The 288,358-nt window shown below is 40.3% G+C and overlaps 2 protein-coding genes across 9 annotated transcripts; one reads left to right on the top strand and one right to left on the bottom strand.

Moving 5' to 3' along the window:
• The first annotated feature begins 65,472 nt into the window (after positions 1-65,472).
• Positions 65,473-281,212, top strand: htr4 (5-hydroxytryptamine receptor 4). 3 transcript variants are annotated; one of them, XM_039813874.1, is made up of 8 exons: positions 65,473-65,967; positions 130,864-130,942; positions 172,529-172,642; positions 188,777-188,977; positions 210,622-210,775; positions 215,605-216,170; positions 246,171-246,268; positions 277,173-277,280. In XM_039813874.1, the coding sequence occupies exons 2-7, from the start codon at positions 130,887-130,889 to the stop codon at positions 246,232-246,234; spliced, it is 1,155 nt and encodes a 384-aa protein (XP_039669808.1). In that variant the 5' UTR covers positions 65,473-65,967; positions 130,864-130,886; the 3' UTR covers positions 246,235-246,268; positions 277,173-277,280. The 3 variants fall into 3 exon arrangements, with proteins under 3 accessions (XP_039669808.1, XP_039669805.1, XP_039669807.1); XM_039813871.1 differs by lacking the exon at positions 246,171-246,268 and having other exon boundaries at positions 277,173-281,212; XM_039813873.1 differs by lacking the exons at positions 65,473-65,967; positions 246,171-246,268 and adding an exon at positions 122,354-122,366 and having other exon boundaries at positions 277,173-281,212.
• On the bottom strand, positions 180,716-183,663 carry LOC120567077. 6 transcript variants are annotated; one of them, XM_039813875.1, is made up of 6 exons: positions 183,517-183,663; positions 182,512-182,597; positions 182,095-182,232; positions 181,768-181,935; positions 181,443-181,538; positions 180,716-181,121 (listed from the first exon to the last, which is right to left on the bottom strand). In XM_039813875.1, exons 3-6 carry the CDS (start codon positions 182,197-182,199, stop codon positions 180,876-180,878), a joined length of 615 nt encoding a protein of 204 aa, XP_039669809.1. In that variant the 5' UTR covers positions 182,200-182,232; positions 182,512-182,597; positions 183,517-183,663; the 3' UTR covers positions 180,716-180,875. The 6 variants fall into 6 exon arrangements, with proteins under 6 accessions (XP_039669809.1, XP_039669810.1, XP_039669813.1 ...); XM_039813876.1 differs by having other exon boundaries at positions 182,095-182,229; XM_039813879.1 differs by having other exon boundaries at positions 182,512-182,558.
• Positions 281,213-288,358: the final 7,146 nt, after the last annotated feature.

Below are 288,358 nucleotides of genomic sequence, written 5' to 3'. Positions count from 1 at the left end.
TTTAAATTACATTCATTAAAAATGTTCTCTATTTCTCTCTGTCAGTGTATAATTTGCTGTAAATAGATAAGCAAAACCCATTGAGAAAAGCAAAAGAGTGTAATTTGTCTGGTGAGCTAATGTTCAGTAAAGAATAAACTTTGGGTCTCTGTTCCCCCTCTGCTTTCAGAATACAAGACAACCACAACTGAGTGACTCCCAGAAATGAATGAAACCTTAATCCTATTCAAGCCCTTTGAATACTAAACACCCTATTAATTATGCAGAAAAAAAAAAACATCCATTGCTGCAAAGAAAGTCTATGAGATTTGGAAATATCTGCGGCGTAGTCTGATTGGAAAGTAAAATGCTGAATCAGAAGGCAATGGCTGTTAAATTAGGCTGATGGTCTAATTTCACCCATGGCGAGCCCGTTGGGGATGTACAGCCTCCGGAGTCTGAGCTGGGGAAAGATATTAAAGTCAGATTTAATTAAAGAACACAACTTGGGTGGAAAGCGTCCGTACTGAGCGGTCATTTCAGGCAACAAGATGATTGATTATCTGTAAATCAAAGCTTGAGGAAAGTTGGGTAACTTTTTGTGCATATGAATAAAAAAAGTACTGAATGGGTGTGTGTAAATTAGTCACTCACAATGTTACTCTATTACAAATCCCTGCAAATTTTGGGAAGCTCATATTTCCAATAAAAATTAACTTAAAGGTCCCATGGCATGAAAATGTCCCTTTCTGAGGTTTTTTAACATTAATATGAGTTCCCCCAGCCTGCCTATGGTCCCCCAGTGGCTAGAAATGGTGATAGGTGTAAACTGAGCCCTGGGTCTCCTGCTCTGCCTTTGAGAAAATGAAAGCTCAGCTGGGCCGATCTGGAATCTTCTCCTTATGAGGTCATAAGGAGCAAGGTTACCTCCCCTTTCTCTGCTTTGCCCGCCCAGAGAATTTGGCCCACCCTCCTTAATAGCTACAGACACAGAAATGGCACATCCTAAGGAAAGCTGATTGCGGGACTGGCTCTAGTGGCTGTAATTCTGCACCAAGGCTGAATTTCAGGAAAGAGACTTCAGATACAGTATTAGGGGACCACTAAGGTCTATATAAAAGAGACTTCAGATACAGTATTAGGGGACCACTAAGGCCTATATAAAAGAGACTTCAGATACAGTATTAGGGGACCACTAAGGCCAATATAAAAGAGACTTCAGATACAGTATTAGGGGTCCACTAACGTCTATATAAAAGAGACGTCAGATACAGTATTAGGGGACCACTAAGGCCTATATAAAAGCATCCAAAGAGCACCATGTCATGGGACCTTTAAGCCTGTTAAAAGTAAAAGTATTCGTTGAGAGGAATCTCTAAAACGTGTGTGTTAATCCTGCAAGAAATTGATTCTGATTCTGTTTTTACTATTCACTGAAAACTTTACGTATCCCCTTCCGCTATCTCTGCTATCTATTTGGCAACGGCACCATTGCTGCATCCGGGGCTTAGCGCCGCCCAGGACAATTGTGATTGGTTTAAAGAAAAACAAACAAGTCGTAGTTTTTTTCCCTAGCACAGAATAGATAAGGAGTGTAGCAGGGCATTCAGAAAAAAAGCAGGTGGATTCATAATAATGCTTATACTGGGCGGGATTTCTTGTGTTTTTGAGCCGACAGAGCATGCTCAGTAGATTCCCACTCTGTCCGATCTGAATGCAAACATGTGTGTCGCACATTTTCTCTGGCTGAGATGGCTGACTTTCTGTTGGCTCCCTGCACACATGAATGGGATGAAATAAATGGATTATATGCTCGTCTAGACTCTCCTTACGTTCATGGACCTTACAGATCAAATTATGATAATAAAAACGTACTTACTTTGGGGTGTTTGGGATGCGCTGCATCTTTTCTAAAGATTGTGCACGGGAAAAATGCTTTTTGTGCGCTTCACGAAAATCACTTCGGAGCACTGTTCCTGTGGGCTTGGCATGGACACACCGTTGGAGGTAAATTTGGCAGATTTTTATTCTGTCCTCATGTTGTGTCTTTACGTTCTCCAGTTAGTTGGCAGCATTTTATGATAACGTTGATGGAATTTCATGTGATAAAAACAATTTGGCGTTCAATACATAATGTACAAACCCTGACATTTTTTTTATTATTCCTTTCAGATCCCATTTCTTTTTCCTCTCCTCTCTTTCTCTTACTCCTCTTACCTCCTTGCAGTGGTGTAGTCTATGTGATACGCAGGTATATGCAGTATACCCACTAAGAAAGCGCAGGATTTCCATATACCCACTTAAAAATGCCCAATGACTTGTAATGAATGAATTGTAATCTGTGTTTTTGTATCTTTGCATAGGCAAAATAAAGGTATTTCCACACTAAATTGGTTCATAAAAGTGTGTCAGAATGCAGTAAATGAAGTCTTTGAAGCTCAAAATTTCCCTGGTGGAGGGCATCCAAACCCCCCCAATATGAAATGCCCCACACACACACACACACACACACACACACACCTGCACACGCACAGGCGCACAGGCACACAAACGCACACACACACAGAACCCAAAGCCAGTAGTGTCCTGTGATGCCAGGCCTCTGCTGCGGTGAGATAGTGCTCAGTGTGAGATGGATGACAGCACACACTGAATTAGAACGTTACACCAGAAAAGGTCAAATGCCAAGGTGTCATTGTAAACAATGGTTAAATAAAGCGTATTGTCAATTATTCCACACGGAATTGCTACTGTGACAAAGCTTTTGTGAGTGTGGTCTTATCTTCTTATTGATAGGCTTTATTTTATCCTGAGTTCAAACAGGGTGTGAGGAGTGGGGTTATACTGCTGCTTAACAAAAGATAGTTTACAGCGACAAAGAATAAATTATTCAATATTTATGTTTTTAGTACACCATTACCCATAAACCCTTAAGCAATAGTTCAGATCTTTTGAAGTGTGGTTGTAGGAGCTACTTTTCCACAGTCAGTGTAATAGTAGTCTCGCGTTGCCAGACCTTCCTTCACAGCACTGCTGAGGAGGGTCTGGCTAGTCCACACAGCATTCCCGCATGGGAGAAAAACGTTACTTTGGTTTATTGGCATTTTTTTAAACCAATTACAATCATCTTGGGCGGCGCTAAGCACCGCATGGAGCCACGGTGCCTCTGCAAAATAGCCTCTGGAAGGAACTTGTTTTGGTGGAACATGTATGTTTAAAAGTTGTTTTAGTCGTGCAACAGAAAACTCAGAATATTTTCACCGCTTTCCAGCAGGGAACTGAAGCTGCTGGTCTACCGCTGCCTCGATCGGTTAGTTAGTATGTGATATTGTGTGATTTTACTTATCTCTTGCCCGTGCAAAAGCATATTTTACAAAATGACAAAATATTCCTTTTAAGTAAAGGTTTTGTTCAGGTAGTCTTGACCTTTTGAAAAGAAAGACCCTTCTTAACGGCCAGCTGGCTTGTGTGTGCTCAGTGCAGCTCTGTGTATTCTCCTATATCTCGTCAGTAAACACAAGTTGCTTTCTCAATTGACAAAGTGGATGATGGCAAGTTGGTATGCTCAGACTGCTTTTTCTTTACCACCAAGCAATACCTTTCCGTAAATAACTAAGATGACTAAGAACACGGGCGGTAAAAACATCTAACAAAAGTATACAATGCTTTAAAAAGCAGATCACAGGTTGCTTCTAAGTGTTTAAACCTTAAATGTTGGACTGATTAAGTTGCAGCCTCTGACGCAACAGGAAGAGTGCGGCTTTTCTTCTGCGTGATATCTGCCTCCTGCGTCTCGCCCTTTCCCTTATTAACCTGCAGCTTTTTTTGCCTTCTCAATAAAGAATGACTCATCTAGACTCCCAGAAGACATGACAAAGCCTCTCATCTTCCAGCTTCCTCTCTACTTCTCTCTGTCTCTATCTATAAAGGTTAATGCTATTTAAACCCCCAATGCAGATCCAATTTAAAGTCCAGTGTCTGTAGTCAGAGTGCAGCTATAGTACGCACCGTATTGGTCGATTATGCAAGCAGCTCAAAATGACTAAAAAATTCCTGTTAGGGGACAACCTCTCGTGGCTGTTTATCATTAAGACCAAACGAGGAAGTGAGGTGACAAAGTATAAGAGCGCCAAATTCCACATTAGGAGGCAGCTGGGGTAATGGATGGCTCAAACAGACACGGGACTTTCACTCAGAAGACTGGGGTTTACGGGCGTCCGGATAGCTCAGTTGGTAGAGCGGGCCCCCACGTGTAGAGGTTTACTCCAGGTTACCAGGTTTGACTCCGCCCTGCGGCCCTTTGCTGCATGTCATTGCCCCTCTCTCTCCCTTTCAAAAAAGACCCATGTGAAAACAAAAGTAAACTGTCATTTTAAAAAATAACCAAGTTTTAAGGACCGTTGTCTTAGTTTTAGACCTTAGATGTTTTACTAACCCTTACTAAGTATTTTGTTGCCTAAACTTTACTAGTTCCGTATCACAACATTGAATATGTGTTTAAAACGGCGACTTTAACGTTAACTAGGTCACATGATTAAACTTCAGGGTTGCTATATACCAGGGCCACGTTCAGCCCCGACGAGACGTAGCAGCACGTTTAAAAAAAAAAACGAAGCAGGGTTGCGTTGAACACGTTTTGCGCAAGTGCTCTGCCTTTTTGTTACCATGGGTTTACAGACACGTCTCTGCTGATTGGGTATCACCTGTGACACAGCCAATAAACGAGAGACACACCCACCAAACGAGAGAAAACATAGGCTACCTCAAAGCCTGTTGCACACCGTTTCACATCGTTAAGCCCGGAAACCGTAGCAAAACGATGCACACTGTTTTAAGATTGAACATGCTCCTGGTTGCTGGTATTTTATTGTGCCACCTTTCAGTGAAATGTTCAGAGCAAGTCACAGAGGGTATCTGCCTTAAGCTTTTATTGTGAAGGGTAAAGCGGAAGTGGTGAATTCTGACGTGTTGCCATTGACAGTTCCATAATAAAGAGAAGATGTGCAGTGCCATCTCGGTTCAGAAGATGAAACCTGGGTTTTTATTTTTACAAAACCCTCAGCTACACTACCAAAGATTGGAGACAACCTGCCGAAAAAATATGTTGCTTTATAGTTTTATTTTGTAAAGGCAAAACATTGTTTAAGCAGAATATCAGGGACATTTACATTCTGCTAATAAACCTGTTTGTCTCCCCACCTGCCCTCCACCTAAGTGTAAAGTATGCACAGTGTTGAGGATGTTCTAGCATCCCCTGATGTCATGGAATTACGTCAACAATCGCCTTGACATTTCCAGAAATATTACCTGGACTGGGGCAGGTCAGTGTCATGTGTGGCCAGCAGTAAAAATAGCCTAACTTCGTCATTTACAATCCCACACTGACTTGTTTGGGGCTCGAAACAGGTTAGGACTTGTTCTTGACATGGGACATGAGATGTGATAAATAAAATAAAATGATAAATACCCACACTCTTCCAATCTCTAGCAAGGCTATGGGGAAGGGATAGATAAGAAAGTGAAGGGAGCACAAATGAAGAAGAGGAGAACAATAGAGAAGGAGGAGATAAAATGGAGAGCAATAGAGAAGAAAGGAGGATGGATGGTGTTAGGAGATAAGACGAGTGAAAAGAACAAAAGAGAGGTTGATAGTCTTGTTCACTTTCATTTATGTATGGTGTTATTTCCAGTGTGTTGAAGAGTAGATGTCGGCTATTCGTTCCTGTTATCGTCAGTCTCATTTAGCTGTCAAAGTCGGTGAAGAACAGCCTGTCTCACTTTATTTCTGTCTCTGCCTCTTCTAAAAGACATCGAGTTCTGCCAGCTGAACTGTGGGGATAAGAGGTGCCGACGATACAGACAGGTTGGTTAAATGCATTTGTATGCGTACTCAACAACCTTTTCGCCCTAAAATGTAAGCTTATTTACCAGTAATTTGGAACAGGAAACACATTGATAGGAACTATTTTGCCCATATTAAATTTTTTAATTGATAAGGAACATTTTTTAATCCTTATCTGGAAAGAATTAAAATATTGTTATGTTCCAAGTCATTAGGGCATGAATACCCAATTTTGTGATTCCATTTTACAAAATTCCTCTTATTTTTCATTTTACAATTTGTATTTCTATATTTAAAAAGCAAAAAAAAAGTGAAATGAAGTATTTGCAAGTTTTGAGCATTTAAAAAATACTTTTCAAACATAGAACCAGTCTCAAACCTTCATTTAACACCTACAAAACTTAAAAACCATTAAAAAATGAGAGTTTGTGTACCCACAAATAATGTTTATAATAAAAGAAAAACACTAACACTAAAACATTATAATAAAAGAACGTTGTAAAAAGTGACAAAAATGTCGGAAAAAGTTTCAAAAACGTGGGAGGGAAAAACTTTTCGGAAAAAATGACAAGAAAAACTTGGATAAAAGCGTCAAAAAGTGTCAAAAAAGACGAAAATGTAATCAAAAAATTTGACCCAGAAAAAGACAAAGTTACATGTTCGACAGGAAGACAACACAAGGGTTAAGACTTTAGACTTGTGAAAAACAATAACTTGGTCCCACCACTACGATTCAGTAGACCTATAGACTAACTATTCCACCACAAACAATCTGTCTCATCAAAGAAAAGGAGATGGAGAGAGTTTACCGGTTCATCCTCCTCTTCCTCTTATATAATAACCTTTGCCTGTCAAAACATTAACCTGATATGAGACCCCGACTATGTGACTAAGTCTTCTATTTTTATTCAGTCAGACAACATGTTTCCAGATAGGTGTGTCTATCACATATTTAAATTTCAAATCACTCCGCAGGCCCTCCACCCCTCTCCTAATCTTTTTGAAGTAGGACAAACATCAGCAGGAGGAGGGAGAGGTAATGAGGTGCAACAGGGTTCCTTTTGTAAAGCAAAGCAGCATGAAACTGCATGTCTTCATGATGTTTTCAGATGACAAGTGGAAACATAAGTGGCGGGCAAAGTGAGACAAAGTGAGACTGCTGAAGAAGATTGGCATGGCATGCTATTATCGTTTGTCTGCTTCTGCAGCACTTCGCCGTAACATTGCCACGATGCTTGAAAAGGTTTTTAATATAGCAGTTGTTTCAGTCTAAACTTTCAGGAAATTATAATAAAAGAGGGACCCCTCCTCATGAGGAGTTTGTTAAAACCTTTGATGTATCCACCAAGAAGAAATCCGGAAGCAACAAAGACGAAATGTCAGACCACCATACAATTTGAGTTTGGGTAGTCTCACTTTGTCAGACCTTCCTCCACAGTGCTGTGAAGGAGGGTCTGGCTAGTCCACACAGCATTCCGGAATGGGAGAAAAATGCTCTGGTTTATTGGCATTTCTTTAAACCAATCATAATCGTCTCGGGCGTCACTAACCACCAGACAGAGCCCCGGTGCCGCTGTAAAATAGCCTCGGGAAGGAACTTGTTTTGGTGGAACGTGTACGTTCAAAAGTTGTTTTAGTCGTGCAACAGAAAACTCAGATTGGACAGATAGTCTAGCTAGCTGTCTGGATTTACCCTGCAGAGATCTGAGGAGCAGTTAACCATAGTCCTCATTTACATTTCAACACAACGAAAGCGGAAAGAGCCAAAAAGAGTGACATCCGACGAAATTTCCTGCGGCACCGGAGCAATCCCGGAAGTGGAACGTCGTGGATATAGACTAGAGTTTGGTTAACAATTTTTCCACTCAGCTTTGTTTTTTTGTTTAGTTTTTTTCTCTTCCAAATACATTTGATTGACCTGGGGGATTTGTTTACAGCCTGTCACAGGGTACACTGCAAACATGAACTGCATGAATAGTTCCTAAATAGGCCTATATGTTGGTGTTTCCATTTATCAGACTGGCATTTTCACACGAAAGTCAAATTTTGACACGGAGCTGCATAAAAAAAACTGAAAATAGGAGAAGGAAGCAAGTTCTACTTTAAAATAACAAGGTTGTCACTCTGAACGGGATTTAAATGACAAAAGGACTTGCCAGAAAAACAGTAGGTAATTGCGGCTGTAATTATTTCTGAGAAGGTGAAAAAAATCACCCACTTACGCTCTCCAGACGGTATTTAAATCACTGACCAACTCATATTTAAATCACCTCCTCTGGAGTCTGAATGGAAATTCAGTCCGGATGGGGTTTTAGTTTGTCATTGAAGGACTGCAGCTCGAAGGGTGGAAGTTAGTGTGTGTATTTTACATTAGTGTATAGTTACAATAGAAATACTGGATGCCTATCATACTGATAAAAGATATTGTCTCACAGCAGGTTGTGATTATGCTGTAACAGATGTGATCGGTGTCCACGGGTCGTAAGCCAAGCTAACAGGGTTTAATTAGTCGGATAATGAAGAAATGAACACGGCTGCCAGCGGTCAGAATCGATCAGTATTATGGAAAATCTAAAATATCATGTCTGTTGAACCCAATTATCCTTTAATCACAGGGGATAATGCATCCTGAGGGAATATTGCGTCAAGCAGCACAAGTGGTTTGCACCTTTGACCTGTCAGAGTTCTTTTTTGATTGGAAATAGACTCAGCGTCAGTGCCACAGTCTTCTACAAGCGCTGTACGTCATTCATCTGCAGTTAGTCAGCAGATCTTGTCTGACAGTGTCAATTGTAGCTCTCATTGAATCTCAGTGTTTCAGTTATCCACAGTCTAATTTGTCCTTTACTTTATTATTGGCTCGCTACTGAATGGTAAGGGCAAAAACCGAAAAAAAAGAGCAATATGAAATCTGCTAACATGAACACAATGTCAGGCTGAATGAATGAGGCAACACAATGGTAATTCAGTCAGATTCTCAGACTTAAATTTGGTGAAATTTGAAAGCTGAAGTTGAATTTGGGTCATGACGTTAACGTGATTCATATTTAACAAATTATTTTGCGATCCACAGAGCTAGTCCCCTGAACTCCAGCAGATATAGAAGCCATATGAGCTGCAGTGGAGGGATAGTATAACACAAAGAGGGAATTTTGTGTCGAAGAAGACTGTAACTTTGAAAGATATCCACTTGATTTGTCTAATATACATGGCTTCATACTGCTGAAGCCTCATTTTAGCTTCAGATGAACTTTTGAAGAAAGTTTTGCACAGAACGAGGGCTTCGTGGATTTCCTCCCCCTTAACATTAAAAGCGCGTTAGTAAGTGATTTTTTAATGGTCCGTATGAACAGGCGGGAGCAAGCAAAACCTCCTTCAATGTTCATATGGGAACTTATGACTATTAATTTTAGACAGACTTGTAAAAATGTGCTCTAATCCATTAATGTTTGCACCAGAGTGCTAAGACTGAAGATAACCAGTTGTCAATCTAAGTCTCAATCAAGTTGTCTTTACAACTTTCACCCAGTAAAAGTTATGACACTGAAGTAAAAGAAATATTCCTACATTTTCCAATCACAATATTTGAGGCTGTTTGGAGGTGGGTCACAGAACAGGAGGAGATTAATGGTTAGAAGCCCCATTCCAACTCCATCACTGCTTTCAATAAACCAAAACTCTGACCATCATTCCTCCAGCTTCCTTTGCACTTTTTTTTCCTCCATAAGAATTCGATCATGTCATGATTTTTTAGGCATAAAAAGATTGTAGTAGTTTAGGAAAGAAAACAAATGACATTACACTCTAGCAGAGTTGTATTTGATAACTATATACTATATAAATGTATTAACATTGGTTAAAGCAGCGCCTGAAATGAGCTGGTACTCACCAGTACTGAGTACCGGCACTTCTGATTTTTGTCCACGAGTACCCTTACTTCTACTTGTTATAAACAGTATTATTAATAGGCTGATATGTTTTACTAACATAGGCTACCATCTTAGAAATAAATCTGTGAAACAACAGCAGAAGTTCCAGCAGCTCATGGACTTCCGTCCCGTAATTAAAAAATAAAATTAGGGATGTAACTACAGTTATAATACTTATTTAATTATTTAAAACACTCTCAGACAAAGCTGCTCACTTAGTAAACTTCTGAAATTAAATTTGTTCTTTAATTAATTTAATGTACTGTATATATCGTGATTTATGAGATTGGCAGTCAAATCAGTCTCCTTAGCTCGAATCGTCAAATCGTCCAGCTGTTCACGGTCACCTATACAAGATATAGCCATGAATATAAATATATTCAAGACACATGTGATGATTATGTCATGGAGCTGCGGACTTAGGGTACTGGCACCTTTTTTTGTTCCAATTCAGGCACTGGGTTAAAGTGAACAAGATATAATTTAGATAAACACTTTGTATGAAGGTGAACTGTTCCTTTAAAGTAGGGATGTCTCAGATTCTAGTAAGAATATGAATCTGATGCTGCTCCATTGGGCTGTGATTATGGGGCGTGTTTCAACCGAACCAGGAAAGAAAATGTCTCTGCACTCAATTGGATAGACCTACAACCAATCAGAGCAACGGAGACAGACGTCACAGAAGCTGCGAGTCAAAGGCAGGCTTCGACAGAGCAAAGGCAGAGGCGGCAGTTTCCCGCGTTGTACGGACAGGTGTGGCAATGTGTATACATACGTGATCGCGGTTCTCTGTTCCTCTTTTAAAATGAATGCGCTGTCGATATCTTCTAGAACAGACACGATGGCGGAATCTACACATCTCAATTCTCCAGCGGCAGCCATCTTTGTTTTAAACAAATTCAACCCAAGCGCTCTTTGGTGACGTGGTTGATTACGTTACTGTTGATAATCTGTCCATCATCGTATAAAGCCCGCCCTGACAATTTGATTGGTCCGAACAGCTCTAGTTCGAGCATAGTTGCTCCACAATGGATCAAGTCCAGACCAAACTTCCCGACTTCAAATGTTGTGGGCGGGGCTAAGTTCGGCTGGCATCCAGGCTAGATGTCTCGCGGACTACATGTTTTATTTTTTTATTTAGACCTTTATCGAGACAGCTTGATTACACTTTCTTAAGGTCTTTTCCGTAAGGTAATTTTACTATTACTATAGCATTTAAAATAATGCTTTTGGGTTTTTAAATAATTTTTAATGAAAAAAAATAAATGAGTTTAGGAGGGTAAACAACAGTAAAAGAAAGGGATTTTCTATCACCGACAGTGGAGCAAAACTATTCTGACAACTAACACCTTGACATGAGATCTTACTGACGTTCCGTACATGTTTAATAGGTGCTTACATTCACTGCAAGGGCATCATAGACCTTATAATAACAGACAGTATAACATAATATACAGTGGCAGACTGTGTACATAGAGATGAAGCGGAGCACATTCACATGCTGTCACAGTGTGCCTTCAGGCAGCTTGGCTCGTCTCCTTATAGCTGCGTCATCACAGCGTGTGTCATTTCTGAGCTGCAGCTTTTGGAGGTGACTTGGTGTAAGTGAAAGCACCGTTCATATGAAATAATCATCCGTCAGAGTTGATACTATGGCCTGTCTGTTATTTCCGGCTGTGTGAATACGGACTGACAGGTAATGCTGCGTTAAGCATTTGTGCAGACCTGTGAGCTAATATGAAAAGGTAATTGCCACTTCAGTGTCATGAAGATTAAGAAAAAAATTCTTGATGTCGTTCAATTATTGTTTCCCACATCAATTCTCTCTCACTTTGTCTGTGACTTTATAAACCACACATTTTTCTCTTTAACTGTTTTAAACAATATTAATGACTTTTATTTGTTTTGTATTTTTTTTTTTTGAAGGTTGCAAGGACACTTTATTTTGACAGGTTTTTCTAGCCACTTCTAAGCAGGGCTGTAGTACTTGAGTCTCGAGTCTCGAGACTCAAGATGCTTTTCTGTCTTGGACTCGTTGGTATTTGGACTCGGACTACTCGCCAAATATTCTAGTTGGTCTCGACCGAGTCCAGCACTGTATGCTTTTGTTCTAAAGTAACGTCCTCCTTCAAAACAAAACCATTGATGAAGCGTGCTCGTTCGGAAAACAGGTATTAGTTTAATCCAAAATCCATCTAGTGCTACGTTTACACGTGGCACGTAAACACAAGGCGCAAGTGTTATCATCAGTGAAAGGATGGAGGTAAACCCTATTCTACGTTTCCTGCTAATAACTCTTCTTGTATCTTCCAGTGAGTCAGAAGACAGCAAAATCTGATTTTGGCGGGCAGCTCCTCATGAGGTTGGAGCCAAAGTTTAGTTGCAGAGGCATGCAGTAAAAAGTGCCAGATCTAGAATGAGGTTAATTTAGGTGGGATTGCCAATTGCTATTGGTTAATTAACTGTAACCGCTTTGCATCTGTCTTCCTCCATCTTCTAGTATCTGTGCGCTAAACATCGACCCTGCATAATTATGTCCTGATTAAACCATACATCTTGCTGCAGAGTACAAACCCCTGAATACACCATACCAGAGTCAAGCATGAATAACTACACTTAAGCGTTGACAGTAGTTCAGGGAGACAACAGTTGGCCTCAGTCGGCCCATGATTTTACTTACCATTAGCTCATTAGAGTGTGTCTAGACACTTGACTGTTGAAGCCAACCGGGTATACCGACCTCATTTGCGCAACAATGATTTTTTCTTCCAGTTATGTTCAGTTGTCAAACACCTCCACAAGCCTACAAATACAAAATGCGTCTCTCAAGGCACAGGGGCTCCAGTCCTCCAAAAGTTATTTCATTGTATGTGCTGCTGTGGCTACAGTATATTACCTAAAACCTTGCATTCTAGGTGCTTGGCAGTAAAATGTATACATTGTCTTTCACAACCAGTGGCCAGTGACCTTGGCAACATTAGTTTTTTTTTTTTTTATCAGAATACAGCATACAAAAAAATCTGCTGGAAATATTGGATAGGATAGAACAACACAATGTAATTCTGATAAATAAAACATCACATTCATTATTAGTTTCACCTGTTTTCATTTCACACAAATTGTATATGCGAATACAATACACACTTTTTTACCTAGTCTCAGTCTGCCACTTTTTTAAATAACAATTCCAGAGCTGGTTCCATGGTATCAGAAATTTGGATAGTCATCATGGAAACATTAATTGGTCATGTGACGAGGGCTGTGAAGATTGGCAGAACAGGCAGCCAAATAACAGTACTCTGATTCAATGGAAATCACAATTTTCAGATTGACAGCCCTCTAGCCCAATTGCTTGGGGGGGACAATCATATTTCAGGGGGGGGCGAGTGCCACCCCTACCCCCTTCTAGCCCCGCTCCTGTTACCTTTCTGTCAAACAGCCCTTTACTTACAACGGTAAACTTAAGCTGTTATTAACATCTATGCTTTCTTCCTATCCACCGGACTCCTTTGACAAAAACAGTAATTTTACCTTGCAGAACAAGGGAGTTACTGGTCTACCGCTGCCTTTATCAGTTAGTTTGTGTTATTGTGTGACTTTGTTGTTTTCGGATTCATCAAAGTCACAAAAGTAACTTATATTGATTAGTTTTTAGGATAGGCCATTTATTTAGGTGATTAAAACATGTTTTATTGCTGCCCCCTTAATACACTGACTATGAATAAGAACCTAACACAATCCCAGTTCAAAAAATCTGAACTGTTTAACAAACCCCTTCCCTGTAACTCTGGTAAAGTTCGTAAATGTAGCACTTCAGTCACTTTAAGAAACTGTAACTCAGAATTCAGGCAGCGGAAATTATTGTCTCCACGATGTAAAAATAATTTTAGTACAATATATTGTAATTGAATTTCTAGGAGACAGGGTGGACCACCATGACACTTACACAGATACAGAACAGAAAACAGAGTAACAAGAATAATGCAAAAATGAAAGGGATGAATAAAACAAGTGATGAGTTGTTGCACTTTGTAGGAAAAAGTGAAAGATTTCCTATAAGAATCTCTGCAGGGAAGACGTATAAAGTACACACAAATAAATACTAATACATATACACACATTGGATATTTCGGGATGTACTGATTTATGAATGTGTTGCATGGGACTCTCTGCCTTTACTTACTAACTACCGGTAGAACAAGTGGTCTCACGTCCACTTACCGTTTACTCTACACACTTGTTCACAACAGCATAGGAACACACTGAAGCTCCAGCCCCTCTTCATCTGTATTTCACTCTTTATTCATTGTAAAGCACTTTGTCGAAAGTGCTATATTTTGCCTCGTACTTGATTCGTCTGTTTCTTCAGCTTTGTCTCTGCCAGGACTATTAAGTATAAAATTACCAAAAGAAAGCCTCTCCGCTCATTCTGCTGAAAAGAAACACCACCTGCCCACCAAACCACAGTACCTCACCGACTGTCCTGGCCCAAACCTCCCTGTGCAGGTGAAATCTGATCTGTGCTTAAAATCAATCTTCACTGGTATTTCTCTCCCACTTGTTTTTGGCTGAGCAGTGCCCTATGGGTAGAGGAAATGTGTGCGTATAATGAGAGAAATGGAGCAATTGAATAAAATAGTGTGGCCGGAGGAGGAATGTCTGTCTTTAAGTAGTTCTACTGCCACTTTCATGAATTATTGTTATTATATATAACACAATAAGGATTTATTATACAATTAAACCACTGAAAAATAAGAATAGGTGATTAATAGAGCTCAAGTCAAAGTTCAAACGTTGGAAAACCAGTGCCGCCGGAAAATTCCGCTGGATGTCCTTTTTTTCGTCCAGATGTCCGTGTCCTTCTGCTTTCTTTGTGTTGGCATTCTAAACTCCGGTGGATTTGTGAGGACTGTGGTTAACTGCTCCTCAGATCTCTGCAGGGTAAATCCAGACAGCTAGCTAGACAGAAATGTATTTTCAATTGCTCTGTATTTCTGGCACATATTGCAGAAATTGACAAGTCTATCTGTCCAATCAGAGTTTTCTGTTGCACGACTAAAACAACTTTTGAACGTACACATGTTCCACCAAAACAAGTTCCTTCCCGAGGCTATTTTGCAGCGGCACCGTGGCTCTGCCCGGTGCTTAGTGCCGCCCAAGACAATTGTGATTGGTTTAAAGAAATGCCAATAGACCAAGAGCACGTTTTTCTCCCATCCCGGAATGCTGTGTGGACTAGCCAGACCCTCCTCTGCAGCACTATAGAGGAAGGTCTGGCAATGCGAGACTATGTCGGGATGGATCTCTGTTACATGTCTGCATGTCATAGGAGCAGACATTACTGAGCCAGGGGAGATCATGTTAATTGATTTTGAAGAAATCATTACTCGCTCCCAGACTACTGTGTTCGTTGTTAGCGGCGGTGTCATCCCTATGTTCCCAGAGTCCCCTTTGTAAGACCTCCTGCTGTCTGCCGTGGATGGGCTTCATTCCATTTCAGATTGCTGCCGACTGCCGGCCGGCCAAGCAAACACTCCATAATACAAATACATGAAACAGTATTTTATTATTAAACTCTAAGAAATATCTGTGGTTGTATGACTGTATATTTTAACAGAAATTGTCCATAGAAGGTGATCCACAGTTGTTTTTCTGTTAATTTCCATTTTAAATTGCATTATGGGACATTTATCTGTGCTCCGAAAACTAATGTAGTTCTTAACGTATGGCTAGTTAACGTAGCTATTCACAACACCGACTTGGATTAGCTAGAGTCAAAAGTGTAAAAAAAGCTTTAAATTAGGCTAATTAAAGAACAGATTTCTTTTTCAGAAGTCTACTAAGTGAGAAGCTTTGTCTGAGACAATTTTAAATAATACATGTCTGTATTTTTACTGTAGGTCCACACAACATTTCAGTTTTTAATTACGAGATATAATGAGCTTCCAGAACTATTTCTTGTTGTTTCACAGATGTTATCTTTTTTGTATACATCCTCACATATGTGTTATACATAATATACATCAATAATACGTATATTATGTAGTTTTTTCTTTTGGACTTGCTGTGCTGTGTTATTACAACGTCACTTCCTGAGAATCCCGGAGGGTTGGACACTTTTTCCATGGTGCATAACTTACTGGAAAAAACTGATTACTGTTGATAATATCCCTCGTTAAATATTTACTGTACATGTACTGTACGTTGAAGTGATATTGGCATTACAGAGCTGCCTGGTTGCTGTCCATTTGTCTGATATGAATGACCGCAATGCATTATGGGATGTTAATCCCCTCGTAGTTTTTTGTCTTCCCGCGTACCATGATATTTACCGGTAATAAGACCGAGATAATAACAGTAAAATAAAGCAACAAAAACCGTGATAACATCTCGTAAATAAAATGCTGATTAATGTTGCGGTTACGGTTTTAAAAATATCAACATAAGTGATCCAAGGAAACATACATTGAACATTTGACCAAGGGAAAAATCCTTTGCTAAGAACGTAAAACCCTTTATTAAGTTCTCCTTAATGGGTCATATTAAGAGGATATTGAGCTACACTCTAGGAAATAAATCCGTAAAATAACGTAATTATCCGGACTTTGACCCGTAATTTAAAAAACAGAAATTATGTGTATGCCTACAGTATATCAAATTCTTTCACACAAAGCTGCTAACTTAGTAATGATCCGAAAACGTTGAAAGAAACTTCAAAAAAGTGACAAACGTCGAAAAAAGTAACAATGTGGACATCTATAATCTCCCAAACCCTCTGTGGCCGACAAAGGCTCTCGGAGCACAAATTATGCAATTCGAAATGTAAAAATAAAACAGAAATACAACCTTGAATCACGGTCTATGGCCAATTTCTGTTATGATCAACAGTCATATATATGTTAATACACAAATATTTCTTGAGTGTAGAGAACATAGGACCCTGGGAACAGAGATGTGCGCCCGTAACAGTTTGTCCAATCCAGGAAGTGTGACGTTCTTACACTGAACCGAGCGGAGACGTTTCTGTGGATGTTTCTGCTTTCATTACAATGTGTCACAATTGGAGTCCATTGTGACTGCTAGATTCTTTTAGCCAATTACAGTCTTCCTAGTCTCGCTTTGCCAAGCCTTCCTCCACAGCGCTGCAGAATAGGGTCTGGCTGTTCCACACAGCAGTCCAGGATGGGAGAAAAACGCGCTCTGGTTTATTGGAATTTCTTTAAACCAATCACAATCATCATGGGCGGTGCTAAGCTCTGCAAGGAGGCGCCGCAAAATAGCCTCGGGAAGGAACTTGTTTTGGTGGAACGTGTGTAGGTTCAAAAGTTGTTTTAGCCGTGCGAGAGTAAACTCAGATTGGACAGATAGTCTAGCTAGCTGATTTACCCTGCAGAGATCTGAGGAGCAGTTAACCAGATTCCTCGTGAATCCACCAGAGTTTAAAATTACAACACAAAGAAAGCGGAAAGAAACGGACATTGGAGAAAAGACATGCATCCAGCGGAATTTCCTGCAGCACCGGATCAATCCCGGAAATGGAACGTTGTGGATATAGACTACATTCTTCCTGGCATTATGAAGCACACTACAAACTTTTAACGACCACTTTTCAAGCCCACAGCAGGTGAGAGTTTCACAATCAAAAGAGATGTTGTGGTGAATTGTGTTTTAATGGAACTTGGGGAACAACAAAAAAACACCCAGGGTAAAAATGTTGCTACAGTTTCCTGAAATAATCGTACCTTGTCCTAGCTGGACCTGGATTCACTGTGTCACACGAAAACAGCAGCTGCACACACACTTCATGTATTTCTGCTTCCTTTTGTTGAGGTATTTTTAAGGTGAGACTTGTTTGCGCCTCATCCTTTTGTCATCCAGCTCCTTCCTGCTACGTGCCGTGAGATCAGACCGGATGATTTCTTCTCCTGGAGGGCAACGGCGCTTACGAGAGGCATTTCAGCCCAGAGGGGAGGTGACATCGTCCGGGAACAAAAGGAAGCGTTGTCGTCAGGTCAGCGTGTCTGCCTTTCCCCCGAGAAAACAGCTGTCAGTTCATGTATTAGTGACGTGGAAGACGGGCTGGTGGGTAACATAGAACATAACAAATAACATTCTGAAGCCACTAATGTGCTTCTCCAAATATTGTAGATTATGCCAAGTAAGATACAAAAATACTTAAAATAAGCAGGACAACAGATTGCATGAGAACTTCATCTCAATGCAGATTTTAAAAAGATTCTTCATTTTTTGAAGAAACAACTCGCACATCCAAAAAGTCTGCTGTGCAGGTGCTTTGGAAGATAACATCAACTTGGAAACAAAGGAACAAATCCCGCACTCCTGCTCTTGCTATAGCAACACCTTATAGATTGTTTTTTTTCCCAAAAATTAATTTTTGGAAATAAACAACGCATCAGGATATTGTATGAAAAGCTATGCTAAAACGTATGATAAAGGAAAACTAGGAGACCGCCGGCTGGTCGCGTGACATCGGCTACAGAGTTTGCGTGCTACAGAGTGGCAGTTGCTAGCTGTTTAAGCCGCTACAGAGCTATGTGACGCAGGCTACAGACCTCCGTCACAGTTAGTCAGCGGCAGTTAGTAGACGGCTGGCTACGGTGCTCCGCATGGTGCTCCGCATGGTGCTCCGCATGGTGCTCCGTCAGGTCAGCGGTAGTTGGTGGTTCAGTTACCCGAGAATAGGTTACTGTGAGCTGGGTACACAGCACCACGAGCTTTCAGGCAATGAAACGACTAGTTAAGTTTAGGAAAAAGATCGTGGTTCGTATTAAAACAAGCATTTCCTGGGCGAAAGTCATGTGTTTTCCCAGGGAAGCGAACGCCGCTCTCTGCCTTGAAAGTCCTGTATGTTAACGCCCACCCATTACCCTGACCACCTCCATCTGTGGCCAGCCGCAGCAGCAGTCGATGCGGTGCGCACAGCAAAAAATAAAACGTGGAAGTCATACAAATTAGTGCTTATCTTTTCGTAGCTTTTCGAACATATGGTTCATGAGAACAGGCTGAAATAAAAGGCAATGCTACCGCAAGAGCAGAGAGCGGGATTTGTCCCTTTGTTTCCAAAAAGATTCTTCATAAAATTGCAAAAACACAACATACTAAATCAAAGCTGTGTTCGAAACTGTTCCATGGACTATATAGTGTGTTTGCCATTTTATAGTGGTGTTCGAATTCTCAACGGTTAATTTCATTCACTATAATATACCCACAATGTACAGCTTATTTGAGTGTACATAGTACGATGTACCCTGCATTTTACTCCCGTATACCACAATAGAAGAAGAAGCAGAACAACCTGCAAAAACTGTTAAGTAAAAAATGGATCAGGCTTTCATTTATGAACATGAAATGTAACATGCATATATACAACATTTTACCCTCCTCCTGAGTGCTCAGTTTGTTCCACGGACATATGTAACGGAGTAGAATATACTTGGTTTAATTATGGCAAAAGCGGGGCAACAGTGCCACCTATTGGCACGGTGGTGGTTATAACATTGTGGGTTGGTGTTTACGGAACTACACAGTGATGCGGGAAGCGCAGTGGTAGGTCACGTTCTCCCGCATGGTCCGGGATAATTAATAATTTTGTGAGATTTCAAATGTTCATACTTTGTATTTTACCATGTAATGTACATATATTGACGTTAGCTAACTGTCTTGAGCCCAGACTATAAGCTATCTAGTCTTTTAAAATGATATTTTAGAGACTTACTGAAACGTACATTGTCAGTGTTAGCCTAGCATAATTATTTGCATCTGTTCCATGTTTTGTTCAGACTGTTATCCTGAGACCAATGCTGACTGACATACCACTGCTGTACTGTGTTACAGGTAATATTCTACGCATTTCTGTGTTAGTTTTCATGATGTTTCATTGCAAATTATTGTTTGTCTGCGTGAGCAGCTCTTTTTAACTGTTAAGTAGCTTGCGCTAGTTTGGCTAGCTCATAGTTAGTGAAGCAGCCTGTTGATTAGGTGTGTATGATGTATACCTGTGCTGTGTTTATGCTCACCTCATGCTAAATGGTTAATGAGGTTTTTCTGCCCTTTCCTGTATTATAAAATGGATTACTGGGTGGTGTTTTCACACAATATAATGTCAGTACATATGGAGGTATATTTGATTGTGCAAATGTGAATACATTGTAGCCTAAGCATTGTAATGTATTATAATAAATTAGGTAATATCCACTATACGATCACATCCAGTTATGATAATTTATTTTGTTATTATTATTATTTTTGTTATGAAATCATACACAGTGATGCGGGAAGCGCAGTGACTGTTATCCTGAGACCAATGCTGATTGACATACCACTGCTGTACTGTGTTACAGAGCGATAAGGAAAATATGGAGCAATAAAGACCCCCTGTAATCCACCTGGCCGCCTGTGATGTGTAGAAGCGACAGTAGTATGGAGCTGCATTTCATCACACACAGTTGTGACCCGTCACACATATTAGTATTTTTTATTTCGGTTTGTTATAAATCATGCTGGGCGCGCTCACTACGTCACACAAATTACCGGCGTCTACTGACGCAACCATGTTTGGAAAATGTCAGTGCAGTGTCCGAAATCTCGTTTGGTCCTTCCCTATATAGTTCACTATTTAATAAACACTACATAGGGAATAGTGAGTGAGTGAATGAGGGATGTTGAGTTTTGAACACAGCTAAAGAAAAAATGATAGAAAAGAAATAAGGGAATTTACAACTGGAGAAAGACAGAAAAATAAAGAGAACCAGAGCTAGACAGAGGACTCCAGACTTTGTGTTGACACTAAATCAGTCCGAGTGTCGATGATGAAAAAGAAGAAGTTCACAGACAGGACCGACACACAAACTTCCATGAACATGACATATATAGAAACATCAATATTCATACAGTATATCCATACATATGCATGCAACATATCCATGGTTATGTGCAACCAACAAAAACAAGTTAAATGACAAGACAAATGTGTGTTATGTTATGAAAACTGCAAAGTATTTTGTCTGCCAAACTTTGTCATGTTTACAGCTGAGAGGCATCTAAGTGGTGGCATCTTTGTTGGCACTTAATGTAATGGAACCAGTGGAACTTTTGGATGCATTACCGTCCTCAACTTTATGCTAAGTGTGACCATGAATCTTTGTGCCCTGAGATTGAATCCCTCCTTCCTCCTGTTTATCAGCATCTCTGTATTCCTCTCATCTCTCCTCCTGCCTCAATCAGAAAAAAAAAAATTGCTGCATTGGCATCCTCATTTCCTTCTTCACTTCCCCCTTGGGAGCACAGAACAGATTGTGTTGGGGGTAAATGCAACATGGAATGAGTCTCATTCATTTTCTATAAATGCTGTGATAAAACTTATCCGATGTCGCAGGAACAGATAAAGCTATTGGAGAAGTTTCTCTCTCTCTTTTTTTTTCAATCACATTCTGGCTGCGGTACTGCTCTGCCGAGGCTTATTCCCAAGACAAATGTGGAAAAAGTCAAGTTAAGGTCCGTTTAGCCACAGGGAAATACAAAGAAAGGTTTGTTAAATGGAGAATTTCCTGCTAATTTAGTTCTATTGTATGATTAAGAAGAATATATGGATATGGGTAAACCACAATCATTGTTTGTGTGTGTGTGTGTGTGTGTGTGTGTGTGTGTGTGTGTGTGTGTGTTTGTGTGTAATTCAATGTAATGGCAAACATTAAATAACAATTGTCTGGTCCATTAGGAATGTTATAAAGACTGAGATTCAACAACAATAGCGGTCACTATGGGTAATGTATGACATCAATTCAAGTGGGGGAAGTCATAATATATACAAGCTTTTGGGGACATGGCGTTAATACGAAACTCAGTGACTGATATTAATGCTGTATTTATACACAAATACGCTTATGAATGCTTGCACATATTTCCTACTTTTACTTTAACTGCAACACAGTAAAGCAGAAAGGGATCAGGAGAGTGAGAAAGAACAGGGGCCCATTTCAGTTGAGTCCAACCCTGAACTCTTAAGTTGATTTACCCTGAGATGGGAAACTGAGTTTTTGGTTCCAGAGCAGCTGATTTGAGTTTGTGCAATCAACTCGGAGTAGGTTCGTCGGTACGTGAATCTTGATCGCTTTAAATATAGGAGTACTGTCGATATCGTTATAGCCTAACACAGTTAATAAACCAACCCTGTTTTTTTTTTATTCAGGCAGATAACAAACTGTGCTAAAATGAAGGGGGTAAGCTTCGCTTCAGAACTCGAACCTCCTATGGCACCATTTTGATGCTACAAAACGATCACCTCCCGTTAGCATTCCACTGACTAGCATTCATTTTGACGTCACTTTAACAGCGAATAACTTTACATCTGAAGCGTTTAAAGACTCCATTTGTCCATTGTTTATTTCTAAAGAAACGTGACAATGTATAAAAGGCTCCGTTACCTTGTACCTCACATTATGGCTCCGTTAGCAGACGCTTTTGTAAAAATAAGCTAGCGATTGTGTCATAACCACACGACTTACTGTCGCATAGTAGAAGAATTACCGTATAGTACAGGAGAAGCTCAGGCAGTTTCGACTTACATGAGCTGTTTAGGTTTAATTACTGATGTTAACTAGCATTTTAGTTAGCAATAATTAGCCTGTGCCCATGTTATCTCCTTACATATACCTACGCTCTCCATCTCTGTAAGATTGGGAATGATTGAGATTTCTCTTGGCACAGCTACCAGAAGACTTCCAACTTTCAGACAGGTTGCTCACGTCACATTTACGTTGTCTCTCTCAGTTGGAGGCTGCGTAGTAACGCTCAGTGCTCACTGGAAAAAAATGCTTTTAATATCCTTCACTGGTCTCCGTCCAGAGCAACGGGATCTGTTGGTCCATTCTTATATACCGTCCATGGCTAAAATGCGCCTGATACCGACTGAATGAATGAATGAGGAAATGGAAGAGCGCTGCGTCAGAGGGAGGAGACTGAGAGAAGAAAACCTGCTCCCTGACTCTGAGGTTAAGTTACCTCTCTTTTCCTCCTCATCTCAGGGTTAACAAACTCAGAGTTTTCACTAAACCTGCTTTCTGAAATGGACCCCAGATGGTTCTGTGTACAGCAGTTCCAGTCAGGGATGAAAAGAGCAGGCCTCCGTGAAGAATAACAGCTCTTGTAATGTCCATGGTTCAGAGGACGAAGTTGGACAAACGAAACAAACAAACAGTCCGAGGTTCAGTGTGTCTTAAAGCCCTGATCCTCAATCCACACTGCAACAAAGGGCCTGTGAACTTTATCTTCCCAATGTATTTGTTAGACCAAGTCAATTGTCAACCACTCTTTGTCATTTCCAATAACTGAAAAGAGACGTGGTTTTCCCCCCTTCCGGACACTGAAGGATGAAGCCAGAGTGCGGCAGTAATTCAGAAAACACACAATCAAAGGTTGGACTTTTAAAACAGCTGCATCTGCACAAACTCTGCCCTTTTACAAATGTCTTCGTACACAGCAGTGCCTGCCTCCACACTGTCACAGTGGCGGATATCCTTCAAATAGATCAAATGGGGAGCCAGACTTTAACTGCAGCAGAGGTTTACGTTATGGAGTGATAGCACTTACTGGAATACGCAATGCGATGTGTGGCCATTTGTGTCACTGGACTGCACCGGACTCGGTTCATTAGCGGCGAAAGATGTAATGAACCGGTAGCAGCAGATCTGACCTGGCTCTGACTCAGAGCTGACAGAGACTTGAATACGTCCATGCTGATGTGACAATACAAAAGTTCCAAACCATAAAGACTTAATAGGAAGCTCCTCTGCTTCAAAAGAAGAAAACACAGCAGTATAAAAGAGATATACAGTATATGTATAGATCTCTGCAGAAAGAGGGTGGTGCTATTTTACTTTAAGTGAAAAAAAAAAAAAAAACACTAACAGATGTAGTGGAAGAGTATGAACTTTATTCAACCTACTGTCAGTTGAAAAATATCGCCTGCAGAGCAGCATTTCTGGACCTGGCAAGGATTCAGTTTTGCTTAACAACACGGGAGTATAACAGATGTTTGCTGTCAGGATAACCTAAATCTGATCTCTCCGATTTTTCCGGTCACTACACATCATTGCTGCCTCTTTAGCTCAAATAGAAAAGATGTGCCTTTTTTCTTGTGTGAAAGATGTTTCTTTAATTGAATGATGCTGTCACACTCCTCCCCAAACAATAGAACAATAATTTAAACAAGAGCTCAGAGCTTTACGTGAGCTTATTGCCCTCTCAGAGTACTTTTCAAATATATATTTTAAGAATGGGCTCCTGGGGCCTGTGCCCGGCAGTCCTGTTCAGTAATCCATGCATGGTAAACATATGTAACATGATGTAACACGATCTTGGAATTGCGTGGCCAATTTGTCCCTTCAGACCTATTAAAGAGTCTTCCAAATGAATGTAACTGAAATGGGCATAATGATAAAAGCTTTTGCTGAAGCGCAAATGTAAATTACACAAACTGATTCAACGAGTTGGGGTGTACAGGATGTCGGTGAACACCTTCAAGGCTTGGAGCTCTGACTTTTGAGCGATGGGGTTTGATTTCGGATCCTGAATGGAAAACCCCCACTTGTCTCTCCAACTACTGTTCTCAGCCTAATTGCTTCCGCCACAAGGTCCAACATGTCAGTGTTTTTTGAGCTGGTGTCTATCCCATGATTAATGAGAGCTGCTTATAACTGTAACGGAAAATGTGCAATCACTACAACACAACCATCAACACGTTTGCAAGCAGCTGAAATGTTCTCTTTCCATGCCGACGTGGAGAGGGAGAAGGAGAGCAGAGAAAGTAGAGAACTAGAGGCAAAAACAAGGACAAGGAGGAAGAAGGTTTGGTAAATTACAGGTCTCTCATTAAGTGTCTCACTCCCGAGTCTAAAAAACCTATTCTAATAATGAACACCTTCAATACACAGGCTATCATTTCCAATAATTTAGATTTTCAATGGGTATAGACCATTTTGGTGTTTGTATGCAATGATGTGACAAGTGATGTTTTTGTGTGCGGGGCTGAACTGGTGGCAGAAAAGCGACAGTTGTGGTGGGATCTATCGATTTCCCAACCCACTTTAGATGAAAACAAGGCCACTTAAGCCTTGACAGCTAGCTACATTTGTTCAAAGAATTGACAGTGTATCAGACTAAAAATTAGACTGAAGTAGTAGAGCTAATTTAATGGTCTGCTTCGGAAGAACGATCCTCTCGGCGGGCAGCGAGACTGACTCACAGCGGGGAAACAGCTGTGGAGCCCGGCGCATTTTTACTCTGTGAATTAAAGACCAAACCACAGTTGGTGATTGCTGGGACCGTGGAAAAACTAAGTTTTGGTGAGTTTAATTTAAGGTTGAATGAAGCGTGATTTGGAGGAGTTAAGGTCAATCTAATGTTAGTCTTCGTTAGGTGAAGGAGTGAAACTGAAATTCAGAAGTTTCCTTTCTTGAAAGTGTGTGAGTTTATTTAGTTTTTTTATTAGTCTAAAAAAGCTAAGAGGACATTTGAACACATCTCCCAGCCGATGGAGAAGAACAGGGGAGGGGGTAACGTTAAAGATCACAGCCGCCGCCGGTTGCTGGGCTGATTGTGGCCGGTTGAAAAAATTTAAACATAACACCCAACCCGGTCCCTACCTAGATAACCCTGCTGTCTCCTCACCGCTGGCAGGCTACTTTGCTGGTAGGAGAGCGGAGGTAGCTACTCCAGAGACGGATAAGCTAACATTAGGGCTGGCTAGTTAGCTAGTTAGCTTATCCGTCTCTGGAGCCAGCACTGCTGCTGTTCACCAGTCGGGCTAGTGATGGGACAACCGACTCTTTTACGTGAGTCGGTTCAACCGGACGGTCGTTGGTTGGCCTACCGAGTTAATAGATTCGGTCACCGGTTTGTGTGCCCTAAGCGGGGGCGGGGGGGTGATCGCGTTCCCCTGCCAGGAACCAAGACACCGCGGAAGACTCGAGCGGTTGCGGTTACATTCGGTCTCAACATATTATTTACACACTCATACTGACCGACACTAGACTCACGCACTGGCCACGGTTACATTCGGTACCCTGGTGGGTGGTCTCCTCATGACAGTCTAACTACAATGTAGCAACATTCACTTCTAACATTTAACTTACATAACTACCAAGATAACATTACGTATATTTGTATGTTATATAATACTTTCCCCTTGGTAATGTAGCCTATGAATTTCCATGAACACAATTCTAAAATGCACAAGACATAAAGGCTTCTGCTATCGGTAACTCAAACTTGCCGAGAACCTAGACACCCGTGATTACATAGAATCATGCATTAGGCACGGTTATGGTCTCTTTCAGTAGCCTGGTGCACGGTCTCCTGGTGACAGCCTACCTATCACGTAACAAACATTTAACTTAACATAACTACTAAGATAACATGACGTGCATTTGTGATATCCATCGATAATGTAGTCTATGAATTTGTATGTACACAATCATCTAAGATGCACTAGAAATAAAGGCTTCTGGGATCGGTTGATAACTCAACCTTGCCGAGAACCTAGACACCCGTTCATGAAGCGACTCATGAAGTACCCTCGGTTACGGTCTTTAAGGTCTCGTTCAGTAGCCTGGTGCGCGGTCTCCTCGTGACAGCCTACCTACCATGTAGCAACATTCACTTCTCTAACATTTAACTTAACATAACTGGCAAAATAACATGACGTGTATTTGTATGTGATGTACTGTACTTCCCCATCGATAATGTGTGAATTGCCATGAACACAATCCTCTAAGATGCACCAGAAACAAGGCTTGGTTAATAACTCAAACTTGCCGAGAACCAAGACACCGCTTGATTACATTAGACTGGAGCGGGCCGGCCGGTTGCACGGTTACATTCGGTCTCGTTCAGTAGCCTGGTGCGCGGTCTAGGTAGCTCATTTCCTGATTGATTCTACCACCAGCACTCCAGTGGAGGCGCTAATGAGCTAGATTACTACACACACAGTAGCAGAAGAATACCAGCTACACACAAAGGCACGAATGAAGTAAAAGAAAAAAAACAAGAGTGAGTCGGTTCATTGACGTATGGCACTCGAGTCTCCCGGTTCAGTGACACGAGTCGGGTTAATTAACCGGCTCTTCGGTCAGTTCATCAACACTACAGTCAGCTGTTTGGCTGATTTTCTGCAACCAATGTAGCATTAAAACATGGTGGAATAATCAAGCTAGCTAAGAAACTAGCCAGCTATCCCCATGGATGTATTATAAGAAAGTAGTCCATGAAAAACCATGGATGTATTGTGATAAACAGTATATTCACCATTGTTTTGGCTGTTTTTCTGCCACCACAATGCATGCGCAATTGCAGTGACGTAACTGTGACATCCACTCCAAATCGGTCTATTGGACCGAAATTATATATATCACCAGTGCAAATGCACTAAACTGCACAATCATGCTGAAGCTTTAATCCAAAGCTCTGTTATTATTCAGGGGAGATGCACTCAGCTTACTTGAGCTTTGCCTGGTGGGGGAATTGAGGTTGACAGCATTATTAATGAATGCTGAAGAGTGCTAAAGAGTCTGACAGAGGTTGGGGATAATGGATAGCAGAGGGAGAAAGTGATGAGACTCGTTTTATAGGAGCCTGCAGGAATATTAAGAACTTTGGTGGATGGTTTAAACCAAAGAACCTCGCAGTAACTTTGACACGTACATTTTGTGGTATGGAGTATCACGGGTCCAATATAAATCACTTGTCAATCAAAACACTTAAGTACTATAAACAAGTTTAACATTTGATTTCCTTATGGTCAAATTTGTTTACTGTGTGACAATTTTTGTTCATCCCAACTGTCCAACTCATCTACTGGTGTTACTGTGTTTTGAGACTTCTCCCTGGCTCACAGCAGTATATTCAGCAGGCCATCCTCTTGTCAATAACCAATGTTTAAACCCTAAAAGGGTACTCCAGCAATGTTTTACTGCACGTCCAACAGTCGAAGGACTAACGAGATACAAATAATAAAAAAATAAGTTTATCCGACATGCCCTGACTTTTACTCCTCTCGGGCTTAGTCAAGCTAAAATAAATCGTACTTTGTCGTAGCTGTCCATTGTAGCCGGTGTCACGTGACTAGGGGTGGGAAAAAAATAAAAAATTAATACAGCATAGTTTCGCGATAGTTTCTGTGGAAATTTTATTATATATATATATATATATATATATATATATATATATATATATATATATATATATATATATATATATATATATATATATATATATATATATGTTGGTCAGTTTGTCTGCTTGACAATGCCATTTTGCAGCAATAAAAGTGAAGTGAAATGAACAAACAGAAATATATATATATATATATATATATATATAAATAAGTTGGAAAAAAGTAATAAATTGCAATAGATCGCAGAATATTGCAATACGTTTAAAATAAAATAATATTGTAACATAAGTATCGTGATGATATCAAATTGTTAAGCCTCTGGTGATTCTCACCACTACACGTGACCAGGCAGCGGTCGCCAGGTTTCGTAGGGTATCATACGTATTGTTGTGCATACATTTTCATACTATATCATACCGATATAGCACGAAATTAAATTTTATGCAATCAAAATCTTCACACTTTGCTGCAATGATGTACGCTTGGACTCCAGTGTGTCACTACACCGTGACATCACCGATGGGTGTGGTGACAGGTGCAACAGAGCAGAGGCCTCTCCCTTTGTTTCTCACTGCCGTGTGTCTTTCCTTCTCATTTACCTATTCAATGTATACAGCATCTCTCACTCTGTCTGTCCCCTCTCTCCTCCCTTTCTTTTCACAACTCCAGTCTCCTTTTCGTTCTTTCTTTCCACACCTCTTCCACTTCTTAATTTTTGCAGCTCTGGGTTGAATCCATCAACCTTTTAGGCTCATCAAACGTCATTAATCCTTTGGAGATAATGTCAGAAATTTCCGAACAGCCAGCTAAAACATGGCTGGGTTTTTTTCTCCCTGTGAAAGGCTGACATTTAGGATGCAAGGTTTTTACCTGACAGATTTAATGTACTCTGTGTTGTGCGTGCGTGTGTGCGTGCAAGTCCTAGTGTGAGCAGGTTCATCAGTCAACATTAATTTAAAGGACAGGAATCAAACCGACATTTAACAGATCACAGCAGAGTGATTGATGCCTGACCCCTGATCTCGCTCACTGAGACATTTGGACCCCTCAAACTTCCTCTGTCCTCTGAAAGAAAGTACTGCGGGGGTGTGTGTGTCTGTGTGTGTGTGCATGTATATTGTGTGTGTGTGTGTGTGTGTGTGTGTAATGTAGTCAGCCCTGTGAGTTGGTAAATATCATAGCTAAGCTTTGTGGTCTGTCGGTCTAGTTCTCTTATGGTCTCTTTGCCCAGCATAAGCTTATCAGATCGATATATAGATCAGTAGCCATTTCATAAACAGGTTCAACACAAAGATTAACTATTGGATGCATTGCCATGAGTTCCCAGAGGAGGAATCCTACTGACTACAAATAAGCCTGCCTTGCCTATCATGCTTCCTTTAGAATACTTTTACATTTTCAGAGATGCTTTAGATCCAGACCATTCATACAGATATCATACGTTGTTATTATGTGTTATAATGAGAAGCCTAATGTCTGTGTGAAAGTGGTCAGAATAATGTTATACAAAATGCAAGAAAAAACACATGGATATACTTTTGTATGGCATTACAGACAAGGATAATATATATATATATATTTAAATAATTCATGTTTGAGGTTTTTTGACCAGAAGGTACTTTTTTTTTTTTTTTTTACACATTCAATGTGTTTCTTTATTTTCATGACTATTTACATTATAGATTATCACTGAAGGCATCAAAACTATGAATGAACACATATGGAATTATGTACTTAACAAAAAAGTGTGAAATAACTGAAAACATGTCTTATATTTTAGATTCTTCAAAGTAGCCACCCTTTGCTTTTTTTGATAACTCTGCAAACCCTTGGTGTTCTCTCAATGAGCTCCATGAGGTAGTCACCTGAAATGGTTTTACCTTCACAGGTGTGCTTTGTCAGGGTTAATTAGTGGAATTTTTTCCCTTATTAATAAAAAAGCAATATATATATACACACACACACACACACACACACACACATATATATAACTATGGGTTGAAACTATGGGTAGCTTGTGTGTGGTTGATCTAAAGTAATGTTTCAATGGTATTGCACCATAAATATGTTTTTTGAACCAATGATTGTGCAAATGGAATATTTCTTTAAAGATATGAATCCACAATGCAATGTTTTGAACATTGGACAGTCTGTGTTACAAGTGATGACTGTTTTGAGTTTTGTGTCTAGAGTTTTGAAAAATGACATCAGGGTTCTGAAATTAGTAGCAAAGTAATTGTAAAAAACTAAGTATAACTGAATTAAAGTTGAAGTCTTTAATTTATAGTTATGTCATTTTTAAGATGAGCTCCATGCTTCTTTATAAAGAGATTTATAGAGACTATAAAAGACTTTTCAAACATTTTTTTTGTTTCTCTTTTTTTTTTTATAAATTCAGAAATGTCATTGGATTATCCTCAAAATGCATCGTCCATAAACTCAAAAGGAGGCTTTTCAGTTCTCATAAGTTCACTTTTTTTTTTTTTTTTACAAGTCAGTGATGATTTCCAGTTATATGGTGTGTGTGTGTGTGTGTGTGTGTGTGTGTGTGTGTGTGTGTGTGTGTGTGTGTGTGTGTGTGTGTGTGTGTGTGTGTGTGTGTGTGGTGAAACACCAATATCCCATTACCTGCTGCAGAACACAGCAACATGGAGAATCAACATCCGTAACCAACTGGATTACACAAAGTTCGATGGGTTGGGAAACTTCTCGGCTTATGTAATGCCTTTCAAATCCTACTGGATGAACTGAAAATACATGATACAATCTCCATCACACATTCCTCTTCACAGAAGTAGAGTAAATATTTTCCTTTTGGGGGGGAATGAAAGTTATTCCCTGGGAGTCAGGAGATACCTGCCTCCAGCAACTTATCTTTCCCCATACTGACTGCTGGAGAAAATGAAGAAATAACAAAAAAAATAAATGAATGGTAAGTCAGTTTCTGTTATTTTCTGTCTATGTGAATGTGTTAGATACACTGAATCAGAGAGAATTATGCAAGGACGTATGCAAAAGAAAAAAATAATTATAGGGTATAAGAAAAACAGAAAGAGAGTAAAATGGGGGCACAGAAAAACGAGGCCCTGGGCTGCTATTTACCCAGACACTGGAGTTATGAGAAGACGTCTTTGACTTTAGGAGCAGCCAATAAGTCCTGTTCCAGCGGGCCGCTGGGGAGAACATTTTTCAACCTTGACATTCAGCTGTATTAGCACATCATATTAAACCCCCATTCACACCCTGCTCTTTTCACATCAGCTCAGCACCAATGTGAAAAGACAGGAGAGACGGCTGACGGACTGCTCGGGTTCCCCTTTAAATGCCATTAGCAGGATATAAGAATCATACATACATACGCAGTCAGCAAAACATCATAAGTGCACAGAGAGGAATCCAACTTATTAAGAGATAAGAGAGACTTCGCTGTCATCCATGTACATACAGTGCTGTAGGCAAGGGCAAACAAGAAGATACAACAAAACTGGTACAGAACAAGACGCAAGACAAGACACAAACAAACAAACAAACAAACAGTATAGTAAGTAACGGAAATATTAGTCTCACATTGCCAGACATATCTCCACAGCGGTGTATCAGTGCTGAAGTATGGTCTGGCTACAACGGTTATCTATTCTGGGATAGTTTCTGGATTGTTTGTATCTCTTTAAATTCATCCCAACCGTCCAGGGCGGCGCTAACGCTCATATGCAGCAACGGTGCCCTCGCACACTAGATAGCAGAGATAGTGGGAGGGGCCTGACATGTCAGGCTTTATCCTAGCACTGTACATCTGGTAAGCCAGCTCCTTTAAGGAGATAGTCTTTGCATCACATCACATTTAGGCTACATCTACGTTTTGAGACAAAAACAATGAGATTGTTCACCTGTTCACATACACTGGGCATGTGCGTGCCAATGTAAACAGGAAGCAGATTGTCTGACGTTACTCTGCGGTTGAAAATCATGGATGCATAAGTTCAAAATACAGAAAATACTTTTGAAGTAAAAAAAAAAAAAAACAATGGCAAAAAGTTAAGTTAAAAGACTACAGATTGATTTGCTTGGACCGACGACAAAGGTGGGCCTGTTCCTGAAAGGTATGCGTACCTGATCAGACTGACTGACGCGCATCGTCATTTCCAAAGGTCTCCGTTTGTTTCCATTTGGACTATAAAGCAACCATGGCGTTTTCAAACCAAAACAGGGGCAACACTGTTTCCAAATGTCTGTGTCTAGGAGGGGTCAGGAAACGGCGGAGTATGTGTCGATGGAAGGCTGTACAGTTTATCAAATATTTTCTTTTAGGGTAGGAAAATAAAAGGAAAGCAATAGCTTCACAAGCATGCAGTGATATGTGTGGCTTCTACATGTAGACAGGAAATGCAGAACATTTAGACTTTTTCCTGGCATAGGACCAGCAGGGGTTAAATCATTACTAAACCTACGTGGTTTCATTAATCCAGTCCGTCAGTACCTTTCATCTTTTCATAAGCACATAATACAAGCATGTGGAGGCTAGCATATAGGAACACTTAACAGGACTGCCTCAGGGATAAAATAAAGAGCAACATAGGGCCGGGTCACGGATCATGCTTACATGCCCTGAAGCAGCGGTTGATTCATGGCTTTTGTTGTCGCTACACACCACATACATTAAATGTAGATATTTGTGTGTCAGAATAAAAAAAACAACACTAATGCATTATGGGTCCTCCAGGCGGTGGCTATTCATAGTGCCTTCTGCCAAATGCCACTCATGCAAGGTTATTGACATTACCATATCAGAGAGTCATGCAACCATTAAAACAACCAGGCAGTCCAACATCTAGTCCAGCAGTCAGCCAACCAGTCAGCAAAACAGTTTCCTGGCCTCTACAGCGGATCAGTTTGCCAATCACCTGAGCAGAAAGCTTGTCAGTTCTTCTCCCAGACTTCTGCCAGACCTTCCTCCACAGCGCTGTGGAGGAGGGTCTGGCTAGTCCACACAGCATTCCGGGATGGGAGAAAAACGTGCCCTGTATTATTGGGTGAGATACTTATTTTCATACAATCAAGTATCAAAAACTGAGGACATGCTTTTGGATGCTGTCCTCTCCTACGCTTTCTTCACTGCCTAACAAATCTAACTCTTTCTCTCCCTGACCCTGTCTTTATGATTGCGCAGCACTGGTTGAAGCCTGAAAATATTGTAAACAAATGAATAACATAACTAATTACACTGGTCAGACTGTTCAGTTTCAAACACTGAGTCAATCACAAGAAGGTCTATAACATGCCAACGAAAAAAAATTATCGTCATTGAGAATTTGGTAGTACATTTAAATACTGAATATCCATGCTTTTGAGTTTATTCTACTCTAAAAGCACTGACTGTGTAAATTGATTACATTTGAAGCAGCAGTAACTGTCAAAAAACACACACAAAACAGCAGCAGAGCTCCATCACACGACACATTTCTAAGAACAAATAAAGTATGATTTACACTATTGGCACCATTGGCTTTCCTGCGCATCTAAGGTGGGAACCAGATGCTGACACTGATGCCACATCTCCTTATCTTCGTTATAGTTTGAATGAGCTCTAAGAAACATCTGTCAGAGCAGGTTTGTGCATGAATCTGTGCTATTATCTGTGAGCGCACATGTGACACATTGACCATTTGGGGTGAGTTGTAACAGGTTGCTGTTGCTGCTAACGTGAGGTATAAACTATGGAAGAAAGACACATTTTATGTTGTCATTATGCAGCAGAGCGGCTCACTGACCGAGGCAGAGATTTGTCATTTTGCTAAAAAACAGGAAAAGAATTCATGCTGCTGCTGACGGCGTGTCAGAGCTAAATTTATTCCTTCAGATACTACGCATGAACATAAATACAATTTTTCATATTCAGCATGAGATACTGGCATGGGGTACTTTCCATAAAATCATCTCTCAATGCAAATCAAACCAGCTATTAGGCTAACTGACATAAAACCATGCCAATCTCACACCCTGGTGAAGGGTATTTGATGATGTGGGGGGGCTATTTTAATTCCAAAGGCCAAGGGAACTTTATCAGGATGCATAGTATCCTGGATCCATGAAATAACTGGCCTTTCAAAATAAACATCTGCCTGACTCTATGGGAATTTAACATAGGGGTGGACTCACTTTTGTTGCCAGCGGTTTAGACATTAATGGCTGTGTGTTGAGTTATTTTGAAGGGACAGTACATTTACATTGTTATACAAGCTGTACACTTAATACTTTACATTGTAGCAAAGTGTAATGTCTTCAGTGTTGTCCCATTAAAGATATAATGAAATATTTCCTAAACTGTGAGGGGTGTACTCACTTTTGTAAGATACTGTACTTCCCAGGGGTAACTGAAGACTTGGTGACAATGTGTGTTCCTTGGGAGTGTTCTAATCCAAACCACTTTTTTTTTTCTAATCTTAACTAGTAGTTTTGGTGCCTAATCTTAATTTTCGTTGCGGCAAAATGCTTATAACGCTCTGTAGCAGCCTAAACAAGTAGCAACCGCTGCTCGGCATCATGGAGCTCGTAGCCAGCCGGCGTCACGTGACCAGCCGGCGGTCTCCTAATTTCGTAGGATATCATGCGTTTTGGTGTACATACATTTTGTGATGACATTTTGGTATACATACTACGATATCGTACTGACCCGTTCATGAGAATGCGTTGAATGTTTTATGTAAAGCACTTTGAATTTCCTCGTTGTTGAAATATGCTTTAAAATGAAGCTGCCCTGCCTTACTTTTCATCCCTGCTGACACATGGACGTCAACAACAGACATGGACTCTGTAGTCACATTTATGTCCCCGAGCATTATCCTTTAAGACTTAACTGCAAATAGTTGCTCAGCAATTTTTTACAAGTGCATTACTTTGAACCTTTTTTACAGCTTAATGAAGAGACCGTCACAGTCCCTGGTTCCTCTGAACCGCAGCACTCTGGATCGGCTCTCTACAGTCAGGACCATGCTTTGTAGCCAGAAAGTCCAGGTACATCAGATCCAGATGTGGAGTTTTTCTTGGTGAGCAGTGGTGGAAGAAGTATTCAGAATCTTTACTTAGGTAAAAGTACTAATACCACACTGTAAAGTAAAAGTCCTGCATTGAAAATGTTACTTATGCATAAGTATGTAAGTATTAAAAGTACTCAATGCAGAAAAATCCTCACATTTTACAAACTGGAAACATTCCAAACAGTTCTGTGTTTAATGGTCTAATTATTTAATCTGTACTTGTAGCCCATTATGTTGTTGGGTAGTTTAATTTATAATAAAACATCATATTTTATAAACTACTACTATTTTTAATTGACGTGCACCTCTCAAAAAATGTAACTACACATCGCAGCGACACACGTCGGGGCTTCATTTCCTGGTTCTCCTTCTCCATGAACAAGATTAAATCAAGGAGAGGGTTAACTTTTCCTGCTACAGATTTCCCACAGTGATCTTAATTAGCTTTGTAGCAACTCATTTTGGCAACTGCTTGAATGTAACGGACGTTCATTAATCTCAAAAGATTATGCACCAACGCTTTAAGACTAAAATGGCACTTTGAGAAGTTTGATAAATACGGGCCCAGGAGCAGGTCAGTTAACAGCACACTAGTTTAAAATTTTTAATTAAGACCTGGTGGACAACATGTTCAACTTTCATTTCCAATGTGTATATATCATAATGTATTCTCCTGAAAATACTTTATTATCAAATGTGGCTTGACTGTAAACTCCTCTTATGAATTTCACCATTCAATGTGAATTTATCTGAGAATATTCTTAAATAAGGAAATCTATTCAGTGATCGGTCCATGTCTATGTGGTCATCCAAAATCCCCTTTTTGGCACAGCAAAGTGTCGTGAATCATCTCTAAGACTTAGAGACATAGACACTTAAGATATAGTTCTCCTCTTCACTTAAATTGCGACTGAGGTGCTTGATAACTAACTTTTTAGCGCAGCTTTGAGCCAAGAATCTTTTTACTCTTAAGTCAATTCTTAGCAGTGTTCTTGTGAGTAATTCTCAGAGGCTTGATACATACGGGCCCAGATGTATATAAACAAAAATGCTCTTTTCACAGAGAAAAAAGGATTAAGCTGTCAGAAAATGTTTATCTCCATGCCTGAATTACACCACACAGACACAGACTGACATTATGAATGAGTGTGACTAGGCCTGTCGCGATAGTCAATAAATCGAGTTATCGCACGATAAAAAAAAATTAGCTCGATAATTTTTCCGGCCGCGATAATTTCCATTTGCATGCTTGTTTGTTTTCCTCGTCTCTCTCTACCAAAGAGACTGGAGGACCACTCTCGGTTCCTTAGCGTAACGAGGAGTCAACCCTCTTGTCAGTCGCATGGTCTTTGTGGGGGCGGGACTGCGGACAGAGAGACAGAGACAGACAAACGCTAGTTGAGAGTTGGAGCAGGGTTTCCCGCAGCACTTTGCAGTTAAGGCGCCGTCAAAAAGAAAGTAGGCCTATATGAGCGATATCCACCGTGTTATTTGGCGTCTCGTTTCTCCCTTTCAATCCAAACCACACAGCTGACAACCTGCAGGTGGAGACTGGTCGAGACGGCCCGACATACACGCCGCTGGTCAGTCTCGCAAGCGGTTTCAGGAAAGTGGCTGCATGTTTCCGACAATGCACAGAACATTAACGGTACAAGCCTACAGCTGTCCGCGGACACGGAGTGTGGAAAGTATGTCAGAGTTTGAACTGTGTGTGTGTGTGTGTGTGTGTGTGTGTGTGTGTGTGTGTGTGTGTGTGTGTGTGTGTGTCGCCCGCCCCCCACGAAGCTCCGACCTGAAGAGGAGGGCAGAAGCCGCACCTTTGCCAAAATGAAGACTGAAAAACAGAACTATTTTGGTACATTTACTCGCCATGTGGCAGATAGCCATACAGATAGATTTAATTTATTAATTATATATTATTTAAATTTAATATTTAGAGTTAAATAATTGTAAAATGTAGTACAGAGTCTGTAGTCTGAGAACTTAGGTGTCACAAACGGCAATTCCACAACTGTACATCAGCGTGAAAGACGACATACTAAAGGAGATCAAAGACATGTTCTGGATATTTAAAATGTCTTCCAGTTCCAGTGTTAAATATTATTTAGAAATAAAAGTGTATTGATCTTTGAAAAGGTGTACCTGTATTATTATGCCATTATCATTATATTAGATGCAAATGGTCTCTCGATGACAATATTATCGTTTATCGCAATAATTTCTGGGACAATTTATCGTCCAGCAAAATTTGTTATCGTGACAGGCCTAAGTGTGACACAGAAACCTGGTTGAGAGAAGGTCAAAAGAGGAAACGATGATGACAGTTTATTGGGAGCTCAACAGGCTCAAAAGGTTTCTTTCCCCAAGCATAATTGTATTAGTGTTGGTAGACAACATTTATGCATCATTCAGTCAATAGGTTACCACAGCTACTGACTATGTAATGACACACAATCTGCTTTGGCACTGTTCCAGCACATCCCCAGCAGTCTGATTTATGTTTGATTACAGTCAGGAATGGGTTAACAGCCATCTGTGGGTAATTGTAGGAGAGGACATCATGTGAGCACAATTTCACGGAGATTGAGATGTGTAGCACACACTTAAAATTGGATACGAAGGTACTAAAGTTTCCGAAAAGCTGCTAAGTCTGTGAAAATATGGGCATTATTATGGAAAATATGTTCAAAGAACAAACTGCAGTGACTTGTGGTGTATAAATGAAAAATAAGCCGTTTGAAGAAACGCAAAAAAAATATTCTGGAGTGATTGGACTTTACAAAAAGCATACAAGTCATTGCATTCTTATGGTACATGTCCATATACGCGTTGTTTTCATGGATGGGATTGCCCCGCTTCCCAGCATTGCACGCTAGTGGGCTCGCCCCCAGTTTCTCTTCAATGACCACTGACAAGCAAAGAAAACCGGCTAGGCCCTCCTACAACCGCAATGGCTGCACCTGATTGGACAAACGCGTCACGTGGGTAAGTCTGATCCGGTCTGATTTCTGATTGGCGGCTCTTTTGGAATGTGATCTCTTATTTTACAAAAATAGTTCACCGCAATGTGCAGCAACGGCCATGCAGTTGCTGAATCTGTCTTTATTTAAGATCGACAAAGTTCAGTTTAAAAGATTTTCATCAGCTTTTAAAGAGCAGAGACGGCCGCTCTTCTGGATTAAATTTTATCCAGATGAGGAGGCGGCGACTCGACGCCCCGCTTCTTCGATGTCCCTGCGACGGTACCACAATGCATTGCACGGCTGCTCCCATAGAAATGAATGAGAAGCGTGGAAATGACGCTGACAATGGACACATACCATTATTCTACAAGAAGTCTCATAAAGTAAACTCCTTGATGAGTTCCTGTTCAGATGTCTGTAAACGTTGACTATACTGTAATCCACAATCAAAAACTGGGATTAGTCGCCGAGACGGAGATGCACTCCTGTTTGATCAAAAATCTGAGGTCCAACTGGAATATCAGATGAACAAATGTCCTCTCAGTCTGTCCAATTCTGTTTTTAGCTTCTGTATCATTTTAAAAGGATAATTCTGGTTTATTTTATTTATTTTTATAAACATATTTCCCATAAATGTAGCTATTGTTGCTCTATGGGCCTGCCCCAATACACAATCAATGAAAAACTAAAACAAGAAAGCTCTGCTCAGCAAATTCGACATGCAGCTAGCAGACCACTGCACACAAATGAGGTGGGACATTTATTTTCTCTAAACTCTAATGCGCTCATTCAATGTCATTCAATAAATGATGCTCCCGTTGTTCACAGCAACTTTAAAGTTACCTGCTTTTTAGTCATTTATGTGATAATTTATGGTTTTACACAGCGCCGGCCCGAGCCTTTTGGGGCCCCCCTCCCACCACGCAGTCACCTGTGCTTGACAATTATTGACACAAATGTCATGCTATAATGTTACATTATAAATTAATACAGTGAGGTTATGTATTAATACAGTGATGGATTATGAACTATCCTCCCCCCCCCCCCTACTCTATTTGTGCAAAAGTGGGTGCAAATGGCGAGGCGGGATCTGGGGGTGCTCCCCTAGAAAATTTTGAATTTGGTAGATGTGATTACCTGTATTCTGGTGCATTTTGGGGATGGTCAGCTGGAGAAGGGCAATACCTAAATTTGTTCAGATTCATAGCGTTTTGCTTTTTGATTTATTAAGGTAGTGACTTCACGCAACTACTTGGTCAAACGACACGTTCAATCCCACAGGACTTTATGTTCTCTATTTATAGTAATAGGGATGCATATTTAGATGTTTTTTCCTGACCAATAGCCCGCCCGTAGTAACCATTAACAATCAGCCGACTAACCAAGTCCACCCGTCTGGGAGAGTTGAAAGCCACAATGTTGCGTACATTGTTGTTGACACATGCAGCAACTTTCCCAGTCCCCAAGTCTCCACCACATCAATTAGTTTAGCTGCATGATTGTCAGCTGTGGGTCTGCCTGACATACTCTGGGTTAGTAGGAAGTAGGGCTGGGCGATATGGCCTCAAACAAATCCCTGATTTTTTTCACAAAAAATCTGATTCATGAATCGATTTACCCCCCCTACTTAAAATCAATCTGTAGATGACAAATAAATGACAAGATCTCACACACACACACACACACACACACACACACACACACACACACACACACACACACACACACACACACACACGATTATTCATGCCAATTTTATGTAAATATATATTGGTTTGAGTGTTTTCCCTACCATTGTATTGGGGGTGGGGGGTTGCCCTCCGTGAAAGAATGACAAAATTATATTATGCTATATATTCAACAAATTATATAATTATGCTATATATTCAACAACAACTAAACGGATGCGTGAGATAAAGCTGTTTTCACACATACAGGTAATTCACTTCTCGTTCCTCAGTAAAAGTTCAATTCATTTTGACTTAAGTCGCGCAACCTTGCCCCTATTTTCACCTGTTGCTGAGTAACGTACATTAACATCCCATGGTCTCTTGAATGTAGCATACCTGTAGCAAGCTCCTTCGTAGTAACTAGCGGTAAAAAAAAACATTGAAGAGGAGCTCCATGCTACAGAGCGGCGATTGCTAGTTGTTTAAGCCGCTACAGACCTCCGTCACAGTTCGGTCGTATCAGTGGCATTTAGTAGATGTGTTGAGCCGCATATTAGCCGCTGTCGCTGCCATGTTGTTTGTGTATCTCCATGGCAAACGCGCGGCTGGAGGGCTGGGCCCATTCCGAACTACGGGAGCTGATGGGACCGTCGGCGAATGTTAAGAGGAAAAAACAACACTCGATTGGGGGCCCCCTGGTGGCCAGGGGGCCCCAAGCAGCCACTTAGTTTGCTTATGCCTCGGGCCGGCTTTGGTTTTATACACTTAGCCGCTTTTCCCTTTAAGGAAAATTGGATTGCTTCCATTGTTTTTTTAAATGACATTTCATGTTCCAGCTAGATTTTTAATGTTTTCAATTAAAAGTTATAAACTTTACTCTAGGATTTAAAGAATGAAATACAGAAATCCAAAAAGGACAAGATCAAAACATGTTTTTGTAGGGTTTTTATAACTGACGTTAAATACTTTGAAGCGATTACAGTAAGTGAAGGTGGAAGATATCTAGAGGGAGGCTAAAACATTGTGAAATAAAGAAGACAGAGGAGCCGACTGTGTGAAAAGGTGCAGTGAATAAAGCCAGGAGTCTGCGAGAGGCGTCACGCTGCGGCTTTCTAGAGTATGTAAATTTGAGTCATCAGACGTCCCAATCAGCTTCTCTCCGAGTGGGAAAATGGCAGAATTATAAATGTAACAATGTATTCTCCTGCCTCCTGCCACCTACACGGCACAGATGGTGTTTTTGAAGGAATTTAGCCACAAAAATACTTCTGCAGCAATCAGATCCTTCTGAAAAATCTGAAATTTGGAAGAAGTCAAACCAAGTTCAGCTGCTGCAGCGGAGACGGGAAAGGCCTCTGAGTGGAAGTCTCTTCTTACCGACACTCAATCAAATGTGAAACTCTGGCCTTTGTCAAACTGTGATACCTTCCCCCTGCTCTTTAGAGAAAATGATTGCTCCTAAGAATGAAAATATTTGTGTAACTGGGAAAAGCGAAGAAGATGAAATGGTTGGGGTGGTGTGATGGGCCAAACAGCAGATGCTTTGAAACGCTGTGGTCAGGGATGGGTGAAATTAAACAGAGGGAAAAAAAAGGTAAAGAAATATGTTGGTGAGGAAAATTAAAAGTAGTAACAACAGTCTGTACCAGTGCGGTAAATGAAGACGGCAGTTGTCCTTTTGGTAAACTTTGATGCCGACCCATTAAATGCAATGGTCAGAGGAGTCTGTGGGCCTGACTACCTTTTGTATTGCAGGCCCTTTTTCTAATCTTAACTACTCATCACGCGATTCCAGGATCTTTCAAGTTGGGTGGGTGGCCTGGGAGATAGGGGTGTGTGTGTGTGTGTGTGTGTGTGTGTGTGTGTGTGTGTGTGTGTGTGTGTGTGTGTGTGTGTGTGTGTGTGTGTGTGTGTGTGTGTGCGCTCCCTGTTCAGATACACCAATCAGGGCCAAAGGGGGTGTCTAACTGCGTGTCAATCACTGCTCATGCACACGCATTCATTCTCCCTTGTAGGGGGAGGGGCTCAGGAGACCGTTTTTGGCATTTAGCGGAAAGGGGGGAGGGACTGAGAAGTTGTCGATGTTCAAATTGTTTTGCTAAGTCCTGGATCTTCACCATCCTACCTACAGCACCTTTAACTAGTCGTGTTGCTTAAACTATCATCACCACAGGACAGTCACCTTTGGATGGCAAAACTATCTGCAACCGCCGCTGACAACAACCGTAAACTCGCAGTGCTCTGTACCTGGTTCACATCCACCTTTTTCTTGGCTAAATTTAACAGGAAAGACAGCTGGGCTGGATAGACAGAGCACTAGGATTTCATAAATGAACTATGATCAGGATGCACATGTCGTTATTGTTTTGAGGAACAAAGGCATTAAAACGTGAGCCTAACAGGTAAAACGTGTAAATTGTTATAGGAGTTTAGTGCAAGTGAGCCGAGGCCATGAAGAATATATCTTTCATAAAGTATATTGAAGAAAAAACACCAGTAATAATGTTGAGTTATTATGACAATATCCAGAAATATAATATATAATACAAAGCAGCAACTTTCCTTTTCCTTGGTCCAGACCAAATGAAGAAAGCTACAGGTGTTAAAGTGACAAAAGACATCTTGTCATCAAACAGCTGCATGTACCTCACACCTTTAAATCAAGATTTTCAAACTTGTCCCCAAAGGAGAACACAACACAATACAACGTCACGCCCCAGTATGTGGGATAGGTGGAATTCCATCACATAGATCTGCCTCCGCTGAAGATAAGTTGAGAAAGAAAACGAAACAAGAAGTCCTGTGTGATTAGTTATGTTGGTAATCCGGGAACTCTACTCATCGACTTTCTCTGCATGGAACATTTCTCTCATTAGGATCTAAATGTTGATGCAGAATAAATTCAAATGATGAATGTAGTATTGGTACAACAATAGACAATGCATCATCCTTCATCATGAAGACCTGGTTTTGGTGTAGCATACATTTTGCATTAGGCTAAAAAGGAGCCCAAAAACCTTAAAATTTAAAAAAAAAAAAAAAAAAAAGGTATTAGGTGGAGCACAAACACATCTAATGCTGAGCATTTGTCCAAGCTCAAGACTTTGAGTTTGTGTATAATTTGCCCCTGAGTGGACATATAAATTTTACTAACACTTGGGACAACAACTGGCTTTCTACTTAAAATGACGGAAATCACAGATTTCACCATGAAATCTGATCTCTGAGCCAATAGTTGAGGTGTCCATCAAGTTTCAGAAAAATCTGTTTGGCTCATTTTGAGATTTTCTGTAAACAAACAGGGTGAAAAGGTTAATCTCCTTCAGTACTTGTGAGCAGAGGTAATTATGTGTAAAACTGGTTTAGAAATGATGCAGCTCCAACTCCGCAGTCCTCTCTTCAACTCAAGATGTTTTCTGCAGGGCACTTGAGCTGCACACAGTGTAATTAAGGGTTTGTTCCCAGGGACACGGTGTAATGATTTTATTTTGTTTTGGCGGAGCCGTCTGTGCAATAAAGGTGCTCAAGGACACTTTGGCGAGTATCGACACGGTCTTGACTGTAGCCCTTGTTCGAAACCATTCCCTCATTCATTCACTAAATTTTCCCTAGTGTTTGTTACATAGTGAATATATAGGGAACGACCAAACGAGATTTCGGAAACTCACTGAAAGGATTGTTGCGCCATTGGCATCATGTAAACAAACTGAACAGAAATACTTGTTCCGTTGCCTCCGAAAATTCTGCCAGATCACGCTCTTTTCACCCAGAGGTTTCCTTCCGCTTTCTTTGTGTTGGAATTTTAAACTCCGGTGGATTCATGAGGACTCTGGTTAACTGCTATTCAGATCTCTGCAGGGTAAATCCAGACAGCTATCTAGAATATCTGTCCAAACTGAGTTTTCTGTTGCACGACTAAAACAACTTTTGAACGTACACATGTTCCACCAAAACAAGTTCCTTCCCGAGGCTAGTTTGCCATTTTTGATGCTCCGTCCAGCACGTAGCGCCGCCCAATACAATTGTGATTGGTTCACAGAAATGCCAATAAACCAGAGCACGTTTTTTTTTCCCATCCCGGAATGCTGTGTGGACTAGCCAGACCCTCCTCCGGAGCGCTGTGGAGGAGGGTCTGGCAAAGCGATACTACATTTCCACTGTTTAAAAATGAAAGGCTGCTCCACTTTTCCTTTATGTTTTCGCGGGTGCATTCTTCTTCTCCTATGGGAAAACACAACCGCGTTGCATTGTGGTATACGGGAGTAAAATGTAGGGTACATCATATGTACACTCAAATTAGCTGTGCATTGTGGATATTTTACAGGGGACTACAGAGTGAATGAAATTAACCGCGGAGAATTCAAACACCACTACAAAATGGCAACCACATATAGTATATAGTGCACTATTTCCGCGATAGTGAACGGTTTTGATCACAGCTTGTGTTTATGAACCCGAGTTTGGCTGAGTGATCTAGATATTGTTCATCACAGTCAGAGTAAACTGCCCAGTACAACTGCAGCCGCTGTCCCACTGCAGATGAGCATTTATTGGTTTGGTGTCTTGCTTAAGGGCATGTGGGGTAAATTAAGTTTCTCATTTACTTTCTAGACACCAGGTTTTCCAAACCAATGCATATTTCAAATTGCAACATTTTAGCCAAAAGCACCAAATATTAATTTAGCAAATACTCTGGCCAGTTGCTGGTTGTGAATTCAAACTTCTTCTAAAAAGAACTTTTGATATAAAGCTACTAATGTTGCTTTCAAGTGGGGTCAGAATAATCTGAATCAAGACAGAACGACAACTCAAATTCTGCGAAAACTTTGGTACACAACTTGTCGAGTTGACGCCATATTACTGTTGAGGATTAGGAAGGTACACATTCAATTATGAGCAATTTATAAAAGATGTTTTATAAATAAAGTTATGAATATGTGCATAATAACGATAGTAAGAAACTTTTCATGATTCACCTACTGCATATACTGTAATTTTTTTGCTCGTGAATCGTAATGTGGTATTAGGTTGCAACCATTAGTTGATGTCCATGTAGAGTGACCTAGATTAGTTTGAAAATGTATTTAGGTTTTAGCATTCACCTGATAACAAGTCAGGTAAAGCAATTCGAGGATTCTTTAAGTAGGGTGGCAAAGAGAGGGAGGGGGGGGCAAAATATATAAACAAAAAATTGTGCAAAATATTTCAGACCGTCCTGCCAACCTGTGTACATTCTAACATCAATGTACGCTGTAATGTTTTTTTTTCCCACTCTAAAGTTGCTATAAGCGGCGGCTGTTTCAATCCCATCGGCTCTCTGCAGGGGGCGGGGCTGCTGCTCAGCACACACACACACACACACACACACACACACACACACACACACACACACACACACACACACACACACACACACACACACACACACACACACACACACACACACACACACACACACACACACACACACACACACACACACACACACACACACACACACACACACACACACACACACACACACACACACACACACACACACACACACACACACACACACACACACACACACACACACACACACACACACACACACACACACACACACACACACACACACGTCCTGTAAGGATTATTTATGGTATGCACCCAGTGGAGTAGCGCTCCTAATTTCGCTGTATTGTAAAGTACAATCACAATAAAGGCTTTCAATTCAATTAAATTTCAATCAACTCAAACACACACAGTGGATGCAGGAAAAACCGGAGCCTAATTGAGGACAGCTACACTCGTTATTGTAAGTGCAATGATAAGTTTATCAAACCGTATGAATGTGTCCCAGGCCAGGATAGGATAGGAAATTAACTAACAATGTAAAGATCAACAAGCCACTAACACACGTTCAAATTTGATTCATACAATAATTAGTTTTTTTTTCTTAAATCCACCAGCCTTTTTCATATTATACCATAGACTGTATATTATACCAACATTTGCAGCATCCTGAGCCTTTTTGGTAAGGTTACTAGGAAAACTCAGCCCAGAGTAGTTTTATTCGGCCCGAAGTTTCCTTTTATTTTTGTTAAAAGATTATACCACAAAATGTTTAAAAAATAAATAAAATCAACACTTATTTTTTGCAATTTTCACTGTCTCTCACAACTTCATTGCAACCGCAACAAACTGCAACAATCTAAAAAAATAGGCCACAAAATCCTGAAGAGACTGGAAATTTTATCAGAATACATCAAATCTTCTTAGAAATATAGGATCTAATGGATAGACTAGAACACCACAATGTATTTCTGCTCAATAAAACATTACATAAAATATCAAATTTTTTATAACTTTCACTTGTTTTCATTTTAAACAAATTGTATATCAGAATACAATACACATTTTCTATAGGCTCAGTCTGCCACAAATAAAAAATAAATTACAGTGCTAGTTCCATGGTATCAGAATTTTGGATAGTCATCATGTAAACATGAATTAGTCCTGTGACAAGGGCTGGGGAAATTGGTTGAACAAGCAGCTAAGTGACAGTACTCTGATCCAATGGAAATCACAATTATCAGATTGACAGCACTATAGCCCAATCATATTTCAGGGAGGTCTGGTGCCACCCTTCTAGCCCTACACTGAACGTAATGTTACTGGTGTAGCAACAAGTCTGGGACAAAATCACTAATATTAAGCTGGAAATAAATACTGGAAACCACTATGATTGGGTGTTTAAACGCTTTGAGCAATGAAACATCGGTGTAGCGTCCATGTTGTTTCCTCATAACGATTTAAAGCTCATGAACACAACAAAGTCAGAAGAATGACTTCCCAACTCGGGAAATGGGACCATCCGAAGACCTGGATGTGAATGCACCATAACTTTAAGACCGTTTTAATTCCATACAGTTACTTCCCGGTTCCATATAGCAAAAATAAATATAAAACTGTATTGTGGAAAGAAAGAACACAGCTCAGTGTATACAATGGTGACGCACAAGTATGCACAACCTAGAATACGAATACAAAAGAAAACACCAAAGTGTTAACCTTTAGAGCAGCAGCCCTTTGTAATCACATCAGGAAAGTTTTGATTGGAGACCGAATACAAAAACCACAAAGAGCAGACGAATAGCGAGTAGTGAGCAGAACAGCAAAATGATAAAAGCAAGAAGTCCATTTCTTGTAGATTAAAGTGATGGTTCGGAGTAATTCACCCTAGGGTCCTTTGCACCGTGACCTCGAGCCAAACACCCCCCCAGAAGCTTTTTTCACCTGGGTCTAACACTGGGCGAGTTAGCGTAGAGTAGCGTTAGCCGCTGAGTAGCTTAGCGCGGGGCTAATGGACCCACGTTTGTATCTCTTAAATGACCCCACTAATAATGCCCGAAATGATACCAAAGGTCTACACTAGTATATATAGGTTATGCTCTCATAAAACGATGGATTGGAAAGTTTGTAAGTACACCAGAAGTTTATGAACACTTGCCTGCTCTCTTCTGCTCTCTGCTGCTGCTGCTGCTACCTGCAGTTAGACGAGTGCTTAGGGCCGTCTATAAATTACTACACCGAAAAGAGATACAACAAAAATATGTATTAATTTAATGATTAAATAAGGTAATGTCTCCAAACTTACCTCAATTATTACTTGTCTCCTGCTAGTTATATTACAGCACTTACTTTAAAAAATAAGTTTAATTAAAAAATATTTTTGTTGCATCTCTTTTCGGTGTTGTAATTTGTAGATGTCCCTAAGCACTCGTCTCACAGCAGCAACAGCAGAGAGCAGAAGCCAGCAGGCAAGTGTTATTTACATAAACTTCTGGTGTACTTACAAACTTTCCAATCCATCGTTTTATGAGAGCATAACCTATATATACTAGTGTAGACCTTTGGTATCATTTCGGGCATTATTAGTGGTGTCATTTAAGAGATAACAAACGATGAGTCCAGGCCAGCCGCTAAGCTATTCAGCGCCTACGCTACTATCTATACGCCAAATGTTAGACCCAGGTGAAAAAAGCTTCTGGGGGGGTGTTTGGCTCGAGGTCATGGTGCAAAGGACCCTAGGGTGAATTACTCCGAACCATCACTTTAAAGGGATTCTATTGCAGCTCTGCACGCTGTCAGTTATTCTTACGTGTGTTAATTGATCTCAGTTTAATATAATTCTGATCTGCATAGTCCTTACCTTAATTTATCAAAGCATTACATTTTCATTTATTTGGTCCTTTGCACTTCCATTAAAAAAATACACCCAATATAAATAAAAGTCAGTGCAAGAAGAGGTTGGAAGCAGAATGTCAAAGACTAAAGTTATTTCAAACCTACGGCAAATTAAGATACCTGTACCTAAAAATTAATACTATTAATTTTCCATGCCGACACTTTTAGGATTTTTTTTCCATTTGAGCTTGTTTTAAATGTTTATTTCAGTATATTTCATGTTTCCTGATTAGCTGGTGACATAAAACACAGATTCATCCATTTAAATTTTGCATGCCAGCCATTCATATTTTCATAGCAAGAAGCTCAAATGAAATAAAAAAAAATACAAAAAAATTACTCTGGCGCAAAAACAAACAGCTTTCCTAGCAGTTAGATACGTTCCCTCGCTTCGTACTTTTAGAACTAAACATCCAATAGCTAGTGAATCGAATAATGGGAAACATGAGTCTTTCGTTTCTCCCAGTAGCAGCAGGGAACCACTGAGCTCTTTCGCATCTCTCTCATTTCTGTGACTGATTAAAAGGCTGATTATGTTTGTGAGCAGCGTCCAGGCACTTAATACACCCACATACACAGAGGTATGTGCACAAACTGAATTTATAATCACACATTACAGATGCACAGATACACAAATAGACCCATAGATGACCAGGATTTAAAAGCACGCCGACTTATTGTGAATTTAGCTTATTCACCGTAACCCCCAGAGTTAGACAAGTCGATACATACCCTTCTCATCTCCGTGCGTGCTGTAAGGCTGTCTGACGTCTCCAGCAGCATCAGCCCATCACAGAACAGGCAGGTAACTGGTTCCAGTAATCCTACTGCTCCAAATAAGTGACAAAATAACGCCAACATGTTCCTATTTACATGTTGTGATTTGTAGAGTCACAGCGTGTACAAAAAACAACGTAACATGAGACACAGCCATTTTCTAACCGTAAACAAACCGGGAACTATATTCTCAGGCGGAAGAATATAATACTTGGGCGGAGTGATATGCTCGCAGCAAGCCTGTCTGAGAATATAGTTCCCGGTTTGTTTACCGATTAAGCATTAACTTTGTCTCATTGTCTAATCCTGACTAATAAAATAAATAAAGAATATTTTTTTGTCACTTTTGTAAATTTGGAGACGTAGGCAGTTGGAACCAGTTACCTGCAGGATCGTGTGCGGGCTAAGCTAATGCTTCGGAGCCGTCAGACAACTATAATCTTGACGAAATCTGATACAATAATCGGCATTTCATTCAACTTCAATATTTAACTTTTACAGTCACATAAATACTGCACAAGATACTCTTCAAATGAACAATAAACGTGAAATTAATATTTACTACCAGTCAAAAGTTTTAGAACACCCCAATTTTTTCAGGTTTTCATTGAAATTCATGCAGTTAAATGTCTTATTGTACTCTCAAATGAAAGAATAGAACAAATGAACAATTTAAGTTAAAAAAGAAATCATGGAATCAATTTATAAACCAAAATGTATTCTAAATTTTTGACTCATCAAAGTAGCTCCCTTTGGCAGATATAACAGCTGAACACACTCGTGGCATTCTTTCTACAATGGAAATCAAATATTCTTCAGAAAGTTCTTCTCAACTCTGTTACAGAAGTTCCCATAAATGTGCGGCACTTGTAGGTTGCTTTGCTTTCACTTTTCTGTCCAGTTCATCCCAAACCAGCTCAATGGGGTTTAAGTCTGGTGACTGTGCTGGCCACTTTTTTAAGCTTACCATCTTGTTCTTTTTTGCTAGTTCTGGTATAGTTTGGACTTATGTTTTGGGTCATTATCTTGCTGTAGGATGAACCCCTGACCAACTAGGCGCATACCAGAGGGTACTGCATGGCACTGCAAAATGCTGTGGTAGCCGTTTTGGTTCAGGGTGCCTTTCCCTCTGTACAAATCACCGACCCTGGATCTAGCAAAACAGCCCCAGACCATCACGCTTCCTCCTCCATGTTTGACAGTTGATGTCACACACTGAGGAGCCATCCTTTCGACTACTTGACGGCGTACAAAAATCCTGCGTGATGAACCGAAGATTTCCCAGGCAAGCCTCTTTTTCTTATTCTGACGTCTTAGTAATGGCTTTCTTGCTGCAACTCAACCTATCAAACCTGCAGCTCGAAGTCTTCTCTTGACAGTTGAAACTGAGACTTGCTTATTACGACCACTATTAAGCTGTGCTTGAAGCAGTTGCCCTGTGAGCCGCCTATCATCTGATTCTGTTGTGGCTTTGGGTCTGCCAGACCTCTTCCTGTCAGTTTCCCCCAGTTTCTAAGTGCCTTTTGATGGTGAAGAATACTGTACTCACTGACACCTTGACTTTCTTCCCAATTTCTCTGTAGGAAAGACCAACATTCTTAAGTGTTATGATGGTCTGTCTCTCTTCCATTGTTAATTGCCTTTTTCCCGCCATTTTTATAGCAACACACTACTTTCTGCAGTACAATACTGTTCAAATAATGCTCACGAGGGTATGGTACCACAGTGTGTTCCAACAATACTTTTATACAAGCAGAGGGGGTTGTAAGTAATCCAGACAAGGTGGAACACCTGTGGGAATTGGTAGCACCAACTTTCAAAGCTTGATCAACCTCCATTGCTGCAGAACAGCTTTACGTTGTTAACCCATTCCTTGTTTCCTGAAAAAGGCTTTTTTGTAAAATACTGAAATGTACATTATTTTTCAGTTTTGGGTAACCTAGACTTTTTTTTAACATCAGGCAGCTCACCGCTTACCTTTTGTACCATTTCAAGCTATTCATTGGACTTGAACTGCCAAAATTGCAATAAAAAAACAAAAAAATGGGGTGTTCTAAAACTTTTGACCAGTAGTGTATGTATGTATGTATATATATATATAAATTATTATATTTTTGAGCGCCTACATAGTCAGTTCTTTAATCAGAGTCTCTGAGCAGAAACAAGAGGGATTTTAAAGAGCTCAGCGGTTCCCTGCTGCTACTGGGAGAAACGGTCTCATGTTTCCCATTAGTTGATTCACTAGCTATGGATGTTTAGAGGTTATAAAAAAGTATGAAGCGAGGGAATATATGTCTCAGCTGCGTAATGATTAAAAAGAGGAAAGCTGTTTGTTTTTGCGCCAGAGTCTGTGTTTTTATTTGATTTTATGTGAGCTATATATATATATATATATATATATATATATATATATATATATATATATATATATATATATATATATATATATATATATATATATATATATATATATATATAAAATATGCACATGTGGATGTACAAAGGGATGTTTTGAGTGAGTGCATGCAACAATGCTAATGTTTGAATAACTGTGTGTAAGTATGGGGGCAGATGTGTATGTTTTGAAAAAGTATGTATGTGTGTGTGTATCCATTCAAATTACCTTGGCTTTGCCCGCAACGCTGCTTTCAGTTTGCTCAAGCGGAACAAGGGCAAACTCAACAACCCCTCAGATATTAATTGGGAAACAAGTGAGTAAGACTATCAGCTGCAAAACTTCAACACAACTCTTTCACAGAGATAGAGAGATTTAAAAGTGACAAAGTATAGAGGAACAATTGTCCAGCTTGTATTATTATACCTTCACAAAAGTGCTTGTTTTGCCACTGATAGGCTCAGATTATTATTCTAAGTGTCTGACAACATTATGGAAAGGATCCCTACAGAGATAGACCTTTAAAACCTCTTTGACACCTTTCTGTTTAACCAGAAACAGCTCTGAGGTCGCTAGCGCTAAACCCACCAGACTCCATGCTAAAAGCCATACTTTTAGCGTGTATAGAGCAAACATATTTTCACATGTAAATCGGTAAATTATGTTTTATTTCAACCAAAACTAGAGTTGTGATGGTTGGAAAAGGAGAAAGACAACCCAAAACGGCTTTTCGTATTCTTATTTTGTTTCGTTCAACTTTGAATGAAGTGTATTTTACGATGCTAAAATGTCTCTTTATTTACATGGAGGCTGGTGGGTTTAGCGAATGCAATTTTGCGAATGTTCTTAGGTTTAAAAAAAGAATCTTACTAATTAACAGAAAGGTCGACATCCTTAGAAATCCTTTCCATAAAGCTGACACTTAGAATATTAATCTGAGCCTGTCAGCGGCAAAACAAGCACCTTTGTGAAGGTATACACAAGCTGGACAATTGCCCCATTAACTGACATTGTAGCTTGTTTCGCTGCTGCAGTGATCTCACTTAAAACTGGTCCAATGTCAATGATTGTTGTTCCCATCAGTCTTAGACACACAAAAAAGGAAAATAGGGTCCAGGTTGAAAAAAAAAAAAAACGGTAGTTTCCCTCTTTAATCATTTTATCGTGTATTGAGTTAATAGAAAGGGCTTTCTTGTTGCAGAATTGATATAAGATGGAGAAGGTAAGAGAGACAGAGAAAAGAAGACAGAAAACATAAGAGTGAAAAACATTTACATCTAACAAGGGGAACACAGCCAGGGCTTAACCAAAATACCAAAATTAAAAGAATATTTGGCCTCGAAAGGAGATTATTAACTGGCCGAGCTTGGGTCTCTGATTAATCAGATTCTGAGCAAAAATCCACCAGGTTCAGTGCCCACAGTTCTGCCTCTGACACCGAAAACCATGGTAACCATAAGTTAAAGCATTAATAGCTGCTCACCATGTAGCAGACAACGGTGAAAAACAAGTGACACATCTGTTCGTTATACACACCAGTGTATTATTGTCATGTAATTTATAATGTTATGACAGGGTAGATACCTTTGAGTGTAAGGGGAGGGACTTTGCACATATTTTTTTTTTTTTTATGTATAAAAATATACTGAACCAAAAACACATTCCAGCTGCCTTGGTCGTGTAGCTAAATGTTTTAATGCGGTATCATTTACATAAATCAATGTCAACAAATGAAGAAAACTATATGCACTTGTCAAGGTGTCTTAGGTGGCTTCTCTCTGCATGGTTTTGATATGGCAGGAACATAGAGTATGTATTGTAAAAGCTTTCGGGGGCAATAAGGCCAATGAAACACTCAGAAAATGTGCCAAAATAGAAAATAAAGGGAATAATAAAGAGGAATAATTACAAATAAGCAAAGAATAAGAAGAAAAAGAAGAAAAAAGGAGAATGAGCAGCAGAGAAGTTAAGGAGGATGAAGAGAGGCAGGGGGTTGGACCGAAGACTGAAAGAGAAAGCGATATGAGCCTCTGCTGTGGCAATCAAAGCTGGCTGGTCCTGTCTGACGGTTGTCATCTCTGCCAGCACCGCCTCCACAAAAACTTCCGCTGGCCACAATCAGATTCCCATACAAATTACTACAAATGTTTTTTTTTTGTTTAGAAAAACACAGGCCGATCGATGCGCAGTGATTTCAGTGGAAAGACCCACATGCACATCTTAGTCAGGGTCACCGGGTTTACAGCAAAGTTGTGAAAAAAACCTGTGCATGAAATGACATGAACATATTGGGTTTCTGTGGTTGCTTAGGATCTCTGCCAAAACTGTGACTGTGTCTTATTTCTGTTTTAAATGTAACAAAAACAGCCTGTCGTGTCTACCATCAGTGCACTACGATGGTCCTGTACAACTGCAATGAATGGCAGAGAGGCATGTTTTAACCATGAAAAGTTATGTTTAAAGCAGCTTTCAAATACATTGCAACATTGAGTAAAAATTGACAGTTAAAACGGTAGGTTAATGTAAAAAGCAAACAAAACATAATAACAATAAAAACTACAAATTAAAAAGGCAAACAGAGGTTAAACACTCAAAACCATCCAGGAGGCACAGCACACATTACAGGACAAAGTGCATACGAAACTAATTTTAACAGGTTCTCAAAACCATCGACTGACTCTGCATTTTGTAACAACTCAGGGAAGTGTCTTCTGTCTGTTTGCCAGTTGCCGGTCGGTGGGTCCACCACTTCAGTCTAGGCTGAAGTCACTCAACGTCTAGTGCTTGGATTGACATGATGACATGAAATTCTCTGCAAACATTCATGGTGTCCAGAGGATGAATGATATGTTTCCCTAGCACAGGGGTTTTCAAAGGCTGACACTAGCTATGTTTCCATCCACTTTTCAATCGAATTATCTGAAGTTCGGTAAAAAAACTAATGCGAATAAAGCCGGTGAAAGTGTGTTTCCATCCAACGGCTTTAAAGCGAATAAAAACCTGTGCACATGCTGTTTTGCGATTAAATTGGTATATCGAATTGATTTGAGACATTTTAAGGCGTTTCCATTCATTTTCGCACTGAATCGCACAACATTCAATCAAACATTTCCGAACAAAGTTTTGCTAGACAAAAGTAGTTGTTAATATTAGAAGCCGAGGAAGCTCCGATGGGCCTTTGGCCGAGGATCTGATCCAGCTCATCAAAAAGGTGGAACTTACCTTTTATTTCCCCTCCGGGACAACTCTCTTTTTTTGAGACATGTATCGATCTTTGAGCGCCTTCCATTTACTCTGGAGGACGTCACACAGCTTGTCGTAACCTTTGTTGGTCATTTCCTTCCTTGATAAATTATGGCATTTCTTAGATTTTTGCTATCTAAAATAGCAGTTATATTTTGCTCGTAAATTAAATTCAAAAAGTCTCTTGTCTCCTCGTTTGTCGACTTACATCTGTCTTTGTTGACACCTGTCATGTGTGCAAACAGAGCAGAAATACTGGGCGGAAATGAAAAAACGTCTTCGTTTTGTGACGGGGTTGCAACCATAAAATGACCTAAAACTTAATCGCAATTCATCAATTTATTCGGCAAATATAGTTTCCATCAGCGTTCATTGCATAAGCCGTATCGATCAAGAGAAAATCCGATGAGACCGAACGTATTTCCTTTGAGTCAATATTCATGAAATTGTATCGAATTTTACTGTTTCCATAAGGCAATTTTCATTCAGTATCACTTAATTTGGAAAAAAACGTGTGGATGGAAACATAGCTAGTGTGAGCTGTCTCAAGCAACATTGCAAAACTGTAACCCGCTACTACCCCTAGCCCCATTTTGGCAAATTGGCACCATTATAGGTGCAGTAGGTAATACTTATAAACTAACTTTCTGTCATATTTGCTGAAACTGATCCTATGTTCCAGTAGAACTACATGAAGCAGGTAATTAAAAAATAATCTGGCTCCTCTGGAACCACCTACAGCCTGTAGTGCAATTTGCAAAAATCTACCGCTCCCTGTTCAGATGCACCAATCAGGGCCAGGGGTGTTTATAACTGCGTGTCAATCACTGCTCATGCACACTCATTCTCCCTTGTGGGGCGGGGGGGGGCTTAGGAGACTGTTTTGGGCTTTAGTGGAAAGGAGGGAGGGACTGAGAAGTTGTCAATGTTAAAAACATTCCTGGATCTTCGCAATCCTACCTACAGCACCTTTAATTAGCAATTCATGTTTGCAACGTACAGACAAGTTTTACTGTATTACCTTGATACTGAAAACGGCATTATTCTCAATTGAGGAGCGTCTTTCTTGTATGATTTCTGTAATGGACTTCAGGACAATGATTTCCTTAATATCAACATGTTATTTTAATTGTGAGCATGGCAGAAGGCTCTTAGGCTTGTTTGATGTATAAATTACCCATTGTTAGAAAATGTTGGAGGTTGGTAAAGTGATTTAATGGAATTCATTTGGCAGATTTTTCCTATTCTCCAACCTAAACCACATCTTAATAAAATGAATCAACCTAAAAGGAAAATACGGATTTTGTTGAAATATTCACTCTCCATTAAGCCCATCTGTGATCAGAGGTTGTGAGTAGGCATTCACTTATTTTAAGGGATCACCAGCCTACATCAAAAAGGCTTTAGAACCACTGGTTTGAAATGATGCACAAGTCTGACTCAACTGGTGGGAATTAGATGTGACCCAGTTTGAAAGATTCAGGGTTTTAAGTCATTTCACTGATATGAACCACGGAGAGCCGGAGGTTCACTCATGGTCTGCATCAGCTGGAAGTCTATTTGAGAGGAAGTCACAGCCAGGTCACAAATACGAATTTCATTTTTTCACAGGCGCATAATGATAAAGTGTCTCTGACGGATGGAAAAGGGGTAGCAGAAAGTCAAAATATAGGTAAATGTGTTAGTGAAATACAGTTTTTATGCAAATAATTTAAAGATGCCCTGCCATACAAAACAGTTTTTACTTATGTGTTCCATATGTGTTTGTGTTATGTTGTGAATGTGAAAATGAACTGCTACCTCCTTTGTCAGCTCTAGTACGGTGGCCGACAGGGATGCATAGTAAAAAGAGAACTCCCGTCTCATGCCCTCCTGTCCATAGACTGTATATTAAATTCATATTATTAATAACATAATATTAGTAATATACAGTCTATACTCCCCAGTCTCATGCTCTCCGGCATGCCATTGCTGTTACTATGGTGCCCTCGGAGTTCAAATCATTCTAAGCTGCCAAAAGAAACTATTTGAAATGAGACTGGGCCCCAAAGTAACAATAGCTTCAAACAACTTTGTTCCTTCCATTGATAAAGATGAACTGTAGTTCCTCCTGATAGCAGCACAGTGGTTCAGAGACAGTCGCTACAGACGTTGCACTGTCAAAACACAATTTAAGTATTCAGCCTCCTCTCCTCAGACTGGTTCAAAGTTATAAAAGCCAACCTCCTGCTATCTCACTGTACTGCCTTCTCCAAATATACAGTAGGCTATAGTTTATTTCACCCCTGTATTTTATAGAAAAGAGGATAGACTGTGCCAAGTGACACAAAAAGTGTACCATACCTAATTGTTTTCTTTCATGGCATTGGCAGGTTTGTTCCCCTGAAAAGTACAAATTCACAGAAAGAAGTTACTTTGCCCCATTGTTTGTGCTCCTTATGTCATTGTTTGGCTTTTATGAAGAATATGTATTCAAAGAAGAGTTAGAAAAGAGGTTACATTAAGGGAGGTTATGTATGCTTAAGCATTTGCTTTTACTTACAGCCTTAAAATCAATTCAGGAGGTAAACATGAACACTGAACAAACCAAGCCTAAATGTAATGAAAGCAGTGTCTGCTGTCCTTTCACAATGACTATGTTGTCTCTCTTTATTGAATGTACCTGTACTTTTCTAGCTGCATTAGATGCTCCTCCATTAACCTCATATATTCCTGTACCATAATTGCACTTGGTGAATAAAAGGAATCCAATTTGTCCTTGGGGCTGCAGCTGAGTGTTTGGTAAACACTCCTTTTTGTTAATGCTAACATATTAGTTATTTCCAGACTCATTTGTCAACATAATGTTAATCAATAACATAATATTGCACTAGAAATATGCATGTTAAAAACCTCATTACTGCCCATCCATGGGCTGCTAAAGGTTTGTACAGTATGCAACCTGGTGCACCTGCTAAGCCGAAATAATTCAAGGAGGCAGAGCTGGAAGGTCAGCAGGCACACAGGTTGGAGTTCAAATTATTTCGGGACAAACCAGTTGTCCTTAGGTCCCACAAATATAAGACAAACAGGTTATTTCATAATTTTGTGTTATTTGCCTGTAGAAACTACTCAAAAATTGCAAATTGTCCTCTGAAAAATGAGACTGATCCACATTACAAGTGGACGATGACAGCTTATAACTGGTACATGATGCCAGTGAACTAAAGTAAAATTTTGTTACAAAAAATCCCCCCAAAAAAACATATAATTTTTGTGAAATGGAGGACAGAAGGAAAATGGTGAAAGCTCACCAAGCGAAGCCATTACACCAGACCACAGAGATCCAGCGAGCCCAGAGCAATTTGGGGATATTGGGAAAGATGAAAGTCTGGTCGCGCTCTCTCTGAATCTCTATTCCAACTTCTAATGCACCTCGTATGTTGGTAGTTAGGATATAACCTGATGCTATTTATCCTCAGAGAGTTTAGTTTACGGGCCTGTGACGCCAGCACAAACCCAACATCCCAAAATGTTAGGAGGAAGCATCTGCATTCACAGCAGTCCACACATACCTACTGCTCAAAACAACATTTATTTAAATTAATACAAATGCCAACCCAAGCAAGCGTCACTGATAGATTGTTAGCCTTTCCATACTAGCGTGGGCCTAATAAGGAAAATTTGACCACGCTAACACTTCAGCATGTCAACACTTTAGCAGTTCAAGCTTGCATTTAAGCATAGTTAGCAGTTCCAGGCTAACCTTTTGGCATCACAAGCTCAAAACATTAGCCGCTAATCTTCCATGCAAACACTTTAGCATAACTAGCTAACCATTTAGCATAACTAGCTTTAGTTGTTAAATGGTTCATACTAACTGTACTTGGGAGTTTTCTGTGAATAGAAGCTCAAACAAGAGAGTGTCTTAAGTTGTAATGTCACACTTGCAAGCGGGAAACAGCCAACCTTTGATTAAAAGGTCCCATGACATGGTGCTCTTTGGATGCTTTTTATGGGCCTTAGTGGTCCCCTAATACTGTATCTGAAGTCTCTTTTATATAGACCCTAGTGGTCCCCTAATACTGTATCTGAAGTCTTATATAGGATTTAGTGGTCCCCTAATACTGTATCTGAAGTCTCTTTTATATAGACCTTAGTGGTCCCCTAATACTGTACCTGAAGTCTCTTTTATATAGACCTTAGTGGTCCCCTAATACTGTATCTGAAGTCTCTTTTATATAGACCTTAGTGGTCCCCTAATACTGTACCTGAAGTCTCTTTTATATAGACCTTAGTGGTCCCCTAATACTGTACCTGAAGTCTCTTTTATATAGACCTTAGTGGTCCCCTAATACTGTATCTGAAGTCTCTTTTATATAGACCTTAGTGGTCCCCTAATACTGTACCTGAAGTCTCTTTTATATAGACCTTAGTGGTCCCCTAATACTGTATCTGAAGTCTTTTTCCCGAAATTCAGCCTTGGTGCAGAATTACAGCCACTAGAGCCAGTCCCACAATTAGCTTTCCTTAGTCTGTGCCATTTCTGTGTCCGTAGCTATTGAGGAGGAGAGAGGGGGGGCAAGGTGGAGGGTGGGGGTGTGGCCTTGACCAACTGCAACTTAGCTCGTTTGAAAGCCATGATGTGTCTCTCTCTTTCTCATGGGTGGGCTAAATTCTCTGGGCGGGCAAAGCAGAGAAAGGGGTGGTACCTTGCTCCTTATGACCTCATAAGGAGAAGATTCCAGATCGGCCCATCTGAGCTTTCATTTTCTCAAAGGCAGAGCAGGATACCCAGGGCTCGGTTTACACCTATCGCCATTTCTAGCCACTGGGGGACCATAGGCAGGCTGAGGGAACTGATATTAATGTTAAAAAACCTCATAAAGTGAAATTTTCATGCCATGGGACCTTTAAGTCTCAGGCGGAGTGCATAAAGAACTTTTTCATACAGGTAGTTTATATTCAGTGCATCAAAAAGCCTCCCTGGAGACTGTAAGTCATTGTTAATCAGACAACCTGCAGCTGCTATCTTTGCTATGATAAGCACAGACACAAGCTCCGTCCTTGGAGTCAATGGTCTGTGCTTGCCAACAATAACACATGAATAATTAGTTCAGAGAAGGATAGTAATATATTCCAATAGTGCTTTTTCATTACAGAGAGTAAACATGTAAACATCACTACATTAACACTTTAGCATAACTGGTTAGGCTACCAGTTTATGCTAATAAAGTTTGTCAGTGGATAAGTGCCAGGCAAACGGGGATAAGACCTAAATGCAGACGATGCAGACAGAATGATACCGTTAAATAATATATGAAATTTATGAAAAATGAAGGTGAAGACTTACTGGCAAGTTAAGGTAAACAGGCAGGTTCAGGGTTGGAGTCAGGGTAAGGTTCAAGTTCTGTTGGTTTGAAAGCAAAGGTACAAAGGACAGGGCAACACTGATGATCTGTTAAGGAGTGAGTGGAAAAGGGGCTGGTTAAATATCTGCAGGGCTGATGAGGAAAGTGGGAACAGGTGAGCAATGGGTGGAGAAGGTCAGGTGACTGGGACTGGAGGGGAAGCGATATTACAAATCCCACTATGGCCACGCCAAGACCCGCCCTTCAATAGCATTTATTGGCCAGGTGTCCATGAGAATGCAAGGTAATGAAACCTCATTTGTACAGGTCCTATCCCCAGACCAATCGGCTATCCTAACCTTAACTATTCGAGGTGAAATGCCTAACCCCAACCAATCGAGCTGCTTTGTAGGGCGGGTCTTGGCGTGGCCATAGTGGGATTCGTAATTTTGTGGAGGGGAAGTGGTTATTGCAGGGCACGAGGGAGGGGCTGGATGTAGGAGTGAGATGCCTAGGACAGGAGAAAAAGTCAGAGGACATCTGGTGGAAAGGAAGAGAATGGCAGTGGATGGGGAAAGTGGGAATGTGGCTGGAAGGGGGGTCAGAGAGACAGAATGTGATACAGTTAATAATGTATGCAAACACTTTAGTTTATTTAAGGATCCCCATTAGGAGCCCACATGTGTCTCTCCTGGGGACCTGAACATAGCGATTTAATACAGACATACAATAAAAGTACAGACAACCTATACGTATAAGCCGGGCTTTAAATTGACACCCGCCAGCCAAATGCTGGTAGCTGGTAACATTGTAAAGTTACTAGCCAATTTGGCTGGCAATGAATGAAGCGAATAACTCTGCTTCTGTTTTAATTGGCAGGCTGTAGAAACGATGCAACAAATCAGTGTTGGCAGAAATTTTTGCGCTTTTGTGTGTTTGGCTGGGAAACGTAATTTGTATCTGGCAAAACTGCTCGTAGTACTAATACTTGTTTATGTTGCAAGAGTGTTTGCAGCATTTAGAGAACCATAAAACAAAATAGAAAGTGTTACACGCGTGTGTAACTATCCTTTTGTTTTATGCTTTGCTTTGGACTGACCGTTATGGCGTCCAAAAACTGTACACCTTTAAGCACAAACTTTAATGCACAAACACCATGACGTACTATAGGCCTACAATGAGAAGAAAGTGAGTCTTACAATCTTACAAAATGGTTAAAACTAATGATTGTGTGTTTTAAACAGCAATAGACCTTCCTGATGAGTCTGACTTTTTTAATCCTGACCCATTCCCTGAATGATTTGAACATTCTACTGGCATCAGTCATCAGCTCTGAAGGTTGTACATCTGTTATGAAATTGTTTTTATTGAAACATTCATAATAGGTAACAGATACGTAATCTTACGTTAAGTGGTTCGTTCGTCAGCAGTCTAATACTTTTATTAAAGATCAAGTCTCCTCTTATCCTCCACATATGACTGAAACTAATTTGTGCTTTTATTCACAAATTAATTGGAGATTTGGAAAATACTATGAAAGTTTTTAACAAAAGCAGAGACTCTGTAGCTCACACACAACTCTCCTAAAAAGCACAGTTGGCACCATCGCCGAGGTCTAAAGCTTAGGACATACGGTGGTTGGCTAGCAAAGAAATTGACATTATCTGAGCATTAGATCAAATTTAAAAGAGGTTTAATGAGAAGATGACGTTCAAAAACAGCACAGTAATACCGGTAAACTAAGTCTATAAAGCTATTTTTAGAAACACAACCAGTAAAAGTAATTCTCCTTACCGCAGTTCAAATTCACTTATGTAGGAGTCGGACTGCTTTCATGAAGTCTCCTCTTGACTGAATTATCAAATTAACTCAGTCAAAAAGAATCATGGATTGGTTTTCTAAGCTTTTTGAGAAGGTCATTAATGGCTGATTAGGAGGATTACCATGAGTCATGAAGAAATGATCTGCAGAAGAGGGAGACAGACGCAGATGCAGAGACTGTCTGTAAACGCTGCTTTAACGTCATCTGTAGGATTACAGGTAAACTCTTTCTCTTTATACCTATACAGTGCATATTTATTTTAATCACCTTGCGCATGTGTTAGATCAGGGATCTTCAACAGGGGGTCCGATACCCCTAGGGTTCCTTACAGTCAATGCCGGGGGGCCTCTAAATTATTGTTAATTTTTTGAAAGTTTATTTCAAAACTGAAAAAAAGTCTTAACATGAATCCAACATATTATTAGCAAATATAAAATCCCCACTGCTTACTGGCCTATAGGTAAGGTAGTCACTAAGGCCATACACAGATCCAGTTCACCCTAAGGATTCACTGTGCCACATGTATGTTTAACATTAAAACGTGATTTATAAAATCATGCCAACAATTATTGTTCTAATAGCTTAGCATTCCTTGCAAAAAAGGTGTGTATAAAGGCTTTAGGCCACCCTACATGTTATTGTAGGCCCTGTTTATTATGCAACTTAATTTGATACAATATATGTAGTCTCTCTTTCAGTTAAGAGGTCCTTGGCTTAAAAAACGTTGAAGACCCCCTGTGTTAGAGCAAATGCCCACTTAACTCTTGTGTTGTCCTCTCGGCTAAATAAATGTGGACACTTTTTGCAAAAAGTTTTCCCCCTAGGCTTCTGGCACTTTTTGCAAGTTTTTTTCCGTTATTGTCGCATTTATTTTTTATTTTTTAAGTTGTTGTTTTTTTCAATGTTTTTGGTGCTTTTTGACATTGAGTTGCTTTTTTCAACGAGTTTTTGACCCTTTTTTGACATTTTAGTCACTTTTCCGTTTGACGCTTTTTCCCCACTACTCATACAACGAGTTTTACACTTATTCTTTGAATTCATGGACACTAAACCTAATTTTTGAGTTTAAAAAGCAGAAAAATGCTATAAAATTGAATAAAACTCAATGAAAGTAGTGTACTGATCCTTCATTTTACTTGAGAAGAGCGTAAAATGGAACCATCCATGTAAATTTTTGGCAATTTGTTTGAAAGAATGTGGACATTAATATTTGTCAGATAGACCAGACCAGACTGTGACTCGGAGTGAGAGGAGGTTTGTAGCGTCTTCACTGTTCTCCTCAGTGGTGGCCGTCTCTGATGAATACATCATGGGTGGGACAATAGATCGGCCTTGGGCCATCCGTCCAGTCGTCATGCATCCGACACCATTGAATGAATTTTGACAAAACTCTAAGGGAACTTTAATGTGCCATTGGTTTGTTTTTGTCACTCTTAAAATTACAGTATGGCCTTAAGGTGGAAAAATAATTTGTGACACACAATTTCTGTGAAATTTGTACTTGGTGTTTCACAAAAAAAAATAAAAATGAAAGAATGATGTGTGCTTGTGGCCTCAAGATCACATTTTCAACACTGATTTGCATTAGTCTCAGACGCCACAGACTAAACCTGAAGAACTCAGGGAAATGATGCATGTTACTGTTGCATTCAAGCATTCAAAATGGCACTGCATGGCCCAGGGCAGAATTATAGTTACTGCTCAAACTAAGACGACATATTCCTTACCAACTGGCCCGGATAAAGTATGCCTAGAAGGGAAGACAGTAATGGAATGAAGAGAAAGACAGAAACTCAAATGCAAGGAGGGAGAGAAACAAATAGAGATCAGATCATGTCAGGAAAAGAGAACACATGACTCGGAGATGAAAGAGGGAGAGACACCAGACACCAGAGCTGTTTCTAATGACGAGGAGGGTGTAAACATCCCACATTTATCTACTCATGGATTTACATAAAATGGAATTGGTGGAGGCGTTAGCATCATTATAGTTGCTCAGAAATCGTCTTTACTGATCTCTGTTTTTCCACGTTTCTTTCTGCTCCACGCTCATTGTAGGAGTTTAAGTATGATGAGGCCATAGCTAGTCTTGCTATAAAATAACTGAATATTAGCAGCATGTGACTTGATCATTTTTAACAGTGGGGGACAGACCTGGTTCGCTTCATACACCCACGACTGGCAAACTGCCTCATAAAAGACTCTTTTGGTTCTGTTTTTAAAATGTTAGATTTTTTGATTTACTGTAACGTGTCACATTGCACTAAGGTGCAACACTACATCACAGCTGGGTGTGGTCAGAAGTAAAACACAATCAGCATATAGAGGGAAGTGCAGCAATGCTTTTTATCCACACAAGTTCCTGTGTTTCTCTTCGAGATTATAGGCGTATGTGGATAGAAACCATCTGCTTTAAAACCGTGTAAACGCTCCTCAGAACGTTTAACCCTTGGGTTGTCTTCCCCGTTGATCATGCAACTTGTTGTACTCCCAGGTAAAAAATGAAAATGAACCCTTTTTTTTATGTTTCAGGCGCTTTTTTTTCAAGATTCCCTTTTTTTGCGCTTTTTTTCACTACCACCGGATTCACCACTAACATCAACTTATTACCGCTAGTTTTACACTTTTTTTGTAATTCATAATCAATAAAACCTCATTTATATGAAATTATACCTCATTTTTGACTTAAATAAATCTGAAATTATGAACTATTTCGACAAATAGTTACGGTTTAGTGGATAATCACAGCCTGTCACAGTTTATTCAGGCTACTGTTTAGAAAGCAAGAGATTTCATAGATTTTTCAAATGCCATAAAAATTGAATAAAACACCCAAAATTCAATTAAAAAGTAGTGAACTGATCCTAAATTTCACCTGCGATGAGAGCTGTATGTAACCATCTGTGTTGTTTTTGGGGCAATTTGGTTGAAAGAGACCCAAATTTCTGATACGGAAACTTTTTTTAAATTTTTTAAATTTTCTTATTTTTAAAGATTATTTTAGGCCTTTATTTATAGGACAGCTGAAGACATGAAAAGGGAGAGAGACAAGGGGGAATGACATGCAGCAAAGGGCTGCAGGTCAGAGTCGAACCCTCGGCCGCTGCGTCAAGGAGTAAACCCCTGCATATGGGCACACGCTCTACCAGGTGAGCTACCCAGGCGCTCCTGATGCAGAAACTTTTAAAACGGGTCAAATTTGACCAAAAGACAACAGGAGGGTTAAAAGAAGAGGGGAATCTGATCTGCCTAGCTACTTCCTGAGATGTGCTAGATGTTGATAATGTATTTTCCTCTCCAAACCGAAAATGATAACTAAGGATCTTCACACAGTAGAGACATTATCTGAGATGGGACACACCCTTCATCTTTTAATTATGTGTTGATCCTAAAGGCCTTTTATAATGTCTGTCTGCAATCAATCTCAGAATTTTCAAAATAAAATAAAGAAATGTGTGACAAATTGAATGAATGGGTAATGTTTCTTTGCACACAATATCATCTATTACCAGAAATATAGTTGAAAATATCAGTTCTGGCTTTGGTGACCCTTGAGCACATGCTGCAAGTCTCTCATACCCTTATTTATTGTCACTCTATTCCCTTATAACTCAGCTAAATGAATAAATGGTCAAATGAAAAATGGACGGTATAGCTATAAATCAACAAGCCACAAAGATCGCCTTTGACCTTAAGGTGAAATGTATAGGTTTTTTTCATCCTAGGAGAAAAAAAAAATAGGTCTTGTCTTTTCTTCTCTTTTTTTAATGCACGACCGAAAAGAACATCACAGCAACGCCTGACCGATGACCTACAGAATAACAGTACTTTCACTCCAGGGCGCACATATGCAGCTGTATGCAGCGAGGTGTAGCGACAAGTGTAGAGTGACAATGACAGAACACACACACAGAGAGAGAGAGAGAGAGAGAGAGAGAGAGAGAGAGAGAGAGAGAGAGAGAGAGAGAGACAGAGAGAGAGAGAGAGAGAGAGAGAGAGAGAGACAGAGAGAGAGAGACAGATGGACGTATGCTTCCCTCACTTCAGGGCTGAAGAGGAGGGACTAGACCAGAGCGGGTTAATGTCCGCTCTGAGTTCAGGCAGAGCGCAACATCTCCGCTGCTGACTCCACTCAGTCTGCTCACACTCCAAATATCTCCGGGGTCTCCTCACCTCTACACCAACTCTCTTCGGGCTCTTCCTCTGCACTTTCCCCGTCTCTCTCTCTCTCTCTCTCTCTCTCTCTCTCTCTCTCTCTCTCTCTCTCTCCCTCCATGGACTCTCCGCGGTGTCTCTAGGCGCGCGCCACCAGTCGCCCCTCGCTGCTCTTTGCGCACGGACACTTCTCCACCTTCCCACTTGTATCCGCTGCGCTCTGCGTATCATTCCACCCCCAGAAGACTCCAGAGCGCCAGCCACCACCTCGGTCTGCTGCTACTTTCTCTTTTAAGGTTGAGTTATTAGTTTGGACGCTGAGCTCGGACCGAAGAACTATGTGATTGTGGCTCGTGGGGATTTAGTGTCGTGACATGCTTCCAAGACCCGGCGTCTCCACAAGGAAATGGTGAGTTAAAAATCCTCTCTATTCTCGCAATAATCAGACTATATGGCGCGCGCGCGCGTGCGCTTCCAGCTCGTGTGTGTCCAGTGTGAGCGGCTGACCTCTGTGGATGAGGTGACGCTGACAAGCCCGAGGAAGAGCGACCTTCCTCAAAACTTAAAATCAATCTTAATTTGTTTTATATTCCTGCTGTCATTTAAAGTTTGTGATACTCACGTGTGAGTTTAAAGTCACCTGGGAGGTATTTGGAATCCCCAAATAGGTAACAATGAAATTCCATTCATAATTTGCTCTAAGTAAGCAAGTTTATTCTAAAATGGAAATTATGATATTGTTTTCGGAACGTATGGTGGTAATGTCAGGGCAGGCTACTTGTGATGGTATTTGGATATCTTCAATTGCATCCCATAACGTTAAATAGCAGATTCTAATTACCAAAGCGTGCTTTTATTGTCAGATTAAAATATATAAAAGGAATATTGTAGCCTATTTTTTTAAATGGGGTTGGTCTTTTGACCTCCACTGGTAGGCTATAAACTCCCATTTCCTCGCTTCATATCGATCTGTTTAAGTGTGAATTCTAGTTTTCCACACATGAGATTTCGGGGGATGTGAGGCTGCAAGCCGGCCGATTTTGTTCCGATCAGTAATGTATCGATAAGGTGGCCTATAGATCCATATCGACTGTCAGCTGTCACATGTTGTTCGCGCGAAGCAGGAGTCTTGAAGCGATCCTTTAATGACCAGTCACTGATGGTAAATCAGTCATATTGCTGTATTGTTGGGAGTTATGCTAATTCTGTGGTTTTAATTTGAGAGTAACAGCAATTAACTGCGCCTGGTTCTTGACTTTTTAATTGTTGTTTTTTTAACTCATTTCTGCTCCTTTAAATGGATATGTGTGTTCAAAACACATCTCTTCACACTGGCATTTCTCACCTGATAGTTAGTGGTTTTACTGTTTTTAATTGCTTCTAATATGCTTGTTTTATGTGTTGATTTTATTGCTTATATATTGCTTTAGTGTCTTTGAGTACCATGAAAAGCGCTATATAAATAAAATGTATTATCTCTACTATGCTGTTGTGAGGGAGGTCCCTAGTTGTTTTGTAACAGAGTTTAAATTAAATAATACGTTTCTATCCTAATCTGACATTACCACTGCTGGGAATCAAAAGAGACTGACAACATCTACTTTTACAAAATCACTTATGTCATGCAGATGAAACATAGTGCGGATTGTTTTTGAAAAGCTGCAAGGATTTTAAGACTTTTGCACGTTTATGTTTTTGAGGAAGGAATATGTAGAATTCTCAATGGGTTTCTGGCTGCTACATTCTAGATTCGATAGGCCAACTCTATTGAATACACTCTATTGTCAGATTCCTTCTTTCATCTCTTTCAGCTGTAAAACATTTAAATGCTGTACAGTATCACAAACGGACAGCTGCAGTTTATTCCATGGCATTGCTTGATATTCAATGTTTGACAAATTGCCAGTCGCAAACACTGTTCTAAAATGTATTCATGTGGTAACTAATACACTTCACTTGTACTCGACTCATTTTTACTATGCAGTTTCTTAACGGCTTTGCTTATTACGGTTATGTAATATTTATGATACAGATATGGAAGGAATCAATGTGCCTGGATCAAAGGTGCAGGTACAATGTGTCATCCCAGTGGTGTAGTCTACGTGATACGCAGGGATACGCAGTATACCCACTAAGAAAGCTCCAGGATTTCCATATACCCACTTAAAAATGCCCAATGACACGCAACAACATACTTTCTATTATATTTTTGATACATTTTGAATTGTCATCTGTGTTTTTCTTCTTCGCATAGGCTAAATAAAGGTATTTCCACCGTAAATTGGTTCATAAAAGTGTGTCAGAATGCAGCAAATGAAGTCTTTGATGCTCAAAATAACCCTGGGGGAGACCCCCCACTATGATATGATTTGAAATAAGCCTTTAAGGATTATTCTTTTAGTTTTTGGAGCCATAGAGTCCAGTCCACTTTGTTGCCTTGAGACCAGGTGGGCTCAAGCCCACAGTTCATTTTCTTCAGCCTAAATTATACTCTTATGAAAAGTTAACAGACTGATTAGCTGATTTGCAGAACAATTATTATAACTGAGATAACCGATTTCAAGTAAAATGCCAAACATTTGATTGTTAAAGCCTCAAAAATGTCCTCGCTTTTCTTTTTTAATGTTAGTATTCATTTTTTTTACTTGGCAGCCGATTAGAGAGAAATCTCGAGATGAAAATTTTGTGTTCTGGCAACTCTTAGAGAGAATTTATCATTGCTTCTGACATTTTATGAAGTATGTTGAACTGGGAGGAGACCCTGGGGAAGACCCAGAACCAAAAGGATTGATTATATTTCTCGTCAGGACTGGGAATGCCGCGGGATCTTTCAGGAAGTGCTGGGGAGGACAAGCTACCTTGCTTAACTGTGTGACCCAGATGACCAGATGGGAAAAATTGGACAGATTACTTGATTTTCAAATAAAACTTTACAGATGTATCAATAGGAATAAAAATCATGCTGGCCTTATGACGGTTTTCATATTGAGCTGGAGTTGGCCCACAGCCAGAACCAGAGCTTTTAAACAACGGTCAGATGGATTCATGGATGGACCATTGGTTGGACGGTATCAGACTTTTATTTTCAGCCAATTAACAGCCCAGATTGATTGTTTTTTTCCTCACATAAAAGCTGCGTTATGTGATTTTTGTCCACTAGAGGGCTGAATGCAGACTTTATCAAATATGGATGTAGTCTCTGTGACGTCACCCATAGGTTTCTGATGAGCCAAAATTAAGCTCAAAGTGGGCGGCTCGGTCTGATAACTCCCAGCTAATCCTAAAATGGGCCAAGAGGTAGAGTGTGGATGGAGCTGAGCTTTGTGCTCGCTTACTGAGACCGCAGCCACCTGTCACTCAAAGTGGAATGCTCTGCTAATTATGCAGAACTTTAAGCATGAATATAATTTAAACGGGTAATTTGTATAAAGACATATTCACATACAATTTCCTCAAGGGGTAAATTAATAATTGGGGCCCCAACCGGTTTTTGGTACCATGCTGTAAAGATGTTAATTTCTGCTGTTAAGTTGGGCATTTTTACACGTGGGTCTATTGGGATTGACTCGCCTTTGGAGACAGCCTCAAGTGGCCATTTGAGGAACTGCAGTTTTTGGTTCCTCTTTTTCAGCACCAGAGGTTGCCGCTTGGGCATAATGTAGACCAGGGGTCTTCAATGTTTTTTAGGCCAAGGACCCCTTCTGAAAAAAAGACTGAGCAGGGACCCCCTTCTACAGATACTGTTTAAAATGTGGCCTACAATAACGTGTAGGGCGGCCTAAAACCTTTACACATACCTTTTTATGGTGCATACAATACTAAGCTTTTAAAATATTTTTTTGGCATATTCATAAATGTATACATCATGTTTTAATGTTAAACTGTGGCACAGTAAATCCTTAAGCTTGGCTACCTTATGGCTACCTCAGCTGTACGCCAGTAAGCCTATCATCAATGTTGTGTACATTAAAAAAAGAATTATCATTCATGTTAATGTATATTTTCAGACATATTTAAATAAAAAAAGTAAACCATCAAACAATAATTTGGCGGCCCCCCTGCAGTACCGCTGACCCCCCCCTCCCCTGAAGGAGCTCTCTGATGTAGATCTTAAAACATACTTGCAGCAACAAAGTTTAGATTATTTATGAGTAATGTATGTATCTTGAGAGCTTAGGCCTGAGCTGACTCACAGTTTTTTTTTGGGGGGGGGGATAATTCATGCTTATCTCAACACTGAATTGCAGACAGTGATGAACAGTTTGCCTGTCCATTTAAACACCCTGCTATTCCTGTGAGGTGTGCAAGTATAAGCTATATTTAGAGTCAGTTCATGTGTTAGTGCTGTATAGAACAGTCAACTCACACGTCAAAGAAAATTGTTCTAGTATTGATTATTTTAGAGTGGTGCACTTGGTACAAAATAGTAGCACCACATGCAAACTCAGAGTGAGTGACGTGCCTGTCCCGTTGATGTCATTTTCAGTCAACATGGAAGCTGTGGTAAGACTTTGTAGTTACAGTTAATGGTGTAAGAAATACAGCTGTGTCTTATCCAGGCTTATTGCCATTTTTGTTGCAATTTGCAATGGTCTTTTTTTAACACTGGAAACATTGGAGATGTAGGCAGGAATTGTAGAGGTTGAGAACCAGGCTAGTTTTGCATGGCTAGAGATCCCAAAAATATTTGCCAATGTGAGAAAAAGAAGCAGTTAAAAAGTGCAATGGATGTTGGGTCAGAAACAGCCTCATGCCTCTTTATGATGATCTATTTCAGACTTTATCCTCAAGTGTTGTAAGAGAAGTTCATACATAGGGCATTAAAGGGAGGAATGAACATGTGTTCAGTCAGCTGATATCATGAAGACAACCAGTGGAGTTGCAAGGTTTTCACATGACAATGCCTTACACATATTCAACAAAGTGGTTTGGTATTTGGCTGCATAATTAATTGCATTAAAATCACAAATTTGATCAATTACAGCATTCACATATACACAACCTGTACTAACAAAACTGGCAAAATCACCTATGCTGTAACCAGTGACCAGTGTTCTTTGTAAATGTGAGCATGCTACATGTAGACAACAATAAGACCAGGTATTATTCAAGACCTGAACACTACTTGAACACCAGCTTTTATTTGAGGATTCCAGGTTATTTCAACTCCATTCCACATTAGTTAGCTGCTTGAAATATTGGTCTTAATCAGTCTTTGCCTGGGTTACGCCTCTGTGATGCAGTGATCTTTCCTCACTGAGAACTTAAGTGTAATGAGAAAAATACCGCAATTTCCCCAGCCTAGTAGCAGGCAAAAGACAAAATCAATCGATATCAGACTAATAGATTAAGACCACCTTGTAGATCATAGATTAATACTTTAGCCTTAAATTAGACAATAAAGGATAAAGTAAACAAGATAACTTAGAATGTTAACCCTTTTTAACTGTTAAACACAATTATATGATTTTAATCAGCCCCTATGAACTAGTACTCCTGAATGTATGATCTTTTGAACCTCATTACAGATTGTAAGATTCTCACAGTCCATGAAATTACTAAGACTTTTTTTTAAACATATAACAGGCTATGAGTGTATTTTTTTTAACTTTAACCCATCACCCTGCACATGAAGTAGTGTGCTTCATAGAAAAAAACAATACACATACAGAGGCACACACAGAAGTGATTTGCATGTTGTTCAGCAGTGTCAGAATGAGCCCTAAATCTCCCCGAGTCAGTTCATGTAAGCTGCTAAATCGAGGTAATTACCTCTAGTCTTTGACGCGCTCCGCTGTCAGATCGGCTTCTGAAGGCAGCTTCAGCTAAATACACCGAGGCTCTGATATCACATCGTCCTGCACAGGATTCAGGGTGGTGAAGGCTGACAGTGTGGGAGGATGATGATGATTTATTTCATTTTAAAAAAGAGAATTCAGGAGAGAAACTTTTTTTTTTTTGGAAGTGAGAAGGAGCGTTGTCTGTGAAGAAGTCAGTTTGATTTCATTATCAGCCTCAGCATATGATACGATACGATACGATACGATGCAATACGATACAATACAATACGATACAATATGATATGATACGATACAACTTTATTGTCAGCCAGGGCTGAAATTCTTTTAAATCCCTGGGCAGCTCGTATAAAAAAAGAGGACACAGACATACAGACATACACAAAATGAACAACACCAAAAGACATACACGAAACATTACCACAAATGACATAAACACCTGAGTAAGGAAACAAAGCATACATGTATAACAACAGAAAATGACATGAACATACACACAGACAAGGTCTTGGAGACTTGTAACCCTGAATAAATATTGCACTGGATTTAATGTAGCTGGTTTAACGATAGGATAGAGTGATGTATGAAAGAGTTTTTGAGTCTGTTGCGATTCAAAGAACGAACTTTAACTGGCAATTTCCACTGGATGCGGAACGTCTGCGGAACGTCTCTGAGTCATTAGGTTTCCATTAAAGTCAGTGTGTGTATTTCCACAGACTGCGGAACGTCTGCGTCCCTATTCCGTCCCAGTTCCGTCAGTCCGCAGCCCTCCGCAGCAGATATGCAGAGCTTCTATTTAACGGACGACGGAGAGCTCCGCAGCAATTCAACACACGGCAGATATTGTGGGACAGGAAGTCGAGCACAGATACAAAATAAATATCTGGTTAATTTTCAAAATAAAATACACCGTGCTCACGGCGGATCATATTTCCCTGCACTACCCCTTGAAAACACAGCACAGAGTCGTTTCCCCTCTAGTCCTCTGAATGGAAACAAACTATTGTTTGTTTTGTGGTTCTATTCTACCTGAATTCGCGAGAACTTGTGGGTCCTCGTGACTACAGCTGTCAGTCACGGCCGCAGCCGTTCCGCAACAAATCCGGACCCGGTGGTTATTGACGGACGGTGGAGCACGCAGCAGACACGCAGCGGAGCCGGTCCGCAGCTGTTACGCATCCAGTGGAAATCCCCGGTAAAGCGTCTGTTTGAAGGCAGAAGCTGATATTCTCTGTGCAAAACGTGAGGAGTCCTTTGAAATGTTCCTGGCCAGTCTGAGAATACTATTATTGTGAGCTTCCTGAAAGGAGTGTGCTACAGGTAGTCCTATAATCTTTGAACAAATTTGAATTTGATCAAATAGCTTTGTTTTATTTTTAACTGATAGGTTATCAGCCAAGCGTCACTGTGTGTACTCATTTTGTGAGTGGCTGTGTGTATGTGTGTGTTTGTGTGCGTACGTGCGTGCGTGTGTTTGCAGTAGTGCAACGTTGCAACGCAGTCTACTCTCATGTCTAACCTTTAGCTTCACACAATGAAGACAGAAGAGACAGAGAGCGTGGGAAGAAAGTACTTCAAGATTATAGAGATTCATTGTCTAAGACTTCAATTCAATCAGGTCCCGAGTCTGCTAAAGATAAGCAGGGCTGCAGGTATTGTCTCTTTCAACTTAATCTTTTAATTTATTTTTCAAACACATGGGTAAGTGTTTAGTCCAAACAAATCAGAAAATAATAAATAATAGATAGATAGATAGATAGATAGATAGATAGATAGATAGATAGACAGAGATAAATAATTTACTTTTCAAACACATGGGTAAGTGTTTAGTCCAAACAAATCAGAAAATAAATAGATGGATTGAGATAGATAGATAGATAGATAGATAGATAGATAGATAGATAGATAGATAATCTACCACCACAGCACTGAGACGGCTCTTGTTAAAGTTTTTAATGACATCCGTCTTAGTATTACTTGATCTCAGTGCTGCATTTGATACGGTCGACCATGAGACCACATATTACGAGACCGATTGGAAAACTGGGTTGGCCTTACTGGCTCAGTACTAAAGTGGTTTGAATCCTATTTAAAGAATAGGGACTACTTTGTGTCTATAGGTAATTATACATCTGAGCATAAAAAATATGACGTGCGGAGTTCCCCAAGGCTCCGTTCTGGGGCCTCTTCTATTTAACATCTACATGCTTCCACTGGCTCAGATTATGGAAAACAACAAAATAAATTACCATAGTTATGCAGATGACACACAAATTTACATAACCTTATCGCCAGGGGATTATAGTCCAATACAACAACTGAGTATGTGCATTGAACAAATTAACGACTGGATGTGCGGAAACTTTCTTAAATTAAATTAAGAAAAAACTGAGGTGGTTGTTTTTGGAGCAAAAGAGGAACGATTAAAAGTCAGCACTTAGCTTCAACGACAATGTCAAAAACAATAGACAATGCCAGAAATCTTGGTGTAGTCATGGACTCAGACCTGAATTTTAACAGCCACATTAAGACAATTACAAAGTCAGCCTATTACCAACTTAAAAATACATCAAGGGTTAAACGACTTATGTCTCAGCGGGATTTGGAAAAACTTGCTTTTATCTTCATTAGACTTGACTACAGTAACGGTGTTTTTACAGGTCTTTCTAAAAAATCAATCAGACAGCTGCAGCTAATTCAGAACGCTGCTGCTCGAGTTCTCACTAAGACCAAGAAAGTGGATCACATCACTCAAGTACTGAAGTCTTTACACTCGCTTCCTGTGCCTCAAAGAATTGATTTTAAAATACTTTTGCTGGTTTATAAATCACCAAACGGTTTAGGGCCAAAATACATTTCTGATCTGCTACTACACTATGAACCACCCAGATCTCTCAGGTCATCTGGGACAGGTCTGCTTGTTGTCCCCAGAGTCAGAACTAAACAGGGTGAAGCAGTGTTAGTTTTTATGCTCCATATATCTGGAACAAACTGCAGGTCCGCCGCAACTCTCAGTTCTTTTAAATCAAGGCTGAAGACCTATCTTTTTGATATTGCCTTTCTTTAAATAACTGTTTATTTCTTACACTGAAGTTGCACTGTTGAAACTGTATGACAATCTATATAAGCATATAAAGAGAAATTAAAAAGTAAGACCGGTGGGACCGGCCCGTTCTGGGAACGGAAAGGATTGCAGGTGGAGTACGTGTATAGCTCAACGGCTTATACATTCTCCCATACTAGCAGCCTAAAATCTCCTATTTTATCTGCTTTTATATTTTTAACTGTTTTAACTGCTCTTTAATGTTTAATTTCTTATACTGCACTGTAACTTTTATCCTCGTATTTTATCTGTTTTTAAGTTTTTTATCTGTTTTTATGTAAAGCACTTTGAATTGCCCTGTTGCTGAAATGTGCTATACAAATAAAGCTGCCTTGCCTTGCCTTGCCTAAAGATAAGAACATGAACTGTAAAAAGAAGCTCTAAAGAAATGAAGATACACTTTAAGTCAGTTGTTTCAATTATATATGAAAGAAACATTTTTCTTAAAAATACAGATAGCAGTAAATTATAAAAGTAGACATGAATTGTTGTTAAGTTGGTGCTTGCTGCACATAGACTCCATTAAGAAGTTTTGCAGCCGAGTGCATTTGTTCGAATGCTTTTTCTCAGACAGTCACCTCTTGTGATTGGTTGAATTATGGCGGTCTGTCAGAAGCAAAGGGGAAGGTAGTGAGATGTTCTGATTTCTGATTCTGATTCTGATGTTGACGTATCGCCACAAATCCTCTTTGGGGGGGGGGAGGAGGTGAGAGTGACTGTGACACAGGAGACCCACGTTTATTTTCTGTTTCAATGTTGGTTAGTTTTGACCGTAATCTTTCCTCACAGAGATATTCAACAGGGGTTCCGGGACCCCTAGGGCGTCCCCAGATTTACTGCAGTGGGGCCACCAAATTATTAATTATTTATAAGTTTTTTTCTAAATTGAAAATGTCTTAACATGAATCCAACATATTACTAGCAAATATAAATCAGCCTATGCATGAAAAACACAGTGATGATGGCTTACTATACTAGAAGGTAGTCACTAAGGTAGCCATCCACAGATCCAGTATATCCTAAGGATTCACTGTGCCACTTGTATGGTTAACATTAAAACATGATTTATAAAATCATGCCAACAATTATTATTTTATTAGCTTAGTATTGTATGCACTAAAAAGGTATATATACAGGCTTTAGGCCGCCCTACATGTTATTGTAGGCCAAGTTTAATATGCAACTCAATTGTATACAATATATGAAGTAGGGGGTCCCAGCTTTGTCTCTCTTTCATTTCAGGGATCCTTGGCTTAAAAATTGTTGAAGACCTGCAGTAGATACAAAATACAGTATTGTGCCATACATAACCACGTCATTTTAGTTGCCTAAAGGCCAGGGTATTTGGGGTATAAAGAACTAACCCGTAGGACGTGTTGTCTGACCGTGTCGGGAGGCAAAAGTGTGCATGTAGCTATATCAAACAGCCCCACTCAAACACTCGGTGAAAAGCCTGCCTCCACAGAGAGTCTGGAAGGCATACATAGTGTTGCACTTTATTGTTCACATCAACATCAATCAATTCACATTGAATTATATAGCGCTTTACAGCAACCAGCAGGTATCCAAAGTGCTTAACATGAAGTAACAACAGTAAATCATATACATACAGTAAAATCAGAAAGGAATACAACATACAGTAACATCAGAAAGGAATAAAACATACAGTAAAATCAGAAAGGAATAAAACATACAGTAACATCAGAAAGGAATAAAACATACAGTAAAATCAGAAAGGAATAAAACATACAGTAACATCAGAAAGGAATGAAACATACAGTAAAATCATAAAGGAATAAAACATACTGTAAAATCAGAAAAATAATACATAAAAGCAGGAAGAACAGAAATTGTCACAACGCTGCTTAAAAGCCATTCTAAATAAATAGATTTTGAGGTTATATTGATCTGTCATAGTGCGAATGTCAGGAGGTGGCGCAACTGCAAATGGCGTGATCTGTCACGTGTGACAGAAAGATATGTTTAGAATGACAAAAGAGACATCCTCACTTTCTCACCTCCACACCTGCCTGTACGTGAAATGAGAGAGGGAATGTTGGCTTATCTGTTTTCAGAAAGTTACAGAAATTGTCGACCGCAAACATTTCCGACATTGTGTTGTTTGAGAAGGCAATGGCAAAACACCTATTCTGTCATTAAGTTTCAAAGGGTTGTTGACTGCGCAGTTAAAGAATATTATTGCACATGCTTTGTAAAGTCTTTTATTGCACTTTGGCCCCAGTGTGCAGGCAGGGAACTATAGACCTTTTTTCATGGCAGACATGTTGACATGTAATAGTAGGAAAAGCACAGGTGTATTCAAAACCATTAATGATGGCTGCATTCTACTTAGGAGAGGTCCTGGTATTGTGCATGCTGACTCACTGAAATATCTCACTGGGACACTTGATGGAATTAAGCCATCGTTAAGGTTATCAATTTCAGCTGTGCTTTTCCTACTATGACAAGTCCAAATGTCTGCTGTGAAAAAGGTCCATTGTCAGGACTTGTTAAATAGATTTCACTTAAGAGATGACCAAAGAACACGAGAAAGAAAGAAAAGAGAGGTGGATGATAAACTAGCATTATGGAGTAGCTGGGGTGCACGCACACACACACACACACACACACACACACACACACACACACACATACACATATGTATATATATATATATACAGTATATATATATATATATATATATATATATATATATATATATATACATAAACAAATAGAGAGACTGGAGGTTAAGAGATGAGCAAAGGGCACTGAGAGTTCATAAACAAGAGAAAAAGGATGTGAGAGAGGGGAGGGCCGAAAAGGGAAAACCGAGAGTGAGAGACAGTGGTTCAGTGTTGAAGAGAGAAATTCTGCATTTATTTTTGGTGTATCACCTCAGGCAGTGAGTCTGAGAACAGAGACAGATTCTGTTTGAGCAGTGTCGACTTCATTCAGCCAAAAAAATGCAACAGAAGTTTCACGACAGCGTGTTAGAAAAGGTTCAAACTCTCCTTCTCCTTCTCCAATAGAGTTCTGCTGCGGTGTGTGTGTCGAAATATATTTGTCTTTGTTTGTGTGTGCTCTTGTACTTCTATCTGGACCAATTTCAGTTTGACACCTTGTAACATCAGCAGCAGGCCAGTGTCTACACTGAATGCGTTCAGCCAAGCTACTGCTGTGCAGTAGAAGCATTTTGACAGCAGTCAGAGCCAAATATAAAATGCTGTCAAGTTGGAGAACTTGAACTTGATGCATAAACATACACTTTGAATCTCAGTTTGACATGTAAAGTGTTCGTGTAGTGTGAGCTGTTACAAGGCTGGCGCAGGCAGCTGTATTGATAACATTTTTTATCAATACAATAAATCAAAGGTTTGTCTGCACTGTCAGACAACACAGAAGGTGTCAGATGTCTGTTAGACTATTTCTAATGAATAATGTGAATAATAAGGTTGTATGTATCACAGGCTCCTGAGTGTGTGTATGCACAGTGTGTGTGTGTGTGTGTGTGTGTGTGTGTGTGTGTGTGTGTGTGTGTGTGTGTGTGTGTGTGTGTGTGTGTGTGTGTTTGTGTCTCTTAGCAGGCTGCGATAGTGAATCCAGCGGAGCTTGGCTTCTAAAATGACTTTCGGATGCAGATTAATTGGATCTTGACGCCTAAATGTTTTCATGCTCTCCTCTGGCAGTAAATTAGCCTGTGATAATGTTCTCATTTAAAGCCTTTTACATCAAAGTCTACACACAGATTTGATTTAGTAATACAGATATTTCTCAGAGGCAGAGCTGCTCTGGAGGCAGAGAAAATCTCACTCGTTCTGGTAATCTTTAGATTAGACTGGTAAGTTTTAGACAAAGTGTAAGCGTATAGCGCGTATAGCTGCTAAGCGCAGCTATTTTCATTTTGGCGTTATCCAATCTGTCTTGCCACACCAGGCGCAGAGCATCAACGAAGAACACAGTGCATCCGGATATTTTACAAAAATAAAACATTTAAAAACCAAAAAGAAACACATATATACCGTAGGTTCATGGTGATTTTGGCTGTCTTGACTTCTCACAGCGAGACACACAATCAGGCACACGCACGGAGAGAGACCGACGGATGGACAGAGAGAGTGACACGCACGCACGCACGCACGCACGCACGCACGCACATATAGGGCCCTATCTTGCACTCAGCGCAATTGCCTTTGTACACCAACGCATGTATCATTCCTATTTTGCACCCGACGCACAGCGGACTTTTCCCTCCACAGACGCACGTCGGTAAATTAGGGAATGTATTTGCGCTCCTGGGGGCGGTTCAGCGAAAAGAGGAGGCGTGTTCCGGCGCAAACGTTACTTTGTGCTATTCTGCAGTTTCAGAAAACAATTCCGCCACTGACCAGGAAAAACCTGGTCTAAAGTCAGTGGCGCTAGTCTAAAGTCAGTAGCGCGTTATTCAGATGCTATTTTAGGGGCGCATGCTTGGCCATAATGTAGCGTGTGCACAACGCGCATACACTTCTTTCATCTACAGCAGTTCCCATTTTTGAAAACCATACATAATTACAAAGGAAAATATTACTGAAAATGCGCTTCAGGTGTTTGGATAGATCAGGAGGCACTTACAGTCCTCAACAAGTCGCAGCATTCTTTGTGGCTTGTCGTGTTTTACACATTTCCATGAATCATGGATGTGTTGATGACATAAATGAGGAAATATTAGAGGACTTAAGGAGACGTGATGTTGAACTACGGTGGGATTGGACACTCCGGCGGAATCTGGTCCGGGAGTAATGCGCGATGCGCTCCTGATGGAGCGGGTGGATGGAGATGGAGTGGGGGAAGAGGAAGGGGCACAACAGGTGCAGGTGGTGTGTTTGGAGGCCCACGCTCCATTGCTGCAGCAATCCTCTCCAGACTTGAGGAGATGCGCCCGAGTGGCCGCAGCAACATCGCCACCCAGCCAAGACGGGCATTTATTACTTTGCCGCATCTCGCATCGGCAGCTCCCGCTGGCGTGCGCCAGGCAAATCCGCCGTCATAATAGCAATCCGCCATGGAACAAGCGCCCTGCTCTTAAAGGGAATGTGAGATGACGCTCTGATTGGTTTATTGCACGTTACGCCCAAACCAAACCTAGCTACTTCAGACCAACCCATTTTAGATTTGCGTCGGGCGCAAGAGTCATTTATCCCGCCGGTAAAATAGCAACAGCAGCCGAGATCCGCCCACAAAGCTACTTGCGTTTTGCGTTTCATACTTGCGTTTCAGATCGTTAAAATAGGGCCCATAGACTACAATTAACAATTAGTTTTCCACACTCAACCTGTCTCTTTCTATCAGAGAGAGAGAGAGAGAGAGACGAGAGGAGAAGGATCACTTTGTGACCATCGCGGAGAAATACGACGCACCAACATCACTTACTGGCATCAGAAGTTAACATCTATACTTTGATAAGGAAAGCATATTGTAGGAAAGAATGGGTTCAAATGAATTGCAACAATCAGACTCAGGTTCAGACCAAAACAATTAAAAATCCAGTGTGAAAATAGTCTAATACTATCAGTATATAATATTGTTGTGCTGTTTCTGTTTCACTGATAAGCCCAACTTATTTTTTACAATAACGTAACTATCGGTCTATTTCGTATAGGCTTCGCCCTCTAAGCCACGCTATGGGTTAGGGCGAAGCTGATGTAGTCAATGCTTCACCTGCGACCAGAGCCCACAAGTGGAACATAGACTAAACTTTTTTTCCCTTCACTGTCTCTCTCTCTCTCATACGCTGCCATGGTAATGATTTGGCTTAGCTGGCTGTAAAGCCCAAGCCGAGAGTGCAGGCATGCATGATTGGTGAGGGTAATACATGATTGATAATTATGGGATGCCCGAGTTCCTCCCAGCCTCCCAGATTAGGGGGGGGGGGGTGGGGGACCCTAGGCAGTACACATGCAGCAGCACATATCATGATTGTAGGCGTGCATGGTAGTGAGAGAGGAAGTGTGATAGTGACAAAAATATATACATATGTACATAATATATATATATATATATATATATATATATATATATATATATATATATATATATATACACGATGGGGCATCATTCGTCGTTGAGTGAGGATTGGACCGAGTGAGTCAGAGAGGGCTCGGACATATGCCGTAAATAGAAACGGATGAAAGGGCATGGTGATGCTCAAGAGGCCGCTGCACAGATGTCGGCAACTCTCATGCCTCTGAACAGAGTTGTTGATGCCGATAGTGCCCTTGTAGAATGTGCCCAGATGCCCTGGGGGGCTCCGCCCCCTCCGTGTTATAGGCCTGGGTGATAGCCTCCTTGGGAGTGTTCCCTATAGTGAACAAACAGCTGCTGTGTCCGCCGTGCGTAAAACATACTGTGATAACGCACGCACCGGGCACAATCGGTGGGAAACCTCCTCCTCCGCGTCATTGTTATGAGGCGGCGGGAAAAAACCCTGGAGGGAAAAAACCCTCGACCGAAAGGAATTTGTTAGAATTTTTCGGTGTGAAAGAAGGGTTAGGCTGTAGGGTGGCTGCGCTCCCGTCCCCTCTAATGGAGAGACAGGATGGCGAAACTGACAGCGCACATAAGTCGCTCACTCGCTTGGCTGACGTCAGGGCAAGGAGAAGCGCCATTTTTAGAGACAGCAACCTGAGAGGGGCTTGTGCCAAGGGCTCGAAAGGAGGCTTCCTCAGAGCTCGAAGCACTAGGGGCAGATCCCATTTGGGTGTGAGAGAGCGCACGGCGGGTTTCTGTCGTCTGACCCCTTTCAAAAAACGCTTTACTAGGGGATGCGCAAAAGCCGTTTTCTCTCCATAGCCTTCATGGCAGGATGAAATGGCCGCTGCGTAGGCTTTGGCTGTGAACGGATCCAAGTCGTTATCTACCAATGTTTGGAGATAAGTCAACACGAGAGGCAGGGGACACGATATAGGGTCTGTTTCCCTCTCCATGCACCAGCGCTGGAAAGCGGACCAACGCGCCGCGTAACACGCTGTTGTAGAGGGGGCTCTCGTGCTCCGAATAGTGCGCACCACGGCAGGGATGGTGGGAGAAAGCGTCCACGCCAAGGGCTGGATTGTCCCGTGTGCTCAAGGAAAACCACAGAGCGCACTGTGTGTTTTCTCGTGAGGCGAACAGATCCACCTCCGCTTCGCCGAACCTGCTCCACAGCTTCTGAACGATAGTGTGATTCAATTTCCACTTGTTGTGAGAGGGCCCTCCCCTCGACATTAGGTCTGCCGTCCGATTTAGTATCCCGGGGATGTAAACAGCCTTGAGGGACAGCAGATGACTGTGTGACCACAGCAGAAGGCTCCTGGCTATTTCCAATAGCCGGGCCGAACGTACGCCGCCCTGGCGATTTATGAACGCTGCTGCTGTAACATTGTCTGTCTATACGACAACATGCCTCCCCGCTACCACTGGGGCGAAGTGCTTACGACCTTCAGCACCGTGGACAGCTCCAGGCAGTTTATGTGTGGGAGGGGGGGAGGTGGCCATTCCCCTCCCACCACCTGTGATTCGCACATTCCTCCCCAGCCAGTGAGGGACACATCCGTGTACAATGTCACGTATGACGTCACCTTGCCCAGGGGAACCCCAGCTGACAAGGTCCTGGGGTTCCCCTAATATGACAGGTCTGACTGCAGAGAAGGAGGGATGGTCAGCATTCACCACTTGTAGCGTATGGGGTCGACGCGCTGACGAAGGAACCACCTCTGGATTTTTCTCATGTGGAGAAGCCCCAAGGGTACTACCATGTAGCCTGCGGACATCATGCCCAGAAGGCGCATGACGGACAGTGCTGACACCTTTGCGCGTGGCGCGTGCGCGACAGGAGAGAAATCAGCGCGTCTTGCCTTGGCGTTGACAGCCTGGCCCTCATAACAATCGAGTTTAGCACTACGCCCAGATAAACTATCGATTGTGTGGGAACCAATGAGCTTTTCTGCAAGTTTATGGCGAAACCCAGTCTCTGTAGGTGCTGCAGGACTGCCACAGTGTGCAGCGCCGCCATTTCCCGAGAGGGAGCCAGGATGAGCAAATCATCCAGATAAAACAGGACTCTGATGCCTTTTTCCTGCAATGGCTGAAGTGCCGTCTCCATGCACTAGGAAAAAGTGCGGGGGGGCCAGTGAGTAACCGAACGGTAGTCGGTTGTACTGGAAATGAGCCCCTTGGAAAAAGAAGCGCAGGAATTTCCTGTGCCTGGGAATGATTTGGATGTGAAAGTATGCGTCTTTCAGATCCACAGATGTAAACCATTCTTGGTGGCGCACGCATTCCAACACGTCTGATAGTCAGCATGTGGAATGGACGCTCCATGACGCACCGGTTGAACTGGGACAGGTCGAGGATGGGACATAACCCGCCTGACTTTTTTGGAGTGAGAAAGTAGCGGGAGTAAAATCCCTCATTCTCCTCCCCGGAGGAACGCGGGAAATTGCTCCTTTTGACAGCAGTTCCCGTACTTCTGACGTCATGGCATCTGATTCTGCCTGAGATGACATAGTTGTCTCCAACACGCCCGCAAAGCGAGGCATGGGGGGAGGCGAACTGGAGTGTGTAGCCCCGCGATATCAGTTTTGACCTCCATGAGTCCATGTCTGTCAGCCTGATCCATGCCGCGCTGGGCGAGACATGAGTAGATCGTGTCGCCCAACCCATGGTAGGGCCCTGTCGAAAGGGTGGCGGGTCATCGTCATCCTCATCCCGCTGGCATAGCCGGGGGGAGGAGGATAACTGAGCAGCGCTAATTGTAGCGGGTGGGCATTTGCTCCCGCTGTCTGCATAGTGAAAGAGCGGTGGAGCTCTGCGAGCAGCGGTGACCTGGTGTGTGCTTGTGTGGGGAACATCTGTCATGTTATCAGCGTAATGTTCAGTGGGAACAAGGACTGCTCGGTTGAAGGGAAACTGCTCTTTAGAAAGACTGGAGTGGCCCTTAAAAGGACCGTTGTGTTTCCAGTTTTCAACCATGGAGGGACAGACGTTCCCCACGCCCCGTCATTGCCACCGTCGCCGCTGCTTGGTGGGTGGCTCCGGGGGTGGGTTTGACCAGGTGGGAGCCGCCTTCATGGTCCTTCGGCCCCGTGAAACCTGCCGGTTGGGGGCTGGCTACTGCTTAGGGGGCAGGCGGAGGAGCGGAGGTCGAAGCCTGGGAGGATGTAGCCGCAGCAGAGGCTGTGGGGCGTTTCCTCTTATGGCGGTTGGTGGAGCGGTGGCGTTGCTGTTGGGTGGCGCTTTCCAGGAGCCAAGCCACCGTAGCCGCTCCGCTTCCTCGGTTGCCTGGTGAAGGTGGGACGTGGCCATCTGTAAGCGAGGTCCAAATAGTCCATCGGGAGCTATGGGGCCGTACAGAAGCTCACGTCTGACCTCCGTGGGTAGCTGTGACATGTGGAGCCAGATATTTCGCTGGGCCACAGTCTGCCACGCCTGGATCCTCGACAACGCCACCGTGGTCGCCGTGGTGAAAAGATGTAGCCAGCCTCGCAGGAGGGGCAGAGGGGTCTTAATCAAAACAGACAAATAAAACAGATCTAAAACACAAAGGAAAACAGGGACTAGATTCCCTGACAGACATACAGCCACATAAACAGACAATACAGTACAAACAACAGTACAATATTCCTAGTACTTCAAGGATCTTTTGAGTTTGTTTATGGGCTTGATAACCATTTTTTTATTGAAGATTTAAAATGAAAGTAGGAGGAGCTCAGCAATTTAAGGTTGGAAGGTAAGCCATTCCACAAGACAGCTGCCGAGTATAGGAAAGAGTACTTTCCCATACAGCTCTTAAAACAGCAGGGCCTGTAATCTGTGGAACTCAACCCTGGTGGAATAGCTATGCATATCACTAATTTTTGAAAAGTAATTACATAAATACTTGGGTGCCAGGTTATTTCTTATCTTATAAACTAAACACAGTTTAAGTTGGGAAACTCTCTCCTCCACTCTGAGCCACCTAAGACTGGAGAAATGGTCAGGGAGAAGATGAGTTCTAGGATGGAGTTTAAGAACCACTCTGGTCAGTTTATTTTGACAGATCTGTAGCTTGTCTTTGAGGCTTTTAGTAATGCCTGTATACCAAGATGTACAGGCATAGTCAAGATGGCATTGAACAAGAGCATCTGCCAGGATTTTCAAGGTGTTACTATCTAAGAGGCTGGATATTCTTGCCAGGAACTTAGTCCTTTGGCTTACCTTTGAGATAATTTTTCGGGCCATAAACTCCCCTGATAGTTTGTTGTCCAGTATACAGCCTAAGTAAGTGACCGCTTCCTTGGCCGTAATTTCAACATCATCTACGACTACCCTAAACCCCATAGACTTTTTCAGTTTAACTCTGGACCCAAAAAGAATTGACTCTGTTTTGCCCAGGTGGAGAGATAGCTTGTTGTCTGTTAACCAAACACTGAGGTTAAGGAGCTCTAAACTAACGTTTCCACCTCTGATTTCTCTTTATGAGAGACTAAAATAGCTGAATCATCTGCAAATAAAAATAAATTACAAGTTATGGCAGACGGCATATCATTAACATATAACAAAAAAAAGAGAGGACCCAAAATGCTCCCCTGGGGAACACCACACGTTAATTTAAGTGGTGAGGACAAGGTCCCTTCCACATCTTCCACCTGTTCTCTGCCAACCAGGTATGACCTCACCCACTGCAGAGATGTACGAGAAAATCCCAGAGCTTTGAGTTTGTTTAAAAGGATATCATACCAATCATACATCAACCGTATTAAAGGCCTTTTGAAGGTCTATTAACACCATGCCACAAAAGTTCCCCTTATCTACCTCTTTCCTAATAAAATCTGAAAGGTAAAGCAGACAGGTATCAGTGGAATGGGCTTTTCTAAAGCCTGACTGAAAGTCAAATAAAAAGTTCTGCTCTGCTAAATAACTGTCTATTTTCTCATAAATGATCCTTTCAACAATTTTTGATATTGAACACAGGATAGATACAGGGCGGAAATTTCCAGGATCAGATTTGGGCCCCTTTTTATATAAAGGCATCACTCTTGCCACCTTAAATTTATTTGTAAAATGGTTATTTTCAATGGATAAATTAATAAGACAGGTTATGACAGGAGTGATTATTTCAGCAGCATCTCTTAGAAATCTGGGAGCAGAGTTGTCAAGACCGGTAGCCTTAGAAGGATTCAGGCCAGCTCCTCTGTTACTTGTTTGAAAAAAAAAAAGTGTTTGGCTGGACTCCCTTTTCTTCATAAAACGTATGTACCCTCTGTGGATCACTAAAACCAACAGAAGTAGATGGAAGCTTCTGCACCAGATTTTTTGCAATTGTTGTGAAGAAATTATTAAAAGTATCTGCGACCAATTTTTTATCATACAATATGGACCCATTAATATCTAGGCCTATTTTACCTTGTTTTTGCTTAGGGTTCTCTTTCGTTCCCAAAGGCCTAAGAGTTGCCCACAATTTCTTGGGATCCTTTTTATGCTCCTCAATTTTAGACATAAAAAAGTCCTCTTTCGCCTTATCCACCATTCGCTGTACCTTATTTCTAAGTATTTTATATTCATTAAAAAGAGCAGGCAGTTTGGTTTTTTTAAACTCACTTAGAATTGTATTCCTCAAGTAAATAGTGTCCATGATATCATTGTTTATCCAAGGTTGAGATCTCTGTTTAATCCTGGTCTCTTTTAATGGGGCTATCTTGTCAAGTACTTCCAAGAAAATAGATTGAAAGCGATCCCATGCTATATCAACGTCACATATGTTGGTAATTTCCAAACAGTTAATATTCGTTAGTATGTCCTGAAAGTTGTTAACATCGTACCCTTTTAAACTTCTACTCTTCACAGATTTATGACATTTAATCTGAACCCTCTTAACTTTCCTGGTACAGTAAGTTAAAAAATGGTACCACTTCATAGGATTTTACATGTGCCAGATACCATGATATGGTCAATAGCGGTTTGGCTATGTTCCGTTATTCTGGTTGGAACATTAATTAATTGGATTAGACCATACATTTTCAGGAAATCACAAAAGCCATTGTACATTGGCCCTTCTGTATTAAAAACATCAATATTATTATCTGCCATTAAGATGACTTCCCGGTTTAAAAAATCATGGCAACCTGCAAATACGCATTCCAAGGATTGGATGAAGTCATTCTGATTTGGAGGCCTATAAACAACACCAAACAATATTGGTTTGCTTTTTGGAAGTAAAATATCAATCCATACAGCTTCAAGGTTGACATTGGCCAAATCCTGTCTTAATTTAAAATCAATATCGGACCTCACAAATATGCATGTCCCTCCCCCTTGTCTATTCCGGTCTTTGCGAACGATAACAAAGTTTACAATTTCAACTTTGGAGTCAGTGATATGAGAATCTAACCATGTCTCTGAGAAACATAGTATGCTTGCCTTGATTTTCCAGGCCAGCTCACGTACCTCCGTGATCTTTGGCAGTAAGCTGCGAATGTTTAAATGAAAACAGTGCAAACCCTTCGACGCAAAAACGGATATCTGCTCCTCAGTGAAGTCCAACGTGTTACTTCTCACTGAAGTGGCCTTGGGCAACGCTTTAGTAACCGACACTACTGGTGTCTCCAGCAACACACAGTGCCTGTCAGCCTCCTCGACTCCCCAGGGTAGCAGCCCCGTCAATGACTCCACCGGTGATCTCTGCGGCCCCGTCCTCGTCCCCTCCGGCACCTGGTGTCCGCTGGCGTTGGATATTGCAGCCTCAGCAGCACACTGCGGCCTCCTTCTCGACCGCCATGGCACCCGGCATCCGCTGGCTCTTGAGTTTACGACCACCTTCGTACCAAGCAGCTCCCGCTGCGTCTGCCGCAGCTGCCAGTGTCCGCTAGCCTCATCGCAGACAACGCTGGACGGTCCAGCAACATCCAGCAGACCCATAGACAGCCTGCTCTCCAGGCTCACGCCCGCGACCGCAGCAATCAAAGGCTTAGAGGGCAAAGCCTATACGAAATAGAACTTCCAAACCTCATGAATATCATTCCATTCATATTTGTATTGTCATTCCCAAACTTAACCCAATGAACCAGATTAATTTTACCTCCATAACAGCTCTGGAATTAAATACTACTTTTATAAGTCAAATGATGCAGTTTAATCTTTGTCCTAACAGTGAGAGTATTGGTAAAAAAGTAGAAAATTAATTTAAGTGCATACATATTTTTGTTCAGATAAAATATGATTAGTCGGAAAACAAAGTTTGGGCTTGTTTTCTCTTTGTGTAAAGTAACATTGTGCAGGCCCACTTCTCTGATCTAATGCGGCATCTGACTCTAAATAACCAACAGGGCAGTTGTGCTTTTATCCTCCATGAAAACTCTCGCAAACCTGTTAGGTTTTAGGTTAGGTTGCTGTTATTGATGCCCATTCTCAGCTTTTACAGGGATATTTTTATATAGATCTTTAACTCTCACATGTGCACTTTTTTGTCCCAAGTTGGTGTTAATGGAGTTGAATTGATTGTGCTCACACACTCTCTCCAAGTCCCTCCTGATAAGAGCGTCAGCTAAATTCCCAAAATGTGAGAAAGCAAATGTATTCTGTCATTATTTATGCATGCAGGCTGCAGTTTGGTAGAGTCGGCCTTCATCTCCAATAAGACTCAGTCGCTTTCTTCAAGCTGAAAAAAAAAGGGAACAATACCTCTCAGGTCTTTGTGTCCGCTCTTCCCTAACTAGTTCTTTTGTCATAAGGCTACATATTTTATGTCTACATAATTATTTGGTGACCTTGTATCTGCAGGATCTTTTTTGCTTTTTTGATAATAGTTTAAGTTGTTGTCTTTTCTTTATAGCTGCAACTAACAGTTATTTTAATAGTCGATTATTCTGTGTATTATTTTTTCGATTAATTCATCAGTGGTTTGGTCTATTAAAGCTTTAAAGCGTAACTTTTTTATAATCAGGGACCGTTCTGTATTTATGGAATGGACCACCGGAGGAAAATGGGGGAGGGTCATGTCTTTTTATTCTTTGATGAGGGGAGGGTCACCCAACATTTTTTAGTCTGGGGGTGTAGCATGTAGCTCTTTGTCTCGGCCCTCTTTCGCCACCAGATGGGTCTGACCCATGAGTTGGTTGGGGGGCACTGCCCCCCCTGGTAGCTGAAACGGGAAATTGCATTGTTTAAAAAATGAGTGGAATAATTACTTCTGGCATGACCAGATATTTTATAAATATCTTAAATAACAAAAAAAAACTAAATGGTGGTAGGTAATACATCTGATTTCATATACTGCTTTAGTAAAAAAAATATTTCCTGGCTGACGATGGGAGCAGCAGGACGCAAAAAATCAAAAATTACTGTTGCACTGTGTCTGGACATCTTAGTGTGCCAACGTTGCAATAAAGCTTTCCTAAATGTCACATTTGATGCGGGTTTTGTGTAGATTTGGACTTTTATACGTTTATTCCACTTTGTTTAAACGGCGAAGTGGAGGAAGCCTAGTGACGACTCCATAGCAACCAGTTTGTGTGTTGAATTTGTTACCCAGAGTGCTTTGCTTAATGGTCTCAATGTTTTATTGTTTTATTTAATGTGAATACTAGTTTACTAGAGGAAGTAGAGTAACTTAGTATTTGAAGTAATGCAGTAATGCAGGAAGTGTGCATTTAGTTTCCATGCTTATTGTGTTTCCACAACATGTTAGTGAGTAAATCTACTGAAATGGCCACCACACCATAACAGAGGAGTGGGATGCGTCAGATGAGAATGCAGAGGTTTAGTCACGTATGTTATGGCTGTGAAAAAACAATGGGAATCTGTATATCTTTGCCAAGCGCAAATCAGTACAGAAGACATCAATAAATTGTTGGGGAGGGTCATGCCTTTTTTCCAAATTGTTTTGGAGGGTTATAGAAAAATCATTACTAGCGAGAGGAGGGTCAGTTCGATTTTGACTAAAGATCCCATAACTCCTCTGGTGGCCCCTTAAATAAATAACGCACAGTCCCTAATGACCATCTGTTACATTCAAGCCATTGCCAAATGAGTTGCTACAAAGCTAATTAAAGTGATGGTTCAGAGTAATTTCACCATAGGGTCCTTTGCACCATGACCTCGAGCCAAACACCCCCCCAGAAGCTTTTTTCACCTGGTTCGAACATTGGGAGAGTTAGCGTTATCAGCTGAATAGCTTAGCGCAGGGGCTAATGGATCCAGGCTTGTATCTCGTAAATGACCCCACTAATAATGCCCGAAATGATACCAAACTTCTACACTACTACAAATAGGTTATGCACTCATAAAACGATGGATTAGAAAGTTTGTAAGTACACCAGAAGTATATGTAAATAACACTTGCCTGTTGGCTTCTCATCTCTGCTGCTGCTGCTGCTAGAGTGCTTAGGGCTGTCTACAAATTATAACACCGAAAAGAGATCCAACAAAAATATTTATTAATTTAATGATTAAATAAGGTAATGTCTCCAAACTTACCTCAATTATAACTTGTCTCCTGGTAGCTATACTACAGCACTTACTTTAAAAAAAAGTTAAATTAATGAATATTGTTGTTGTATCTCTTTTCGGTGTTGTAATTTGTAGACGGCCCTAAGCACTCGTCTTACAGCAGCAACAACAACAGCAGAGAGCAGAAGCCAGCAGGCAAGTGTTTGGTATCATTTCGGGCAATATTAGTGGGGTCATTTACGAGATACAAACCTGGATCCATTAGCCCCTGCGCTAAGCTATTCAGCTGATAACGCTAACTCGACCAATATTCAACCGAGGTGAAAAAAGCTTCTGGGGGGGTGTTTGGCTCAAGGTCATGGTGCAAAGGACCCTAGGGTGAATTACTCTGAACCATCACTTTAAGACTATCAGCTCCACACAACTCTCTCTGTGTTTCTCAGTATGACTATGTTCAGAAGATTGTTTTGTCCGGCGACTTTTGTGCGTAGAAACTCAAGTGAAGATAATGACCTCTTCTGAAGAGTACATGTTTTTTAATCCTCCGTGTCCTCCTTTGCTACTAGCAACTGCGTGGACCATCACAGAAGGCTTGTATCATGTGGACGCGCCGACAGTTTTGTTGTCATTACTTAGAATTCCTCATGGGGGAGACAGGAACTATGCACTATGGCTTTAAATGTCAGAAAATGGTTAAAAATGTTGCTAAGTATTTCTAAAGCCCAAGATGGAGTCCTCAAATGTCTTGATTTGGCCCCGTTCAAAGATATTCAATTTACTGTCACAGAGAAGTAAATAAACTAGAAAAACATTCACAGCTGGAAACAGATAATTTTTCATTTTTACATAAAAAAATGACCGATGATTTAAAATAGTAAGCAATTAATTTAATAGTTGACATCTGACCGATTTATCGATTAATCTTTGCAGCTCTACTTTTGCAGAAGGAGTGCAATGATTGTGATTTCTGACCTTGTTTCTGGTTCAAACACAGATTTGAAACAGACAGCTGTGTCTGACCTCTCTTTCTCATTTAGAAAAAGATGTAGGCACGCACACATTTCCATTTTGATGCACTCTGCCTGCTCACTTACGCATTTAGCATTTGTTGTTATCCTCAATTTACATTTAGATTCTGTAATGTGTTCAGCCTATTATGTTAATTTATCTACAAAGGCTGCAATTCGAAAATCAATATGCTCAGAAAAAGGTTAAGTGTCCTTCTTTTGGGTGTGTAAACGCAAACGTTGAAGACCTGAGACTCTCGCATAATGTCGTAAAGTCAGTTCTGAGAGCAGCTTGCTTCAGTCACATAGCAGATGTAACACTGTGATGTGACTTGAGCAACGATCCCTGATCCCCAATCTATTTCTGAGGGGATGCTCACCCAAGGGAAGGTCACTTTGATTTTAACAAGCTTCTAACATCAAACCCAAAAGACATTTAGGACAGAATGGAGCCACAGAGAGAAGAAACAAAATGTCAGCAAGAAAAGCACAAACTGCTACTTAAGGGTTTTTGGAGGGAAGATCTCAAGCAGGTACAAAACAATTTAGAAGCTGCAAATATGTTCTATTACACCTAAATCTAAGAAATCTTCACACACACAGGAATTCAGAACCTGGTGCAGAGATGTTTTCTTACAATTTTGATTAAAAGTCTACATTTTGGTATTGAAAGTAACTTACCAGAATGGGAATTATCAATATCTTCGATAATGCTTCATTTTGGCTCACTGTCTGTTGGTCCACCACTTTAGTCTAGACTGAAATATCTCAACAACTACAGGATGGATTGTGATGACTAAAACACTCCCAAGGTTAATTATTTGGAGAAAAAAAATTAATGGAAGTGTACAAACTGAACAGTGTCTCTTTTTCACATAATATGTATCAAATTATGTAATTATTTCCGGGGGAACTAAGATCAGAGACCCCGTAAAATAAAGCATTACCATACCGTCCTATTAAAGCACAATTATTATTATTATTATTATTATTATTATTATTATTATTATTATTATTATTATTATTATTATTTTAATTTTATAGAATTAAATAGCTCTAACTGTGCCAATCCCTTCTTTTGGTGCTTAATGTAAGATTTGGAATATAAGTCTTGGAACAATATGTTGAAATATTTAAAGAAAAAATGTTTGCCCTGTTTTATATATAAATAAACTATTCAAATGTGTAATCATCATTTGGTTTGGTTGTGTATGTTTTAATAATGAGTCCAATAGAAAAGACGGATATAGAAATGGAATCCGATCTGATAAAATTGTGTCAAAGCTGCTACATGCACCTGTCACTAAATATCAGTAAGCATCTCTGATGTTGGTAACATCTGTAGTTGACTGAAGTATGTGTGTGTGTGTGTGTGTGTGTGTGTGTGTGGGTGTGTATGTGTGTGTGTGTGTGTGTGTGTTGAGAAACGAGAACCCTCTGGCCAAATGTAATCCTAAAGTGTGTTTCTCAGCTGCTCTACATCAAAGCTCACTTCAAAGAAACTGAAGAGTGTGTGAATATTGTTATGAAGGCTGTCCACCTGCAGTCAACACACAGAAGAAAGACACACACACACACACACACACACACACACACACACACACACACACAGACTTTTGGAAATGTTTGATTGGTTGCTACAATCAATAAGCCAATTAACTTGTGTTGAGTAGGTGGTTTGTCTGTGTGTAAGAGAGAATGTGTGTATGTGTGTATGTGTGTGTGTGTGTGTGTTTTGTGTGTGGGCTGGATTTCAGAATGTTTTTGTTTTTTTTAAGACTTTTCTTTAGAGATATCCTGGATTTATTCTTCAGACCCGATAAGTCCTGACACAACCCATCTGCACTCACACAAACAATACAAAGTAAAAGACAGTGGGAGCATCTTTATGGTGACCACACTAAACCACTACAGTTACACTAGTGGCTTCGTCAGCCTGTAATGTTCATCACCCACCAGGTAAGCAAACTGTTGGATGGATGAAAAAAAAGAAAATGTCAGCATGGTAGCTTTAGTCTGCAGTTTAGTCATTCGCTTAAGCGGTGTCCTGTCACCCCTTTGAACAAGCGAACATGTTCACGTGTAGTTGGTGCTACATTAAAACGGTAACAACAAAGCCGTTGAGAGATTCATCCTCTTGAATCAATGTGCGGACTGACACTGTCAATAGACCCATTCTACGAGTGTTACCTAAAAAACGAACTTGAACGAAGCATTACCAATCATCTGTTTATACATCTTTTGAAGTTTTTTCATTTGGGTTTTCTACTATATTGTCATTGCTGGATCCAGAAAATCCTAATATGTTTCCATGTTACTTTTGCAGGAAAGATGAAGGTTAAAAAAGAAAGAAAATCCTGTTGTCTCGGCATCATCAATCGCTCAGAAACGCGCGTAAGTGCAGCACTCTCTACAGCGCTGTTATATACATATTTGGTCTATACTGGTCCAACTGTTTACCCAGATGCTTTAAAGAGGCCGGGAGTCAAGCGCTGAGCTGTTGATTTTTCATAATCGTCTGACCGGTGCAGATGGATGGATGGGAACATGTGGAAGGAACAGGATGGTTCATTTTGTGTGTGAGTATTTTCATCCAGATAAGATGAAGTGATCTTGAGAGGGTGTGTGAGTTATGAGATACAGTTGTACGTTTTTAAAGTGTGAGCATCGCAGACAGGAATTTTAGTGTGAAACTCAAGCCAGTGTTAAAAACGCTTCCCTGATAGCTGTTTATACCAGACTGATTTAGCCGGCACAGATTGGGGCTGGTGGAGACAGACACTTTAAAACCCTATTTTTTTCCCCAGCATCTTTAACCTACAGTAAATGTTGCACATCTCTTTTCCGTTTGACAAACTGTCTTGGGATGTGGTGGAGAGTTCTGGGGATAGTAATTTGGAAGCAATGTCTATGCTTTCCCTCAGGAGACACAATTATGTTTTTATACATGAATTACGATACCCCTGAAGACATTAAACTCCAATTGTGATGTATTTGTCTGTGAATCATCAGGATGACATTTGTGGGAAAGGCTATTGGTCAAGAAACAAGCCTTTTTTAGTTCATACCCAGATACATAGAAGATAAAGCAGTTTTTATAACATTAGCTATGTTTCCATCCACTTGTCAATCGAATTATCTGAAGTTTGGTAAAAAAACTTATGCAAATAAAGCTGGTGAAAGTGTGTTTCCATCCAACAGCTTTAAAGCCAATAAAAACCTGTGCGTAATGACGTCACATGCTGTTTTGCGATTAAATTGGTATATATCGAATTGATTTGAGACATTTTAAGGTGTTTCCATTCATTTTCGCAACATTTGCGAACAAAGTTTTGCCAGACAAAAGTAGTTGTTGTTAATATTTGAAGCCGAGGAAGCTACGATGGGCCTTTGGCCGAGGATCTGATCCATCTCATCAAAACGGTTGAACTTGCCTTTTATTTTCCCTCCAGCACCACTGCGAGACAACTCTCTATTTTGAGACATGTATTGCTGTTTGAGCGCCTTCCATTTACTCCGGAGGACGTCCCACGGCTTGTCGTAACCTTTGTTGGTCATTTCCTTTGTGAGTTCCTGATAAATGATGACATTTCTTAGATTTTTGCTATCTAAAATAGCCGTTATATTTTGCTCGTAAATTAAATTCAAAAAGTATCTCATCTCCTCGTTCGTCGATTTACATCTGTCTTTGTTGACACCTGTCATGTGTGCAAACAGAGCGGAAATACTGGGCGGAAATTAACTAGAACTTATTCTTCTTCGTTTTGTGGCTGGTTGCAACCATAAAATGACCTAAAACTTAATCGCAATTCATTAATTTATTCGGCAAATAACATTTCCATCAGCGTTTATCGCATAAGCCGTATATCGATCAAGATAAAATCCATTGAGACCGACGTATTTCCTTTGAGTCGATATTCATGAAATTCAAGGCATTCAGGCATTTTTCATTCGATATCACTTAATTCGGATAAAAACGTGTGGATTGAAACATAGCTAGTGTCACACTTTTCTCATTACCTCCTGAACTAAAACATCTGCCACATGGATCCTATGTTTCTCTTTCACAATGTGCATTTTGTCACAGACCCAGAGGCAGAGCAAAAAAAAGGAGAATGATAGAAAGAAATGTGGGAAAAAATGTAAAATCTATCCAGGTAAAGAGATACACAATCTGTGTATGGCAGTGTGTATGAACAGTGTTTACATCTAACCGGAGCGACGTTGGGGGCTTAAAACACCATTGAGCGTCTTGAACACACACAAGATCATCGAGGATTATAATCAAACCACACAAACGAGTTGTATAAAAGTGATCGAGGACTCAATTGATCTTGTTTACATGGAGTACATTTACATGCACACCAAATCACACCAATATTCCACTGTTATTCCGAATATGACAATATTCCGAATTTGATACAGGTCACGATACAGGTTGTATACTCCGAATAAGGCCTTTTTTCCGAATATAGCATTTTCCGATTAAGACATGTGGGATATTCCAGTATTATTCGGGTTTTAGAGGCATTGTTTGGACATACATAGTATATGCGTATACAGCGCATTCGGAATATGCGTCTCAATCAGGGTTTTCACTCCCAGTTTATGGCCTGCTGCCTGTTTACAGCTTATGGTCAGCTCTGTGCGTTGCTATGGTTGCTGTAAATAAACCAACTGGCCAATAGTTTGCAGACTGCTACGCCAAGCTTTTCAAGAAGCTGGTTGAAGGAATGAAAGATGGACGCTGTGTTCCCACGGTCCAACAAGTCCACCACTGCTGGTAAACTTTGAAGAAATATAGTAAACGGGAATATTAGTTTAATATTCACTTTCATTAGCCATATAAACAGCTTAGTCGGAATAAGGGCAAAGACCGGAATATTATGTGCATGTAAACATAGTCAGTGAAATGTAAATGCAAAATGTCTCCAGGGCATAAGCTATATATACGAGCGACGTTATTGTAAATAAACATTAAGCCATGTGCATGCTGTATCCATCCAGCAGGAAGCACAGACAGTATTGAAACACCAAAAACAGACGATCCGGATATAGAGATGTGAGTCAAGCGAGAGGTGTTTACTGCATAAATAAATTGTGTGCTTGTATGATTAAAGGTCCTATGACATGCTGCTTTTTGGATGCTTTTATATAGGCCTTAGTGGTCCCCTAATACTGTATCTGAAGTCTCTTTCCCGAAATTCAGCCTTGGTGCAGAATTACAGCCGCTAGAGCCAGTACCACAACGAGCTTTCCTTAGGATGTGCCATTTCTGTGTCTGTAGCTATTGAGGAGGAGAGAGGGGGGGGCAAGGTGGAGGATGAGAGAAGTGGCCTTGACCAACTGCCACTTTGCTCGTTTGAAAGCCATGATGTCTCTCTCTCTCTCTCTCATGGGCGGGCCAAATTCTCTGGGCGGGCAAAGCAGAGAAAGGGGAGGTAACCTTGCTCCTTATGACCTCATAAGGAGAAGATTCCAGATCGGCCCATCTGAGCTTTCATTTTCTCAAAGGCAGAGCAGGATACCCAGGGCTCTCGGTTTTGATTTATTACATAATGCATAAGTAAAGTTAAAATGTACCCAATTAAAATGTACCCTAACATAAAATAAAATCTATTTCATCGATTGATATGATTCCTGGTAACTGAGTTCTACTGCAAAACTATTTCTTTTGACTAAACAATCTCATCGAAATGTCCACGGCTGTTCTGGATCTTTCAGTTGTATCTTGCAAAGATTAGCAGGGAGTTTATTAACTGGTCTTTTGTCAAAGCCGCGGTTGGTCGGCTGGTGATAAGCAGCTCTAAGAAAACACTGATCAGCTGATCTCAGATATGTTTCTCTAAACAAAAACTCTCCTCACAGATTCTGAACTCTGCTGTACGATCATTCATCATCATTCATCATTCATATTCTCCTTTCAGCCTGCCTATAACAATCTCTCTCCAGTGATTCATTGTTTTACACATTATTAGTTTATTGTACAGTAACAGTTTGCCATCTCTCAGCTAGTTCCCACACTTTTTAAAATAATTTTCTACTGGCTTTTATATCCTTATTTTTTGGTTCAAGCCTCTTTTAAAGGTGCCCTGCCACACATATTTCATTACTTTGTGGTAATGTCTGAAGTTCTACCATGGACTCTGTAACATTTTTTTGTGGAAAAAATGCCTTGGTTACCTTGTTTCAAGCTATTCTAGCGTGGTATAGAAAGCCTGCAGGAAGACTCAGCTCGATTTCTGCCAGATCACATTAATATTCAACAAGCTAAGCTGTTTGAATCTGATTGGCTAACAGCTAGCCAATGAGAGCCTGGCTGTCAGAATCCTTTACCCAGCCCAACTGGGCGAGCTAATGAATAGTAATGAGCTCAGGCAGTATGATGTCAGACTAACCAGCTTTTGTAACTGGCCTGATTTCTCTGCTTATTTCTTTTCAGTGGCTAGAACTGACAAATGAGGTGGCAGTTCATTTTTACATTCACAACATAACACATATGGACCTAACATATTTCAAAAAATGCAAGTAAAAACGGTTTTGTATGGCAGGGCACATTTAAGACTAGGGAAACTGTCTTGTTTTGTGCAAATCATATCTGCATTCATAACAGTTTCAGACGATTTGACTTTGGAAGGTTTTGCTGACTTCCATGCAGAGAATATCACGAAACTCCAACTCCAAAATCCATATTCATCCTGCAATAAAACTACAGGGACTCTTAAATATTTAGCATTTTCAAATTAGTATATTTTAATGTCGAAAGTCTCTCCATTAAACATTTTATAACCAACAGAGTAAAATATACCCTTGGCTTTAGCAACCAGCTCCTCAGCAGGTAGAGAAGCATCTGCATTTCTCTTGCTGCTTGTATTTCAGCTGTGATGTTTGATGGGAGATGGTACTACAATTGATCATGCAATTTATCATTCATGATAGCCACGTTGTAATTTAATATCTGTAACTTCATTTAATGAACGCTTAATTAGGGACTAATAGCCGTCCGTGACTAGATAACACTACCTTGCAGACATTCTTCGCTGCCTGGGGAAAGTAAGCAGAGATTTACTGGAGTCTTAATTTGCTGCTGGTGTTTGTGATACAATAAAAGCCATCTCTATGGATGACTTTGATTATTTCCATCCCTGCAAGGCGGCAGACACTGACAAGTTTTGAATAATCAGCTCCCCAGATGAGCATGAAGAATGAAGTGTAGTAAAATCAATTTTTAATTAGGATGTGTACAATTCAACTGAAGCAATATCAGCTTTCTGGCCAGGGGGGGAGAGATACAGTTGGACAAAGAATCCCACCGCAGCATTTTCCTCCCCAGAAAACACAGCTACATGCACATATTGGAACCTCAGATCTGCTCCCGATGTGCAGCTCAGCGCTTTGAATTACATTATTTATACATAAATGTGTGTGTGTGTGTGTGTGTGTGTGTGTGTGTGTGTGTGTTATTAGGCGATTGCGAGGCTTCGTAAACCACTTTGTTTTCAGGATAAAAGTGCTGTATAAATCTGCCATCTGTGAAACTACCACTTACCACACGAGAAATAGTAAAAAGTTGAGTATCCAATATTTCTCTTTCCTGGCGCTAATGTGACTCAGCAGTGCAGCAAGCATGCAGCGCAATACAGTCTAAGACCCCTGAGGCTGTATTTTGAAGTCCAGTTATTGTCCTTAAAATGGTTTTTGGCAGTGCTGAAACAGTGCTGAAACAATTATTAGTTCATTAATCAATGTCAATAGACGTAAACAATGTATCGTGATGTTTAATTTGGAGGACTTTGCATTTGCCCTTATTTATTTTGACATGTTATAGACTAAACAAAAATACATTAATTCATTAAAAATAAATAGTTGAAGTTCTAAATGCAACACAATTACAAAGACATTTTTATTTAAAATATGAGCTTCCACTAAATGTGCTTAAATGAAAAGACGGGTTAAAATAAATGTAATATTAATATATATTTATATACGCTTATATTGTATAATACCATTTTAAAAATGTAAAATTATATTTAAAATGTCAAAGCATCAAAATATACTTAAAGTTAAACAGTTGAATATTAGCAGCTACAAATGAAGGCAAGAAATAAACAATTTGGCTTTTTACATTTTGATTTATTAACTCTGTGGACAACCGGCAAAGTTACCTGATAAAAGTCAACAGGGAGACGTGAAATTGCTCCCCTGTGTTAATGTTTAAGACAAACCTGTGTCAGGCGGATCAGGATCTGTGCAGAATGTACAGTATGTAGAGGGGGGGAACTCCTACAGCAGCTGCAACTGCAGGGACTTTCAGATACGAACTTGTCCAGCTGTGCACATAAAGCATAATAGCCAAACTCCTGGTTTGGAGATGCTTGCAGGCAGACTGGCGCGGTGTGCAGAAGCTCAGCCCTCTGCCACCTGGCTTCATTATTCATCAATCCCTCCCAACTGTACTGGCCCTGCTGAACAGAAACCCTTTCCAAGCGTTTGCTTTTCTGGGTCTGTGTGAAGGAGGCTGGAGGCGAGGGAAGTGGTTTCAAACAGAGCACGCAAAGAGGGACTGCTATTCTATCACAGACATGTTAGTCTGATTTGGCTTGTTTGCTTTTATGTGTTTTTTTTAGCTTCTTCTCTGCAAAGTTGCCCCATAAATATGAATATGAAACTGTCTGACATAAGCTTTAAACCAGGGGGCAGCGAATGATTACTGAATTATGTGTTAAAATTAATTAATTAATTAAAAATTATTATTTTTACAGGCTGTTCTCATGAACCTACATATAGCTATGAAAAGTAATGCAGTGTAATTCATATGTATTCCACGTAGGGTTGGGTACCATTCACATTTTTACCGGTTCCGGTAACCAACAGTACCTTTTTTCAATACTTTGCCTCTGTAATAACAAAAAATGTTAACCTATTTATCCTATTTATTCTGAACATTTTGATATTCATTTAGAACAGTTTACACTCCACACAAAATAAAACCCCTCCCTCTCTCCTCCCAAACCCTTCCCTACAAACTATTAAATCAAATAATTCAAGTTGTATTCTTGTATTTGTATCTTATTATTTTTTAGACTGTTTTTATTTTCTATTTCTTTCAACCGCTCTTTAATGTTTCATGTAAAGCACTTTGAATTTCCTTGTTGCTGAAATGTGCTATAGAAATAAGGTTACATTGCCTTACAACCTGAGCCTGTCAGTCAGTCACCAGGTGTGCCTGTCACAGGAAGTGTAACTATACCGCGACCGCTTTCGGCTCGTCATTAATATTATATTGCAGTGAACACTGTCTGCGTTGAGTTTTGAAAAATGTAACGGCACTTGTAACCGCTTAACTGGCATTGCGGTGACTCACTGTGACTGCAGAGTCAACATAGTTTCGCTCCGTCTGCACCGCAGCTCTGTGTGTGTGTGTGTGTGTGTGTGTGTGTGTGTGTGTGTGTGTGTGTGTGTGTGTGTGTGTGTGTGTGTGCGGAGCTGAGCCCCGCTGTCTGTCAACATATAGGAAGGACTGATAAGCTTGCCTTTACGCACTCTCAGGTACAAAAATTTGGCACCGTTTGATTTAACGTGACTCGGTCTTCGATAGTACAAATTTGATCGGTACCCAAAAAAAGTACAGATTTCGGTACCCAACCCTAGTGACCAGCCGGCAGTCGCCTAATTTTGTAGGATATAATACAAATTGGTATGCATACGTTTTCGTACAATATCATACAAACCCGTTTGGAGGCGAGAGTTAGCCAGAGGAGAGCTTGTCTCTCAGCTCTGCAGGAAACTGGAAAGGAGGAATACAGAGAGAGAGAGAGAGAGAGAGAGAGAGAGAGAGAGAGAGAGAGAGAGCACAACATGGATCTGACACTTGAACATCAGTCCATGGACGCCTGTCTGCAAACTGCCCGAGTATTTACCTTTGGTCTTGAGGTTGGTGAGAACTCATCAGTTTATCCTGGCAGGGCTGTCTGGGTAGTCAATAATGGCAGGCTGAGATGGCACCACTTGGACCTCAGGACCTGACTCTCTGAAAAACACACACACTGCCTGAAATCACAGGATGTCTTTAGTTTTATTTACTTAGCTTGAACTCTCATTCAGCTAGACTTACATTTCAATATCTTCAGCATTAAAAAGGCCCCAACAGTGCAACGTCTGAGATCACAGCACACTGACGGATCCACATAAATATTCAAGTGACCATTGAATGATCACACTATGAAACACAATTTTTTCAATATTTTGTTCCCATACATCTAAAATGTTGACTCCATTTACACCCGATATTAACAATCTGTATCCGCAAATGACATCCAATCAAAGTAAGCAATGCTGCCTTGTGATTCTTCTAGCTATGATAGCAGCATGACTTTAGGCATGGGAATGTCGGTTGGTTGTTTGTTCTACCTCTTTGTCCAGACCGAAATATATCTTGATAAGTAGCCTATTTGATGGATTACCATGAAATTTGGTGCACACATTAGTGTTCCTCACAGGATGAACTGGAATAACTTTGGTGATCCTTCAACCTTTCCTCTAGCACCAACATCAGGTAAAAGAAAAAGTATTTTTCCAATATTTCGGTTTATGACCAAACACCTGTGAAACTAACGGTAAAATATAGTTTTTTTTTTGCAATTTTTGAAGTATTTGAAACAGTTTGAAATTAATTTGAGTATCCCTACTTTCGACACAATTGATAGTCTCTCCTCTCCGACAGCGAGTTGACACACAAAACGCTGCAGTGCCCACATACTGTAGCCCCGCCTCATCTCTAGGGCTGCAACTAATGATTATTTTGGTAGTCGACTAATATGTTGATTCTTTTTCCGATTAGTCGTTTAGTCAACGTTTATTTTTGTCATGCCCTCGATCTCTGCTTCCATTGGGCGGGCGGGGCTCCTGTACCGGGCTCCAGTGCATGTTTTACCTCACCTCCTTAAGTATGTACACCTGTGTCTGTACACCTGTGTCTGCGCCCTTTTCAAAAAATGTTGATGTGTGCGAAAAGCTCTTCAACACCCTTGCAGACAGAGTTTGTCGTTTTGATGACACTTGTCGCCTGGACTATGAATTGCAAAAAAAAATACAGCAGGAGTGCTGTTTGGAAAGGTTTGCACTGAGTGAGAGCATAACCCCAACCAGCCACATAATTATCCACTTAAAATTACGTTGATACTTTGCACTTTGTTATTGCTCGAAAGTTGAACAGAACCAAGTATAATTCTGAACTGATGCTCCGATTCTCCGCCATCATGTAATTATCTAGATTAATGTACCATTCATTTTCCTGTAAGAGGTTGTAGTTTCATCCATAGAAAATACAGCATGGTCTACATGGAGTATTTCAGCAAGCCAATCGGCAGACCTTCTTTCCCCACAGTGTCCTGTCTGCGTTCTGCTGTACATGAACCGGACTGAGGCGCTCCTCTGGAGGGCTTATTTTTAGCAGAGCTCCACTAGGAAATGATTTAAGGGGACATGGTTCCCATCACACACTATTCCCTGGGAGAGCTTACTGTCATCTGCTAAAATATTAAGAACTGTCTGGTCATTTGTCTTCTAAATTTAATAGTGGGATATCTGTTTGGTTATAATAAATAGTGATCCATTTAGTTTGAAATTAAAATCATGACTGGTGAGAAACTGAAAGGAGATAACTTCCTTTCTTATTTTCATCCTGTGAAGCTATTTTCTTTCTAAAATTAGACTTTATTATCCCCCCAGTGAGGAACCCTATGAAGTAGCACATTGATTTATTACTGTTTAGTTATGGATTTGTTATATAGCACTTCTTGTTCTCAAAGCAGCAGTAAAACATTTTGTCTGAAAAAAACACTGTGCCAGACAAACAAGACAGAGAGCTGCCTTAACTGAGACTACGTTTCATGAGTAGGCTAGAAAGTTTATATAGAAACTGTAGGAAAACAAAAATACAGTATGTTTTATGTTTTTCTGTTACACCTTATATAAACAGCATAAATAATAAACCATTACTCTGCATTCACTTCATTTGAATAAGAAGCTGACAAATAAAATAAAAAAAACATACGTCAGTCGTGTATCCCTACCCTCTAATACGACCCACATAAATTACATGACCTTATGACCCATATCTAGAGACTAGGCATAACTAGAGAATGTAACAGTCGCGGTTTTAAACATGTCGTTAATGTTGTAAGAATGGTCGTGGTTTGGTTATGTTTAGGCACAAAATCTACTTGGTTATGTTAAGGCACCAACGCTTCTTAGTTAAGTTTAAAAAAAGTCATGGGTTGGGTTCAAATCAGTCAACAATCAGTCGTCTTCATTTCCGGTTTCGCATGTGACACAGAACGTTAAAAGAAAACTCACTGTTTACATTTATTTTCAAATGGGACTCAATCCTCGGTGTCCTGTGTTAAAGTCCTGTGTTTGTTTGACCCATCCACCAACCCAACCTGCCTCCTCATATGGAAATTTTGTGCTCTTATACTATACCATGTCAGTTTACTTCCTGCTTTGCTCCTGTAAGAACTACTACGGCCACTAGCGGCCGCCGTCACTATAAACGTAAACAGGGCTTTAAATTAACTTTTTTGATCACGTTTTTTATTTTTTTTAACTATCTTTACGTCTTCATTTTGGCTCCTCTGGTTTGTTTGGCTCCATTCAGTTCGCCTTCTCCCTTTCAGCGTAGTTCATAATTGATGCCATGCACGCTGGGCACGCCAACGGTTGTCTGACGCGTCACGACTAAGTGTTCATGGGAAATGTAGGATTAGTGCTACAAGCAGTGTTGTCGGATAAGGAATACATTTCCAAGCCAAGTGTACAACACTGTAGGTCCCACAAAAGACAATCAATTATAATAAACTGAAATTTATATAATTTGGTAAAACATATCAGTATGTTTCAGGAAAGGACATTTTGGAAGACACAATGAAGACATAAATGGTCTCAGCCTCTCAGCTTTCCTTTTTCAGTCTAGCAAGCTGTAGCTGAAGAGACGTTCATCTGACAAGCTTATGTCGCTGTTCAAGTGTCTTGCAGAGTAAATCAAGTGCTCCTTGAGTGCCTCTGTTGTCTAAAACCATTTTATATTAAATGTAGAAAGAGAAATAGTCATTTTATTATAGTTATAGTTATGTTATTCTGAACATTATATTTTTCTGTCAATAAAGATTATGTGATAATAAGTTGAACAGCTTTGGTTCAGGTCGATTCTTGGTTATGGCTAGAAAAGTAGTCTATATCCACGTTGTTCAACCAGCGCTGTAGAAGTTGAAGGTCTGTCTAATGTTAAAATTAATGTTATGCATAACAAAAGATACAGATACCACACCTTGAACACTAAACAGGATGTTTCATTAATTTGGACCATGACCTGCAGGCAGATTTAGCTTGAACATCTTGTAAGATATCAATAAGTCCTTCAAAATATCCCTCCCCATTTTGCTACATCGAGACTATTAGTTTGACATGCTGGTGGTGCATTTGTATCCCATTAGCATTAGGTTGTACAAGGATGCTTTCAAGGTTTCACCCTCCAACCCCTCCCGGAAAAGACAAGCAGAGCGCAGACAGATACTGCTCTCAGTGTGAGTGACACTAACAACATCTGCCAGCTGTCATCATGCATGGTTCCAAGCACATAAAAGTCAAGTAAGTGATGGGACATTAGTCTGAAAATAACAGGACTGCCATGTTTTGTTTTGTAGCAACCAGTAAGTCCCTCTGCATGGTTCTCTTCTGACATGGTTTCCAGTTGAGAGTGCAAAAATTAAACATATTAAATGTAGTTGTAAAATCTATCCATTATTTTGTCGATTAATTGATTAGTTGTTTGATAAAATGTCAAACAATTTTGAAAAATTTCGATCTGAGTTTCCCAAAGCCCAAGATGACGTCCTCAAATGTCTTTTTTTGTCCACAACTCAGAAAGATATTCAGTTTACTGTCACACAGGAGTGAAGAAACAAGAAAATATTCACATTTCACACAGAATGCCAGACCCTCCTCCATAGCGCTGTGGAGATAGGTTTGGCAATGCAAGACTAAAGTTTACCAGGCATTATTACATCCACCATGTTGGGGGTGTCATATTTTAAAATCCCGGTGTTGTTTAGGTGATTATTTATTTTACTTGATCTTTAGTTTCATTTTAGTGGGCCATGGTTAGAGGTGTAAATGCAGCATTATCCCAGTCTCAAGTTTTTATAAATGAAAGTAAATATAAGTTTCAGGTTATGTGCATTAATAATATAGGCTAATGCCATTTTAACCATATTACAAATTATTTCATAAGACTTTTGGAAGGCATAAAGACCACTTCATTATAATGTGGCATTTGCTAGATGTATGAAAAGCTTTTGATGATGCAAAAGGTTTCCTGAACCAGGACCTACATGGCCTGAAAGGGTCAGCTAATATAACATTTTCTCGCTTGCTTCTAGTGTTATTGAGCCAAGCAAATTGTTTGGGGTTTTAGTTTAGTTTTTTAAATGTTTTCTCAAAAAAAAATATTTGCATGGCCTTATTTATTATGTTTTAGTTGAGCTGTCCTTATATATATCCACAATGTGATGCAGCTAGTGCGTTTCGAATAGGAGTCCAAACTCCCCCCACCCCTCCCCCCATTTGCTAACACTCCTCCTCATTTGGTCAATATTGTACTTGATCTTTCCACATCCTCGTAAAACAGAAAGCTTGATGCAACAAACTGACGCACGTCCTCAGGGTATTGCTGTAATTCTTGAAAAAGTAGGTAATTGATAAATGGAGTTTAAACAGACAAAAGCAGGTTCAGGGTGTCTGTAACGATGAGATGAATTACAACATTTAATCACAGCAAAAGTCCTGGAATGTGTTGAACATAACAGTGTAAGAGCATTTGAGGGAGATATTTACTTTAAGGGGAGCAGGATGGAGTTTTAGTTATGCAAACTTTCTTCCGAGTCAGAGCTGCTCTGGAGGCATAAATAATCCCGTGGAGCCAGAGAATCAACCTTTCTTGTTCAGAAAACGTCAAAATGAAGACCAATAAAGGAGGTAGATTGTAGATTGTAGGTAGAGTTCCTTCTGTCTAAGCTTAGCTTTGCTAAGTGTGTGTTTGATTCAAGGCCCAGTGAGTGGTGTCTCATTACTGACCCGCCGGAGTGAGTGAGCCTGTCAGCCCAGCCAGCACTTGTTATGAGCTAATGTAATGGATCCTATTTTTAGCTGAGTCCGCATTGTGTTGACTGGTCTACTTTGAAGACTGTTCCTTTCTACAAATATCTGAGCTGGTTCAGTTTATGGCAAAAAGTCCCTCATACTGTTTGACCAGGGGGCACAACTAAATATGCGGATATTTATTCTCCTACACAATGCTTTAAAATATGGAAATGAATGGCGGCAGTACCCAGAGGTCCGCGCTTATCCGCCGTTAAAAGCCAGTGACGTGCTTCAGAAGGGTTGAAAATCGCCCGACTCTAGCAAGGCTCTCATGATTTCATTTCGATATTGGAAATTTCTCTGTGACAGTGGAATCGCTAAAAAAGTTGTTTGGTAAGGTCGGCATAAGGAGCTATTGACAGGCGGGGCTTAGGTGTTACTATAGACAGTTAAATAAATCCCAACAGATCCCGTATCTCTGGACGGAGACCAGTGAAGGATATTAGAAACAGTTTTTCGGTGATGGCTGAGCGTTACTGCGCAGCCTCCAACTGAGCTTGGAGACGTAGATGTGACGTGAGCAGTCTGAAAGTTGGAAGTCTTCTGGTAGCTGTGCCAAGAGAAATCTTAATCATTCCCAATCTTGCCGAGACGGGAGTGTATATGTAAGGAGATAACATAGGCACAGGCTAATTATTGCTAAGTAAAATGCTAGTTAACATTTGTAATTAAACTTAAACAGCTAATGTAAGTCGAAACTGCCTGCGAGTAATTCCTCTACTTTGCGACAGTAAATCGCTTGGTATGACACAATTGTTATCCTATTTTTACACAAACGTCCGCTACGGAGCCATAACGTGAGCTACAAGGTAATGGAAACGTCCTCTTTTGCCCAGACATGTCCACTTTTTAACCTACTGTCCGGGGCGTCCGGGGGGTTTTATAAATTCATGAAAATGTCTGGTTTTTACTGTTTTTCATGGGACCATTAAGCGTGTACTTAAATTGCGCTTTGCACACAATACTACGGTACTTTGTTGTGTGACGTAATTCCCGAGAGGCTGCTTTGTGGGCGGCTCTGCAACGCGCACATACACAGGGACCAGAGCAGACAGCGGAGCAGCATTGCACACAAAATGCCGAAGCGTTTCCTGCTAAAGATTTCCCACCGTGGTCAGAAAACAGAGGAGACACTTTGTTTCTCTCACTGTGACTCTGGAGTCGTACTCGCTCGCCGTCACTACTCACTCTGAAGATAATCACCGTCATTCTCTCACTTCTCCCTCGCTCTATTATATCACCCACTCCCCACACACACACACACATGCCGGCTCGACGCACACACCACGTGGAGCCTCCGCAGAACCATAAAACAAGACTAGTGCAGCTAATGCAGCTTCACAGTTGAACTGCAAAAAAAATGTCCCACGTACTGTCCCGGTCGGGACCGGACAAGTGGGAGGCGGAGTGCATGGTGTGCAAAGCTGGCACATAGGTTTCAGTGTCTTTATTATTTATCTTATTACATTGAAAAGGTATCAAGAGATATTTTGTTGAAGCTGGATTTTCTAACACAGAAGAGGTCATATTTAGAACATTATTTCAAATTATTTATTTATTTTAAAAGAGAGCTATTATTGTAAGTTGTTACAGATTCTATTTTATTTTATTACAGAAGTTATTTTTGCACAATTGAGGCATAATAAAGCATGTTCATTAACCTCTGAGAAGCCTGTCGGAATTTGTGTCTCGAGGCCGGGCCGAGTGTCTTATGTTTTGGAAATCAATATATGGTCACCCTACATACTGTCAATTTGTGCTGCATGTAAAGTCAAGTCCTGCAAAGCCTTTCATGGGAAATTACACTCGCTATATTTTCCACACAAATGTAACCAAGAAAAATTCCTGGATCTGTTGTACTTGGCAGGTGAACAACTTCTGCATAAGACAACAATAGTAAATACCTGCAGTAAATATGTAGAAAACTAAGCCCTGATTTATTGTTAAGCACCAAACATCAGCTACTTGTGTGTTTTTATAGTGCAGGGTTATCAATGAATGGTTGTATTGAAGCTCCATTTCTCAAATTTCTAATTTTCTCAATTTGTGTTTTAAATTAACAGTAAATCAGATTATGTGTAAAGTAAAAGGGTTTACTTACTGTACAGTTATGAACCAACAAAGAATTATCAGCCAGCTTTGGAGCTGTAGCTATTCCGGCCCTTTTAGCTCGTACTGTAGTTTTGTATACCCTAACCCTTTACTGTGTGGTTAAGTCTCCGCAATCTCATCAACCGTGTTTCCAGCAACAGCAGCTGTTTTTAACAAACAAGCTCTGATAAACGCACTGTACACTACCAACCCAGCACCAAACAGCAGACAGGCACAGTAAGCGAAAGGTGAAGAAAGTCAAACATCTAATGGCTGAATAAACATATTACAGTTAATTGTCTTTGTTGGTTGTGTTTAAAGGTGCAATATGTAAAATAACTCACTGTTGTCGGCTACGGCCACTGAACAGGCTACACAATGTAAACAGCTGTGGCCTGCTTGCCTGGTCCTCCGGTAACGTTAGCAGGGTTAGCATGGCGGCGTTAGCCAGGACCAGTCGGGATCACATTACTAGCTGTGTCTCAATTTGTTTTTACGAGTAACCAACTTGGGTACTCTAGTTATAGAATTCAACGTGAGTACACAAATGTTGAAATGAAATGCCCGTCCCTTGTAGCCGTGATAAATTAGCCTGAAGCTAATGCTTACCTGTTCAGTAGGAAAGTAGCCAACTCGGCATCCTTTTGGGCTCTAAGCTGTCTCCATCTTTCAAATACATCTCCAATATTTACCCAGGGTTTTTTAACGTTTCTGGTCACGCAACTGTTAGAAACATGCCGTTTTTTTTTTTAGGTTGGTAGAATTTAGAATTTATCTCCGTTGATCCCGTTCGTTTGTTTGCTGCTTTCATGGCTGTACTAACGTTACAGCTGTAGCGCGCTGGGTTTACGTTTTTAGAGGTATATCTGGCAACCCGGCCTGGCTGTCAAACTGGGCAGTTGATAACAACACACAGGCCAAAACATAAACATAAATTCCGTCACGGAACGGAAATTTCAAAAGGAGAAAATACTGGCATTAGCATTGTTGTGAGCAAAGATAGTTATTTCAACTGTTTCCTTAATATCTGATGACACATGGGGGTCATTCTGGGATTTATTACAGTAAATATATTACATATTGGACCTTTAATTATCAGGGCTGCTGTAAAGTCAAGGTTTGTCCTCAGTGGATGATCAACTAATCACATAAAAACTATTTAACTATTATAACTTTCCAACTTGGTTCTTTCTAATTATAACATTTTTTTAATCTTTTTATTGTTCTAAGTTTCCAGCTCTCAGCAGAATAAAGAATCTAATCTAGGAGATAGCAGACAGTTGCTTTGTAGATAGATGGTTTATAGTACCATGTCTTCATGGCTGTGGACTCTGAGGTTGAGTCAGTTTATCAACCCTGCACTGCCACTGTGCCAGGAAGTGCTTGCCTAAGACTACAGGGATTATGGCACTGCAATAAAAAGACACACACACACACACACACACACACACACACACACACACACACGCACACACACACACACACACACACACAACATGCAAATAAATCACAAAGAAAAACAACCAAACATTATCTAAATGCATATATGCAGACATACACACTCAGAAATCCACACACACACACACACACACACACACACACACACACACACACACAAACACACACACACATACACACTACATGGCTAATTTATGTACCTTATTTATTCATGATAGGCCATTGCACCACATGTTGATAAAACAGGGCATTTGTCATGCATGGGAATGTCTGGACCCACACACTCACGCACGTACACATGCACACACACACACACACACACACACAGTGATCCCGGTGTGTGTGGAATGTGGATGGATAATGTGACCAACTATTGTTTTTGCAAAAAATGTCCAGCAGGAAGTTCCACTGCTGTGTTTGCTCTCAGCTCCTTATCTCTGTCTGTTTAACCAGAGAACAGGTCGTAGTTTCCAGTGCCATCACTGAGCTGCTACTGTGATGTACAGGCGTGTGTGTGAGCTACATGCTCCTTGCTCCTATTAATGCTGCTTACTGTAACAGAAACAACCATCAAGGTTAATGGGACTGGGAACCCATGCTGGCTCTTCTGGACTCCTCCCCACTGTTTCTTCTGTGATTCCCCATTGTGTTTATAGGCCTGAATGTCACTTTAATAACCACCTTTAATAAAGTATTTATTGGATTTTTAGTTTACAGACAAATCCTCCAAGGCACAGCTGCTCTACAGGCAGAATTTATCTGGGTTTGACCTCAGAGGCTGGAGCTGAACAAGCAGCTTGATTCCAGTTGAGTGTGTGAATTATTTGATCAACAAAAAAATTAATCACAACTACTTTGATCAATTAATGGTTCATCAAGCAAAAACGCCAGCTTTTTAAATGTGTGGATTTGCTGTTGTTCCTGGTAATATTTAAATGCTAACACTTTGGATGGTGGACATTCGGATCAGACCAAATGGTGAATTTATTAATATAACTAAATAATGAAAAAATCATGAGTTGACAAGAGGAGCTAGTTATTTAGGATACATTTGCAATGTAAATCAAAATGTACCAATTGACTCTCAGTTCTCGCAAGGCAAGGTCAAAGCAGCTTTATTTGTATAGCACATTTCAGGAACAAGGCAATTCAAAGTGATATACAGAAATAAAACAGAAAGTGAGGGACAATATAAATACAGCTAAAATAGTGTCCATTGTCAGGTATTAATGGACGAATGTCTCGAAGGGCATTAACCCGCTTATACCATGGTCACTTGCCAAATAACATATTTTTAAAACATTAGTTTAATCGAAATATAAAGTTTGTTCAAACAATAACTCTGTTTCCCTGGTTAAGCCTGACGGTTTGACTAAGACCTGGAACAATCATTCCCATCCTATAAGGTTCTTATGCAATGCAAATGTTGTTCACTCTTCCAGGGAATAGGAAGGACCTTAGATACGACCTTACCAACGGGAGATATTTATAGTCCGCTCAGCTACGAGCCAGAAAGCTAACGCTACGCTAGCAAGATTCAAAGTCAATAACATTGTGTACAGTTGGGAATCAGTAAAAATAACCTGACAGTACACTGAACAACAAGACAAGCTAGCTATCCAGCCATGTCATTATCCTCAAAACAATACAATGACTTTTACGAACAATTTGGTCCGCGATGTGTAACGTCACTGTCGGCCGCAGCCTAAAGTGGCGACCTGAACAGCGAACGGGATGTGAGATAACGTTATTCACTGTGAAACAAAGTCAGTTAAGAGGGGCAGTATAACTTACTTTTTGCGTGTGTGTTAGCGCCATCCTGTGGTTTTCTGGGGACGAGGCACTGAAGTAGCACACAGTGTTAAAAATCACATTCACATTTCCTTTTTGTTTTAATGTAGTTCATTCATTTAGAACAGTAAACATTCAGTTTCACCGGAACTCCTTTAGTAGGTGTCCTACCCATTGACATATATATAATGGACCAATAGACCCCGTTGCTCTGGACGGAGACCAGTGAAGGCTATTAGAAGCACTTTTCCGGTGATCTCTTGCTTTACTGCGCAGCCTCCAACTGAGAGAGACGACGTAAATGTGACATGAGCAACGTGTCTGAAAGTTGTAAGTCTTCTGGTAGCTGTGCCAAGAGAAATCTCAATCATTCCCAATCTTACAGAGACAGGCCGGGCGTAGGTATATGTAAGGAGATAACATAAGCACAGGCTAATTATTGCTAACTAACATGCTAGTTAACATTAGTAATTAAACCTAAAAAGCTAAGTAAGTTAGAAACTTTCTGAGCGTCTCCTGTACTATACGGTAATTCCTCTACTGTGCGACAGTAAGTCGCTTGGTTATGACACAATCGTTAGCCTATTTTTACAAAAGCGTCTGCTACGGAGCCATAACGTGAGATACAAGGTAATGGAGCCTTTTATACATTGTCGTGTTTCTTTAGAACTAAACAATGGACAAATAGAGTCTTTAAACGCTTCAGACGTAAAGTTATTCGCAGTCAAGTGACGTAAAAAAAAATGGCGGTCAGTGGAATGCTAACAGGAGGTGATACCTTTGTAGCAACAAAATGGCGCCATCGGAGGTTCGAGTTCTGAAGCGAAGCTTACCCCCTTGGTCCTACCTCACTGTTTTATGGACACCCTGCAGCCAATCAGAATCGAGTATTCACACAGACCATGGTATAATACAAGTTACTGTACAGTGCAGTGTAAGAAATGTAATTTGGCCCTAAAACATTCAGTGCTTTATAAACCAACAGTTTTTTAAAATCAATTATTTGAGAGACAGGTAAAGACGGTAGCACTCGAGTGATGTCATTCACTTCTTGGTCTTAATGAGGACTCGAGCAGCAGAGTCTGAGTCAGCTGACACGTCTTCACGAATTAGCGAGTGTTGGTGTCCCCATTTACCTTTGCAATGAATTTAATGTAATTGTGCTGCCTCTTAAAGTCACCTTAAGTAGGTTGATTAAATAACTTACCTCATCCTTCAATATCACATATTTGCGATTCACAATTTTGTTCTATATTTTTGCCTATTAATATTTTATCCATTTGAATTTCGGCTAATTTGTACATGCTTGCTTTCCTCACCATAGGAATGACATCATTATTCAAACACTTAAAATGTGTTCTGTGTTTGCATTTTCCTGACATTTGACCTCTTGTGTACATGTGAATGATGACTATCCACTTCAAGAAGAAAAGGCAGATCTCCAACCGACAATTTGGTATGGTTTCTTTAAAAAATGCCAGCCTAACCCTATTCTATATCCACGACTTTCCACTTCTTTGTGTTGGAATTTTAAACTCCGGTGGATTTCTGAGGACTATGGTTAACTGCTCCTCAGATCTCTGCAGGGTAAATCCAGACAGCTAGCTAGATTATCTGTCCAATCTGAGTTTTCTGTTGCACGACTAAAACAACTTTTGAACATACACATGTTCCACCAAAACAAGTTCCTTCCAGAGGCTATTTTGCAGCCGCATTGTTGTGTTTCTCGGTCCGGCGCTTGGTGCTGCCCAAGACGATTGTGATTGGTTTAAAGAAATGCCAATAAACCAGAGCACGTTTTTCTGGACTAGCCAGACCCTCCTCCACAGCCCTGTGGAGGAAGGTCTGGCAATGCGAGCCTAACCCTATCAGTTGCCTAAACTTAACCAGACTTTACCAATAGACTGGCAGATTCGAAATGCTCATCCAGTATGAGTTGTTTTGGATGACAAACAACATATTGGGTGTTTAAGTGTTAGACTAATTAGATTATCAAAGCATAGACGGAACCACTGAAGTTGTATCAAAGTTAATTTTTACTTGTGAACACAAGGCAGCTGTTACAGTACTCGCAGCATGAGTACAGAAGTGACCTAACGAAAAGCTCTCTACAGCCGCTTTTTATAATACTAAGTGAAATGTAATACAATCCTGATACAGAGTTTGATGTCGTCAGTTGTTATCTTGTGAACGCTGTTTCCTTAATATTTGTAACACACCCACACCCAACGCAGCGGTAAAGTCTACAGGAGATTTAGTGGCAGATTTTGCAAGTTTACGGCCATCAAACTGAAGGCTTAAAGCCTGTTTATTTCTTCCGCACCGGAAGCAAACTCTGCCGATAAACACACATGAGGAGTAAAATGATCATCTACAGTGGCTGTTTATTGTTTCTTCACACACCTTGAAGTATTAGTCAATACAGCCGGCCTGTGACCTCCAGTATTATAAAGGGAATTGTTTGGGAGAGCAGCCCGGCCTTGGACTTTGCCACAGGTGACATAAATGAAAGGAAGCAGGACTGTCAGTTGACTCGTTAACTGACTAAGTTGTTGGGGGTGTTAGGTTGTAAAAGCATGGCATGTGTTAAACAATGTACGACAAAAGAGGCTGCATTGGGATGAGAGAAATAAAGTGTCTGTGTTAGAAGGTGGTGGCCTGACTGGGAGTCATTGCTCTGGTAATAAACTGTTACGGAGTCTGCTTTGAAATATTGAACGCGTTCATTTGGTATTGTCTTCTCTGTCTGTTTTTTGCACTTTATTTTATTTTAAAATAAAATAAGATTTATTGGAAACATAAGCCACATGTCTTCTAAGTCATATTTGCAAGGGACTGATGTTGCATTGACTTTCTGGTTAGATAAAGGTTAAAATTGATGCTTTCTGTGACTTAAAAAAAAAAAATCTTAATCTTGTGTGAATCAATCTTTTGATAATCCCAGTCCTTCATGCATACCCGTCTTCTTTCATGTAGGCCTACATGATTTCCATGTTCCTCCTATCATTAGAAATGTGGGAGTAGAGGACATTAAAGACGATTACTTTAACCCTCCCATTTTCCCGTAAATGTTTTCTGTTCCCCATTAAACTTTGTACCAACTATGCTTTTAAGTCGTGTCCTCTCCTGACATTTATATCTTTGGCCTGATGTTTTAAAGGTGCTGTATTTTTGCAATCTGTGTGTGTGTGTGTGTGTGTGTGTGTGTGTGTGTGAGTGTGTTATAGAGTTATGAGTCACTCTCTCTCCATATGCTCTTTGGACAGTCCAGCAGGTTTTTATGGCTTTTGCTATCAAAACTCCAGTCATTTTGAAAGTTCCTGTGGACATACACAGTCAGACAGACAGACAGACAGACAGACAGACAGACAGACAGACAGACAGACAGACAGACAGTCATCTGAAAGGTCAGTTTTTGATGACTACTCAGCACACAGGGACCACTCCTGATCGCTTGTGTGTTATTGACTGTTCTGACATTCAGTTCAAGCCAATATCTGAACAAAATAGCAGCTGAAGTTTATTAACTCTCCTCAGACATTTCTTTCAGCCCAGAGTGTGTATTGACATTGTCAAGTGTGTATGTGTTTATTTCCTCAAGAGTAACATCTCTCTGTCTTGGGGCTGCACCTAATGATTATTTTCGTAATCAATTAGTCTGACTCACAGGATGTAGACTGTGCGTATAAGTCTGAAAAGAAAGAAAGAAACTCACACTTCTGTTTGGATTATTTTGGGAAGTTTTATTTTTTTCAGATTCATGCAAGTTTAATTTACTGGAAGAGCTTTTGTCTTCCCAAACAGAATGCAACCTTTTCTAATAGATCTAAACTTTAGAGCTGTCAAATGATTAAAACATTTAATCGCGATTAATCACATTAATGTCATAGTTAAATCGCAATTAATTGCACATTTTTATCTATTCTAAATGTCCCTTGATTTCTTTTTGTCCCATTATTTTTTATTTTTTATTTTTTTTAATGCTCTTATCAACATGGAAAAGTGGATCGGATGTTTTTTTTACTTGGACCCATTTAGCTATGGCTGCAGTAAGTTTGTTCTTAGTTTTGGTATCCATGTGCTTCTGTCTGAAGTCATCCATTGTCGCCTGGCTTTGACGAGGGGGCGGAGAATTTGCAAAACTGTGTGCTTGGCCATCAAGTGGTATTTCAGACTGGACGTGCTGCGATGATAGCTCAGTTCACAATGACAAAACACACAGATGACTTTGGTCTTGTCAATGGAACCATTTGGCAACTTTTTAAAAGTAAACTTTCCATTCAGAATCTAATTGGCATCCATTTCGGCGTCTCATGCTCGCCATCCTTACTTAAACGGCATCCGCCTAAACTTACTTTTCTAATAGATCTAAACTTTGAAACATCAATGCACACATTCCATGCTTATTTATTCGATTTCAATGCAGGAATTGTAGCTCAGACATCAGATTCCACAGAGCCTATATCTGCTTTAATTTAGAATAAACTGATCAAACTCAATTCCCTGCAGAAAATAGGATGTTAAGTTAGGGACATAACTTTGGGGGGATCATTCAAAAGTTAAAGAACTTATGAAATTAATTATGAGGAAGTGAAAATGAAGCACTGTTCTTAACATCCATTTGACCCTGCAGAGCTACTTCCTTGTTTATGTTTGCCCGACTGTATTAACTGTGTGTGCACATGCAGTTTTACAGTGCAAAGGACACTCAAAGAGACAGGGTCAGTTATTTGGATTATACTTGCGTTTCTTGACTTGTTGGACTGTTACAAAGCTGTCTGCAGATCTCTCACAATGGAACTGGTGAGTAAAATGTTACGCTACAAGAAATCAATATCAAAGGTATAACAAGCAAAACAGAACAGAATGAGATCATACTCCTTTAAGTAGATGGCCCTTATGATTCCTACCTCTCTTCTTTACAAGGTACTTAATTGCGTTTCTTTTCCGTTAGAGGCCTTATGAACTGAGTCCGTACTGACATTTAGTTATGAAATACCATCCAGCGTCATATGATGTTAGGAATCAATAACACAATGAGACCCAGGCTCAAATAACCCCTCGGCAAGGTCCCAAAGCTTCTTTCTTTCTTTGATATTCTTTATCATCTGAGTTTCTTTTTCCACCTATTATTCTGCCCTTACTTCTTCTCTTTTTTCCACCTTATCTTCCTTACTTTCTAGCTCCCTCTGTCCCTTCTTTTTTCTGCCCCTCTCCCTCTACCAATAATACCACACATGATTCAAGACATCATCCCAAGCCTTGGATCGATACCTTAATAAGCCTAGAACAGTTTGGATGGAGTTTGCATTTGGGAATTGTCAAAAAGCCTTGTTGGATTTCATCTGTTGAGAGTAAATACACTATTTTAGCTATACAGTGTACCCAGGTACCCCGGAATGTTCCTTATTAGCAAATTTGGAGTAGCTCTCTGGCTGCAGGTTGGTGTAGCTCTCTGTGTTTAGAAGCCTTACTGAAACAGTCGTGAGAATGAAAAGGAGCTTACTGAGCCCTAATACAATACAGGAACTAAAGGAGATGCATCCATCTTGCCATTGAGAGTGAAGAGCCCCAAGACTGCCATCAAACTCAAATTAGCATTTAAATTAAATTGGAAAATTAATCAAGAGGTACAGAAGTGTGTGTCCTCGTCTCGTGGGGGCAGGAGAACGCCGTGCTCCCTGCCAGAATGACGTTAGTTTTCCCTCTCCCACCTGGATTAACGGGTCTCCACCCGGTCACAGTGATGTATTACCCCGCCTGGAGATCCACACCGTTGGCAGCTGGATTGCCCCTCACCGACAGGCAGGCAAATTTGATTACCGCTGTCAAATAAAACCAAACAGAGCGGTCTGTGTGCCTGCACTTGGAAGAAAAAGTCAAGAGCAAGTCTGACCAGATGTCTAAAGGGTAATTTCTGTTCCTCCTTAAAACACAGTGAAGAGGAACGTTTTGAGTAATGAGGGTTTGGTTGGAGGGGTTCTGAGAACACAAGAGCCGGCATATAATTGGACTGAATTAAAACAGAAGGGAGGAATTCAAGGTAGGAAGGCAGCTGGTGTGAGGATATAATGCTGGCAAGTACAAACTGTAACCCCTCTTCAAGTTTACAGAGTGCAGTGCAAATTTTAAATCATAAACTAGGAACATGCATTCACCCCCTAACTAGTTATTAGCAAAGTTAAACTTGAAAAATGCGCCCTTCAGCGTGTTTGTATAACATACCGGGGAGAGCAGCAGCTACAGGGGGTTTAGCGAGTAGTATGTAAGGCCGAAATTCCGTGTAGGGAGGTTGGTCGGGGTGGTGGCTGGGTCAAACACAGGACTTTCACCCAGGAGACCGGGGTTCGTGTCCCGTGTGTGACGTTTCCTAATGTCATTTTTTTCTTTTCCTAAACCCAACAGCCCGTTCCCGAGTGTCAGGGAGACGTAAGCCCTCCCACGATCTTTCCTTAAAATAATTGGGTCAAAAGGGACACCAAGTCCCGACCAAGTGCGTTTAGATAAAGCGCATTATATGACGCTAAAGGAGACTTTTAGCGTCAATAACAACGACAAAGGCACCTGACCAAGCGTCCGTATTTTACGAGATGGGGGTGAGAATGTGTTGTAATTTGACAATAATCTTAAATCATGGTCCACTGACTGGTCTTTCCACTAAATCCCACACTAACTGAGTGTGAGCAACTCCATCCTCTTATAAAGACGGTGAGATGAGAATATGAGTGCAAAATTGAGGGGCGTGATTTTGCTCAAACTGCATCCATGAGATGCAAAGATGGTGTGATGCCATTGAAAGCTTTGGAAAATGATTGCAAGCGGACCTTGATTTGAGATGTCAGTATATATTTTCCAAGGAACTTTTATGTTTTTATTCTTTACACCTAGCTTAAAGAAATCTTGGATTTCTGTACTTTTAATGCTAATATTAAGCCTGTTCTTGTTTTAATAGAATAACAGTCAGATAGTGTCTTGTAGTGACCTTTTTTAATGATAGTTTCCTCCGAATTAAACATCATTGACACAAATTGTTTTGGTGCCACAGCAGATTTCTCTAGATTATGCTGTATTTTACAATCTGTTTACCCAACAAACTAGATTTTGTCAAAATAAAGCAAAATGTCAAATAAAAAAAACTAAAAAAACATAACAATTGCATGGATCAGATATTATCTTATTCCACTTCAAACTCCAACAACCATTAATGAAAGGCTTCTCAAGTGACTTGATCCTGCTGTAGCTCTTAAAGGAAAGTATAAACTAGTTATTAAACAATTTCAACATGTTATTTACCCTATTAAGAACTTTTAGTAAGTTTAAATGTTACATTTTGTAACATTAGCAAATACTTTGCTTTGTGGAATTCCACCCCTAACTCTGGCAGTGTTTAGAGTATAGCCTGCTCCACCTGCTAAGCTTTATTGACTATAATAAATCATCGGTAATGTGATACAGTACATTTGGTCAGTTGCTTTGCACAGAATGGGGGCGAAAGTATCAAGGGACAGATCAGCATGTTTTTAATCTGCTTGCACAGGATTTGGGTCCTTTGGCATCCTTATCGCATAATGCAGCAAACTTCAAAACACCTTTAGTGATCATGTAAATGATTGCAGCTGTAATAAGGACGTGACTTGTGTCTAAATGGAGTATGCAATCGGGTCATGGTCAAGAAATAAATCATAGATGAAATCTTCAAACTGCATTCTGTTTAGTTGTCTTAACTTACAGAATACAGTGGAAGGTAAACCCACCAACACTCACAACCATTGTTGATCTCCCTTGCCATGAATTAATGAAATACCAAGTATTAGGATTTAAAGCAGTTATTTTCCTGTACACCCAAATAATGCAATCTGTATAAAAAACTAACAAACAAAATACAGTAATTATAGTAATTCTACAAACAGAAAACCAAATGTAATGTAAATGTCCCCTAATCTAATGTACTTTATATAGACAATATACCCTAGGGTTAGGGTTAGCCTACATAACCCTAAAGCACTTGGAGCTCCATTGCATGTTTGAAAGGTTCTATACAAACAATTATTATTATTTTAATTATTATTATAATTATTATTATTATTATTATGATTTTAAATCCCCACAATACATTTACATTTGAACCTCTATTCCAATTTTGTAGTGTAAATGTTTTATGTTTTATGGCTTCAAATTCGTATAGTTTTTTTTTTATTATTTATTTAGGCCTAATTAATAATTTAAGCAGTGTTATATTTATAAATACATTATATTTAGGCAGCTAAAACATCTGAACCAAATGTTTTAGCTGTATAAATATACCAGTAAATACCTTAGCAATGCTTTTGTTGCCAAAGGCAGATATTGGAGAGAAAGCCAAAGAAATATATAGTTTTTTTTCTTAGTTTAAAAAGATCTTGACAACATTATGTTTCCTCCCAAAACATATTCAGTTGTATTTTTGCTTAATTATATTTGTAGAAACAATTGGCAGACAAGCTCAGGTGTGTTCTTCCTTCTGCTGCATCCCTGCTCCATGTCCGGAGAAGTCTCTCCCAGTGGGGCCTCCTTAAGACAGGTTCAGTTTTCTCACTGTCAGAGGTCTTGGTTTAGCCCAGACCAGGCCAGGCTCATGTTGCCTCCCTCAACAGTGTGTTCTCCACTGAGGCTTAATGTGCCTCTTAGTGAGGAGACAGACAACAGACGGTGTGGGGGACGAAACCACACAGCTGGATTATTAGAAACACAGTAAATCTGGCTAATATTGGTGACTTTAAATCTTAGAACTATGTTTCTGTGTGTGTGTGTGTGTGTGTGTGTGTGTGTGTGCATCCTTCAGTATTTGCAGAATCCAGCTTTTCGTTTTCTCCTTTTGTCTAATTATCCGTTTGACTGGTATGAACAGCTTTAATGGGGTTCATTTCCTGTCAACACATAAAGTGAACGCCATAAAGTGTGATGGCTACTCTTTTTCATTCATGCTGTTTTGTTTGCCGTAAAAACATGAATCCTGAAATTTCATTTAGTGCCAAAATTCCCTGATTTCATTTTACTGTAATCAGAATAAATGCCCTTTCACACAAAGTCTGACATTTCAAACATAATGTACACCTGTGATGAATGTTCACCTTATTAGCATGCTGTTAAATGTAGCCTATCCTGAAAGAAGTGTGATAAATTGCTATAAAAAGTTAAATGTAACTTTTTCTGCTAACAAAACTTTTAAATCTCCATTAAGCCAAACTCCTTTAAAACAAACATCTTCATATGCCATCAAGGTTGCACATTTCCACATCCAGCAGACACAGAGCAACATTATCATCCCGTTCAATCATGTTTGTGTGCCTATGATACGTGCTTATTTTGTAGCTCCGGTTGGGTCTCTACCAACTCTTAAGAAAAATATCTTTCTCTTTAGCTGATAGATGCTAAATTTTTTTCATGTAAAATGTGAATATTTCAATGGATATTCCAAATATATTATATTAGCCTGTAATGAACTATGTATGGAGTTATTCTCTGTTTTGGTAGGACAGGCCACATAGATAATAGAAAACTGATTTTAATTTTTGTGCTCATGCCGTCCCCCATGTGTCATGAAAAAATGCTGCCCCGGGCGGCTGCCCGCTTCGCCCATGCCAAAAACTGCTACTGACTGCATTTCTCACGGCTGTGATGCTATCGTGGTGACAAAATCTGGACGCAGACATGTAAACACTTAGCAAAGTAGGCCTACTCAAAACCGTCTCTGTGCTCAACTCAAGGAGGCTGCTGTGCTGACGGCAAACAGGAGCTTAGTTTTGCAGATTAGCCCCATCTTTACTGGAAGCCTTTGGCTAAACCAAAGAGCTCCACCACACAGTCTAACAAACACAGACGAGCCCTCCACCCCCACGATGCTCCAGCCAGTCAGTCTGGAGTTGTCTGCTGGTCTTGATGTGTCTGTGTCTCCCATAATGTTGCTTGTTTTCTCACTTTTAACTTTTGTACTTATTTTATTTTATTTTTTACTTTTTCCAGTTGTTCCGTAAAAGCGTTAAACAAAACCTCGCCATTTACTTTTATTTTCAAATGGGACACAAACCCCAGTCTCCTGTGTGAAAATCCAGTGTTTGTTTGACCCATCCACCTGCCATGCTAGCTTCTTTAAAGCTACATTGTGTAAGAATTTCTTCCATCTAGCGGTGAAATTGTATATGACAACCAACTGAATATTACTTTCTAGCCCCTCCCATTCCGAGCGCGTTTTAACTCCTACGGTGGCCGGAACCCGAAATTAGCTCTTAGTATCTCCATCGTTTACACGCAGCTGTCACGGTGCCACTGAGTGTAAGAGGGCAAAAGGCGGAGGTATGTCCCTCTTTGGCTGATGTATTTTAAAGATGGAGGCTCAACATAGCGGCCGTCATTCGAGCGACTCGCTCGTATGTATTCTGAATGATTCTGAATGGCACATTCTGCGCTTATGTGGATACTTTGATTAGTTGGTGGAAGTAATTACACATGAATGAGCACATATTTGTGAAAGAACAAAGTTTTTTTTTGATAAGAATCAACAAAAAAACTGACACAATGTATGTTTAAGGAAAGCAAGAATCGAACATTAATGTGCACTTAGATTCCCTTCTCCAGAGCCCTGCACTTAGTTTGTATAAGTCTTGACAAGTCTTATTAAAAAGCCAGACAGTCAACGGGTAGAGCTAACTGGGTTAGGGGGAGGATTTTGCATCGACACAGGAACAGCCCGCTCTGACTCCATTCAGACTTCTCTCCGTAACTGTGGGGCAGCTGGTGGCTGAACATTGAATATTTTATGAGATTCATTCTGCTGGCAGAGGAATGTTCTGTCAGCGGCTTAATGACTACAGGGAGACACAGACACAGAGTAAACAGACCTAAGCTCCATCAGGACGAATAGTCGCTTTACTTCATACAAGTAAGCATAACCATTGACACCTTCTCATATTATCAGCAGCTGTGTTTACATATATGTACGTTAACTGGGCGATTGTCTGTACTCTGGTTCAGCAATGTAACGTAAAACTGTTATTATGCACTTTTGATTCCATGCAGCCGAGTCTCCCATTCGTTGCCACGAATAAACCTCTTAACAGAATATTTCTGTCCACTTGTGATGTCCCGCCCACTGCTTGAACAGCCTGGCAGCTATAAACCGATGTGAATTTTCTGGCGCCTCTGCATTTGCTTGTTGCCATGGCTTCTGTTGATATCATGACGTACCCATAATGCTGTGCAAAACCAAACTTTAAGAGATTTCCATGTTGACAGACAGACAGAGTGTCTCATTACCGGCGTATGAGCTTACCTGGGCTTTTTCAATTCCACTGTTATGTTTTCATGCATCGACCCAAAACCAGTTTGCCTGAGCCACCAGATTGTCAGTGCATAAAAATGCAGCAATCATGTCTGTCTCCACCCACTCAGTATTTCTTCCTTGTTTTCCTTTTCTGGGATCACCTTTCTCTTTCTTTCACTTTGCTCCATCAGTTTCTCACACTGTCATCATTTTCCTTGTATTTCTCCTTCCCTCCTCTCTGTGTGACTGGATGAGAGCTGACAGTCAGACCCTCTCAGCGGCCTCGCCCATTAGCTCTGTCATGCGTTCAACCCGCCTCAGCTCCCTGACTGTGTCTATTATAGAACAGAGTCAGCAGGCTCGCCGCGACCTTAAGACAGTGCCAAGGAGATTTCAGACTGGTGGCAAATCAGTCTTATGATGATATAATAATCTGTTCTGGACCAATGAATGCTTGGTTACACTGGTGCCATGATACATGTGTAGGATAAAGAAGGTGGGAAAATCTGCATCAGTATGTACTTGTGACGCCGTGTGAGCTAATGTTTTACCCCACACATTACTTTCTTGGTGATTGCATTATTTTTCCTTATTTGAAGGAGGCAAAGTGCTCCAATGTAGTTCAAAGTTAGGAGAACAGCAGCATGAAAAATCATGTATTGGAATGTGTGAGGCAAAAGGACAATTTACATGATGACATAAGTACAAACAGTACTGGTGCTATTTTACCACCAGTGAAACACAGAGGTGTCAAGTAACGAAGTACAAATTCTTCGTTACCTTACTTAAGTAGAAATTTTGGGTATCTATACTTTACTGGAGTAATTATTTTACAGCATACTTTTTACTTCTACTCCTTACATTTTCACGCAATTATCTGTACTTTCTACTCCTTACATTTTAAAAATAGCCTCGTTACTCACATTTCAGTTCGGCTTGTTTTCATTCCGGCTTGTCATCGTTCAAAAACAAAAAAAACTATCCAGATCGCTCCATCCGGACAGAGTGAATGTGATTGTGGTTGTGGTTGGATGAGAAGTATAAACATATACCATTCCGACACCCTATTGGTTTGTACGCGATCAATCGCACCTGCACAGACCCGGTGCTAATACAGCACCGGTGCCTTAACGACCGTTATCTACCGGACCGAATAGCAACGCGGATTCCGGTGCCTTATTTAGGTTCCACTTAAATGACTGCGCTTCTCTCTGATGCTCCGAAAACGGACGTTAGAGGGAACTGAAACATCGCCGCACGGGACGCTAGTTAACACTACAGTTGGCAGCAGCTAACATTAGCCTAGCGTTAGCTAGCAGCTGGAGTGAACACGGTTAAAATGCTGACAGCTAAACGGTGTAAAGGTGTGTCTGTATTTTACTGGAGAGGATTCTAACACCAGACTGTAGCTGCCCTTGTCTGAAAAACACAGAAGAGAAGTGTCACCTTTTTCAGCCCTTCTGAGTTTGCAGGTATGATTTTAATATAACCTTAGCTATTATAGTCATTATGGCCTTTAGAAAAATGTTTTTTGTGGAAGTGGGGTTTTGTCCCCACGTTTTGCGGTTAAGCTTTTGTCCTTAATGGCATTACATCAGGGGTCTTCAATGTTTTTTAAGCCAAGGACCCCTTTACTTAAAGTTAGAAGTAGCAGGGCCCCACTACACATTGTATGAAATTAAGTTGCATATTAAACTGGGCCTACAATAACTGTTAGGGCAACCTGAAGCCTTCTTACATACCCTTTTTTCATAAGCTATTAAAATATTAATTGTTGGCATGATTTTATAAATCATATTTGAATGTTACATATGTGGCACAGTAAATCTAGGATTAACTGTATCTGTGGGCTGATATCTTAGTGACTACCTAACCTATAGGCCAGTAAGCCTATCATCAGTGGGAATTTATATTTGCTAATAATATATTGGAATTATGTTAAGGCATTTTCATTTTCTTTTTCTTTTTAAAGACTCAAAAATGTACAATAATTTGGAGGCCCCCTGCAATGACTCTGAGGACCTCCTGTTGAAGATCTCTGCCTTACATTACTTTTACTTTTATACTTTAAGTAGTTTTGAAACCAGTACTTTTACACTTTTACTTAAGTAAAAAGCTTGAGTTGATACTTCAACTTCTACAAAAGTATTTTCAAACCCTAGTATCTGTACTTCTACTTGAGTAATGAATGTGAATACTTTTGACACCACTGGTGAAACAGAGCCCCTTTCTCAATTGACAAGTCCATCCAATTATCGGTGATGATATTAAACGTAATTATGGTTACACAATGCAACTCTGATGCTATTCTGTAATTTGAGCCATTTCTTGCTGTCAGACAGCTGGAATTATGCAACATTTATATTTTTTAGAAAAAACAATTATCTGGCACCAAGGTCTGACCAGAACATGCATGGGTATGAGTGTTCATCCTTTCGGCCTCTTGCCATTAAACCTAGATATAGCCACAATTAATTTATACCATTTATTTAAAAAAAATAACTGCTGAAACGCCACATAACGATACCATTATTTTAAGAACATACCCTTAGATAATGGAAGCTCCCAGCAACCATTAAAAATGGTCCATGGAAGCTTTCAATCTGAAATCTCTTATACTGCTACAGTGTTGGCACGGACATTACTGTGCAATTTTATGACTTTACAGTATTACTTGACATGAAATAATATCAATATGGTAGACTGTGTTAGACAAGTAAATACTTACTTCTGCGAATGAGTAATTAGAAAAGTATTGTCGTTATTTGGTGAAGAGTTAACTACATTTTTCAAGTAATTTGCCTAAAACGTATGCCAACATTTACAGTTTGTACAACCTGCCTAAAATGAATAAATGAGTGCCATTAAAACATGGAATGTGAAAACTTTGGCACTTGCCAAATTATTCAGAGGACATAGAGAGAGAGTGAAACACAATAATTGATTTATCGTTTATTTTCCATTCCCATTAGTGGGGTACTCGGTGGGGCCCAACAGATGTGTGAGGGAGAACTTCCCAGTTTATGTATTGATGGTATACTTTGGTATGGGTTGCATACTTCAGGTACTTAAACAGTTTCCCCTTTGGCATGCACTCATTCAAAATACTGTACATCAGTGGCTTCTTAAGGTCACATGTCATTCTAAAGACGGTGTGTATTTATAAGTGTATTTCTGTAGCACATTTCATACACACTGTAGACATTTTGACATCTGGAAGCACAAATGACAGAAGATTGTAGGGTTTTAATGCATTTTGTAGAGTCAATAAATAATCATTTATATTTAGTGCATTCGATTTCTATTCTTAATCTCAAACTATATTATTAAACACAATAATTTAACATTATAATATACGATGCCATGAATTCAATATGCTTTAAGGCTTTTAAAGCCAGTGTCCATCTTATCCAAAATATTTAGATATTAAAGTTCTCATATTATGCTCATTTTCAGGTTCATTATTGTATTTAGAGGTTATATTAGAATAGGTTTACATGGTTTAATTTTCAAAAAAAACACCTTATTTTTGTTGTACTGCACATTGCTGCAGCTCCTCTTTTCACCCTGTGTGTTGAGCTCTCGGTTTAAGCTACAGAGTGAGGCGTCTCACTTCTGTTCCATCTTTGTTGGGAGTCGCACATGCTCACTAGCTAGGTAAGGACTACTAGCCAGTCAGAAGCAGAGTATGAGGGAGTGCCATGCTAGCAGCTAGGCGAGCATTAGAACGTGTGTTTGTCTCTGAAGTAAAGGCTGGACTACAATAGAGCTGTTTGGAGCAGTTTGTGAACAGTGTTTTCTGTTGGAGATGGTAAGTCCCATTGGGATGGAATTTGGGCTTTTTCACTTTCTAAACCTATAACATGCACAAAAAAGATATATAACACAATAAAGGAAAGGGAAAAAGCCCAAAAGCATAATGAGCACTTTAAAGCTTTACCCTCTATGATTAAATAAAGTAGGCAAGCTTAAAGTGTGTATGTGTTTTATTTCCCTCTCCTCTCCCATTGTCATGCTGTATCTGTTGCGAGAGTTAGGAGAGAGTTGAGATGGCGCCGCATATGGCGACTCGGTGTGTTTGTGCATGTTGCTTTAATGTTTTAATGTGATTTGCACTTACGATACCAAGACACATCCCTCGTGTGTGTAAACATACTTGGCAATAAAGCTTTTCTGATTCTGATTCTGATTCTGATGTGTGTGTGTGCATGTTTTTTCTTTGCATGCAAATGGAATATGTGCCATTTGGAGGACGATTCTGTACAAAGCACCTCACAATATTTTCTGAATCCATATCTGTAAGTACATACAAACCTACATTGATGTTGTGTTGGTACATTGGATGGATTAGCATGTGCTTGTGTGACATGACATCTACTATCACAGTACTGCACACTGCAGTATGCAAGTGAAACACGATGACGGCTGTCTTCTTCATTCTAAGTGTACTTTATGTGTTTGAAGATATCTCTTCCTGACAGACACATACATGGACACAGGACCCTTTCACAAGTCATTGTGCTCAATTGGTCGATACAGATGACCTTTAACCTCTTATCTCCAGCAACCTCTGGATGTCTCTTCACATTAGCAAGTTGAACCATGGGAACATGGTGTTGTGGTAATAACGTTCAGTCAAAATCCAAAAGCTTCTCGTATGTATTATATACTTGTATCAAGAGATAATCTTGATAAAGATAATTTATTATCTGATTATACTGTAGATAACAAAGATAACAAATGGAGGCCTTAATAGTAAAGTGTTTATGAAGGTCAGATTCTTTAATCCTAAATCCTTAATCCCGTTAAGTCGTTTTCTAGAAACGTGTCTTTTTCAAAGGTTAAAAGGAAGGACTCCACGATGTACGGATATACAACGATAATGAAACCCTGAAGTTGTGAGCATGAATTATGATATCTTCTGGTAAAAGTCTTTTTCAAGGACAAGACATTTACACATTCACAAGTTCTCTTTGAACAGACAAGAGTGTGGATTTTATGCTTCAGTGTGAGTCATAGACAGTTAAAGAAATGGACCAACAGATCCCGTGTCTCTGGACGGAGACCAGTGAAGGATATCAGAAGTCTCTTTCCCGGTGCTGGCTGAGCGTTACTGAGCAGCCTCCAACTGAGCTTGAAGACGTAGATGTGACGTGAGCAACCTGTCTGAAAGTCTTCTGGTAGCTGTGCCAAGAGAAATCTCAATCATTCCCAATCTTGCAGATACGGCGAGCGTAGGTACAGTATATGTAAGGAGATAACATAGGCCAGCCCGGTCTCATGGCAGTTCGTGATATGGTCACGTTTTTAAATGTATTGATTCGTGTGGTGATTACGAATTTTAAAGCAATGTATTTCAATGGGAAGCATATTTCGTGATAGTAGTATTGATAAGGCGAATGTCCGCGCAGTTGGTCGAGGTGGTGGATGGGTCAAACAACACAGGACTTTCACCCCGGAGACCGGGGCTCAGGTCCCGCGTGTTGCAGTTCCTTTCCGCGTTATTATCTTCCTAACCACAACGGTCCCGCTGTTGTCGGCGTGTCCTGCGTGTGGCGGTTCCTTTCCCCGTTATTCTTTTCCTAACCACAACCATCCCGTTGTTGTGGCGTATTATTGTTGTTGTTGTTGTTGTTGTTGTTGTTGTTGTTGTTGTTGTTGTGTGCCCCTGCGCCTGGGGATGCGCCTGGGGATCGCCTCCCACATGTGGCGGTCCGTCCTGTTGTTGTGGCCGGCGTGTGGCGCCTCATTTCCCCCGTTGTTGTGTCCCCCAGAGCAGGTTCGAAAATCGTGACCTGTACACGTTCAATAAATCAAAATCACGTGACTAACAGCATTGTCTTCAGGGTCAAAACAAGCTAAATATGAGCAATTATTGACATATCACGTTAATAGGAAGATAACACGCCTGGAAATACTGTATAACTATAACCACTATACCACTATAACTATAACTGTGCTCAGTTTCTGTATGGAGATTATAACTTTCCAGGAATGCTAGCCGTCTGTCTTCATTGCTGTAAAAGCTCCAGAATAAATAATCCATGCAACAGTTAACTAGTAGAGTATGCAGTTCAGCGTGTGTGTGTGTGTGTGTGTGTGTGTGTGTGTGTGTGTGTGTGTGTGTGTGCGCGTGTGTGTGCGTTAAGCATTTTGAACATGATGTTATATAGATCAACGTTTACATGATTGCATGTTTAGCTTCTGCATCTGTGTGTGTGAGAGAGTTAGAATGAACATTGTGTAAGAGGATTATGCACACCAGCATTATTTTGGATGTCACAAAACTGGGCTTCCTTTATATTACTGCCAAGACTAGAAGGAAATAATGAAAGAACAAACATATTTATGTATGTGTGACATTTTTAGCGAGGGTGAATTTGTTCCCCCTTCATTTCACAACAGAAAGTTTATGTATTTATGCTGCATAGCACAACATGTTCTATCTATTGTCTGAGGCTATGAGCCCTTCCCTTTGTGTTATTATTTATAGTGGAGATAATGTAATGACTTTGTTCATTTTTTGTTGGATTTGTATGCGTGATGAACTGGTTCTGACAGCTACCCATATGGCTGAAGCTTAACAGGTTGTGTTATACAGGGGGTAAATCTGCAGGCCGTGATCCTCCTGATCTCTCTGTCGGGCTGACCTTTACTGTGCATCCCGACTGCACGCCCGTGGAAATTTACATTTACCTAACAATAAAGCTTTTCTCTAACACTGTTTTGGTTGAAGGAAAATTCAGCATAAATAATAAAAAAATAAAATTAAAAATTAAAAAATAAACGGTTTTGTTAGCAGTCACATCGTCCCATTATACATTATTTCCTCTTACTGGCTTCCCAGGCTGACCCATGATTATCTCCATTTTAAGAATGTATTTTGTTGTTTTACTTAACAAAATGAAAACGATTAATTTATTCAACAACCCAAGTTGTAATCTTTTTTTACTTGAAAAGCAAAAGCTCAAAAAATTGCACCTTAGGTATCTTCCAAAACTCTGGTGCTTCTCCCAAATGGTTCCAAGCGTCAAATCCAGATTCCTTTCATGAAAAATTTATAATGAAAACTATTGGAATTACAAGCGTTTCCCCTCTGAGCCTTGCTTTTATTTACACTTTACCTGGTAGAAACATTACCTCACCTTTATATCTTAAAGTGCTCATATTATGCTTTTTGGCTTTTCCCCTTTGCTTTATTGTGTTATATAACTTTTTTGTGCACATTATAGCTTTACAAAGTGAAAAAGCCCAAAGTCCACCCCAAAGCGACTTACCATCTCCAACAGAAAACACTGTTCACCAACTGCTCCAAACAGCTCTATTGTAGTCCAGCCTTTACTTCAGAGACAAACATGGTCACTTTGTAACACACGTTATAATGCTCGCCTAGCTGCTAGCATGGCACGCCCTCATACTCTGCTTCTGACTGGCTAGCAGTACTTACTGCGCATGTGCGACTCCCAACAAAGATGGAACAGAAGTGAGATGCCTCACTCTGTAGCTAAAACAGAGAGCTCAACACACAGGGTGAAAAGAGGAGCTGCAGCAAAGTGCAGTACAACAAAACTATAGTGTTTTTTGAAAATTAAACCATGTAAACCTATTCTGATATAATCTCAAATACAATTATGAACCTGAAAATGAACATAATATGAGCACTTTAAAGCATTAACAACTGTGTGGTTATCACAGTGAGGTATACCAGCAAATAAATTGAAGGATAAGTTGAACTCCAAATGCTAAATAAATTTGAACATGTTTTTTTATTTATTGATTTACTTACCTCTACTTAACCAGGGGGTCTCTTGGGAAATATTCCACCTTTTACAGGAAAGACATGGCCATAAATACTTATTCTAAGTCTATCCTTTGCTTAATCCAAGAGTATTGCCCCCAATGTCTGATGCAGCACACACAGTGCCGGCCAATTGGCAGTAGACTTTAAATGTCAAAGGAAATTGTTGCATTTGCATAATTCTGTTTTGAGTTAATGATAATGTAATCTACTGAGTCTGCAAACTGCATGAATTGTTTCATAGTTGTGATTAAAAGTTCAGCCTATAATGAAATATGTGATTATGTCAATTTGTTAATTGTGATCTTCTGTCTGCAGGGACTCTCTGCATTTATGGTTACATGAATGTCAGCGCTGCAGGCCAGATGCCGGTGATGGAGGAGCTTGTCAGTGAGAGGTGAGTACTAATCAGCTTTTATGTCAAATAATCACCGTCTTTGTGATTGAACACTTCCTGACAATGGTTACACAACATATCAAAACACGTGGAAACCCAAAGAAACGTCTGCAGACCGGCTCCGCTGCGTGTCTGCTGCGTGCTCCGCCGTCCGTCAATACCCACCAGGTCCGGATTTGTTGCGGCACGGCTGCGGCCATGACTGACAGCTGTAGTCACCAGGACCCACGAGATCTCGCGAATTCACGTAGAATAGAACCACAAAACCAACAACAATTTGTTTCCATCCAGAGGAGTAGAGGGGTAACAGCTCTGTGCTGTGTTTTCAAGGTGTAGTGCAGGGAAATATGATCCGCCGTGAGCACGGCATATTTCATTTTGAAAATTAACCGGATGTTTATTTTGTTTCTGTGGTCGACTTCCTGTCCCGCACTATCTGCTGTGTGCTGAATTGCTGCGGAGCTCTCCAGCGTCCGGCAAAAACAGAAGCTCTGCGTATCTGCTCCGGAGGGCTGCAGATCACCGGAGCTGGGACGCAGTTGGAACGCAGCCGTTCTGCAGTCAGTGGAAATACACACGCTGACTTTAGTGGAAATCGAATGACTCCGCCGCTGTTCCGGAGCGGATCTGCAGCCGTTGCGCAGCCGGTGGAAATTGGGGGTCATTCAAATGCAAAATTATAACATTTAGCCCTTGTGTTGTCTGCCATTCCACCATGCGTCGTCCTACCGGCTCAAAACTGAAAACCTTTCTCTAGGTCTCTTTTTCAACACTTTGGGTACTTTTGTCAATATTCTTGCCGCTTTTTTGCGTTTAATGTTTCTTTTCACTAGCATGTATAAACACCACCAACACCAACTTATTACCATTACTATTACAATTAGTTTTTGAATTCATGGTCAATAATAATCCTCACTTATAGGAAATCATGTCTAATACTAAAGTTAAAAAAACACAAATTATGAATTATTTAGACTATTATTAAAGGAAGGATAATGACAGCAGCATATATGTCAACAATCAGTGAGGATACTGTTTCGAAACATTTCAAAAACAAATTCAAATGCAAAAAATTTTTATAAAACACCCAAAATGTAATGAAAGTAGAGTTCAGATCTTTTGTTGTACTTGCGAAGCGCTTTGTATGGAATCATCAGTGTTATTTTTGGGCAATCAAAATTAGGTAGTTAAAAAGAAACCCATATCTCTGATATAGACATTTAGAAAATGGGTCAAATTTGACCCGAAGACAACACAAGGGTTAGTATTTCTGTTTTAAAAAAGTGGATGTTTGCATGTGGCCTTCCATGGCATCTTTAGATGCTTGCAGTCCAATGCATAAATTGTAGTAAGTGGTTCAGATTTCCACTGTGGACACTTACTACACTAACTAACCACTCACCTAAAGTTTGGCATCTCTGGATGTCACCTTTCTTTCTCATTACTCAACATGCCGTTTTTATGGAAATTTGAATGCTTAGTCTAATGAGAACTCTTTTTTTATTATGTTATTATTTTTGTCAATGAAGGCTGATTAGCAAGCTTATAGCAACAAAATAATGTACACTTGAATTCTGTTGTATTCCTTAATTTGTGAATGTCAGCATTATTAGCATTTTTAGAATGGGATTCAATTCAAATCAATTTTATTTATAGTGTCAAATAAAGTAAGCTCAGGACACTTACAGATAGAGTAGGTCTAGACCACACTATAATTTCCAGAGACCCAACAATTCACCCCCAAGAGCAAGCTAAATAGCACAGTGACCTCAATTTGTACGGATGCTGTGAGGTATTTCTTTTCTCATAAATGTGGACCCCCAGACTTGTCAAGTCAATTTCAGTTATATAATTGAATATCACAAATTTGCCTCAAGGGGCTTTACAATCTGTACAGCATACAAGACTCTACATTATTAGTCCTTTCACTTCTGGAGTGATTTTACTTACAGATGAGTGACAAACAAAATAAAATAAAGCAACGTACTTGAGTGTCTTCATAAAGTGTTGGTGCCCCACAAGCAACCAGTGCGGCTTCAAAGCTCCTCAAAAAAAAGTCTTCAGGTCTCTGAGCTCTACTGGAGGGATTAACACTTTTCTTCCAAAAGGATCTTTTCTCATTTGGTGCTTTTATGATGATGTTGCCCCAAAATTTCTCATTGGTGTTGACCGTAAGGCCATGGCATATTATTCAAAATTTTCATATTCATCAAACCACTCAGTGAATCCTTATGACCCTTACTGTATGGACGCATGTGCATTTATTCTCTTTAATGTATTAACGTTCCTTTAACTTCCATCTGTTTATACTCTGTATGGTGCCAGAGCAGTTCGACATATGAGGCTACATTTACATTGCTACGTTTTGGTTTTTAAGCAGAATTTTGAGCCGAAAGTGATGTCCGTGCACACAAGTGGTTTTAGCTGCAGTAGAAGAACTAATCTCTGTTTAAACTAACACGGCCAAACCCCATATCTCATCAACATTCTGGTATACCGGGCATGCGTATTCCGGGGTAAACAGGAGGCAGCATATATAGTTGCAACGTTAGTAGCTTAGTCTCAGAGACCGAGATGTCATGACCCAATAAGGCGGCGAAACATTGGCGTCAGTGTCGGTGCTGCTAAAGGTCTCTGCATGAGGCCGATGAGACTGCAACACAACCCCGAAGATTGTTTTCAAATTTCTCCGGTTTAGAGGCTCTGAAACACCAGAGCAGTGTGAATGTGAGGTGTAAACCATAGGGTGTAAATGTAGCAAAAGATATTCGTTTTTAAACCAGAACGTAAATGTAACCTCAGTCTCACCTAATGAAGTTGCACTGACTGAAACAGTGTGTGTGCATCTGAATTGTTCATATATTCATCTACACAAACTGTTTATCTGAAAAAATAGCAGAGATGGCTGCTGCATTGTGTAATAAACCAGTCTCTGAGGTCTCCAGATCAAAAATAAATTGACTGCCCTGATTCCTTCTTTAAGGGCATTCTCATCTTCAGATGTTTGACTCAGCTGAGGAAACAATAGACAGTGTGGGATTTCTAATGCACCGCTCACTGCCTCTCTAGTTAGCTTGCCCTCAGGCTTGTTGGTTTGATTGAAACAGGGATCTTGAAACTGTTGGGTGGTCTTTTTGCGATGCTTTGGAATGTGCCAGCGTCCTCCGCCTGGCTAACATCTTTTTAGTCCTGAGGGTGAGAGAGAGATTTGAATTTTTCTTTCATTATCACTGTGAAGGCACAGTGGGACCATTTTTATTCTGACTGCTTGCTTTGACTCACAGAGAAAAGAGAAAAGAAACTGATGCATAGAGGGAAAGACACCAAAAAATAGCAGACGTACAGTACTTCAAGAAAACAAAGATAGGAGAATAGAAAAGACAACAACAGACAAAAGGAAGACAAGTTGTACTGCAAGTCTCTGTTGGTGTATTTCGACACTAATTATCTTCACAATGATACCAACACTTCTCCCTGTGCTTTCTCTCTCTTTCTGTCAGAGGTACAGTTGGGCGATATGGAAAAAATACAGTATCATGATATTGTTGACCAAATACCTCAATATCGATATTGCAGCGATATTGTAGGGTTCACAATTGGTGCTTACAAAAAAATATTTACACAATGAGATTTTTGATAAATAATCATCATTAATGTGTATATAATAACTAAGTGGGTAAAGACAAATAATAGAAAAGCTAGAACTTTACAGTGAAATTTACATCACTTTACTGTAATCCAGCCATGAAAACCAGGGACAGATAACACTTGTGTCATATCACGATATTACGATATCCAAAATCTAAGACGATATCCAGTCTCATATCACGATATCGATATAATATTGATATATTTCCCAGCCCTAGTCAGAGGCTAAGTTAAGTCCAAACTTGTTTGTCTGTTTATTTGGATCTCTACATGTTGTCACCTTTTACCGCTTTCTAAAGTAGCTCCGGTATGAACGAGATAAGAGCCCAGCAGGAGAGCACAAAAATCCCTCGACAATTAAACATCCATCACCATCACATTTAGTCTCAACAATTTCTTGTCTCTGCAAAGATCTTGTTAGATTTTGGAACTGTTTATCTAGGAAATGTGAATATTATCTATCAGTCAGGCAGTTTGCTTGTTCTTGTGGGAAATTTTCACTAGTTTGTAGCCTACATAATTAAATGTCTGTTATTCTTAGAGGAACCAAAACTGATGACACTGATCACACTTCAATGCACTTCTCTTTAATGCAAGATTAACATAATTAGCATACTTCTTAATCTTACCCACTATTTCTTAATTAGTGGAAACACTATCTGCTGTTGCTGCTACAGTAACTTACCAGGAGGCACAAACATATATTAGTCACATCACACATGTTTTTTTGAATCTTGAATCTTGCACTACATGTGCAGGCAGTATGGCATCACATTACCGTCTTATCTCTCAGTTACCACTCTGGCGTTTAGGTCCTCTGGCATGGTTCCCCCCGTTAACACCTTGTGACATCTGTTCCTGGTTTTTTAAAAGATTTAAATAAGCTTGAGTTTTGTTTGCAGGCAGCATTAGATTATAGCACTATAACTATTTTTTTCTTTCAAAGTCATATATTAACTTCATACGCACATTCTTGCATGATAGCAAACAAATGAACAATTAAATGCCAACACTTAGTTATTAAGATCCAATACAAATCTATTGTACATCGATTATCTTTATTATTATTGTAAAAGTTTTAGTATCAGCCTACATAAATAACAACATTACATGTGATTGATTCACTTTTATACATTTATAGTTTCCATAAGAATGCTAATTTTGTTAAACATGCAAATCTTTCATATATGCATGTTAAGCTACAGAAGTATTCTGTGTTTGTGTAGTGCATTACTGATTATTTGCAGAGTGAAATGCCTCAGAGCAAGGAATCTTAATTAGCCAATATGGCTCCTAATGCACAACCCAGTTCTTTTGCAGCCTTTGAAATGTTATGATTGGTGGAGACTCTTTAGCAACGCTTCCTGTTAGCTTGTCAAGGGGGGCGAGATGATTTGTCACACATTTACATTTTTATGTAGTGGGTGTGAAGATGGTTTTGAATCATTTCTCGTTATGATCTTATTTGTCACATCCATTTAATAGACACCTTTGATTTCCATCACTACATCATGCGTACACCAGAATAAGGAACATGGAACCCAATTTTAATAAATACCAGTAATCAATGCATTCAGGTATGTGCACATTAGCAGTATTGTTGAGCTTCCATATACACAGTGTGTGATGCAAAATGAATATGAAATGAAAAGCCATTTTAGTACATCACAGTTACAGCATGTCCTTTTGTGTATGCTGTGTTCTAGCTTTATACTTAACATTTTAAATGCATCCATTTTAGTAGCTACATATTTACAGTAATGTTAGTGTGGCATAATGCAGATTTAGCAGAAACCGTCTTTTATCTTGGCACACTGTTAAATTGAAACAAAAGTTATGTCTGCTGAACATGCTCTATCTAAAATTGATCTTTCTTGGGTGTGGCCATATTTTGTGTTGTGTTTAGTTTATGTCTGAGTTTATGAGCAGGTTTGAGTTATAGAAAGAGGAGTTTGGAGGTAAACATTTAGAAGATGCTTATATTCCACCAAAGATGCAGTTTCTCAGTGCCCATTTTGCATCTTGTATTTAAATCTAAATGTAGGACGTGCACATTCAGTAGTTGTATCTTAAGTTAATTGTGTGGTAAATGGTTCCTCTGCTTGCTTAAATGGCGGGACCAGTAGCAATAGCCAATAATAAAACCAATAATGAAACCCTTTGTTTGACACAAGCCCAACATTTTTTTTTTTTTATAAAAAATGGCAAGAACATTATCAGGGCTTTCACTCACTGGTTGGATGGCTAAAGACACTGCACAAGTTTCAACAGTAAATCTTATTATGGCATCATAATAAAGCATCAATTGCCCTTGAAGAAGACCCTGAAACAGCTGACACTGCATGCACGAAGAATGTCCCCACTTATATCCAATGGACTGTAAAACTATAGCTATCTTCAACCAATACTTATATTTCACATGTCAGACACATCCGGCAATGTAATAGATCATGTCAAGGACTTTCATGCAACCATCAAGCGTGATAATCCCGGAAAAGGCCTGCGTGTTTGAGGCATAAGTCAATACGATACAGTCAGTCTGACTCAGAGCGGTCAGATAGCAGCGAGCTTCTCTTTTACCCTCCTCAAATCCGCTTTCCCTCTCGCGCTGCTATTTACCACTCCTCACCACCTCAGGTGTCCTATGACACATCCTGTTTTCCAGATGATTGCTTTCAACAGGGAAGTTTGGCCTCAGACAGCATGAAACTAAACAGAAAGATGGAGAGAGCAGGTCGCCTCTGCCTGCTTGTGTTGTTACAGTACATTTGACGATGTTTGCTCACTCAGGGCCAGATGTACTAACGCTTTTGCGCCCACTTCAGGTGTATTTTTTCCCAATGTGCACGTAAAAGCATGGCCAGGTATGTACAAACAGGCCGCACTGAGGTAAAAGCGCAGACTCTTTTCCATGTCATGCATATGCATTCATGGGAGGGTGAAGGGGAAAGTGGGAGTTTCCCAGAAAGAAATGGGAGGAGAAGCGTAAAGTGCGCCTAATTCCACAGTATGTACAAAAACCGCCCGTGAAAGCGGGCCTCTATTTTGCGGTGAACATTCTCCGCCTCTTAAAAGCAGGTGTAAACCAGCCGCAAATGGGTTTCCCCGCACATGCCTCCTGGTGAAATGGCAGAAGTAATCCGAGCAAGACGAAGATAGGCCAAGGAGACGAGCTGAAAAGATTTTTGCCACAAGTATCACACTTTTTCAGTTGAGTGAACACAAAATCATTAAGCATTACAGATTAAGCAGCCATGCAATAGTACAGTTACTGGAAGAAATCAAAGATGACATTGAATCTCCGACTCAGTGTTCACATTCCATTCCAGCAATTGTTAAACTCCTCGCTACATTACAAATATTAATATTAATATAACACGCATCAAGCTGTTACCTCATGAACAAGCAGATCAACCTCGTTATCGCTAAATCTTTGTTTTCCACTGACTTGGTGGCTGATCCATGACAGAAAGATGCGCGCAGTTCACGGTATAGTAGGCGGAGAAAGGCGCTGATTACCCGATGAACTGCAGGTTTGGTAAATACTAAGTGAGCTGTAGTATGACAGCATGCGCTTTCTGCGGGTTGGCCATGGCGCTGATAACGCTACATTCGCAAATGTAAGTACATATTGCCCTAATTCTTTTGTTTGCTCTTCATGCAGTTCATTCCATGTAATCCATTTGTGGACATACCATGAGATGGATAAATGGTGTACACAATGCCCTACAGTTTTCTATCATCATGATAGTGATGCAAACAATTACTAGTGAACATTTTTTTATATATTTTGTAAGAAAGTTTGTCTGTTTTGCAGCAATATCTGACATTCTCAATCGGTTCTCCCTCTTAACTTGTCAAATACGGCAGCTTGGTCAGTGGCCCTCGGTCTGATACCAAGGCAGCCTTGAAAAAAGCGTACGAGACACACTGGGCTCACAAAGTCGACCACGTTGCTGGAAGATAACGTAGAATGCCGGTAGGAAGTAGTATTAAAGGCTGAAGCTCTGCATCAGGACACAGGTTCGGGTGGTGGATGGGTTAAACAACTCAGGACTTTAACCCAGGAGACGTGGTTCGAGTCCCATGTGTCACCTTTGTTACTTTACAAACTTTCTTTTATCCAGGAAGTGTGACGGACTTTGAAGCAAATTGAACATAGTGTCCAAACAAGGAAATTCCAACTCCTGGGAACATCAAGTGATTCACTCTGACCCCCCCAAAAAAACTTTTCCCCATAGCTTAACATGGCTAAAGCGATTTCTGCAACAACAAAAGATTTGAGCGGTCACTATCAGAATTTGATTTGTTCGGTCCGATTACATTTGGAAAGTCTAGAAGAGATGCAAGATTAAATCATTTAATCCCGATTTAAATTAACAAAGCACAAAATTGGAAGTAGACTGCTCGGCCAGGGAAAATCTCTAGTGCGCCTGCTCTGTGTGCCCCACCCGGGATCCTTCCTAACCCTAAGTGGTTTTACGTAGTTTTATTTGAATTCGCAACGTGAGCCACGTTGATGTTCCCCGTGTTTAAAGTTATTGTCATCAAGATTTTCATCTTGTTAATTGTCTAGAACGTACCTATCTATCAAAAAGTGAGTTAAAACAACGAGAGCATATGACCCACTGATGAAAGCTCTTGAATTTGCTGCTTTGTCAAGTAATACAGTCTGACTGTCTGTGGCGCACAGTTAGTGGCGCTTTTTACGTGAGTCAGCAGCGGTTGGTCTCTCCCCGTCTGCCCAGGTGGAGCTTGGCAGCGCCGGTTATGCTGCGTTCCATTGTACTCGGAAATTGGAAACTTCCAACGAGGAAAGATGCATTATTAAAAGGTACATTAATTGGCCTGGCACTACCTTTTACTACCGCTGACTCACAATGGCGGACCAACAGACAAAAGAGAGAAAGAAGACCGTTCAACTTTGAGACCAAACTAAGAAAAAAAAAAAAACACTACCACAAGAGGGCCGAGCTGATGCTGGCTGAGATGATCTCTTCCATCAACTGCAGCCAGTCTGTGTGCAGCTCAGGTGGGACAGAGACACCTGACAACAACTTTAAAACAGAAACCGTAGTGGAGGGTCACAGTTTAATGCGCCGGCCTGGGGCACCCATTGCATTGACAAGTGACACCAATGACAAAGCATCAGTATGTGACAAGTTAGGATGAGAATGTAATGTTAGAATTCACAATGGGACTACTCTGGACATTGAAAAATGTTGAGCGTTACAAAGTGACGCCAAGGTGTCCTGACCAAACTGCCTTTTTTGACAAGTTGGGAGTGAGACATTCTACATTTGTGATTTATCCAGCACCAGTGACGGACTGACCATCTGGAATTTGTATCAGAAGGGCAGCACCCCTATGGACCCCTATAGACCACTACTGATAATATGTCTTTGGTTCATTTTGATAAGTTATTTTATGCATGCAGCCACAGATATTCAAGATTGTACTGCGGCGAGGTGTGTGGAAAGATTCACTCGGAAAGCAGAGTTACTAATTTCCAAGTTAGGTTATTGACGAAAAAAAACAGGGCCGATGTGTTGCAAATGCCAGGGCCGTTTTAATCCCAGTTCGTCACTTTCCAGCACTTGGAACCAGCTCCTTCGGTTGTGCAAGAGTAAATAAGCTCTTTGACCTAAAGTCTATTTTTTACAGAGTTTGCATGCAGGTTGTATCAGGGATCAGCCTCATTTATCATCTGTCACGTTAAGCCACCTATACACAATGTTGACACACTGATTCTTAACTGCAGCAGTGGCAGCACATTCTATCCTTCCATTCAAGCCCTACTTACGGCGTTCGGCTGTGTTGCAGAATGAAGAGACTTGGCAGCCAACGCAGTAAACCGTATTTTTTGAACACAGACTGAATAATTCATTCAGCAACTGCTGACGTAATCTCAATAAGACATTCTCCATTCATACAAAAAAAGCATTTACTGATGAATGAGGCTGAGATCATCAAAAACGAATGCCGAGGCTCCCATTCAACTTAGCAAGGATCATATCTGAATCGAAGCACACAAATGATGCCATCAAAATCTCCGGCAATGAAACCGACGTGATTTAGGCCTCTGAATTGTTTTCCTCCCAGATAGACACAAAATAGTTTGGGACAAAATGTTGCTAAAGCTACACAATAACACAATACAATACACAATATTTGTATATTACTGTATATATACATATATAATATTTGTCTGCAATAGGTGGAAATTACAAATTGAATCGAGTCGAGGCGAGTAGAGTGGAGGCAAGTTGAGCAGGTACCATGTAATGGAAAAACACCATTTGAGTAAGAAGGAGCTTTACCGTCTCCAGGCTGTTCAGAACTCTGCCGCAAGGCTTTTACCTCACATTAACGAAAGAGCACACATCACACCTGTCTTAGCAGCACTCCACTGGTTACCAGTCCAGAATAGAATTCAATTTAAAATCTTGGTCCTTACTTTTAGAGCCCTGCACGGTCTATTTCCTCCCTACATCTCTGACTTGATACAGCTTCATACTCCCACCTGTAGTCTGAGGTCATTAGGTCAGAGGCTATTAGTGGTCCCCCGCACTCAATGTAAAACTAGAGGGGGTCAATCATTCCAAGCAGTGGCTCCTAGGCTGTGGAATGTCTTCCTTTTCCATGTTGTGTGAATTCTGTCAAGTCTTTTCAAAAGCAGACTCTGCTATTCAAGCAGGCTTTTAGTTAGTCGAGGGTTTATTATATGGTTATGTTTTCTATTTGTATTTAAATGGTCTTGTATTTTAATTTGTTGTATTGTATTACATTTTGTTGTGAAGCACTTTGTGATTTTTTTATCTGTGAAAGGTGCTATACAAATAAACTTTACTCACTTACTAACACTGTGTTTTGCACAGGTAAGCATTTCACACTGACTCTGAATAAAGTGTGAGGGGTGGTGCATACTATTTTAATCTTCATTTCTCATGCTTTCGTCCCTTGCCGAGCAAAAGACTCTCGGGCCATTAGTCACTTGGGAAAGCCGAATGGTCATTTTGCATCACTAATACAGTTCAAAAGCAGGATAAATGAGGAGGTGGAACTTCTTCAGTAGCTACTTTCCAAACATGTCACTCAAGATTTGAACTTGATTCATGCTGTTTTTAACACGCAGACAAGGAAAAATAAAACAAAATTTAAAAGAGGGGTTGGAAGGATATGTTTTTGCCAGCTTCTCCACTGAAACAAATATGTCATATTTCATGCTGAAGTGCAGATCAATTAGCTAATTTTTGCTGACAAGTGGCTCTGAGTTAAAGTCTGCCCAGTGTTTTCACACAGAGTTGTTCCCTTTGATACTTGCTGCTGCAGACAGTGTTTCTGATCTTACTGACAGACACACACAGACTTCCACTGTGATTATATCTTTATTATGCCTCTGCGCCGGCGATAGCTGTGGCATGAGGCATTATGTTTTCGATTGTCCGTCCGTCCCTCCCTCCTTCTGTTCCATTCTTGTGAATGCGATATCTCAGGACCTCTCGGAGGTAATTTCTTCAAATTAGGCACAAATGTCTAGATTGGCTGCTTTTCAAGGTTCTTATTTGATAGGTCCCCGTTGCTCCTTGCTTGAACCGGAAGTTGTCCTGCCCTACACATTTCCTCGTGTCCTCTCTCCTTGCATGATTTCCTCGCGTACCTCCCATGCTTCCTTGGTGGGACAGACTAAGACGCAAGAAGGGGGACTCATTGGATAACCTGATTTGATGCTGTACATTTGTATGAACGTGACTATTCTCTTTGTCAGTTGTTTCTGGTGTGAGGGGAATACAATTAGCTGTTTGCAGGTAACCGTGTGTGTGTGTGTGTGTGTGTGTGTGTGTGTGTGTGTGTGTGTGTGTGTGTGTGTGTGTGTGTGTGTGTGTGTGTGTGTGTTTTAGTGGAAGCAAGACTCGTAATTTTTTTTAAACTTTTGATCCTCCAAGGAGATAAGAAAATGATGATGAAGATTATCAGGTAGATATGACAGATATGTTTATTCTGTCCCACATGCTGCAGTGTCTACATGTATCTACATGAGACCAGAAAGACATTAAAATATTTGGGGTAAAGACGTGCAGATTGTCGGGGTAAAACTAAGAATGTGGCATATCCTGATACCTGTAAGCTGTCACAACAACATGAGCATGAGTTAGCTGAAATTAGGTTCACTTGTCAGTTCGTATTACTGTTACCTCTTAACACTTAGCTGCAGCAGTGTCAGATTAAATCCCTCTACATTCACCGTAAAAAAAGTGATTCTGATACTGTATACAAGCCTGTGCAGCGAAGAGAAAGAGCTGTGGAAGTAGGTGTACTGTTTCCTACTGACATCCCATTCAGAAAAAGGACACCTGCTCTTATATTACAGGAAGTGTGAGGAAACTGTAGCCGGGCGCCACCGTTTATTTAAAATCAGGCCCTCTCTGATCACTGCTGACTGTATCATTTGTTCAACCACTTGACTGCTTATGGCCCCTCTTGGCTCGAGATGTTTTAACACTTACTGCGTAGTAAAAACATAATTCGTAGCTCTCAGTTTATTCTTAACTTACACTCTTTCATACTTTCTCTCTTTTCATACGGTCTCTTTGAGGTATTGTAGGACCACCCTGACTTTCTCTTCCGTTTTGGTGATTGAAGAACTGCAGCCTGTTCAGCTTGTGGCGATTCCTTCACAAAGTGTAGTGATTGAGTTAAGCTACCATTTATTGTACAATAAATGAAGCTTTACTAAACTGACGCTATCCCCCAGAGACATGTAGTAAATCAAGTGCATTCCAAGTCAATGATGTCTATTATACATTATATAGCCTACTGTCGTTATTGTTCTCCAGTCTCACTATTTTGAGTTAGTCTATTTAGTTATTGTAATTTGGCCTTTAATTAGGCCTACATTTGTTTATGTTACAATGTAGCTCATTTCAAAGGTTAAGCTATGTAACCATGTTCCTACGGTGGCAATTTTACATACATTATAGCCAAATTCTATTAGAAAAGAAAAAAAACTAGTTATCTTTACTAGTTAATATAGACTGAGAAAAATATGAATTCACTGTGCTGCTCAAAGGCTACCACTGTCAGCTATACTGCAACATTTAAGGCTGTTGTATGCTTCTGCGTCAACTCCACGCCGTAGCTACGCTGTCGCTCCTACAGTGTCGTGACCATTTCGAAGTTCTGCGTCGGGGTTGCTTTGCATCGCGGTGCATTTCACCGCCATAACGCTACGGGGGTGAGAAGTCTGAGGTTATTTGCGAGGTGTCTGCCAGCCAGTTTATGTGATGTTAGCACGCAAACTTTAGCACAACTGCCCACAAAGTACTGCTTGCTTGCGAAGTGCTAATTTCAAAACGTTACTGACATATAGACACTTTACAAACGGATAACCCCGTCATTGTAACCAAAATATGTCTGAGTTTATTTGCAAAGCTTATGTCAGTGAACTAGCATGTTGCTATTCTCCACAGTAGGCTGCTTGAAACGCCGACTAGCAACACACAGGACCGGTTGACCAATCACAATCCCTGCGGTCTGCGCTTCCTCGACACAAAGTTACACATTTTTGGAGGTGCACGTCGAGCTACGGCAGAGGGCTCGGAGGGGGGTTCGCGGCGACGCAGAGGAGTCTGCGTGGGTACGCCGTCGATTCGACGCAGAAGCATAAATCAGCCTTTAGGGTGAAATGTTTTCTTGCATGATACTCAATAAGAGTGCGTGTATCCTTTTGTTTTGCTGATGGGCCATTAACACTTCACCCTCTGTTCTAGCAGCAAGAACACACAATCCCCACCATACACTGCCAGATAGTGTATCAAACAGCTTAAACTCACACTAAACTGCTGTACTCTTAGCAGTGTAAATGTATGCTCAAATTTTTTTTAAGTTGATGTAATGCAAATACCCTGTGTGTATGTGTTTTTGATAAGCAGTTAAATTAAAGCCGCTGCTTAAACATCACTATTAGTGTGCCGAGTTATAGATGGCCTCCGGCTTTTGAATTAATCTGGAGATGTAAAAAGCTTCAGACTGAGTATCACTAGTCTGTGTCTTTAGTCCAGAGTTAATTGCACAGGAATAAACTGTTATGAGCCCAGTTGACATCTTTATACACTCATATAATGATTTTTACTTGAAAAGGATCTAGGGCTGGGTGTTGTTTGAAAAATGACGATACCAGTACCAATACCAGCACCAATTTGGTACTTTATTTGAAACGTCTCTTTTCTAAAACGCCTGCGATGATTAGCTCCGAGCAAAAACCATCCAAATAGTCATTTTTTTTTAAATAGATCATATCAATTCAATTCAATTCAATTTTATTTATAGTATCAAATCATAACAAGAGTTATCTCGAGACACTTTACAGATAGAGTAAGTCTAGACCACACTCTATAATTTCCAAAGCCCCAACAATTCCAGTAATTCCCTCAAGAGCAAGCATTAGCGGTGGCTATTGCGACAGTGGCGAGGAAAAACTCCCTTTAAGGAAGAAACCTTGGACAGACCCATGCCTCTGCAGATGTGTGCAGGTATCGTTTCACTGGAGATGTTTCGGTAATCGGCGCTGGATTATATCCGTCGATATTTTAAAGGTTATTGGAACCTCATCTTTTTTTATCCCAGCATAGAAAAACAAGTTTACATAGCCCACCAAAAAACAGATGTTCATCATGATAGATTAATCTGTGTCATCATTCTAGTCATTCTCTAATGACTGACAATACACTGTGCACTGGTGTGTGATGGATGTTATCCTCACAAGGTTAAACAAGATGTGGAAGTTGGAAATTTAGCTATAACTGAACTGAACAATCTTGACTTTTGTTCATTGACAGATGTTTTATCCTGAATTCACGCAGCGTCTTTGACCTCAGTGTGAGCAAGCTGTTGTGTAGTCAAACTTGTGTGATGAGAAAAGCAAACTTTCTGATTTGGTGGATTTCCAAAACCCTGCATTAAACTCCATGTTTATAGCAAAGGTCTCAACAGGTCGATAGTAATTTGTCATAGAGTTGTATTTTTATGTCCTTCGCCTGAAAGCACTTTGTAGCAGTATGTGTCACATCTTTTATGTTGTCTCTTATGTTGTGCTAAGAGCAGCATGGGTATTGACCCCGAAATTAAGACTCATTTTCCCAATCTATTCAACTTTGGCTGCGGGGCGGCATAGTATAGGCATAGTAAGCTGGCTGACCTTCAACTGGAGGACCATCTTATATGAATCTGCTGCAGTGCCCTTGAGCAAGATGCTAACATCCTACAGTCCCATGGTGTGCTCTGATCAGTCATCTTACAAAAGCACAAATGTAAGCTTGTAAAGAGCAGACATTAGTTTGCAAGACAAGTCCTTAAAATGATTAATGGCTTTGTTTGTCTGAACATGGAGCAGATGGTGGTTACGTTTACTGCATCAGAACACTTCCAGTAGCATCACATGAGTTTTCAGTCATTCAGCTTTTTTATTGGAAACAAACAGAAAGCAAATGTAAAATGTACAGCCAGGACAGCTAAAGCTTCTCACTGCATAGCCTCGGTATTTCTAGGGATGACATACATTTTGGGCAATATTTTAGCATACAATTAGTCAGTACAGCCCTGCTCTTGTTGTGTATTTAGCGAGATGAAAGTAAGTGGGTAAAGCACCCAACTTTCATGCTGAATTTTCCATATCAAACCTCCTATTTTCTTATGTATTCTTCATGTATTATGTATTGATTTTATAATTATTGTTTGTACACATGATGTATTTGTTTTATTTGGTTTTTAAACAGTGTCACAAACCATCGCTAATCTTAATTTTTTAATTAAAAATTGAAAAAAGTCTTGGAATCCAACGTTTTACAAAATTGACACTAAATGGTATAAAATGGGGTGAAGTATCGCAGTGTAAAATGGTCGCAGTTTTTTATATAAAACATCTCACACATTAGGTTTGTGTCACTGTGGCTCTTTTATACACAGATGAAAACGGCGTCGCTCTTGATCTTGGCTCATTATTAACCAAACTGAACGATGACGGCTGTGTCTGCCTTAATCTTGCCAGTTTAACAGGGCTGAGTGGGCTTTGTTTTCCTCACTATGAGACTTTGAGCCATCAAAGTGGCATTTTCGTCTGATGTACATCTGATACTCCAGGTTGGTTTCTCGCCTGTTTGTGTTTGGTATTTTTGTGACTCTCTGTCAGCTCGACTGTGGCTGAGTGGGAAGGGGAGCTGCAGTGGGGGTTGTCGGGAGGGATCAGGCTGCACAGAGCAGCTCTGCTGTCACGTTGGTCCCGCTCAGCCGAGGTCAAGATACACGGTGCAAAGTCCTTCTGGATTATTGTCACGCGTCTACCAAGTGATGCACATGTAAGCAGATCCAATTCTGAACCTGCTCTGAAGCTTACTGGCCCTTTTTGGGTGTTAGTAGAATTAGAACTGTCCATTTCCAACTTGATGGAGAAGGAAAGAAAAAGGAAAAGCAGCATGAAAAGACGTTGGTTCTTTATATTACATTTCGCTGGCTCAATTTACTGTGTTTGCAGTTTTTGTTCTGTTGATAACTGGCCAGATGTTGGCTTTGTGATATCATGTCCAGACATTTTTAGCACCTCTGATAAGATTTTAAAAGCAGAAAATTATTTAGCGATCTCAAACATCTGTTTAATTTAATATTAGCAAAGAAACAGCACACACTGTCACCAGAGGATGTCTCCTGTTGGTGTGTAAACTTAAACCCCTTTGACTTACATGAGATCAGCTACATAGATTTATTTTGTCAGCACATTGCAGCTTCTTCAAAGACAAAAAGTAACCAGGCAACAGAGACGACTGTGCTCTAGTCACCTGCAGAGCGAGAAACAAAGTGCTATATTTATGTGAAGCAAATGTCATTGTAAAAAAAAAAGAAAATTAACAAAAAAACATGAAACTTCTGGGGCGACCTCTAGCTCACCCAGTAAGAGCGTACGCCCCATGTTGGCTGAGTCCTGCAGCGTTCAAATCCTACCTGCTGCCCTTTGCTGCGTGTCATCCCCCATCTCTCGCCCCCTTTCATGTCTATCCCCTTTCAAAATAAAGGGAAAAGCCCCAAAAAACAATCTTAAAAAAAATGAAACTTCTACATTTAAACAATTCTTTTTTTTTTTGACTTTTTGAGAAACTGTGGGAGACCTTATGATAAAACAAACACCAACCAAAAGTGGTTTGATTACCAGAGTACAGCCTGCACGTCTGCAGGACTGGCAAAAAACTGTGCAAAGATAAGAAGTCTATCGCAGCTCAGACATGAATGAAGATCCTCACAAAAAAAGGACTCAACATGTCGAGAACAAACTGCTGAAACACTTTAACAATGAGAAACATAAAAATGATTAAAAGCAATTATTCTGCTAAATTTGCAGAAATGGAAGCAAAATAAGGTGTCAGGATCTCCAAGCCCATACTGCCGGATTTTGACAAGGCACTCCTAACAACTAGTCAGCAAGACAGAAGACGATTACATAATAATTATCAGCTCCCCTACACCCAACATCTCAGACGTGAATGATGGAGCCATTACACGCCTTGCCCTCGCCATTGTCAATGACACTAATCACCCTCTATATCCACACTTTACACTGCTGCCATCTGGCCGCAGATACAGGACTCGAGGTGTAGAAGGACTGGCTTTGGCACAAGATTTGTCGCTTCTGCCATAGCACCGCTGAACAAACTATCCCACTAACTTTGTATAGATCTGGTGTCGCTGTTATGTGTAAATATACCTGTCTTAAAGTGCCCATATTATGAAAAAAATCACTTTTTCTGGGATTTGGGGTGTTCTTTTGTGTCTCTGGTGCTTCCACACACATACAAACTTTGAAAAAAATCCATCCATGCTGTTCTGAGTGAGATACAGTTTCTGAATGTGTCCTGCCTTCAGTCTCCTAGTGAGCTGTTCAAAATCGGCCTCGGACTGTGACGTCACAGTCCGAAATGAGCTGGCTAACCACAACCGTTAGCTCGTTAGCATGCTAACCGTTAGCATTAGCATGCTAACGCTAATGCTAACGCTAGCATGCTACGTCGTTCTCAATAGCAAAGCACTGCTACAACACACACAAGTTCACCATAATCTACAAAAGAACTACTTCCATGTGCGCCCTCATTTAGAAGTCTCCCAGCTAATCCTGCCTTGTAACTGACCAAAGTTGGAGAAACAGGCTCTCTTTTACTGTCTCTAGAGTTAGCTAGCTGACATGATCTGTCAGCATGTAACTACTGAGCATGTGCGAGTGCAATCAAAGATAGTACAGAAGAATAAGATGAAAAGAGGTCTCACTCTGTAGCTAAAACAGAGACCAGGTGAAAAGAGGATCTACAGCAGTGAGAGAGAGCTGTGCAGTACAACAACAATATGGTGTTTTTTGAAAATTAAACCATGTAAACCTATTCTGGTACAACCTTAAAATACAGTTATGAACCTGAAAATGAGCATAATATGGGCGCTTTAATGTTATCTGTTGATGTATTTGTCCGTGTATATTGCCATGTGCATGAAACAGACTGTGAAAACAAATCTCCCTCATGGGACAATACCTACCTACCTACTTAACTAACTAACTAACTAACTAACTAACTAACTAACTAACTAACTAACTAACACAGCGTTTCTCCAGCTGCAAACTAACAGCAGCCCCAGCCCAACAGACTGCTGGGAGTTGATATACAGCTCCACTGACGATCAAATGAAGTTCAGCTGTTTGATTCAGGCACAAGAAAACCACACACTATAGACCTTAAAACCTGACTGACACAGATCCAGCAAAGTTGAAAGCTGAGCAAAAGGTTGATTTGCTGCATTACTTAGCATAGATTTGTCTTTCATTGACTCCACCCCCTGCAGTTCCTCGATCAGCGGATTAAAAAGGTTCGCACTTTGGCTGCGTGGCTCAGCAGCAGGGATGTGTGGTCTCTGTAGGTGGGGGGGCAGCACACATTGATGACTCTGGCAAAGCTCAGCTGCTGCATGCTGCGAGTACACGTCACGTCTCTGAAGCGCCCTGCATGCTCCCCCAAAATTCTGCTACTCCTCCAGGTCTGTAAAACCTTACAAGCACTGTGTGTGGTAGCGACATCAAACATCATTGCATCTTTTTTTTTTCTTTTTCTTTTTACATAAAACAATATTTTATTATTGTTATCTTTATTGTATAAATCCTCACATACAACGTGTGACAAATACATTTTTATTTAGAATACAATTTACAAACAGTCAGTCATCTCAGTTCTTAAACATACATTGTACATATACAAATACATATCACATAATATATAAGTAAAGTAAATAGGAAAATAATTTGAACAAAAAATAAATAAATGAAAAGGTGACACTAAAAGTGGATCATTGCTTCTCATGTACCGTCATTTAGTTTTCGTATGACATAATCATTTTGGGAAAATAAAGGGATATAATCAGTCAATGTTTCGTGACACAAATATTTGAAAGGAATAGTTAAATATTTTGGGATATGAGCTTATTCACTTTCACGATAGTTAAAGCTTTAGTGCGTGTTTTTTATATTAATGAACGTCCGTTACTTTCAAGCCGTTGCCAAATGAGTTGCTGCAAAGCTAATTAAAGACTATCAGCTCCACACAACTCTCTCTGGATTTCTCACTATGACTATGTTCAGAAGATTGTGTCCAACGGCGACTTTCGCGCACAGAAACTCGAGTGAAGATAATGACCTCTTCTGAAGAGTCCATCATGTTTTTTTTAATCCTCCATGTCCTCCTTGGCTAAAAGCAACTGCGTGGAGGAGGGGGGTGCGCGATCACCCAAGGCTTGTATCATGTAGATGCGCATACAGTTCTTAGAATTCCTCATGGGGGCGACAGAGACTACGCATTATAGCTTTAAGTAAGGGGCTTGATACACTCTCACCTGGAGCCAGGAGGCGATTAGCTCAGCTTAGTATACAGACTGGAATCAGGGGGACACAGCTAGCCTGGTTTTGTACCTGCCATGGCCAACCCCTTCTTTTGAATTATTGATTAAAATGATAAACACACATCATGTCCTTAGAATATAACTACATTCAGAGTTTCCTTGAGAAAGGCACCACATCTTACCTTACTGCAATGGCTCAATAACCAATAGCAGAAGACTGGGCGAATGTGTGGGTGGGAATAAATGTGAAACAGAGAAAGTGCTGAAAAACAGACACATTCTTACAGTCCACTGGAAAAATACAATCGATAATCAAGTTATCGTAGAAGGTCCAAAGGACATTGATAAACACTTTGGGCTGAAGGCCTTAGCAGTATAGGCAAAGGAGCATTTTATCATTAGTTTGACCCTGGTTTTTCTTGCCCAAAGTGAAGTTTGAGGGTTGACTGTCTGAGCTCAGCAAATGTCATGACACAGAATGATGGATTACCATGGGTCAGTCATACCAAGGTGAGATTTGGACACAGTCTACTCTGCAGACGCCGTTCCACCTCCTCTTCTCTCCATCATCACTTCTTATGTGCCTTTTATGTCTGCTTGACTTTCCATTTCTGTCTCTCCTGCCATTTGCAACTTTGTCAGTGACTCTTTGATGTATACTCACTTACTTTTCTGGGCTCATTGAATCCATTATGGGAATCCTTTTAGCCATATGCACACACTATATTGCACTCATCCCAAATCTTAAGAGCTTTAGCAGACATCCATCCCCAGGCAGGAGACCTCCCAAAGTCCCAGAATTTACTCATTTCCAACATGGGAGAGATCAACATAAACTACACTAGCTTCAGTCGCTGCTGAGTATTTAATTTCATATTATTGGATGTGGCTCCATTATAGTGCTCCAATACTCTGTCTGAAAATGTAAAAAAGTTCAAAAGGATTAACAGAAAACAACTTTTTGAAGTTAACCCTCTAATTCATTCTTCTCTGAATACAATCTTTTTTTATTTCAGGTTTATTTAACAGGGACTATGCACACTATTAATACATAAATAAATGTAAAATGTGCCAGAATTAGCCTGGAGGCTATATTACATCTGCTGTCCCTGCACTGGTGGTAAAAGGTCACCCTAAAATGAAATAAAAGGATTAAGCTATAAATAATACAAAAAGATTTGGCCCTATACTATACAAGTTGATTATAGTAATGCTAAAAAAAACAACATAAAAACAAGAACAGTTGGTAAAGATCAACACACACACACACACACACACACACACACACACACTCTTAGCTGAACTGTCAGACCATATAACAAACATGAGACAACAGCGCAGACATCCATTTTTGGTAGACATGCACAAAATCAACATTGCTGGGACAGTAACAAGCAACAGAAGATTAGCCTAGCTGTACAATGATGAAACACACAATCTCACAGTCAGCGCACAAGAAGCCCACACAGGCAGAGCAGAAGGGACGAGATGGCAGCAAGATTTAGTGTCTAAATTAGTGTTGACAGTGCTGACTACTTGTTAGCCACTTCTTTAAGTTATGTTTAAAAGAAGAATAAGTAAAAAAAAAATTGAATGTGAATTATAAATATTTCATGCAATGCTTTTTATTATTATTATTATTTAGCTTTTATTGTACTAAGCAGTGGTGAGCAGTGAGGAAAAAAAGGGTAGAGGGTGGAATCAATTCATTGTGCGGCTTCAAATCCAACATTTTGCATATTAATTACACAGTTTCAGCTCAATCTCCGCCTACCATACAATTAAAGACATGTTTTTAAGTTGGGTGGCAGAAGAAGTGGCAGAGATATTGTCTCGCCATCATACAATTTGTATTGATTTGATGCTAGATGTCCTAAATTGAGTGGTTTTGATGTAAAGTTTTGACAGCATGTCGGTGTAAAGGATCTGTGAATGCCTTATGCTAACAAGATAATTATGATGTCTTTGTTAAAATGACAAGACACTCAGATTTTACAAACAAGTGTAGTCATAAATAACTACTCATAATATGTTTGTGAAAGAAAAATATTGTGTCACACACTTTCCTTTGCTCTCCCTGTGTCCCCCAGTTGCATACTAACCATAGTAACACCATATGTTACTGTATACACTAATTACTATTGTATTATTTTAATTAGTATTATCTAATTAAATGAACTTTACTTTTTTATACCAACAGAAAATATGCAATATATGACATCAAACATCAAACTTGACTTTGAATGCCAAATAAACTTAAATAAGAGAAAGTAAACTGTTTTTAGTTGTTTTTTGTGCTAAACTGCTGCTGCAATTGAACTCTTTCCCCAGAGAAATCAGGTAAAAAGAAAAATTACATTTGCGGTATTTTCATTCATCAGAAGTTGTAAATAACAGATGAGAGGTTGTAGCACGTTCCATTTACCTCGGAAGTCTGAACTGGGAATGACATCACACCAGTTGATCGCGTTCCAGTACGAGTCGGAATGTTTGCGCTAGCCAGGTTAGCCGTTGATAGCAGTACCAGTTGATAACAACGCAGTAAGCTGTATTTTGTGCATACAAATAGCGTAGCAACATGTCGACAGATAGAAGTTGGACAGTACTGTGTGTACGACTGATTTAATGAGACACAGATAAGACAGGAGTGCTAATAAACTGTATGTTACTACATCTTTCACTACTGTTGATGCACGGAGCAGCCATGTTGGATTTCGAGGTAGGCTTTGCTCAGGGTACTGTGAGACTACATCTCATGGCCCTTATTTGATAGCTCCCCGACTCCTCGGTCCTCAGCTGAACTGGAAGTTGTTCCTCCCCGGTGAAGGCTGGCTCAAACCTCTTATTTCTGCCCCGAGGAGCGAACATCGAGGAGGGATCATCGAGGAGCTATAGGCGAGGATACACGATAGCAGCCTTCCTGGAAGCCGTTCAGCTGAAGGAGTTGCTAACTCCGCCCAAACAGCTGACAAATTCATGTGACGCTTCAGAGGAAAAAACGTCTCATCCCTCTAAAAACGCAATTCCTCGTTGCCTCTTTCCTCCGATGATTACCTCGTGTCTCTCCCGTGCCTCCTCGGCGGGAGGGACTAAGATGCGAGGAAGGGATGCAAGTGGAGGAGTCAAGGAGGCAATTTTTGCGACATGAGGAGCAGCTCAAGTTGCTCCATTTTATGAGTCGGAAATCCGACCTTAAGCGGCGTTCCACTTGAAATTTCTGACTTGGAACTCAGAAATTCCGACTTCCGAATACAAATGGAACCCACCATTAGTTGAGAGCCACTGAAAACACGAGAGGTTCAGAGTTGAGTTGTGTTTATGTTCTACTGTCCATTTGTAGCACCAGTACAGGACAGACAAGGATAAATGCCAACTGTAATTATTTTCAGCAAATCATGCTTTCATGAACTCCTTTTGATAATTATCTGGAGCACTAATACAGGACAGACAAGGATAAATACCACTTTCACAATCCACTGTGATTATCTTCAGCAATCATACAGTAAAAAAAATGGCTTCACATTTAACATAGAGTAAGATTTGTTCAATGCTTTCAGGCGACAAAAAAATCTTTTTACTGTGGTGTTTACTGTGTGACTCTAATCACCAGGCTGTTGTGAGCAATTCTCTTTTGCTGGTGTGATGGGGAACCAAACAAAAGCAGAGTCACACTTGACACCGAGTCAAAACATGTTGCCAGGCAACCCAAACTGGTGTTTGACTGCTGCCGTCACCAGCTTGAATTTCCCCAGGAGCCTTCCGAAGATGAATGTGATGCTTTAATGAAGGCGAAACATTTCCAGTTAGTCTGTCCGTATGTAAATAACGCTGTGTTTCTTTGGATCGTGTTCTCTTACTCTTGTTTGAAGGTTTTATACTTAAAAACTCTGATTTATTTACATTTTCTCACTCGCCGTGGGTTAGAGCTTAATGTCAGAAATGGAAAATTTAACTTACGTTATTCACAAAAAGAAAAGGTGACTCAATTGTGTTTGACTGTGCGTTTTAAGTAGTGATAATTTTACAGCTGACTAATATGGCACTTACAAACATGCACACACAAATACGTTTGACCCACAGTTTGTGGACACCCAATTATTAGCAGGCTGACTTTTAGCAAGCAAACTGAGCCATTATCACGTATGAACTCTGGACGATGTCAGCGAAGCAGGTGCGGACATTGTCCAAAGTTTCCCTTTCACGCAAAAGGAGATTGTGCGTGACAGACGCATTCTCATTTAACAGAAATACTCTGTTTGGTTTAGGCGAGGGTGGCACTGGGCAGAGCGCACAGGAGGCAGGACATGATATCGCATATACATATTACACCGCAGTTACGGAGCTGGTTTGTAATTTGGTCATGAAAAACCAAGTCTCTTGCCACTCCTTGAATCTATCGGCTGATTTTGACGTAGACCCTTACAGAGAGAAGTTAGAATCTCATTGTCTTTCCTGTTAGATATTTCTGTTGGCATCTATGTGACCCTACTTCCTTACCCTCTGATGTTTTATTTCTCCCAGTTTTGCGAGACACATAATAGAAACATCATCAACACACCCAATCGCTCGCCGTGAGTGCTCCGCACAATGAGCAGCTCTCACACGTTGAGCGGCGATTACACAGTCTTTGTAAACAGGGTGAACTCCGTTTGATGTCCGGTCCAACTGATTTGGACATTTGTGTTTTCACATACAGCTCCTCTGGGCAATGGCTAGATCATTTTAAGTTTTCGGCACATGGTTGAAAAGCGCTTTGGTGTTTCTTTGATGTAACTTGTATGGATTCTTTCAGTCGGAGCATTTCTTCTGCTTTCAATTTTGCAAAGCTTCAACGGTGAGCACACATTGAAAGCTGACAGCTCTGATTCATAACGTGCTGCCAATTGGTTCGAGATGGAGCAGCATGGTAATGTGCTCCCTACTCAACTTCATGGAAAAGAAAAAACACATTACTTTAGACTTTGTAATGACAGGATAATTTCTATTTAAAGAGATGTCAATCATGTCTTTTGGAGTCGGCAATCATTTAGTAATTTAGCCTCACCTCTGAAGCACGTCTTTGTCTAATGTGGCTGGGGGGTGGAGGTGTGAGCTCAGTCAGACCGGTCCCAGGTGCAGCCCATTTCCAGATTTCCCCTGTTGCATTAAGGGCAAAGCAGGATGAGGCCAATAAATTATTGATAATTGGAGAGGAAATGGATTTACTACCTCAGAAATTGGATGAAGCTGAACTCCTATTGAGTGGCCAGTCGCGTGTTGTTTCTACTTCAGGATATGTGTAGGAAGCTGCCAGAATCACGCCTCGTGCCTCCAGGGAAATTGTTATGAAGACAGTTAGCATCATATGGTCGCAGCGCCTCTTTGTTCCACACTAACACTGACGGACGTCTGATGCTTCGCGCTGCTGTGTCACTCATTTGAGTTTGAGTATCACAGGAAATTAGTCAATGATGACTTAGCAAATGTGTTGCCTGTTTCTTTGAGATCTGACTAAATTCAGAACTGTGACTCGGCGAGATGGAGGGATGGACGCGAGTTGAAGAGAAGAGAGCCCAAGCCTAATTATTTCTTATGTATTTAAGGGGGCATTCAGTGGTCTGTGGACTTTACTGACCTCTTTGAGCATCCAGTATTTATAGCACCCACAGCATGTCTTCCTCCACAAGTTTGTGCTACAGCCAACAGTGTGTCAATTAGAGGTAATTCTAGCAAACAGTTACAAGTTCACAAGTTCACAGTTGAGCGGAGTACCCAGGGTAATTAGAGATCAATTAATAAGAGACTGTTAGACCTCACTGGAGCACATGATAAGAATTTAATACATCACCATGTTAGATGTTGAAACGCTGCCTTGTCATTGGCTTTTTCTGCTTCAAAACAACACTTTTTAAGCTGAAATCTGTTCATACATTGGCCTTGAGTTGAGCAATTGTGTGATAGTTGCTGTGTTGGTATTTACTCTTAATTTGTCCTTATCTGTATTTAGTGTTTAGAGGACACTAAAGTCCTGCTGGTCTTGGTAATGTTTTCCTGTTTATCTTCGGGATCGTAAAGAAGGTCTCCAGCCCACCTCTTTCCAAGTGAGCAATAAAACCATGCAGAGTAGGCCTAAACCACATACACGGGCTGTTTTCGGCGACCGACAGTTGCTGCCTCCCTCGGCCTCTCTCTGGCTGAATACGATTGAATATCTGAGTCAGCCAAAACACTGTAAAATGTACACTGTAAAAACTACTCGTCCATAACATCCTCTCACTGATGGAAATGTTGCTGGTTTGCAATACAAGAGAACAGGAAAGAATGGCATTTTGTCCCAGCTACCAAAGCTGAAGTATCACTCTGTAGTTCTTTTGTACATCAGTGACATCACTGGCGTACAGCAGTATGGCAGATTTCGCAGCTGCAGCTGAGCCCCAGAGACACAGAGCACATTGGAATGAACTGTAGGCCACCAGAGATATTGTTGAAATTCGCTGAACATTGCCTTTACCTTTGCCAAATTCAAAAAATGCAGCAAAGTTAACGTGAAGGAAAATGTTTAACGCGCTTTAACCAAGAGCAATCTTGTTTCGGTAAAAACTTCAGAGATTTGGTCCATACATGCACTTGCCTCAAATCCGTGTGCTCCAGCATACTTTGGATCAAATGAAGTATTTCCAGATGCAGCGATGTTTATGTTCATAATGTATTTCAGTGAAAAGTAAACAGTACATGGGAGTTCATCCTTATTCTTCCAACTGGCCTTTAGTGACGTTCATCACAAGGCAGAGTACACACACACACGTGACTCTTGAGGTCGTTTTCTATTCTAAACCATCTCTGGTGTATTTAGTGTTAGGAAGGTTAGTGAACATGTATTGCCCTTCCCTGCCTACATCATTGGTCACACATCATTAACCGTCCCATTCAGGAAGACAGGGTCGTCGCATTACGTTCAGGCAGCCATCTCGGGAGTGCAGGTGAGTTTCACGGGGGCCTGAAATGGGCTCAGCTATTCCTGGTCCGTCAGTACATTACACTGTCAGGGCAGGAAGTCCTCATTTTGGTAAGCCTTTTGTAAGAATCACATTTGTCAGTTGCTTTTACTTGTTTCATCGGACAATGTGAAGCTTTTGCAGCCCAAAATGGCAGTGAAGCTGCCTCCAAAAAGCAGGCTTGTATCAGTTTTAACCTGATCTTTTACAATAAATAATAAAGGAGTCATCCTTTTGGTAATAATACTGAATTGCCATTTTTTGGGCATTCAGATTGTGTTCATTCATGATTGTTTCACCAACCTGCTAAAATTGGTAACTGTAAACAGGCAAACAGCTTTGGATTTACAAGAAAGATTGAACTGACTGGATCTTTGTTAAAAGTTTAGTTACAGTATGTCAGTTAAACAGACACCTAATGTACCAGCCAACTGAAGAAATGTTATTGAAGGATAACCCCTTGAGATGAACCATCTCGTTTTCAAGGGGGTCCAACATAAAACGAACAATACAACAGACAAAATCACATACAACTTACATACGTACATACATACATACATACATGCATAAAGGCTCTCAATTACAGACCCACAAACACTTCCTTACCCCTAACCCACAACTGTTGAACAAAGAAAAAAGTGAGTAACTATAAATAGATGAATAAACTCAAACAAAAGTTTCATAGCAGTTCGGAAAACATTGACGAAGCAGCTAAGCCTGAGCAATCTGTGTCATTTTGAAAAATTGTGTTGTCTTAAATCTAAAGTTCATGAACATTTACTAAAGTTTTTAAACCAGCTTTAATTTAATGAGAAACAGATTTCAGTCTTTCCAAACAGCTTTTTATCCCTGTCCAGTTTCAAAACTTCAAAAACATGGGCAGCTTACCAAATAGCACATTTATATGAGATACAGGGAAGAGTGGATGTTGATGTTTCTGCAAAGGAAAGCTCTTGTCAGTCATCTGTCAGTTGGTTAAAAGTTAAATCTGACAGCGCCCTGACCCAGGGAATTATTCATGCGTATCCCCAGAACAAAAAAAGCGTGAAATTTGTATTGCCGGGGATGAATAGCAGCTGACTGACATTTTTTAAAAGTTTGATACCTAAACAACCTGAAAATGACATTAGTAAACGGCACATGTTCGTGGCTACTCTGGATCAATGTCATGGAAACACAATACAAGTCTAACATTTTCTTTTGTCGTTGCTGTTTATAAAAAAAAGTTTGTATATTTTCTGTGAAAGGAAAAGTTGCTTTACGTGACTTCAGAATTTAAATTCATGAACAGGATGAATCTTCTGCATCTCACTCGGATGGTTTTCTCTGTTACAGCACTAGGTTGGGATTTAGACTGAAAAGACATAAAAATGCAGTCTGGCTTTAACAAAATGTCTGGAAAATGAGGTGTTATCATATGCTGATGGTCACATCAGTGTGCATGTATGAGGTAGAAAAGCAAAGAGGCTATGGTTTTGTGTGTGTGTGTGTGTGTGTGTGTGTGTGTGTTTGAGAGAGAGTGAGAGAGAGAGAGAGAGCGAGAGAGGGAGAGAGAGAGTCATTAAGGAAGGTGTAATGCTACATCGTCAAGAGAAAAAGCCAAAATAGAGGGAGTGAATGGGTTTTGATGATATAAAAATAAATGTGTGTATGCTTGTGGGAGTTTGAGCAGTTGAACAGATTATGTGAAACTGTGTGTGTGTGTGTGTGTGTGTGTGTGTGTGTGTGTGTGTGTGTGTGTGTGTGTGTGTGTGTGTGTGTGTGTAAGTGACGGAAAGGTTGCAATTTTCCGCTGTTGATTATGCTGATTGCTTCTCTTGTGTATTCTGCACTTCTGGTGCAGGTGCCGTTTTCCTCTTTTTTTGTCTTTGCGAGCATCGTTCCTTTAACTGCAGCATTTGGGCCAATTGCAGCATTGCACCTTCATAAACAGCCTCAACTCTGTTTGGGGGGTGGAAATGATGCACGGGTGTCTTTTGAAGTTGTCAAAGTTTGATGGTTGGAGCTGAACAGAGGAACCTGAAGCCATGCTGGGTTTCATTCAATTTGTTTTAATCACTGCTGAAGGTTAAAAGCTCTGAGATAACCGTGGGGAGGGGGGGTTAAGACAGCAAGCTTAGTAAAGTTATGAGCAACATGGTAGTTGAGGGAGTTACACAAGCTTGACATTTACAATCCTAATGAAGGGTGCACAGAGTAAGCTTTAATATGCTCTAATTTGCCGTGTAAAGAATTGGATGAACTCTTCGCTTGTACAAACCGTCATCACAACCGAAATATCCTGTTAACGTATGCTGGTAAATGTCTGGTCAAATCAGATCGTCACCTTTGCTTGACTTCCTTGTGTTTTGATTTTGTTGCATCGTTTTTGCTTTGTAACGGATTATTGATGAGTTAGATCTGTAGAAGTCGAGGCCTTTTGACATGTTTGATGGAAGGCAGTACTAAACTTGACGAACATACTGTCAGTACTCTAGCGGCGATGTGGGAACATGGACATCCTAAGGGGTAGGAAATACAAGCAGTAAAAAAAAAATCTAACTGGTTGTAAACAAGCAAACAACTTACCACAGTTATCTAAACCTCTTTATTTGGAAGTAAAACAGAAAGTGAGTCTTAAAGACGTTTTTGTCGCTTTTCTTTTTGAAACTTTTTTCCACTACCACCAGTACTGTATTCGGAATTCATGGTCAGTAAACCTCTTTGGATTTTTAAATTATTCCTAATTTTTTAGTGAAAAAAGCAGAAATTATGACTTATTTTGACTAATATTAGAGGAATGCATGTTGATGGATATCAAAGACTCGTGTATGTCAAAGTTGAGTCAGAATACTGTTTAGAAACCGTTTCATCTTTTTTTTTCAAGTGCTATAAAATTGAATAAAACAACTCAAAATTCAATGAAAGTAGTCATCATTAACTGTACTTGTGAACCTGGAACCATCCATGTTATTTGCTCTGTAATTTGGTTGGAAAAGAAACCCAGATTTTTTTTAAATATAGACATTTTGATAACGGGTCCAATTTAACCCCCGAGGACAACAGGAGGGTTAATTTAAAATGCTCCTGCAGGTCTTTGACAATACAGGTCTCCTAAGTGAAAGACTTTCTGGACCGTATCTGGACATAAATTGTGCCTAGTGGAATTGTAATAATTATATACTGGGCTGTCACACAAACAAACTATGCATAGATAACTACGGCAAGTACAGGAGGTTAAAGTTGAAGGGTAAGCCGGTCTTTAATCTGTGAATAATGTTTACCGTGGAGAGTTTCAGACATATTTTTTCGTCTTTCGTCTTTGTTTTTTTTCTTCCAATTAAATGTATCTAACTTGTGGTTGTTTTTTTACAACATGTCTGACTGTTTATGTTTCTTGACCTCGTTTTCCCCGATCTCACAATCGTACCCGATGAGTACAGTGTTCTTTTACAAATAATGATGGCCACAACAATGGAAACAAGACTCAGGCCGGTAACACACTGGCTGCGTGGCGTGAGCGTGGCGTTTCTGTTGCGTGTCAGCTGCGTGGATGTTTTTGGTCTTTACACACCAGAAACGTGTCTGACGTAGGCTGACGTGTCTAGCCTTATCTGGACACATGTATGTTTCCCATTGATAAAATTAAATACCATGTTAAACATAAATATATACTGATTTGATTACAGCAAAGACAACGTCGGCAAAATAGGCTACAGAATATTTTGCTCTGTATTGACAGGTGCAATATTAGAAAATCAATATTTCTTTTTTAATTGCATTTATATCAAAACCTAGAGACTTTCAAACATCAACATGTCCTTTATTAATATGTATTCCTGTCTAAATGACATTTAAACATCTTTTCCTATTCTATTTTGCCTGGAAACGCTTCCAACACGCATGCGTGTCGCGTGAAAAATAGGCGTCGGTTCTATTTCTGGCAGGCACGCATTTTCGGCGCGGCTCGAGCTGCGTCACGCAGGCAGTGTGTAAGCTCTAACCTGTTAACATGGGAGCCGAAATATAAACGGACACGCCACGCAGCTGACACGCTCACGCGACGTAGCCAGTGCGTAACCGGCCTCACGCTGCGGATCCACTTTTGCGACACGACTGAAGCGTGGTGTCGCGATGCCTCCCCTCGTTCAGGCGGTTGTGGGCGTTTCATTTCAAATGTCAGTTTGCAGCTCACAGTCAGTTCGTTTTAACTTGTGTTAAGTGTTTCTCACAAATGTACAACCATTTTAGGAATGCATTTAACAGTATAAGAAAATATGAATAGCCTATACAAACAATGCAAATAAATCTTGTTTTATTTAAATTACTCAATGCAATCTCAAATCCTCACCAGAAACACCAACAGTCAATGATCTTTCTCCAAATCCTAGTTTCGTTTGTTTTATGGACTACTAGGTGGTCGTGGAAGAGATTGTTAAAAAAATGAATTGTCTTGTAGGCGGAACCAAAGTTTCACAGGCACCGTTGTGGTACAACAAAGGACCTGCAACCTTGGATAGTCACGTCGCCTTCAACGGATTCATTTGCACAAAGATGGGCATCGGCCAGCTTTTTCACGCGCAGCATTCAAATGCAGCGCCGCCTTCCCGGAATGCTTTGCAGGCGCGTTACAGTCGCTAGACGTAACCCATAGGAATAGAGTGGAGTGCGGCGTTGACAGAAGCATCACACGGTCAGGTGGATCTGGACTGTCAGGCTGTACGAAACCAGAATTGTTCTTCTTCTGTAGCCACTCACCCTCAGGGCAAATAAAAAGTCATGAAGCCAGTTCTATACTTTTACACCAGACCAACTGTCGCTCACAATGTTAATCACGCTACGAGCTCTGAAAGCAGCGACCAGGTTTGAATTGCACTCGTTGGAACTGTCACAAACACTTAAATGCTCTTTGGAGCTCTTTGACTGCCAACACTTTTATACCAGATTGTGTTTCATACCTTGTCGCTGCTTCTCTCTTGCGTTTTATCCTGTAAAACCTGACGGGAGGTAAAGATAGCAGAGCCTAATTGGAACCAAACTCCAGTTTGACCCTTCAGCTCATTGCAGAAACAGAAACCTGTCTATCAAAGGTAAACCTCAGCCGCAGCAGCAGCTGCAGTCATTAGTTTAAAGAGCCCCCGTCACAGGAAAGAAAATAATCTTCTGGGACTGGAAAAACATAACTTGCAAAGAGCAAATCACAGACCAACTGTTTAGAGGTGGGCACCTTCACTGTGACTAAAACACCACGTCAAAACTAGATTGACAATTTTATACATCTACAAAGGTGGGTAATTCAAGATTTGAAACAAAAATGCTATAAATGATGTTTCATTTATTGATCCTGGAGCTCGTCGGAATTTTGAGTTTAAAGTCAAAGATTAAATACAGGTGTTAAGTTGAATAGTTTCCATGCTGCAAAATGAGCAGATTTCCAAAAATTAGAAGGTTTAGATGGATACGGATGTAATAAAACTGAGGACTAAATTACTGCGCCGTCAATTCAAAAAGAAGTAGAAAGAAAAAGAAATATTAGTTATTCTCTTCAGCATATGCAAGTGTGAGAATGCTCATTTCATCTCATTCCCACAAGGGCGTTTTGATATATTTTTTTTTGTCAAAAATTTCAAGCTGAGAGAACTACTTGCTATCACAATTCTGTTTTTCTCCAGAGCTTTCAACCTGAATTATACTCTCTTTTCAGACATCCACTTTCGCTCTCTTGTTGTTCCAGCCAGCAGGAGAATGTGTCATGACCCAGCCATTTGTTTCGACACATTTCCTCCTGTTTATTACGCCGAGAAGTAGCGTTTGATACCAGTTTGGTATGGCCTCTGGTGCCCGTCTGCATAATAGCAGGCTTGTCTTTGCCTGCTGAGAGGGAACGCCAGTGTCCAGACATCTATTGTTTGCAATTAGGGATTCCCACTGAGGCCTTCAGCTATCTTGAAAATTATTATTTTTTGGCTTGGATAAGAACGGACAAGATAGGATGGGGGTGAGATCTGGTCAATCGCGTTCGGCAATTGTACTTACTCCATTACAGAAATGTCGTATAGTAAGCTATAGTAAGCTGGTAACCAGTTATTTAATAACCATTCTTGCTTTGCCAGACCATCCACACGCTGCAGAGCGGGGGAGGGTCTGGCTAGTCCACACAGCATTTCGGGATGGGAGAAAAACGTGTTCTGGTTTATTGGCATTTTTTTAAACCAATCACAATCGGCATGGGAACTTGTTTTGGTTGTACTTTCAAAAGTAGTTTTAGTCGTGCAACAGAAAACTCAGATTGGACAGATAGTCTAGCTAGCTGTCTGGATTTACCCTGCAAAGATCTGAGGAGCAGTTAACCATAGTCCTCAGAAATCAACCGGAGTTTAAAACACCAACACAAAGAAAGAGGAAGGTGATGGACATCGGCAAAAAGTTCATGCATCCGGCGGAATTTCCTGCGACACCGGAGCAATCCCAGAAGTCGAACATCAAGGATATAGACCATTTAATATGTCAAAGAACCCATGATAAAATGTGAAGAGGGCTGCGTAGCTGGGCCCACCCAATTAAAATGCTTCTTGCTGCTTGTTTATCACAAGATGATGATGGTAGGTCAGATGTTTTGAGTGGCAGCGCATTTACCAAATGCCAAATTGCGAGCAGCCCCTCCTCTTTCACTCTATGTACAGCGCACGCATTGCAGAGAGGACAGAGGAACCTGATTCTTTCCGCTCATGCTGACACAAAGCAGTTTACGTTTGGGAGTCACTGTGAGGAGAAGGAGGAGTGGAATTCAGCATAAGTCCAGCCATCATTTTCAACTCAGACTCAAAGGATACTCCTGTGCCAATCTTCTCCACACGTGCCTAGTGTTAAATGGGCAGTAGGTAAGACTTATAAAATTAACTTTCTGTCATATTTAATGAAACTGACCCTATGTTCCAGTAGAACTACATGAAGCAGGTAATAAAAAAAAAATCTGGCTCCTCTGGCACCACCTACAGCCTGTAGTGTGATTTGCAAAACTCCACAGCTCCCTGTTCAGATGCACCAATCAGGGCCGGGGGGGATGTCTAATTGCGTGTCAACAGAGGTGTATAGTCCAGGTGCCAGAAAGTAGAAATCCTGTCCAGCAGCTGTCCCAACCATCACTAAACCAGCTCCTCTCCCAGGTAGATGAGCTCGTTAGTGAAAACACCTGTTCTAGATGTAGAGGCAGATCCAAAAACATGGCAGGATTTTATACACCTCTGCGTGTCAATCACTGCTCATACACATGCATTAATTCGGAGACCGTTTTGGGCTTTAGCAGAAAAGGGGGAGGGACTGAGAAGTTGTCAATGTTCAAATTTTTCAGTCCTGGATCTTCGCAATCCTACCTACAGCACCTTTAACGACTATAGACTGTATATAAAGACAAAGACTTTAAAAGAAAATATAACGTTAAGTGGCTGTTTCTTCAGCCGTTTCCCTATATCAGGCTAAACAACGACCATGCTTATTTAAAAAAAAAGCATATCAGAGCTTGATATTCCTGTTGAAATGGATCAGTGTGGATAAAGAAGCAATGATTTTACATTTACGCAGCTTCTCTGCAAAGTGTTGTCACCTTCTCAGTCATCATCTTTCTGATTCCTTTACTAACAATGCTCAAAGAATTATAGCCTTCCAATCCCTTCCTGTTGGCTGTCTTGTCCCCTCGTATAGGACTGCTGTTTATTGGACCTTGCACCCAGACATAGTAAGTTTCATGATGCTGTTGTGTCTTTAGATGTACAAGAGCTTTCTAGGACTGTCAGAGAATTCAGAAGAGAGAAGAACTTAAATCATACATGAGCACTGGATGTAGCACAGCAGAGTCATCTGTGCACTCCACTATGCATGATTTAGCTTTAGCCCTTTCTGAATTGATACTTTATTTTCAATTTTATCTGATGGTAAAAGTGCTTGATGTGAACTATATGTTTGTTCTTACATCTTATTTTGGCTGCTTAAATGGAGCGCCACCACAGCAATTTCCTATAACCAACATTTAATAGGAAACCATGAAGTAAATTAGTAATGTGCCGCATACAGAACGAGCTATAATATAAAATTGGTTAAAAAATAACAAATACGATTCAAACTAAAGATTAAAAAATAAACATTATTAATTTTTTTATACTACAGACTAGCTGCTTTCACTGAAGCCTGTGTTGTTTTTGGAGATTACAGCAGCTACAGTCGAGTGTGAGGTTGAACCTAATTGGGCAAGGTGGAACAAGTAAATTTTTTTTTTTTTTAACAGCTTTAAATTTTTATGCAATAGCAGATGCTTTCACCATATTCACTTTAAGTTTTGGGAGGCCGAAAATGATAACTTGTGTACAATCAGCTCACCTGGTATCAATGTCAACAGCATTCGACCATGAATGTGCATGTAACAGACGTTACTGCAGTGTTTATATTTTACATAAACTGCTACATGTAGCTACATGCTACAATGTCAGTGAAAGCTGTAATCTTGGTTGCTGTTGTTATTTATTTTTCCCTAATTTCAGATCACATTCCTGTTGGATAGATAGAAGCCTTTATTGGTGATTTTGCTGCTATACTCTTAACGTTCCCGTGCTACATGTAGCTACATGTTAAGGCCAGAGAAACATTGGTTGCCAGTGTTGTTAATTCCTTCCCAATTTTGTATCACATTCCTTCTGGAACATGTGAAGTTGTGTATTGTTTGGGTTAGAATCCTTTATTGGGGATTTTTTACAGTAGAAAGTGCCGCTTTACTCCAGGGTCATTTGTCATTTATTTGACAGGGACAGTGCTCATTAGTCAACAACAAAGTAACAGTTACTGTCAATGAGCCAGAGTTAGATCAGCAGGCTAATGAATGGCTAAATGGCAACCTAAAAAAAATTTTGTGCATCAGCTGCGTGCCGTTTTCTATGTCTTTGCGCACCAGAAACGTGTCTGACGCGGCGGCGCTGCTGCTGCTGCTGTGGTTGGATCACCCTTGTTCAACATATGGGGAGAGAGTTGTGGACATTTACTGCACTCAAGCAGTAGTATACTTCATATTAAACATAAATATATACTGGTTTGATTACAGCAAAGACAACTTCGGCAGTATTAACGGCAAAATAGGCTACAGAATATTTCGTTCTGTGTTGACAGGTGCAATATAACTATTTACAATAATTTTTTTAAATTACATTTATATCTGCATTTGTCAAAACCTAGAGACTTTAAACATCAAAATGTCATTTATTAAATGTATTCGTGTCAAAATGACATATAAACATCTTTTTGTATTCTATTTTCCCTGCAAACGCTCCCAACACACTTGCGTGTCGCTTGAAAAATAGGCGTTGGTTCTAGTTCTAGCATGCACGCATTTTCGGCGCGAGCCACACCTGAGACGTGCGTGTCACGCAGGCAGTGTGCAAGCTCTAGCCTGTTAACATGGGAGGCAAAATAAAAATGGACACGCCACGCAGCTGACACGCTCATGCCACGCAGGCAGTGTGCAGGAGCTCTAATCGTTGACGCCTGGAAAAGTGTGCCCGTGTTGACGTCGACATGTGTATCGGGTGCGATCTAACATCTACCAGCTCACATCATTAGCCACAATGCTTCATGCAGAATCACTCTAGTGCAGTCAGATGGGACTTCTCATGCTGCCTGACACAATGACCTCTCTTCCTGCAGCATCAACTATTCCAGGCCGTCTGTGTGGACCACCGAGGTTTCTGCCTGCCTGTCATCAGGGCTAAAGGAGAAAAAAAAAGCCTGCTCTTTAGATCCAATCAGCAGCACTTCAGCAGCTTGTTGAGCATATAAAGCCACGCTCCAGAATAGCTGTGATACAGAGGATATTCTGAGGCAGTGTAGGCAATGCTTTTTCACTTCCTCACAAAGTTGAGGAGATAACTTTTAAAACATTTTGCGCAATTATTTAGAAAAGAATTTGCCTCATGTTTAGCACATGCATCAAAATCACTCAGACCCTCAAAACCGTGAAGAAATAAAGTCAATGTTTTCGTCATGGGGCAGCTATCCAGTGGCGGATTGGAGCTTTAAAGCTTCTTGTCTGGGGGAGGTATTTCCTCAGTCACCCCTCATCTGTCCCCAATTGAAGCCGCTACTTGCTGATTGCCCACCAGAAGTTCAGCTTAGCTACGGGTCAAAGTTCATGTGTATCGGATGTCAACAAAGTTACAAGCTTTCTGTCTTTTACTTGTACCTCTGGCTCTGCATTGCTGCAATCTCTCTCTATTTGTCTTGCACAGTCTCACTAAATTAGGATTTAGGAGCAAATGACACAATGCATAAAGAGTTCTTCAAACATCTGGAAAAGCAATTTAGAACACAGACTTTTGCAGTGCAAAAAGAAGGCAATAAAAAAGAGAAGATTGAAAGCACAAAAATGCCTCCAACATCTCACCTGTCAACGTATTTTGCCACAGTCAGAACACACCACTGTCCGTTCCGATCCAAGCACATATTAAATACACAGGAGCCTGCACTGTATAATGTAATGCATTATTTGCATAAATAAAAATAACTTTTAACTCTTTTTAGGATGCTGAATAAAAATGCTGAATTACTGAGCTTGATAAAGACTTTCACGCTTGTTTTTTCTTTCTCTAAGGTCTTTTTGTGACATTTATTCATGGCGTTTCTAGAAAGTTTGGGCTGGTATGATTACTGAAAGGCCCTTCGAGAGTCTTAATGTGATACTGAGCTGTCAAGTCAATAAACTTGACTTAACAGCTCACCTTTTAAGATTCATGTCATCATGGAATCCCAGTGATGTGATGTTTGCTCATCAAAACATGTCCAGCACTCATCCCAGTCAAGGCTCTTCTGCTCTGGCCCCACAGTGGTGGAATAAAGTCAGGACAGCAGGTTCACGCGCTGGAATCACGATCACGTCTTTCCTATGGGATTTGGGTGGGATCCATCTAAGATTTTTGTAACTTTCCTGAATGGACAATATCATGCCCACTGCATGCAGGAACAACCTGTTGTTCAGGGTTTCCACTTCTCTCTGTCAAGCTCTCTTTGTCATTCTTTAGGCCACTTTTGTGTGAACAACTGGGTGCAACACCATGAATGGAGGAGAGACTGCCTGAAAGTGTGCGCTGTTTTCCCCAATTGCAAGCAATGTTGCTCCTTTCTTTGTCAGCAGCCCCAACCTTTCAAAACAGCTATGAACACTTTACCTTTAAATGTGGTTGGATGGAACTCTGTATGGCAGAGAAATTATGGTGGGTAGGGTGATAGAAAAACTCTTTGTTCTCCTTCTCCAGTGTCTCAACGTGCAACTGGGCATCAACGCTAAATAGAGGACTGTGGTTGTGCTTTAGCTCCCAGGTTACAATCTTGTTTCTAAGTAAGAGCTTGGAGTGTAATAAATCTTAAAAAAAAAAAAAAAAAAGATTTCACACCGGACAGCTGGGTGCTGAGTTTAATTGTTCCCCGAGAATTAGAAAGCAGATGCCAGCAGATTTAGAATGTGAAGATGACAGGCAACTAATGATCAGTAAGAGTGTGTTGTAAAAGCTTAGCGTAGTAAAGTGCTGCTTTTGCATTGTCATATCCAAATTAACGTGAGGCTCTTACTTAAATTAGGAAATCTGTATGCTGCCTGTCATAACCGCAGATGTGTTAAAAGGATCATTTCTTCAAGCGCAAATTACGACTCATATTCACGTTCTTAGTGGCGGCGCCCTCTAGTGGCCATAGTAATTTAGACGGGAGCAAACAAGACTAAACGTTCTAAACGTTTCCAAGACTGAAGAGATGGTGTTTGACCCTCGGGGAGCCGGTGACCACAGGCCTGTGGTCATCCACAACCAAACCATCACTCAGGCCCACTCATCCAAATATCTTGGTGTTTATATTGACGAGTCACTAACCTGGAGCACACATGTCGACAGTCTCTGCTGCAGATTGCAGCAGCGGTTGCATTTCTTTCGTCGTTTGCGAATTCATGGCGTAGATACAAAAATTATGTTGATATTTTATCAAGCAGTCCTGGAGAGCCTGGTTAGATACGGTATTACAGCTTGGTTTGGCAACCTCCCTGTGCAGTTGAAAACTAAACTGTTTCGATTGATTCATACTGCATGGAAGATCATTGGTGTTAAAAAGCACTTATCCATGCAGAGTATTTATGAACAGGCTTCTTTGCAACAAGCAAATCGAATTGTTAGCGACACGTCTCACGTTCTGCATGCAGAATATGAGCTGCTGCCCTCCGGTAGGAGGTTTAGAGTTCCTCGCTGTAGACTTAACCGTTTCAAAAACTAATTTATCCCAGTGTCTATTAAGCTTCTAAATAGCTGCAAGTAAAAGGTAGAACAGGCCTGAATGATGATGAAGATATGTAATTGTTGTATTTGTGACCTCTTTTATCTTTTTCTAATTTAATTTAATATTTTTTTTGGAGTAATGTTTAACCAGTGTATTGCATGACACCGTGTTGGGTAATAAAGTTAATCTTGATCTTGATCTTGAAGACAATGGCAAGTTTTTTCACAACTTTACGGAACAAACTAAACTATGTCAAGTTCTGCGTCAGGTGCATAACCGTAAGTGAAGTAACGTAACAGATGCGCTGATTTTTAACCAAAAACATCATCTTTTTTTAGACTTTAAGTTTTTTTTTTGACATGTTTAAAACCGCGACCATTACGTTCTCCCTCTATGTTCTGTGGTTTAGATATGAGGACGTAAAACGCTTCTGTGGGTCGTATTTCCTGCCACCGTTAGGGGAGCTAGTTTATGAAACGCTCCTGTGGGTCGTATTAGAGGGTTGGAATAAATGACCTATGTCGTCAAATGGTGTCGCTGACTTTTTTTGGTCAAAAGGCGGTTGCTACTACAATAACAAGCATATCAATGTCTTATTTAGGGGAAGGGTCAGACTTTGTAGCCGACAAATTCAAGATGAAAGAAGATTAGTTTGGTGTTGGAGGCTGATAATGATGCTTCTGTTGAGAAGCTGTCAGCGTTCCCATTTGATCTGATTAGTGTGTTGGCACCACCGATCAAAGAACAAGCCTCATTTGCACACTATCACTTTGCCTTTGAACCTCAGATGGAGAGTAAAATAATTTGGCAGCTAGGGACGGCGTACAGTTCCTGACTCCAGCAGTGAATCATAGAGGAGAGTATTAGCATATTACACATAATGTGGACAGAACATAAAACCCACAAATAAGTCGCCCTCAAACTTGTGATTTTCTGTAGACTTGCAGGACAAAGAGATGGGGAAAGAAAATTGAAATCATACTTGTGTAATGGAGTTGTTCTCACTCCTGTGTAAAGTCAGTGGTGATGGTGTTACTGTGCGCTAACCTCCTCTCCTCCCCCCCGTCAAGCCTTCAATGTACGAGAGACCACAAACCTCAGGAGGATGACTGTAATGCATTACCAATGTCAAACAAGTCTGAGATTAAACAAGTCATTTTCAGAGAGCCCTTAAACCACACAACTCACTCTGAGGGCTTTAATTCATAACTCATGCCGGCTACTTTGCGAGACGTTTTGTTGAAGCCATGCCAAGGAGTGAAAATGCAACGTCTGTAGTTTTCTGCCATAAAATATATCATAGTTCCCAGTGTTGCATAATTAATCAGCACCCTACATCTGGCCTTCTGAACCTTTTCCGCCTGAATCTGGGGAAAAAATATACCTTTATTTTTTATTTTATTTGCATTTTTCTTCACACTGTGAAGAGCTGTCAACGAGTCCTTGAAAAATGACCCGCTCATTGTAAATGAATGAATGAAATGAAATACCAAAGTTATAGCCTATTGATTGTTCAGTGTCAAAGATGTTGAATTTTATGCCATTAAGCACTCGCAGCAGTCACAAAATGACTCAGTTTGAGGACCTTGCAATTTAGAAGATAGATTGCACTGTAAATGGATGTTATAATGTTATAGTTAACTGAACCTTATCTTCAGAGTGAAACAAAGCTAATAAAAAATAAACAGAAGCATCCTATTTTCATGGCTGGAGTTATGCCAAAAAGAACCAAACAAAAATACAGTTACTAAGCCTAACTTCCTAAACTAAAGACAAAACATGGGCAAACAGATATGGCAATTCACCCCTACTGCTTCGTGCTAGAATAAAGTTATATATACACAGACTACGCGGAGGTACTTAACATTTAATTCAACAGAAGCTAGGTTAACAGGCTAAAAGAAATCACGCTGAGTGTTCTTACCACAGCTGTCCACAGACTAACAATCAAAGTTACCGCAGCACTTCAATTATCGCAGTAATCACAAAACTAACACCGTTATTAGTATTAGTTTAGAGAATAGTATACTGTTAGATCCCAGACAAAACTGACAGAAGGGCAGGACTCAGGACAGAAGTCACAATTAAAAAGCTGTCTGCTACTTCAGCACCACGGACAGCGCCATGGATTTATCCTCCGACACTTCAGAGCCATGGTCGGCGCCGTTGATTCTAAGTAAAGGATCAATAAGTCAGGCAGACTAAACAAAGATATTCAACTAAACAACCCGTCTGTCCATACACTCTTTCTGCTACTAGGGAATGGACAGGGGGGTGGCAGGTTAACAAGGGACATGCATTTTGGTCATTTTGCTAACAAGGGGGATGGCAAATCATCTACTGTATGTCACATATAGTAGATTCATCATTGTAGGTTAACAGTGTAGCGTTACATCAGCTTTCCAACTTGAGACAAATTGATCAGCAGCAGGAACTTTACTACATGTACTATAAATCCTGCTTTCCCTGGAGGGAGCCCTCATTAAAAGTTTATGTACCGATACCTAAACTTAATAAAGAAAAGTTCAAGTCAAGGGACTGGATAACTTTCCGCTGATGCAGCTCCACTTCATGATATAGATATATATATATATATATATATATATATATATATACATACATACATACATAGGCTGATAAAAGAAAGATTGATATTTACATAAAAAGTCACTGCAGCTAAATTAACTTTTCTTCTCTTCATCAGATATACAGACTGTAGTTTCACTCTTGACGATTTTAACTGATGTGTTGTTATTTGGTGTCTCCATAGCGACAGCATGCCAAAGCGGATAGCTCTGATCTGCTTCCTGTCTCTGGTCATGCTGATGAGCATCCTGGGAAACCTGCTGGTCATGGTGGCCGTCTGCAAGGACAGACAACTCAGGTGGGACAAAGCATTTTTTTATTTTTCCTTTTCCCTAAATATATTCATTTATCTTCCACATTACATACACACACTTCAAATTAACAAAAACTACCAATAACCAAATCTTTATATTTAAAATAATATTACCTTAAAGGTCCCATGGCATGAACATTTTAACATTGATGTGAGTTCCGCCAGCCTGCCTATGGTCCCCCAGTGGCTAGAAATGGCGATAGGTGTAAACCGAGTCCTGGGTATCCTGCTCTGCCTTTGAGAAAATGAAAGCTCAGATGGGCCGATCTGGAATCTTCTCCTTATGAGGTCATAAGGAGCAAGGTTACCTCCTCTTTCTCTGCTTTGCCCGCCCAGAGAATTTGGCCCACTCGAGAGAGAGAGACATCATGGCTTTCAAATGAGCAAAGTGGCAGTTGGGCAAGGCCACACCCCCACCCTCCACCTTGCCCCCCTCTCCTTCTCAATAGCATTTAAAGCTACAGACACAGAAAGCTCATTGTGGGACTGGCTCTAGTGGTTGTAATTCTGCACAAATGCTGAATTTCGGGAAGAGACTTCAGATACAGTATTAGGGGACCACTAAGGTCTATATAAAAGAGACTTCAGATACAGTATTAGGGGACCACTAAGGTCTATATAAAAGAGACTTCAGATACAGTTATTAGAAGGACCACTAAGGTCTATATAAAAGAGACTTCAGATACAGTAATAGGGGACCACTAAGGCCTATATAAAAGAGACTTCAGATACAGTAATAGAGGGACCACTAAGGCCTATATAAAAGAGACTTCAGATACAGTATTAGGGGACCGCTAAGGTCTATATATAAAAGAGACTTCAGATACAGTAATAGGGGACCACTAAGGCCTATATAAAAGAGACTTCAGATACAGTATTAGGGGACCGCTAAGGTCTATATATAAAAGAGACTTCAGATACAGTATTAGGGGACCGCTAAGGCCTATATAAAAGAGACTTCAGATACAGTATTAGGGGACCGCTAAGGTCTATATAAAAGAGACTTCAGATACAGTATTAGAGGACCACTAAGGTCTATATAAAAGAGACTTCAGATACAGTATTAGGGGACCACTAAGGCCTATATAAAAGAGACTTCAGATACAGTATTAGGGGACCACTAAGGCCTATATAAAAGAGACTTCAGATACAGTATTAGGGGACCACTAAGGTCTATATAAAAGAGACTTCAGATACAGTATTAGGGGACCACTAAGGTCTATATAAAAGCATCCAAAGAGCACCATGTCATGGGACCTTCAATTACAGTTTATTTTGATTGCTTAGCATCAGGCCATGCTGAAGCCACTTTTTCAAAACTCTTCATACAGTCTGCATTACCAAAATGCATCTTGCAAACTGTAGTACGTCTGTATTTTGAGAACGAGTGTGTGTGTGTGTGTGTGTGTGTGTGTGTGTGTGTGTGTGTGTGTGTCTCTTTCTCCTCGTCTGTATAAGTGAGACAAAGATAGAAAGAATGTAAGAGAAGTAGAGCGAGAGAGAAACTTTTAAATAATACATTAACTGCTTCTGAGACAGGATTTTAGAAGGTGTTTCTGGACACAGAACTACAGCAGAAAATACTGCAACAATGAAATGAAAGAATATACATGTCACATAATACCTGAATATAATGCACAGACAAGGGGGTGACTTCTCTGCACGTTGAAGCTAGATGAGAATCTGCAGCAATGCCAGGCTGCAACACAGGGAGAGCTCGCAGGTCATCCTGAGGACGACTGGTCAACTGGGAGCCGCTGTCACCGCAATGATTCATTTATCTTCTTTTCCTCCTTTCCAGCTTTTCTTTTTCTTTCCTCCTCTATTGCTTACCTGTCTCTCTGATAGTCGGACTCACCCTCTCTCCCTTTGTCTCCTTCTATCTTGTGGCACCTGAGAGCCCAGGGTGATCTTTGTTCCCAGGATGTTGACATGACTTGCGGGTCATTTCTGTGTGTACGTAGGAATGAAAGTAATTAAGAGAGGTTTTATTTCTGTGTACACATACATGCGTACAGGCAGTGTATGTGTGTGTGTGTGTGTGTGTGTGTTTACGAACACTGATGAGTGACAAAGACACCACTGTGATGTCTCACCTCCCTGAGGAGAGAACGATGACACTCCATCTTCATTTCTCCCTGCCTCATTTTCTTTCTGTCCACAGGGAAATAAACACACACACACACACACACACTCTACTACTACTACACATTCATTCACATGCAAATATAAAGAACATACATAGTACATGGACACACAAAGAGACATACAGACATTAACCTGCTCAATGGAAGTGTCCCATGGGTAACAGTATTTGTGACAAAAAATAAAGCGTAACTCTAAACACATCATTAAAAACCAACAAAACTGTTCAGTGTTGGCAAAACAGCCAGCAGAGAGTCAGCCTGTTGGACAGTTTTTAGGTTAGTCAATCATTAAAGAAAAAAGTTAGTTAGTACTTTAGATTTTTCCTTATTACCTCTGCCAAGGAAGATAGGTTTTAGTGTGTTTGTCTGTCAGTAGGATTACGGAACAACTACTGGCCTGATTTTAATGAAACTTGTAGAAGGTTGTAGCGTTGGACAAGGAAGAACCAATTATATTTTCAAGTGGATCTGAATAACGGTGCAGATACACACATTAGTTTTCACTTTTGTTAAGTTAGATATAGAGATAGGGCACGGCCTTGGCGGAGGTCTGCGCTCTGAGTGTTTTCTAGTTCATCTTATTAGTCCTTACTTAAACAGGAACACATTAGTGTTTATCAGTGTTTCAGGCTGAGCCTTCTCCTCTTTTTAAAGAGTACTCCACCGATTCAGCATTAGCTCTGTTACATTGTCGGACTCACGATGGACAGGTTATCAACATCGATGCAGCAGAATCAGAGAAAAGAAAATGAAAAGAGAGCAGAGGAAAACTGTTGTGAAATCAGGGACTGAGCTGCCACTCAAACATATGCACAGTCTGACAGCTAACATCTGTAGCCGACACATTGGCTAGGAGAACAAACAGTCAAATTCATGCAAATGTGAGGCAATATTCACTCCACATTCACTGTGGACACACAGAGCCAAACAGACAGCCATCTAATTACTGAAAAGTTTGTGATTAAGCAAACATGCTACATGTTAGAATGTCACACTTAGGAGCCAGGGAAAGTATTACAATATATATTATTACATAGCAAGTAGTGTAATGAACAGGTGGAAACACTGGACAGCAAGTTCTTGCAGCCCACAGGAGAGGATAGCTCGCAGACAAATTCCGAGGTATTTCAAAGACACACACACACACACACACACACACACACACACACACACACACACACACACACAGAGTCTTCCACAGGGAGTTAACACCAGCTGAGGGTGATTCAGAGCGTGCTAAACCACTCATCAATGACAACCACACAAACGACCACTCTTACCAACCACCTCTTGTTTCTCTCAATGTACCATGTCAAGTGTACACACACACACACACACACACACACACACACACACACACACACACACACACAGCCTGTATGTTGCTGGACATTGGGCAATTACAGTGATAAATCTTCCTTCATGTGAGATTCTTTGGTCCTTTGTTATAACCAGGATCCTAGTTAGGGCTCTCCTTATTTTGTCATGTTGTATCTAACATACGTTATTAGCATTTAAACTGCTAAAAGCTGGAAGATATTTTTCTTTGGATTATGGGGAAACAGTTTTGGGATAGTCTGATTACTTTTTTATTCTGAGAAGTAACAATACATTTGAACTCATGATACTTCATTTTTAATTTTTTCTTCTCATATTTCCATTGTGTAACCTTTGGTTTCCTTTTGATTGGTGCCTTTTTGTAAAAAAAACTTAAATTCAACCAGTAATAACAATAATAAAAAACAAAGCACCGTCGTAGACAATGCAGGATTTGACCATTTTATTGACATGTTTTTAGCCTTGACATTTCTCCAGCTGGAGAAGACAGCCATGAACAGTCTTAGACTGTGTTAGCTATAATCACAGTAGTTATCTTCATAAAGAAAGAACAGGGTGCTTTTCCATGCTACTACTTCTTCTTATCTTTGCTGTATTTTTTTGTTAAATGCCATCATATCTAATTCCTCTACTTTCCTTGTTGTCCAGTTCACACCATGTGCGTCTGTAAATTACACCAACTTCCCAGTAACACAATCTCTTTTAATAAAGTTTATTTATTCTCTGCACTTTAAGCTAAACACGATATGTCATCCTAACTAAACATGACGCCTCCCGCTCTGGGCATGATAATATGTTTCTAAACTGTTCTGAATTACAGCCAACACTGCAGTGTGTGTGTGTGTGTGTGTGTGTGTGCATACATTATTTAAGTGTCTGCATGCTTTCAGACATCTATTCATAGGTGCGTGTGTGTTTCCCATGCGTGCATGCGAACACAAGTGTGTGCATGTCCAACATGATTTACGTTTGGGCCCCACATGCAGCGGTCCGAGCAGACAGCTGGTTGGTTCCAGCACTGACAGTCTGTTTGAAGGCTGTTTGGGTTAGTGACAGGCAGATGGAAAACCCTCACAGCCAGCCGCTCTTACTGAAGCTATTTATAGACCGCAGACCATCCACGCTGCAGAGAGCGTGGACAACAGGCCAGCTGACTCTTTCACCGGTTAACTGGTTGGCTGGTGTTGTTTGTCTCTGATTGCAAAGCTTTTCCAACCAGATTAAGGACGAGGAGAAATTAAAGACCTACCAGATTACTGGTCACAGGTAAATAGGGTTGAGAATAGTGATTATATCAATTCATCTGACAGAAATTCATGATTCTGATCAATTCATCAGGAAGGTTACAAATACAGCCCCCTTTCAAAGTCACTGACGTTACAACTGGCTGACGAAGTGTTTTACTGTCACTTAGTGTCCACAGTTCTGGTCTTTGTCAAAGCACAAAGCTGCACAGGAGAAATGTGTGTGTGTGTGTGTGTGTGTGTGTGTGTGTGTGTGTGTGTGTGTGTGTGTGTGTGTGTGTGTGTGTGTGTGTGTGTGTGTGTGTGAGAGAGAAAAAAAAAAAAAAAAAAAAAAGAGAGATGCAAAGACAGTGAGAGTAAAAGAGTATTTATGCATGTGTGTGGGTGACAATCTGTGTGTCCCAGCTGCATAATGCACATGTATCAGAACCGTGTTCTGAGTTGTTAGTAACCTCATACTGGGTAAAGCAACGGCTTGACATGTCAGCCTGCATAGTAAAATTGCTAGATTTTTTTTAAAGGTGGTATTGATATGTATACTATTGTTCCACAATGCAATTCACAACCGAAAATACTGTATAGGAGCAACCAGCAGCTGAATAAACATGACAAATTGTGTGTTGGTACAGAGATACCAAACCAAAACAATAAGTAATAAATAATTGGAAAATCATTTTGATGTTGATTGAAAGTGTTCAAATTTAAAGTGAAAGGTTTTTCAAAGTTAACCTGATAACTATCCTAATTATTGTTTTTTTGTTCAAAACGTTTGATGATGTTGTGTGCGTATTTAAAAAAAAAATAGAATGTCAGCTTTCTATCACGTCTCAAATATTAATATTGGGCAGCCGGGTTGGATCAGTGGGTAGAGCAGGCGCACATATACTGAGAGGTTTATGCCTCGATGCAGAGGTCCAGGGTTGGAATTTGACCTGTGACAATTTCCTGCACGTCTTCCCCCTCTCTCTCCCCTTTCTCACCTAACTGTCCTGTCAATATTAAAGGCAGAAAAGCCCCAAAAATTATCTTAAAAAAATAAATATTGATATTGGTATCGGCCTCTAAAATCCAAGTTTAGGTCAGGAAAAGTATACTTATGTTGTGTGTGTGGGTTAGGGTTACACTGTAAACCCGAATAAGTTACCAGAACTCAAAAAAAGTGAGGCAATCAGTTGCCTCACTTTTTTTAAGTTGATTAACTTAAAAGTCAAAATTTTCCGAACTTAAAAGGTTGGTTGAATTGCTACTTGTACCTTTTGATAACAGTTAAATTAAAAGTGCTCATTTAGCTCAACTCAAATATTTGCAGTTAATATGACTTAGTTTTCTGTTAAGGGAACTCAATTATTTTCAGTTATTATGACTTACAGTTTTGAGTTTTCAAACCACAGGAATAAGTTCACAGAACTTAAAAAAATAAGTACACAACCACACAATTTTTATGTTAATAAAACTCAATGTTTATTAGTTTGTTTTGTCATTGTTTTAAGTACACATTAGTCAAATATGTTGAGTTTGTTTACTCAAAACATGTGATTCAAAACTTAAAAATTTTTAGGCAACCGATTGCCTCACTTACATTAAGTTTAACTAACTTAATATATCTTAAAGTTCGTGAACGTCTGCTTTTGAACAGTTACATGTTAAAATGAAATAGAAAAACATTTATAAATTAAAATAAAAAATAATTTTAAAATATACTTATATACTTTAATTGTATATTAAATAAATAAATAAATTTGAGAGATTTTTAAGAAGAAAAACTCAAAATTCTCTGATCCTATCCTTCCAAATGTGTTCCTGGTCACTTAGCAGAACACGCGAACTTAATGGGACTTTGTCTTATTCACCGTATCCTCCAGAGTTAGAGAAGTCCATAAATACCCTTCTCATCTCAGTGTGTGTTGTAACTCTGTCTGGCACCCACTGCTAGCCTAGCTTAGCACATGTTGTACAAATCACAACATGTAAATAGGAAAATGTTGGCGTTATTTTGTCACTTATTAGGAGCATAGATGGAGCCAGATACCTCCAGGATCTGTGCTAAGCTAGGCATGGGTGCGTCAGACAGAGATACGACACGCACAGAGATGAGAAGCGTATGTATGGACTTATCTAACTCTGGGGATACTGTGAATAAATCCCAATAAGTACCGTATTTTCTCGGACTATAAGTCGCACTTTTTTTTCCTACTTTGGCTGGTCCTGTGACTTGTGCGACTTGTATATCAAAATATATATAATTTAACATGTTTTTAAATGTTAATTCATACTGAACACATTACCATCTACAGCCGCAAGAGGGCGCTCTATGCTTGTGACAACTAGAATGCTGCTCCTAAAGACAACTGAGAAAGAGAAAAGAGATAAACTGCAGGTAGTAAAATATGCAGCCGAAAACGGTAATCGAGCAGCAGAAAGAAAGTTTGAAACAAGGGAGAAACTTGCGAGGGACTGGCGAAAAGGTGACTCTTATGCAATGAAGAAAACAAAGAAAGCTAATCGGCTAATCGCGGGCTGAAAGCAAGATGGCCAGAGCTGGAGGAACGAGTCACACATGGGTGCTTGAACAACGTGCTGCTGGGAGAGGCTTGTCAACGGTGCAGTTAGCTCGCTACGTCGCCGACGCCCTGGTAGTTGTTCTGTGTGCTATTGTATAGTTTAATAACTGTTAATGTGTTACGTTAACATACCGGACACCTAACGTATTCAGCCTGTTGTTCTGGGTGCTATTGTGTAGTTTTGGATTTTGTGAAATACATTTCTAAATAAATGCGACTTATAGTCCGGTACGATTTATATATGTTTTTTCTCTTCATGACGCATTTTTGACTGATGCGACTTATATCTCAGACGAGCTTATAGTCCGGAAAATACAGTAGGCATGTTTCTTTAAGGGCCCTAGGAAATAAATATTTATCACACATTTCTGATATTGACCAGACAACTAATCAGATAGTCAGGAAAATAATCGGAGTAACCAAAACAATAATACCAAAATGAAATTATCGTTCGTTACAGCTATAAAAGAAAAACACTGCTTTTGGCTTCCTTGCTAATTCCTGAGTAAGGCGACAGGGCAGCAATTTGGATGAAATTTCAAATATTCTATAGAGTTTAAGAACATTTTCACTTAAAACTCTAAAATGTAAATGTTTTACAAACCATATCAAATGCACAGTGAAATGTGAGTCATCTTGCGCAGCCCACAATGGTTAAGAAAAACATTAAAACATACAAAACATTAGCGTTACTTTTGCATTATATTAATAAGAACAAAGGCATATTGAGTAGTTTGGGCCTATTGGCTGAACACCTGCAGTAGTGCAGTAACTTTTTGAGGCATTATTTAGACAAAAGGAGATAACTTTGAACTAGCCTTTTATAATGCTTTACCCTGCAGCCTTTTTTTCAGATGAGTTTCTACATCATTAATTCATTCTTGAGGGTCTGCAACCTCGGGGATAGTTTACCACTTTCTAGACCAAGTTAAATCTTTAGAGTGAATTCAAAAGTGTTGGTCAGTGCTTTGGGATAGCTGAGGTGTAGTGCATAGATCACTCCACAGATTACCAGGAAGGCATCGCCAAGTCTGGGAAGGCTGACCACGGCATCACTTTCAATGACGACAGTGATTCTCACAGGGTGGTAGTGAACTGGACTTGCGTCATGGTCACCGATGAAAGTAATGAGGCCCACTGCAACACCATCAAGCTCTGGCTCATCAGACTCATCCTGAATGAATGAAAAAAGAGATACTAATCACAAACTAACACATGGAACAGAACAGATGACATAATTTGTCTTTCCTTAACCAAGTCCCATTGAAATCCAATACCACTTTTACAAAAGAGACCTGGGTCTCATTGTAAGAGTTGAAAAACATAAGATCCATGTTCTGCACACATGAATCAGCCAAAATACCAGAGAATCTAAGTGCTGACTGAAACCAAGGACATTTACAAGAAAATGTTTTACTGAACATTGAATAAAATGTTAGTATTTACGGGTTAGATAATACACAGCAGAATCTGTTAGTGACTTAAGGAGACTCACTGTGCAGGTTCTTAAACATCCAGAGACGTCCTCACGCAGATACACAGGAAGGACGTGGAGAACAGTAGTGCGCTTGGTGTGTATGTCATGGATTTCCTATTCAGATAAAAACAGAATTGCATATACTGAAGAGTTTACATAAAGCTGATTTTAAACAGTCCAAACAGAACATATGTCCACAAATAACCTGTTAACATCTTTAATGCAATCAGACAAATGGCAAACAAAGTGGACTAATTGCGAAAGTCAAAAAGCTCATTTCAATCATTGAACCTGTTCAATGTTCTACTGGTTCAACCTATGAAATGTGTAAAAATCTATTTACCTGTTCATCATGGATTTTTAAAATTTCAGCCAGAGCATCTGCTGTCTTCCCAGTTTTTGATGCCTTCCGTCTGAATAAGGTCATCAGTCGAGGAAGATAGCGGTCAAGCTCAGCATAGCACGTGTTGGGCAGGTTCTGATTTGTAATCCGCTGGAACTCTGCATACAACTACATAGAAATAACAGCCAGAGGAGAATACAGCAACAACACTTATTAAAAAAACAGTTCAATTTGAAGAATCTTGCACACATTCATAAAGCAAAAATATCAGCCAAATGAGTAAGAATCACAATTTTCACTTTAAAAGAGAGAGCTGATCCATATTACCTCAGACTCTATTTTAAGAGCAGGCCAGAGGTCCATGAGGTCGTTCACTGGTGGGCAGGACATCACTATGGTCTGTCGGCGTAGGGGAAATGTGGTCTCCATCATCTTTCTAATGAGGGTCAGTTTCTTCTCAGTCTTCTTCAACAATTTTTGCAAGCAAATACAAAGTTAAGTAAAATATGATTAGTAGTATTCGTGAACAGAACACATTCATTATTTGTTGACTTAAATACAGCAAAACACTTTATTTTGATCAAACAGGCAAGTAGAAAAAACAATGATGTGTGTATGTGGGAGTGCGTATGATTTGGGGTTACCACACTAAAACCTTGTCTGAGAAAAAAACAACAATTCAAGTTATTGGTATTTAGAGGGCGGGGGAGGGGGTGATAGAAGAATTCACATTCATTGGATTACCTGGTATCGTTATCACATCTCCAGTTATCTTCCTTAACTTCTTGAAACTGGAACAGCAAGATGCAAAGGCATAAACTGATCTGAAACTGAACAATTAAAAGATTCAAAGAGTGTCAAATTATAAATACTTCCATTTATAAATGTTCCCTGTTAATGATCTTTTCATTTAATCCCCATAAGTGTCAAGTTACTAAAGCCATCAAGCAAAATTAACATTACTGTAAAGAAAAGCAGCCACACTTGAACCTTAGTGCATGGTTAATCAACAATAATACCATTTCTACAAACCAAAGCTTTACTGTTAAGGGTTTTTACTTTATTCATCTTTGTCATGAAAAGCAGCTTGCCTCCAGCAGGGTCGTTTGTTTTAAAACCGAGGCAACAGTAGGCAGGCACGGGCAGTTGACTCGTTCTGTTAACAGCAATCTCCGTGTCTCAGACAGTCTGCTCACACAGAATTTAAAACTAGCGTCCCTAGAAGCTACACAGAGAGCGCGGACTTGCAGTGTAGGAACTCAGTTTGAGGAGTTTATGCTCTTTTGTGCACTATTGAAAGTTTCCAGCAACAAAAAACTAACTATCGCATACGAGGTGTCTGTTAGTGCTTCTACTAACATACCAGGTGTCTGTTAGTGCTTCTACTAACAACTAATTTTCTAACACCACCTTTAAGCGGGGAATGAGCGTGTGATTACTAGATTCATCCGTCGTCAAATTCTTCAGGGAGTCGGTTAGTGGTAGCTAGGTCGCTAGTTGTGCTGCTGGAGTGCGTAACGTCAAAGTCCTTCTAAATAGTCTCTGGTAACGTTATTGGTCGCGCGCTAAGTGGCTAGCTAGCTCTTTAGCAGCTAACCTATATCTGACAAGTTGCCAATCCCTACAAGACTCCCGTGATAAGCCAGTGAAGGGCGGGGGCTTGGAGAAGGTCTACGCTCTCTGAGACAAACACACACAAAAATGTATAAAAGAAGTAAAAGCGAATGAATATTAACATTCAAAACTTACAGTAAGTCCAGTGAGCCTGATTGCTGCTGCGTAGGTAGTTTCTGCAACCCTACTGTCTGCTGCTTCCCGCCTTGCTGCGTTGTTCAAACTTTTCTTCTTCTGTGTTTTTCCAAAGAGCGGTAAGGAATCAGTGTAGTGTGCAAATTAGCGCCACCTTCTGCTTCGCAGGTTGAATCAGAGATTAACTCTCCATACAAAATTATCCCTGCAGCTGCTTAAATAAAAATAAAAAGAATATATAGGCTACATTAAACTGATGAAGCAAAAAATAAATCAAATAAAAACATTTTGTCCTCCACTAATGTCTAATGCATTTCAGACCATTTGCTATTGCAATTTATTTATTATGATCGATTTTACTTATTTGGTAAAGCACTTTGAGATTTTATTGTATTTTAACATGTGCTATATAAATTCAGTTTATTTTTAAATCATCCCTATTTTAAACAATAGAAATAACAGGACTTTATCATTCTTAGTATGTTATTACTCAATTCTATTACATTGTACTTAAGTTATGTTTTTAAGTTATGCTTACTTATACACAAAATAGTTCCATTTAATCAAAAAATATTAGTTAACAATACTCAAAAAGGAAGAACATGTTACACCAACTTGACAAAATTAAGTTAGTAGAACTTGTTCTAAAACTTTGAGTATACACTACTTAATCTATTTAATTACTTTGAACGTTCGGGTTTACAGTGTAGGGTTAGGGTTGGGTTAGGGTTAGGGTTGCCCAAATTTACTGTGGAAGTTAACACAGTGAGGGTCCACACCTTCCTGGGAACCATGATCTCTGCCGACCGCTCCTGGACGGCAAACATCACGGCTGTCATCAAGAAGGCACAGCAGCGCCTGCGCTTCCTGAGTGTAATCAGGAAGAACAGCGTCGGCAAGGAACTGCTAGTGACCTTCTACCGCTCCACCGTCGAGAGCATCCCGAGGGACTGCATCACGGTGTGGTTCTCCTGCTGCACTGGGGCACAACGGAAGAAGCTCCAGAGAGTTGTCAACACCGCACAGAGGATCATCGGCTGCCCCCTGCCCTCCCTGAAGGACATCCATTCATCTGAGCTAAGGCAATCATCAAAGACTGCTACCATCCTGCCTACCCCCCCACACACACACATACACACACACACGTACACACATATTCACACTTCACATTCGGACCATGTGCAATAACTCTAGTACTCTTAGTGTGTATATTCAATTGTTTTACTATTTCTTGCATTTTTTGATTTTCGTTCATTTTTGTGCAATGACAATAAATCTTCTGATTCTGATTCTGAGCATAGAGAAATGATTGTTGTCTATATTGCTGTCCGTGCGTTGTTCTTCTGATTTAGAGTCCACGCTCCAGTTTGATAGACAGTAAAAGAAAGCATAGCTGTGGGAACGAGTGAATGCAGACTAGGTACTGCGGATGAAAATTAGCCTGCATGGCTGAATCTGGCACATTTACATGTTGGACCCTGTGCTCTTGCTGATTAATGTGTGTTGTTCCTTTTGAATAAAGAAATCTAAATTGCATATAATTTTTAACAGCCCTTATTTGGGTCGTGGTTACTCACTGCCTTCATTGTTTTGTCTCATTGTCACCGGTAATACATAATACTCATTCACACTGCAGCTGCGACTTTGTTTCTCCGTTCACTCTCTCCCACACGGAGTACAAAAGATGTACTTCACCTGGTTGAAAAAGAAAAAGGAGCGGCTCATTCACATACAGAGCTCATGTGGACATCCAGTGGCTCCCCTATAACAAAGGGATATAGCATATGCACAATATTACATATTTTCCAAATGTGATGAATTAGCATATGAAAAATACAAAAAATATATATATAAAAAGGACACAAATGATCAATTAAGTGTTACATGATAAAAATCTGTGATTTCATAGTTCCAGGGACCATCGCTAATTACCGTCCAACCCATAGTTAGCAATTAAGCAGCACCTTGTCCCACAGAACAATGTATTCGATGAGAGTAAAATACGTCTTGGGGTCCATTTTATTGTAATGTTTGTCTTTTCTATCTCAGCAATACTTTTTAGTAAGAGCCCAGCGCCTGCCTGTGACAGCCGTATTGCTTAGATAAAGAAAACCACCTTTTATCACACAGAAAGGGATCAAGACTGGGCAGGCTGTTAGTTATAGCAATCAAGGTGGACTCAGTGCTCAAGGCTCTTTTATGATCCTAATGTTCAACCTACTTGCAGAATAAATCTACCCTAATCTCTCTCTGTCTCTGTGGTTTCACCTCATTTCAAGTTTGGGTGTGTTTGAGAAGAATTGGGCGTTTGATGCCTTTTCTCAACTTTCTCACTTCCACAACTCCGCATCACTCCTCTTTCTGCTCCCAGTCCATTAGAATGGGAAGATGGATGTTTTCTTTTCCCCATCTATGTTGTTGTTGTTGTTGTCCTGTTCTCCTGGAATCTATTCTTTTGTGTGTAATGGAACCAATATTTGATTTTCCTTTTTTCTCTTGGTATTGAAAGACAAACCTACAACCTGAACGTTTCCCTTTCTTTTATGCCTCTTTTAGCCTTTGATTGCTAATATTGTAAAGTTCGCTTTTCAAATACACTGCTTTAAATGAGATTTTCCAACATGACTGCAGATATCTGCTCCCATTCAAACACAGCATTAGTGAGGTCCAACATTGACGTTGGGTGATGAGGTCTGGCTCACAATCGGCGTCTCAGTGCATTAGGAGTTGGATGGGGTTGAGTTCAGGGATCTCTGCAGGCAAGTCAGGTTCCATTTCTTCATGGTGCTGTCTTTGTGCATGAGGCATTATCATGTTGAAACAGGAAAGGGCTAAACAAAAAACTTTTGCCACAAAGGTGGAAGAACATTATTGTCTTCAGGGGAATTAATTCCGTGCACAAAAGTGACAAAGAAAGTGGTGCGTGTTGCCTTCTAGTCATCGAGAACACCATTGTCTAAAATGGCAGTGTATGCTGCAGCATTAAGGTTTCCCATTATTGGAACTAAGGGACAAAGCCCAGACCATGAAAAACAGCTTCAAGGTACAAATAATATAGCATATGAAAACACTCACTTAGCCTGGCATCGAGACAAATTCCCAAATGTGTCTAAGTCTGGAACCTCTCAGTTAATTTTCGATTTCCAAGTGGCACAGACCAAAATGCCTCTGGACACAATGGAAAAGACCTTGAATAGAATCAGAGCAATGACATAACGTAGCTCTGAGTGACACATGCATGTTGGGGAGGTGCTTGGTCCGTTTTCAAGCAGGAAAAATATTTTCTCAAATTACGGCTAAACAGTACACTGTAATGTGTTTCTTAAAACATTTGAGGCTAGAAATAGGCAACACAGTAACAGAATTGTGATTCATATTTGATCAGCACCACCTATTTTATCAGTTTGATCTGAGTTTCCCCAGCCTGGTGGGTTGCACTAGACACAGTATGCCAGTTATGTTCGCTAACTACAGGCATTGTATTAAACCCATATCAGATAAACGGTTGTGATTGGTCCGGTCATGGCCTGGTTGTCTGGAAATCTGTCTGAACGATAGGGGGGCCAGACGTATCTGCCAGAGCAAATTAAACATGACCTCGGTAGATTTGTCTGGTTCCTAGGCTACCAACCATTAGCTTTTTGGAGCCTTCAACCACATTTCACTGTCTTCTTTAGTCAATGGAGCTGACTCAGGTGTCATCATGCGACCCGAGGGTGGAACTTTGGTCACGAATAAACAAATCTGTAATTAACTAGGAATTACTTTTTTTGTAATACAATGGTGATCCCTATCGGCTGTATATTCTACTACAATTGTTCTCAAACTCAAACACAATCTCCTTCTAGTGGAACGCAGATGGAATCACTGGTATATTTAAAAAAAAAATGAATAAAGTTAATTTAAAAACATAATACTTTAGAAATACAACATTCCCAATAATAATAATTAAACTATGATCAATTAAAAGTAATTTTAAAAAAGTGTTTGTTTAAGGGTAATGTTTTTTTTGTTTAGATATCAGCTACATAGTTATGTTCATGAACGGAGAGCGCATACATTTTTAATAAGTTACGAGCTGTGATGGCAAGATAGTAAGCAGAGGTCAAATGAATGGTTCAAAAACACTGCAATTGTGGCTCCAAAGAGGAACTATTAGGAAGAGAAGTGTAGATGGGGAGGAGTATATTTCGAGCAGCCCTGTTGCTAGTCGCTTCTTAAGCTGTCTCCAAAGCACCTGCTAGCATCAAAGATGCAGAACAGTAAGGAGATATGACCCGAGTTACCTCAAACCCTGGATTCAGTGGTAGCGTGACGGAGGAAGTACAGCGTGGCTGTGGCTCTCGAAAATAAATGTTGTTTTCAGGAATAAACCTGCCTCTTGCGTGAATGGTCCGTAGCTAAATAGGGTAGGCCTATGATACGCTATTTTAACATGGGCCATAATGGTGGTTGGAGAGCCTAATATTTGTAATATTTCTTAAGTGGTACATGGTGTAAAAAGTTTGAGAACCACTGTTCTGAGTTTACAAAGTTGCTTATTAGTGAGTAAGTTGTTACTGACTTTAGCTACGAAATGTTGTCTGTATTAATCATGAAATGCACACTTGGCAAAATGCAAATTGCATGTGAAAAACTGTAATCCAATCCTTGCCCATTATTTATTTAACAAATGGGAATCAATTAATATTTATTTCTGGATTTCCTAAATGACAAAAACGCACCAATATAAACCAACCATGTGTTTGTTTTTATGTTTTAATTGAAACATGTCCATTTGGCTTTCGTTAACATTACTTCAAGGTTCATCTAAAATCAATTGCTGCTTGTTGTGTTTTGTTTCCGTGATTAGGAGGACCTCTCGGGAGCTCTTATGTTGTTTTTCTATAATTGCTTGTCACGGAGCTCTCTATCATCAGGCCACCCAAAAAATAAACACTTTTGTTGCTGCTCAACAATATAATTGTGTTTTTTCAAACAACTGCCAATCCCTCTCCATTTCAGTTACATGTGTGACTCAACAGCAACAGCAATGCCAATTCAAAATTGAAATTTAGAACCTTTTGTGTATTCAAATCACAAATCTTGTTTCCAATTAATCTGTCAAAAAAAAGCCACGAGACATGTTTCATCTACTCCACTCGCCTTCCATTTAATGATCTTAAAATGCATTTTAAATAATCATCATTTGTTATTGACTTGTTGGTCACAAGAAGGTATATTGATCTAAACACTCCTCTCATTCTTTCCCCTCCATCAGGAAAATTAAGACCAACTACTTCATCGTGTCTCTGGCGTTTGCCGACCTGCTGGTGTCGGTGCTGGTAATGCCGTTTGGGGCCATCGAACTGGTGCACCAGCACTGGATCTACGGCGAGACCTTCTGCCTGGTCCGGACGTCGCTGGATGTCCTGCTGACCACCGCGTCCATCCTGCACCTGTGCTGCATCGCCCTGGACAGGTGAGTCTTTCTGGTCTGGTTTGCATCGTTTGTGGGTTTGGGTTTAATTTGGCATGAAATAACACTAAACCTGCACAGATCTATTCCACATTATTAATAGGTAAAATACAAACAACAGACAGCATATTCCCCCTCCAAGACGGAGCTTTTCCAAGCTGGCCTGTGGAGTGTGTAGATCTTAAAATGTTGGCTTGGTGTTTCAGACACAGAGAAGAAGACAATGTGTAGAGTAAAAGTTCCAGGAAATTAGACAGTTGTGAGGCCTAGACATATACAAACTCTTGTTATGGGTATGGGAGGTGATCTACAGTAGTGACTGAATCAAATATATTGTTTATTTGTATAGATGAGTTATTCCAGATCAGAATCTAAAGTTCAATTCACAAAAAAATATAGATTTTCTTACTTTCCCCTGGCCTTGTCTTGTAAATAATGTAGTTTTGGTTTTACTTGGAGAGGATTTCAGAAGGTAGACATAGAAACTTAACAAAACCTATCAAAAGTAAAAGAAATGTCCTTAACTGAGCAAGCAAACTCCTAAAAAAAGATTTATTAGTAGAAAACTTACTGTACAAAGTAGCACCCTCATCTTTCTCACCACCACATAAAGTTGATCCAGGGCTGAAACATTAAATCAGTGAATCTCTTGCCTCTTACATTGATGGCTTTGATACTAACTCGAGGGAGAAGCCTTCCAGACTGATAGCACGGACTGTGTGGGATAAATTCTTTCAATTGCCTCTCAGCCAGAATGATGGAACTCATTTCAACACAGAGGGAAAAAAACAACAAAAAACACAAGCATTTACAGCACCTGACAAATTTCAGCACAGCAGCGGACATAAAGTTAACAGACGATTCAAACTGCAAGAGAGCACTATAAAAGTTTAGTCAGCCTTCCCTGCTGTTTGGGTATCAGTGTAAATCATGCCTATTGATTGCTTCACTTTTGGTACCTTAGGAAGTGAACCAATCAACCAGCTGGCAAAAGGGTGCGTGCAGCAGTCAGGCTTACTGGCCAGCAAGCTAGAGAGCTGTTTTCAGACACTCGCACTTTTTAGCAAGTATGTTTGGTTTGAAAAGTCTGTAGCCATCTGGCAGGCTACGCTACAACTTTGTCACTAGAAAGCAGGTGACCTTCACAGTAGTCTATATCCTTGACGTTCCACTTCTGGGATTGCTCCGGTGCCGCAGGAAATTCCGCCGGAGGCATGTATTTTCGCCGATGTCCATTTCCTTCCGCTTTCTTTGTGTTGGTTGACTTATGAGGACTATGGTTAACTGCTCCTCAGATCTCTGCAGGGTAAATCCAGACAGCTAGCTAGACTGTCAACGTTTTCTCTCGCACAACTATTTTACAGCGGCTCTGTGAGGAGTTTAGTCAGAGCCGGATTAACCATTAGGGCAACTGGTCACTTGCCCAGGGACACAGGACATCTAAGGGGCCCTGGGCTCTGTCAAATATTATTTTAGATCACATTATAACCACAGTCCTCAAAGTGTCTGTAGCTTCCTGCATAGCGAGCGAGAAGAGAACGAGCTGTCACAACGGTTGTAAAGTTAGTTTTATATTGGAAGGTCAAGCTAAATAATAGATTTTTCGAATGTGTCGAATATCCAACGTCCAATATAAAACCAACTTTACCACGGTCTGTCACAGCGAGTCTGCTGCGGTGTGGTGGCTCTGCATCCCGGCAAAGACTGGAGCGATTGAGCTGCACCCCGAGCCTATGAAAGTGAGGTCAGTTTCCCCAGGGGAAGTTTAAACACACATTTAATTTAAAATGTAATTTGTAATGAATGTAACATATGGTAAAGGCGAATCAGCATCAACAACACCGCGTCTATTACGTTAGCCAAAAGTCAAATCGCTCCCTCGCTGATTTGTTGAGCTCTCAGCCCTTTGATTAGTTTTGATATTAGTAAAAACAAGAACAGCATAATACAAAATATTACAAACTGGCATGTTTGAATTCATAACGTTTACAGAGGGTCGCCGTTTCGGTGGCGTTACGTTACAACACAGTACACAGTGCTTGCTGAGACCGATCATTTGTATTCAAATTCTGAGTAGTGCACAGTAGGAAGAGAAGTGAAGAAGGAGAAGGCAGTAAACTGGAGAGAGTCAGAGGTCAGAGCAGGAGAAGGCCACAGAAGGAGATGCAGAAATAAGTGAAGGAGAAGAGGGAAAGGAAGAATTGACTGTGAGGGATGAAGAGGAGGATGCAGATTCAGAGAGAGGTACAGAGGCAGAGAGTGATCAGGAGGATGAAGATGACAGGGAGAGGCCAGTTGTACGGCCCATTTGTTTAAATAAATTAATAAGAATATATAGTAGTGCATCAACATAAAATGTTGATATAGTTGATTGTGAAAGAATAAACCTGATCCTGACTTTGAACTACATGCAACAGTGTAGCCAATGGTTGACTTTTACTCCATACACACTAACTGCCTGCTTGTGGTGATAATTTCACATTTTGCGTTTTAGAAATAACCTCTGGTTTTAAGTTAAAGCTTCCCTAGCTGTCTGCTTTATGTCACTGTTACAGTCAAAAGATAATTGATTGGCTACATATTGAAACATAGAATAATTACTCTGTGGCCACCAAGTTATGTGATAGATTCATTGTATAAAGTTAGGTTAAACATTTGTGCATCTGTTTTTTTATTGTACATACATCTCCACTGAGCTGTGCAGAAGCCTGATTTGTTAGTATAGAAGTATGGGCTATATGCTCTTGATGATAGCGACTTTGCGATTGTTGCTTTGGGGCGGGGGGGGGGGCCTTGAGGCACATGGAATTGTTAATCCGGCCCTGAGTTGACGATTGCGATTGGTTAAATGAAAGGCCAATGAACCAGAGCCTTATTATGCAGGCAGCTGGATTAAACTGTGTCAGCCCTATGTTCCCACAGCCCAATGGTCCCACACAGCCATATGTTCACACATTTCTAAGAAGTTTTTTTTCACTGAAAATTAGGCCCTATGTTAGGGTTAGGGTTAGGGTTGTGGGAACTGTGGGGACATGGGGCCTAATTTAAAAAAAAATAATCTTAGAAATGTGAGAACATAGGGCTGTGGGAACATAGGCACGCTCCCGATTAAACCACCTCAACCAGACAATGCTCAAAGTGAAACAGGTGTGAGGAAAAGTAACAGTCTTATCATATTTCTCAAGCTGATTTGTGTTCAGTGACTTTTCAAACATGCTGCCATAGTGTAAGCCCTAAAAAACGTGAGTGAGTGATGCTGAAACTTTTTGAAGTTTCTGAAAGTCAGAGTTAATAAAATCCAGTACCACTTACACGTTTGGACACACTTTATCATTCAAGTGAATGGGAAAGTGTGTCCAAACCTTTGACTGGTACTGTATGGCCATTGGGGATTTCTACACTCAATAAAATCTTTGGATCGTTTAAGGTAAAACAAATGATGGGTAACATTGGGGGATACTGTCACAGCAAGAGAATTTTCCAAATTACACAAGCCAAAGATGCAAAGCTCAGCAACAGTACATGAGGAAATGGTTTCTTTATTCAATTATCTGGCTTGAGGATCTTTGTACTCTATACATCCAGCTGCCTCCGCATCCTGGAACAGCACAACTTCCGTTATGAATTCAATGAGAGGCAATCCCCCTTCATTACCCCCCAAGTTCCCCTTGTCCCCTGATGAATCATATTACATCCACCGTAGACTGTTCTTTCGTAGATCTTCCTCCTCCATTAACTATTATTGATATTAATTATTAATTGCCTGACTCTTTTGCTGATTTTGAGGTTTCTCTCAAGGACAATATTGCCGATGCCAATAACTCTCCCCTCTTCCCCTGCTTGCTGGGTGTAAGAAAATTAAGAACATGTGTGTGCTTTGACAACTTATTTTGAAATAAAAAGGTTCCTGCTATGATATCCAACATGTCTTTGTCATCGATCCAGTCTTATTTGTTCAGTTTTAGCACACTTTAACTCTGTACTTTGCCAACTGTAGCTGTTGTGCCTTGTTGTGTTTCATTTTAGTCATTTGCTGTCTCATTATCGTAGCATATTATTTTTGTTGGTTTTTAGCAATTATAAACGTCTCAATGTTGTTTAAAAGGCCTTTTTCACATTCAACATTTGGTTTTCTAACAATTAAAATGAAATAGACAAATGTGCACACAATTGACACATCTACAAAATACATAATTAAGCTTAACAGTGCTTCTGTCCTCATGAATAATTATTTGCTTTAATAAAAGAGATTCAATTAAAATAACAATGATAGCTTCACAGTTATACTAAGCTTTTCGTAGATGTGAGATAATATGTGCTAAGTTCTCATTGAAATGGTGGTCTGGTAATGTGATAATGAATGAAACAGTGCTCTTAAGCTATAACAAAATTGGCATGAATGTAAGAACAGGTGGAGCTAAGTAGACCAGTAGCTTGTAAGCCGTTATAAAGCTGTAGGTGCTCAGACCATTTGAGAATCTCATGTCTGTGGTTGTATTAAAAGCGACAGACAGACAGAAAGCATGAAATCTGTCCTCATGTAGAACTGTAGCATGAGACCAAGAATTAATGAAACTGTCATTCAGTGAGATGCAGCAAGATGCAACAGAGAGTCTGGAGTCCCATATGAAAGAAAAGCCCAGATTAACAGTTTCTTGTTTCTCTCAGTGTGTGTGTGTGTGTGTGTTTTATGTACTTTATTTTAAATACCCAACAGACACATACAAACATCAGCATTCTGCAGAACAACAGAAACATTAGCACTACAGATTAAAACAAGGCGTGGCAGATTTAACACTGTATCAGAATCAGAAAGGGCTTTATTGCCAAGTACGTTTTTTACACGTACAAGGAATTTGTCTTGGTGTTGTTGGTTCATGTCACACATTCTCTAAATATAAGATAAGAAGGATAAGAAGAATATAAACAATATAAGTATAAATTTGTTGGTAATCCTTTTTTCAATACCATAACTTGGAACCATAACTTCTTTTGTTTAGGATTTCATCTGCCAGGGTGAGATAAATGCTATCAAAGTGACACACAAACGAGAGAATAATGGATACAGAGTAAAGAGAAAGATAGAACTTGTTTTTGTGCTCAACCTTATTTAACCAGGGAGCATTTGCTGAACTCTGTCCAGTCCAACAAGTCCTCCGAACCAATGCGATGAATTAGGTCCTTTATTTCCTACCCTCTAATATAACCCACAGGAGTGTTTCATAAATTAGCACCCCTAGCGGTGGCAGTAAATACAACCTTATATCTTAACCAAAGAATGCAACGGTCACGGTTTTAAACTTGTTGTTAACCATGTGAAAAGGTTGCAGTTTGGTTGGTTTTAGGCATAGAAGCTACTTTGTTAAGTTTAGAAAAAGATTGGGGTTTGGGTTAAAATCAGACGTTACTTCACGTACATTGTGCACGTGACGTGTAAGAGACGTAGCTCCATCTGTTCCGTTTATTTCGTTAATGTTAAAATAAAACTCGCCGTTTACTTTTATTTTCAAACAGGACACAAACTCCAGTTTCCTGGGTGGAAAGTCCTGTGTTTATTTGACCCATCCACCAACCACATCCTGTCTCCTTGCGTGGAAATTTGGCGCTCTTATCCTTCATCACCTTACTTCCTGCTTTGCTCATCATAACTAACACAGCCACTAGAGGGCGCCGCAATTATAAATGTAAGAATAAGTTGTAATTGCTGTTTCAAAAATCGACCGCCGTTAGCCTACAGTAGCAGTTAAAGGTGGCCGTGATGAGCATATTATCACTTCTGTCAACTCAAAGCGTCTCTTATCTGGAATTCGGCAGCAGGACACGAGAACACAGTTAGAAGGGACAGGGGACGTGTCCAACCCGGTCCACGATGGGGAATTTTGCCCTTGCATGATTTCAACTCTGCAACTCTAGTGAAATCCAAGAGACTTCTAATTGACTTTCATACCGCACTGAAAGTAATGGAATGGAAATGAAGCAAATGGTGCGTGTAGGAACGAATACATACAAACATCTAGAACTGTGCTGCATGCATTTGAAATAGCCAGCAAAAAGTATCCATTAAAGTATCCATTATTTGTCGGGAAAGGAGCTAAAACCTGAGCCTGTTAAAGTGATGGTTCGGAGTAATTTACCCTAGGGTCCTTTGCACCATGACCTCAAGCCAAACACCCCCCCAGAAGCTTTTTTCACCTGGGTCTAACATTGGGCGAGTTAGCGTAGAGTAGCGTTAGCCGCTGAATAGCTTAGCGCGGGGCTAATGGACCCACGTTTGTATCTCTTAAATGACTAATAATGCCCGAAATGATACCAAAGGTCTACACTAGTATATATAGGTTATGTACTCATAAAACGATGGATTGGAAAGTTTGTAAGTACACCAGAAGTTTATGTAAATAACACTTGCCTGCTGGCTTCTGCTCTCTGCTGATGTTGTTGCTGCTGTGAGTCTAACTGCAGGTAGCAGCAGCAGCAGCAACAGAGAGAAGAAGAGCAGGCAAGTGTTCATAAACTTCTGGTGTACTTACAAACTTTCCAATCCATCGTTTTATGATGTGCATAGCATATAACCTATTTTAAAAAAAATATATAAATAATAAAAAACTATAAGCGTGGTCCATAGCCGCCGTAAGCTGTCAGCGACTAAACTCTCTCGCCAACTTCATTGAAAGTGTTGGCTTCTGCGGTGTTGCAGAACAAAGAACCCTAGGTGAACTATATCTAACGCTCTGAACAACAGGCTGACAGTAGCTGAGTCCATAGGGACTTGGCTAGGGTTATTATTATTATAATTATTAATATCATCATTATTATTAGTGAAAGAGGCCTGAGATGCAGTTCTGCCCCAGAGGCCCAAGTCTGGGCAAAACATACTTAGAGCCACTGAGTTGCTCCTTAGGAACAACAGGGGTTAAATGCCTTGGGAGAGAGCACCTCGACCATTCAGGGAGGGAAACAGGCCTTACTTTTGGAGCACGTGACAAACATCTAAAAGGTGAAAACCATTTTGTGTCAGAAGCTGTCTTTTACCTCTTTAAAGAAAATCCATAAACGAGTACAAGTTGTTGCAATAGTACTTGGCAGTATACTTTATTTTAATCAAGACAGATTCTTTATTTACTGGCAGTGCATGCAATAAACACGGCAGAGTTAGACTCCCATTCCAAAAAAAAATAAAAAAAGTCTCAAGCGGGAACATTACAACAGTAGCTGCAGAGGGCAGCAGAAGCAGGCGACTCAGAGTTACACTGCAACAGCCCTCTGCTGTGAGCTCTTTGAGCAGCTTTACTGTACCAAATTATTAACAACTGTCTTGATCATGGGCAACATAAGCAGCTGATGTACAGAAGGGTGAAGAGGAGAAAATAATCGTATATTGGCTGCTGGAAATTGAATTGCATCCTGAGAAAGATTGAAAAGTTCAACGCAAGAGAGAAAAGGAATAGAGAAAGTGACAGACATTTCCTTTCCACAAAAAGAAGTGTATGTTTGAACCTGCTCAAGTGTGTAGCCTTCCCTCAGTACTCATGAAACCTTTATGAAGGTGTTCCTCAAGGATCCTTCCAGGGCTCTACTAATGTAGGCATTTCCCTGGAACCACCAACATGAAAAGATTCTTTGAGGAACTTTCTTTTGGGCTTCATATGGTTCCTCAAAGTGTTATAAATTCCAGTGTCTGCTGTTACTGACTCTGAGGTTCAAGAAGCTTAATGGACAACAAATAGTTTGGCAGGAAGTGCAAAATAAACTTTCTCTTCCCTCAACCTTAGAGATGCCTTCAACGCTTGATCTAATGGGAAAGGCAGGGCAGAGCTATTGAACAAAGACTCCTCTCCCTGCTTTAATTACTACCCTCAAGATACCTTTGAGCATGGCAACGAATCCTTGCATACATCTTCAACGTCCGACTGATCAGCTGCCTGTGCGGATGTCTGAAAAAGTTTTAATCTAAGCAGGATGTAGCTGTAAAACAGTCCAGTCAGCCATTCTTAGCCAAAGTAATAGCTGAGATGGAAGCTGAATAGGACATTTAAGAGTCATGCCCAGCTTTAAATTGTCAGGCACCTATTGTCTTATGTTCTGCAGTCTCTGTTGATGCTTTTAAAAAGCAGCTGAAGACGCACTTCTTTAAATTTGCTTTTGACTCATGTTAGGAACTTTGGGTTTTAGGTTTTAATCTTTTAAATGATTTTCATTGGTCTTTCAATTGATTTTTCCTTGCTTATTTTCTGTTGGATCATACTGTATTTTTTTTTTTACAAATGCTTATCATGTGAAGTACTTTGTGACTTTGTCTGTAAAAGGTGCGATATCAAATAAACTTATTATATACATATATGGTGCAGGTAGAACTTTCAAAGTAGAATTTAAAGCCTCGGCTTCCATCATTTCTGGCATTGTATGTTTTACGCTCTGAAGAGAAACTATAACACGCATGAACACAAACAGAAAGCAGCATATGCAGAAGGACATAACATGCATTCAAATATTTGCAAGAACTGGATCTGAACAAAGCTCTGTTTTTCTTTATATCAGACTTCTGTGTCTCTGACTGGGTGGCTTTTGAAGATATGTATGTTATTTAAGTCGTTGAAGCATGAAGCAGGAAGCTGCACTCTTTCTGACATTATGAATCGAGCAAAAGATTATGATCTGCCCCTCTGGGGGATGTGGTTGTGATGGAAAACCTCCTCGGGAAAAAACGGAGATCCAGGGACGGGTTAAGAGCTTGTGCGTTTGTTGAACAACATCTGAAATCTCCCTTCCCTCTGACATTGGAATTGGGGGTGCTGACTACCGACTATTTTTGTAACTTTACCAAACAGATGAGTTTAAGGAAGGGATTGGGCGGATGCGCAGAGGTGGGAAAGCAGGCAACCTTCTCTCTCAAGCTCTCTTTTTCGTTCTTCACTCCACCACCATCAGTTTTCTCATAGACAATCGAGTGGAACACCATGAATGACTTTTCGTAGAGACCGTTACACGGTGTGCACCGTTATATCCAGGGTGCAATTTGCCAGGGGGGATGCATGGGATTTCCCCCTTTCTGGTACGTAAACAGTCTACAGTGCCATAGAGTACAGTACAATAATGCTAATTGTATTTAGCCGCTACAGAGCTCCGGGACGCCGGCTACCAGCGGCAGTTGTTTAACCCCCAATAGGTGACTGTGAGCCGGGTACAGGCACCGCCAGATGACGGTCCTTTCATGGGCCATTGTAGCGGAGTTTAGCCAGAAAAAGTGAGTGTCATTTGGCACTGACAGTTAAGTTTAGGCACCAACACGACTAGTTAAGTTAAGGAAAAAGATTGTGGTTTGGATTAAAACATTCCCGAGGAACGACCAAACGTTTCCTGGGTGAAAGTATTTTTCTTTTCGCCGCAAAGTGAACTCCGCTATTCCCACAAACAATCAATACCACCACTAACAGGATAAATCGGATTTGGTGGGGATTGTGCTGGACTGATTTATGGTACAACATACTGCTCCTACAACACAGACCCAAAGTTTTCAGAGCATCTGGTGACAACTGAGTGAAAGGCTGATGAAAAAAATCACTTCCAACATGTTTATGCTTTTGAGAGGAGAAAGAGAAGGCTGCTGATTGTAGCTTCCAGCATCCTAAATCAAACTGATTGTATAAGAAAAGAGCAAAACAAGACAATAACAGACTAGGAAAGTTTTCTGGTGGTATTATTATTATTATTACTATTATTATGAGGAATTTCTAAAAGGAAGCATCTGTTGTCTGCATCACTGGAAGAGAAAGAGCATAAACAAAGAAGGGAACAATGAGAAATATTTGAATATATAATATAGAAGAATTTAGAGGGGAAAAATGACAAACATTTTAAGCACATTTCCATTTTATTTATGTTCTTACCGCTGTCAAATACTGTCACTGCATTCAAAAGCATTCAATATATTTCTTGACCCAAAAATGAATGCTCTGTCGAGCTGTTGACAGAGCGTTACAGAAAAACAAAATGGCGTAAACACAGATGGAAAAAAAAAGTCTGCCTGCTGGTATTGGGACACGTGGTGTGCCGAGCTTGTGATGGTGGCACCGTCTTTTCCCTTCAGAGAAGCAAAATGAGGATTTTTAATGTTTTGACTTCGTCAGTTCAAATTCAGCCACATGTCTTGTAATGTGACTGCCAAAAAAACATGTTCCATTTATTAGTTGTTCACTTAAACAGTATTCAGCCATCATTCATTCATTTCCACCTGTGCTTTTCCTACTGTGACATGTCAAAATGTCTGCTCTGCGAACGCCCTATTACCTTTTCCTCATCTGAGTTTGTCTTCTACGCAACAGACCTTGAAGCAAGTCAGAGGTCACTGTGGTTGCTAAAACTCAAAATAAAAAACACAAAAACACTAAATTGTAACAAAACAACAAGCTGTAAACAGAAGAAAAGAGTCCGCTTGAAATATCACTTGATGTTCTTGGTGTGCAGTGAGCAGAAAATAAACTGTTGCCTCCGGTGTTTTTCGACTTTAAGAGTTTGGCTGACAGACGACAACACACAAGCTTGTGTATGCGACAGAGAACGAGAAAGAAAAGAGAGGGCTACCAAGAGAAAAGAAGGGGAAATGGAGAATAAAACAGAAAAGACGGAGAATAATCAAGTGAAAGAACATAGAAAATAAGTGAACAGCTGCAGGAAAAAGCTTCTCATTCACCCACTGTCAGCTGTAGATGCTGAAAAGGGCTGAATGGAAATTAATTAAGACTAATAATACCAGAACCGCCACAAGTAGGATGTTCCAACAAAAAGGCAGTCAGTGAAGAGGCTAAAATACACAGAGACATTTAGATTGAGAAAACAACACGGGGAAACTGAGAGCTCTTAGTCTACAGCATATCGACTTTTCATTTACAGGATAGCTCCTGTGCCCCCGCCGGATGTCCCTCACCTTCCACTTTCTTTGTGTTGGCATTCTAAACTCCCGTTGATACCAGAAACATTCTCCCAGCTAGAACCGACAATTAAATTATTTACGTGCACATTCTACCAAAACAAGTACCTTCCCGAGGCTATTTCGCAAAGGCACCATACCTGTGTCCGGCGCACTATTGTGATTGGTTTAAAGAAATGCCAATAAACCATAGCACGTTTTTCTCCCATCCGGGAATGCTGTGTGGACTCGCCGGACCCTCCTCCGCAGCGCTGTGGGGATTGGTCTGGCAATGCGAGAGCTAGACAAAGTGACTTTAAGAGAGAGGAAAATAGGAAGATAGAGAAATAAAGAGACAGTTCTAGAAAGAGTTTAAAGATCCTGTATTTTAAAAAGTTAGATTTCCATGTCTTTATCATTATATAGCAGGTCGAGATGCTATATAAATACTGTGAAAGTATCAAAACGCTCGATACGAGAAATGCACACAGTCCATTTTCAGAAACTGTGTCAGGACTTCTGTACAGTTGTGATGGCACATCTAAACTATATAGAGGTAGAAAGTGCTGCTACAACGCCGTTATAGTCATTCCCCAGCTGCAATGATGGTGCAGAGACTCAGAGTGCAAATGCGGAAGACCCGGAACGGCTGACCAATCAGAGCACACTGGGCTTTTTTCCGTAGGCACTCTTAAAGACACAGGTATATTCAGTAAGAGAAGGATAGTGCGCTTTTTAAACAAATGTTTTTTAAGCATGTAAACATGTTCTAGTAGAAACCCAAAATATGAATATACATATACATACATATGAAAATGTGCATAATATGGGACCTCTAAATATAGTTTTTCTATAGTTTTTATTTTTTTTAAACAAATGGCATCCAAAGATCTGACTTTAAGATTGTCACGATTTCAGCAGGTGGACCCAAATGCAAGACTCTTCAAAGGTAGAAGTGCAGAAAAACACACTTTATTTTGACTGAAGAACTACAAATGAACAGGACTCTCACAGGACAAACAGATAGAGAGACAAACCGACAAGAGACAAAGGCACACAGTGGTGTAGAAATACTCAGACCAATAAACAGAAAGACAGGGGATTGGACAAGACAGTAACGAGCAACAGATGAGAGCAGAAACGGAGGGAAACTAACGAGACAATAGGGAACAGGTGAGAACAGAACTGGAGGGAAACTAACAAGAGAGGAAGTGCAGACCATATAAGGTGATGGGCAGAGACAAAGACAGATGACAGACGGGTAACCACAGAACACATGGAACAAGCACAAATAACAAAATATATTCACCGTGTTTCTAAATTCATGGCTTGATTGCCACACGTCAGTTGGTTTTGACAATTTGATTGCCGTTACAAAGTTTGAAACATTGCACACGTGCTAATGCAGCCAGGGCAAAATTGCATGGTTGAAATCACCTCACATTAAAATAGATGTACAGTAGCAGTAGATATCGATAATCATATGGTGCATTCATTTTTGGAATGCAGGATGAATACTGCTCTGACATTACTGATCGACATGTTTTAATAAAGTTAGAGACGAGTGCTGCAAAGAGGACAAAGAAAGGATAGAGAAAGAGGAGATAAGCGTCAACAGCGAATAAAATTACATTATTATAACACAGCGGTTATGTGAAGGACTTAATGATGCGGTCATAAGCTCAAGGCGGAAAATGCATCGCAGAAAGCTGCCGTATAGGGCCAGAAAGAGAAATGGAGCGTGGGTGGGCTGGGTGACTGTAAAGACAACAGGATGAAGACAGTGAAGCAGTCATTCAATATGGCTTCTTGCTTTAATACGGTGCCTGCATTCATTCTCTCATATCATTTGTCACCAAAAATGTCCAAACATGCCAACATTGATTACATTTTTCGAAAAGAAAGGGAGCAGATGCTGATGACTGACAGGATGGGGCTTACTGTTTAGACAGTGTTAGAACGTGTTTCCCCCAGTTTCCTGAAAAAAAAAAAGTAAAGCTGTAGTTGTTAATTCTTAACACTGAGAGCCAGAGTGATGCTTGTCTTCTGTCCTAACATGTAGCCTAATTAGCGGCATTTGATTGCACTTTCCACCTGGCTCCACCAGAACCAGGTGGATCAAATCAGTCTGATCAGCTGGCTAAAGACCAAAGACAAAAAAGAACTAGGTGATACAAGCCACTCGGTGTTGTGTTTAATATTCCAAGCTATTTATTGAAATTTAATTTATTGAAAAAAAATCTGGTACAGGATATAAAATCCTCTATTCCAGACTCAAGCAACACAAAACTAATATATATATATATATATTCACATTTTTAACATGTTTTCATTAAACATGTTATGTTACATTATGATTGAAATTTTCTAACAATTCATAAATAAGTTACATAAATTACTGACAAGCTTTATAATTATACATTACATTTCTTGACAGGCAAAATGCATCCAACCTATTCTTAAAATAATTAATTGAAGGAGAACACACAACTTCTTCTGGAAGCTCGTTCCATGATTTTCCTGCACGGAGTGTGAAAAAATTCTTTCTCTTTTCAGACAGGCATGTTCTAGGGTAAAGTTTTAAAGAATTCCCTTGTGTCTCATACCTATTGCTCCAAAACTGAAAGATAGGCTCAACTGTTACATCATACAGTATATTCTCTGTACATACAAGCTTATACTCCTGAATCATAGGACCCCTGTATCACCAGAGAAAAAGTAAGTGATTAAACTAACTTCTTCTAACTCAACTATTTATACACTGCATCTTTAATTCAAGCATGCAGCCCAACGGGCTTCACAGAACAAAGGTAAAACACAGATGAGAAATGAAAACAGAAATAAAAAAAAAATGAAATAAAATAAATTACTAAAAGTTTATATATATATATTAGTTTAAATAAAACCAACAGAATTAAATGAACACCAGGTTTTAAAAACATGATTCAAACATTATAAAATAGTGCTGTAACATTACTCCAAACAAAGGGATAACAATATTATATTCTGGATTTTTTCCCAGCCTTCTTAAAATTTGAGCTGTCCCCCTGATAAAAGGCTCGTTGGAGAGGTCTGCGCAGAATCGATCACCGGCGAACGGCGCCCGATGCGTGCCGGTTGGATTTGTGTCCGACTTGATCCCGACTTGCTCTGACGTCATGCACACGTGGGCAACGGTAACCTCGCGGGATCAAGGCGGCGGCAGTTTTTAGAGCCAGGCGCCGCAGTTGCTCTCCACCGACTACAAGACCCAGGCGGACCCAGGCGGACCCAGGGCATGCTGGGAAACGCCAGCCTCTCAGCTGATCTAACATCTGATTGGTTCAGAATCGACTCAACATGATGACGTTTTATATAAACTTTTTATTGATTTTGAATTGGAGGGATTTTAACTGCGATTTGTCTGATTTAAATGCTTATCCTGTACAGAACACATGTTGTGAGGCTGATAGTGACGTTTAGAAGTCAGAGAGACTAAATCTGTTCAGATTACAGATCATCTACAGTGTGTTGTTAATTAAAATCAGCAGCAGATCGCATGTAGAGCATTTTGACAGCTACTCTGTCATAATGAAAGCAACTGGATACTGGGTACAAGCTGATTTATGGGTCTGATAACATTTTATTAAATCAGTATCGGACCACAGTGTTTCTGTGACTTCCTGTTCAGCCTGAAGGCTGCTGGAAACGTATGGAAAACTGTCCGGCTTGAGAGCAGATTTGTGTTTTAAAGTAATGGAGGATGTCTAAACTTAAATAGGCAGTAAGGAGGATTTCACCCTTCTCTCGTGGTTTAGGTGAAGACAAAATCAAATGTTCCGCAGCAGCGTGTGAACGTTGAATACAACAACATACTTTGGGTTTGGCTGTTCTCAGAAACCAGCTTCCACATAAATAATGTCTGAATAAAAATGTCAGCCATAAACAGAGAGAAATGTTTTGTAGATCAAAAGGAAACCGGGACCATTTAAAGTGCTCATGGTCAGGACCCGCTGCCATTCAACCATGCTACGTCTGCTTCTAATCTTCCCCAGGTTAATGTGTGTGTGTGTGTGTGTGTGTGTGTGTGTGTGTGTGTGTGTGTGTGTGTGTGTGTGTGTGTGTGTGTGTGTGTGTGTGTGTGTGTGTGTGTGTGCGCCTTTATGCATCTATGTTGCTTCTTTGTTTGCATTTGAGCATCTGGGGGTGTGAGTGCATACTGTGCTTTTATGCATGTGTGTGTTTTTTGTGCATGTGTTTGTTTTTTGTGTATGGACATTTATATCCAGACAATGCAAGAATTCATACTTGTGCTGGAGACACTGGGGGGGGGGTTGCGTGACTCAGGCCTCCACATCCACACTTAAAGAATCCATTTGCAACCTTTCAACGCGTCTGTTTTGGCAATTCAAATAGAATGGGCCTCTTGACCTTTTCTAATGCCACAGCACATGCAGACCACACACAGTACACACAGCCTCCCTCCAAATTACTGATGGCTGCAAAATGCCACGCACCGCAGGAAGGTAATGAGGTAGGACCATGGCAGGGGAGGCAAAATATCAACAGTGACTGACAATAGGCTCGAACTGGATTAGCTTTAATACTGCTGCAGCGCGTTCACTCAACCCTCTGAGGATGAGCAAAGGTTATACAAATGTGTAAAATCAGCTGCAGTGGACACGATAAGTTTGGGAGTTAGATGATTAATATATAATCAAATTATCTAACTAGCATTCTTAAGAATAATCAAGTATTTGGATAAGAGTAAAGCTAAATTAATTGTCTTTTTTAGCACTTTGGTACATATAACTCAAAAAAGCAAGCAACAGACAAACAGCTCTAACATATTTTTATGTACATGTTAGCAAACAGATGCATTACAGAGTAGCATTAGCATTCAATTGGAGTCAAGTCCAATATTCACTTTCCTTTTAGCTCCGGTTTGGTGTCCACCAACTCTTGAGAAACATATCAGGCTCTTTAGCTGCTAGATCTTCCACTTTCTTCACCAGCTAGTTTCTAAAAAAAACAAAAAGAAAACAGCTTTGTGGGTTTATTAGAGCTTGTTAGCTGAAAATAGCAGACTGCTGCTGCTGTATATTTGGGTTGACGAGAGTGCTGACACTGAACCATAAAGTGAATCTGCCTTAAAAGCAAGTAAAGCAAAAGAGGCAGAAGAGAGTGGACACATCTCTGTAAGTGTGTCATTTTGGAGTGACTTATGTACCATTTTAAGCTTCCACTTACACTGGTGTTTTCACTTACGTCGCCTGATTAGACCTCTTCTCAAGGCTGTGTTGGAGTGTACAGACTGTAATTGACTGACAGCTCCTTCGATCTCCTCTTAGTTTGTTGGATTTGTTGATCAGTTGTTATTGACTAGTAATAGGCCGTAGAGTTTCAAGCAAAGCTCCGCACAACTTCTTCACTTAATGACTAAGGGCCCTATTTTAATGAGCTAAGCGCACGGCGTGATCCACTTTTGCTAGTTTGATGGCGGAAAAAAGGGTCTGTGCGCCGGGCGCATGGTTCTAAAGGGTTGTACTTAGTGTCTTCATTAATTCATAGGTGTTTTTTGGGCGTAACATGGAATAAACCAATCAGAGAGTCATCTCCCATTCCCTTTAAAAGCCAGGCGCGTTTGGACCTTGGCGCATTGCTATTATGATGGCAGATTTGCACCGTAATATTTGTATTTTTAATCTTTTGCATGTTTGTATGCTGCTACGCTTCCCTGTATGTGTGTGTGTGTGTAACAAGCATAGTGTGCATGCGCGCGTGCACGAGCCTAGGCGCATTTTACTAATTTGCTGTTAAAATAACAATGAAATGCTGCGCTATTGACTTTAGACCAGGTTTTTGTTGGTCAATGGCACGATCACTTCCCGCTGCCTCAAGATAGCAATACGCCAAGAATTCACCTGAACACACCTCCCTGTAAGACCAGCACGCCCATGGGCGCACAGATGGGCGCAGGTGCATTTGCTATTTAAACAATGCGGGCGCTGGACGGGAAATTGACAACTGTGTCGGTCTTAAACTAGCGAAGACACTTGCGTCGGGCTTTGCGCCGCGCCGCGTGCAAGATAGGGCCCCTTAAGTCTAATCAACCAAAGTCATTAAAAACACCTGTGTGGGTTTTCCAGCTCTTTAAGTGATTTTTAAAGAGCTCGAGTTAAAATGAGAGAAATTACCTGACGTGGTTTGTTTAAAATGATCCAGTACTGGCTTCCTTGTCGAAAAACCCCTACTAATAGTTCAATCGGAAATGGCAAAGCAAGGCAAGCTTATATGTATAGCTCAATTCATACACACTATCAATTCGCAGTGCTTTACATAATGATTTCAAACAGCATGAAAACATAAATGTTGACTTAAAAATGTAATTAAATAATTAATAATAATAAATAAATAATCGCACGCAAACAAAAAAATCATAAACACACTGAAGCATGACATGGATGCGCACACAAACATCTGTAACAAGTGCAACGGCCCACAGAAGCACAAACACAGACACACCAGGGTATGGAGGTCTGAGTGGCTCGCTTGGTTGACTGCATCTGTTTCCTATCACCCTGGAACAGGTCTGAGCGATCAGTATTCGCGCGCCCACACACACACACACACATACACACACACACACACACACACACACACGTGCAAACAAACAGTCATTGACCAGGGCAGATAAAATTGCAGATGTAGAGGATTTGTTACAGTGAGCAATGCAGCATTTGCCATTTGAGCTTTTCATATCTGTCTCTCTTTCTCTTTCTCTCGTTCTCTTTTGGGAAACCCAATCTGTTTATTATTCTCCCGTTCCCTCCTCTGTTTCCTGCCCTTCTTCTCTACTTCTTTCATCTATTTTTGCTTTTTTTTAACATTCCTACAATGCCATCTCTCTCTTCCTCTTTTCCTATTCTTGCCTAGCTCTTCTTCCTCTCTTTTCACACTGCATCTCTCTCGCTCCTTCCCCCTCTCCCTGTGCTCATTATTTCTCTATGACCCGTGCGATTCCATTCATGCTGTTTAGAGCTAGCGTTGTCTCAGCCATATCGCTGCATGGCAGCATGCTGTTTCCTGCTGCAATGTTTGATATCAGGCTCAGACACACGCGCACACACACAGACACACACACACACACACACACACAGACACACACACACACACACACACACACACACACACACAAACACACACACACTTAAAAAGTGCTCATTCAGATTCTCTTGTTTCAAGATAATCCTGTTGTAGAAGTCCAAGCTGCTTGGTTTTTTGGCATCAAAGAGAGAAATATAGCAGGCAGGGCAAAAAGCATGAAGAGAGTGCGAAAAAAAATTGGGGGTAGGGGAAGTGGACAATATAGGAGACAGATCTGGGTCGGAGGGACTGAAAGAAAGCGATTGTGGAATTTAAATGATCTTTAAAGAAATACTTCACAAAAAAATGTTTGATTATGTAATGGTGCATTGATGTGCTCCTCGGATGGTGCCATTTCCAGAGTTTGGAATTGTTCTTCTAACTTTGGTGTGTTCATAAACGTAAAGTCGTTTTTTTAGTCTTGCATTTAATTGCTTGGAGTGTTTAAACAATTATTTATTTCAAGTTTGAAGCTTTATGTTAGTGACTTTGTCCCGGATTTGTTGCTGCACCCACCAGTACATTTGTTATACCACTAAAACATTGCTGTACCTGACTGGTTATCTGGTGAAATGCTAATAAACAACTTTTCTAACTAATCTAGGTCACTCTACATGCAACAGCAACTAATGCTTACAACCTACTAATTACATGTGAGCAAAAAGTTGATATGCACTTTGTTAATTTATAAAATTTCTTACCATCAACTCAACTTCGTCAGCCATGTTTCTGCATAATATGACGTCAACCTGGCAAGTCGTGTAGCAAAATCTTCGCCAACATTCCGAGTTTGCGGGGTTTTCCCAGTCAGGAACTCACGTTTTAGATTATTATAACACCCCATAAATGCAGCAAAACACTCACTTGCAAGCTTTAAAAATGGCCCGAAGTTCTTTGTTATTTGTCAATTTCTGTGGTCAGCTTTGTTGCACTTTCTTTTCTTTAATTTGAACTACAGCTTCTATGACCTCCGAAACACAGACGTTGTCCACACTCACTTGCAGGACTAATAAATGTCACGGAGGACAATTGATGGGCCGCAGTAGCTGAGACACTGAATGTCCCGTCTGCAGCAGCGATGCAGCAGCCAAGGCCATCTGACAATTTACTGACTAATAGTCCTAAGAAGAGGAAATTAATTTAATGCCTTTAGGTGTACTGTGATAATGCCAGGACAGTTATTTTCCTCTTGCTATGCGTACTTAATTTTCAGATATCAGATAAGCTTTAGAAATGGGGACATGGGGAGAATTGCTGATTATAAAAAGGATAACAGGTTGAAAGGTGGAGGTTAAAGGAGAGTTTGAGGAAAGGAGAAAAAGAATAGTAGACATGAAGATGATGGAACAGGGAGAGAGCTTATAGAAAGGATACAGATATGAAGATAACAAAATGAGGCAGAGAGAGTCAATGAGAGAGGGATCGAAAGGAAGAAAGACATGAGGCGAAAGCGAGTGAGACATTTGATTGTTGAAAATGTTCTAGTGCTTAATTATTGGTGCTTAGCATTTTTGCAAATGCATAACTGGCAGCAAGCACCTTCTTGTTTTGCCAAAAGAGCTCATTAAAAAAGGAAACGAGGGACATAAATAGAGGGACTGAGGCCACACGTACAAAGGTATTTTTAAAGGTGGCCAAAATAGTGCTGGTAACAGACTTGCTTGCACGTACATGTACAGTCACTCTTCCATGGTAATGTGGAACAGAGGCTACGGAGCTCACTGCTCCAGAATCCAACACTGCCACGACGACACCGAGCCCGCCCCTATTTGGATCTCTCGGAAGTGAAATCCAAAAACACACAATTACCGCTTATCGCCATAGGCATCAACAAAGACAATGAAACTGAGATCTTGGGGATTGTTCCTTGAATTTTTTTATCTATAACTTTTTATAATGTCCAACTTTTCTTCCCGACAGTCCTCACCCAAAAAAATGGCCGTATTTGTCAACTGTGTAAGCAGCTTAACCATGCCCGGATTATCCATAAGGGCACTTGGGCCGGTGCCCAGGGGCACCAACCATTCACAACCAGTGGGGGGGCACCACATGACACAAGCTTTAACAATATTTTCTGTAAATTGTTATATTATTCACTTGAAATTGTTGAAAGACCATACATTACTCATTTATTAACACTAATTTCACAATAATAATAATAATAATAAATTATAAATAAATCAATATTACATGACCACTATCACTCCCCTCCCCAATGTGTCAGCGTGGTTGGCTTCCTTGATTCAATGTAATTGGCAAGCAAATAAAAACATTTATCACACAACCTCCCCCCAATCCATATCCCATCCATATTCTTCAATCTAATATTGATAGTCTTTTGTCCATATCTTATTCATTTTAGGTCCTTTTATTGTCGTTAGCTGTGATGCTAAAGCAGTTTTAGCTTTCCCATGATGGTTTTGAAAGTTTTTGAACAATCAGAGGAGTTGCTTTCAGGGCCCGTGAAATAAAGTCGGAAAAATACATATTTGACCGACCCACAATGCTGCAATATATAGTATTAATTTTGGCTTTTTGAATTGATAGATATTTTGAATTGAGACATTTGAATATAGTGCTCACTGCTCATATGCCTACATGTATGTAGTTGGACAAGTTAGTAAATTACATTTGAGAAATCCCCTTGATTATGTCTGATATCCAGGCGGACAGCACGGGTAAAGGGGGTGGTGGACGGGGAGGGAGGGGGAGGGAGGGGGCACCACATTGTCTTAATACGGGCCTGAGCTTAACGACCCATATTCTTAGGCGGCGACCCTAGTGGCCGTAATAACTACCACAAGAGCAAACGAGGAAGTAAGACGATGTAGTTATAAGAGCCTCATATCTTCCTCCTCATAAGGAGGAAGGTTTGGGTGGTGAATGGGTCAAACAAGCACAAGACTTTAACCCAGGAGACCCGTGTGTGTTTGAGTCCCACGTGAAACCAACTTTTTTATTTCAAAGATTATTTTTGTGGGCATTTTTGGCCTTTATTTGACCAGACAGCTTATGACAGGAAAGGGGAGAGAGAGTAGGAATGAATTGCAGCAAAGGGCCGCGGTCGGACTCGTACCGGGCCGCTGCGGTAAGGACTGAGCCTTAGTACATTGGGCGCACACTCAACCAGGTGAGCTACCAGGGTGCCCCAGAAACCAACATTTTTTAAGTAAACCAACTTCTGTCCATAATGTTTAGCCAGTCCATGTTCTTTTTCTAACCATAACCACTTAGTTGTGTTGCCAAAACTTAAATAGTTCTGTTCCACAATGTTACATAGTACGGTCACATGTAAAAGTCAGGTAATCACTGTGGTCACGTGTTTCAAACTGCCACTGTTCAGCCATTTCACAATATTAAATAGAACAGACTTAACCGCCCTATTCTGTCATTTAGGTATTAGGGCGTGTGGCTTCTTTTAACAAGTAAACTTTTATCTATAACTTTTCTTTTATCCACATTTTATGCAGTACTTTGTATTTGACAGCTGAGGGTCTATTCTTAAATCAAGATACATATGACACATTTTCTTCTGTCTACCTATATCTTGGTATGTGTTGCCACCCCTCAGTGCATGGCTGTGTTGATTGGGTATCCCTTTTCTACTGTTTGTCTGCAGGTACTATGCTATCTGCTGCCAGCCTCTGGTCTACCAGAACAAAATGACGCCTATGCGAGTGGCTCTGATGATTGGCGGCTGCTGGGTTATTCCCACCTTCATCTCCTTCCTGCCCATCATGCAGGGCTGGAACAGCATCGGCATCGACCACCTGGTGAGTACTGTAGTGTGTGTGTGTGTGTGTGTGTGTGTGTGTGTACATCAGAGGAAAGGATTCACTGAGTAGCCTGTGTTGGTTCCATATGGGGATGGAGCCAAAAATATTTTACATCTCCATGGGAAATGCAAGTTTCTGATTATAATTTACTGCTGTTAATGGAGATGACTGTAAGGGAGGGAAAAAAATGGAGCGCAAAAATGAGAAAAACAGTCAATAGAAATAGAACTAATCATGTTTTACATAAACGTAAAAAAAAAAAATCGGGTCCACATTTGCTGAAAAGATGTTTTAGTCCTGAGGAGTTTGTATTGTTTAGAAGAAGCAGGAAATGCTTCATGTGTTGCTATGGAAACAACATCAACATGTCTAATGCAGAAACAAAAGTACAAGGCCACTGACACCACAGACATGGGGTCAAGCTGTTTTTTTTTTTTATTTCAATCTGAAAATGTAAAGTATTTAACAGTTGAGTCAGTGTTATGAGAGTCTTGTTTGTGCAGTGAGTTTTGTTTAATGCAAGCTGGAATACAGAAAGAGGGATGAGAAGAAAGGATACAATTCAAAGGTGTAGACCCGGCTTCCCCAACCTGGGGTCAGGATCAATCTGAGAGGGAAGCAAGTTGCTCTCTGGACAAAAGAAAGAAAAAGATTGAGGTTGAATGTACTCTTGGAAATGGCAAATTCAGACACGGTCCACTTATTGGTGTTTCTGAAGCTTTCATCCATATCTCATGGGCTTCCTCAGCAGATACAGTCTCTCTAATGCAACTTAATCCAGTAGGAACGGTGAAAAGAAATATATTAAATTATGTTACACAAACATGTTTATAAATGTAGCTTTTTTCTTGTCAACCACTGGATACTATATACCACCAGGCCTCTAAAAATCCTACAAATGAAACAACAGTAGGAAAAATCAATCTTTGGGGGAACTACTCGTTACATATATCCACAGTAAACCCATAACTTGTGAGAAGGGGTCAACAATATTGATTTGTGTCAAAGGCTCATGAGCCATAAAGGTTAGGAGCAACTGAGATGAAATACAAGCAGCTGCTACCTCCTCCAGATCATGTTGAGTACATGAAGCTTATGCTAGATCATACAGAAAACAGAGTTAGGATGTAGAGAAAGAGGTCCAAAGGTCCTTATTATTGTGCTAAAAAGCTTGCAGCATCACTGCGACCTTTCACCTCTAACATCAAGCTGTACACTAGTAACTTAAAACGATGCTTCTGTCATGCGTTGTCCTGGTAGGTCAGATATGAGGGGGTCCTCAGAGTCACTGCAGGGGGGCCTCCAAATTATTATTAAGTTTTTTCAAATAATAAAATGTTTTAACATGAATCCAACATATTATTAGAAAAATATATATCCCCACTGATGATAGGCTTATTGGCCTTATAGGTAAGATAGTCACTAAGGTAGACAACCACAGATACAGTTCATCCCAAGGATTCACTGTGCCACACATGCATGTTTAACATTAAAAGATAATTTGTAAAATCATGTCAACAATTATCATTTTAAAGCCTTAGTGTGTAACTTTATGATAATAATGGACGTCCGTTACATTCTAGCCATTGCCAAATGAGTTGCTACAAAGCTAATTAAAACTATCAGCTCCACAACTCTCTCTGTATTTCCGTTATGACTATGTTCAGAAGATTGTGGCGTCCGGCAACTTTCGCACACAGAAACTCGAGTGAAGCTAATTACCTCTTCTGAAAAGTCCTCATGTTTTTTTAATCCTCCGTGTCCTCCTTGGCTACTAGCAACTATGTGGAGGAGGGGTGGGGGGCTGTGCGCAATCATGGAAGGCTTGTATCATGTGGATGCGCCGACAGTGTTGTTGTCATTACTTAGAATTCCTCATGGGGGCGACAGAAACTATATGCACTATAGCTTTAATAGCTTAGTATTCAATGCAAAATAAAAAAAGGTATGTATAAAGGCTTTAAGCCGCCTTACACGTTATTTTAGACAAGTATGCAAGTTCATTTTATGCAGTATATCTAGTAGGGGGTCCCTGCTCTGTCTCTATTTCAGTTAAGTAGTCATTGGCTTAAAAAACATTGAAGACCCTCTGTGTTAGGCAGTATTTCTAAGTCAGACATTTGAAATTGCTGATGAATAAAAAACTATTCACACACGCTATAAACATGATGTCAAATTGCGAAAACATTACATGGTTGACCATATCAAAGTTTAAAGGACATTTGTATTTCACATTTGTGTATGAAATGTTTCAGGAAATCAAGTCACTGAAGATGAGGTGAACACACAGCAAATGTAAAGCAGGGAGAGGAGGAGAGAGACAGGCAGACAGGTGTGCAGACAAAGACAACATGAGCATGTGACGAGAGAGAGAGAGAGAGAGAGAGAGAGAGAGAGACTCCCCCAGCTACTATTAACCTCGCTCGGCCCTGTCTGCCTTTATCTGACAGCCATCAAGAAGTTACTCTCGAGCTGAGTGTCAACAGGAGGCTGGCTCGTTTTTGGCAGCATTGGCAGGGACTCACACATCACACACACACACACACACACACGGGAAAGTTTACAGCACGACAGCAATGTGACGTTAGTGCTGTGCAGCAGGGATGCGACGTCTCTCTTTGGGTCTAATTAGAGCTGTTGAATATTCTGAGTAATCCGTCAGTTTTGGCACAAACTGGGGCTCCAAAGCTGAACAAAACAAGCAGAAGTCGAAGGCAGTAGAGACACACGTACATGCCCCTGTCTATTTGTAATACTTTCTACTGTTTGTATGGCTTAGTGAAACACACAGATTTGATTGGTCATGGACCGCAGTCTGGGGTTTTACACGAAATACCATCATTCAAGTCAAGATGTCTCTAATATTACTTTAAATTTTGTAATTAGAATTGGGCACTATGGCGATTTATGACAGATTGTCAACTGTCATTTTCAAGTACTTTTTAGGTACTTGTACTTAGCTTGAGTGTTTCTATTTTCTGCACCTTTATACCTCTACTCCACTACATTTATTCAAACGTAAGTCAACTTTGCAGATTGACATTAATGATATGAAAATGAACCAACAAATTATGTATTGTAGTCAAAAGCAGATATTGCCAAGCGCTTATCTAAATCCTATCTATAATATATAATATCTTAATTGAATTTAAATATCATAATATCACACACTGTTAAAATATCCTGCTACTTATGTTAACTTGTTACAGTTGCCATATTGCCATGTTTGCTGCCAACATTGATTTTTTTTTTTTTTTTGGCAGAAGCTTTTTATTTAGCTTGTAAATGTATGTGCAGAGAATGGGTTGACCTTGGCCTTCATTTGCAAGTAATTAATTCATTTACTTGCAATTAAAATTAAATGGACCAAGTAAACAAAATCCATGTGGCTACATGTTCATGTAAAAGCTGAATTACTTTAAAATAAAACTCATTCCAAACATTGATTAGTATATAGAAATGGTCAAGATGCCGAAAATAAGCATCCTCATTATAGGCAGGGCAAGTTGATTTTATAATTTTAAAATCATAAAACAAAACTCATCAGCACTCGGATGAAAATGACTCATTCCTTATTACAGTTTTGATGTGTCTTACCATTGCTAAAGTGATTAGCACTCAGTTGACTTTAATAAGGTGTAAAGATGGTAGAAATTACCACTTCAAAGAGACTTGGAACAACAGCCATATGATTTTACAGATTTTTTTATTTCATGGTGTCTTAAAGGAAGGCAATTTTTTTTTTTTTTCACTGCTTAAAAGATTAATGGTGGAATGAGTGACAAGAATTGCTTCCAATGTGTCCCCTTTGGCAAGACTTAAATGGAATAAATACATATTTTACAGAAAAGAAATATGATAACTGAGAAAGAACCCTGTCAACTGTACAAGCACAGATAAAAAATATCTATTTTCTCCTATTCACAGTACACTTTGACTTTATATTTTTATCATTGTGTGCATCCAACATCAAAGCTCATATTAAAAACACTGAACACTTAAATATGGCAGTCCATTCATAAAAAGAACTTACACATGAGAACACAGAGATATGGATTGATCTTTATATTCTTCATCTCACAGCCCGGAGCCATAGTTTGCCCACAATTATGAGATGATAGCGGATGAAAAACTGGGATGGGAATTCACTTTGATTAATGGTGCAGCGCCTCCCTCTCCCTCAAGAGCTGTGTACCCCGCTAACTGTGGAGACTCTGGAGATTTTAAGAGTGATGTTGTAAAGTCTGAAGGCATTTTGTGGCGTAGCAGGTCAGAGCTGTCCAGTAGCTCAGCGCATGTGGTTACTTGAGGACTTATTCCGACAAACTATGTATTGTTCTCAGTATTTCACCTTTTAGTTAATTAAATGTGTGGTCATGTGAGTTGAGTCATTTGTGCATGATGGCTGTATTTTAAAATAGCCTCGGGAATGAACTTGTTTGGGTGGAACAAGTGTACGAAAACTCAGATTGGACAGATAGTCTAGCTAGCTGTCTGGATTAACCCTGCAGAGATCTGAGGAGCAGTTAACCATAGCCCTGTTATATCCATAGGAGTTTAACATGCCAACACAAAGAAAGCGGAAGGTGACGTACATCCCGCCAAAATTTGGGACATCCGGCGGAATTTCCGGCGACAACGGAGCAATCCCGGAAGTGGAACGTCGTGGATGTAGACTAAATTTGGGATAATCACAGGTCCAAATGCTACAACAGGCTGCTAACATGAAAGTTTAATTGCTGCTGTTTTTACATGTTGGTGCATGAAACAATGCAACGGCAATGTCTCTGAATCTTGTCCTCTCCGATGTGACTTCTTTTTACCAGATTGAGCAGAGGCGCCACAGCGAGGGCAGCAACTCCACGTCCTGCGTCTTCATGGTGAACAAGCCGTACGCCCTCACCTGCTCTGTGGTGGCCTTCTACATCCCTCTGGTCCTCATGGTGCTGGCCTACCAGAGGATCTACATCACGGCGCGAGCACACGCGCTGCAGATCAGCATGCTGCAGCGGGCTGGAGGAGCCGCTGCCAGCACGGACTCTGCCGACCATCAACGCAACCACCGCATGCGAACAGAGACCAAGGCAGCAAAGACTCTGTGCATCATTATGGGGTGTTTCTGCCTCTGCTGGGCGCCATTCTTTGTCACAAACGTGGTGGACCCCTTTATAGACTACACAGTGCCAGACAAGCTGTGGGCGGCCTGCTTATGGCTGGGTTACATCAACTCCATGCTGAACCCCATCCTCTACGCCTTCCTCAACAAGTCCTTCCGCCGTGCCTTCCTCATCATCCTGTGCTGCGGGAGGAAGAGGTACCGCAGGTCGTCCATACTGGGGTCCGGCGCTCCCTGCACAGACGCACAGATCAATGGCTCCACACATGTACTCAAGTAAGTTCTCTAAATCATTTCAGTAGTCGGGTCTGGTTCCATGTGTATCAGGCAGCGTTGTAGTACTCGAGACCGGTCTTGGTCTCAAGACCGTTCCCCGCCCCCCTTAACACGCACTGCCAAAGTAAATGTAGGCGACAGGAGAAGATACTCTGGCTGTCTGGGAGATGTCAGCCAAATCGTCGGTAATAACATTTTATTAATTACTTTTTGTTAATTATATTTTTTTAAAGAGTTTATTTGCAAAACAACATCTAAAAGAAAACACACAGCAGTGTGTAAATTCTGCAATGCAACGCAAACTGACACAACTGGGACCACCTGCATTTTGTATCTGCACTAAGTAAGGAAGCATAAAGAAAGGTAAGTGTAAGTGACGCTAGCAAAGCCAGCTAGCAAAAGTTATCAATCTGCCTCTTTACCAAAACTCTCCAGGAATCTCTTCACCCCTCACCCAAAGGGATTTAGCGAATATTAGCTATTCATATTAGCTAGTTGTGTATATACTGTATGTTTCAGTTGTTTGGTCTTGTCTCGGTCTCAACCCCTCAAAGTCTCGGTCTCGATACACTCTGGTCTTGGTATTGACATGGTCTCGCTTTAGGTGGTCTTGACCACAACACTGGTATCAGGCATAAAACTGTTCTTTGAAAATTACAGAAGAAATTATAATAAAGAAAGAAAAGGTATGCAAATACCTTAGGTGATGTTGCGTGATGATCCACAGCTGTTCCTGTTTTATATTTTTATGTAGTGAAACCATGTAGTTTTTTCTTGCGGTTTTACTGTCAGAAAAGTCCTATTTGTTGCTTTTTACATCATGCTCTTTGGTTAAAAGTAAAATATAGTACGCAAAGACAGACAGAGCGTAGACAATTATTGTCATATTGGAAATATTCTCGGCAAAACTGTCATAATTATTTGAAAAGAAAGCAGAATATGAGAATGAAATTGTAATTTTAAGTCTGAATATTTCGAGAATATGTGGAGAAAAATACACCAGCCAAAATGGCATAGGTTGGGGCAGAAAGATGTTTCATCTGTCATAAAGCCTTCTTTATTCTGACTTTTCCTATGACAACATAGTTTTTTACTTAAAATATCATGACTTTATTCTTATAATCAGAGCATTGCCTCAAGTAGTAATCTGACAGAATACAGAGGGAGGCATTTATCCTTCCATCAGCACTGTGTACAGTAATTTAAGGAATGATGCAAGTAGCAACAGTCCATTGTGATACAAATGATTTGTTTTCAGCTGTGATATAAATGGCTTTATCTCAACCCTCGCAGTCCGTTCACTTTCGAACACACAGCCTTGACTCATTGCCCTCAAGACCTATTTCTTAATATAGAACGCATGTTTCACAGAGATATAGTCTGACATTTAACATGTCATGAACTCAGTCCCAGTCTGGATAGGGCAATCATATCAGTATTCAATAATGATGAATGTAGCACAGCAGCTTATTGTTCATACAGTAGAATCCTTGTTTATGTTTGGAAGGTTAAAGAATTGGGCATGTATTACATTAAATTATATCTAGTATAGTATCTGACTGCACATGTATGTGACATGTATGAATAATGTACTGTATATTATCATAGTAGTAGTAGCATAGGGATATTACAAAACCATGTGACCCCACTAGGAATTTCAACAGCAGAGCTTTTCTTCTCTTCCATATTCCTCCATCCCTCTTTTTAGGAATCCTTGTAGAGATTCAACAGATGCGTTAACAGTAGGTGAACAGATGTATCAAATTCTAAAATAATACATTTGCTTTAGCATTTGCCAGTTGCATCAGAATACAGTGACTCTTAATTAGAGTCAAATCAATGTTGTCCATTTCTGAGCAGTTACCTCCACCATGGCAGTTATGTTTTCGGTTTGGTTTGTCCTCCGTTTGTTGGTTTGCTTCTCTGTCAGCAGGATTACAGAAAACCTACTACCCCGATTTTCATGAAACTGTGTTGGAAGGATGTAGCATGGGCCAAGGAAGAAGAACCCATTACATTTTGGAGTGAATCCGAATAACCAGACGGATACACAAATGATAAATAACTTTTGTTAACATGGGGAGATAGGAGACACGTCTGTGCTGCATTCATGTGGTTTCATAATAATCAATCTCCGGGTGCCCTTCTAGTTGAAACTGTGACCAAAGAAAAATAAGTTTTAGTTGGCCCTGAGCAAGGCGCCATACCAAAAAGACGGGAAACTATTTTCAAACTCCAATTACGTGACACTCAAAACATAATTTGGCAGATTTACCAACCTTGAGACTCAGAATGAAGAGTTTTCATATTCAGGCTGTGAAACAGGTTGCAGTAAAAAAAATCTAATCCTTGTTTTGCTTGATTTGCTAAACTCTATGATGGCTAAGGAACTTTTTGCTGACTTTTGTAGGGCTTTATGTCGACCGGAGTTTCAGAATGAGTGACAAAAAAAACGATAAATGTTTAAAAAAAGCCACAAAAAAGTTTGAAAATAGCAACAAAAATGACCCCAAAAAAGCCACATGCAATAACACAGTCAAAGATATTTGACTATATGTATTTATAAGCATGTCAATAAAATCTTTGTGTCTGGCCCTTGATGCGATTTGTTTTTCCAGTCTTGCCCTTAGTGAAAATAAGTTTGACACCCCTGTTGTAACATCACCCCCGAATAACACAGAGTCAGCCAAACTAAACGTGTGGACGCGTTCTTAATCTGGCTCAAAAAGTGGCAACAGCACTGGTACTGCTGTCGTGAGTATACAGTATCTCTGTGGCAGTTTAATTCAGTGTTCTTCCCCTGTTGTGTGTATTTCTGGTGTTGCCATAGTCTTACCATTTCCAGCAGTTCTTCTGACTGTGAGAAAGAAAAGATAATCTACAACAATTATGTAATTAATGTAAATATAGACCGGAGACAGACTTCCATTGCTGGAGACTGTTGAAGTGTTTGGAGAAAAAAATGTCATCATTGTTCAGAAACCAAACATGGTCTGAACTTCTGAGTGATTCTTCGTAGATTTATGTAAAATGTGAAACCAGTCTGAGACACGCTAAGGCAGCGTGTATGAAGGGGAATATTTTCATATGTTTAGTGAAGGTATTCTACCTCTAATACCTTTGACAGTAAGGCTTAATTTTTATTTTTTTTTTAACAAAACTGCAGTGGGACAAAAGGTTTCATTTGAATGTTTTATGTTAAGTTTTGTCAACAAAACGACAAAGTTCAAAGTTTCGCATAGTGTCACATTCATTGTAGCTGGCAGCCTTTTCAGTGTGAATCAGTCACTTTTTTAGTAACCTTATCATTCTGCAGAAGCACTTTCAGTAGGTCCCAATTTCTTACTTTCTCATCCAGTGCACTTGAAAAAGGTCAGATATGATTTCACTTCCCTTCGCTTCAGCTTGCAATGACTTCTTCTAAGAAGGAACAGTGCCTTTGAGATTTTGGACAACAACAATGAGAATTGACACACTTGCAAATGACATGTTCTCCACACACACACCGAGACATCACTGGGACAGAGTGTAATCAATGAAGTTATCAAGTTATTAATGATTTGAATTGTGAATGAATTATATTTCCTTTTTATAAACGTTCATGGCTACTGTAGGCCAGAAATCGCAGATTTATGCATTGTAAAGTTCACAGTTCTGACCAAAGAAATGATTTGGCAGAAATGTTAGAAAGCCAATATCAAAGCATATGTAAAATGCTTAAAATAAGACTGTATTAAGTAGTACATGAACGTGATCCTCCAGAACACTGAAGATCCTTTGAGACTCGTGTTTGAGCTTCAGACAACAATTAGTTTGAGTGATTGCAGATGTACCATTTTCATTCAAAATGGTGTTGACATCCTGAGATATTACGGAGCTGGAACTCATTGTAAGAAATCAATGAGTGTTTATAACAACACTGAAGCCCTGACCAATTAATGTCCGCTCTGCCGATATTACATGCAGCGTTTTCATTCCCTCTCTGACATTTCTGGACTACCTCCAGAGAATTGTTACTGTGGATTGAAAGCAAGCTATTATTGTGAGTCCGTCCATATGGAAGTCATCTGTGCACTCAATATTTTTCACTCAGAAGTGAGCACTACTTAAATACGCACACAGCAATAGTAATACCAGGATACCACCAGTGACTTTTAGTTTTATTGTCTGTGGGTTTTCTGTGTTCTTAATCGTCAATTCTACCTCAAATGAACAAATATATTAAACCAAAAACAGGTGCTTTTTTTTCATCCTCTTCCAGGTTGAAGTTAAAAAATAGATTAGAAGATTATCAAAAATGAACCCCTGTTGACACTGGATTTACTTCCTCATTGTTTGGGGGCTCACAGACCTCACTGCTGTATGTGTTCAAATACTTAAAAAAAACATTTTTCTATTTTATTCTGAATTAAAACCCAACATATAAAAAGGTTTTATAGTGGCAACCCTTCTCTTTCCTACAAACACGTACATGGCTTTCACATTTGATAAATGTGACAAAAATACAGAAATTATAAAACACTGTTATTACATCTCATGTTTTAAAAGTTGTGTGGGCTATGTACAAACGAACATATGTTTGTTTTGTTTGCCAAAAAGTTATGTATTGTTAGTTATACCTGTCAGGGAGGCCCAGGGTCTCCAGGACTCAAACAGAACAGTAGTTAAAGTAGTTAAATAATTAGTAGCCATTAAAGTTAGATATGCAGAATAACCTTTGACAAATTGCTATATCAACAGTTGACCTTAAAACTGTAAACCAAAGGAAAAAGCATTAGTACAAGAACATCTGTGGCATGTTTTCTTGTTTTTTCACCTCCTATTTGTTCATCATTCTTATTTGGATCAATCTATTGATATTTTAATCTATTTTGTATTGGTATCATAAATCACAGTGTGAATATGGATTTGGAATAGCTTTAAGCAATATTAAAAAAAAAGAATGTTGTGCAGCGATTGAGATTTTAGCCTGCAGGACTGCAGTGCCAATAAAGCTCTTTGGAGGATACTATGTTAGACACCAATGGCACAACACCAATGGCACAATACCCCCATCATTAGCTGCAGTGCATGTTATGGGTTTTCAACAAATCACCACGGTTTACATGATAAATTCATTAGAAGTTGTGTTTCCTACCTGGTGACGCACTGCATATTGAGTGTGTGCTATTGATAGGAACTCCACCGTGCGCGGACACCCATTGACATCCGAGGTTTGTGGCTTCATGCTGGAAGACATCCATTAGTCTGATTTGGTCTCCCTGGAAAGCTGGAAACCAGAAATTTGGGCTGTTCATAAGCTCCACAGGACATCGTTCACTGTTCACATCATCACATCCTTGGGCTTCTCTATGTTTATAGCTACCGTGGATATACATGTTACCAGGGCTTTAAATTGACAGCCGCCAACCTGCCAAATACTGGTAAAAACTAACTTTTTAAATGTAAAAGGTACTAGCCAGTTTGGCCGGTGATGAAAGATACAAATAACACTGCGTATGTTTGAATGCCGGCTGCAGAAATGTTTCCAGATTGGTTTTCCACAAAGACATTTGGGCAATTTTGTGTGTGTTTGGCTTGGAAACGTAATCTTTATCTGGCACCACTGCTTGTAGTTCTATTCCAACATTACCCATGAACACCATGGCGTGACGTGTTGTACAACCGTCGGCTACGCACCTAGCGTGCGGTATGGATGATATAAGTAAGATGATATTAAGTTATTAAAATTTGTTGAAATTAGTAAAAATGTGGCTAATGGAAAATCTGATTAGCTGGTAAATTTAAAAATGCACTAGCCATGTTGGCTAGTGATTAAAACAAGTTAATTTAAAGCCCTGCTTGTGACACTCATACACCTGGTAGATTGGCACAGAACTGGGTTAGGAGGTTCAGGGTTTGAACCTGTCAAACTAAAAATATTCCAGGCTTTTGATGGATGACATCATTCTAACACGTATATATCCAACAACAAAAATGATTCAACAGCACAAGGACGTGAAGGCAGCCAGCTGCAAGTGACAATTAAAGTGATATATTACTCTGTCTACATGTGATATATGATTTATGATGTTTGCTTCCCTCTGGTCCTCATGTCTCCGTTATGGTAAAACCATGTATTGTAAGATTTCCAGTGGACCCTGGACCAGAATAATTATCAGTAGCAGGCTGATGGGATTGCTAATCGATGCCAATCGATTAGCAATAGCGGATGGGCTACAGTTTTCCAGACTGAGGTAATTGACATGTTAAGATACAAGTAACTTGTGTGGGAGATGCTTATGTTGTTGCTGTTCCTGGTTGGTTGCTGATTGAGATTGATAAAGGCATATATAAAATAAAAAAACAGTACGTATTGGATATTTAGCACCAAATTGTAGGATAACTTAATTTTGACTTAAAGCTTTAGTCTGTAACTTTTTTATATTAATGAACGTCTGTTACATTCAAGCCATTGCCAAATGAGTTGATACAAAGCTAAGCTCTGTATTTCTCAGTATGTTCAGAAAAACTGGCAACTTCCGCACGCAGAAAATCAAAGCGAAGATAATGACCTCTTCTGAAGAGTCCATCATGTTTTTTTAATCCTCCGTGTCCTCCTTGGCTACTAGCAACTGCATGGAGGAGGGGTGGGGGGCGAGGGCAGGGTGCGATCACGGAAGGCTTGTATCATGTGGAAGAGCCGTTTTGTCATTACTTAGAATTCGTCATGGGGGAGACAGAAACTACTCACTATAGCTTTAATTTGTTCTAAGACGTAAACCAACTTCTGATGACTTGCTGATCACGGTGTAAAGCACAGTAGTGTACTCAATAGGGGTGTGAATCTTCAATGGTCTCACGATTTGATTATGATTATCCTGTCAATGATTCAAATCGATTTATTATAATGATGCACGGTGTGTCACCACCTCGATACTATTATATATTGCTTAACGTGGTTTTCATCAACTAATTCAAGCAGTCAGATTTGTTTTTATTGTATCTGCTCTTAAAAAAGACACTATTCTTAATGTAGCAGAGTCTGAACACAGCAGACAACAGCGACCGGAAAATCAACAAGTCATTAGGCAATAATCGATTATGGTCTGTAACCGCACGGATGCAGAATCGTCCACGTCTGAATCACCTCGCATCGATGCAGTGGTTATTTTCAACACCCCAAGTACTCAAGTCCATCAAAATGAAACAAGTGTGACACTCCCTGTGCTTGGTTTATCTGCTGTTTCTGTGCTCACTCTCTCGCTGATTACATTCCCAATTAGGTCTGCATCTCTGGAGAGAAAGAGAGAAAGCGAGCTCAGAAAAAGCAGAGATCTAAGGGAACCCCCGGCAGTAACCTAACACTTAACCAAATTAACCATGGACATAATTCTACCCATTTTAACAAACAATTGTACTCTAATTAATTAGACAAAGGTATCGATATCCTTGGCCTCTCCAACAAGGCCACTCTGCACACACAATACCTTTCTTTATGCACCAAAACCTTTAGGCCATCTTGCTGTTGGGTACAAAAAGGAATTGATAAAAAAAAACAGGGTGCGATTTGCCAGGGGGGAATGCGTGGGATTTCCTCTTTCTGGTCTACATGTCCCTGCCTTTGCTGAATTAATTTTATCCCCGGTGGGGACAAAATAGACCATATATGACAGTTAAGTTTAGGCACCGGAACGACTTGTTATGTTTAGTAGAACGATTGGATTAATACACTCCCAAGGAACAAACAAGTGTTTCTTGGTTGAAAGTATTTTTCACTCGGCTTGAAAAGCCCTGTGTTTTATGTTGACACCACATTGTGCTATTTCATTTTGAGATTATTTTTCATTGGATATTGAAGTACATAAATAAGTGTTTTGGCATGGCTGGCCGAGTGGCACAATACCCATGGTGGTATTGAAAGGGGGATTTAAGTATTGCATGTTTTTTTTGTTGTGCATGATAAATTAACATCCCCCCTGCTTTTTTTTCAACCTGGATATACAATATATATATATATATATATATATATATATGCAGAGTTTTTTTGTAATTGTTGCGGACAAAAATCCTTGATTATGCGGCACGATTTCTTAAAAAATGCGATGGAATATGCGGGATATTTATGCAATTTTAATGCGATGAAATTGCGGGAAATTGCAAAAATTGCGGGAACTTGCAAAAACTGCAGTTTGATGAAAAAGAGAAAAAAAAGTGATTCCCCCAACACCCTGCTTTTCGATGATGTTCATGTCGCGTAATTACGTCACTTCATAACGTTCCCATGGCAACAGGGGAAAATGGCTGCTCTTGTGTGAAGTAAACGCAACATTTTTCAACTTTCTGCTAAGAGATATGTGACTTTTTTCAACGGAAATGCGTGGGTTATGAAATCATGCAAGCCCCGCATATTTTGCGTGGAAATTAGCAATTTATGCGGCGAAAGTGCGGCATATTTGAAAGAAATGCGGCCCCCGCATAAATATGCGGACTTTGGCTGATTATGCATTGAATTATGCGATCACATAATCACGTTTTTCTGGAGGGAAAAACGCGATTATGTATATATAAAACATAGAACATAGATTAAAAATATGAAAAAAACATAATAATAGTAGGTGAATTGTTAAAAACAAAAAATGGGAAAACATTTAATATCCATTTTTCAAACAAAAAGTTTGAAACAAAAAGTTCCAAACTCTGTCAGTCTCATTTTTTTTTTAAACTGTATCTATTTCACCTCCTTATATTGAACGCTGTAACTCTCTCTAACATGAAAAATACACGTGTTGAGGTAGAACAGAAGCTTTTCTTCAGTCCTGGAGCGTTCTTAACATGTGTGGTTTGTGCCTGACAGCAGCGATGCCTGAGCTCTAAATAAAACTTACTAATTGGTGAGTGATAACTACAGTTAATTTCAGATGGCACTCATAAAGCTCTAAAAACACCACCAGAGAACTCTCACCATAGCTGTAAGATTTCTTCTCTGATTAATGCACAGAGGCTGGCTGCCAAGTTATTATTTGGCAGCCGGCCTGGAAGTGTTACGCGTGACTTCTTAGTGACATTTATTTTCCGCTGGAATAGCAGCAGATGCATAAATACTTAATCAGGAAATTAGTTTTGTGTCATGCAAATACTCATACACACCAACCCACTAAAGCACACAACCTGAAGATATTGTGAATTGTTTTTTCTTTCAGCAGTTTACTTTGGCTGGAAATGAATTTAGCCACAAGGCACACACACATAAGAACTGCTCTCTGCTGGTTTATTTCAATCGGTTTTAACATTTCCTCCTTTTAACTGATATACTTTGACAGTTCAAACAGGAATTAGTGAGGTAATCAGATTGTGGTAATCATCCGTCCGTTGGTTGTATTTGTTGTCTCCGTTAATGGCTGTAGAGTTTCTGTGCTGCACAGATAACATGTCAATCAATCAATAAAAACAGTGTGGGCGGGACTATGGCATCTTCCATTCATTTATTTTCTTTCATTTTGTCTAAAGTAATACCATTCTCTTGGTGTTCTCTTGAACTGGATACATTACTTTATGTAGCACTTTGAAGAACCTAAGATCTATAGAGTTGTTTTCACAGTGGGTTGCAACCTTTTGAGGTAGTATGTATGGACTTGGCTTGGGAACCAGAGGGTCGCCAGTTCAAGTCCCCGCACAGACTGTGCTGAAGTTCAGACTGTGGATTGGTAGCTGGAGAGGCGCCAGTTTACATCCTGGGCACTGCTGAAGTGCCCTTGAGCAGCCTTTCATGAGCAGCCCCCTTACTCTGACATCTACCCATTAGTGCATGTATAGGGCTGTGTGTGTATTCTGGGCCTATGTGTAACCCCCATCACTTACATTGAAAGGATCTCTTATGAACAAGAAGAATGATTCCAGCAAGACAAACCTGTTTCAATTTTCACTTGGGCATGTGACTAAAAGAGCAATTTAAGTTACACCCACCTATTCAGTTTTTAACAGCCAGCCCTGCATCCCTCTGGGGAATTTTATGGGCACAACCCTGTTTTTTATAACCTTTATACTACGGTCCATTACAGCGAGGCCATGCAGCCTGACTGAGGTAATGCAGGGGTTCAGCATTGACTCAGGTAATGGCTTTTAAAATGCCAGGGGTATGTCACCTCGCCGCGAGACTGCTTCTTTGACTGATACAGTACAGGAAAAGCTCAGGAGCAAGACCCAAGGTGGGATTAAGTGACATGTCAGAGTCACACACTGTGTTGAATTCAGGTCATTATCCAAAGGAAGTGATGGCGGATATTTCTGGTCATCCATCTCCTACGAGTCACAGGTATGACCTCATACTGTGATGGTCAGGGTGATCTGGAAAGTGGTGCATCTGTATGTGGGCGAGCACGCAGCAGGAACAAAAATACAGCTAGACTGCATCACGTAATTTAACTAACACAATGGCTGTACAAGGACATGCCGTACCACGGCTCATTCGGCTGCTACATTCTGGGTAATGGTCCAGTTATACACCATTCACTCGCTCAATTTACACCGATTGCAGTTTGTTCCTGTCCGACCTTCAGCGGCCTCTCGGTGGCCTCTGTTTCTGAGCTAATCATTGGCTGCAGAAGGGTTAGATGTCACGACTCGCTTGTTTCGTTGACGCAATCTCCTAACAAATGTGGGCGATGATGAGGCCTTTTGTTGCTGTTTTTTGTACAACTGTGAATGTGATTGAAACAGCTGGAGAGTCTGGAGGCAAAATGACATAGCTGCAATCTGAGAAAAAAGCCACTGATGTATTCTAAAAAAGATTTCATCATAAAAACTAATTTTTTTTGACGATAGCAGATGAATTGTTTTATGAGTCGACAAGCAGATGTAACAAGGCTGACGACGTTTTAATCACAAAATCTCAAGTACTGAGGAATCCTAACCTTTATATGTTGTTACAGCGATTTATAAAAATGTAAAAGATAATCTACAAAGTGTCCTCAGCACATGAATAAATGACTGAATTGATAAATTCATGGGTAAATTGATTTCTCTAAAATTAAATTCCTTTTCAGGAAAATTTATGAAGAGAAGCAATATAATTTAAATGAACCAATGAAACAGAAATTAAAACACTTTTCAGCTTAGCATAAAAGTAGCCCCACTCTCTTCGGACACATCTGTCAAACATCCTCATTTTGAAATCCAGTTATCACAACAGCAATTACCATAGTTGGGCCTTAGCGCCCCTTTTAATACAAGAGCAAAGTTAAAGGCTAATTCAACCTGGACCCCATTTTTGTTTTCAACCTGGACCCCATTTCCCCATGTATTTGTGTCTAATAGACTGATGTGACCAAAAATCTTTGAAATCAGTCCAGTATGGAGACAGATCGCAATGATGGGCCGGCACGAACGGGACTGCAATGTGACCTAATAGGGCAATTATGCAGTCTCCATTTTTGTCTACTAAAAGTGATTTGATTTTTTTTGTTCATTACAAGCTCAACATTATCGATTTCACGAGGTGACTTCATGTCCAAAGTAGGGCTGCAGCTAACGATTATTTTAATAATCGATTAATCTGTCGATAATTTTTTCGATTAATCGATGAATCGGATAAAAAAACAAAAAAGCATTAATTTACATCAACTCAATACATACATACTTGTTGTTTTAGTTAATAGTTGTGTAAAGGTAAGTAACCCAAATAGCAGATACAGAGAAGACACACACAGACAGACAGACAGACAGACAGAAGGACAGAGACACACACACACACACTTATTCATTAAATTATTACCATCATTGCAGTAAGTGCAAGTTAAGTTCATTTATACACCACACACTAATATATTTGTCAACAATAACTGATATGGGACAAAGCACAGAATATATATGACAACAGATTGAAAAATTAATGGGCCAAAAAAGGCGGGTGAATAAAAACGTGTCTTTAGTCTTGCAAACTATACCACCCCTGCTTTATTACTGTTATTAACGAGCTAACGCTAGCTTGTCATGCTAGTCAGCTGGATAACGAGTAAACACCAGCACCACAAGAGCTACTGGAGGGACGGTACGTTCCTCACTTCAAAACGGAACAGAAGTAGGATAGTGTAGTGACTTTACCGTGCTGTTGAACTCCCTTCCTCCTTGTCAAGGACTCCAATGTTTACGTTTTAGGTGCTGACTCATCACCGTGGTGCGCCCGTGCCATGCCGTGTCGCTTTTGCTTATCTTGCAATTAACATGTTTTGATTTATTTATTGTGAAATGCTCCCACACCTTGGATGACTTAGGTCGTACTGATTTCTCTGCCTCCGCCGTTTGTTTCAGAACAACGTTACGGGTCTCTCCGGTCTCTCTCCGTATTTCCTCTACCCCCGCTCTGCTCTTTTTCTTTTCTTTCGCTCCGCGCTGCGCCGCTCCGCGCTAGTCTCTGGCTCAACAAAAAAATTTTTTTATCTGAGTGGCGTAATAGTTGCGCGACACAACGAATCGATAATGAAATTCGTTGCCAACTTTTTTAGTAATCGAATTTTATCGATTTTATCGATTCGTTGTTGCAGCCCTAGTCCAAAGACAGCGGTGTGGAGAGTGGAAAGTGAGTCGGCAAAAGGCGTTCTGGAAGTCTGTTGTTTTAGAGTAGGCCAAAATTACCCTTTAAAATTGCAGATACGTTTACAGCAGACTATCTGAGAAAGGGTTTTCACAGTTACTTGAAAGAATTTGTTTTGAAATGTATCAGACAAGTCAGGAACTCTGATGGAATGTGCTCGATCATGTTATAGGTGATAGTTTCTAAAAGCCCCTATTGTTTTTCCATGTGTATCTAATTTAGATACAAGAAGCTGCTAATGTTGATGCCAGGTGTAAATTAACATGTAAATGAACACATTGTGAATCAGCCAGACCGCCTGTGGATATGTCTGTATGTGCAGAATATTCAACAGTGGGAGTGCAAAGAGAAGCTGCTGCAAACTTCTTTAAAAAAAGTTTTTTTTAATGGTAACTATAAGAGTTTCAGAGAAATAACTACAATTTACCCAAGAACAACTTGGTAATGAGGACGTAACTCATTCCAAGCCTGAGTTTCAAATTAAAAAACACTCACGGTGGAGCCCATATAGTTTTATTTTTATTTTTTTAAGTATAACTTATTAAGTTTTGCTGGGAAAACTAAGTTTTAATGATGTTATGTAGTAATTTGGTATTTAAGAGCAATAAGGGAAATGTATCATTATCTCCCAGCTTTAATACTTCCATACCACGTTGCAATGCTACGAAAGAGGATTAGGGCCACTGGTGAAAAATGTATTTGAGTTCAGAATTCTGACTTTATTCTCAGAATTCTGACTTTAAACTCAGAATTCTGACTTTAAACTCAGAATTCTGACTTTAAACTCAGAATTCTGAGAATAAAGTCAGAATTCTGAGAATAAAGTCAGAATTCTGAGTTTAAAGTCAGAATTCTGAGATTAAAGTCAGAATTCTAAAGTCAGAATTCTGAGAATAAAGTCAGAATTCTGAGATTAAAGTCAGAAATCTAAGTTTAAAGTCAGAATTCTAAGTTTAAAGTCAGAATTCTGAGAATAAAGTCAGAATTCTGAGAATAAAGTCAGAATTCTGAGTTTAAAGTCAGAATTCTGAGAATAAAGTCAGAATTCTGTGTTTAAAGTCAGAATTCTGAGAATAAAGTCAGAATTCTGAGAATAAAGTCAGAATTCTGAGATTAAAGTCAGAATTCTAAGTTTAAAGTCAGAATTCTGAGTTTAAAGTCAGAATTCTGAGTTTAAAGTCAGAATTCTGAGAATAAAGTCAGAACTCAAATACATTTTTCAACAGTGGCCCTAATCCTCTTCCGTACAATGCAAAAGGCAGGAAGTGTAAAGAATAAATCGAATTAGTACAACACCTCATTTCGGAATATTCTTTACAGCTACAAAGAAAAGATGTTTTAGCCATGGTTTGAATTATTAAGACCGAGAAAAGTGTATAAACATATACACTGTTGAAGATATGCGTCCCCTGATGAAAAACTAAGGCTAAAACAAGGCTGGATCAAGTGGCTTGAGAGCTCAGCATGAACACAAGACAATATGTTCAATACCAGTACCGATACCATTACTGTGACTTCGATACCAGTTCCTAAACCATTCTTTTTTCGATACCAATTTTATAAAACAAAAAGAAATTACAACATTACACATTACGGCACAAATCTTTTTATTTATTTTTCAGCTCCTACTACGTGAGCCCTGTCTCTGCGTAACGTAGTAGAGTTCTGCGACGTATTAGATCTTGGTAGAAGCATGCTGCGTGCTTATTGGCTCACTGACGCTGATGCAATTTAGTCAGGCTGTGACAATAAGGGAGGATCAATGATTCAAAAGACATTTTCAAAATAAAAGATAGTTTGTTGTGATACTTGAACACTATAAAAATACCAGACAATAAAGATACAACATGATCAAGAAAGAGTCCCATCTGCACTGTGTGATTGACAGGTGATTTCTGGTGCACGGCAAATGACAATACAATACAGCAGTGAAAGGAGTAAAATAGAACCACTGATGTGTAGAGTTCCTTTGGCTGTAGAGAAATCGCGATAAACCTGCTGTTTGGTTAACATACAGGTTGAATATGATGTATCAGCCTGTTAACAGTGGCCAAGTAAAGCATGACACATAATACTTTTATCCTCCAAAGCATATAAACACACTCCATTACACACACATACACACACACACACACACACACACAGTGAGTGTTTATAGTCTCATTGGAGTCATATTTCTGAAGCCTGTCAGTGCCGAGAGAACAAACTGTTTTCAAGAAGCAATTCTTCACTGCCAGAGGAGAGGAGAGGAGAGGAGAGGAAGGAGGAAAATGGGTAAAGGAAGGAGAGAAGAGAAAGAAGACAAGATGAGAGAAAGGAGAGAAGGGTAGGAAAAGAAAAAGGGTTTAAGACTAAAGTTGAGAGGAGAAACTAAAAAAAGGAAGAGGAGAGACAAAGGAGAGGAAGGAGAGGAGAGGATAACGAAAGAAAGAGATGAAAGGGGAGTAAAGAGGAAGAAGGGAAAGTTGAGAGAGAGGATAGGGAGAAAGAGGGTAGAAAAGGAAGGAGAGGACAGTACAAGGAAAGGATACAAAAATGGAAAGAATAGGATGGAAGATTAAGAAAGGAGGGACAATAAGGGGGGAAGAAAAATGGAAGGATAAGAAAGTAAGAAGGAGATAAGAGGGAAGCTAAAGATAAAAAAGAGCATTTAGTTAGAGGAGGAAAGGAAATAAGTAAGGAGAGGCAAAAAGGAGATAAAAAAGGAAATTAAATATTGGATGGGATGAAAGGAAAAAAGGACGAGACTGTTAAGACAAAAGCAAAGAACAGGCAAAAAAAGTATAAATGTAGATAGGTGGGGAGAGAAAAAGAGAGGAGACAAAAGGCGGAAGAGGAGGGAGAGAGGACAGGAGAGGGATTGGACAAAAAGAAAAAGGAGCAAATTAAAACCGAAGAGAGGCAAAGGAAATGAGATGGAGATGAGAAAGTGTGAGAAGAAAAAGAAAGCAGAGTGTAATATCAGAGACCTTATATTTATATTGGATCTTTCTGTCTGCATTCCTGCAAATGACAGAGAGCATGATTCATATCGGTGCGTTTTAAAGTCTTGACTTAATAGGCCACTTCCATCATTTGTGACATGCTGCTGTACCAAAGGAAGGCTCGCACCACCTGCAGTGAGCAGAGAAAACAGACAGCTTTCACCACGAGGACTCGTGTCGATGCTATGCACACTGAAGCTTTGGATTCAGCTGATCTGCAATAAAACACTGAGGTGGTTAAAACCACACGACAGTAAAGTGTTTCCAACTGTGCTTTTAATGGGTGGGGGGGATCCATCCAGCATCCATGCTGTTTTCAGTGAGATACGGTTTCTGGGTGAGCTGTTCAAAATCTGCACGGCTTTCTACGTCACAAGCCGAAACAAGCTGGCTAACCGCAACCGTTAGCATGCTAGTGTTATCATGCTAGCGTTAGCACACTAACACTAGCTACCGCGCTCTCAACAGCAAAGCACTGCTACAGCACACACAAGTTCACCATAATCTACAAAAGAACTACTTACATGTGCACCCTCGTTTAGAAGTCTCCCAGCTAATCCTGCCTTGTAACTGACAGAAGTTGGAGAAACAGGCTTTGTTTTACTGTCTATGGAGTTAGCTAGCTGACATGATCTACATCTGAGCTACTGCGCATGTGCGAGTGCAAATGAAAGATAGTACAGAAGAAGAAGATAAGAGGTCTCACTCTGTAGCTAAAACAGAGACCAGGTGAAAAGAGGATCTGCAGCAGTGAGAGAGAGCTGTGCAGTACAACAAAAATATGGTGTCTTTTGAAAATTAAACCATGTAAACCTATTCTGGTACAACCTTAAAGATGAACTGAACTGGAATTTGAGTAAAGGTGATATAACAGATGTATTGTATTTCTTCTCGTTGGTACAATGATTAAAATGGCTGAATTTGTTAAAAGGGATAAAATGGTGCTGTCAGTACCCGATCCGTTCCACCTGCATAATCCGTTCTGCGCATGTGCAAGATGACACGTATGCCATGACGTAGGCGCAGATGATAATGCTGCGTTCATGCCACCTCGAAATAACAGGCACCGCCCCACTGGTTACGTTGTTTCTGCAGCTAGATTCAGTCTAAAATAACGTTAAGTCAAACTTAATGGGAAAAGCAGGCTACAGCTAAATTAAGACATTACAGTAATAACAATAAAGACAAGTATTGAGTGATTGTATTTTAAATGAGCACAAGTAAAGTAGAACTGACGTAACAGCTGTTATGTATGTTAACGTTTATTTTCAAGTTTTATTTTGAGGGTCTTTTAAAGTTTACATGCTGTCTCAGCTAGCGGTTAGCCGAATTAGCTGTTAGCTAAACTAACGTTAGCTTAACTGTGGAGGCTAATGGCAGAGCGCTGCAATCAGCTAGCGGTTAGCCAAATTAACCGTTAGCTAAACTAACGTTAGCTTCCCGGTGGAGGCTAACGGCAGACCGCTATAATCACCTAGCGGTCCGCCGAATTAGCTATTAGCTAACTAACGTTAGCTGGAGGCTAGCGTGTGAACATCATGCGCAGAACGGATCGTGCAGGTGGAAGCGGTGCCGTTATTCCTAGGTGGTGGTGGAATGAACGCAGCATTATCATCTGCGCCTACGTCATGGCATACGTGTCATCTTGCACATGCGCAGAACGGATTGTGCAGGTGGAACGGATCGGGTACTGACAGGTGCATTGAAAGTGTTGTTGTTGTAACATGGGCGCCGCCATGTTGGAATTCCACAATTGGCTACGTCACTGGCATGGTATGCAGCCATAGAACGTAAAGAGTCAGAGGCTAACGGACATGGCTGAGGAAACTGCAACCAACAGGTCTAGGGGGGTTCATACTGTATTGCCCCTGGCTGCAGTAATGAATTGTATAGGGCTAAGGCAGCTAGGGTTACGATACATTTCCACAGGCTACCTTTGACAAGGAAACCAGTCCTCAACTCATGGCTAGCTGCCTTAAAACTGGCTAGCCCTCCAACAGCCCCTGTACCAACACCACCGATGCTATCTGCCGCAGAGACAGGGCGCTGAAACGCTCCCATCAGGCAGAGGACAGAGAGGGATGTTTAGCTGTTATCCAGCATGCTAGCAAGTCTACTAGGCAAAGGGCTGGATGTAACGTTGTTGTCACATACACAAAACACGTACATATTCACTTACACGCACAAATAAAGCCTAACGTGTAGGCTTTATAGCGTTCAACCAAACTGAGACTGACACACTGGCCATTCATTGAAATTGAGTCACTAAACCAAGCTAGATACCACACGATCCTACCTAGGGAAACGGCTAGCAGCTAAAAACGTTGGAAACACTTATGTCAAACTCCACAAGCTAGCACTCCGACCATAGACTGTATGAATAAATCCTGACTCCGACGATATCACAGATCAATAATAACTAGTTAATTAACTTAGTTAGTTAACTAGCTGCTAACTTAACCACAGCAGGTCTATAAACCGAATCCAATGTCCCTTTCTACTCACCCTGATGCTAGCTGATGTTCACCGCCTCAGGGCACATTGTTGATGCAGAGGGAGTTCAACTCGCAGAAAAAGCTGCTACTTCCATAGTAAGCGGTATCTGTGCAATATCCATCAACGACCACAAGGAAAAAAATCTGCCAACTCTACACTAGCCTAAAGTAAACGGCAAAACTCGTGAATCCTCCGTGCATCTAGGGTTAACCTGGGGTGACTCTCCTACGAGCATGAGCATAATGTGGGCGCTTTAAAATAGTCTTTAATATGAGCTGAATTATTCTCAATATACTACAGCTTTGTGTATATTTTTTTCAGAAGATGTGAGACAGCTGCGTCAGTAGATAATTTCCCATTGTTCCCTTTTAAAACACACACGCGCGCGCACACAGATACACCAGCGCAGATCCATCGGCAGACACGTTCTCTCTCTGACAGACAAACGTTGAAACGCGTCGGTACTTCAATTAAAAGTGAATTGTCTTTTCAGATGGAATCAATTCAGCACTTTAGCATCCTGCATCGGATAGAACATTAGCTCGTTTAATTATATCTTTTCATTCCATTAGGACTGAGATGAGTGTGATGTGACAAATGGATTTGATAGGTGCAGCTGAGTGCATCACGGCATAGTGTTCACATCAGAGCTCCTTCAATCAAAGTGTCAAAGTTTCCTAAATGACGATATGATGAGCTTTATTCATCACTGACGACAATGGGCGGTACCGTGGCAGCGAAGACATATGTGGAGGAGAAAGAGGAGCTAGCTAAAAGATGCTGAAAGATATGAATATAATATTTAGGGATGCACCGAATCCAGGATTTGGCTTCAGATTCTGCCGAACCTTACAATTTTTTTCCACCGAACCGTATGCTTGCACTACACGCGCTACGCTGGTCGACGTAATGACGTTGATTACAGGAAGGTGTTTACGTAGGTGGAGCGTTCAATGCAGTAGGCTGAGAGAAAGTGAAAATGGAACTCGTGAGCAGAAAAAGTCTTGTTTGGCAGTACTTTCAGTCAAAAGAAGGCCATTCAAGTCCATCTACATGTTCAATTTGCAATGCCCAACTTGTCTCGTAGTGGCAAGGACCCTAGACAATACACAACATCGCCGCTGTTGAAACATTTGCGTTGAAACATCAGAAAGAATACGAGTTGTGCATGAAGGAATCTACAGACAGCAGCCAAAATGCAGCAACTTCAGGTACGGCAAAGGAAGGACTGTCACAGCTAAAAACTGGTGTTAACCATTTGTTTACTTCATTAATGTGTTTACTGTGTTAATAGACTGAGGATGGGGGTAGGATTAGGTATTCGGCCGAAGCCCAAAAATCTGGATTTGGTGCATCCTTAATAATGTTTATAAATATATATCTCAATTTCTGTTCTAAGTGTCCACAATGTCAAATTAAGCATATGTAGTTAAACACTGAAGCCTTTTGATCTGACTTTTGACCTAGACTATAAACCAACGTAAGCCTCTTCTGTGACTGATGTGCTGTGTCAGAGCTTAGACAAATGACAACTCTCATGCAGTGTTGCCAGGTGGAGCAGTTTTCCACCCATTTGGGCTTTTTTTTCTGACTGGGTCAGTAAAAAGGATTCTGGGTGGCTTGCAAGGCTGGGTATCTTTCAAAAACGTTCAATACCAATACCGTGACTTCCATCCAGTTCCTTAACAATACTTTTTTCTATACCAATTTTATAAAACAAATAGAAATTACAACATTACACATTACAGCACAAATCTATTCATTTATTTTTTTAGCTCCTACTACGTGAGCCCCCCGTCTCTGTCTAACAGTTTTTCTTAGACAGGCAATCACAAACATTATTAGATCTTGGTAGAAGCATGCTGCGTGCGTGCTTATTGGCTCACTGGCGCTGATGCGATTCACGCTTTAGGTATTGAAATTGGGTATTGAATGACAAGGCATCTTTTGATACTCGATACTTCAGAGGCAATTCGGTGGGTGCCTAACATGTATTGAATTCGGATCCCAGCCTTAGTGGCTGGTGATAGTTTGGGCTACTTTTCTCTCCAAGTTATGAATGAGATTGATGGGGAGTTCAAAAGCCAACAGCAAAACTGACTGATGGTCGAGAATCTAAATTATATTTCAGTTCATTAGTTCGGACTCAGATTATTATTGAGATATAGCGGTGTGATGAAAGCCTTGTAGAAATGTACATCTGTTCATACAAGTGATGATTTATTTTTTTTACATTTATTGCAACAACGTGGCGATTTGTTTCAGTGGTTTTTATCGGTGGTTTTTGGTGTTAAGTTATACTACTTAAACAGAAGACCGGAAATGCATCGTAGGACGAAGACACGCATTTTCAGCCTCTGAAATTTACAGGGAATATGGTTTGCAAACCGCTCCCCTACATGGAAACAGAAACTTTGATGAAATTGGGTTAATTTAAGGCGTTGCTCTGACATTGTAAAATATGTGCATGTTTCATATTGAAACCCCTCTTTACGATGATAAATCAAACAAAATGAAAACAAAAATCATTACCCTCCAGGAAACTGGATGAAGTTACTGTGACAAATAATTTAAGTATTGCAATCCTTGAAAAAGCGTGACAAATGATCACGGTAATAAATGTGGCGAAACATTAGTGTCAGCAGGTACATTATACTTATTGATTTTAATTCCCCTGCTTGTATTAAACTGCTGGACTTCTATGTGTAAAGAACAATTGCAGATGTAATGTAGGAATATGAAATTTAAACTTCTAAGTTAATTTAACTGCCTATTATGTTTAAGGGTTCGATTTTTCTATGTGGCGTCAGTTTCTTAAAATCAAACAGCTCTGCCACTGCTATTATGTACCAATGTTCAGCAATTACACTGGGAGAAATCCATCATGGAAGAAGCAGAGACCAATTTGCTACACCCACAGGAGCAGAAAAAAGACCAGAATGCAACGCCGCCACAAGACACTGAGTTTTGAGTAAAGCAGCATGCTGACGTGGTGGGAGATCACTTACTGAGGATGCAGTTGATGAGGCAGGTTGATGGGAAGCGCTTTCAACAAAAAGTCAATTATACACTCCATCGAGAATAAAAACATGACCTGCGGAAATGTGTTGAACATCAGCAGTTAATGATCTCTCTCTCTCTCTCTCTCTCTCTCTCTCTGTTTTAAGCTCTCAGTCTGATATGTTTTAGGGGTGTAAAAAATTTTATCACAATCAGCAGGTGAGGTTTTTGCTGGCGAAACATACAGCAGCTTCTCTTCATTATTCACTGAGTTCTCTCCAGCTGGGGATATTACCTTTGGCTGAAAATATACAGCTGCTGCTCGGCTTCATGGTGCTCTGTTTGCTCTGCAGGGCCGCTGGAGGAGAGTCAGAGAGTCAGAGAATAGACATCCATATCAGAATCAGTGAAATTGTTTAGTTGCAGTTGCTCACAGTCAAATTCAAGGTAAAAATTAAAAAAAAGTAAGAAAAGAGCACATCAAAAAGTGTATAAAGTAACATAAAGTAACATAGCTACAGTAATAAATAAAATCGTTAAGTTGAAGTAAATTGAGATTTTAAAATAGGTTAAAAAGTAAGATTAGCTTATTGTTTGTAAAACAATGGGTTGTACAAATTCTATTGTAGTGCAGTGTGAACTTAAATAACTATAAAAGACATGTATAGAGCACACACACATATTGTGTAAAGCTAGTGCTTCACTTCCGAGGCTAATAAAAGAAGCAACTAAACGGCACACACCCACACCCACACAATCTGTTAGAAACCATACATACATCAAGGCAATCTCATGAACAGGTTATGCACACTAAAATGTATATCATACGAAAACTAGGAGAGCGCCGGCTGGTCACGTGACTAGGAGAGCGCCGGCTGGTCACGTGACTAGGAGAGCACCGGCTGGTCACGTGACTAGGAGAGCGCTGGCTGGTCACGTGACTAGGAGAGCGCTGGCTGGTCATGTGACTAGGAGAGCGCCGGCTGGTCATGTGACTAGGAGAGCGCTGGCTGGTCACGTGACATCTGCTACAGAGCACTCTGCATACATTATGTGTCAAGTCTCTTCTAATTTTTGTGCAGATTCCCTACTTGAAAGGGATTTGATAAATAAAGACCTGGATATCACTCATTGACCAAACACATCTTTTCATTTTTTCCTCCTTTTATTTTGGCTTACTTCAGCAGTTCAATTTGACAGTTCCATTTTAATTATTGCTTCAGCCAAGGAAGGCTTTTGGATTTTTGTAGGTCTTTAAGATGCTTAACAGTTTAGTCTTTTCTAGCAGTAGCAGTATAGCAGTATAGCAGTATAGCAGTAGCAGTAGCAGTATAGCAGTAGCAGTAGCAGGTGAAAAACCTTTAAAACACAAAGAAAGAAAATATACAAATTTCTGTTATATCATGTCAACTCTAACTGCTTTTTAACACATTTATTTTTCAACCATTTTTAAAAACAATTTAAACATTTGTATAGTACTTTTTACACAGACTGCTGTGTGCGTCAATGTATAAATCATGCAGACCATCTGTTTGTAGCATTAAAGTGTAAATGAGCTTTGGAAGAGGAAAAACAAGGGATCATCGTTCCTTTTAATGTGTGGTAGTTGGCACTGTACACTCGTCGAGTCGACGATAGAGAATGCTGTGTAAAGCAAGCAGCAACTATTGATTTGGGATCAGCTTTCTTCTCGGATGGGTTACAACAAGATTGTCTATTGAACAGGATATCCTGTACTGTAGATGAACCTGATATGTTGGTATAACTCAAATTTCATCAGTTGTTTTTTGCTGTTTAATACAGAAAATGGACACATTACATTTGCTTGTGATTTATATTCACACAGCAGGATGTTTGCAACCATCTTTGTATGGCACAAATGCGGTTCGATGTGTCTGGAATGCAGTTGCTTGCCTTGGCATTCACAGTTGAAGGCTTGAGATGTAATCTAAATGGCAAATCTGTTTCCTGAACCTCTTCAGCTAACGGTGCAGGGCGCCTGTGGCTTGATTTTTATGTAATAAGTTAGATGGTTGGTAACCTCGGTGAGTCTTTAAAGTCAACACTTAACTGCTTCAAGATAAAAGTCTTAAAATTGATTACTGGTTATATAGCACTTATCACATACACAAGTCACAAAGTGCTTCACAGGCCTAATAAATAAATACATTAAAACAAATCGATAATCATAAAAAGCACGATACATCACAGTAAATCATAGTAAAACACAAAAGCATAAGATACATATTAGTACAGTCAGCAATGTGGCTAAAGGAACGCCTGACTAAAAAGATGTCTTGTTTTTTAAAGAATTTGACTTAAAAAGTTAGTTTTAAGTTGAAATCTAAGAATATGTTTTCTTTCATGCTGTGGTCTCTCAGTGGTCTCACTCTCTTCGTGCTCTGTCATCCATTTAAGGTGCCCTGCCACACGTATTTCATTACTTTGTGGTAATGTCTGAAGTTCTACCATGGACTCTCTAGCAATTTTTGTGGAAAAAATTCCTTGGTTCCTTTGTTTCAAGCCATTCTAGCGTGGTATAGAAAGCCTGCAGGAAGACTCTGCTCGATTTGTGCCAGTTCTCATTAATATTTAACAAGCTAAGCTGCTTGACTCTGATTGGCTAACAGCTAGCCAATGAGAGCCTGGCTATCAGCATCCTTTACCCAGCGCAACTGGGCGAGCTCATGAATAGTAATGAGCTCAGGCAACACCACGTCAGACTGACCAGCTTTTGTAACTGGCCTGATTTCTCCGCTTATTTCTTTTCAGTGTCTAGAGCTGACAAAGGAGGTAGCAGTTCATTTTCACATTCACAACATAAGACAAACACATATGGACCTAACATATTCCAAAATATACAAGTAAAAACAGTTTTGTGTGGCAGGGCACCTTTAAGCAAAATATTGTTTTATTAATTTACAGTAAACCTGTTATACTTGGTGACTTTGCACAGCATCCCAAATAATGTCTATAAAATATCACAGCCTCTATTAAACACCACCAACTGGGTTTACAAGTTATATGATAAACTGGACATTCAGATGTGGCAGCGGATCATATCACACAGGGGTGAGTCTGCCAACTGAATGGATGAAACAAGGAAAGACTTATACGGGGATTATGAGATCAGATAAAAGATTAATTCACTTATAAAACAACACCTTTATTGTCATCTCTGGTTGATTAATTTGGAGCCGGTTTGAATTTGCTTTTGTGCTATTATAGTTTCATAGGATATGACTTAGTTATTAACCACCACTTTTGATAAAGTATTTCTTAAGACACTATTTTTCACAAAGACAGTTAGGTTTGCTTTTCATTGTACTCTTTTCCTTCGTTATGTTTTATGTATTGTCTTTTCCGTTGTGCTATCTTCCATCTCTTCTCTCTCCCTTTCCCCCTTTTCTTTTCCCCCTCTCATATTCTTTCTCACTTTAACTCCCTCTCTCTTGTGTTGCTTTCTTTCTCGTGCCCACACTCCTATTTTTTTCTATCTGTCCACATCTCTTCTCAGAAATGTTTTTCTCTTCATCTCTGCATCACATTTCCACCAGTGTTCAGTGTGTGTGTGTGTGTGTGTGTGTGTGTGTGTGTTTGTGTGTGTGTGTGTGTGTGTGGCATCTCATTTGTTGACCTGAAGCAATACCACACACACTGTCCCCACTCGTCAGTGTGTGAGTGTGTTTATAAGTTAGCTTCATGTGCATGTGTGTATTCATATACAAGAGATAAAAAGAGAAGGAGATAGCAGTGTGTGTGTGTGTGTGTGTGTGTGTGTGTGTGTGTGTGTGTGTGTGTGTGTGTGTGTGTGTGTGTGTGTGTGTGTGTGTGTGTGTGTGTGTGTCTGGACTGCATTGTCTCACAGATATAAACAAAATCAAACAGAGAAAATCCTAACAGGAAGCATTGCTTTCAGGCTGCCGGGTTAAATGCTGCTATGATGCTGTCAGCTGCATTCATCCACAAGCTCACAACAAACAACTGCAGCTAAGACTCCACACATGCTCACTATCTGGCGCTGCTTCCAAATATGTTATAGCAAATTATGATATAATAAGCTGAGTAAAACACATTTAAAAAATAAGTTAATCGTACATAGAGGTCAATCTCAGGTCCCAAAAAATATTTTTCTATTTATTCACACCTGAAATAAACACACACAGACCAAGGGTTGATGCATGTATAAGTGAAGCCAAAACATCTTGATCGCCCCCAGGCGGCTGGCTGCAGTATAGGTCATAAGCCCCGCCCCCTCAATGTTAGCAGATGGGACATGGGCCAAATGAAACAATTAAAGTGCACGTTAAATACATTTTACCCAAAGGTGGTTTCTGTCATTTTAGTTAGTTCTGATCACGCTAACATTTGTTTGAGTATTATTTTTTCTGCTAAATTTTTCTTTTTAGTTATTTGATGCTATAAAAAATGGGGTGAAACATCATGATTGACAGCTGTGATTGACTCGCGATTGGTCAGGCGGGTGTATGGGCGGGACTTTGCGCGGCTCTATCGCCCAATCACTAGTGCACAGACTCTGGCTACAAATTAGAAGATGGCAGCGCCGTTATCCCAATATTTGGGCTTAAATTTTGTACAGAGGATAGAAGTGGAGACACGTCATCTATGGTAATACACTCTGTAGTACAGACCCAAAAGGATCTAATGTTAAAACTTAAACAAAATTGTTAAATATTAGTTTCTTTAATTGCACTGCTTTTACAGCAGCCATTGTAAATAAAGCTATATAATGGCATAAATGTGCAGCCTGCATCAAGCTGAGCATAACATTTAGTAAAGGGCTGTTCATTTATAACAAGTCTGAATAGTTTCCATAGCAGCAGGTGTCACTGGGTGCAAATGATGCGAGCTGTGTGAACCACAGGGTTGTATAATACCGTGTGGTGTGAAAAAGAGAGATATTTAGATTTAAGCCAGTAATGTGTTGCGCGTTGCGTGGCTGATCAAAAGTGTTCTATGCTTTTGGGTTTTGTCAAATCTGCTACAAATGTGTGTTGTCTTCAGTACATACAGTACACAGGTCAAAAGTCAAATATATAGTAAATTAATTAGATACAAATTTTTTTAAGATATAGTTGTTTTTAGCATGTGGCTTTTTCATCTGTACTGATGGGACACTGGCTCTTTGACAGTATTTAAGATATTCACAGGATTTACAATTAGATTTGCTTTGGACTTACGAGACAGTAGTTAGATATAATATATGCTTGTTAGATGAGAATCCCCCCAGAGAGAAATTTGGAGACTGTCCTCCTCCGAATCATCTTTATAGTGACACCGCCCTCTAGTGGCCGTAGTAATCATAACGGAAGAAAAGCAGAAAGTAAGGTGACGAAGTATAAGAGCGCCAAATTTCCATGCAAGGAGGTAAGTTGGGGTGGTGGATGGATCAAACAAATACAGGACTTTCACCCAGGGGACCAGGGTTAGTGTCCAGTTTAAAAAGAAGACTTTACAGAACAAACGGAGCTACGTCATGCGCGTAACAAAAGCAAAAATACTTTCCCCTTTAGACTTACATTGCAAAAGAGCAACACTAGTAGATGTGTTTAACCGCTACAGAGCTCTGCGACACCGCGACGTTGCTCCGCGTGGTGCTCCGCGTGGTGCTCCGCGTGGTGCTCCGCATTGGTGCTCCGTCAGGTCAGCGGGAGTTGGTGGTTCAGTTACCCGGGAATAGGTGACTGTGCTCCGGCCAGGTACAGAGTACCGCAAGATTCCGGTCATTGTTGGTGGTTCAGTTACCCGAGAATAGGTGACTGTGCGCTGGGTATAGAGCACCGCGAGCCGCCGGTCATTTCGGCGGAGATTACAGTTAAGAGCGTTATGCGGCGACAAAAGTTGAGTTTAGGTACCGAAACGACAAGTTACTTAAGTTTAGGAAAAAGATCGTGGTTTGTATTAAAACACTCCCAAGGAACATGTATTTCCTGGGTGAAAGTCTTTTGTTTTCCCCGGGAAGCGAACCCTTCTCCCTGGCTTGAAAGTCCTCTGTGTTAACTCCCTCCCATCCACCCCGCACACCTCCCTACATACAGCAACAGTCAATGTGGTGCACACAGCCCAAAAAACGATGGAAATACGAATTACACTGCTTAACTTCGTAGCTTCTTGAACGTATGGTTCATGAGAACAGGCTTAAAAGAGACGTCTTTAAATCAATGGATACATTTTTTGGAGCATGAAACATGAGCTTATTTTATTTGATTAGGACAATGCACATTACATTTCTGTAAATGCACCAGTGTTAGCCAGTTGGCTAATTTTCAACTGTAGTCCTAGTTACCCAGCACGCATGTCTTTATGCCCCCGCGAAATGACAGAATGACAGAATTTGATCCGTTCGGTCCAATAACATTTGGAAAGTCTAAAAGAGCTGCATGACTAAATTATTTACTGCCCATTCAAGTTAGCGGAGCACTAAACCAGAAGTAGCCAACATGGCAGGAGGAGGTCTCTAGTGGGCCTGCTCTATGGGCTGCTTCATGTGCCATTGAGAATAGGAATGAACGGGGCTTCGCCTCCAATGCTTTTTTTAGACATCCATGATTTGCCCCAAACCATGAAATTTCTAAACTAAATCAGGTAGTTTTGGTGACTGTTACATTTTCTGGTCAACCTGATCTCACAGAATTCCGTGAAACGAACACGGCCCCTTAACTCAAAATCTGTGGCAGATTCACGGAATCACTAAACATTCCATGACGGGCCCACGGAAGAATTCTGTGAAATGAACACGGATCGCCGAAAATTCTGTGATGGACCCACGGAAGAATTCCGTTAAATAAACACAGCCCCTTAAGTTAAGCAAATGTCATGGGTGAGCTGATGGTTCCATGACACGCTAGAAGAATGGGACGCTTGGATTTAGGACAAGAAGAAAGCGACTTTAGGAAACGTGTACATGCAGGACACGATCCCCGGTCTCCTGGGTGAAAGTCCTGTGTTTGACCCATCCACCACCCCAACCAACCTACTTACACAAAATTTCAGCCTTACATACCCGCTACCATAGTCGCTCTTAATACTACGTCTTCTTCTCATTGACTTTACATTGGCATTGTTTTCCGTGGTGGCCACACGGAATTTTCACACATTCCGTGCCACCACCACGTAATGAACTGTTAACAGTTTGTGATCATTTCACGGAATTCAGTGAGACCAGGCTGTCTCTGGTTTAGATATGAGGACGGAATAGGCTCCTGTGTGTCCTATTAGAGGGTAGGAATCAACAACCTACAGGTATATCGTCGTATGTTTTGGAGGACTTTGGAGACTGTCTAGGAATGCTAGGTAGGCCTTATTGTATTTTTTTTTATTTTTAGTGGCTGATATCACAGCCTGTTTTTCTCCCTCCGTGGCAGCTTCTCTCAGATCATGGTCACTCAGTCTATAACTTGCCGGCCCGTCTCTCTCTCTCTCTGTCCACTAACAAGCTGTTCAGTTCCTTGGTGATTGCTAAAGTCTGGGGGGGGAGGGTTCTTCAGAGTCTCTGGGTTGTTATGTCCCCATGACTGCTCCCCATCAAACATCAAAGCAGACAGATCGGGGTAGGCTCATATAATGTCAGACCGCCAAGCCACTGACTGAGTGTTTTGAAATGGGTATGATTTGCCTTTTCCTTTCTCCTTTGCTGGCAGATGCTCAAGGAGGGTTTTTGATGGATGTGTCGGTTTGTCCAAAACTCTGGTACAGCTCATGATTTTTTAAATATACTTGTCATGAAATTTCAAATGTTTTGTTGACACGTTTGTATACTGCCCCCCCGTCTGTCTTTTTAATCAACATTTTGATCCGTGACAAAGAAACCTCAACAACTACTCTCAATGTTGACGTGAAATTGTGCATTTGCATTCATGAGCCCAGAGAATGAAGCCTTCTACTTTTTTAGTTGGCTTCTCCATGAGCTTTTCTCTCACTTTGCACACAATAGTATCTAATAAAAGCAGTACTTCGAATGAAATGGAGAAACTGCTGATTGTCCTGCTGATTTAGGAGCCATAGAAACCGATTCTTGGGAATGCTTTGTACAGAAAACGATCTACTTTGCTGTGCACCACTGTACTGGTGATGCTAAACACGCTCACAAGCTTTAGGGTTGTGAGAGGCAGGAGAAGGTTTGTTGCTTTAAGTCCTCATGTGTGAACATTAAAGATAATGCCGCGGTTTGTGTTTTTCCTGCATTGTTTTAGCCCATTTGACACAAAATTAATTACATTTTGGTCAATGTTGGTGTTCGCAGTTTTTTGTTCCTAATTATAATGCACACACAAACACACACACACACACACACACACACACACACTCGTCTGGGTGTAAACTAACCTTGTTTTTCCCTTTCTCTCTCCCTCCCTCCCTCTCTCTCCCTTCTCCCTCACCTCCTGCTGTCTCTTCCTACCTATTGCTCCTCTACATCGTTTCCTTCCTCTTTCTACCAATTTGTCCACTTAACTTTCTTCTTTTCTTCCTTCTACACCATGCTTGTTGTCTTTTTCATAATTTCTTACTTCCACACACTTTCCAATCCCTTCTCTTTCTTTCCATTGTTCAATCTTTCCTTTTTCTTTTCATTCTGTTTCATTTCCGGTTCTCTGTTATTTCCTTTGTTTTCTTCTTTTTTTCGTTGCACTCTTCTTCCTTGCATTCCTTCATTAATTGTGTTGATTATCCACTATATTTGTTTTTGCCCTTTGTTTTTGCGATTTTTTCTTTCCTTCCCTTCCCTACTTTCCTTACTTTAACCTTACATTTTCTTTCTCCTTCAATCTTCCTTTTGTGTCCTTTACCTTTATCATTTCCTCTCTTTCACTGGCTACACCTGCCACATTTCTTCTTTCCTTTCTCCTCTCCCCTTGTATATTCCTTCCTTCCTTCCTCCTCCTCCTCCTCCTCCTCCTCCTTCTCGTCCTCCTGTCCCTGTCTCTCCAGCGGTTGCTCCTCTGCCTCCAAGCTGCTGCTCTGGTTCTGCAACACCAGGCCAGTGCCTGTCTAGCTGCTGTATGTAGGGCGTCTCAAGGCTCTAGCAAGTGAGTCTGCAGCCTCGCACACTCACATCCACACACATGTACAAGAAAAATTTACATGGAAAAGAAAAAAATACAATGAAATGTCTTATTTGTTTACTTGAAGATCGTAACCTTGCAGAAATAGATTTGTGTTAAACAATTTTGGCTCTTAATCAGCTTTTCCTTCAAATGCTCTCCTTTTTCACAAATGCCGTTGAATGCTCTCGGAACGAATAGTGTTTTCTGTGAAATTTTTCTGAATGACTCTCTCGATCGTTACTTTGCGCTGTGAGAGGGACGGAGAGATGCAGACAGCATGAGGATAAGAGATTTGAAGATATGCATTATCGTGGTGAGGCTTTTCCTCTACCACACGACAATAGATGTTATTGACTGACATGCGTGCGTGTTCATTTGGAAGACGCACACCGTGACACAAATACAAAATGTTTTTTGTGGGTATTGTCATATTCAATAGCTGTACTACCTGAAAGTCTCCTCTTTTCTGTACTGTGAATTGTGTTATTGAGTTTTTTCAGCACCACTGAAGTCCTCTGACACACTGAAAACTGTCATTGTTGAGTTTGCAACATACAGTAAACACTTGAAACTCCCAACAGTGGCGTACAAATTGAAAGTTTAAATGCGTAATATTGTTTGCTTCTTCTGTCCAAGGAGGCACAAAGTTAAAAGTGAAGACATATTGGCCTCTTTCGATGTATTCAGTGCTTTCTTGCAAATGCAATTGCAGACCTCTCATTTTTAAATGAATAAATATCATTTTCAGCAGTCAAACACAGAGGACAAAGGCAGGCATGGACAAGGGAAATAAAATGAATTTTACATAACATGCTGGAGATGTGCATGACGAATGTTGAAGAAAAGAAGTACTGGCACACTCATACATTGCTTCAGAGGAAAGGCTGCAGAGCAGAATGAAAAGCTACCCTCTTTGTTTTCTAATCTTCTCAGCAGCAGAGCTAAAATCCACAATCAAGTGTAAAAACAATTCACATGAAATTAATGAAGCATGAAACACAGACTCTGTTTCACATGGATTGGATGTATCTTAGATCTCATAGTTGTGTGTGTGTGTGTGTGTGTGTGTGTGTGTGTGTGTGTGTGTGTGTGTGTGTGTGTGTGTGTGTGTGTGTGTGTGTACGTACATGCGCGTGTGTGTGTACATTTACAGCCATTTAGTGTGTGCTCTCATTCTCAGCAAATTACATTGAGGATCATTAAAGAAAGAGCCTCGGTTCCTAAAACTGCAGAAACTACAAGATGGCATTGAACTAATCATTGCATTTACAGAGCTGGTAAAAACATTTTACAAAAGTGCAAACCGAGAGCAAACGATGAATTCAAAGGTAAAGAGACAGTCAACAGCGGTTCTGATGAAATTTGATCAACATACAACTCCCCTGGCCTAATCAAGTAGTTTTAGGAGTCTTAACCTATCAATACTTAACCATAGTGTTAACAGATCAGAAAACGGTCATATGGTTCATTTATTAAGGCAATGGCAGTTTCTAGTTTAGTTTAGAAGAACAATTGTTGCTGCTGGCAGGCAGCTTTGGTCTAATTACATCACTCCTACAACACTGTTAGTCTCCCTGAGGAGTTATTAGACTAGCTGCACACACACACACACACACACAAACAAACACAAACTGAAAGTTCGTAGGGAGTTAAGAAGGATGCTGGGTATTTAGGCCTGATGGTAGAATGTGTCTGTGCAGATGTTAGAATTAGTAGGATACACCATTGTTTTACTTACAATTTCACAAACTCCAATCTTTTTTTTTTTTTATCCTGCAGACTTTCTGCTGACATGCAAAACATGTCTAAATGTTTGCAAACCTGTCGCTGACTTTCCGCTGCTTTGCTGTTGTTTTTCTTTCCGTTGTGATTTTCATTTTCTTGTGTCCTGACATGGATTCCAGACCTCCGGTCAGAAAGGAGGAACCTCACGATACCATCTGACCGATCCTAAACTGTGGTCACTGGCTGTCCTGGAGGTGTATACTGTATGTGTGTTTCTGATAGGCACGAGAGAGAACATAAGTAGCAAGTAAATGTGTGTATTGACACTATGGATATGGATATGATGAACATCTTGACAAACAGCCAGCTCAAAGATGTGCTCTCCTCGGTTTGTTGCAGGCGGCAGCGCCATTTTCAGAGCGTGTGAAGTGTGAAAGTTGTCATAGCTCTTTAAATGGTACTGCTGTATGCACTCAACTAACCAGCCACCTGAACTCCAGCAGCGCTGCAACTGTGGAGGAAGTCTTCATGAAGGATGCTGCTCATTTCCCTTTTGTCTATTTCAGTCAGAAATGAACTTTTACGAGCAGGGTACTATTGCGAAGGAGACAAACTTGACAACCTAAACATCTCTGGTTGCAGAGATGCGGAGATGTCCTTATCCCTCCTGTTGTGGATGAATAAATCATCATAAAGAACATGTTTGCAGGAAAGACATCACAAGAAATGAGATTTAATGGCAGAATGAGGAGGAACTTCCTAAAAACCATGTATAGACTCATATAAAAATAATCCCTTTCAATCATTTCTTATGACTACAGATCTTATAACTTTAATGTTAATAACTTTATTATATATAAGTTTATTTATAGCACCTTTTAAAAAGCAATATATCTACAGAGACAGTGCCCTCTGCCTGTACTTTCTCTTTTCATTTCATTGTGCTGTGTTCGAGACGTTTCTGACCATCAGCCATTGGGCAGTGGGTGTGTAGCTCCCAGCCAATGCGTGCAGTGTGTGAGGGCTGGACCCTATAAAAAAGAAGCAACCAGGTGTCAGATTGTAAGCGTGCATCCAAGAGGAAGTTTCAGAAATGGCAGACACAGTGCCGAAAAAACCCAGCCCAACTCGTCAAATACTGCCGCTTCGTCCTGTGGCCCTCAGTGTCGCATACCGATGTGGGACACACCGGGCAGAGCAGCCACTCAACCGCTGCACTGTAAAATAATGTAGTAAGAAGAGCGACAATGGTATAGCCTGACAAGCCAGACCCACATCCAGATGTTGGGTCTGGGAACTCACTATTGACAGGGCTCAATCCGAGGGGCGGGAATAACGGTTGTCTTTCAAATTCCCTCTGCACGCAATAGGATAGCGCTACAACCAACCAGAGCAACGCTAGGTTAAAATTTTGCCGTATCTGGTCGGCATAACTCCAAACACATCTTCCTTTTTTAAGACTGGCTTCAGTGCCGTTCTTTGTTCTTTTCTCAAAGAAAAACTTGTCGTGGCCAAAGCCAAATTCGAAAGACCGCTGTTTGCCAGCAGCAGCAGCCATCTTCTTTGTTTCCAAGTAGCAGGGAATTCACTTGGAACCGTCGCAACTCTGCTGTCATTATGCTAAGCCCGCCCACTGACTCTATATGTAGCAGAGGATAAGCCCCACTATGTAGGGGTGTTATTTCAATCAGAAGAGACTTGTTTGCAGATATGCAAAAGGTTTTAATATACCACAGCATGTAGTGTACAATGTATTGGAGATTGGACTCCATCATTATTAATACATTTAATATATTAATAAATTAATGTAGGGGTAGTGAACCAAGATGTAACCCCCCGATGGAATCCAGACACCAGTGGTGGCTGAGAAGCCGGAAAACCAGACCTAGGAAGCATCGGAGCGACAGCCGGAGAACCATCAGGACGGGAGGTGGAAGGGGAGGAGGAGGGACAACGTCTTCCCGAAATGACAGCTGATAGCACAGGGAGAGAAGCAGCTTTTTAAACCAGTGATGAGACACTGTGATTGGCCTATGGGATCCTTAGCCGTTGATTGAAATCAAAAAGAAATCAAAGGACATTTAGAATAGATAAAAATGTGCAATTAATTGCGATTAATTGCGAGTTGACTATGATATTAATGCGATTAATCGTGATTAAATATTTTAATCGTTTGACAGCACTAGTTATTACAAATTGCAACGGAATTGTCTTATTCTGCCTGTGGCTGGTAATACTTAAACCTGTGCCTGAGCTGCAGAGATTCTGTGTGTGCTGACAGTTTATGAATGATAGTGTGTGTGTGTGTGTGTGTGTGTGTGTGTGTGTGTGTGTGTGTGTGTGTGTGTGTGTGTGTGTGTGTGTGTGTGTGTGTGTGTGTGTGTGTGTGTGGGAGTGATTTTACCGAGCTCTGGTCCCCTCAAACTGTGAGACAGTAGGTCATGTTCCAGGTCACACACTGGGCCTCTTTTTTTGATTATGTTGAAATACAAGTGCTGAGCCCTTCATATCTTTGTGCCAGACATTTTAAATAATTAGATCAAAAAAACAAACAGACATTGTCCCTGGCAGGGATGACCAGGGCATTCAATGATACTCTTGTATTGTCATAGGAGCTGTCAGGGCTGGGGTCAGACATGATGAGTTTATAAACTACAGTTTGACAATGTAAAGCTTGGTTTAGTCAATGGCATTTCATCACAGAGGTATCCAAGAGCAAAGCTACATTTATATTATTTTATGAGAGCTTAAAAACTGACATGTTTAAAGGTTTTAATCCAAGTTAAAAAACAAACATCCAAAGTTATTTTTGTGTGTATAATGTTTTATTTATCAATTATGCAACTAAAGGCGGATTAAGTTACTGGCTGGTTTTGTAGAGACGGGAGATACAGCTAACGTTAGCTCGACCACAGTCGTTGGTTGCATGAGTGGTTAGTTTTAGTGTCAGTGTAGTCCGCTAGTACGGCAAGTTTAATTTGCACAAATCTACAATATCCTCATGTCTGGGTTTTCCTTTTGACACGGGATTCTGTAGAGAAACAGATCGGGCTTGTCTCTCTTCCGATTGTGAATCTAATTGAACAACAACTATGTGATATTTTGGCTACCGTGTGGTAAAAGCTGAGCTGACTCGTTGCTTCTGTTTGCCCTCCAGCTGGGCGCTCCCATAGTGCCGTGACATCACGGGAAAACTAGATAATGGCCTATCAATTTCATTTGTCACATGAAATGGTAGAAGTACAATTCCAGCTAAATGTTATCCCATCAGCTCCTTCACGGCCATCAGATCGCCATACCAACCCTCATCAGCAGCTTCTCTTCTCTTTTTCTTTTTTTTTATCAAACATGACTTCTTTATCTCATCATCAGAGGACACTATGCAGCATCAGCTCTCTATCCATTAAGCAATGTCCTTTACACGAGTCTAAAACCACGGAAGCTGATGGGTCTTCATACACACATTATTCAGAGAGGAGAGGAAACATCCAGAGATAAGAGAGAGGGGAAGGACACACACAGAGACACACACACTCACACACAGAGAGACACACACACACACTCACAGAAACACACACTCACAGAGAGACACACAGACAGACAGACAGACACACACAGACACACACACACACACACACACATACACACATTGGGCCCTATTTTAACTATCTAAGGACACGGTGTGAAGCGCATGGCACAGGTGTGTTTAGGGCATGTACAAATCCACCTTTGCTAGTTTGATGGCGGAAGAAAGGGTCTGTGTGCCAGGCGTATGGTTCAAAAGGGTGGTACTTAGTGTCTTCATTAATTCATAGGTGTGTTTTGGGCATAACATGCAATCAACCAATCAGAGTGTCATCTTCCATTCCCTTTAAAAGCTAGGCGCATTTCTATTATGATGGCGGATGTATACCGAATTATTTTTTGTGTGCTGCTGCACTTCCGTATGTGTGTAACAAGCATAGTGTGCGCTCTGTGTGCATTTTACTAATTCACTGTTAAAATAACAATGAAATGCTGCGTTATTGACTTTAGACCAGGTTTTTGTTGGTCAATGGCGCAATCACTTCCTGCTGCCTCAAGATAGCAATACGGAAAGAAATTACCTGAACACACCTCCCTGTAAGACCAGCGCAAAGATGGGCGCAGGGGCATTTGCTATTTAAAAAACGTGGGTGCTGGAAGGGAAATAAATTGACAACTGCATCGGTCTTAATCTAGCAGAGACACTTGCGCTGGGCTTTGTGCTGCATTTCACCAGGTGCAAGATAGGGCCCATAAAGTGATAATTAACATGAAGGTAAAATGATTTATAATGAAACTCTTAGGTGACAGTAATGTTAAAACGTGAATTTTAACATTCCCAACATGTTAAATTATTAAACCAATGTCCCCTACCCCTGATATATATATACACAGTATATACAACATACTAATACAGACAATAAGGGAACATCTGCACCCTGTCAGGATCAAGGGTTCACTTCTATCATTCAAAACTTAGTATTTTGACTATATGCATATTAAGTGTGTCTTTGAGCTGAAAGCTGTGCTCCTTTCTGAATAGTTACTTTATACTCATTAAATGAGCGCTCTAGATTTAATCATTAAAGGAGGGGGACTCGCCCGGAGCCGGAGACACTTCTGCTTGAGGCTGCTGCATGTCTTGATGAGTGTTGATTGGCTGATACACGTCTAACATCTACCAACCAGATAGTGTTGTGGGCGGGACATGAAGTGAGACTCAGTGGTGAGTGAAACCGGAGCAGAGGGAGAGACTCAGAGCTGTAGCTGAGACAAAGTAGAACACCTTTTATTTCATTAACTTTACCGGTTATCGGTCAAATAAAACACAGATTCAGATAATCTGCAAACTGCCAAATATGGGACAGAGCTTTTACAATTGCTGCTCCACGATGGTGGAAGATGCTGCCTTCAGATATCAGATGTGTTACCTCCATTTCTGTTTTTATATCTCGGATAAAGACACATTTTTTATACAGCACGTTGGTCAGATTAATCTGTGTTTAAATGTGCTCTAGAAATATAATAACTGAACCTTAACATAAGAAACATTTTACAGACCGAGAGATATGTTGCTTATAATAATTAATCAGAAATCACAACCAAAACAGTAAAAACTGGTTCCCAAGTTTTATTGTTTAGTAATAATGTTTATTATATAGACGATGGATTATAGAGTAATAAAGACCAAGTTATAATAACAAGTTTATAACACTGATAACACTGCAAGATACAACTAATATAAATGCATATTTCCCATAATTTCTGTTTGTTGTTTTTGTAATCTCTCTCTGTCTTGTGTGTTCTAGTTAAAATGTTTTCTCTGCATGAATGTGTCCCATCCCTTGTTGTAAAGCCAGTGTATACCAGGCTGTATTAAAGCCAATGATGAAATGATCATATCCATATTAAGTGTGTGTGCGAGCTGAAAGCTGCGCTCCTCTCCGTGTCCTCTGGTTCACAGCGACTACAGCAGCACAGAGCATCAGCAGCAGAACGCTGAGCACTGAGCATCGCACTTTGAAGAAGGTGGAGTAAATCCCAAAGAGCTCCATGTACACTAAAGGAGTTCTCTCTGTTGACTCACACTGATAATCATATGGGTCAATAACTGTACACCAGTACTCCCCTGCAACTCCCACTGAGATATTAGAGATAACCAGGTTCCCTTTATAATGGTACCTGCTCACTCTGCTCATGCTCTGATCAGACGTTACACTAAAGATTCTTCCCTCTGTTCGGCTCGACTTGATAAACCATTCATGGTCCTTACACTCTCCCCAATCTCTGCATCTGAGAGTGACTACTTTTCCCTCTGAGAAGAGCTCTATAACAGGGGAGCCAAATTTGGGGCACACCACCAGATCATACATTTGCTCTCTCCTAGAGGCTTCACAGTAGTACAGACCTGAGTGATTTAACGTTAGAGATGAAAACACCAGCGAGTAGTTTTGGTCTACTGAAGGAACAGTCTCGTTTTGTTGTCCTAGGTGAGTGTAGAACCGATTAGACCAACGTGGGGGCAACGAGCGCACGGCGAGCGCACGGCAACACAGCGGTCTCTCCCACTGAGCGGTAGATCATCTCATGCTGCAGGATCAACTCTACAGTGTAACTGCTAACACACTGCTGTCGGTTCATCACCAGACAACTATACCGTGTAAAGTCTGTTGCTGTGACGTTGGATACACGAAGAGCTGATGTGTTTGTCACCACTTGGTAACTTCCTCTAACATTGTCCATCACTGATGTCGTATTCTCCCCAAAAACTGTCATTGTACCATTGTACATCCAGATGTACACATGTGCTCCCTCACACGGCAGGTCCACTGTTTCTCCAAGTCTCACTCTGATACCGCTCCGATCTATCGAAGTAGAAACAGTGATAGTGAAGTTGTTCTCATGCGTCACGTTGCCCTCACTCCAACACTCCTCTCGGTACCGGCCGGAGTCTGAATGGGTCAGGTTGAGGATGGTGTAAAAAGAAGTATTCTGTAAGCTGTTGGACCGGAGGTCAGAGGTGTTCCACAGGACAAGCTTCTCCTCACCAACAGATCTGGAGATCAGGCAGGAGTTGGTGTTCTCGCTGAGGTCGAAGGTGTAAGAGTCTCTTTTCTTTTGGATGATGATCCGTTCTTCTGCATGGATGTTGTTGATGAGAGCAAACAGCAGGAAGGAGAGCTCTGTGACTGACGCCACCCAGCTCATACACTCCACGCCAACCCTCATCAGCAACTTCTCTTTTTCTTTTCTTTTTTATCAAACATGACTTCTTTATGTCATCATCAGAGGAAACGTTGCAGCATCCGCTCTCTATCCAGTAATCAATGACCTTTACACGAGTCTAAAACCACAGAGGCGGGAGAGGTGTGTGTGTGTGTGTGTGTGTGTGTGTGTTGTGTGTGTGTGCATATGTGTGTGTCTTTCTCTCTGTCTGTCTGTCTGTGTGTGTGTGTGTGTGTGTGTGTGTCTGTGTGTCTGTGTGTGTGTGTGTGTGTGTGTGTGTGTGTCTCTCTCTCTGTCTGTGTGTGTGTGTGTCTCTATGTGTGTCTGTGTGTCTGTATATGTCTGTCTGTGTGTGTGTGTGTTTGTGTGTGTGTTTGCGAGTAAACTTTGGCATTAGCATTACCGCGTGCATGTTTTTGCAGTAGTTTTCTCCTATTTACATGATGGATTTCCGGTGTGTTTTTGACATGTTTGCATGTTTGTATGTGGGATTTTCGCATTACATTTTTGGTGCACACTAGTGAAAGTATGTGTGTATGTGTGTATTTACTCAGCGTGCGTGTGCATGTGCGTGCGTGCGTGCGTGCATGCGTGCGTGCGTGTGTGTGTGTGTGTGCATGTGTGTGTGCTGCTGTTTGGCCACTGTTTGGCATGCAGTGACCCTGGAGGAGCTATTGGAGACTTTCTTACAGCTAAACAACATTATTGTGGTCTGTGTGTTTTTCATTCTCACTGGCCACGCATGCTGGCTTTTATTGCTGTTGGACTTTCATTTGTGTTGATAGCTATGGTATAGGTATAGGATCTGTATGGAGAAACCATTATTGTAAATTTGAAATAACGGTACACGTGAGAATTGTAAGATTCAGCTCATTCACTGACATAGGTAAATACTGAGAAAGACGACTAGTTAAGATTGAAAAAAAGATTGTGGTTTGCGTTAAAACACCAGTCTCCTTAAGTAGTAATCCTGGGACACAAACACACGTTTCCTGGGTGAAAGTCTAATTGTTAGGGTTAGGGCTGTTTTCGCCTTAATTTCTTCCAGGACATGAACTACGCTCCCCTACTTGAAAGTCCTGTTTTCAGGTCCTTCGCGCCGCTTTGCGCTCTTATACATCAGCAGCCATTGTGCTGCATACAGTCATAAATACATGGAATACATACAAATTCCAGTGTATTAGTTTTTAGTAGCTATACATACAAATGGTTCATGCGAACAGCCTGAGACTGTACAGCAAAACTCACTTGGCAGGGGTCAATATGTGTCCACTCACCGGGAAATAGTTCCATAAATAACCGCCCAGCAAGGACACACAACTCAAGTTCAAAATAATAAAATCATAAAGCATTTTTTCCACCACAAACTTAGATGAAGCAGCATGGTTGACCTCCATTAACTGGATGTGACACTGTAAGAGCCAAGTTGATTAATGGGACAGTCTCCCAAAAAGCTGTGTTCCTTTAAGGCAGCGCTACTTGCATCACTGTATAGTCTCGCTTTGCCAGACCATCCATGCGCTGTGGAGTGGAGGAGGGTCTGGCTAGTCCACACAGCATTCCGGGATGGGAGAAAAACGTGCTCTGGTTTATTGGCATTTCTTTAAACCAATCACAATTGTCATGGGCAGCGCTAAGCGCCGCAATGAGCCGCTGCAAAATAGTCGTGCAAGAGAAAACTCACATTGGACAGATAGTCTAGCTAGCTGTCTGGATTTACCCTGCAGAGATCTGAGGAGCAGTTAACCATAGTCCTCAGAAATCCACCGGAGTTTCAACAAAAAAGAAAGCAGAAGGAAACATAAATCGGCAAATACATGCATCCAACGGAATTTCCTGCAGGAATATAGGATAAGCATATAGAGCAATCACTGTACAACTGCAGCAGAGCATGAACCTTACGGTAAACTCAACAGTTTCATTGTTGTTTAGTATGTGCGTGGCTCCTTCTCCAGATATGGTGGCAGGTATACGCAAGAAACAAATAAGTAGAATTCAGCTAGAGAGCTGTCCTCAGTCAGTAACCACATTAATCTGGTCAGGAAGGATCTTCACTTCCTAATTGAATTGGTGTGGGTTGCTGCCTCGCTAACTTCACCATCTCTGTCTCTCTTTTATGTTTGTTCCTCTGGTAGTCTCCTTGTCTCCCTTTAAAGACACACACACACACACACACACACACACACACACACACACACACACCTGCCAGATGATTAATGCCAAGAAGTTTATGGTAATTACCATAAATAATATAGATGCATCTGGCTCACATCTGAAAACACACACAATACAAATTCACAATTAACAATCCATATGTGGTTCACAGCTGCTACATGTGTCTGTCCAGACCCATAAGTCAAGTTAATGTCCAAACTTGCATCTGTTTTTCCAATGCAATAACATCCTATGTAAATGATGTACATTCACACGTAAAAAATGTGTCCATTCAGAAAGATTTTTAAGAACATTATTTTGGTGATATTTTCAGTAGTTCTGAAACATGGCTGATCTGGCCTCTGAATGGGAGATGGCTCATTTTCATCGGAAATATTTGGACCTAAAAAGTAGCAGGCCTTTATTAAATTTCACACTTTTGTTCTTGAGTAGTTTCAGATTTACAAAGCCAAATTTAAGACTTTCAAAAGTCTTAAATTCAGTCAAATGACATTTTGCTCTCGTTAAAAGGTAATTTGACTGAGCAGCATTTAAAATGAAGGGTTTTAATAATCTTGTGTTGTGAGACATCCATCAAAAACTGATGTAGGTTTGGAGACAAGACCCGTGGAAAGCAGACATTTTATGAAGTTCCAAGTTTGAAAATGGAGCATTTAAATGCCACTGTCTTTGCCCTCTTTCAACATATTCTAGGGTTCAATTCCTCCAGACGTTCGTATGCCTGATGGTGCGGAGCTCTGACACATTTAGTTTTACAGATCCTGTAAGCTGCTCAAAGTGCGCACAAAGATTCTCAACTTTGTAATCGTGATCAGCGTACTGTATTTCCTGTAATTGGCAGCTTGATTTCTCACATTATTGAGATATTATTTTTGGAAACACAAAGAGGAGTTTCTCATGGCAACACGTACATCAACCACAACAACAGCGTCAGAGTGTTTTAAAAGGTCACCTGCGACGTGTTTGAAAGTTAGAAATTATTTAAAGTTCTCATCTCAAGGCATTTTGGTGCCAATATTGAGCGGTGCGTGTTGCTATGGGTAACACTGTGGTCTTGCTGCAATTCTCTGTTATTGGAATTTATGAAAAAGTTACTTAATGAATGCTTCTGGACTGCATGATGTGAGCTGGAAAGAAGAGAAAGAGAATCCGTTTTTGAACTCTTCCTTCTTTCGTTCTCAAGCGCACACACACAAACACACACACTCTTTCACAAACTGACATAGAAACCCAACACACACACACACACACACACACACACACATTCTGTCTCTCTGAGGTTTCATTCATGGTTACCGCTAGGTCTGCTTATTTTCTTCTGTCTAAGCATCATAGCATCATAGCCTCGTCTCATGGGACTCTACGCTGCAGAAGTGTAATTTTCCCCTGCCTTCCAGATAGAAACGTTCCATTCTTCCTCCCTCCTCGCTACAACAGCGTCTCACGCAGAGAGCTGGAGTGGGTGAAATATGCAGAGAGAGAGAAAAAAAAAGAGATGTGGATTGTGAGGGTATTTGTCTAAAATCTGTCAGTAAAGATTATGGTTTTAAAAAGTCATCATGGCTCTATGACAAACTAGGTCAGTGCCATACAAATTGACTCATACGAACCATCTACCCCGGCCTCGTCCCATAGGGTACTTTCCTCTTTCCCACCGAAAGTGGCCACTAAATACCATGTTTACTAATGGCAGTCTGGCTGGTAGCTGTGAGCATAGTTGGAAACAGATGTTACTTACTGTCCTCCTCAGGCCTCAACACCAACAGGTCAACGTGTCAGTGATCAGATTAAATGCTCCCAGTAAGCTGCTGGTATCATTCAGACAGCCGGGACAATACTAAATGTCGCAGAGTGACAGCGCATGTCCATGTAGGTTAGACAGTTGCTGGATGTGTCAATATTTCATGTAAGAGGAGGTCATTTGTACGTTAAAAATAATATAAAAAAATAACAGTTTGGGGTAACCAACCAGGTAACTGCATGTGCTGCACTCTTTTCAATCAACATGTTTTGGCAGAGAGCCTTCATTAGGCTGTTTTGGTAAAGGCTTGGCCGGTATATTCACAATATACCGAGGCCTATACGACATATATGAAACAGAAACAGTAGATGACCAGCATCACCTGAAATATAGACATTTTATAACAAAAGTATCAAAATGCAAAAAAGAAAAGTCCTGATTAATAAAAACAACAGCCCGTCCAAACCCAGAAATGGGTAAATTACGCATGCTCGATGTGTCATTGTGCAACTGCTTGCTAGCACCAGAACAACTGTTTAAACTGATAACATGATATAATCCAGGATGTTCTCATGAACCATTTGTACATACTGTATAGCTATGAGTATATAGTAATAAGAGTAATGCACTGTAATCTGTATGTATTCCACATGTTTAGGGAGGAAGTCAGGGTGGATGGGTGGGTCATAAAACACATATGTCTATATCCACGACGTTGGTTAACTTCTCCTCAGATCTCTGCAGGGTAAATCCAGACAGCTATGAACGTACTTTTGAACGTACACATGTTCAAGTTCCTTCCCAAGGCTATTTAGCAGAGGTGCTGTTGCGCCGTTGCGCCGTTGCCCAAGACATCTGTGATTGGTTAAGAGAAATGCCAATAAACCAGAGCAGGTTTTTCTTCTATCCTGGAATGCTGTGTGGACTAGCCAGACCTTCCTCCGCAGCGCTGTGGTGGAAGGTCTGGCAATGCGAGACTGTAAAACACAGGGCTTTCGATACTGTCACCCATGAAACACTTGTCCCGGGAGTACTACTTAAGGGTACCAGTGTTTTAATTCATACATCGATCTTTTTTCTAATCTTAACCAGACGTTTTGGTGTCTAAACTTGACTGTCGACGCCGCATGATTATCACTTTTTGTTGGCTAAACTCATCTGCAACGGCCTTGGAAACGACCAGCACCTCACGGTGACCGGTACCCAGCTCACAGTCCTCTTTTCTCGGTTAAATGTTATTGTAAAGACCGCTGAACTTAACTGTCATGTGACTGGTCGTCACGTGACCGGCATAATTTCGTAGGATATCATACAAATTGTTGTGCAAAGTTTACATAACATATCATACGAACCCGTTTATGAGAAAGCATTGTTAAATTTGTGTACTGCTAGTATACTGTATCTTGTTCAATGCCCCTAAGTGGTCAAAAGAGTTATTTTGCTCTCCATTTGAAATTGTCCTTTTGTAAAAGAGTTGAGAGCGGATGAATAAGAGGCTACGGTTTTAACCACAGTGTGTGTTGTTGGTGTGGAGCAGAGTAAAAATGTGTACTTCTGACTCTGTTTGAGTGCATTTGTGTGCATGTCCACTCATTAGGGCTCCTCATCATGTCAGCAGAGGACAGCACTGCCAACGGGCATCTGTCATTATTCAGGCATCATTCTCTTTATGTGTCTGTTCTGATGTTTGACAGAGGAATTGAATCTGTAGCCAGTCAAGCAGAAAAAACAACAGCAAAAATTGATTTTAAAACCCAGAGGACCATGGCAAACATGAGCTAATTACAATAACACAGCAAAACAAGTGTTTAGAGCTCTTTCATAAAATACCCGGTTTTAAGATTTTACCGATAACTTGATGGTTGAGTTTGTCTCTGGTCACGCAGGAAAAAAAGAAGAAAAAGGACAAACATTGGTTTTAAAGTCATCGGACCGTTACAGGCACAACAGTTTATAGTGAAATACTGACATGCTCTTTTATAAAATACCCAGTACCGTTTTTGGAAGCATTTATTGAAACATTAAAAAAAAATTAATATTAAGTCTAAAAGGAAAATATTAATCATGTGCTGATGACTTGTCCTTTTTCATGACTATTTACCACCACCATCAATTCCAAGTATTCCTCTTGGCTTGATATTTTACATTTGTATGAACTGGGGTAGACGCTCCATATTCATGCTCCATCTTGAGATACGTTAGCCGGTAAGGGACATACAGGACATACTGCTCCGCCTTTTGCGTTTTGGCTGTCACATGATAAACTCGCAGGTGCTGCTAACGCTGCTAACGGGTATCGTAGCTTCCCGGCCCCGGCAAGTTTGAAGAAGGAAACATGGAGGATCACACATATTCAAAATCCAAATTTCAGGAACAGGAGTCTTCTTCTTCTTCGCCCAGAAAAAGAAAAGGGACATTGAAAAGAGCAAGAGACCGGCTTTTTGAAGCATGAAGGCTACCGTAGCTGTAATACGTACTTTGATCTGCATGGCGCGAGAGAGTTGATTGCGATATATGATCTCATTGCTAGATGGGAGAAATTCCCACACATTGGACCTTTAGGAAAATTTGTTTTGTTTTACGACGTTCCTGAACCAGATCTCTCAAAACAGGTCTCGAATTAAGTTAATTTTCTCCTGATTTGTCCATCTGAAAAAATGCCATTTCAGTGTCAGAATGTTCTGGAGATATGTCGCTTGTGTAAAATTGGTCCAACATTCACTTTGGTGACTATGGGGCGAAATAATCAGTCATAATCTGTCTTTATGTTCACTTCTTCCATTGGAATCAATTCACTCAGGATATGTAGTCTCCTAAAGAGGCGTGGCAGTGGCAAAACCCATGTGACACAGATACAGGAAACAACTGAGCTGGGGCGTCTTGGTTCTACAACATCTCTGCTTTAATGAAGTAAAACAATACCACAATACTCCTATATAACTTCAAGTGTGTATTCAAAATTTCCCTTCCCTTAAGTAAAATTACAAATGTATTACAGCAGAGAGCCTCAACAGGGGATCTGGGACCCCTAGGGGGACCTCAGAATCACTGCAGGGGGGCTCCAAATTATTGTTAATATTTGAAAGTTTTTTCAGAAATTAAAAAGTCTTAACATGAATCCAACATATTATTAGCAAATATAAATCCCCACTGATGATAAGCTTACTGACACATGGGTAAGGTACTCACTAAGGTAGCCATCCACAGATCCAGTTCATCCTAAGGATTCATTGTGCCACATGTAGGGTTAATATTAAAACATGATATACATTTATAAAATCATGCTGACAATTATTATTTTAATATCTTGGTATTCAACGCACTAAAAAGGTATGCATAGAGGCTTTAGGCCGCCCTATACTTTATCGTAGGCCCAGTTTGATATGCAACTTCATTTTTTACAATATTAGTATTAGGGAGTCCCTGCTCCGTCTCTCTTTCAGTTAAGGGGTCCTCTGCTTATAAAACTTTGAAGAACCCTGTATTAAAGTATTAGCAAAGTAACAAGCAGCAATGCACGTACATATGGTAGGCTACAGCACTGATGTGCACACACCTGCTGCTGCTCGCAGTCCGTGCAGTCTTCTCTGCAATCTTCTGTGCAATCTTCTCGTGGGCGGTGTACCCATTAATGTGTCAATGTGAATGTTCTCCCACCAGAAAAAAAGGCAGAAAAACCTCTTTTGGAGGATCTCATTTGACCAGACAACCAAACCGACTGGTTAGCCAACAAGAAATAATGAATATCAAAAGCAGCGAAATGAAAATAAAAAAAAAGGTTTTCATTCCTAAAAGCTACGTTTCCATGTGGGGGAAAAATGTTGTCATGTGTTACAAGTGTGCTGTTTGGTAAACACACAGAACTGTGGGAATGTTTTGGCCACAACTGTCCTGCAAGTCATAATGGTTGGTATTTTTGCTAATAGTATCCGCAGTCATTTCCTCTGACCTTAATACGTTATGGAACCACATTAAGTCAATACAGAAGTTTAAGTAATTATACTTGTGGGTTTGGATTATTTATTAAGTACATTTCAGTTCAGTGTTAGTTTATTTATAGTGTGAGTTTGGACATTTGAGAATATTGTTTATTTTGGTTCAGTTCCAACTATTTGGTTAGGGGAAGAAATTACTCAGAGAAAGGAATTACAAATATTTTGGATGTCAGAAATAAAAGAAAAAAAAACTAACTCATTCCAAACACATGTTACAAAAAAATTAAAGACACTATATGCAAATGACATACAGCATGTAACATTTGCAGTTTTCATACAAGTAGACAGGCTTTCTTACTTTTTGTAGGTTTTGGTTACAATAATCACCTCTCAAAATCTCAAATACATAATTCCCAACAACTGCTGTCAACACGCCTTTGTTTCAACCAAGGCAATAAACCATCAACCTCTGGGACCTGCACGGTAGCTGTAATACAAGGAATTAGTCGACGCTAGCGTTCGAAAATCAGAGTCAAGTAGGAAGAAAAAGGGCTTGGTGAAAAACTGTTTAAGCAGAAGTCTGAATTTTCACACTTCAGTCCACTTCTCAATATACACAACTTCCATGCAGGTATGACACAGTGTTCACACACACACACACACACACACACACACGCAGTAGGGGTATCTCCTCATTCCAGTCATGTAAGCAATTAGTTGAGGAATGGCGCGTTGCAGGCGTCAGTCATCCAGAAATAATCAAACTTCTGATCCACTAAGAGCCAGCAGCACACTGATCTCATTCTCAAAACACAACCCGGCCCTCTTTACCTCGAAGCTTAGTCTACTCCACATGTGTATTTTTGGTGCAGGATCCTCTTGAGGAAAACTCCTGCTCGTTAAGGATTCAGCTCAGATACTCCTGTTCTGATGAGCACACACGCACGTACTGTTGACACGCGCATGCATTTGTGCTTTGATGACTTCCCCACAGGCCCGCCTGCTACTTACTTCACCCTCATGCCTCGGTGCGTGTGTCCGGGCTAAATCCTGTTTTAATGTTCTGAGACAAACAGAGCAGGGGGTTCAGTGTTTTCAGCCTCAGTGCTGCTCAGCTCAACGCTGCAGGTCAGCTCAGTACGCCTACAGCCATCTGAGAGCACACTCAACAAGAAATGGTCACTGTATAGCTTCCAGAAAACGGTTCTTTAGGCCTGTAGCACAGGCAGAAATCACAGTGAGTGGGCACAGAGCCCATCCAAGACCAATCGTACAAGGGTCTCAAACACAAACGTTAACGTAAATAAGCCATTACAAAAACACTTCACATCATGAGAGGTATGTTACACGCACCATTTATATTTGTTATATACTGAATGCACAGATCAACATATTTTTTTTTTTTTGCCAGGATTCTGGGTGGTCATTGGGATCTTTTGTTAACTGCTGTGAATCCGCTATCCTTCACTAAGGAGCGAGCTACAAACTTTCAGAGCCACTACAAGCCTACAGGGAGCGAGTGTAGACCACTGGTGTAGAGAAAATAGAAAGTGGAAAGCCCAAAGAGAAAAACATTCAGCCAGAGACAAAGTGTTCCACTAGAGAACAGCACAGAGTGCCACCAGTCCTCATAAATGTATTTGCTTTGTGCCAATCATGTTGACTGTCTAGCGTCCCCGTTATCAGTAAAAGGTCCATTTCCCACTAAGCTGTTTTTCTCACCGAGATAGCACAGGTCCATCCCCCTTTCTGCACTCACAAAAGCTCAGTGGAGGACCCGAGCCTGATTGAGCCCCACGGGCCCACAAGCTCAAAACCTCTAAAAAGAAAAGGAAGGTAAGTGCATAAGATAACAGGCTGAATTTAAGTGTCCATCTCAAAAGCTCTGCCCTCCGGTGCAGTGACTTGGTTTGAACCCAGAGAGGCCTCGCTAGGGTTATGACGGACACCCTCAGCCCCCCCGCCCTTTCCCCCCCGTCCCTCTCTCTGAAACTAAGCTTGAAATTGCAGATGTTATCGCTGTGACAGAAAAGGGAAGGACGTTTTTGTTCGCAGAGAGTGGCTCAGCGGGGGCGGAGCTGGCTGTCTTAGATCGAGGGAAGTTGGTCGGGAAGACGGGGAAGACTGTGACGTTTTATATGCTGCTTGGCAGATTAGCTGAAGTAGTGGCTTGCTCAGTAGTCACGCTCAGAGGAGTTGTCCTCTCAGTAGGGTCTTAGAACTGTGCCAAATACTCACCTGGCTTTGAATGTGTATTTTTTTTTTTTGTTTTTTTTGCACACTGCAGGACAAAACATGTCACATTGATGAGGTACTTTTAAAGTACTAATCCAAGTAGAGTTGACCAAAATTTAAATAATTGGTAACGCTTTACTTGAAGGTTTCTAAATAAGAGTGACATGACACAGTCATGACACATGAACCCTAACCCTAACTCTAACTAGGGTTAATAAAACCGAATGACACGGGAGCCCGGATAGCTCAGTTGGTAGAGTGCAGCGGGCCTGGGTTCAACTCCGACCTGCGGCCCTTTCCTGCATGTCATTCCCCCCCTCTATGTCTATGTCTTCAGCTGTCCTATCAAAATAAAGGCTGAAAATGCCCCAAAAAATAATCTTAAAAAAAAGACACTTATCGTTATGTCATAAACGTTTATGACTTCTTTATAATGTTCATGACACGTTCACACTCTTATTTAGATACCTTCAAGTAAAGTGTAACCAAATAATTTTAATAAATTGATTTGCTCTTTTCATTTTTATGATATTTTTTGGTCTCGGTTTGTGTACTGCAAAGGGGGGCAGCACTGGGACATATTTTGCATAAAATGATGAGTTTTAAACAATGAAGTATATTCAGACATACAGTACCTTTCTGTAAAGTAAAGCCCACAAATTTTGAGTTCAATCTTTTTCAAAGTTTGCAGTGGAGAATTTAAAGCTGAACTAGAGGTTCATAAAGACAGTTTGCACGGACATGTCGTTGTGTAAATGTCGTCTTAATTAGCTATTGAGGTAACTAACTACCGAGTGAGACAGAGCAACATTTACATCCCACAGGAGCCATGTTTCTGTGCACCTGTTATTTAAATCCAATATTCACTCTCCATTTGGTTTCTACAAACTCCTGTGAAAAGAAATATATCTGGCTCATAGCTGTGAGCTGTTTTACTTGCTACACCAGCATTTGGGTTTACACGGTTCCGTTTTTGCGCTGCCTGCAGCTGTTTGTCACTAAAAGCAAACTATTTAACATTACATGTAGGCATTTGTTCAATATTAGCTGTGTAGGAAATATTGATTCACATTTCAGCTTTAGCTGAGGTAGAAATAATCTTTAGATCCACTATTTTCAGCTGCTGTGGGGTTTTGCTGCCCTATAGCTTTCACTTCAATACTCTTTGTGCAAAGTTTTGAGAAAAGGTATACAAAGTGTTAGTGTCTGCTTCACACTTTCTCATTAACCGCACACCACCTCCATTCCTCTGACCATATATACAATGTTCATGGTGCTCCATCACTGTGGAAACAACAAGATCTGTGCAGCCGCATTCCTTCAGCATTTCACCTCTTTGGCCTTCTTTCTGTTTGCCTGGTGCAGATTGGGTTTCTTTGGCCCCGGCTAAAAATCTCTCAGCTCTCCCTAATGCTTTCTGACTTGTCTTCAAACCTGCCTTATCGAGCATGAGAGGAAGAATACTAGCCTGCAAGATGTAATCCCATGAAAGGACATCTTTCTGATTCTTTCAGTAGACCTGGTGTCAGCAATGTTGCCTTAGCTGACCGGCTGAAAACTTTAAGTTAATCGTTCTGGATGCCCGATCAACATATTTCATTTATTGTTGAATCTTCTGCCTTAGTTTTACTTTTACTTTATTTTACTCAGGAAAGGACGTGTGCAAATAGACGTCATGACTGTGAACATACAGTACAAGCTAAGAAATGTCTGTGTATTAACAGGTGCATGATTTAAAGCGCCCATATTATGCTCATTTTCAGGTTCATAACTGTATTTTAAGGTTTTACCAGAATAGGTTTACATGGTTTAATTTAAAAAAACACCATATTGTTGTTGCACTGCACAGCTCTCTCTCACTGCTGCAGATCCTCTTTTCACCTGGTCTCTGTTTTAGCTACAGAGTGAGACCTCTTTTCTTCTTCTTCTGTACTATCTTTGATTGCACTCGCACATGCGCAGTAGCTCAGATGTAGAGCATGTCAGCTAGCTAACTCTAGAGACAGTAAAAGAAAGGCTGTTTCTCCAACTTTGGTCAGTTACAAGGCAGGATTAGCTGGTAGACTTCTAAATGAGGGCGCACATGTAAGTAGTTCTTTTGTAGATTATGGTGAACTTGTGTGTGTTGTAGCAGTGCTTTGCTATTGAGAACGATGTAGCATGCTAGCGTTAGCGTTAGCGTTAGCCGGCTAAAGCTAGCATTACGAGCTAACGGTTGTGGTTAGCCAGCTCACAGGCCGATTTTGAACAGCTCACTAGGAGACTGAAGGCAGGACACATTCAGAAACCGTATCTCACTCAAAACAGCATGGATGGATTATTTTCAAAGTGTGTATGTGTGTGGAAGCACCAGAGACACAAAAGAACACCCCAAATCCCAGAAAAAGTGTTTTTTTCATAATATGGGCACTTTAACAGAAATTGTCCATAGAACGTCCACAACTTTTGTCAAGCACTGAGGTCGGTTTTGGAGAGATTACAGAAGTCCACGTTGTCACTTCATTTTGACGTTTTTACGTTTTTTTTTTATGTTTTAGTCGCTTTTTTCGACTTTTTTTCAATGTTTTCAGAAGTTTATATAGGCCTAACAGAAAATGTTCTGTATTTTAACTGTAGCTACAAACATAATTTACGTTGTTTTTTTTGTTTTTTTAAGATTATATTTGGGGGCTTTTTCCTTTATTAGATAGTGACAATGGATAGACAGGAAAGTGGGGAGAGAGAGAGAGGGGATGACACGCAGCAAAGGGCCGCAGGTCAGATTCGAACACGGGCCGCTGCAAAGGACTCAGCCTAGACCTGGACCTGGACGCACTGGGTGAGCTAGAGGCCGCCCCAATTTACGTTTTTTTTAATCGCTGGCCAAAGTCCGGGTATGAGCTGCCAGTACCTTTTCTGTAATTTTACGGATTTATTTCTTAGAGTGTAGCTATGTAACTATTTCCTCACAGGTCGAAAGATTGCAAACATGAAATCTTCTTGTATTAAATTAGTTCAGCTTTTCCTTATCCTCTTTTTGCCCTCTCTCCTTTCCTCTTCCTAACCACACTGTAACAGAACATCTAACTCCGTCTCACTGTAATTGAGGTGATGACTCTCACCTGCTCTAATTCCTTGTTCAGTGAAGACTCATGATGCTGTTGCTTACCTGTGCACATTTATTTTTATCTTCAAGTTGCAAGCAAACCTTCCTTTAAGTGCAAAACTGGAGTTTTTTTTCAGAAAGTCATTCTGCTCGTGGCAACATGCATATTTTTCTTTTTTGTTGCTGAGCTACAAGCAAACTTTCCTCGTGGGAGTAAACCTTATAAACATTTGCATCAAATAATCTTCTTCCCTTTATTCTCAATGCTGTGTAATCTCTTTTCTATTCAAATTCCGGTCTATTGTTCTCATCTCATATTCATCATCCTTCCTCTGCTCCACCTCGGCTGCTATTCTGACCTTTTCAATAGAGAAGTCCCTCCATCTTTCCGATGGACCCTATGGGACCTTATTTTGTAAAACAATATATATGGTAGTCAACAGCGAGAAACAAATAATTGTTTGATCCTGTTTGAATTGAGCCATGAATTACACAAACGATGTTTGTCAATTTAAAAGATCATTTTGCAAGTGGAGAAACTCCCCGTTTGTCGTAGTACCACTCAGTTTAGTTTGAAACCACTCATTGAACTGCATCTGTCATCTTGCACAATATACGTCACCTTGCTCGCTGCTCGGCTTCATCGCTAGCTAGGTTAGCTATGTTCGACAACGTTATCTTTCCCTTAAGGAAAGAATTAGCAAGACCCTTCGCTCGTGTAAGTAATGTTACATCCCGGTATGAAACGAAGGCATCTAGCTTAAGCGACTTAAGTCAGTTATGCGACTTTGGGGCGAGTAGTCTGTGTAATTACGTATATTCAAAGTCTTATACAGTACATCTAACACTTTTACATTCTTGATTAGCAAAATGATCTTTTAAATTGATGAACGTCATGACTTAGTCTCATGTTGCCAGACCTTCCTCCACAGTGCTGCAGAGGAGGGTCTGGCTAGTCCACGCAGCATTCCGGCATGGGAGAAACGTGCTCTGGCTGTTTCAAAATAGCCTTGGGAAGGAACTTGTTTTTCGGTGGAACATGTGTATGTTTAAAGGTTGTTTAAGTCGTGCAACAGAAAACAGACAGATAGTCTAGCTAGCTGTCTGGATTTACCCTGCACAGATCTGAGGAGCAGTTAACCATAGTCCTCATAAAACCACCAGAGTTTAGAACGCCAACACAAAGAAAGAGGAAGGTAACGGGCATCCGGCCGAAAATGATGGACATCCGACACCTGAACAATCCCGTAAATATAACATTGTCGATATAGACTATTCAGTTCAAATGGGATCAAATAATTACTTTTCATAACACTTTACGTACTGTACATATTATTTCTGAAATAAGGTCCCATGGTGGTCCACCGAAAAGAGGAGGGACTTTGCTTCTCTGTCCTCATGCCTTCCCTCCATCTCCTTTCATCAGCATCACAGTGGCTTTTGAGCTCTCGTTTCTCAGTCAGGTATTTTTGCCTCGAGTGGCATGAGGCTGAAACAGGCCACTTGTTGTCTTGGTGACCCGGACAGAAACAGATAGCTGACACAGAGCAGAGGAACAAAAGGAAAATACAAAAGAAGAGGAAAAGGCTTCCTGATTGGGATGATCAACTATTTCACTTCAGAGCGAAAGACTCTGAGTGGGCTCATCAGAAGTGAAGAGGGAGAGAGAGATGCTGAGTGTGTGATGAGAGGGTGAGAGACGAGAGTGGTCATCAAGAGAGAGTGTGAGTGAGTGGGGGGGATGTTGGCCGCCCATTAGATCTCTTGTGGAGAAAGTGGTTTAAAAAAGATGCAGTCACATTTCTACCAACTGCGGCATAAAAATTCAGGCAAATTCAGGACTGTGTGTGGTAGCAAAGGTTATTATTTCAGATTCTGCTAATTTGCAGGCTAGTATGAACATTTGTTCAATTTCTGGCCCAGAAATCACTAAACCTGGCCATCAGAAGATGTGTTTTTTGGTAAATTAAAATTTTTGTCATTTTCTTTCACAAAAGATGATAACACATTAATTCCAGCAATTTAATGCTTTCATAAACCTCAAACAGTCTGGCTTTCAGTAAAACAGGAGGCAGAAAAAGCACTGTGTTTTGCTCAAAAGATATCATCACATCACATATTCAAGATTTAAGAGATGTATTGCCATTGACACAGCTACAGGACAGTATATTCTCTTAGTACCTGCTTTAAATGTGACTTTACAATGGGTAGATAAAGTCCTCTATCACTGCAGTGATAATTTGACATTTTAATATTTACACTACATGGTCAAAAGTATGTGGATACCCAAACATTGAGTTTTGAACACATCATCCTGGAAAAGTGGGCTCTATTTTGCTGCTGTAACAGCCTTCTCTTTTCTGGTTTGAGGCTTTCCACCAGATGTTGGAACTTGGCTGCAGGGATTTGTTCCCATTCAGACACAAGAGCATTCGTGAGATGAAGCTCTGATGTTCGGCGATAAGGTCTGGCTCGCAGCCGCTGTTCCAGTGTCAGATGGGGTTTAGCTCAGGGCTCGGTGCAGGCCAGTCAAGTTCTTTCACAGAAAACTAAGGAAACCAATTCTTTAGGAAAATAGTCCAAACCAGAAAAAAACTGCCCAGATCAAAAGTACACGTACGTGTATATATAGTGGCATTCACATCTTTTAAATACATTCAGTGAATCACCTATGTATGATGTATTCAAAGGTAATATCAGTTCAATCAGGAGAGACTTCCTTGCAAATATGAAAAGATTTATTGTTACAAGACGAAAATATGAAAAGTGCAAAGTCTTTTGGAGACTCCATTGTATCAATATGTTTTAAAGGTGTAGGGAAACCCAGACATATCCCCCGATGGAGTCCAGACACTGGTGGTGGTGATGAAGGTCCACAGGATCCAATCAAGAGTGCCAAGGGGGTAGTTAGCTGAAAAATACCCAGGGCACATGGGTGAGACTACCGGTGGTTGAAGGGGAGGAGGCGGGACGCACTCTATTCCTGAAACGACAACTGACAACCGCAGAGGGGAGACCAGATTTAAAACAGGATGCCATGCTGTGATTGGCTTGTGAAATACATGGCTGAATCTGATTGGTTTAATTGAAAAATAAATAGCAGAATCTGATTGGGTACTGACAAGTGAATGCCTAGAAAGAGCTGATCAACTAGGAGGGCTGTAAAAGGTTACTGAAGTCTTCCTGAAAGAACTTAAGCTGAGCTCCATTTCACACACATAACGTTAGGCTTATATTGATTCATATTGTATTGAACATACTAAATTCCAAGTTATGAAATACATATTTCAGTGCCACCTGGACTCAAAACGTATTGATCTTCATTTAAGAAATCTTGTCTTTCTTTACCCACTCCTCCACAGGAACAACAGACGTCAGGGTCAATATCTTGCTAAAGGGCACTTTAGAAAGATGGATGTTCGCCACATTTTTGCCCAAAATACGTAGAAATGTTTAGTCTGCTCGTAATCCGGGCCTTCTGTCTCTCCTTCCCCTGGCCTAATTAAACAAATCTCCATCCTGTCTCTGCCAGTTGGCCTGTTGGCTCAGCTGTGTACAAACAAAACCACAAATAAACACAGAAAGGATGCGGCCACATGTCCCGCTCCAAATTTTTAATTTTATTATGAAAAAATGCTCCAAGTGGACACACACCAGTTTGCAGTTTTCTGTACGTTATTATCCACGTTTCGGGTATGTTACGTCAGTGATTCATGCAGCTTTGACTTTGTTCTTTACTCGCTTTCATGTAAAGAGTTTGTGCTTTTAATGAGGCTTTAGAAGTTTTCTGTAGTTTTCCCTTCTTATTTATAATTTGAATGCAAATTAGAACTTTGAACTTCAATCTGGTTTACTTTATGTCAGTTATATTGTAATTAATATCAAGTCATATATATATATATATGTAAAGACTTACTTTGTACTGCTATTGTGAATTTTGGCATGACCCTCAGTAATGTTGCAGCTCTTACTAACATACCAACTTCAAGTTCAGGCCTGGTTTATTGTTTAATATTATATGTTACTGCAAAGCAAAGATTTGAATAGCAAACTAATGATAACAATAAGGGGGGAAATGATTATTAGTTGGTTCAAATCACATCCACCTCTGTGGAAGCTGGGGATAAATGTTCACAGATACAAATAGTGGCACATTATACGTATATAAAAAACAGCCCTTTCAAAAAAAAAAATGGGGGCTACGACTTATAATCAAAAGCATTCTGTTATTGTTGAGAAGCTAACCATGTAAACTGTCCAAATGTGAACTTTTGAGAACAGTAGAGTCTTGGGCTGGCAGAATTGTCTGAACCAACAAAAGAGCATTTAACCTTTTCAGTTTATCTGAAAATCCTAAAAATCACACAGAGGCAAGTTGATTGCCCCCCCCCCCATTCTAGAAACACCATTTGGTGTGCTGTCACATCGCTTCACAGATGGCAGCCTCATTTATACCATCATTTAGAGTCATTTTAGTGTTGTGAAGCATGAAGCACTTAAAGATGAATGCAAAAAGCATCAAAGTGGTACAAAGACCATAACTGCTTACAGTGCATGGTGCACTTGATTTGATGTTTAATTAGCTTGTACCTAATAGGCGTCATTTAAAGGGGGGATGGGGGGCTTACAACCCCCCTAATAATCAAAACTGGCCAGTGCAACCCCCCTCCCAAAAAAAAAACCTATGATAATTTCCTTTACATAAATAAAGACATTTGCTCCATAGCTTGATTCAGAAAAGGAACAAATTGTTGACGCTCAAAATTTCAATTTTGCTCAAAAGTGGAGATCTCAACCCCCCCCCCCCCAATGTTGAACCCAAAGTTACGCCCTTGCGAGACACAAGACTGAAAACATATGTGTTACTGGGATTTAATAATTGTAAGATCAATACAAACAAATCAATTTACTTTCCCCAGCTCTCCTTTCAAACATGGCCCTACAACATCTTTGTTTCCACCAAAGAGCAGGAGCAGCGACACTATCCCTCTCGCAGAACCACACGGACACCAGCTGAGGGTTTAACGCCGCAATGTGGCAGCAATTTTGGGTTCTGCTCTGGCGAGGATCTGTAGCCTGTTTCCTTTTCGAAAAGCCCTAAATGTTCGAGGCTGTCTGGAAGGTAAATTTCACGGCCAGTTTGGCAGCAGGAAGTGTCTTTGGTCAGGGTGTTTGTGTAAACAGCTCGTAATGGTTTTAGCCCGCGGTGAGGCCTCTGTGGTGCACACACACACATGTACATTTGTACATATAAACAGATGTGTCTGCACAAAATGTACATAATCATTCACTGTACATATCCACATACACATATGCATCCGTGAATACCTGCATGTATACCACAGACATTCATTTTTCTCATTCAGTTGCAGTGAAGCCTATAGGCTGTAGACAAATGAGACCCATTACAACCTTACGAATGAGTTTCTGTTGACTTTAACAAATGTGCTTCTGGCTCTTAACAGAGCCGTGTTGGCTGTTATTGTGCACTAATGTCACATTGAAATGTGTTTGTGCAAGACTGTTTGCCTGAACTAATCACAGTTACAGTATGTGTTGGGCATGTAATTAGTCTCTGTGTCAACTTCATCCTTTGTGCTTTCTGCTGAATGCTTCTTTTGTCAGATTAGAATTGCTTGCTTGAACAAAGACATACGGCATAAAAATTTCATTTCTTTTGCTAAATGTAGCTCTGGTCTAACTCGTAGCAGAGAAAAATGTGTTTGTCATTTCAGTCAATTATAGATTTTCCGTAATGGCAACCATGACTTTTATTTAACTGTATATTATCACTGTCCTGTGAAAGCCATGCGTCTCTAGCCATGTACTGTATTAATCTTTGTGGCAAATCCTTTTGGACATAATCCAAAGCAATGCATCCTATTTTAAATGGATTATTTGTCTGAAGAAGTAGATTTTTGTCAATCGATGAAAAGAAAACAACTTAATCCTTCGACAACTTTTGGAGATACATAGTTTTTATTGGACAGTAACAATATGTATTTGTCAATTTGGAATGGGTTGTCTTGTAAATTAGCGTAACGTACTGACTCATCTCCTGATATTACACTTATTTTGCACAATATATTTCTCAATTTTCTAAGCTGCTAATCTTGTTCAAAGTCGTGGTGGTGTAGTGGGGAGGGGGATTCCGAAAGTATTCAGACCCCTTCACTTTATTTTTCAATTTGTTATGTTGCAGCCTTATCAATCTATAATCAATACCCCATAATGACAACGTGAAAACAGGATTTTAGAAATGTTTGCAAATGTATTAAAAAGAAAGATACTGAAATATGGACAGTAATATGTATTCAAACCCATAACTCAGTACTTGGTTAAAGCACCTTTGGCAGCGTTTACAGCCTTGACTCTTCTTGGCTATGACGTGACAAGCTTTGCACACCTGGATTCTTTGCAGATCATCATCCTTTTGCCGATCTATAAATTCAAAATTTTTTACTGTTAGACTCAAATATGTCTCGCTGTATCTTTAAATTACTAAACCATACAACAACCATTAAATGAAAAGATTGGTTTGACACACAGCCCTTTAGACTTTCATCACATCGTAAAAATAAAAAATGACATAGATTACGATTCAAGACAGGATCAGTTCCGAGAACGTCTGTATTTCTACTCGGCATGCATTTTGATTTTGAACACATTAAGTGAGCGTGGATCCAGCCGTGGTGTGTGTTAACCATTGAGGCATCTCTGCCTCCTCTGTCCGGTTTACTGTCGCTCTTTCCTGTACCACCAATGTCTCGTCACAAAGTCGACCTGCGGTCAGCTTTGACAGCTTCTTCCGACCGCCCTCCTGTTACAAAGACTGGGTCATCACTATTCCAGTAAGCAGAGATCAGACTACGCTGAGGAATGACTCACTTTCCATCAGGAGGCTGTTATGAGGCTTTAACTAAGTGTGTTATGCATTTACAAAGCACTATCAAGTCTGAACTGTTTGGCAGTGAATACACTAGACGAGGGCACCAGGTCTGATACTGACTGCAATGTTGGAATATAAGCTTATTCTACTGTTAAAGTTCAGTCTGGGTAATAGTGGTAAACATACATACAATACAACTTTTATTGTCAACCAGGGTTGAAATTCTTTTTGCATCACTGGGTAGCTCATATAAGAAGGAGGACTAAGACAGACATACATAAGGTGAATAACACCAAAGGACATACATGAAACATTACCACAAATTACATAAACACCCAAGTAAGGAAACAAAGCATACATGTATAACAGAAAATGACATGAACACACACACAGACAAGGTCTTGGAGACTTGTAAACCTGAATAAATATTGCACTGGATTTAATGTAGCTGGTTTAACAATAGGTTAGAGTGATGTATGAAAGAGTTTTTAAGTCTGTTGCAATTGAAAGAATGAACTCTAAAGCATCTGTTTGAAGGCAGAAGCTGATATTCTCTGTGCAAAACATGTGAGGAGTCCTTTGAAATATTCCTGGCCAGTCTGAGCATACTGTTATTGTGAGCTTCCTGAAAGGAATGTGCTACAGGTAGTCCTTTAATCTTTGAACAAATTTGAATTTGATCAAATAGCTTTGTTTTCTTTTTAACTGATAGGCTAATCAGCCAAGCAGTGCTACAGAAGAGCATGATACTCTGAATTACTGATGAGAAAAACAAAGAAATCATTTGGCTATTAGCTCCAAAGGATCTCAATCTACGGAGTGCATACATCTTGGCTCCAGCTCATGTGGTTTGGAAAACCTTGGCTTTTTAAGAATGAAGTGCTAGTTTTCTACTTTGCAGTATCCCACAACACCCTTTCAGACTGCAACAGCAGCCTCTTATCACCTCTATTTATTTTGACGAAAGCCGGGTGGTGGCTTTAAAGCAGCAGAGAACATGATAACAAAGTTCAGACGTTCAATTTATTTCTACTGCAGTTTGACCGTGTCAAACTTTTTGGGGCTTGTCACTGTTGTTTTTTTGTTTTGGTGAGACCCTATACAGCTACTGTGATGCCTGTGGCCTACGTAAAGGCCTAAATATATTTGTTTGAAACACATGAGAGCTTTATGTTTTGATACAGTAACTGGTTCTTACTGTGCAAAATCAAATGTCTGCAGTATTGATAAGATCGGCCCCTATTGTAAACAATAAAGAAAGTAACATCTTTTTCCTATACATAGTTTAGAACTATTCTTTCTGGCAGAATTTATCATTCTGATCAACTTAATTATTTTGTGGATGTAGGAGCCACATATTATATGTTATTTATGGTCTCATTTGTGTTATTTGTTGATTGTTTTGTTGTGCACTTAAGTTGTAGGTGGTGGGCGTTTTCATCGCGGTTTGAGCGGAAGTGATAACATATTTGTTTGCTTCACCTGGATTTTTTGGGCTTTGACAGACAGTCCCTCCAGAAAAAACGCAATTATGCGATCGCATAATTGCATATTTATGCGGGGGCCGCATTTGTTCAAATACGCCGCACTTTCGCCGCATACTTTTCCGATTTCCGCGCAAAATATGCGAAAAATTGCAAAAAAAGTCACATATCTCTTAGCAGAATGTTGAAAAATGTTGCGTTTACTTCACACAAGAGCAGCCATTTTCCCCTGTTGCCATGGGAAAGTGGCATGAAGTGACTTAATTACATCATCGAATCACTTTTTTTTCTCTTTTTCATCAAACTGCAGTTTTTGCAAGTTCCCGCAATTTTTGCAAGTTCCCGCAATTTCATCGCATAAAATTGCATAAATATCCCGCATATTCCATCACATTTTTTAAGAAAACGTGCTGCAAGATTTTTGCCCGCAACAAAAAACTCTGCATTTTTCTGGAAGGACTGGACAGAGAGGGGGTGAGCCTGGGAGCCAACACTTTCTGTTGACCGCCGCACTAACGCACTTATTTCGACACACAAAGTAACTTTACATTTGGTAACTGCAGTGCTAATTGTATTTTACGTGTGGAGGAATAAATTATTGCAATACAGTCTTGAGTGCTTCACAGTGTGTTTATGCATCTCTCAGTGTTAAGTCCCTCGCTGCAGCACTTTGTTGGACGGCTTACAGCCACAACATTGGATTTGGTATCACCATAATCCCTAAATGTATGTAGAAATGCAGGAAATGGCCATTCAAATCGATAACATTTGTTATGCAGCATTCATATATATTGTCTTTTTTAAACATGTCATTAGGGCTTCACAATTGTTTTCATTATAGTTTTTGTCCTCTTTTTTCTCTCTCAGGTATTCTGTCCTTTCGAACGGCAACCACACGGAGCAGAAGAAAAAGTCTCTGCACACCGCCACAGAGTACCACGAGTCCTGCTTGTGACCAACGACGACTCCTCAGTCACATCTCCAACGACCTCGGCTCGAACACCGTCACCACAGAGACGCTGGAGACGCACACTGTCACAAATTCAACGCAGATGACACAAACTCAGCAGATCTCCAAGAAAAATAATACATAAATAAAACAGAGCCCCAATGGGACTTTAGGGATCTACGCGAGGAATGTGACATTGCGAAGGGTGCATTTGGTTTTAAAGTTCAGCTGAAACTAGTGGACTGGAACAAACCCAGTACTCAGTCATGCTGGTTCTCCCATCCGCTGGCCCTCAGAGACTGAGCTGTCCCAGTTGAACTGAATCAGAGCCAGATTGCGACAGCGATCCAATCAGCAGGCCCGCTGGTAGCTAGCTGTGAAGTCCAGCTTGTCATGTGGAGAACCGGCAGCTTCGGTGGAATGTGTAGGAGAATTTCACAGCACGATATGTGATTAATGACTGACTGGGAGTCGTGGAAGTGAAATATTGTTGCCAAAGCTATTTGATATTACATACAAAGGACATTATTGTGATTATTATAAGATGCTCCCTGTTGTTTTCCAGCACAAAATCAGAAAGATTGGCGGTAGAGACTAATAAGCTTTCGAAACAAGTGTTTTTCATGAAAAGAGGCAGCGTTTAGAACATTTCCTTTGCTAAACATCACGTGTTTGAGCCTTGACACAAAACTAAAGAACCTTAATGTCTCCCAGGTCAAAGTTTTTCAGCTTTTCTAAATCCTCACTAAGCTCAAAGGAACATGTGTTTGCAAGGCTGCGTTAAATCCCTGACCTGAACTGTCAAAGTGCATTATTATAGAGGCTGCTAGCTCACACGCCGTGTTCATCACTCCTTAAGGCCCCGTCTGAATCATTGTTTTTCTCGCAATAAGAAGTTAAAGAATCACGACGCATAAAAGCTGCTCATGAATGATTCAGGCGTTGTGATGATGTTGGAGCAATACGTGCATTGTTATGATGTGTGTGTGTGTGTGTGATTACATTTGCAGTTTCCTGCAGTCTGTGTGCGTATGTATGTGTTTCCATGCTGATAATGTATGTTTTCATACAAGCGTGCTTCTGAGTGTGTATGAACAGTACGTGTCCACAAAGTTCTGCTCCACCTCGACACGCCATGAGTCCATGTTAAAGAATGTACCAGAAATGTTTCCATCTGTTCATATTCATGGAAACGGAGAACACAAAAGCCAACTGTTTTTCCTGTACACATAATGAACCTGCTCCTTTAAAAAAAAAATCTAAGTTATAGTTCATTTCCTGCCCTCTTTGAGTCCTCCAGTACTTCGTTCATCCCGAAGGCTAGTCCCAGATAGGGTGAATCTCACCAAATGATTAGTCACCAGTTACTCGCCACACAGTTAGTAATCCTGCTGCCACTTACATGAAAAACTGAATATTGTAGGAGTATTGTAGGAATGGAGAAAGGATCGTGCATGAGTGGAGGCTGCATAGTGGCAACCCCTGTTTGCTAACCCTAATCACTATTTTTTTATTAATTATGGATCAATGACTCTGTTTAATGTGAAGGGTCACTCCCAGTGACGAACCCATAGAGAACTAGAAAGGCGCTCGAGAGCGCAGAAATCTCCACCAATGCCACATGCCCTATCTCCCCTATTTTTAAAAGAAAATGAAAAATTATTTGTATCCGCTCCATGATTCGGACCCGCTCCAAAATGTAATGTGTTCTTCCTTGGCCCGTGCTACACGCTTCCACCAAGTTTCATGAAGATTGGAGCCAGTACTCCTAGGTGAAGATAATTAGCTCTGAAACGTTTTGTAGCCTGTTTAGCTCATTATTTTGTTATTACAGCACATTTACTATTTGGGTGAGTGGCCTCAGTGCTCACAAGCAGCTGTGTTCAGTAAACATGCTCTAATAAACAAAAAGTAAAGCTCCTGCCTAGCAGCTAACAGCAAATAGACGAAGCATCTTGATCCTGACCATTTTCTAAGGAGTTGGTGGAGACCAAACCGGAGCTAAAGACCCTGACCCACCAAGCAGATGGCCAAGAACTAGTGGCGACGCAGGCCGACTGTGGCGTCGCCTCACTTCGCCTCACGTCGCCTTTGTCTTGGCCAAAAGTTTGCACTTGAACACAGATACCACGTACGTTTGGTGCCTGCGGGAGAGGAAATAACTCTCCATGCCAGCAGGGGGCGGTAATCGTCATTAGAAAAGGGAAACCAGATACAAACATTGCTATGATACCCACAAATAAACAGCGTTTGCCTGAATCAGCAACGTTAGCTAACGTTAGTTAGTTAGTTAGCTAACGTCAGCTTGCTACTTCTACCCACCCAACACGCCTTCATGCTGCACAGAAAATCAGCCAGACAAAATTGTCACTCTGGCGATAGATGTGCTTTCCTAAGATGTGACAAAAAGGAGCGAATGAAACATGAAGTTATATATGTCGGTATATGTCAATCTTTTAAAAGAAATTTTTAAGTTGAAATAAATACACCTGGACATCTAGTTATGTAGCTTGTTGTACATACTACGTTTGCCATCTTATGGACATAATGTTCAAAAATAGATATTCCAATCATTCAAACCTATGTGTTTTCTAGAAGGAACATTCAAACCTAATTTTTGGCCAGTTTTGACATCTCCATGTGTATTGGATTGATCAGATGGGATGGAAAGTGAGAAGAGCCTTCTGTGTGTGCTCTCACAGTCCTTTGTTGGCTTTCCTTACTACTGTTTTTCAAGCTGAACAATAAATCAGATGGATTGGCTATTAAGCCGACGTCGAGTCGGCCAAAAAAGGTAGACAGGTAGCTGCGGGACACACTGCAAAAACTAGGTCACTCACTGTTGGCACAACTTGGACCAACAGCCAACGTTCTCCATGGTGCGTCAGGGCCTTAAAAAGAGTTAATATTAGACGTACAATGATCAAGTGGACCAACATGACTTCAATGATTTGAAAAGATGGAACTAATGTGTTTATAGATGTTAAGATGTGAAAGAGAGACCCCAAATTACCATTTTCTAGTAGTATTTTCTATACCCAACAAAGCATTGCGACACAAATTTTCATGGATTATACATAGGGATAAACTTGAGGACAGAACAATCTTTATGGGTATCAGAGAATTCACCAATTTTCTTAGGGTGTTAAACAAAGCTAATTGATTATCTCAACAAAAATTGTTAATTATTTTAAAGCATATAGACAGATAGTAAAAGTGAACATTGTGTCTCCCAGAGCCAAGGCAGGCACAGAAACGTTACATTGTAACCTTGGTTCTCTGAGTGAAGAGACTATCTCTCCAGCTGTAGGCCGCACGGAGACGGTTCCGATCAAACTATCAGTGAGTCCACGCCAGGACAGGTGCTTTATATGGCTGGGCAAGCCGCTGTGTCTTAAAGAAGTATCCACGTACCTGACCTCAGGGGGATCATCCCCGTACATATGGAATATGTAACGGCGGAGAGATAGTCTCGATACGATAGAGAACAGAAGTGAACATTCTAAAGAAGAGTTGCATAGTGTAGGAACAAAGGCAGCCCTCTCATAGCAGTTAATCAGATGATAACACCGTTGAGCACTGATCCACTGGCACAAAGAAAAGCCAAAAAGCTCTTGACTAGAAACACTGGGTGGGAGAGGTAATTACAAATCCCTGCTGAGACGAGCCAATTGAGCTTGACTTAGCAAGTCAGAGTTCAGAGGAAATATCCAATCTGAAACTCAAAAATGACACCAGCTCTCATGTTACTCCAGATACATAAAGATGAGCCTCAGACATCACAGATCCGAGAGAGAGTGAGAGGAGGGCCAGCTGCTTCAGTCAAGCCATCAGACATGCTGTATAGTTCAGTTCACCTCACTTCTTTACCATCATGTTACAACATTGCACATTGCAGATGCACATTTTTAGCCATAAGATGCAATTTTATAAGACCACAGAGTCAGCATTAAGGACAGACTATGTAATTTTTCCCGCTTCGGTTGGAATTGTCCATTACATTACATTGTGCAAGTTTGCCAGATTGGGTGAGTAAGTCCTGACTGCAGTATGCAGATCGAGGAGTGGCTCAACATGGGTGGAGCTAAATGTTTGACTCCGTCCACTTGAGGGAAAAACACAGGACTTTCACCTCTTAATACCATACTGACTATGCTTAATACATCCATGCTTTCACCCCAGAGACCGGGGCTCATTTCCCACGAGTCACGTTTGCCTTCACCGTTCTTATTTTCCTAATACCAACTGGTTCTTCTTTTCCTAAACCCAACCCCATTGTTCCTTTCCATTTTTATAATTAAAATATCATTATTTATTATAATCTATATATAATATATATTATATTATATTATAATCGCTGTCCGTAGGTGCTGCATTGACATTTGAGAATGTGCTGCCTGATTTCCGCCACCAGATGGCGCCTGCACGGAGTCAAACGTGGGGCGGAGTCAAACGTTTAGCTCCGCCCACATTTAGCCCAACCCCGATCTGCGTACTGCAGTCAGGTGCAATTGGGGAGTGGGTCGCCTCGGAGATTTTGAAAGACACTTTATCCAAAATCTATTTTGAGTATTATTCACATTCTGAGCTGCTGAAAGAAGTTTGTAGTTTCATTAATCAGCTTGGATTATGTTGGCTAAAATGGATTAAAATGGTGATTTAAAGTATTAAAATGTCCACATAATTGTCTCAAACAATCCAACTCTCTGCTGCCCATCTGTATGCTTCCAAAGAGTGATTTCTTTTTAAAAAAAAGATGGTGAAAGACAGGTTCTGCTGAGGTGTCGGGCTATGGATCAATAACAGAAAAGTGGAATATGCTGCTGGAGTGGTTCGAAAAGTTTCTATGGACGTTTTTAAACATTTTAGTGCTATGAAAATTGGAATTCAGACCACAGCCTGTCTGAAGGAGGGAGTGGTTTCTTAACACCCTGCTTTTAAAGCACTGGTGGGGTGTTTGATACTCTTTGCTGAATACATATGTGGGATGGAGAATTACTTTCCAGCTCATGGGGATTCTGTGTTTTACTCAAGGACACTTTCTGGTAGCCCGACATCCCGCCAAGGGAGAGGTCGAGACATGATGTATTCAAACAAACTGCTGTTCACTTGGTTTTTACACCGGTTGATCACACTTATATGATCCCAGACGGTAGTTAGCCCTGAGTTCACGACGTTACACTCGACTTTCCAAGCCTGGCAAACGGTTAGCTATATCAGATGTCAAAAATATTTTCCCTTCTGCCCATAATTCCTTGCAATTTCAAGTAATTTCATTTTCATTGATTCAGATGGTGTTCTTCACCTCAGTGCTCTTGGAAGAGAGCTGAAGCTTAGCTTCTCAGTTGTCAACACGTCTAAAATGCTCACAGAATGGGTTAGTAAAACTGCTTGACTCGTGAAAAACTCATAAAAAGTTCTTCTGTATGCGTTAGTGGTACAAATTAATTTTACAGAATCAAACAACAACAGACAGAAAATGGGAAATGTTTCTTATTTTCTTAAACAAGTTATACAGCTATACATTACTTTTTCCAAAACAGACTCCGTGACTGAAGCACAAGCACTTTTTTTTGTGATTTAAGGAAGGATCAATTTAGCGTAGTCTGAGATATATTAGGAATGTATTAAGCCCAAATAGTGTACTTCCTTAAAAGTTCAATAATCCCTTCCAAAAAAACAGCTCGTGGATGTTTTTTTGAGGTGAATTTTAATATTATATAGTTCCAATATATGTCAAAATGTTGTTGAGATAACCAAGAGCTACATTTAACTCTGATCACCGGATTAGTTACCTATCTGTTCCCCCTCTAATTTTTCAATGAACATTTTTAAACATTTCCCGTAATGGAGGAAAAAGTTTTAGAGTATGTGATGAAAATGCAAGAGTTGAGATTGTAAAATCTGTAATAGTGTTTCTTCTTCCTTATAAAATAACATTATTTTTCATGTTAAATTTCAAAAGCCTGAAATTGTGTATCAGTTTATAGTGAAATAAGAATTTCTCATTTCCCTTTGACTTAGATGGTTAACTTGCTTTATCAGTTAGATTCACCAGCGTTGTCCTAATATGTTTTGCAATCAGAGAAAATTGGCCTTTACTTCCTTATGATTTTGGATTTCCAACATTGTGTAAATGGAGATCAAAATTAGTAATAAGAGTCAGACCATTTCTTTCGTTATGCACTCTGGTGGCAATGACTGTGTCCTCGTGAAGGTCTTTACGCTAACGTGACCTCTTGCTGCAGAGTGAGGCCACAAACATCTGTAAACAAAGATTATAAACTAAATAAAACTGTTCCACGCAGACGTTTGCAGCCCTAAGAGGTTGCAAATTCAGCCTTTTTTTAAAAGCAATCACACTCATGTATTCAGCATCCTTAAACCCACAATTTTCTTTTCAAACAAACATATGTTTGTTGTTTTTCCGTAAGTATAACAGGAGACAGGCTTTGTGGCTTTGACTGTCATGCATTTTTCTGTTTTTCTATATTCTGCCTATTTTCTCGTTGCTTTGCTGTTCAATAGCCGCCCACTTCCACGGTTGCAGTTTCCATGACATCCATGTAAGCTTAATGTCAGGCAGTGTGTATGTCCATTCTTGTGGAGATGTTTGTGCGCATGTGTGTTGTGTGTGTGTGGGTGTGTGTGTGTGTGTGTGTGTGTGTGTGTGTGTGTGTGTGTGTGTGTGTGTGTGTGTGTGTGTGTGTGTGTGTGTGTGTGTGTGCACTGTGTGGGAAGCTCAGCCTAGAATTAGGAAAGTCAATCTGTCAATCTCGCCTACTTTCATGGAATTTAATGAGCCAAAAAGTGAAAGGAAGACCATTTTTGGAGATGGTAGCAAACACATCACGAGATACAAACAAATTAATCTGAGCACGCTCGAGTTAGGAACCATCTGAGATTCACTGGATCTTGTAGCTATTTCAGAGAGAAAGTGAGTAAATGAAAACCTTCCTGCCACTTTCAAGTTAAAAATCTCTGTTTTTCTTTTCACGTGTTCAAAGAAACAGTTAGAGCATCGATCCACCTGTGAAGAAATTTGAATTCAAGTTTTGTGAAATCCATTGCCAGTCCTCAAACTCCCCGGATCATTAGTGGGATTTCGAGCCTCTTGTTGCTTATCAGTGGGACGCAATACACAAAGTTAGCGCTAAAACCTTCAGGCTTAGAGTGCTGGAGGTGAGCTGTGATCAACTAAAAGAGTGTGCAGAATTCTTGTTCATTTATACAAAGCAGAAGAATTGTTTAGAGCCAGCACTGCCACAAAAACAGAACTAAATGCAATATGTAAGTCATCCACTATTGGTGATTGGTGAGGGTTGCATTGTTGGTGAAATCAGAAGGATGGAAGGTAATTAAGCTATTCAATTCCATTAAGAATCCATTCTTTTCCTCTTTATCTTAAGCAGAATCGGTAGCCTTTAATAACCTTTTGCCACCAAAATATCCCATGATGCAGTGTGTATGTCGAATTGATTTCCAAAATAATGTGTGTGTGTTGTTATTTTTTTTTTTTTTTTGGAAACTATTCCTGTCGTTGGTGATTCAATATTTCTGCAAATACAAAAACTCCGGTGAGCAAAAGTTTATCCAGAATAATCGCCAACTTTCATTCATTTGAGCACATAATGCTGGATTATACACTTTGTGTAACCGCACAGGTAATACTTGGTACTGAAGTTCTCAGCACAGCCTCTTTGCCTTTTTTTTATTTGCAAAATGAAAATGTCCATTGGACATGTTTTTAACATCTTACCTGCCTTTTTTTTTAGATGTCAGTTGCATATACGTTCCCATGCAGCCACTGCGTAAGTCTTTCTTTGTGACACATTTCAAGTAATAGTTTGGTATCTTCTGCTTGGATTTGCAGGATACGGGGCAAGTTTGGACCTGAATAATTATTCTACCAATTTAAATGTGGTGCAAAAAAAAAAGCAGGATTTCCACAATGGCTGCCATTTGTGCAACTTCCTGAGTTATACTCCATGTCATTCTCTGTATCCATTTCATCTCTTTTTTTATTTTTTATTTATTCATTTATGTTTTGCAGCTTACAGCATGAATGTGTATATAAAGAAAGAAAAAAAAACTCCCACAGACTGTCCAAAGGAGACAAAAAAAACAAAACTTTTATAAAAACTCTCAGTATTTATTTTGACAGAAGAAAATGGGTATTTTCATGTATTAAACGGACTTAAAAGGCTTCTCTTTCAGGGAGCTGAAATGTGTATGACTTTTTTCTGTTGCTATGTGACAGCTCTGATGAAGGCTAATTAAAGATTACAAAGATGTTGATAATCCTGGTGTTCTTTTTGACTTTGTATCAGCAAGCGCGTCGGTTCGCCTCGCAGAACTAATCCAAACTCTCTCTTTCTCCGTTTCTTCTTTTGTAAGCCAAACACTGACGACTTGGAGGCACTCAGGAAGATTACCACCGCCGTTCAGAAAGAACAACTCTTTAAGATAAGGCACACAAAGGTCTTCTTCTCAGCAGAGATACTCTGTGCTATTGGACGGAGCATTAAACACCACCTCAGCTTTGTCTTACGGTCACGGAAGGCTTGTATCATGTGGACGCGGTGACAGTTTTGTTGTCATTAATTAGAATTCCTCATGGGGGAGACAGAAACTATACGCACTATAGCTTTAAATCTTTAGGTCACCTGGATGCCACAAGGCACTTTTTTTTCACAAAGGAGTGCATTGTTTGGTTATACTGTCCTGCAGTTTTATATGGAAGAAAGTGGGAAGAAAATTAGCACTTCCATATTTTGTGCATGTGCTAATTTTCTCTTTACACTAACACACTAACTAAGCTTTGTCTCACACTATATTGTTATTATTAAAAATGTTATGATGTTGTTCCTTGGCCCTAATGAAAAAAAAATTGTTTATCTCATGTTGAGGGCTGCAACCAGTATTTCTTTTCATTATAAGCTTTATTCTATTGGTTTTGATTCATTGTATTCATATTGATTTTTTCATCTTAAATCTTTAGGCCCCCTGGATGCCACACAACTCTTTTTTCTTCATGCATGAGTGCATTATTTAGTTATTACTGTCTTGCAGTTTTATATGGAAGAAAGTGGAAAGAAAATTATCACATGCACAAGAACAGGCTTCCCAAATTCCCCGTTATAAGCACATAAATCAGAGTTGTTACTCAGCTGCTGCAGTGATTAAAATGGAAGCAGAGGTCTTAGTTTGATGGATGCTGAACATGCGGCTGGATGCGTCCAACTCGTAAAACTCTGGCACACATAGGCAGACATGTTCCTCACAACAAACAACATACTGTTTTTTTTTAACTTCTCGAAAGTAGATCCAGAGGAAAGGTCAGGGGGTCATTTAAATTAAAATGCTCCATCCTTTTGGGAGCGTCAGTGTGCAGAAATAGGATTTGTCGGATGTCAGTGGCACTGAACTGGCAATTCTTCAAACTAGACATCAAGACAAAAACAGTTTGATGACAGCTCCAAGGGAGTTAAAGTATTGTAACATACCATTTCTAAAACATTTAATGTTGAATGAGTTGCTGTTTACATTTTTATTTTCTGGCACCAATAAAAAAAAAAAGCAACATTATCTCCTGAGTGTTAAAATATGCAAATGTCCCAATTCTGCATTCAGTTTAGTCTCCAGCCATGTGACTCTTGCTGTGACACATGACAAGCTGCAGGAGTAAAAAAAAAAAAATAATCTCAATAGGTGGAGATGTTGGAGCCTCAGAAGATGTAGTCTGGTTTTAGATTTTTGGGTCAAATAAATAAAAGGGTTAGGGTTAGCCACGTCATTATTTGTGTTAAGTAATAAATGATAGTTGTGTAATCATTCACTGTCTCTCTGATACATTGGTATCCAAGAAACATCCCAGACAGTGTGTTGGTTTGAATAATTAAATGGCCTTCAAGGTGCATACAATAAAATAACTATTTTCTTATGAAAACAGAATTCATCACTATATGCCTCACCTGTCTTTTTTCAGTGCGTGGCCATTAATCTTGAGGAATGCTCTGATGAGATTTGCAGGTTTTAAGGAAGAAAAAAAACTCACCAATAATTCATGAAAAGACTAGGTATGAATCCTCGGTGAGACCTCATCTCACTAATGTCACATCCCTTCACATGTAAGTAATGAGTACATACAGTGGTACAGTGGAAGTGCTCAGGTCTTTTTCTTTAAAATAAAGTAGCAATTCCACAGTGCAGAAATACTCATGCGTTAAAAAATTCTAAAGCAGAAGTGTCAAACTCATTTTAGTTCATAGACTACATACCCCTAATGTGATCTCAAGTGGGCCAGACCAGGCAACCACTCCAGAAAGATCTGCCAGAGTTTCTTGTCAGCTTGATGTTGGCAAACGCATGTTGAGTCTGCTCCGACAGCGTTCTAAGGCCATTGTAAGAAAAAGAAATAATGTTACAGACCCAGGAGAGAAGGGTAATATTTTGAGAAAAATCTCAGAATTTCTAAGATTAAAAAGGTTTTGAAAAATTATTTTGTAAACATAATTTGGCGGCCCCCCTGCACTATCTCTGAGGACCCCCCCAGGTACCCCGACCCCCTGTTGAATATCTCTGCAGTAGAGTTTAAGTCTCGGTAAAATTCTTAACAATAACTTGGACTACATTTTTTATTTTTTTATTTTTATTGAAGCATGCATTAACTATAAGCTTGGATATAAAGTCTTATGTGGGCAACAAATAGATGAAACCACATTTTATTGACACATTATTCGTTATCTATGGTTTTTGAATTTTGGACACATCTGTGTGAATGCAGGCTTGCCCAAAAACCTTAAAACGTCACTGATGTAAGTCATGTCAAAACTCCAAATAAAAAGAGTCCTTGTTCAGGCATCTTGGAGCAATCAAACAACCAACCGCTCTGCGAATTTAATCTGATTGGGCTTCTTCATGTTGTTCAGCTTTTCATTGACAGTCGATGTGAAGCTGTAAACTGCCGGCCAGCAGGAACGCTCCAGCAAGAAACTGAGAAATCAAACGCTATTGCTTTCCGTGTTCAAAATGAGTCACAAACAAGTCAGAGAGCTGAGTGCAGCGAGCAACACTGAGACCCACGCGCAGACCAGCATATGAA

The sequence above is a fragment of the Perca fluviatilis genome, chromosome 10 (genome assembly GCF_010015445.1).
Source record: "Perca fluviatilis chromosome 10, GENO_Pfluv_1.0, whole genome shotgun sequence".
In the NCBI taxonomy this organism is placed as follows: domain Eukaryota; kingdom Metazoa; phylum Chordata; class Actinopteri; order Perciformes; family Percidae; genus Perca; species Perca fluviatilis.
The sequence above is the reverse complement of the archived record's forward strand: the minus strand, read 5'-3'. Positions and strand labels throughout refer to the sequence as shown.

Excerpts from the sequence above, each read along its gene's own strand:
- LOC120567077 (XM_039813875.1), bottom strand. The coding sequence starts at position 182,199 with ATGATGGAGACCACATTTCCCCTACGCCGACAGACCATAGTGATGTCC. Across the intron at positions 181,936-182,094 it reads CTCTTAAAATAGAGTCTGAG|TTGTATGCAGAGTTCCAGCG; the intron begins GTAATATGGATC and ends ATTTCTATGTAG. Across the intron at positions 181,122-181,442 it reads GATGTTTAAGAACCTGCACA|GATGAGTCTGATGAGCCAGA; the intron begins GTGAGTCTCCTT and ends TCATTCATTCAG.
- htr4 (XM_039813871.1), top strand. The coding sequence starts at position 130,887 with ATGAATGTCAGCGCTGCAGGCCAGATGCCGGTGATGGAGGAGCTTGTC. Across the intron at positions 210,776-215,604 it reads GCATCGGCATCGACCACCTG|ATTGAGCAGAGGCGCCACAG; the intron begins GTGAGTACTGTA and ends TCTTTTTACCAG. Across the intron at positions 216,171-277,172 it reads GGCTCCACACATGTACTCAA|GTATTCTGTCCTTTCGAACG; the intron begins GTAAGTTCTCTA and ends TTTCTCTCTCAG.